Source organism: Amblyomma maculatum, chromosome 2, assembly GCF_055883805.1.
Source record: "Amblyomma maculatum isolate TAMU_Amacu chromosome 2, ASM5588380v1, whole genome shotgun sequence".
NCBI lineage: Eukaryota > Metazoa > Arthropoda > Arachnida > Ixodida > Ixodidae > Amblyomma > Amblyomma maculatum.
The window spans coordinates 38298667-38570693 of NC_139345.1; the positions used below are offsets into that span (position 1 = coordinate 38298667).

General features: G+C 46.3%; 3 protein-coding genes and 1 long non-coding RNA gene across 18 annotated transcripts in view; all 4 read left to right on the forward strand.

Annotated features, from left to right (window-relative positions):
- The window catches only part of LOC146198406 (histone deacetylase 4-like), a 334009-nt gene extending 276537 nt beyond the window's left edge, over positions 1-57472 (forward strand). For 4 of the 11 annotated variants that reach the window (XM_084593895.1, XM_084593893.1, XM_084593891.1 and 1 more), the window contains 25 exons: positions 15093-15155; positions 17081-17325; positions 20671-20872; positions 24185-24299; positions 26392-26510; positions 28330-28452; positions 32548-32657; positions 36999-37121; positions 37648-37771; positions 39128-39296; positions 39904-40042; positions 40298-40571; positions 40996-41297; positions 41910-41959; positions 42073-42140; positions 42709-42863; positions 44521-44576; positions 45160-45247; positions 48432-48551; positions 49652-49749; positions 50166-50284; positions 52420-52489; positions 53237-53385; positions 54115-54247; positions 56378-57472. In XM_084593895.1, coding sequence (XP_084450021.1) covers positions 15093-15155; positions 17081-17325; positions 20671-20872; positions 24185-24299; positions 26392-26510; positions 28330-28452; positions 32548-32657; positions 36999-37121; positions 37648-37771; positions 39128-39296; positions 39904-40042; positions 40298-40571; positions 40996-41297; positions 41910-41959; positions 42073-42140; positions 42709-42863; positions 44521-44576; positions 45160-45247; positions 48432-48551; positions 49652-49749; positions 50166-50284; positions 52420-52489; positions 53237-53385; positions 54115-54247; positions 56378-56438 — 3275 coding nt within the window. In that variant the 3' untranslated portion in view covers positions 56439-57472. The remainder of the gene's footprint in view (positions 1-15092; positions 15156-17080; positions 17326-20670; positions 20873-24184; positions 24300-26391; positions 26511-28329; positions 28453-32547; positions 32658-36998; positions 37122-37647; positions 37772-39127; positions 39297-39903; positions 40043-40297; positions 40572-40995; positions 41298-41909; positions 41960-42072; positions 42141-42708; positions 42864-44520; positions 44577-45159; positions 45248-48431; positions 48552-49651; positions 49750-50165; positions 50285-52419; positions 52490-53236; positions 53386-54114; positions 54248-56377) is intronic. The other 7 variants (XM_084593900.1, XM_084593898.1, XM_084593897.1 and 4 more) reach the window with 4 other exon arrangements.
- Positions 57473-65449: 7977 nt separating this feature from the next.
- On the forward strand, positions 65450-243385 carry mrj (DnaJ heat shock protein family (Hsp40) member B6 mrj). 5 transcript variants are annotated; one of them, XM_084593907.1, is made up of 9 exons: positions 65450-65787; positions 125534-125633; positions 219753-219880; positions 222626-222735; positions 224508-224807; positions 230210-230296; positions 235052-235145; positions 241689-241805; positions 243000-243385. In XM_084593907.1, exons 3-9 carry the CDS (start codon positions 219816-219818, stop codon positions 243103-243105), a joined length of 879 nt encoding a protein of 292 aa, XP_084450033.1. In that variant the 5' UTR covers positions 65450-65787; positions 125534-125633; positions 219753-219815; the 3' UTR covers positions 243106-243385. The 5 variants fall into 5 exon arrangements, with proteins under 5 accessions (XP_084450033.1, XP_084450032.1, XP_084450031.1 ...); XM_084593906.1 differs by having other exon boundaries at positions 65451-65787; positions 125534-125629; XM_084593905.1 differs by lacking the exons at positions 65450-65787; positions 125534-125633 and adding an exon at positions 212094-212290.
- Positions 243386-252294: 8909 nt separating this feature from the next.
- On the forward strand, positions 252295-258899 carry LOC146198408 (uncharacterized). The gene is made up of 3 exons (XR_014704990.1): positions 252295-252624; positions 253993-254118; positions 258726-258899. It is a non-coding gene; the product is annotated as an uncharacterized LOC146198408 (long non-coding RNA).
- A 4427-nt stretch (positions 258900-263326) lies between these two features.
- LOC146198409 (centromere/kinetochore protein zw10 homolog) lies at positions 263327-266274 on the forward strand. The gene is given in 1 exon segment (XM_084593910.1): positions 263327-266274. A coding segment is annotated over 1 exon segment (2163 nt). The 5' UTR covers positions 263327-263559; the 3' UTR covers positions 265723-266274.
- Positions 266275-272027: the final 5753 nt, after the last annotated feature.

The window sequence follows — 272027 nt, forward strand, 5'->3', positions numbered from 1 at the left end:
CCTCCGTGTTCCTTGCGACACTGTTCTCTCTATAGGCCTCGTTCGGCATTCCCGTCTCGTAGGAGTCGCTGGTAAACAAGTGCAGCAACACAAAGCGACAAAGAGGACATCGGCCGACAACAACGAGCGTGCCTCGTGCGCGCCCATGCGTCGTCGTGAGGCAACGGCGAAAGAGCGACTGCTGATTAATGTCATCTATCGAGCTATATGCGGTCGGGTGGCCTTCAGCGGCAGGCTATTCTTGGCTACTCGCTAGACACGCAACACATGCCATGAGCCTGTTTGTGTAGGTGGGCGGGTGGCGCGCCATGCGGGTCTGTCCACCCCCCAGTAATGACTATGGTACGGGGTATAAGTAAGTGGTGGTGGCCATGTACCCTTGCCCTGCACGGACCGGATGCGTAGGCGTGCGCTCTGTTGCCGGCTGCGGTGAGAACCGGGGGTTCCTCTTGCGAAACGCGTCGGTGTTGTAGCGGTAGCAGTGAACACTTTCCCTTCCCTTTTCTCCTCACGCACAGTGCTCCCGGCCAACTTCGGAAAGGCCGATTGCAGATCGATATGCGTGCGGCCCTTCCCCATCCGTCACTTTATTGTATATTTTTCTTTTCTGCTCTCTCGCGATGTACGTGCATGTGTGTGCCGGCGCGAGCCCCGCTGTAGCGCGGCCGGGCTGTGCGTTTCAGCGTGGGCGTTCCGTTTACTGCGGCCCTGCTATTTTTAGGCTCACCCTTCGGTCGCCTGCATGCGCGCGGGCGCGCTGTACCGAGTGCGACTTTTAACGACGTTCCCTTCTTGTATCCGTTCTGTCGTTCGTTGTTGCGCGCGCGACTGAACCGCGCATGCGCGGCCCGGAGGCGGTGATACAGTAGGTAGTAGCGAGGAGCGCGTGCAGAGCGCGCTAGCGCGACGAGTTAACTCCGCCGACCAATGGGGGCGCTTGACTCCAAGGTCACGCTGTTGCTAAATCGGACGCGCTGTGATTGGGCCACGTGCGGTGCGCATTTCAAAATAAAAGGACTTCACCACGGCCGCTCGAGCGCAATGTGTGTTCTCTTTCTTCTTTTAATGTTCTACCTTTGCCCTATTTGTGTACGCTTCTTTTGACTCGCTCGTATCCTCCTTCTCTTCTCGGATTGAAGCGATAGAGTAGCGGTCGTTAGTTGTGGAGGTAGTTTTTCTGCTGCCCATATAGTATTGTGTTACTGCCCGACGTCGGCAAATATTCATAGCCTTTTGCGTGTTTTGGAGATATGTGTTGCGAAGCCACACGACTGTATCTCGAATCCATAATACCGAAAGAATACAAATGTGTCGCGAACTTTCCTTTGTCAACTGGGCTGTTCATTTGTGGTCTTTTCTTTTCGGGGCTCAGACGGAGGTAGCAGGTGGACGCAAGTGAATGCCTTTGCCCCCTGCATCGATCAATGTCGGACGAGCCGAGGGTGCCGCAACATTGCTTGTGGCGTACACACGGCTAGCGACTCGCGTGTCAGCGTGAGCGGCAGTCGTTTTTTGAATGGACCGTACGGTCAGACACTGTTACGAAAAAAAAAAAAAAAAACATTAATGAAAATGATAAATAAAATAAAGATGGTCGTTATTGTTTCAATGGGCTCACTTTGTCTGTACTGATGCGCGCTTGGGAGCTTTATGGCAGTCCGAAACTACGATAACGGACGCGTCGTTTGTATCTATACCTGTTGGCGGAGTTGTTTTTTGCTTCGTCACCACGCATTCTTTATTGTAATCACAGCAAATCTGTCTTTTATTCTAAAGCACACATTCTTAAGCAATGGCTGAGCTTTTAAATGGGGGGTATCAAAGGCTGAAACGTGGTGGCTAACCAAGAGGGTTCTACTTAAGTTGAGGACAACACAGAGAGCAATGGAACGAAACATGGTAGGGGTAACATTAAGAGATAAGAAGCGTACAGAGTGGGTCAGAGAAATGTCTCAAGTTACTGTCATTCCAGTGGAATTGAAGAAGAAGAAATGGGCATGGGCAGGGCATGTAGTGCGAAGAGAGGATAACCGATGGTCGCTTAGGGTAACAAGCTGGATTCCAAGGCAAGGAAAGCGTAGCAGGGGACGGCAGAAAGTTAGGTGGGCGGATGAGGTTAAGGAGTTCAGAGGGGTCAAGTGGATGCAGCTAGCACAGAACCGGGTTAATTGGAGAAATATGGGAAAGGCCTTCGCCCTGCAGTGGGTATACTCAGGCTAATGATGATGATGATGGTCAAGTATTGAAGCACCATGTTTTATATGCTTTATATCTGTTATTTAATTGTCACTACTTGCACACAGTGACGACTACAGGCGTATGTTCGTGTTGAGCGAATACACTATATAATCGTCACAATTATTTCGTCCACCTTCGCATCGGCGTGCAACTATGTTCCACGGCTGTTGCGATTACAGGATTGGGGTGATCATATCGAAACCTAAATTTGTACGTTGGCGCACTACGGACCTTGCCCCAGACAACTTGGCCACGCTTCCATCCGTTTTATCTGCATCTTCGAATATGTTTTAGATGGCGCCTTTTATCGGTATCTAGATGAGGACGTAAAGCAAGCTAGCAGCGTGTCTATGATGTCACCTCATCTAATGGCAATCATGATCGCACTTTCTCATTTGACATCTAACCATCGTCTTCAGACGCGAGCGCGCGTCAACCATGTTGGCGCTCATCTCCCTCTTTTCCCGTGTACTATCTCATCCTCTTTCGTCAGTCGTTTCCGACGGAGAAAATGTTTGTGTGTGTGTGTGTGGGGGGGGGGGGGGGGGGGCGTAGTCGTGGTCGACTAAATTTGTCACACTCATTAGAGTGTTGATCTAGTTACCGTTGTCAGCCTGCCTTCGGAAGCAACGAGTTCAACTCGCTGGAAGTTTATGATGCATCCAACTACAGCCCAGTTCCAGTATTTGTATCTCGGCCATTTCTTCGAAGTGCACATGCCCCGCTCTTTCCTCTCCTCCACACTTTCGTTGTCGTCACGTGCTCCATCTCCGTGGCAGGCTCGTTTCCCAGAACCCGAGGCGCGAGCGCTCAAGATCCCGAAAAAGGCCCACTCATATTGATTGGCGGCTGCTGCAGCAGCGGCAGCACTTGGCGCGGGTTTTGGGTGGGACGAGTAGCAACGCGCTGAAGCAGTGAGCGTACCCTTCTCTCTCGTCTGTCGCCGAGCAAAGGGATAGGACGTAGGAGCTCGATCTCTCGCCCGGCGAACGCCGTGTTTACCCCCGGGCCGCTTTCAAAACACCAGAATGTAGTAGTAAGAGGAGGAGGGCGAGGAGGATGGGTGGAGAGCCGCGGTTCCACTGCTTTCTTTCACTTCAACGCGTGGGAGGAAGTCCTCTCTGACACCCACGGCTCGGCCGCCTGCGTTCGGTGAGCTGGCGCCGCGTTTGTTTGTTGTGTGGTGCGCGGTTTCGTCACTCACGGCGAACGTCTCTTTTATTATTATGTACGCTCGCCTCGGCGCGTAAGTTTCTTGCCCACGCGTTTCGCCTGCGAGAAATTTTATTAATAAATTGAATGCTGAGATAGTCGGGCAGCAAGCGCAGCTTTTTTTTTTTTGTACTTTATTTGAAAATATCCCTCTCTCAGATTTGATACATTGGGAATTGTGCGCGGAGTCTGCGAAAGAAAATCAGCGTCATTCATAGTAAGACGCTTTATTACCTTTTTTCTAACTATGTACATGATATATATCGCGACTAGATTTAAAAATGTCGTTACATATCTCGTCTGCTCATAAAAAAAAAAAAAAAAAAAAAGAAGAATGTAATTCATGGCTGTCGAGAAGTTGTCTGGAAGGAACAGTCATTTTTTTATCAGTCTCGGTTACGCGTCAAGAATTGAAATGAAGTGGAACCAACAAGGGTTAATATCGCTAGACTTTGCACCCATCCAATCCAACGTTAATAGAGAGTTCGTTCTAGTAACGTTGGTCCAATCTTTGGCAACGCGGCCTTGTGACGCAGCTTGCCACAGATCGTTGCGTCTGAAAGATCGAGTAAAGGTTGGGAGGCGTACTGCGGCACATATATCGCTGCTACTTTTTAATCTTGACAGAAAGCAGAGAATAGGTTTTCTTTTTTTTTTATCTCTTTCTTTTGTCCGGCAGAACGGATGGAGAATGGCTCTTCCTTTTCTATCACGTCGCCCTTCGAGGTAGCTTTTCCCGCAAGAACACACATTCTGCGGTGAAGCTAACTTCGACGGTATGTGTGCTGTCGGCCTTTTCTACTGAGTTGACAATTGGTATTGTTGTGTCACGCCTCACTTTGTTTCGCTGTTCCCGCTCACAGCTGGACTTATTTGGAGCTTCTTGGGCCAATTTTTGAAAGAAGCGAGAAGGGGTGCGAGACGGAGCGTGCGTGCACGTGTGCATATCTTTAAAGGTCAACTCCGGTGGTTTTTCCATCATTCTGTGTTTTTGGTTGAATTACATTACTTGGCACGTCCTGACTCGAACACAAAAAACCGTTTTTCGAAATTCCAATTAGAAGTATTTTTAAAAAGGAAAAACAGCAAATCGAAACCGAAACTGCTTTCACGGCCAGAAACGACGTCCCAGGTGACGAAATGGTGACGTCACACTCAGTATTAGAGAAACACTCGTACGTGCGTTGGATGGAGAAAATAAAGTATGGAAATCATGAAGCATTGCATAAAATGTCTGAGGTAGTTCAATATAAGCCTCAGAATTTCATAATCATGTGGGAAGTGGACAGTAACGCCGGTATACTGTTTGTGACGTCAGAAATTCAGTGTGGCCGGCAGAAATAGTCTCAACTTAAAGGGCAACTCCGGTGGTTTTTTCATCATTTTGTGTTTTTAATTGAATTACATTCCTCGTCACGTCCTGACTCCAACACAAAAGCCGTTTTCCAAAATTACAATTAGAAGTATTTTTAAAAAAGAAAAACAGTAAATCGAAACCGAAACTGATTTCACGGCCAGAAACGACGTCACATTTGAGGAAATGGTGACGTCACACTCAGTATTAGAAAAACACTCGTACGTGCATTGGATGGTGAAAATAAAGTATGGAAATCATGACGCACTGCATAAAATGTCTGAGGTAGTTCAATATAAGCCTCACACTTTCATAATCACGCGGGAAGTATACATTAACGCCTGTATACTGTTTGTGACGTCAGAAACAGTGTTGCCGGCAGAAATAGTCTCAACTTAAGCCATGAAAACAGCATATTTTAAAGCCGTATTGCGCGTGAACGGATTATCATACAGCACCCGAATTTTGTAGAATGCGTCAGGACGGAGAGAAGAACCTGTGGTAAAAGTTTCACTACAATATTCGAATGTCAAAAAACCCCCGGAGTTGCCCTTTAAGCCATGAAAACAGCATATCTTAAAGTCGTGTTGCGCGCGAACAGATTATCGTACGGCGCCCAAATTTTGTAGAATGCATCAGGACGGAGAGGAGAATCTACAGTAAAATTTTTATTAGAATATTCGAATGTCAAAAAACCCCCGGAGTTTTCGGCCTTCCTAATTAATGTCTGCGTCACTGCAAAAAGTCTAAGGAGAATTTTTTTTTAAAGAGGGCATTGTAATCTAACATTGCAATTGCTGCATTTCTGCACCTTGATGCACCTTCTGCACATCTTTCATGCCCCATACAAATTTTACATCACCTTTAGAACAAGTGAAAGAGAAGTGGCCATCATTTAAAATTTTTATTTGTGTCTGTAATATGTCGAATAGGACTACTAATTAACCTTCGACTTCAACACTCATGACATATATTGCGAACAATTGCTTAGCTTATTTACACACGGGTCGAAATCGTGTGTGAACAGACAAAACTAAAGAAAAAGGAGTACAGGCATGGGCAAAGTAAACGCAGCAAGCTTTTTTTGGTATTGCAGTCACGCTGTCTTGCAGGTGTCAGACATAGCAAAATATTAATTGTCACAGTAAAAACGCACTGACGTCGGCTGCTAGCTTGCAAATACTACGGCTGCAAATTTCTAATAGGACACGTGTGAAAAATGTTCGAAGGCAATATAGCCTTATGTTTGTCCGCACCTGCACATAATGTATGATGGGAAATTACGCCGCAGTCCAGACTGCGAGCAACAAGCATTATGTAAAAAAAAAGGGGGTAAAAAAGTGCTGTTCGACACCACTGGCATAATACAGACGTGGAAAACGACTTAAAAAGCACACTTGTGCACCAGGTATAACAGATTAACGGATTAACTCGGTAATTAAACGCACACTTATCAGGAAGACTAATTCGTGCACAACGCTGTACACACACGCGGAAGGTGTACCAGAATTCTGAATTATGATCACCTTTTAGAAAAATATCAGCAGTCAGTAGACACGACTGTTGAATTTTTATGCCTCAATCTTTTATCGTTGCAATAGAAATCTATTATTATTATTATTATTATTATTATTATTATTATTATTATTATTATTATTATTATTATTATTATTATTATTATTATTATTATTATTATCCGTATCAAGTCCGCTTCGCGGGATAGCGCATTTTACACGCTCATGTTTTGCTAATGCAGAACACCTTTCCTACAACTTTTTTTGCCTCGAACCGGAATATCTCAGTGATCAAAAACAGTGGAGCATTTGTCACCTATAATTTAAGTAATAAAGGTTTCAACAACGTTTATAATTGAATCTTCTAGGGTTCAGAAAAAAGTGCAGTGAGCATGCATGAAGGATAATGTCACAACCATGGAAACAATAAATTTGCATTAAAAACGCTGCCAATAATTTCGGGGATTTTAAAAAGAGTAACGGATGAAAAATTATTCAAAAGTGGCCACATTTATTATGTTTTGTAGAAAGTGCAAGCCCATAGCAGCGTGATCTGAAGGCAAGATTGTTATGGCAAGCCAGTGTGAACTGAGGTGCGCGCGTGGCCACAATTGAGGCATTAACATTTTTTTTGTGTGTGTATGTTTTAATGTGATCAACTACCACTCAGAAGCGACGTTATTTTTTTAAGAACCTTCAAGAGACAGCAGGCAAGGGAATTTAGCTCACACCTACAAGACACATATGCTGCGAACACTTTTTTGATTGCATTAGGTTTTGAGCATGTTGAGCCTGTGCTATGGACACCTTGATATGCTTTGTATCTTACGTCACCACCTTCTAAAACTCATATATATATATATATATATATATATATATATATATATATATATATATATAAATGAAGGGGAAATGAGGGTGCTCGTTATAATACATGAAGAAAAGAAGCCAAAAAGACATAAAATACAATCCCCAACGCTTTCCTTGGCCTCGCCGACTGTTGGCTTCTTTTCTTCATGTATTATAACGAGCACCCTCATTTCCCCTTCATTTATCTGCTTGTAGCTTACGGGGGTCTCGGTTCTGGCAGTCTTGAAGCCATAGGTAGCGTAAGAGGGTTCTAGCACAGCTTTCGCCCTCGCTTTTGATCACGTTCTACGTGACGCTGGCGGTGACACAGGACGTTCCACGTCCGCCGCTATGGCTGAGGGTGGCGCTGGTGAACACTCTCAAGGTTCGTATGCAGACAAACATTAATACCCAAGAAAGTAGCAGTGGGGACAGCGGCCGATGTAGCTCAGTTGGAAGAGCACCCCGGACGCGATATTCGGAGGTCGTGGGTTCGGTCCCCACCGTCGGCACGTTGTTTTTTTCTTCTACTTTGTGTTTAATTATCTTTCCCCTAAATAGATTACATTACTAATTTCTGTGATTATCCGAGTAAAAATTAAAAAAAAAAAGACATAAAATACAATCCCCAACGCTTTCCTTGGCCTCGCTGACTGTTGGCTTCTTTTCTTCATATATATATATATATATATATATATATATATATATATATATATATATATATATATATATATATATTGCATTTAGCATTTCCAGTTTCGCTGTATATTCAAGAATATTTAGCAGAAAGAATTGAGTTATTATCATAAGCCGTTCAAAAGTTAAGGCATTCTTTGCAACCCCTCCTGCACTTATCCAAGACCGAAACTGAAAGTTTCTGATTTCTCAGCATATGCTCTCTCATCATAGATAGTGCTTCATATACCTATTAAGTAATTATAATTTGGCTACTGCGTTATAAATGCTTTTGGAAACATTTTGTGCTACCTAATATTTTCGATTTAGTAAAACTTTCCACTAGAGGGCTGCAGGGTGTCGTGACGCTGGGGCTATGTCGACCCGGCCTTCACTTGGTAGCGTGCAGAGACTCGGGGTTGAAGTAGGATTGAATCTTCGAAGTTGGTGAAATATGTACAAGCAGGTTTAATGGCACTTTGAGAAACTTATTTACAAGATTATTTACACGAAAAAGAAGGGTACATCAGCAAAATGGCAAGCGTTAAGAGTTCATAGCGAGAAGCGACTGGATGAGCCGTTTACCCAGGGCCCAGAGCGACATTTCGTGCTCTGCAGCGTCCTTAAAAACCCCCTATGTCCAGCCCCTCTCTGAAGATGCTGACCAACCAAATCCAGGGCACGCCCCTCAGGTATCGGCATCCAATCGAACACATCACTGCACTGATGGTCTGAAGCACTGACTGGTCCGGCATTCATTCGTTGGGCGTGATCACTTGTTGGCGGGAAAGCTTGGGAACGGCGAGGAGAGGAGGTACATTTCTATTCTTCAGCAAAGAAACCACAGGCTGGTTCTGGGGGTTTTACTTCTCAGAAACCCGAGTGCACGTGGCGCCGCATAGGGCTCCCAACATGGTCCCTTTTCGACAATTGCAAATCTTTCCTGCATTCCCGGGAAATCACTTAATGGCCGTATGAGTCATGCTCTTCTCTTGTCCTGCACGTCAGCGGACATGTCACTCTGTCGTCTCCTTTGGATAGGAGGCATTCATCACTGGAGGATAGCACTTCTCGACTGGAAGGGTGAACAAAAGAAAGCACTTCCTGCTATTTCCCGCAGGGGGACGTTTCTTTGTGTTTTTCCAGACGTTCTCTTGACAGGGCCAATTTGGCATTTGCAGGTTGTCCACAAAGCAAAACATGCTTACAAAACAGGATTCCTGGAAACAGGCTCACTTAGAGCCAATGGACCATCACCACATATTCACAAAACTTTTCCATGCCCACAGGCGAACAATAGAGCGCGCAAATGCGGATGCTTGGTCGTAACAGCCTCCTCCCCCGCCAGAAGAGACTCGGAGGGCAGCAGCCGCAGCTGCTGCATGAAGAGACGACTTAATGGCCTGCACGTGAACGCTTGAAGCTCGCTGTTGCATGTCGCGTTGTCTTGATTGTTGTAGGCCAAATCGAGCTGTCTGAAACTCAACCACATGTCGAAGCAAGCACTCGGCTCCCGTCTGAAGAGACCAGGTCAAAAGAAAACTGCCATTGTTGTTCGAGAAAAGCCCACTCTCAAGACGTTCAGGACCCACGTATTCCTAGAAAACCAAACGTGCTGCTTTACATAGTCACACATATACAAGCGCACGAAAAAAAAAAAACCTGATTATCAATTTGGATACATGGTGAGGAACATCTCGGACCGCTTAGAAAGAGCGGCTAAGCGCGTCCGCATTCCCATTTAACTTCCCCTTTTTGTATCTTATTTCAAAATTGTACTGCTGTAAAATCAAGCTCCACCTAAGAAGGCGACTGTTCTTCGATGTCGCAGTTTGCAGCCAAGCCAGGGGACAATGGTCCGTCTCTACGGTGAATTTGGCCCCTCCAAGATAGCACTGCAATTTTTGAATGGCCCATACAATGCAAGCGCATTCTTTCTCTGACGCGCAATAAGCCCTCTCTCTAGAACTCAGTTTTCTGCTCAAGTAGAGCACGGGGTGCTCATTACCGTCGTCATCTCTCTGGCAGAGAACAGCACCTAACCCTCGATCACTGGCATCACACTGGACCGTGAATTCTCGGCCATAGTCTGGAGCTCGCAATACCGGACGGCTAATCAGCACAGCCTTCAGGTTTACGAAGGAGGCTTCCTTTTGTTCGTCCCAGACTACATTTGTCGGTTCTGTCTTGCGGAGAGCGTCGGTCAGAGGGCTAGCCAAAGATGAATAGTTAGGGATGTAGTGATTGTAGTATCCCGTCAGACCTAGGAATGCTCGAATTTCCGTCTTCGTGCTCGGCCGCGGGTAGTCTGCTACCGCAGAAATCTTAATCTCGCTGGGTTTCCTGAAACCTTGACCTACATTGTGACCCAAGTAGTCCACGGTCGCCCTTGCCAGGCAACATTTCTCGGCCTTTACGGTTAGTCCAGCTTGACGCAAAAGGCTCAGTACAGCTCTTAGATGTACCATATGGTCCGCCCATGAGTCGGAAAAAACCGCAATGTCATCTAAATAAGGCACCGCGAATGTTTCACACCCATTTAAAACCCTATCCATGAGTCGGGAAAAACAAAATGGAGCATTTTTGAGCCCGAAACTCATCATTGTTGGCTGGTAGCTGCCCGTCGGAGTGACGAAAGCCGCGTATCTGCTGGCGCGTTCAGTGAGCGGTACTTGCCAGTATCCTCGAGTAAGGTCCAGCGTAGTCACATATGCCGCTCTACTGACCTGTTCTACTCTCTCCTCAATATTCGGAATAGGATACACTTGATCCCTGGTGAGAGAATTTAGCTTTCGGTAGTCTACCACAGGCCTAGGGTCTTTACCTGGAGCTTCTACTAAGATCATAGGCGAAGCATAATCGCTTTCCGAGGGTTTTATTACTCCTAATTCCAGCATGCGAGTTACTTCCCTATCCAGAATTTCTCTTTGCCTTGGAGAAAATCGGTAGCACCTTGATCGCACTGGCACGTCTGAAGTCAGCTCAATATCGTGCTCAGTCAAATCAGTTCTGCCTGGCCTGTCCACGAAGCAGGCCTCAAACTCTGTTATTATCTCGCCCAGATCGGACAGCTGGGATTTCTTTAGTTCTCCTCTCTGCTCCGTCTTTTTGAGAAGCTCCTGAGCGTTGCTTCCTTTTCCGCTGAGGCAAATCAAGTTGTCCCCCATCTCCTCGGGAAGGTTTAACGTTAGATTTACCACGGCTTCCCTCTGCACATAAGGCTTCATAAGATTGCAATGATAAATGCGCACTGCTTTACGCCTATCGGGGATTTTCACTGCGTAGTTAGTGTCAGAAAGCTCTGCAACGACTTTAGCAGGTCCTTCCCACTGTACTTCGAGCTTATTCTTGGGATCATTGGCTTGCTCCATAGCTAAGTCCTCTCGGGTTCCACTTAAAAGTCTCGTGAGATTACTAGACACTGGCGGCAAGAGGTTACTTTCAAGAACGTCCTCATTCCGTGTCTTATCAAGCTCACTTTCATGTTGACTTATCTGAGATGCCTCGCTCTCAAAGTTTTCTGGCCCGCTATTTTCCGCATTTACCACTGTTTTAACTGCCGTTTCCTCCGCTGTTGATTTTTCTGAAATGAGCAGTGTAGCTAGTTCTCGCGCCTTTGAACGTGTTAAGGCCTGCACATCTCTGTCTCCGAAAATCAGAAGGCAAGCTTTGACCTTCTCGTAGTTGTCCGCGTCCTCCTTGTTTAGCCGCGCGACAACCTCCGCTGCCTCGCAGGGCAGAACCGTCAATAATCTCTGAGACCACGTGTCTCGCTGGAAGGACAGTTCTTCGCAAGTTCGCTCAAAGTTACCCAGATACAGACCGATATCCCCTGATATCACATATGGCTGCATGTACTTTGACATCTTGAAATCTGCCTCCTTGTTGAGAAGAGGTACCGCTAGCTGGGGACAATTGCCCGACCTCTTGCTCAACTCTACTTCTAATTTCCGGAGCTCAATTTCTAGCTCCCGCTTTTTTGCTTCTCTCTCAAGCTTTTCACGTTCGTGCTCCCTTTCCTCTTTTTCCCTCTCAAGTTCACGCTCCCTTTCCTCTTTTTCCCTCTGACGTTCGCGCTCCCTTTCCTCTTTTTCCCTCTCATTCTGCTGTCTGAGCTGTTCCTTTTTTTGACCGATGAGGTTCCATGCTTCACTGAGCTCCTCATCATCGGCTCCCAAATCAGTGATTGCCTTTATAATCAAGGGTTTTCGTGCCAAACCACTTGTATTAATTCCCAATTCCTCACACAATTGCAACAGTTCCGGTTTCTGCAGCTTTTGTAGGTCCATGATCGCTCCGAGTGTCGGCTACTTCCAAAACAACAGTGCAAACTACCAAACCTAAAGGCGTTTCAACACTTTTTACCAGTTCTAAAATCTAACCCTGTTCTAGAACCTGGTCCACATCAGAAGAAAAGCCAAGCACTCACCCACACATGCGATCGATGTTCCGAGCTGCTCTCTTGTTGGCCGATTGTTGCTCCTGCTTGTTGCTTGAGATGCCACCTCCGATCACCAGATGTTGTGGCTTGTAGATTCTGATCCACCTCGAATCACCAGATGTTGTAGCTTGTAGATGCAGATCCCAACGCTGGTCACCAGTGTTGGGGCTTGTAGATTCAGATCCCACCGCTGCCACCAGTTGTCGTGACGCTGGGGCTATGTCGACCCGGCCTTCACTTGGTAGCGTGCAGAGACTCGGGGTTGAAGTAGGATTGAATCTTCGAAGTTGGTGAAATATGTACAAGCAGGTTTAATGGCACTTTGAGAAACTTATTTACAAGATTATTTACACGAAAAAGAAGGGTACATCAGCAAAATGGCAAGCGTTAAGAGTTCATAGCGAGAAGCGACTGGATGAGCCGTTTACCCAGGGCCCAGAGCGACATTTCGTGCTCTGCAGCGTCCTTAAAAACCCCCTATGTCCAGCCCCTCTCTGAAGATGCTGACCAACCAAATCCAGGGCACGCCCCTCAGGTATCGGCATCCAATCGAACACATCACTGCACTGATGGTCTGAAGCACTGACTGGTCCGGCATTCATTCGTTGGGCGTGATCACTTGTTGGCGGGAAAGCTTGGGAACGGCGAGGAGAGGAGGTACATTTCTATTCTTCAGCAAAGAAACCACAGGCTGGTTCTGGGGGTTTTACTTCTCAGAAACCCGAGTGCACGTGGCGCCGCATAGGGCTCCCAACATGGTCCCTTTTCGACAATTGCAAATCTTTCCTGCATTCCCGGGAAATCACTTAATGGCCGTATGAGTCATGCTCTTCTCTTGTCCTGCACGTCAGCGGACATGTCACTCTGTCGTCTCCTTTGGATAGGAGGCATTCATCACTGGAGGATAGCACTTCTCGACTGGAAGGGTGAACAAAAGAAAGCACTTCCTGCTATTTCCCGCAGGGGGACGTTTCTTTGTGTTTTTCCAGACGTTCTCTTGACAGGGCCAATTTGGCATTTGCAGGTTGTCCACAAAGCAAAACATGCTTACAAAACAGGATTCCTGGAAACAGGCTCACTTAGAGCCAATGGACCATCACCACATATTCACAAAACTTTTCCATGCCCACAGGCGAACAATAGAGCGCGCAAATGCGGATGCTTGGTCGTAACAAGGGCGCTCTGTCATTGCACGACCGGCTTTATTACTGTTCTGTTGTCAAATTACAATGCGCGCGTTTGCTTTCAGCGTTGTCTGGGTTGTGTGGCCTCGTTCATAGCATATTTCGACCTTGTAATCTTACAGCTCTAGCCTAGCAAGTAGAAAGCTAGAATAATAATTGCAATATGGCAAAGTTCAGTACAAAAAGAGCACACGAAGCGTGCAGGCAGCACGGAAGTCAGCTGGAGATGCAAAACAGGCGAGAAGAAAAATGCGCACTTCATCTCGCTCAAAAGGAGATCGTGCTGCTTCCAAGGAGGGCCCAAGCTACGAGCTTGGTGGATTTTAGACTAACTGAATGTTGTTGTTTTTTTTTTATTACCTGAACATTTGTTTCAAAACTTTAGACCCATTTTTCTCAAAACTCAATTTTTTGCATCATTTAATCACGCGAGCAGCGATAACTTCTCTTCTATTAAATATTTTTGCATGAAATTTTGTGTGCTGTTTCTTTCTAAAATACGCTGTGCACTCAAGCAGAATTACTTAAAACGGATGGTAAGTTTTAATACTTTGGCCTATTCTGAAAACAAATTGCAGAATGTAAACTTTTTCAGCTCTTTTATGATAGCACACCTTAGCTTAGAGATACGACAATTATTGTGGTTAGGTGCACAGGGTATTGTCTTCATTATGTGCCTGTCAAGTCGCTTCTGAATCGCACCTGCTATTTCATAGTTATCACTGTTTGTGCAACATCCATATTTTGACTAATTGTATTTGCATAAAATTTTTGTTTTACAGTTCTAATAATTTTATTATGTTAAAGGTTCCAACTACCCTGCCTTTATTATTAAAAAAATAGAATTTTAACTTTTGGACTAAAATTGTGTAGTTTTTTCTCGAAGGTGGTGACATACCTTAAGGACAAGTTTTCAAACTTGCAAAATTCGCTTAGCCTCCTGCACCTGCGCTAATTTTACATTTCTCAGAAATGTTTTTCAAGCCTTTCAAGCATGCTGCACGTAATGCGGTGATCATGACAGACTTTTTAATTTTGCACCAAGATTACTTTGTTAATTTCCATTTTGTTCCATCTGGTGCTGAATAAAATAACATAAGCACAGTTATTTTTTCATTTCACGTACAAATTAATTTGGTTGGGAATGTATGCAATCCTCTCTTTATACACTGAAAGTCGAATGATCCGACTGACCTTAGAAGTTGTGCTTTCATCTTTGAAGAGCACTTCGTCTAAGTTTCTAAGCATATGAGGCAACAAGTCATTGTGAAACCATTATGATTGGAAGCACGCTGCTCTATGCTTTCCGTGCTTACGCCCTGGCATTGGTGCTTTACCAGGCTTTGTCATGTTCTCTGAATGCTCTTCTGTGTGGAAGTTGTGGTCTTTTCAACTGCTAACCAGTCATGGACGATGTGTCCCTTTGTGTGTACACGCCCATCATCCACTGCTAATAAACAAAATTTCTCGTTGCGTGTAAAAATTTGTGACTCAAAGGGGCGCTTTTAGAAAAACGGAGGGGTGCGAAGAAAAATCACACATAAAAGCGTGCATTTAAATGGGAAAAAATAAATATTGCCTGCATTTAATATATTCATTTTTCCTTTTTCTTACTTTTCTCACAGAAAACCTGGGGTCCCACCATACTATGGAAATAACTCCTCCGTACAGCAACCTTCAGAGAAAAGGTAGGTAGAAGTTGAAAATAATGGCTGTTAGCATTTTTTTTTTGTTCAGCTGGCAAAGCCTTTTTCGCTTCCTTTTCAATGCATGTGACCTGTTATATATTATGCATTATGCAGTGCAACAACATTTAATTGCCATTGGGTCTGGCAGTATGACATTGTTAGTGTAGGAAGGAACCCATTAACATATTCACTGCATGGATCCCTGGTGGGTCACATCACTTATTTTTGCTGTGCAGCTGCTGGGTCACACAATGAATCCATGGCAGAGATTTTACTGTAAGGTCTAAGAAGGAGGACCTGAAAATAAAATCTGTCCCATTTCATTGTGTGACCCCGTATTCCTGGCCGCACAGCAAAGACAAGTGACATGATGAATTGGTGACCCTTATTGCACTGAACATGTGAACTGTTTTCCTTCTTCATTCTTGTGCACAAAAAGTGTGATGTTTCGAGCTCTGATATGTGAATCAAATGCAAGTTTAGCTAACTTTATCCTAACAGAGGCTGAGCTCATATCTGTTACTTTACATTTATTGCTGCATAAGATATGGCAGAAATTCGTGTAGCTTTTGAAGGCTTTCATTGTCTTATACAGTATTTGCGAAGATTTAATACATTTCCTCTGCCTCATTCTCTGGCTCATTTTCAGTGAAACTTTGCAAGGAGTTTGCACATTGTGGTAACTTTTGCTTTGTTGTAAGTTTGACAGTGGCCGTGCATCGTGCAAACACGCATCGTGTGCACTGAGATCAAGGAACCTAACTATGAACGCTGGGTGGCCATCAAATGGCGGTGGGTGCCCTGTCTGCCATCTGCAGGGGACTCACAAGCCACATAGTGCTCGTCTATAGGCCTTTTTCAGCCAGCTGCTTTTATTTTCACACAGCATATGGCTCGCACAGCTGCTCTTTGTAGGCAGCCTGGCATTGGTGACATTTGGTTGCTCGTTCTCGGTGCAGACTATAATGCGTTTGCATCACTCATGACAAAAACGGGTAAACATCATAGTCAGACTTGCTACTAGACAAAAGTTACCATGATGTTCAAGCTCTGCACGCAGTTTCACTGCAAACAAACCAGTGATTGAGGGGGGAAAATTTGAAAAAGTTTTCACAATAAAGGTACACCATACTTATGCCATGCATTGTTTAAACGGCGCTTGTCATTAGGCACTGCAGGGCACAGGGAGGACCTTGAATCACTATTATGCATGCCACATGGTCTGCTGCTTCACTCTGCTTGTGACTAAAATACAAGTACATACTTTAAATGAAGCATCTACAGTATGCTTATCGTGTATTTCATGCATCACATGTGCTTGGCATCTTTCTGCATGCCATTCTCTGGTCTCTTCTTCCACTCTGCAGTATCTTGTTGGAAGCACGCTTCTCTAGACATAGCCTCTATATTTAAGTGTGAAACGATTTTAGGTCGCATGCCGTAGGTTTTAAGAAGTGAATTTGACAAAAATAAAGCTAATGTCATGGTGAAATAAAATTTGGACAACCACTCGTTCACTGAAGTTATGCTAAATTTGTTTCTGGATTGTTGTCGTACCAATAGGCTTGGGGTAGGAGCTTGATGTAGTACTAAATAGTTTACAATGGTTATATTAGATCAGCTTCGTGCACAGCACTCACTGGCCATAATGTTTGCCTGCATTTAATAGGGCTTTCGCTGTCATACAGTGGCGCCACCATGGTGGCGCCACTGTATGACAGTGAAAGTCCTGATAAGGCTCTGGCACTCACATCTGACTAAACCCATTCATTTCGTTCACAAAGCAGCAGATGGCATTGGCTTACACTGTCTGCAGCAAAATAAGGGTTGGGAACTTTTTCTTCTCCTCTAGTAGACTTCCCCACTTGCCTGCAATGGCTCCGCATGCAACTGCGTGTGTATGTGTGTACGTGTGTGCAATGCAGACCAACATGGCGTGATGGGCTTCCTGGGTGGGCTCCCCTTGCTACCAGGTGGCTCCCAGCCATTGCATCAGCCGCAGCCACAGCACCCATTGGCAGCCACTGCCACTGTGCAGCCAGGTGCAGCTGGGGACTTGCAGCAGCAGCAGGAGCACCTGCAGTTCCAGCAGCAACTCCTGCAGCTGAAGCAGGAGCAGCAGGTACTACATATGAGACATGCAAGGGAGGCCTGTGCTCAGCTTGCCTGGGTACATAGCATTTTCGAAAAGTTCCTAGGACACTCGTTATGGAACTTAAACAGCAACTGCCAAAACTGTGTCATCAGGGGGTGACAATGTTATATTTCATTGTGAAACTGAAGTACAATGTTATATTTCATTGTGAAACTGAAGTAGTAAAGAAGTTCACTGACCTACTTTTTACTGAAGAGTCTTGGCAAATGGATTGGTACCTTTACTATCTTTTTTTCAGTCTCACCATAGTATTTGTGCATCAAGTGCCTAAAGAGCACTAGGCAATTATCCTTCTTATCACTGAAAGCTTTCAGGGTGCTCACTTGGTGCTTGTTGCAGGTATTATGACTTCAGGACTTTAGCAAAGCACTTTTCTTAACTGGGTGAAGCGAGGGAGCTTTCCACTTGAGGCTTGTTGGAGCACAGCAGCAGGCACTGAAGAGAAGAGTTTGAAGTTGTTTTTATTTCTGCTAATCTGACAGCTGGGGCTTCTCTACTTCCAAGCATTCCTGGCTTTCGAGCACTGGTCACCAACTGTGCCATGTTTTGCATTCTAAGTGGTTTGTATCAACAGCAACAACATATTGCTGCCACGAGCCTATAATTATTTATAGTGTGAAAGAGGAAACAGGCAAAGTTAACCTTATTTATTTTTCTCGGTGAAGCCGCTGTGGAGAGTACAAAAAGAAATAGCAAATAGTCTGGTATTAAAAACAGTCTTAATATGCTGCATCACACTGCACAGTAGTGAGACATGCAGGACTGTCAAGATGAAGCTTAAAGGTGGAGATGTTTTACTGTAAAGGTGTTTTTATTTTATTAGTTGGGGGCAGAAGGATGAAACTGTGCTTGATGCTGCAGTATTAGCTGCCGCTAGAAATGCATATAGCATGTTTGATCAGAATTAAGTTATGCAATCCATTGACAGGTTGCTACAATCTTCACTATTAAATTGCTTTAATGCTCTTGCATCAAAAGTTCCTATTCTCGGAAACTCGGGCATGATTGTTGTTGGCATTTTGAGTGGAAAATCACAAGCATCATTTTGGCATGGGGCAGATGGCTGGTAATATGGCTGGGCACTTGTCTGTCTATGGAGTGTGTCATCATAAGACCGTATGACATAGCTGAGTTGGCAGGACTGCTGCAAACTCGAGCAATTTCTTTGAGGTAGGGGCAAAGGAGGGGGGCGATTTTAAGTCCCCATTCTCAGAAACTCGGGCATCATTGTTGTCGGCATTTTGAGTGGAAAATCACAAGCATCATTTTGGCATGGGGCAGATGGCTGGTAATATGGCTGGGCACTTGTCTGTCTATGGAGTGTGTCATCATAAGACCGTATGACACAGCTGAGTTGGCAGGACTGCTGCAAACTCGAGCAATTTCTTTGAGGTAGGGGCAAAGGAGGGGGGTGATTTTAAGTTCCTATTCTCGGAAACTCAGGCATCATTGTTGTCAGCATTTTGAGTGGAAAATCACAAGCATCATTTTGGCATGGGGCAGATGGCTGGTAATATTGCTGGGCACTTGTCTGTCTATGGAGTGTGTCATCATAAGACCGTATGACACAGCTGAGTTGGCAGGAGTGCTGCAAACTTGAGCAATTTCTTTGAGGTAGGGGCAAAGGAGGGGGTGATTTTAAGTTCCTATTCTCGGAAACTCAGGCATCATTGTTGTCAGCATTTTGAGTGGAAAATCACAAGCATCATTTTGGCATGGGGCAGATGGCTGGTAATATGGCTGGGCACTTGTCTGTCTATGGAGTGTGTCATCATAAGACCGTATGACACAGCTGAGTTGGCAGGACTGCTGCAAACTCGAGCAGTTTCTTTGAGGTAGGGGCAAATGAGGGGGGTGATGGGAATCAAACCGTCCAGGAACCTTGGATCCCAAGTCGGGCACTCTACCCATAGGCCACACAGGCATGCTCATACCACTTGGTTAAAGTAGAGATTTACATAGAATGTAGTAGCTTGCAATTGGATGTTAATGAGTATGTGTGAGATATAGTAGGGGCACAGATAAAGGGATGGGTGGCTAGGGGAGCAGCAGAATGTATTTATGGGGACGAGTATCCTCATAACGCTTACAGGCGGAGCTTACCTTTAAAAGTGGCTCTTGCCAAAGTTTTGTCTCACTGCTACTGTTCTTCATATCAGCTGCATAATGTAGGATAATATTTAAGGATGTATGCATTTTGGTGATTAGAGTACATAAATATGCAATTTCGTTCCAAATTTTACTTGCTTGAGGGGATCAGCACAATAAAATTATGGCATAATTTTAAAGTGGGCCAAATGCAGGAGGAGGAATAACTTTATTTGATGTATGGCAGGATTTAGAGAGACCAGACCTAGGTCTCCCACGTGGGAGCATTGAGAGTACTGTGTTGTCATTTCAAGAGACTTGTTCTTTTAATGGAAATAAGCTGCCTGGTAAGGCTGCTAAATATGCATGAGTAATTTAGTTGGAAATTTGCACTTTGGTGGGTGTGGACAAGATTATATACTGCAAGTAGCAAGGAGGGTGAGTTGTCCTTCACTTTTGCCAGCTCTTGCAGAGCCACACTAATTGAAGTACCTTGTCTGGTCAGATTTGAAGAAAAATGGGAGACCATATCGGCATCGACCATGACATCTGTATAGACTTGTTGCCTGCAGCAAAAGGCATGACCATAAGTTGCGCGCCTGGGTTTTGCATCTGGGGCTAATGCTGGCTTCTCTTGCATATAGGATAGTCTCATCTCAATTATAGTCCTGCTGCAATGTAAACTCGTGCCATATTGCCCATTTGCTTACTATAGCAATGAAAGTACTGTAACTAGAGTTAGAGGAGGGAAAAATTGCAAGGAACATCGTCCAGAACAGTTTGAGGCCTAATATAAGTTGGGGAATGAAGCAGAAGGAACCCCTGACGCGTGTAGGTTTCCTCAGTTGGTAGTTACTTGTGGCATAGCTTGCAATAAGTTTCTGCAAAAACTGTAACTTCGTGTGTGTACCTATGTGCTGTAATTAATCAGTGGTTGCGATATCTGGCTCCCAAGCTCACAATCACAAGATCAAATTCCAATTGAAAAGAGCGCCTTTTAAAAGGCGATGTGATAACATCCTTGTGCTGTTGATATATCAGTGCATGTTAAAAAAAAAAAAAAGAATGTATGAATCTCATTGCAGCCCTCTACTATATATGATATGGCATCTCACTTAGCTCCTGTGTAGCTTCAGTGAGTTCTGCTCCACATGGTGCTTTTGTGTACCTCTGTGATTCTGTTGCCTCTTACACGGGTGCTATCACCGCTGCTCTGGGGAGCGGAAAGAGGGCCAAGAGCGTGGACTCATGGCATTTCTTGCCACGTTGCAGGTGCAGCAGCAGTTACTGCTTCAGCACTACCAGCGGCAACAGCAGCAGCTGGCACAGGAGCATGAGAAGCAGCTGCAGGAACGCATCAAAGAATACCTTGAACATCAGCGCCAGATCCAAGAAGAACACAAGCTGGAGCGCGAGCGCATTGAAAAGGACCGCCAACTAGACCAGCTTCGCAAGAAGGACAAGCATGAACAAAGTGAGCCTTATTGTTCTCTTATTCTGTTCTCCCTTTCCTTGCTTGTTCCCCAAAACTGTGTTTCAAGCATAATTTAGCTTTTTTATATTCTGTGCCATCTCCTTATGCTTACAGATAACAAAGCTTCATGCTGCTTATGCATTTGCTTGCCTTGGAAATCAGTACTATAACAGCCAGCGTCTTCATTCTAAGATATACTACTTGTGGCTACTCCGGTTTGGATTGGCATTTTTTGTTTTTATTTTGGTTCTGCGTATCCAGGTTAGCTGCAACTCTTATAAAGATTGGTCTTCTGCTATTTTGAAGCTGGCGGGTATATGTTGTAATGGTCTGAATGCGAGTTGACATTGATTCACAGTTAGGTCGCAGCAGAAAAAAAGACGGAGACATAAAACGGTAGACACAGTTGTGTATAAGCAGTGCTTGTCTTTCCTTTTTTTTTTACATTTTCTCATCTTGGTTTCAGTTAAGCTTGTTGTGAACTGTGGTGTATACTTCACTCTTTGGTACCTGGTTTTGTTGCGACTTACACTTCAGATTCATTCTTCTGATAGCTTCATGTGTTTTCCATGCTTCTGCAATTTTTTTGCTGAGATAGCAGCATCAGCAAAAAAGAAAAAAAAGATAAATGAACCTACTGGTTAGTAAGCAGTTCGCTTCATTTTTCTCCTTTTTTCTCTCTCTTTTTTTTCGTCTTTTTAATTTGTTTTTACTGCTATTCTTTTGTTGATGGGCTGTCTCTTTTTTCCCTTCGTGTTTTCATTTTGTGATGCACGTCGTCTCTCCGTGATGCACGTCGTCTCTCCGTGAGCTACCAAGGCCTTACTAACTTTTCTGAAGGACACAGGGTTGATTAATACCCTTTAAAACTCATCTGTGTGTGATTATGTGCGTATGAAAGTTAACTTTTCTTAAGGACACAGGGTTGATCAATACCCTTTAAAACTCATCTGTGTGTGCTTATGTGCGTGTGAAAGTGTGCGACACCGATTCTCTTTTTTTTCTCATTTATTTCCCCTTCCCCTCCCACAATCTGTCACCCTCATCCCTCAACCCTCATCAGGAGTAGCATGCTAGGCTTACCACCAGGCAGACATCTCCTGTTGCCATTAAAATATATCTCTCTCTCTCTCTCTCTGTGATGTCGCATACCTTAAGCCAGATTTTTTAGCTTTCTTCCTCTGAGTGCGCCACAAGAAATTTTGGAACCGTTAAATGCATTTATAGTATATTATAAAAGTAGCTACATTTACAGTGCAACAAGAGGTGTTTGCTTAAGGAACCCTGGAATATTTGGTGGCAAGCAAGGCTGTGTTGTATCAACATTAAGCTGTCCTTTGCTAGGTTAGCTTGTCGGCAGCTGGCTTTTGCAGTGGTGAGCTCATTCTGCTAGCAGTATTAGAGAAGTTATACATGTTACAAGCAGTGCAGGGCAAAAAGTAAAAAAATATGAGAAATCGTGATAGAAGGATGTGTAAAAAAAGAAAAGAAAGGATTGAGCTGAATAACAGTGTCTATCCAAGGCACTTTTACACAAAAAGTATAGTGTACAAACTTGTGAAATTTTTTTTGTTTGGCTTTTGTTGTTCGATTTACTCTCTAGAGAAATGCTGATATGTGGATTAAAACATACTAATGAAATGTTCTTATTTTGGCCTGAAACAATTCAAGGTGCTGTGTTGGTCATGCATGTTGTATAAATTCAGAGTAGATAGCAAAATAGTGGCAGTTTTGTTACTGACAACAAAATTCAGAAAGTTACTAATTTTTCCTAATTGCTTCTGTTAGTTGGAATAGTTTTGGTTCCAATGTTTGTATAATCTAAATTGGCTCTGTTGGTTTTAGCTGTCTAAATGTTTACTTTGGGCTAGTAGCTGCTCAGAGCATGCAGTGACTTCTTGACTTTTTGGCTCTTAGTACAGAGGGCATAAAGGACACAATATTCATGCAAGCAAGGCAGCAATGGGAACTAGTTGGTTGCACATTTTTGATGGAACTTGCATGCTACATTTGTCCTGTGTACCTCTGTTTGTGTTGTCACTTTCCTACTGCACCTCATTATTGCTGACTTTATATGCTAAGTTCTTAAACTCAGTACAGTCCTCTAGTATAACTGCTTTACCCTGCCTTTTGCCCAAAGTACAAAGTGCTTAGGATTAGGAAACTGTTGCAAATATTGGTCTTTAACCTACAGTAGCTACATATCTTGCTGCCTATAGCCCCTGCTTTCCTGTGGACAGAGTCTTTTATCTCTTTTTGGTGGGGCGAATCATTGGAAGTGTTTGTTTGGACAGCGGAACAGATGATTACCATGGTGTGGCCTCCTTGTTTCGAGCTGGAGCACAAAGAGAAAGTAGGAAGCCTCTGTTATTGTCAGCACTTGTTCTGGGAAACACGTGCTGACTGCAGGATTGGTTCGTGCCCCGTGCCAGTGTGCCGTTTTTATCAGTGGTGCAGCAGGCAAGTCGCATGCTTGCTGCCCACACACAGTTGGTGCCATGCCCATGACACGTCGCATCGTGTGTCTGAGCCAGGTTTCTATTTTGAATGAATGAAATCAGCTTCTCGTGTTTTCTCGTGAACGTAATCCCCTCTCGTCGTGTGAGAAGACATGCCAGGCACTGATGGAGGGCAGGCGTAGAGGTAGGTAGCAGATTGCGTAACTTTGCTCACCTCTCTGATGGTTCCTGCAAAACGAGCCAAGCAGCTGTCTGTGCACCTTGATTTAGTGCTGGCATGCAGACCGGTCTGCGAAACTCTATGGTGGAAGCTCTGGTGGTCCGTGGAATAGAATGGTGCAAAAATAGTTACATGTGCTTTCTTTTTTAGTATGCTTAGATGAATATGCGTGGTGTGAGTGCATGATGGGATGGTTGCACGGAGCTGACACTATGACTTTTTAGGGCAGGTATGCGTGCTAGGCAATTTCGCTGATGTACGAAAACAAAATTAGTGAATGTGTCCTAACTCTAACACCAGCGAAGAGCTAAGGTTCCCTCCCGCTTCTTCTTGCTGGCTTTGTTGTGGTACAAGTCAACCTGTTCTAGTGTTCCACCCACTGGCCCGATCACTCACCCTGTTATGTTCTAGTGTTACATTACCTTTCCATGTATTCATATTACTTTGCATTCTATGCTCAAAGAGTGAGCATGTAGTTGAAAAATGGATGCATAACTATACAGCATACAGCACTGAATGTGAAATGAATAAATCTGTGTGTAACTGCTCATGCCTAAAGTCCCTATTTTATTCACGCTTTTAGACTGTACAGTCTAAAGTACCAGCATTCAATTTTAAATTCCTTCCACGCAGGTGCTGTAGCATCGTCTGAGGTGAAGCAAAGGCTACAAGAATTCGTTCTGAACAAGAAACAACGGGAAGCAGCAGCCAACAATGCCAATACATCCCCTCCTAACTTCAGAAATTGGTGAGCTGCGAGTTTCCTTTCAACACCCTCAGCATTGTGGATGTAGTAAGCTTGAACTGAAGCTAATTGGGCTGCCACAACAGTAGCCAGTATTTTTATGGCTGCTGAAAAACATTTTGCTGAGCAGGCTGCAGAACCTGCAGGGTTTCACATACAGTTGTGGATTGTGAGCGCAACCAAAGCATTGGATGCAAACGATATTCGCCACTTCACTTGTGCCAGGGGCAATGTTTGGTAGTGGCTATTCAGCTTGAAGGTGCACCTTTTCAGTGTATGCATTTTTATTTAATACTTTACAAACCTTAGGTGAGTTCTTTGCTCTTCTATGACAATTTTGGCAATTCTAGGTCTGATTAAAATATGAACACCCTTAATTATTATTCATGAAGCAAGCAGTGTGATATTTATTTGTAACTGGTTGCTAAATACACGCATTTCAGGATTTTTTACATTGAAACATGAATCATGCTTCTTGCTTGTATCAGCTAGCGTAAAGCAGTGGAACAAGTTGTGTTCCGTCCATGCACATGCATGAGCAGTAATTACATTTGATTCAGGCTTTACGGTATATTCTATAATAAATGCAGCTCACCCGCTGCTTCAGTTCAGCATAACTTTATTGTTTTAACCCCCCCCCCCCCCCCCCTACCTACCCTCTCCGTCACAGCATGCAGGCCTCTGGGAGAGAGTACGGGGTTTATTTACTACTAGACTAATACTTAAATTCAAATGAAGCTGCAGCTGCCAGTTGGGTCAGTTCCTTTTGCATCCTATGATCGGGCTTCTTAATGCTTCATTCCGTACTCTATCATCTTCATACTTGCTTTTTCCAGGAGCTTCTTCACATTTTCTGATGATGTGATCCACGTCGGCCACTCCTCCGCAAAAGATGCATTTTTCTTCCTGGCTTAGGGCCTTCTTTCTTCTTTCTTTTTTGTTTTGGTCCATGCCCTCCATCTTCAGTTTTTTCTTTACTGCTCTTCTGTGTTTTTTCACAAAGTGCCGTTTGACGATGTTTGTCTCTGCATTTGTCTAGCTAATAAAGAGATAGCATCCATGCTTAAACACCGCACAAAAGTTAGTGATAACATGCCTGCTTATGGAATAAGAGAGAAAAGCATGTACATTCTCTCTATATATAGAAGGCTATTGATAAAGGTGGGCCAAGAATGCAGCTTGAAATAAAATGGCTTTATCTCGACATCACAGCATCATCTATTGTTTACAGTATCATGTGGACATAATAGTCTAACAACACTGTCCGTTTGCCATTGCCTTGTATTTAAAAAGGAGTTTTCAAATATAAACAGCTACTTTTAGCTTTTTCAACATAAAATGGCTTTGCTTTCGCTTTGTCTAACTATTTACCTGGATCTGAAGAAGCATTGTTACGATACAGAAAGAGTTGTGCTATCAGATTTTTCCGCCCTCTGAGTGATCACTTGTTAGCTGTAAATTGTCACCTTGTGGAGCTTGAGATAAACTTGCTGCATATAACCTGCAGGTCCTAGGCATCCACATCTTATTGGTCATCAGGTAGCTTAGGCCTTGGCAATTACTTTAAACTTAAAATATGGTGATGTAGATAGGCATCTTATAAGGTAAGGCACCTTATAAAGTACTAAAAGGATTTTGTTTGCTTATGTCACTGCAATGTTACATGCAAAGAAAAACTAGAAGAGCTATTGCAAAGGTGTAATGAAAGAATAAAAAAATTTAATTGAGCTTGCTAACTGAGCAAGTAGTCGGTATGTAGGTAATTGCCGACCCCACTCCCCGATAGAACAGTCTCATAGGAAATCAAACAGAAATGAGAAGGGGGATTTACTCAAGAGAATTTCAGAACTTCCTCATGTGCTGTTGGCTTATTTTCATCCTTATCTCATTAAGAAACCATATTTTTGTTCTGTTAAACATTGCATTTAGCACTGGTACTTGCGTGATGCAGTTGTCATGCATACAGCCAAACAGCATTGCACCATGTTCAGTCCAGGAATTGTTCTTCACTATACTTAAACCGAGCAGTGTCACATTCTGTGTTCTCTGTAGCAGGCATAACATGCAGCAGTTCTGTTTCTGTTCTCGAGTGCAGGTCCAGGCAGCGTTCATCGCTGGACCAAGCTTCGCCTCCTTCAACAAGCGCTGTTTCGCCTCAGTGCAGACATCTGCTTCTGGGGAAGTACGATGACGATTTTCCACTCCGGAAAACGGGTAAGTTGCACATGCTTCTGCTTTCGTGCATGGTGCATATGTGTTGTGGCATTCTTAACAGCATCAGTTATTGTGACATGATTTTCTTCATTGCTTGCGTACCTTACTTCTGCCTAACAACTTGTGGTCGACCCTGATTCAATCTTTCTGTATGCAGCCTTCTGCACGGAAGATTTCTTTGTTGGATTTTACCATTAATCTTGTCATTTGATGAGCTTTAAAATGAATGCTGCCTTTGCAAGGCATTGCACACCTTTAAGTTTAATACATGATGAATTTTGACATTGAGGAGGCAGCTCTAATTCTCTCAATGACACTCGAATCATCAGGGACATCCGAAATGTTTATGTAACCTTATTATGTGAGACTGAAGTAACCAGTGCAAAAGTTTTGACAGTTAACTTGTTCCATCATTAAAATCAGTTGTTAAGTCTGTTGCAAGTTCCAGATTTGTAGTAAAATATAGATGGGAAGTTATAATGTGCGCTTTTTTCTTTTGTTTTTGGCGCAACAGTCTGTTTCGCCTGTAGAATAGAACCTTCAGCGAAGTACGTCTTCTTAGGAATTGTGCTGGGAGTTGCCCATCTAATGGAAGAGGCATGATTTTATCACTTCGAACTCAACATGCCCCATGTCGGAATGATTGTACTCTTTATTGTACTAACAATATGGGTGAATTGACTACCAGTAATTTCACTTGTTTTACTCATGCTCTGCATCACCTGTACATCTGCTGCTACATGATTATGGCATTAGATTGAATCCAGCATATTTCTATGTAGACAGGGGGCAGTGCTTATCTCACCAGTTTGATAAACTATCATCCTCTTATCTATACAAGAAGCAGTAGTGTCACTATCTTCACCTGGAGGTACTTGTTGTAGGAAGAACAATTTGAACACTTCATTAAAGTGCCAAAATGCTATTACTTTATTTGGTGTCTTCGCACAATCTCTTGATATCTCCTTAAAATGTTGATAACAGATGGTGAAGGCAGCAGTGTTGCTTTGTATGTTAGCTTGCTTTGTAAACACATAACCTACTTTTGAGGTAAGAGATGCTGCAGCACTTGCTGTTTTTAAATGTCCCAGCATATTGCTTTCCTGTTCTGATATTGGTGCCAGTAAAGAGTACCATTGCTACATAGATTAAACTTTTACCGGCTGCTGGTGTTGTCACTGAGAAGTGTCTACATTTAGATTGTAGTGGGCCATATGAATGCCCTATCACTGTCACATTGATTAAGATGCGTACACACACATCAATATTTCTACTAAACTTGAGTGAATCAGCATTGGCCTAAAGTTTCTGAATGTTCCATTAATTTTTTTCTCATACTTTGAACGCTCCTCCTTTAAGCTACCTTTCAGCCTGTGCCAATGAATGACAATTAAATTTAGGTTAATGTGCATTCAACCATGATGTTTTAGCTGCAATAGCACACTGTTGTAGTGTGCAAAAGCATAAGTATTGAAATTAGAGTCAGTATTTTGTTGGCACACTAGTATTTTTAGTCCTAAATTGGTTACAGCCAGAAACGTTTATCGTGAAGGCAACCGAACCCACTGTTTTAATGCCAGGAGTGAGCAGCAACATGCAGCTTGGTCAGATTGTGTCATTACACGAGCTCTGATCTGGCTCACTAAATGGTACCTACAACAGGTGTTTGCAGCCTTGCCTTAAGCCTTGCTTTTTAGGTGAGTGGGGTTGCCTTGGTACCTTAATTAGTCCAGGTACCTAACTGCAGGCCTAGCTTGCTTGACCCCTGCGAGCATGTTTTCCAAGCAAGCATGTGTGTGCCTTCTCTGTCCCCTTCCAGCGTCGGAACCAAACCTTAAAGTGCGCTCTGCGCTGAAGCAAAAAGTAATTGAGAGGCGCAGCAGCCCGCTTCTGAGGCGCAAGGACAAAGGGCCCATCCCTTTGAAGCGGCGGCCGCTTACAAGTATGCAAGCAACGGGCGCTGACCTTGCTGCCCGTTTCCTCATTCTCTCTTCCTTTGCTTACCTATTTTTGTCTTTTTTCTTTACTGTACACTCTAGCTTTCTCTGACCTCCTAGTTTTCCGAGGCCTTAATTCTCGCACTTTTGCAATGTACATACCTGTCAACACAAGCTTGGGACCTCAGAGTCCCACAGTGGGGTCTTAGATATAGCGGCACTCTGTTAGATTAGTTGGGAATACAGTTGAATCCCGCTATAACGAAATTCACGGTGCACGAAAAAAAATTCGTTCTCGCGGAACTTCGTTATCGCAAAAATTTGACGTGAAACGCAGAAAGAATTGCCCAAGCAGCAGCAAAGGCGTTTAATGCCAAAAATCTGTAAGCTTGGTTTGCTTACGCTTCACGGCGAGCAACGCCGTCACGCGATTTTCGCACTCGGTCAGCAAACCCATTGCAACATCGTCGTCTCGGACAGCAACGAAATTCCTGATGACATCAAAAGCGTCCATCACCTGTACGGCGGTTGCCGCAGCCGGCGCTTCCTGTACGTCGTCGTCTTCTTCATCGGAAGAGTCCTTATCATTCCGGGCAGCTTTTATGATCTGCTCATCACTCACATCTTCGTGAACAACAACACAAGCGTCAGCGCCGATGTATTCGCCGAGCTCGAGATTAGGCGGCACGGTTCCTATTTCTCCCAGCGTTTTCCAGGCGGCCGCGATCCCCGGAGCCGGTGACGCCTCTTCGTCGTCGTCTGTAACGCCTGGTGTTAGGCCAGCAGAGTGTACGGGTCGACCTTCGGCAAATCCGGCGTGCCTGAAACAGTTCACAATTACTGAGCGCCCCAGTGTGCTCCAGGCAGCAGACATAATCTGCAGTGCCACGTACAAGTCCACCTTCGTGTCTCGGCCGGTTTCAGTGTTAGAAAGCAGCCGCTGAATTAACCTCCCGCGGTAAGCGCGCTTCAGGCTAAGAATCACGCCCTGATCGAGAGGCTGTAAGACAGACGTGCAATTGGGAGGGAAAAACCTCAGCTCCGTGTTAGTGAGCTTGACTTCGTCGGAGTGATGCACTGAACAATTGTCCAAAAGCAAGCAAACTTTACGGCCCTGCCGGTTCATGTCGCGGTCGAATGCCATCATCCACTCGGTGAAAATAGCGCGGGTCATCCATGACTTGTTGTTCGCCTTGTACTGCACAGGTAGGCTACGAGTTCCCTTAAAACAGCGCGGCTTGGCACTTTTGCCTATGACTAACGGCGGACGCTTGTCCGAGCCATCCATGTTTGTGCAAAGCAGCACTGTGATGCGTTTTTTGCTGTGTTTGCCGCCGTGACAGCGCTGCCCCTTGAAGTCGAGCGTCCTAGCCGGCAACATCTCGTAGAATAGCCCGGTCTCGTCGGCGTTGTAAATGTCTGCAGGCGCGAAGTTGCATAAAATTCCGGCCATGTTACTCGCCTTCCAAGCAGCTGCTCCGTCCACGTCTGCTGACATTGACTCGCCGCACAACACTTTTCCAACGATGTTATGGCGGGCCTTGAAACGGTTTAGCCAGCCAATGCTGGCTTTAAAATCATCAATGCCAAGTAGGCATGCATAGTTCAAGGCTTTCTGCTGGACGATGCTTCCGGACAGGGGGACGTTGCTGGCTCGTGCTTCCACAAACCACGCATGCACTGCTTTGTCCAACTCTTCATGGAGGGGCCGCGTCACCTTTTTGTGCTTCGAGGATGTGCCTGAAGCAAGTGCCATTCTCACGCTGTCCTTATTGCCTAGAATCGTTGACAGCGAACTTGCAGGAATTCCGAAGTCTTCAGCAATTGCCGCTTTCTTCCTTCCGCTTTCTGCTTGGGCGATTATTTGAGCTTTTTGCTCAAGGGAAAGAGTTTTGCGTTTTTTCACTTGCGTTGCCATCGTGTCCTGCGGATGAAAACTCGTCGTTGTCGAAGAGAAAGGCAGCGAGTGAACAACGCGACCACGACACAAAGCCAAAATGGCGGAACTGCAATCACGTGATTTCATGCTTAATGTGGCTTTGGATTTGACTTGGACTTCTCGCCAATAAAACTAGTTTCGGTTTCGATTTTGAACGCGAAAATTTCGTTGAAGCGGAAACGCTCTGCAAAAATGGTTCGTTGTGCAGAGAAATTTAGGCCATTAGTTCTTATAGGATACTCGCGGGGAATAAAAAATTATTCGTTGTCGCGGAAATTTCGTTGTGGCGGTATTCGTTGTGGCGGGATTCAACTGTAAAGTGTGTTGAAAGTACTGAAAGAAATACGAAAATAGAATTCCCAGGCATTAGCATATTTATCCCTGTTCACCTTGAGCTTCAGGTATACTTCCAGGTACATGCATATGTATGCTTAAGTACACACACTCAAGTTTACAACCAATCAGATTTTATAACAGAAACATCTATATGTTTTTCATGGCAGGCATCTTTTTTCTCTGCATGGACAAACTACATGCTGAATTTAGGCACTGTGCACTATACCAATACAAATAATGCACCATTCAACTCTGGACTTGTTTGTGTTGGCAGCAAACAGCGAGACAAGGATTTTTTTTTTTTTTTTGTTATGTAATTGCATACCAAAGTGCAGGTCAGAACAGTCATTAATGTTGTTTTCTTACTGGAGCAAGTGCTTCCTTCATTCCATCCTCCACTTTCCTTCTTTGCCTCTCTCACTGTGCTAACTTCCAGCCACCCATGCCTCACTGGCACTAGCTATCAGCTAGATGAATTGTCTATGAGATCCGTGTATAATATTGGCTTAAGAAAGTATTGCACAAGATAATTCCAAGGGCAGCCAATATAGCTATATACACAGTGTGCTGTGCTGCTGTGCATATCGCTACTGCCACAAGCTATCACGGGTGTGTGTTGACCATGGATTTAGAGTATATGACAGCTTTTCGTTGTTTGGCAGCTATTTCATTGAGCTGCCATTGGACTTGGCATCAGACTGAATGCTGCTGGCATGTGTTTGCTGGAAGTAGCACAATGCAGTTTTTCGAATGCATGCGTACAGTCGTTTTTGTCTGTTACACTAAGTAACCTTTGATGCTGAAGTGTGATTAGGCAGGCACGGCATGGTGAATGAGACTCACAGTGCATGTTTCATATGCTCACTTAAGTGACTAATACTTGCATTTTGAAAGTGTGTGCTTACCTGAGTGACACCAGGGGCTAGAAAAGCCAGAGTGTGATTTGTTGCAATGTGCAAATACATATCGCTAGGATTCACTGCGAAGTATAATGTCTGACTTCACACACCTTGCACAAATTTAAAAATTATTCAAAGGAAGCGCAGTGGACTCTTTATTGCCAAAGTGATCTTGTGTTGCATTTTCTTTGGCTTCTGATGATGGATGAACTCGGGCATATGCATGTCACTGCTGTATATTGAATCAGGATTTGGCATTTCTGCATCAGGACACTACCTGTTGGTGTTATGAACAAATAATGCAAATTAGAAAATTCTTCGCATGCTGGTTTTAAAGAATGCTATGGGAGCACCTAATGAAGTTAGTTTCATCCTGAACCTATTTTGCAGCGACCTGCACTGAAGAAATTGTAACATCATGCCTACAGGGGTATATCAAAATTTCTTAACAAAATCGATAGCTGGGCATATTAATGCTTCAGCATCCTAGAAAATGGATGCTTTCTCTTCTTTTGTTTTCTTAAGTTGGTCAAAATTGTTTTCTTTCTAAAGTTGGGAAAAGCAGTCTGTGCTAGTGGCAGACATTTATGCTTGAACTAGCCACTTGATATTTTTGTGGATTCAAATTAAAATACATGCATCTGCGATGGGGACTATGTGGAAATTTGAGTTTTCAAGTGAAATCATAATTCCGTCCCTTTGCCTTTCGTGTCATAAGGGGTCCACTTCCTGCAGTGTCTGCCGAGTGTATCTTTTTATCTCTTTACTGGAGTTCTTCACTTGCATGTAAATAAGCAGTTTTGAAATTTATGGAAGGTACAGCTTTCAGTCTTGCAGGCAAAAGCAAAATGGTAGCCCAATGTAAGGAAAGCTACAGTGGCTAATGCTGATCATCTTTTGTTGATTTTGTTTGCAAAAAACAATAGTCGACGGCAGTGGAAGCAAACCAGACTCATCGGAAGGATCCCCGCCCAATGGGTCGCTGTCTTTGCACTCTTCTCTGCATTCCAGTAACGGTAGCACACCCATACAGGAGGTGAGTGATGGCCTCACGTGTGACACTAAGCAAGAATGAGCTTCTGAAGCTTCTGACACACTTCGATTTACAAGTTGCACGTGAAATATAGTTGCTCAAATATCGCTACAAGTACACGTACTGCAAGTCTGATTGTTCGTTTTAGTGTAGAAATATGCTGCCACTCCTGCGCAAGCAACCTGCGCAAGCAGCGTGACTGCCGACTATAGTTTGGGCAATGACCAGTATTCAGCATCAGCTTAATGAGTTGGCAACTAAGCATCCTACCTCTCTGGCACTTGTCACCAGTGCTGCTTTTATATCGCTGTTTGCAGTTTGTCTTCCCAGCTATCTGTCAAATAATTAGGGAACCCTTTATCGCAGATGCGTACGCACACCTTTATTTTATATGTACAGTCATGAGCAAAAGTGGCATACAACATGCGACCGGTGGTGGAGCTTGAAAAAACTACATCGAAACGCCATCTAGCGACAGCAATAGCGACACATGCATGTGGATAAAATGTGGCACAACCACGATGTCTCGATTCTAGAGAGCTGTTGCTAGATGGTGTTGAAATGCACTATTCCTGAGCTATCGCCATCGCCTAAGTGTTGTGTACAACTTTACCATGACTGTACATACTTTTTATTGTGCACTTCCTAAAGCAGGCCAGCGTTTGATCATACCTTACTAACCAATATTTTTTGGAGGCTTTTTATTTTGTTCAGGTCTTGTTCTCCGTTTAGTGGCACCATTTAAGCATGTACAGCTGCTGAGGTCACAGGCTGTCGAGCGGACACACTTGAGAATTTTATGTGCCTCATTTTCTTTTTTTTGTTATGTGCCACCTTTATCCATGCACCACAGCTGCACTTTTACTGACTGCTATTGACTCTCAGTTGCACGTCCTGTGTTGCATTAGGAGTCAGTTGAAAGAGGACCAAGGTAGGCAGATCTGAAGGAAGAATGAAACTGGGATGCGTAGTGGATGACAAAACAGAGCTGTGGGAGGCGCAGAAAGAGGGGCAGCAGAAGAAAGGAAAGGCACTCTGTTTATATTTGGCGAGTCCAAAGATAACGTGCCAGCTTGGAAGGGGGTGCACGCACCATGGGGGATGCTTCTAAATATAGGTGCCCCCTGCCGCATCTGTAGTGGCTGCTTGCACTCTGAGCTCGCATATAGGTGGCACGGGTTAGAAGAAAAAAAAAAAAAAAGGAGGAAAACAAACGAGATAAAATTCAAGCCAAGAAAAAAAAGAAAGAGAGAAGGAAAGGAAAATGCTCTTGTGAGCGCATTCGACTTTAGTGCTTTCCAAAACTAGAACCCCACTGGACGCTATGTAAAAAGCTTGTGTGCACAGCTGTTTAGAATGTGGTATGGGTAAGAAAGAAAACACAGATATTCTGTCTTGTCTCTCACCTCCCTATATTTTCTAGTTTTGCAAATATAAACGAACACATGTCTAGCTCTAGATGACAGCTGTTTGGAGACACATGAAAGAAAGGCCAGTGTATTGCACCTGGAAGCCTCTGGACACCTCGGCACATGTTAGTGATGGCACCAAAGTTTGTGGGCTGTCTGGACTGCTTGCTCCACCTATCATTGCTCACTCTGTTTTCGTCAACAAGTATTTTGTGCTGTTATTGCGAAGTGCTGCCAGCTCTTCTTTCTTTTGGTACATTTTGGTAAGGCCTGTGGCGTGTGTTTAAAGATAACCTTCAACTTAGGATAAGTTCAGCAAGCCTGCGTAGTCGAAGCATAAGAAGTCACAGTGTCATGTGCACCAGTGTAAACAGCTTTTTGAGTTAAGAAAAATGACTTCTCTGATGTGTTCTATTTTACGTGATGCAGGTGTTGTCTGGATACTTGTGTGTAGCCAAAATAAGTTCAAGATCTGTTGCATTTGTGAATCTAGAATTGTTATGTGATGCAAATGTAGAGTAGCAACCTACAAATGGTACCTATTGAGTACTTATTTCAGCCTGGATTGACCATTACTTGGATAACGAGCAGGTTTGCATGTCAAGTTAATGATCCTTTTCTTTGTATGTTTCTTATACCAGTCAGCTGTGGTTCAGTTTTCTTCTTTGCCTCTCGTTAACTTTGTTGATTGAGATTGCAGCAAAATTACAATTTTTTTTTCATGAATATTAAGCTCCTTGAAAATGATTCTGTTTAGTCATTTCTAACGAATGCGATGATGGAAGGGAGGGAATGCTTACCATAGTGTAGATTACTATCACTTCTGTTTAAAGAGTGCGACTTTTCACTCTAGTGTCACATGCAGAAAGAGTGCCTATGGTGTGCTGCACGTCATGTGCCCATGGTGTGCTGCGCGTCATATTAGTACGTTTTTGTGACCACATCGCATGAAGTGCATTCACTCCTTTTGTGAAGACACAAGAAGTACCCCAACATTGCACGTGGCATTCTTTCTCTCATCAAATCACTACTAGCTGTTTCTGAGCAACCAGCTGCAACGAAGTTCTTTCTTATGTACAGCTCTGCTCTGAAATGTTCATTAACGCGAAAGCCTTATCTGGCTCATGGTGAAAATCTCATGTGGGTGAGATCTGTCTGTGAGATCATGCAGGATCAGTGTTGTTCTGGTATATAGTGACATATAGTTGTAGTTAATGATAAATAATTATAGTCAATGATGAGAAAGGACACTCTCTCAAGGAGTTGGGTGCTCCAGGATCCCAGCAGGGTGACCAAAAGCCCTTCGCCTTGCTGCACATAAGGTGGTTTAAGTGCCGCCTTGAATTTTTACTTCTTTAATTCCCTGTAACACCAACGAACCTATACAACTGTGCGACACTACTTGCTTAGAAGTCTGTTGCTGTGTGAGCACTTATGGAGCCCAGAAGTCTAGTTAGGCGAGGGGCCGTTTTTAGAAACCAGCCAATCAGTTATTTTTTTTTCTCTGTTGAAATTCATGGTTTTATTTTGGGAGCACACGCGCATGTCAAGCGAGACAACAAGAAAGGCCAGTTTCGTGCTTTTCTTTTCCTTCGTTCCTGCTGTTAACAACCGTTGTGGAGCATAGCGACGCCAAGACCTATTCTCGTACAACGCGGGGGTTATTTTGTCCAACACCACTTGTGCGTGCGCACCTTTCCCACAAAAACTTGGAATATTTGCGGAGCTTCCTGGCATGAAGCAATCGCTGCCAGACAGTGCGCCTTTAAAACGTGGCCGTGCTGCCAAGACACTTTTCTTGTACTTAGAAGCTGCCAGCCTGTCTTAAGGCAGATCAATTTCTTTGTTTTGCTGTGTTCACTGGTCTCAAATTGTTGTCGTAACTACAATGGTACTGCTATTTCTCATGTAGTCACTCGAAATGCTAAGATTGTCACCAGTTCTTTGGATTCAATCTTATGGCCTCAGTGCACTATTAGCAACTCATTTGACATTGTTGAGGGGTACGATTCATGAATTATGTTTTTTGGAGAGAGAACACCATTTTGTTCAGCAAGGAAACATTTTGGCATGTGGTCTGATCTTATAATTTTCACAAACTGCAACAGTATATTTTGGCTGTTTTTATGCTAGTCGGATATTTGATTCTTATTGCTGGTTACTCTTGCCGGTGCACAGTTTTTGTCTTAGTCACTGCTGAGCCATGTTTGACATCTTAACATAGAATATTCTGTGCAAAACTTATTTTATGTTTTTCTTACATAATTGTAGTTTAACGTGGTGTTAGGTAATTTAGTGTGTGTGCAGAGTAACATCAACTACAGAGTTTGCCAGAGTGATGGTCCAGCATTAGAGCATCTGCTTCACGTAGGGAAAATGATATCAACTGAACATGAAGTTTAATCAATAAACATGAGACTAAATTTTTCTTGCTCCTTGTTCTCTTACGCTGATATTCCATGTAGCGCTCTCCTCGAATCGTAACACTGTTGGGCACAAGCACACTCAGCCGTGATGACCAGCTTTCTCAAGTGCTACTCAATCTCGGTCAGACTATTGCAGAGGGTTGCTTTTAACTTGTTTCATCTGTCTCTTTGTGTGTGGGCTCTCATAGGGGCTAACATCAGCTGAAAAGGTGTAGAGCACACAACCTGTTACTGTTTTGTGACAATCAACGCTTTGATTTCTATTCTGAAAGGTGCAGTCTTCATTTTGATGCAATGATTGACACCCTTTTTTTTTGTAGCCTCTGTTTTTTAAACGTTGCGCAAGGGTGTGCTTATCAACAAATGTGTGCCTAGAATGAGACGGAAAGGTATATGATTTCACAGGGTCCCTTTCAATACGAAGCATCCCTTTGTATCATGCACACGGTCACTTTATGGTTTGCTCTTGACAGCACCTTATATTTATTACGGTGCAATGTCTGTCCCAGGAGCCGGGCACTTCTCCCTACCATCCTCTGAGCCAGGGTGGCAGCAGTGATCTCGCGCTCTACTCATCACCCTCCATGCCCAACATCTCCCTGGGGCGACCCCCCGTAGCCACCAGCTCAGCTGTGAGTGTTTTTGCTACTTCTTCATGCCTGACTTTCATGATCAAAACTTTAAGCGTTCTTTTTCAAGTGTACTTTTGCTTGCATACTTATCTGTCAGTTAAGTTTTTGATGTAAATATATGCATGCTTTGAAATTTTTATCCAGAGAAGCCACCAGAAGGCATTTGTACCTGTTTCTATATTATAACATGCACAGTTTTTCATTGAAATAAGAGTTCACCAAATAAAGATTCTGTGGCAAAGAGCCACATAATAATCTGGAGGTTGTTTGTGATTGGTAAAGAAAATAATGCATTTTTCCGATAACATACAGCATGAATTGTGATAATAGGCATGTGCTAAAATTCAGAAGCTTGTGCCAACTATGTTATATTTTAAGCTTATCTCAATGAAACATGCACTGTATTATGGCTGTTGCACAAAAAGGTAATTAAGCATGCACTGTAGTAATGTTCTTTTTATGCAGCATTAGGATTATTATTATTCTCTGCCGGCACTAACTGTACATATAACTGTCCCTCGTTCAGGATGGCAAAATTCTCAACTCGGTATCTGAGGCCCAAGTGCGGGCCATGGCAGCTGCACGCCTGGGAATGCCCCTCACCTCACATGTGTTGCACTCATCACTGCCTTTCTGCTCACCTCTGCCAGGTAAGCTCGCTTCTTTCTCTTTTTTTTTTTTTTCATCGAATAAAGTGGCAAGGCTGAATCATAGGAGAGGCCTCACAGGAATGTCAGCGTAGTCACTTGTAGATTTCATTTTCAACTGGTCGCGTTTTTCGGGTGTAAATTCAAGCACATTCACACACACACAGTGGAACTTCATTAATTTAAACTGCTTGACTAGAAATTTTTGTATTTAAGCTGATTAAGGGTGATGCGCGAACAGTACTTTTTCTGAACTGAATTGAATGTGCAGAGTGTACTTCTGCAGTCGAATCAAATACAGATAGTGTAGCTCCCCTACCAAGTAGAATGCGAATCATATAGTGATAGCAACAATGAATAGAATATTCAGACTATACATTACTATATTCACTACTTTTGCAGATATTTGTACAAAACTAGCAATAGCATGAAATATTGAAGCACTAATGGTAGCGCAGCGATACAGTGCTAACTTGTGGGCTTAAAGCTACAGCAGTTAGAAGTCTCAGCACCAAACTCCATTAAGAGGCCATAGCACAAGTTGTGTATGTTAACTTTGAGAGTGTTAAACCATGTGTGTAGAAAAATTTCGTTTTATTATTGATGACAAAAAAGAATAAATATGAGACGTAGCCTTTGAGGTTGGGCATCAAGCATAGGTTGCTAAACTTAACTAAACTTGACTAACATATGACCATTATGAATGCTGCCGCATGAATGGACTGTGTAGTGGTGGTACTGAACTCTTCATCCGGCATATACTGATTGCTGCAGTATGCGTCGGTGTGGATCATTTTTTTGAGCAGTCGTCGAAGGCAAACACTACGACGAGCTTTATTCGAACCTTATACCAGTTACTCAAAAAGTATTTAAAAGGTCACGACATATTCAATTTGGTTCAGATAATTTCCCAAATGCATTGTTTATTCGTTCGAATAATTAGCTACATGGCTATTTGATTCGCTATTCAAAATTTTAAAATATTCGAACACCCCTAACACTATGCCTTGTGTTCTAGAGCAGTTTATATTAAATTGCTCCTCTCAATTTATACCCTTCGTTACTTGAACAAATTTTTGGTACCTTTCAGCTTTGAACAATCAATCATGTATACATCTGCATAGATTCTGCATCAGTGTTCATAGGGAAGCATGTGCCTTAACTGCACACAGCTCTGTTCTCAACTCAGCTCAGCTCTACTCTAGCTGCAACTGCTGAATTTGCTAGCGCCTCAGTTATAGCATTATGCAGGTCCTAGCTTAATGACACATTGTCCTGCTGTGTTCACGTGGCTTTTACTGTCCCTGGTGCTTGTCCTAACCCATCTGGTCAATTGCGTTCCTGCTCTTTCATGACCAGTGATAGATGGAGAGTTCACACCTCCTACTAGTCCTGGCTACATCCAGCAGCAGATGAAAGGCCTGGAACAGTCACCCACAGCACCGGGACATGTGCTACAGGTCATGTACGCACCACCACCGGGTACAGTCATCACCGATGCCCAGGTGGCACAGGCTCGCCTACACAGGTTAGTTCTGATTATTTCAAAGCACTGGGGATAGTGTGAGAAATAAAATGAGGACAAACAGAGTCCTTGCACATCATTACAATCCCGAAAATATATAGGATACATTTGTCAATCTAACCAAGCAATGTGACTGTATAATGTAAAGGCACAGCTGTATGGTGCAGATTAACAGGAAAGTTGCCCCTTATTTATTTATAAATTTTTTTTTTTTTCACTTTTAGCCAGTAGTGCCAGTGCTATTGTCAAGGATCTTGTGGGTTTGTCTGCCCAGAATTCGCATACATCACGTGCATTTAGATGAAGGCGTGGGACTTTGCTGGATCCGGAATAAAAGAGATAATTTTGGACACTTGCAAATTCTTCACTTTTCACATTTTTTTCATCTCTTAGACTGATGACCAGCTGTGGCCAAAATTTGTATCAATTTTTACTGACAACAGTAATTCAATGGGAGTTTTCCTCAGCATCCCTTCAAACACTGTCTGTGTTGCTCTCTCTCGTATTTATGAAAAGGGGGCAACAGGTACGCAAAAAAAAAATCAAAGTTAACTAACCACAGACAGTGCACATATTGAGAGTGTTCCATGAGCATGTGTGCTTGACCCAGGACCATCCACCGTCCTCTGGGCAGGACACAGTCGGCGCCACTGCCTCTTGGACATCCCATGCTGCAGCCACAGGGGGTGCTGCTCAATGCACAACTCTTCGAGCAGCAACAGCAGCAGCAGCACAACTTGCTCAAGCAGGTGAGAATGGGGAACAAGTACATTGTGGACGGAGTGCAGTGCTAGTCCTTTTAAGCAGTGAAAGTTGATAAGGTCCTTAACGGATCAAGCCCTCATGTATTGAGCAGCAGTGGCAGGCAAGGTGCTTTGTTGGAAACAGCAGTGCCATTTGACTTTGTCTGATGTCTTCTCTGCACATTGCTGCTGTATTGTTTGTATCAGAGTTAGGCTTGTGACTTCTTGCATCCCACCCTCACTGCCCTACATCCTTTTCAGCACATTCGGCAGACAGTGCTGACGCGAGCGGGCAGCAAGAGCCAGGTGGTGGAGCATGTCGAAGAGGAGACTGAGGCAGCCGTGGCACAGGAGATGAAAGACCAGCCAGAGGTCATCGACCTGACCGACTCTCGTAAGGGGTCATCAGCCTCATCCTCCACAGCAGCGGAAGGCACACCGCCTCCTCCCACCCCTGCCACTTTGCTGCAACTACAGCAGCGACAGCGTGACCTAATCAACCGACACTCACTTCACCTTGGTGCTGGCATGGAAGGTGTGTGATATTGCCCTTGCAAAGAAAGCTGCCTCAGTTATTTTACATTTGCTTCATTAATTCGTTTAGTGGCTGCAGAGTCCTAGCAGCTCTCAGCATCTTGCACTGGGAACACCTGCTACTACGTGCAAATATCCTACTGCGCTAATACCCACTCCCATCATGTTACTCGCACATTTTGGACACTAAAACAAATAACTAAAGAAATAAGTGCATCACTGCTTTTCTAGTGGGGTGACTGATCAATTTTTCATCATTCTCTGTTGATCACGTTTTCCAGCTTTGATCTTCGCAAAGGGAGTGCAGTAATGTCTGTACACAAAAAATGAATGGGGCTTTAGCTGGGGACTGCTCATGGTGCATGGAGTGGTGATCTTATTCTCAAGCACAACACCTGCGTAAAATTCTTCCATTCACTGCCCAGGTTCTGCATTCACTCGGCACCAACACGGTGCACGGCCTCTGTCCCGTGCCCTCTCGAGCCCCCTAGTGAGCCTCAGCCCTCCGGGCGGAAGCAGCAGCCCCCAGCACCAGTCGGAACTGGGAAGCCCCCCTCCTCCCCATGGGAGTCCCCCGCATCGGATGACCACTGCTCTGGCCTATGACAGCCTCATGCTGAAGCATCAGTGTATCTGCGGTGACTACACCAGCCACCCAGAGCACGGCGGCAGACTGCAGAGCATCTGGGCACGACTGCAGGAAACGGGGCTGGTGGCACGCTGTGAGGTGCGTGCATCGGAAACAGAGTTTTGAGTGCTGGGTTGGTGGTCTTACGCATATAGTTCTCTTGGTCGGGGCTTTGTCAAACAATTTGATGCACTACTTATGTGCTGGACCAGAAATTAACTTATACAATCATTTGCCATAGACTCATCACAGCTGGATTACGTACATGGTACCACAAACACAGTGCACCAATGTACTCATGATGAAAAATTGTTTCATTAAAGTGGATTCCACCTCTTGGTTTAAAAAAAAAAAGGCTCTTTTTTTTTGCTATTTTAGGAAAGTCTCTACTATGTGTTTTATATGGCAAAATGTTTAAAATATGGTGTTACAATTTTTTTGTAATGGAAGTAGTTATATCCACTTTTTAAGTTGGGCTGAGCAGCGAAGAGTGCTTCTTTTCATGATTAGCCACTGGTAGGAGGTTTTAAAAGAAAAATTTCTCCTGTTTATACTGTGCTGCAAGTATGCCTTATGGGCATCCTACAAATATGTTAGATGCTTGGAGCTATATTTCTACAAGTATGTCCACTGATCATACCGTCGTAAGAGTACTAAAGGCAGATAATGAATTACTAATACCTGTTCTGCTTTCTTTTCTTTTTAATACAGAGGATCCGGTCACGGAAAGCCACATTGGAGGAGATACAGTCATGTCACGAGTAAGTGCATTTTTGTAGCTGGAGAGTACCTGACCTCAGTGTTAGCGTGCAAGAGCCTAGTAGTAATAAGAATAAGGCCAAACTTTACCTTTGTTGTCATTGTTCATGTGCAGTGAGGGCTACGCTTTCATGTTTGGCACCAATCCCCTCAACAGGCAGAAACTGGAAATGAGCAAACTCGGTAAGTCCCTCTTATCAATCCTAGTTTAGTAATTGTTATTCTTGTTTATTATTTTTTTCGCACAACTCTTGAGGCTCTTGCTTGGTTTCGCATTTAAGTGACTTACATTCTCAGCTTATTTCTTCAAAGCAAAGTTTTATTAAGAGCAACAATGTTTCATATTGTTAGTTAAGGTACTGAGTCGTGCATATAAGGGACAGTTTGAATAATGAGTAGTAAAAAGCATAGTGAAGCATAGCGATATTATTGCTTTCCCTTCAAGAACTCTGAATGGTTGATGTACACTATAGTCTCCTTCACAACCCATTAACACCGGTGAGCCGGGGATGCAAAATTCAGGCTGAGTGCTGTGCAACCAAACTGACTTGGAGACTGCTGCTCAATTGTCTGGAATTCATTTTTGTGTACTTTACTCACTTTTCCACTTATAAAGTTTCATCTTTACTGCTAAAGTGTACTTAACATATTTTGAATCAGTTGAAAGATATTGTGTCATTGCAACACCCACAACGCATCGCTAATGTGTGCAGTGTTTCTTGGCTTCTAATGCTCTTGTGGCATTTTTCAGAGCTTCCAATCAAAAGTTTTGTGATGCTGCCATGCGGAGGCATTGGTGTGGACTCGGACACCACCTGGAATGAGCTGCACACGGCCAGCGCTGCACGCATGGCCGCTGGTTGTGTCACTGAGCTTGCCCTCAAGGTAGCCATGGGTGAAGCCAAGGTAACTGCGCTTGCACACATACTCTTGGAAGACTCGGCATGTGCCATCTCAGTGACACTAGTTCTATTAAATTTGCAACTGAAGCTCATTTGATAAAGTTTATGCCAGATTCTATTTTAAGATCTCCTAACAGGTGCCAGGCTGATGCCAGGCTGGCCTCAGCTTAGTACCATTGGTGCAACAAATCAAACCTTGCTAAGTTAGTTTTTCAAAACTATAAAATACCTACTGTGTGTAGTCTAAGGTGTCTGCTAACACTTATCTTCTGCCCCACCATGGTGGCTCAGTGGTCAGGGTTTGACTACTGAGCCGGGAGACCTGCGTTCGAGCCCAGCCTTATCAGCCACGTTTCAATGGAGGTGAAAAGCAAGCGCCCATGTACTGTGTGATGGCGGTGCACATTAAATAACCCTAGGTGGTCGAAATGATCTCAAGCCCTCTGTAATGTGGGGCCCAGGACAAGCTTTGCAGGAACTAGTCAGGGCTCGTAGGTTGAGAGTAAACACAGAACAATCTTTAGTTCAGTCCAAAAGTTTGGGTGTGCTTAATTGTGCACAAAGGGAACTCGCAGTTTTTCAATGCTGTACCTAGTGGCGATTTCTTTGTTTTGAATTAATTTTATACCATTCATGTTGTATATAAGGTGTCATTTCTTTTTTTAAAGCCATGTAGCAAGTGCAGTAAGTAATATATCTGAAAATATTGACTAGGGTAGAATATCGTCCACTATTTTTTTTGCGGACATATTTTGGCACCAGTAGTTAAATAATTTTTTGCAATTGCAACCGTAATGTGCACTTTCGAAACAAATTATTTCTACAATCTTTCGAATGCATGGTTACTTGACAAGTTGGGGCATTTTCATGCTGGTACTTCCATCAGAATTATGACACCTTGTCTGAAACGTTTCACATCCCTACAAAAAAATGTTAATCGCTGGTATTTTTCACTGCCATACTGAAACATTATCTTTTTTGAGGCCTGATTATACTATTAAGGCAAAAAAATATTTCTTTTCGGTGGAAACAAAAGTGATGTATGAAATGTGTTAAAAAGGCATTGAGAAAAAACGGAAATCGGCCTGCGCTGTTAGGGTACCAAGTTCTATATCACAAAATAAACAATGTGCACTGTGAAAGGAGGGCCTTTAGAAGCTAGAAAAGAGCACAAAATGAAATGCAGATGGCGCCATCACCGGCTGATTTCACAGTTAAAGTGCATGCATCGCCACAGACTTGTTGCTGTGGATCCCAGAGCCTAGGCAATGCCGCGATTCACTTAAAAATGGTAACAGCCAGTCCTTTTTATAAAGGTAAGGACAGCATGAGCCTGGATCAAGTTGTTGTAAGATTTTTTAAATACAATTTTCTGAGTCATAAATGGGCCTATCACTGCCAGACAAGCATCAACATACTCAGAAAGATCTAAAGGATCACTTCTGTACTGAGAACAGTGGTTGAATGTAGTTGTCTGCAGTGCCCCCTTAAATCTCACCGCTCAGCAACGTTGATATTTATTTTGTTTGTATGTATGCGCGCATGCCTCTGTGTTTGCATTAGCCTTCATTTCATGTGAAACTTTTATTGCTCTACATGGGAGAATACCCTTTTTTTTTTTTTAGTGTTGACATCTTTTTTTTTTTATTCTATGTTCACAGAATGGTTTTGCCGTGGTTCGTCCGCCTGGTCATCATGCGGAGTTCAAGCAGGCAATGTGAGTAATAGGGCACAGAAACTGATAAACAAATTTCAGTGTTTCACTTTGTAAGACTTCTTGGCACATTTTTGTGAAGAAACAGGCAATGCAAGCCCCAGAAATAACTTTGACTTTAATCTCACTAGGTCCTTCTAAAGGCTTTCGCATAAGGAGCAAAGAAAGCTTACTGTGAAAGCACTGGTTAAGAATCTCCATTGAATGCAAAGTATGATCATTACAGTAGATAGCTAGGCATCCTGCATTGCGTTTTGCTGCATGGCAACTAAGTGTGTGCAATAAAATAAACTGTGAGTCTTTGACATCGATCTTGCAGTGAATTAAACCCTAAATAACTGAAGTAAAAAAAAAATGTCCGTCAAAATTATAATTTAAGATGTTGTCAAGTCAGGCCTCCAGTAGGAAGCCTTATTGGATATGTTAGCAGCTTAAATCACTGTACTAAATTTACTTTAGTAGGCTTCAACAACTTTTAAGACAAAAGCACTGCACTTGCTGCATCAAGATGCACATTTATAATGCTGTATATATAACCAGAAATTGGTCCAAATAATATTTAATGGTAACTGTGTGTGTCTTTCAGGGGATTCTGCTTCTTTAATTCTGTGGCCATTGCTGCGAAACAGCTTCGACAAAAACTCAAAGTGGAAAAGATCCTCGTTGTTGACTGGGTATGTGTCATTTGACATTTTCTCTTCTCACAATTCCATTTTTTGGTGCAATCTGTATTTTTGGTAGCTTTGGAGGTTTGTCGCATAAAATGGTTGCAAAAGCTTTGTTAGTCATGAGACGGCACACAGGTGACATGCAAATGGCAAGTCAAGCATGGTTCCTGAAGCACACAAGTTATGACTAGAGTCATGAGAAAGTTAACTGAGGATAAATGACGGTGAGAATACATATAACGGGGCGTCCCAGCTAAATGTAACCAAGGTTCTAAAATACAGTGAGCCCTAGCCTCGTGAAACCAATTCAGAGCTGTTGGGTCACCCATCCTAATCTCCAGTATCTTTTTCGTTCACTTTGGTTAATTTGTGAGAACTAATTAGCTATTCTTTAAATCATTGGCTTGAGTAAAAAAAAAAGGTGCCGATACATAAGTTGCACATTGCCTCAAAAAGATGGCTATCTACATTGTTTCCCTCACACTGCAATTTACACAGCTGTATTTTTGAGCCTTCAGAAAAAGCTTACTCATCCAAATCTCCAGTATCTTTTTCGTTCACCTAGGTTAATTAGTGACAACTAATTAGCTATTATTTGAATCATTGGCTTGTTGTAAAAAAAGGTGTCAATACAAAAGTTGCACATTGCATCAAAAGATAGCTAGCTACATTGTTTCCATCACACTGCAATTTATGCAGCTGTATTATTTTTGAGCCTTCAGAAAAAGCTGTCACATGACCAGCTCTTACTATCATTTGCCAGGTATGTACACTGGGCTTCATCAAAGAGAGCACTGCAGAGAAAGGCGGATTTTGTTATCTAGGACGCGTCTCAGGGTTTCAAAGCGGCGCCACCGTCACGAGAAAGTCTTTTTAATTGCACAGTGTACTGTTTTCACTGGTAACAATATTTCTTTACGTAAATGCTAGCTTGATGGAATCAATGTATGCACCGTATTCCTTAAAACCTTGGTTATATTTAGCTGGGACATCACATATATTGAAGGATCTGCCAGTTTGCTATGCATTTGAATTGTCGGATGCTCTTATTTGCCACATCTCATTGCTATCCAGCTTCTGCATGCAACTTCATTTCTTTTATCCCTTTTATCTTTTCTGCGGCATGCACATTACTTTGTGTTCTTGATCAGTCATCATTCAAACTGTTGCAAGCATTCCTTTATTCTGCTTACCACAGCTATACCCACCTGCTTCATGCAGCCAAGGTGTAGACAAAGCTTCTTGTTGTGAAAATGTGTGAAAACTTTTTTTCTTCTTCTTTAAAATGGAGTCGCATTGAGGTTACCATTCTCACGGTGGGAATGTTCAGCCTTGGACTGATTTCTGCTTATACAGTTGAACCAATTATATCAAACTTGGGTAGATCAAGTTATCCTTTATATCAGACTGTTTCTGTGTACTGTGAACCTACAATGTGAATGTATAGCAAAACATGTTTACAGTACAAAAATTAGCCGTCACAACCTAAAGATCGAACTTTGGACATTGCGGTCAGCTCGAGAAGCTTGCTTTCCCTCAACACATCTCTGGAGGTTAGCTTTCCCACGAGAGTGTCAATAGCTCATCGAAAAGCCGCTGTTCCATTCATGGCGGCTGGCAACACTTGGAATGTTAATGCTTCCAGGGAGCATCGACAGTGGATAGAAGAGCCGACACCACTCACGCATTCGTTTGTTGGGCCAACGACAATATGCGGTTTTGATGCATTGCGGTAATTGTGCCAGCATTGTCAAGAAGTTTGCACGCATGGAGCTTCGTGTTGCATAATGGCAGCTGCGAGTCAGCAGAGTCTTCCCTTTTTGATAAAACTGGAAATTGTTAGGAGTTTAAAGAGGTGAGAAGAAATCCGAGCTGCTGCAGCATACAAGGTTTCAAAAATGCTCTGAGCACTGTTTTGAAAGACAAGGATGACGTTTGGGCTAAAGTGGAGAATAGACCTGGTGCCCGCAGCACCAGACGTGTCCGTAATGCTGCGTAAGAAGATTTTGAAGCAGCGGTGTCCAAACGGTTCCTTGAAATTCGATAACGAGCATTCCCGTTTCTGTTCCGATGACTGAACTGAAAGCAAAAGATCTTGCTTTTGTTCTCAACTGATCCAACTTCCACGTTGGCTCCAGTTGATTGCACCGCTTTAAAGAACGTAACAAAATCGTTGTCAAAGCAATCACTGGAAAGAGCCGTGCAATGGCTGGCGACGCTGCGAACATGTGGATAAAGGAAACTTGAGGCCACATCTCAGCACACTGCATTATTTTGGCAGATGCTTTCGAATAAGACGCGGTGTGTCGTGACGACAAGTCTAACGATGGGAAAATGAATAAGACTAGAATAGTGCTGCGCACCCAACGTGGATGGATCCACAAAGCTTTTACCACTTGTGATCAGCAAAATCAAGTCTCTGCGATGCTTCCAGAATGCGCTTTCAGTTCCCGTAACTTACAGGTCCAACTTCTTTCCAAGTGGCTCTAGACTTGGAAGGATGACCTGGTAGGCCAATATCGCAAAGTCTGCCTCCTCGTAGACAATTTGCAGACAAAGACATCATTGCCAATGTCACAGATAATCAGGACAACTGATGCGAACTGTGGTGAGGACTTGAGAGAACCTGTGCCCATATGCTCCGACGTGCTCCATACGCTCAGTTGGGTTCATCGCTACTGCGTATCACTTGGAAACTGTGATCTCAGCTGTTTAGAGTCCCTCAGTAACATGGCAAAATCCATTCAGTCCAAAGCTGTAAAAATGAAGAAACAGAAAAAAAATTCAATACTATTTTGCTCCTTAATCTGCGCCCTGTAAGTGGCTATTATAGTAATGCATTTTTTTCCATCTCTGTATGTTTTGTTTGTTGTTATATTTACTGCTACTTTTATACTGAATTACACATTGTATCGAACTCGCAGGCATTTTCTTGCAAGTTCAGTATGTGCAGGTTCAACTGTATATAATGTACATCAGTGGACTTCTCTGTTCTACTTCAGCTTTTGTAGACTACGAACACTGAGCTCATTCTAACGTGTGTGATGAGCGTAAGGAACAGATGGAGTTATAAACGCTGCAAACAACATTGAAGCTTGCACTGAAATGACAACAAAATTTCTTTGTTTCAAGTTGCACCAGCTTTTTGAATGCATTAAGTAAAGTGTTTTATTCGGTTGTTTTATTCCAGGATGTCCACCATGGAAACGGGCTGCAGCAGATATTTTATGATGACCCACATGTGCTGTATATCTCCCTTCATCGACACGACGATGGAAACTTTTTTCCTGGCACGGGTGACCCTCAAGAGGTGAGGCTTTGCACTTTGCCAGCTTTTGCCAATTTGTTAATGGGTCACAACTGTTGCAAACAAAAATTACTAGAGAAAAACATGGTAGTAATTAGAACATCGCCTTCAATGAAATGAAAGGAGACTTTACCAGTAAGTGCTTTACAATTTTCAACTTAACCTCACCAGACTCTACTACTCAATCTCCTGAGGCAGTGTTGAAGATGAACATAGTCTGCAGCTCTCATTTTTTGGTAATGAAGGATGCATCGCCACACCACCAGGACCCTTCCTTTCTGTGTGGAGGTCCATTTAAAGTATATTTTGACAAGCGAGCTGTCACAAACAACCCAGAACTATGCACAACCCTGGCTTGCTGCTTTGGGTGAATTGAGCGTTATTCGTTTTGGAGATACTTGCGAGTAGCATAAATTTTAATTCACAACTGTTGTAACAGCCAGTGATAGATTACCTGCTTGTGGTTATTTGTATTGCAAGGGCCATGGGCATATATTTTCAAGACTAATTGGCACCAAGTTATCATAATACATAGTAAGCAAGAAAGTCCAAGGCTTTGCAGCCTCAGAGAAAAATGGATAATGGTAGCATCGATGACTCATGGCCGCTATGTGATTGAAATGAACAAGGAACAGCACCTCGAAGCTTATTATTCCAGGCTGATGGAGCCAATGACAGAAGTGTGTCATTATGCAAAGAAGACAACTTTGATTACAATGGAAGCTGTTGGTTATCTAACTAGATTTAGTGAACTGTACTCAGAAATTAATAGGTGAGGATTTGAGTGCTACCTCAATCAAAGACTTCTATACAGCAGAACGTATGCCATTGCTCCAGTCTACGTGAACATGGTGAATGGCAGGTGTTCTTTGTGGTACCACATATTGCATGAATAGTTTGCGAGCATAAGCGTAAAGATCTTCATGGCAGTATGTGGGCTGCACATGTGCACAAAGAGATACATAATAAAATATTGGACAAGTGACAAGGTGACCCTCTAAATGTTGCAGGCTTGCTAAGCGCTTGTGTCACCTTTCGTCATCTACCGATTACTTATGCATGGACTGTTGTTCCTGTTTTGTGATGTCCACCCCTTCATTTAGGTTGGCATTGATAATGGCACTGGCTTCAACATCAACATTGCCTGGTCCGGTGCACTGAACCCCCCCATGGGTGATGCTGAATACATTGCAGCCTTTCGGTTAGTGTGCTATTTTCTTTCTTAAACATTATCATCAAAATGCTTATGTTCTCATGATTTCCTTTATTTTTACACACAGAAGCACCTATCTTTTCTTCTACTCCTGATGCACTCGTGTCATTTATACTTGTTAAGCTTGTGTTTTACTTGTTCTATATTGCAAATGCAGTGGTCTGGTCAGGGACACTTCATTGTTATTTTTATTAGTGTGAGCCTTCTAAGTGGTTACACTTACCTGGTTACAATTTCCTGAAAACCTTTCATCCTCATTTGCTCTTTTTGAAATTGTGCACAAATTGCTGATCATGTCTTTCTCTTTGTTGTCGAGTGCAAGAAAAATATCCATGCTTTTGTGCATTTTCATCAAAGGTAGCCTCGTTTATAATATCCTTTTCTGGCCATTTTTTTTCGCTCAGGACCATTGTGATGCCCATAGCCCGGGACTTCGACCCAGAGGTTGTCCTGGTTGCTGCGGGCTTTGATGCTGCTGCTGGTCATCCACCTCCACTTGGTGGATACCAAATATCACCAGCCTGTAAGATATTAGGCTCTTTCCTTTTCGACCATCTTGTGGTGTATGGCTGTAGCAGAGCATTGTAGTCACTATAACACCTAAGTTATAGTCCTAGCTGGTCGAACTGGCTTAAGGAACAGGTTTATTCCATTGGTAACAAGCTGTGGCTGGTTGGAATTGCTGTGCAACACTCATTCATGGTTTGGTCCAGATTGTTGTAATTGTAATTATTAGTACGAAAGCAATCATGCACTCAGACCAAGATTATTGTCCAATTTTTCTTGTTTGTTTGTGCCTTTGCCACTAAAACGAAAAAACAACATCAGGGCGGATTTGAACTTCCTGGTTTTGAACCTGAGCACTTGGGTTCAGTAGCCGAGCATCTTAACCGCTAAAGCACCATAGCTTTTTTTTCTTTATTGCATGGGAAAGCTTCCGTAAAAAAAAAAAAAGAAAAACTCCACTTACTTAAACCTTTTCATGTCTGAAATCACCGGGCTGCTTAATACAAGCCCGCTATATCCCTAGCCCGACAATGTACCATCATCAAAACATCAAAATTCTGGGAGGCACACACATTCATCTAAGTACGGCATCCAGTTTGGAGGTTCTTCGCGTGCAGCATATACACTCCTCACCAAAGCACACTGCTCCCGAAACACGGATTTGGATGATCTTGGCGGCTCGGCATGCCTGTCCATCATACGGCTTTTCCAAAGGCTGAACAGTCCCATCAACACAAATAGATCATAATGCACAACAGAGTTTTTGTCAAGAGGCAAAAATCTAAACGTATATGGTGTAATTTCAATGTCCTTTTTAAGAGTTCTTTTTAGTATGTCCAAAAAGAACATAGCATCATGGCACAGAATAAAGCAATGATCAATTGTCTCAGGCACATTACAGAGACAGAAGTTCACCGTCCAGGGCACAAACATCTCCTTATCATGAAGAAATGTCTTGACAGGCAACGTCACTGTGTGTAGTTCAAAAAAGAACATTTTTGCAGCTGCCTGAATGCACATTCAACTAACATGCTTGCTTTCCGTCGTAACCAGGCTTATAAGTATGGTTAACACCCGCCGTTTGATGCGGCAGCTCCCAAAATAGTGCCACAAGTGGCGTTAAACCCATGGCTTCTGCAGTCAAGCTCGCCGTTGCACTGGAGCTAATCGCGGAGGGCACAGTTCCGCCATTTGACACACTACATTGGTTTAACAGAGATAACCCCTGCCAATGCTTTCCATGTGGAAACTTTGCTATGAACATTGCACAGTAAATGGGCTAGCTGCTCTGAGACCTACTTTCCCTAATATACCGAGGCATATTTGCTATAGGACAGTAATTATGGCACTTCTATGATAAGCACATAAGTATACAAAAAGGATGCAAGTTTCATGAAACCCTGTTCTTAAATAAGAAAAATAGCCTCAGGTGTAAGAGACAAGTGATAGTTCTGTGCTCTGAAGCACTGTACAGTGTATGCAAGTGATCTGGCAAACTGTGTCAGTTGTAGTTACTGGTTTTAGAGAAGCAAGCTGACTCAAATCCTTCAACATGACCACAAATAGAATTTTTTTTAAGTTGTGTTAGTTAGCTTTTTAAGTGGAAAAGAAGCTGGACTTCACCAGGCTACCACAACATTTAATGGCAGCTATCTAAAAGACCAAAAAGAAAATATGGCCATTTCTTTGCAGGGCTGTTTTTGTTCTTCCCTGACAACAGATGGTGGACTGTTCCTCAGGGCAAGTTGGTATAGGTAGAGGAGGAAGGTAGACATGCAGCACTGTCATCAAAACTGAAGTTTTGTGGTTCATGGAGTAGAGCCACCTAGCAGAGGCAACTAATAATTACAAATTCTGGTGATGGAAAAATCACAGCAGTGGTTGTTGCTGTGGCAGCCATGTGGGCTTATATGTGACTGGGATGTTCTGTTCCATTGGACACTACAGAACCAAGTACAAAGCACTACATCAGTAAAGTATCATAACTATAATCTTTGTCAATGCAACCTTCTATAAGCACATTCTCATCATCATTTCTTGTGCATTTAGAATGCGCTGTTGGAAGCAATACAGCCAGCACTGTCATGTTTTGGCTGAAGAGCTGTCAACATTGAGCCACGACTGCTCTGAATAAACACGATGGCTTTGCAGGTTTTGCCTACATGACCAAGCAGCTCATGACACTGGCCAAGGGAAAAGTGGTGCTTGCTCTAGAAGGAGGGTGAGTGAAATTTCAGTGTCATTCGTCTTATGCTATCTCGAAGGCTTTTTTTCCGTTTAAGTAGTGTTCATGTCTGGGAATGTCTTACTTCGAAAGAGATTTTGTTCCATATTAGCATTTCAGTTGAAAGTCTAACTCATGGCCTAGCTGACTTCTTTTATCTGTCCTTTTCTATTTTGCGCTAGTCCAAGTGCGCCTGTGAGTCACTCTAGAACCGACTATGCCAGTCAAAATTTATACGAGATTGGTTTGCGTGCTATAACTCTTTATTTGAGTAACTAGAGCACTGTCTGCTGTGCAGGTGCTAGTCATGTAATTCCTAGTTGAAAATAAATAGAGGACTGGAACTGGCCAAAACATCATTTTGAACCATAAAGTCTCTCACTCATACCTGGAGGGAAAATTGGTGGCATGGCATATTTCATCCTTAAATGACATATGCCAAACACATTAGGCCTCATATATTTCGCTTGGCCAGCGGTGGGCCAAAACTGCAGATTCGAACATAAAAATACAACACATTTTTTTAAGCAGATATTAAAAGAATGCTTTGCTAATTTCCGCACAAGCCTAATGTCAAACACTCATTCGTGTTAAATTTGTTGAGGTACCTGCCATGAGTAAGAGGGAGAGTTAAGGCAGCTGGCAAACTAAACTGCCATTTATGTGGACAGCAATCGGGGATGCATCTGCACTTGTGCCTCGCATGGGCTGCTTCTAATTTACTTGCGCCTGGTGTGTTTGCAGATACGATCTGCCGTCCATCTGCGACTGCTCCCAGGAGTGTGTGGCTGCCCTGCTCGGGGACGAGTGTACACCACTGCGTGAGGAGGAGGTCACCCGGCAACCCTGCGCAGCTGCCGTCCAGCTGCTCCAAAAGACGGCTGCTATCCAAGGTGTGTGAGAGCATTTGTATGAATGAGTTGTGTTCAGGAGGTGGAGAGCCTTAGCTTCCAGCAGTGTGCAGGGTACGGTAAAATAAAATTACAGAGCACTACTGTAGCTCAGCACTGCATTTCTCTTTCACTACCTCTTGCACCCTTGTCTGCATGTGGGATTGAAAAAGCAGAGTTGCTCACTGTTGAAAATGTTTTTTTGTTTTTAATTCTTCTGTACTCAACTGTTAAGTAGAATGTTCATATTCAGTGCATTGTGCTCTTTTAAAGCTAGTCTCGGCATGCAGCTATAGTTTGAAATCATTTAGTGACTATTGCATTATTTGGACAAATATGATACCTATGACTAAAATGCAATATTTTGCAGTGGTGGTGATGAATGTCTAAACGATGCTCTTAAACACAGCTCTATGCCTAAGGGAAGGAGAAAAAAGGCCTTGCCGGTTTGTTTAGCACAGAGCAAAGAAACATCAGGTTCAGTCTTCTTTTTTTTTTTGTTTTCCACGAGGACATAGTGGCTTGCCGTTATTACAAATTGGACAGCGTCGAGAGTGTAGATGTTTACTAAAAGCACTGCGCTAGCATGCTGAATGTGTACGCATGAATGTGCTTGCATGGTGATACTGTTAGAAGCTTCCTAAAACAGCAAAAATTTATGCTTTTGTCATCGTATGCAGCATGTGCATGTTGTGTTTATCACTAAGCCTTGTTTGTACATTGTCTGCGCAGCACCACACTGGCCATGTGTCAAGAAGTGGGCAGCCACCATGGGCTCCTCCCTGCTCGAGGCTCAGCAGAAGGAGAAAGAAGAGGTGGAGACAGTTACTGCCCTGGCTTCCCTCTCCATGGCTGCTCAGATGCAGTGAGTGAAACCCCACCAACATGCACCTTTTCACATGTACTGTGCCCATGGAGTGCACCAGCTTTTCCTTACAGCATTGTGCTGGAACCTACAAAAACTAACTTGCCTGTCAAAGTTTTCAAAGAAAAATAATTTCTTTGTTGTAAGCGCATAGCATTTACAGGGCCAACGTGAGCACTTTATTGACTTTCGACGCAGCCTTAATAAAATGCAGTGTTATCCAGGTGATTCCGGAAAAAAAAAATAGCCTCAGTGGAATACATGTCTCTATGGAAGCTCCTGTTCTGGTTCTGATACATATATACATTTTTGTATATGTGCAGCATATGCTGTCGTTATCCATCTTATCAGCATTCTAATAAGTGGAGCCCACAGAGACCCCACATATGCTAAGCAGTTTAAATGTCCTTAGATCAGGCCATGAGAATGGCAATCTTTCTTTTTGTTTTCTTTAAATCAGTTACTTTAACAATGATTACTCTTTTCTTGAAGAGTAGAATTAATTAGTGGCATTAAATAACCAGAGATTTGTTATTGCCCCTATGCAAAAATTTCACTTCTAGGCATGGATGGTGCATACTTTAGGACAGGCACAGGTTTCTTTAGGTGTTGAAAGAGGGCCGAGTTCTGCAATAAGAGCAGCCAATCTGAATAGCTTTGCAGCAGGCACCGAATATTGCAGAAAACCACGGTCTGTTGAAACTGTGTGATGAAACATCGGTGCAGTAAATAGGAACCATGATTTTTAAAAAAATGAAACTGCTTGTTTATGTTGTCGTCTGAAGCAAGTCATTGGTGGCTGAGTCAGAGAAAGAACTTTGAATGGCTGTGAAACTAAAAGCATTTGAATTCTGTCCAGAAATACATTCAGCAAACAAGTTATTCTGCAGTTCAAAATGCAAGTTCGGCAGTGTTTTCAGTTAGCTGTTGTACATTTCATTGATTGCGTCAAACTGCTTAGACTATCAATTTCTTGATGCTGGTGTGGGATGGGCTTATTTTATTTTGTTGCTGCTTTTTTGGAGCTTGCCATCTGAAAATTTGACAAGCTGTTGTGAAACCTATGTACTATAAATAAGGGCTGTTCTGTACTACCCCTCTTCTATAATTAGGCCTTCATGCGAGTCCCATTCGAGTTTATATTACTCACTCATGAAGGCTGTTCAGCTAGAAACCATGTGTCCACTTTGCTGTGAAAAAAATTTTGCCTGCCTTAAAAATTGCTTATAAATGGTCACAGCTGTGTCAGCAGATCTGCTTTTTAAAACGGGCTGCAGATAACCTTTCTCGAGATTGACACAGTCTCACTTGCATTTTTACAATAGTAGTCCGAGATCTGCTCTTCACTTCTTGTTCAAAAGCCTTTAGTCTAGATGCGAATGGGAGAGCTAATATGTGGCAGCATAGATGCTGACAGAACTGCATGTGTAAGGATGCTTTTCATGCTGTTGTGCACATGACAAATGAATGAGCTGGAACAGGGCACATGTTAATGCTCAGGACATATCTGAGCGCATTCCATGTGATCAAATACTCTCTTGAACCTCCATTTTGTGAATGACCGCATGTATATGAGGTACCATTGGTGCCTAGTGGTTCTCCATGGTAGAACTGTGCTGAGCAGATGAAGGATGGAAATGCAGAGGCAATGGGACAAATGCAGCGTGGTTGTGTCATTTGTTACAAAACTGCGCTACACATAGAAATAGAAGACAGAGCAAACAGAAAAAAATAGTGGATTAACCTACCTAAGCCTGGTTATAACGAGCAAAAGCACCTGTCGCGGCGTTTGTGCATTGCCTCAGAGATATCAGGTGGATGGGGTACTGTATCGGAAGCCATTGTACTTTCCCAGGCGAGACTGAGAAGGTGCCACTGCCACACAGGATGGCCTGTAACATTGTCTAACACACAAACGCTAGATGATGTTAGACAACATTGATAGGCTCTGAACCTCCAGGTTAGTGTTTTCACACTAATATGATCTGTGCTCATTCTGCGGCCTCTTTGCTCCATCTCCTGTCCCATAGTCGATGACATCATAAATAATCTCTGCCAGCCTATGCAACTTGCAACTTTGAGTTCACTATTCTCTTTCTCTCTCCCTCTCTTGCACCACGTATGCAACAGCGGTCCAAAATCCGATCCACCTCCAGAAGATGAACCAATGGAAGAGGACCAAGATAAGTGAGTGGCTGACTGTGTATATGACAGCAGTCCTCAAACGCAATGGAAAGTTTTTCGACTGAACTGGTGCGAGCTGCTGTGGACTCCCGCCCAAATGAGCCAAGGAACACAAGTTCACCCCGACAACCGTCAATGCATCAGCAATGCAACTGTCAGTGGCACAGCTGCTTTCGGTCGCTCCCCACGATCAGAAATGAAGCCACAGTTGGTGCCGATTTCAAAGGCCGTGCAGGCCAAAAATGAGAAGCAGTTGATGAACACAGCAAAGTCCTCGGAGAGGCATACTCCTGTTACCCGATCACTCTCGGCACATCTGCAGCCTGTTACTGTTTTTCGTATTTTGTCAACGTTTGTTGTCACGGAGCGTTTATTTGCCAGTTGCGACCTGAAGCTGCTGTAAAAGTGGCAGTTGGCCTGTTTGATGAGGGCACCTGTTTGCAGGCTCGAACAAGCTAGCAGGTGCCAGTTTTGGGGCCATCATTTCAACTGCACTACCTGGGAGCAGCATCAGCATCTTGTAGAGCCTCTCACTTGTGAAAAATGGGGGATTATTTCCAAGCATGTTATATCATGAGTATTACAGTCATTTGGCTGCAGTCAGTTTTAATAACGTTTGCCTGCCCGGCATTCTTTATCCCCTGGTGTCTGTTTACACTGATTTGTGCCAACAGAAATTCTCACCTCATGCCGTCTATTCGTTGTACAGATGCAAAGGCAGCAAAATCATCTTGTGTATGATCAACGCAGATTCCATCTGTCCTGTGTCCGCCAGCTGGACAATTAAGGACAGGACATGCTAGGCATATTTTTAACATCGCAGCAAGCGACGTTGTGAATTGTTGGGCCACACAACTCATTAGCTGTGGAGATTTGTCTTGTCTGACATTGTCATAGCGCAGTTTTTGGAGCACATGGTTACACTGAGTGCCGCAAGTGCATCACCCATACTTTTTATAGCTCCCAAAAAGCTGGGGTCAATAGTTCTACTTTTGCACAAGTTGCCTGCTGAAAAAAACAAAAACAAAACAAAAAAAACAATGCTATCATACAATGTGGTGTTGTGGCATCGGAACTTGCATATATGTGACTATGCGCAGTTCACATGCAGTAGCACGTGGTGCAAGTCAGTGAAGTGGCGTTACAGGCTTGTTTACTCTGGGAAAGAAATGCTTTTTAAGACTCGTGATGGCTTGATCAGATGTGTTGAGGGATGGTAGAGGCTATTTGTCAAGAAAACAACCTGAGAAATCGGATGTAAGAATGGAGTGGAGGAAAGATGGAAGTATTGACACAATGCTGCATTGGGCTCTTACACTGGGCATGAGAGGTTTGTATTTGCTATGTACAACTGCACTTTGTATGAGCACAAGTGTGCACACATTGTCTGCTATACAGCCTCAATACAGCATCAAGTAGAGAAGCAACTAGGTTCCCTCTTTCTTTCTGTCCAGAGCTAAAAAAAAACAATGGACATGGGGAAGACGTCTGTATAACTGTTGCAGCCATTTTTATGAAAAACAGTGAGTGGAAAGTACTAGCTCGTTACCCTAGTTACTAAACAAATGTGTTTTTACACTGCTGCAGTGGTCTTATTATGCCACTGTGATGGGCATTACATATTACAGAGTTTTTTGGATGTACTAAGTTTTTGTGAGCTTTATGACCATTTTAAAGCCATGCTAGTCATAACCTCGTCAGTATCATATCTGTGGGGATGCGTACTATGCGTTTCAACAGCAGTTGCTGCAGGGGCAGCGTCGGGAAACATAGTTGACATCTGCCTGTCTTTTGACTGTTGGTAGCCATAGCCGTGTGTAGTTGCTTTTGGTACATTGCTGTGGTAGGCGCTGAAGATTGTGTTGCGCGGAACGAGTTCGCAGATGTATTTGCCTTTGCAGGGAGGGTGTTGGGATTTGGCAAGGGGAGGGTTTGAGACTGAATGTTAAAAGCCAAATGCAGCCCTCTATGGCTATATGCTCCGGCACACATAGTGCATGACTGATTGCTGCAGTAGCTGCACTAGTTTGTCTTGCACACTGCATTTTTTTTGTTGTTGTTGCTGGATACAATGAACAACAAGAACAAAACGTGATTGGTATGTGGTTCCCTGGAGCCACAGCTCTCTAGGCCACACTCTGGTTTTTGTTACCATTAAAAAGAACACATTTACATATGTGCACTCTTTGATTTTGAGCTTTCATTGAGCAAAAGAGTGGTCCAGTCATTAAGGCAAAGTTGGCAAGACCAACGTGCTGGCCTCGCTTGCTGAAAAGGCAGCAGTAGTATGTCCGCGTCATTCATTATGTAAATATATCCATGCAAAACACCAGAGGAAGCTGCTTCAAAAGAGTGCATACATGCTTATTTGACAATGGCTTGTTGACATCAAAGGAAGAACAAACGCCTCGGACAGGGCTAGCATCTGGTTCTTCAGCTGCGAAGTTTGCCAAGTGATTTAAGTTCCTTATGAAACTGATGTGCTTTGTGATGTACAATATATTTGCTGTGCTAGTGAAAACCCTCATTAACCTCAGTGTGCTTTTTTTCATGCATTGTATTGTTTTCAAATGTTGAATGTTAGCTTTTTCCCCTTCAGCTGTGCATCCTGATGTGAAGTTCATATTTCTCCATTCCTTTCCATCTGTGTGCACATGTGTGAAGGCATATACATATATATGATATACGTGTTTCATGCATTGTGAATGCATGACCGGAATGCGATAGCATCGTTACCAGTGAACGTGCTTTGGCATGCTCCAATCTGTGGCTATCGCTTTTCCCGTGTCGTGCTCTCTTTGATGGGATCATTTCTTATTGCTGTCCTGTGCACATCTGAAAGCTGCTTTGCTTGGTCATTGATCATTTTATCTGTAAATACACAAGCTCTTTTAATGGCTTTCATTAATTCCTTTTTTTTTTTGTTTTCTCTCTCTCTCTCTCCCTCCCTCCCATACCCAGTGTTGTTACTCATTCGTTGTATACATCGTGGTGCCACCACCATCCCCCATGCCCCATGCGAGTCACTGAGGATAATATACATGTAACATGTTATGGCGCCATATATAGTATATCATCTGTACAGTGCTGGTTTTACTCCGTCTCAAGAAACCTCATTTCAAGGTCAAAACAAAGTATCCCGCGTACTGCACATGCTGGCTGCAGCACTTGAGGAACAACACGCTTTGTAATGTTAGAACCCAGAGTCACTTTGAGGGCTGTTAGGTAATCCTGAAAGAGGAGAAACAGAAACTCTTACAATCTGGCCAGGTTTTAAACGTTTAAGGAGAGGGCTTTGCATACTTTTCTTGGGGTTAGTTTATTGGATTTAATGGTCAGAATTTTGCATCATGGCATGGGCTAGAGAAGAAATACGAACTGCATATGTTTTGTCATTATTGCATGAAAGCTGTATCGTGTGAATTTGCATTCTGCCAAGATGCTATCTGTGTACTTTTCCTTGTATGTTTGCATTAAAGGAAAACCAGGTGATGATATCCCAAGTGGTCAGTGATGTTTAAGGAACAATTCCCAGTTTATTCCATCTGGTATCAAGTGGTTTTAGCTGGAATCAGATGGACATTATTCCTTAAACCATCCATTTTGACCACTCGGAACAAATTAGGGCATTTTGGTCACATAACTAATAATATCAGCTCCTCTATTCCTAAGCTATACAGCTTAAAACAAAATCAAGAAAAGAAAGACAGCATCTCTTTAATATCAAGTACAATCAGGAGGAAAAGTTTCGTATATTATGTGTACTGAAAAAACACGTATATGGCTTCCCTTTTAACTTATTGTGGAGTTTTATAATGTGCCATGCTTTTTGTTGCATCACACTGGATAGCAAACATGAAGTTTCGAACTGTTACTGTTGTTATACAACCATTTTTTTAAGCATTCTTTGTTTTCTATGCAGACAGCTGTTTTGGCTTCATGCTAAAACACACAATGATTGATCTAGTCAATTAACTGAGGATGGTTTTGGATGCCCTCTCTGTTGAACTTTTATCAGCGATGTTCCTTTGTGTATTCGTTTTCAAACCATATGTTAAATCTGTTTGCAAAATGCTGTCTATACGGAGCATACTTTGTTGCAGTTCACTATGAAACTTTTTTTTTTGCATGTCAGCATGCTGCAGACTTGAAAAAGTGCTAGGTCGAGGCTAGTCATGGTTAGTTGGAGGTGCGCTTGGCTAACCTGACATGTTTCGTTTTTTGTTTTCTTGTTTGACCCATATTGTTACACAATCTTGTATATTGTATGTTGCAGAGATATATATGATAACTTAAGCTGTACAGTCATAGAAAAGTTTGTGTTTATTCAATTATATATTATTGCGCTATTTCATTGCAAAGCAAAGATGAAAGTATATATTTTTTGCCACATGTATGTAAACATTGTGCCATTGTAAAGCGTGTTATATAATTATGGATATTGAAAGGAAATGTATGTATTTGTACTTTCTCTTGTTTTCTTTTTTTGTTTTGTCATGCATTTGTATCATTAATAAATCATTATTCAGTGCCTATCATCGATGACTGTTGTGTTGCTGAATGGTCGTAACAGTATGTGTCTACACCTTAATCAAGTGGTAGGGGTATATAAAGTTTACCATACCAAAGTGACTCCGACTATGAAGGACATCACAGGTGGAAGGTAGGACATGTACAGCAGACGGGCACCTTTTGCCTCCATCAAAATATGGCCATGGCCACATGTGCATAGTGGCAGGTTGAAATTCGCTACTTCGGCTCAGTAGCATCTGGTGCCTTTTGGGCCATTTACACATTTGTACTGTGAGAAACATGTCTATGCATTCTGTTCAGGTGGGTTGTCCAGCAAGTATGAGAGACACGCAGATGATGGAGCTTAATAATTAGATGATTAACTGATTTAGCTAGCTAATCAACTTTGCGCTTCTTGTTTTTAAGAGGCAGTAATATATTGCAAAATTGAAGGCTGATTTAATGTCAACGATATGCATTTGAAGACTCGCTGAGATTTTCCTGCATTGTATATTTATAAAACGGCATCGCTGTCATCTCTTATTATGAATTAGATAGGCACTGGTTGTGTTTTAATGCGAAAGCATTACTTCGCTATGTTTGCAGATTTCTGTTCGCAGACTGCGTCAGCAAAATCGTGTCTGCAGCAGTTTTAATTGAGAAGTGGTAAAGGTTAATGAGTGGTGTCAATCGATAGACGGTGACGTAATGTTTTGTCCAAAAGAATAATTAGGCCAATAAGTTAATTAGGTAATTAATTAGAGGCAAAATCGTGCCCACAGCAGTTGATTAATGCGAAGTGGTGGAGGTTAATGAGTGGTTTCGATCGATAGAGGGTGACTTAATGTATCCGAAAAAATAATTAGGCCAATAAGTTAACTAGATAATTAATTAGAGGCAAAAATGTAAACGTGAATGTGAAAATGGTCTCATTAGCCAATGGCTTGGCACCACATTTGAATGTTTCAAATGCTAAAATAGTTGACTGCTCACAATTTTAAAGTACTCAGGGCTAAAATGGGTAAACAAGAAGTAAATTAATGTGGCGTCAAGGGTGTGACGTCACGCAACCGGAAGTAGAGCCGAAAAAGGGCATAGGAAGGGATTGGCACACAATTTAGGTGGTGAAGGATGGCAGTTCCTGGCCCTACGGGACTGGGACGGTAGATCAACGCCGCTTGCGGCGGGGGCTAGCCACCCACTGCATGATTTTTATCTGTTATAGGCCGTCATTGCACCCGCCACTGCTTCGGTGGTGGTGGGCGACGGCCTAAGTGGTGGCGGGTGCAATGACGGCCTACAACAGATAAATATTCAGTGGCAGGCTAGCCGCCGCCGCAAGCGGCGTTTACCCACCAGTCCCAGCCCCGTAGGGCCAGGAACAGCCACCCTCTCCTCCTCCCGCTGCCACCCTTCATGACCAATTCAGCGTGCTTATACTCCGTTTCATACATCAAGTGCAACACTACCAAAGCTACAGCTCTTGTTTGCGCTCTCCGCATCCGCGATAAAAAATAGTACCTGCTCTTGACAAGAGAAAAGAATAGTTGCTTTGTCTGCAAGCTTCATACATTTTACATTTGCCATCAACTTCATAAAAAGCACTTTTTTTAGGGAGAAAAGGTCGGATGCAGCTAATTTGTATGTTTTTTTATGTCGTTTTTGTTCGTGCCACGTTTTGCTGCCCCGCAACCTTGCCAGCTGTGCCACCAGATGGCGCTGGCTGTGTCCTCCGCGCTGCGCATCTCTATTTGAGAAAATGGTTCTTTGGTGCACATTTTTTCTATAAGATCCGCTCTGTGAAGATGTCTAAGCATGGGAAGCATGTTATTGCAAACGTGTATGCTCGGAATAGAGCCCGTTTGGGCAGGAATCACTCGCCTACAGAACGAGCGCGTAGTGATATGCCTCCTGTTTTTTTTTTCTTGCGGACTACTTGCGTAGCTTTCGCTGCGTTGCACCTGATGTATGAAACGGAGTATAGGAACTTAATTAGGAACAACCCAGGGCAGCACCAAAATATTAGAGCAATGTTGCATTTTTGTTTCAGTCGAACGTTATTTCGATGCTGTTGATGTCCTTTTTTTTTTTTTTTTTCAATGTTCTAGCAATATCCTAGGTAGCACCGAAACTTTAGAGAAATGTTACAATTTTGTTTCAGTCGAACCAACGTTTTTCGAACGTACGTTATTTTGATGTTAATGTCCTTTTTTTTCTAATGTTACAGCAATGTTACATATAAATATTGGTATATGTTTCCATAAACATTTAAACAACATAAAACTAATATTTATGCAACATAAATGTAACATTCGTGAAAAAGTAGAGCAACATTGAACGAGCATGTAAGCTCACTGCTCGTGATGGTACACAGCTTCCACGCTTTACAAAGACCACAATAAAGCACAACTCCACAATACAGCACCATTCCTGCACTCGCCTCTGAACAGATATTAGCATAGAGTCAACCTTATATATCCATCGCCGACGGGTGTTCCATTAGTGATAGTGGCGAATTGATAATAAGCAATACTTTCTTGCAAAATATTAGGGCTGTGCTTGCATACTACGGTGAACATAACCTCAAAGCTCTATAGTTGCAAAGAAATGTTATTGAAAAAATCATGGTTACTGGAAGAAAAAGGGCAAAAGTGCTGGGACTCAGTGTTTGAAATACATATGCTATACGTTGTTTTATAGTTACGATCCAAATATTACTTTAACATATTTAGGAGACAATATTAGAACAACATTTGTTTGTAACATGAAAATAATGTTTACAATGCAACATAGACATTGAATAACATTATCATAACATTCAAAAATCAATATTAGTAAAATGTTTATTTTGAATGTTCTGCTAATGTTTTTTTATGTCTCAGAATGTTAAGCAATATTCAGGCAACTTAGATAACTTATTTAAATAATTATAATGTTCGGTGCTACCATCGACGTTACAAATAACGGTTAGTATAATGTTTCCATAAACATTTAAACAACATAAGTCTAATATGCATGCAAAAAAAAATGTAACATTCTAGAAAATGTAGAGCAACCTAGTATACGAGCATGTAGGCCCACCGCTCGCGATGATACACAGCTTGCACTTTTGCAAAGACCACAATACAGCACAACTCCATCATACAGCATACTCACCACTGAACAATTAAATATATAGCACAGAGTCAAGCTTTTATATCCATCGCAAACGGGTGCGCAACGAGTCATAGTGGCGAATGAATAATAATCAAAACTTCTTAACAAAATATTGCTGCTTACGGCGGGCATCATCTCAAGCTCTATATATAGTTGCTCCGTTGCTCTAGTTGCAAAGAAGTGTTATTGAAAAAACATGGTTACTTAAAGAAAAAGGGCAAAAGTGCTGGGACTCCGTGTTTGAAATATATATGCTATGTTGCTTCACAGTATGAATCAAATATTATTTTAACGTTCAGCAAACAATATTAGGTTAACAATTTTTTTGCCATTACTGACAATAATGTTTGCAATCCAACATAAAACATTGCATAACATTATTATAACATTCTAAAGCCAACATTAATATAATGTTTATTTTGAATGTTATAATGTTAAAACTATGTGACAGAACGTTAGGCAACCTTCAGACAACTTAGATAACTTTGTAACATACTATTCTAATGTTCAGTGCTACCTGGGAACACGAAACAACAGAACACTACCTGGTGCCATTGTTGGTGCTTCGCTTCCAGCTGGTCCTATATCTATATATATATATATATATATATATATATATATATATATATATATATATATATATATATATATATATATATATATATATATATATATATATATATAAAGCGGTTTTAGTAACATTGGGTGCTCCATTGCACGGCCGGACTGAATGCAGCGGCGCGCGCGCTTGCCTCGAGACACGCGCACGCCGTACGAGGCGGTCGTGACGGCCGTGATCCATTCATGGCCTCCAAGATTACTTACACGCGCGCGAGGGTCATCTCGGAGGCCATAATCCATTACAATCGATTGTCCCAATCGCATACAGAGGGCGCCACCTTTCCAAAAAGCTTTGGAAATAGGAGGAGGGGGGGGGGGGGTACACTACTCTACTTTGGAGCTCTGCGCTTGGCCACTGTTTAACCGTTCGGCAACAAGGAAAACGCGACACACCACCAAATACATCTGTCTAGAACACAAGAACTGTAACTCCTGTGATCGCTGCAATCACTGCGATCACTGGTTTAAAAAAAAAATCAAGAACAACAAACACGATTGTTACTACTATCATCATCATGTCTCGCAATTGCCATCATCATCAACTTTGAATGATTTTTTCGTCTGCTGCAAGGACGGGCGCTGGCAGGTGTCTGCGGCTTGCTGTGAAAAAATGTGCCTTACGCCCTTCTTCATCTAGTAACTTATACTACTACTACTGCACTTTCATCGCGTCGTACGGTAGTTGCGAAAAAAAAAAAAAAAAAAAAAAACGCTTACAGTGTCCCGGCTGACATCTCTTCGTAACTCGCTCTCACGCATCCGCCCAAAGCCCCGCTTGTGGCGGCGGTGTTCTCGATCCCCTACGCGCTACGAGATACGGGAAGGACAGTGTGCTGCGCGGGCTACAGGCGAAACCCGTCGGCGCCAGCAGAGCCGCAAAAGGCGATAAACACGCTCACACGCTCTGTCGCCGCCTCGAGCGTTTGACCAGCAGGGATTTGTGGCCGCCCAGGCCACTGGGAGTGCACCGACCGGCCGGCTTTGGAAGCTGAAGCGTGCGCACGCCCAGCTGCTATCAGCCAGAGTTTTGGTCCTACCCATCGTCCAGAACGTCGATCCTGATTAAGGTGAGGAAAGCGAGAGTTAATTTTTCCACATGCTCGGTGGGTGGTAATCACGCCGTAAGGCAGCGCCACTACTGGCTGTTGACGGGTGTCACGCTCTCGATCGATGTACGTAATTGGATAATCATTGTAGTATGCAAGGGTGGAAGAACGGGCTAGTTGGTAATTCATCTTGGAAATCAAACTAGCGCACTTCAAAACAAGGACACAGGAAGAGAACGACAACACAGCGCTGTGTTGTCGTTCTCTTCCTGTGTCCTTGTTTTGAAGTGCGCTAGTCTGATTTCCAAAATTGTAGTATGCGCCGCCCTCATATATCCGCCAGCAGTACCGATCGCGAGCATCAAAGCCTAATGGTGAAACTTCTGATGGCCATCAAACATCAATGTACAAGTCTAACTGTGTGCTAAATAATGGGATGAGCTCACAGGGATATTAAAATCTATCAGCAGTGTCACAAATTAAATGAGTAGTGAGCTAGACTGACACCCATCTCCATGCATATTTCAAGGTGTACGCTAGCCCCAATGTCCGCTTGGATGCTCATATGAGACGTCTACCGGGTTTCCTTTCCGGCTATTAATTAATAAGGTGCGGTACTGGTAAGACAGCAGATATCGAACGGACATCCGCTTTTGGACCCATCAATAAACAGATATGGATGTCCCGGTGATCGCTTTTTTTTTTGGATGTATGAATTGCCCACTTAGACACAGCGGTGCTCTGGCTTCTTTTTCGCAGATAATTTAATTTCGTGTACAAAGGCACAAGGTTTGTAGTTTATAAATTATTTTTGATGTTTTTGAAGGTAAATATTTATTTCATAAAGTTTATTTTACTGAATTGAAATGATCCGCGTTTTATTTCTTTGCGCCGCCGTCTATAGGATCGCAATGAACATTACACATTTACTCGCTTTTAACCACCCCCTTTTTTCACGATCGCGATGGCCTAATTGAGGAAAGGAGGGGACTCAGATTTGTAAAATCTAGAAGCCCCCCCCCCCCCGTTTTTTTTATTTGCAGCTCTTATATCTCGACGAGACGGACCCAATAATTTATTTGACAAAGTTTGCAAACGTCTTCGACAAACGCGATTACAATTCAAGCTCTACGAAGCCCCATAAAAGCACGTTCTGACTTGAATTACGGCTCTCAATCAACTGACACCAAACCAAGCAACACGCGCCCGCGATTCCTTTAAAACCTGCCGAGTGCCACTGATACCAGGCCCACGTGACAACTCGCTGATAAGTGGGGTCGTTGCCGGCATATTTTCAACGTTTTAAGCTGCCATCTGTCATTTAGTGTCTAAACACAAAAACGCATGAAGACGGAGATCACACCAAAAATGCCGCACCACCTTGGGACTCTGACATCTCTGGTTCGACGGAGTGAGCAAGTGCGCTTGGCGGCAATACATGGCAATACGCGCACTTTCTTGCAAAAAAAAAAAAAAAAAAAAAGAAAAAAAAAAAGGGGGGGGGGGTGTTTAAATTCGCATGCAATTTTTTTTCTCAAAAACTATCCGGCTTCTTTGAGGGTGTGTGTATATATATATGGTGTTACAGGGAAGACTAAGTAATTTTAAAAATGGGCTTTCAGAGGTAAAATATTTTTTTGGTTGCACGAAGTTATCAAGGGTCTGGGCGGGTTCTGTAGGGAGCTTGCATGAAGCGATGCATGCTGGGTAATCCGCCATGATGATGTCGTTGACAGCAGACAACGCAGCACGGCACTGCCGCACAGCCTCGTCTACATGGTCGCGTAGTGCGCGCAGATGATGCTGGCGCGATCGGACAGGCCGACTTCGGTTTCTTCACGATTCTAACAATACGTCTACATGAGGGCGAGAAGGCAAGGGATTCCTCTAGCGACGCCGACGCGAATGGCTCGCACGGGCCAACACACGCGAGAACGACACCAATCCGGGCAAGTATAAAACTACATACTTGCTAGAACTAAATCATGAATGCCGGTGATGTCGACGGGCGGCCAAGTCCAGACGCATAGTGCAATCAGTCGTTGTCGCGTAGCTTGAACAGGTCCGCGTCGCATTTCTTCATAGCACGCCCGATTTTTCGGGCACAGCGTCGACGCGTACGGTCCTCAGGAATCTGCTAACAAAATCACGCACTTAAAGCAGCGCACGCAAAGCCGCGTATTTGCTCGGTGGCCCATCGAAAATACTTGCTCAATTCACCCTGGCTGCGCTGCCCACCGTCTGCTGCCAGCGACATCATGACGGATTACCCGGCCTGCATCACTTTATGCAAGCTCCCTATAAAACGGGTTAGATGTGCTCTTCAGTGGAATAATTAACAAAAGTTTGTTAATTAACTTAAGTATTGCAGTTAGGTGCATGATTGTAATTCGGAAATTGTAGAGAATCATGAGTCAACCCGATATCCATCGTTAGATTTACGAAAACTTTATTGTGCGGAGAACTGCAGCGCTCAGAAACTCAGCTCTCCAGACGCGCGCAACGGGCTCCGCGCGGCAGCTGAGCGCCGCAAAGTCACGGCCCCGCGTTGACGTCAATCACAGTTGTACAATTACAGGCTAGCCGCGCGTTATCTTGGGCCGAGCAGCGGCGAGCCACTTTTCTTTCGAACCACAGATAAAGCACGGCGCACGTGCGATGTGTACAACTGTAAGTGACGTCAACACGGGGGCGTGACTTTGCGGCGCTCAGTTGCCGCGCGGAGCCTGTTGCGCGCATCTGGAGAGCTGAGTTTCTGAGCGCTGCAGTTCTCCGCACAATAAAGATTTCATAAAACTAGCGATGGATATCGGGTTGACTCATGATTCTCTACAATTTCCAAATTACAATCATGCACCCAGTTAATTAACGAATTTTGGTTATTTATTCCACTGAAGAGCACATCTAACCCGTTTTATAGAACCCGCCCATAACCTTGATAACTTCGTGCAACAAAAATAATTATACCTCTGAAAGTCCATTTTTTAAACTTAGTCTTCCTTGTAACACCCTGTGTGTATATATATATATATATATATATATATATATATATATATATATATATATATATATATATGGTTGGTTGGTTGGTTGGTTTGTGGGGTTTAACGTCCCAAAGCGACTCAGGATATGAGAGACGCCGTAGTGGACGACTCCAGAAATTTCGACCACCTGGGGTTCTTTAAACGTGCACTGACATCGCACAGCACACGGGCGCCTTGCTTTATATATATATATATATATATATATATATATATATATATATATATATATATATATATATATATATATGTGTGTGTGTGTGTGTGTGTGTGTGTGTGTGTGTGTGTGTGTGTGTGTGTGTGTGTGTGTGTGTGTGTGTGTGTGTGTGTGTGTGTGTGTGTGTGTGTGTGTGTGTGTGCGCGAGAATTGTGGGCGGGGACGTGTGATTAAAACCGGGAGGTGCTTAGATTCGCGAAAATACAGTAGTTCCAATTGTGTCAGCGAGTTGCCAGTGGTTGCGTGCCACATGCCTACCCTGTCTCTTGGACGGACTTTTGTACGTGCTCAGAGAAAGCGCCTCCATCTTGTTGTTGCCACCAGAATCACTTTTCTCACATATAAGGCAGCATACATACCAAGTCGCCAGCGATGTTTACTGGGGTTGTGGCATCGAGAGCGCATAAAATATCAACATCCGTATGTCTGAACATAACGTCAGAGGTATATTTTTAGCTTTGTGTCCCAGCAATTTTTGTTCGTTGAATATTCATGTTCTTGAACTTTATCAATTTTTCCATTTGAAACTGTTAAATGGTGTCTGCCTTAGTTTGAATGGGTGAAAAATTTAATTTGGCGGGTGGTTACAAACCGCGCTCGATAACCACCCGCCACTAACATAATGCACGCCATCCTTTGTTGGGCATAGGTGATGAACCTATTACCTTCGGAGATGAGCGTGCGAGTTGTACGATCCTGGTGTTTTACGGCTCTATTATCGCCCTATTCGTTTTGACAGCTGAATTAACTGTAATTGCAGTATCCTGCTGTCACAACTACCGGGTCTGACAGCCGAGGATGGCCTCACAATTTTGCGACAGTTCCTCGTATGTTAATTGTTGTTTGGACGCTCAGAAATGCCAATGAAATATTGCTTCATTGCTTCCTTATGTTTTTATCAGCTACCAATGGTCCAAGAAAGGCCGGTACATTCATTTTTAGAAGTCCAGCGGATGAACTAGGTGCGATCTTTTATCCGGTGGTACAACGGGCTTTCTCCTGTTAAATCACGGGATAAACGAATTGTACAACAAGGTTCGCGCATCCGATTGATTGATTGATTGATTGGTAAACTTTATTGGGGAAAATTGGGGGTTAGGGGTATTGGGTTAGGAAAGAGCAGTGGTCGGCAGTCCTCAATTGTCAAGGAGTCCGGTGGCCTCGGCAGCGGCTCTGGCTCACTGCACCTGCATGAGCTGATGCTGAGCCGCGGTGACTAGCGGATGTCAGTCGAAAGTCGAATACACTGTGTTGGACGTTATACGGATGTCGCTGGGAAATTTTCATCCGAATCTTGGCGTCCGCAGGACGTCAGAATGTCTGATGTTGGCATGCGTCGGACGTTCACTCGACAGTCTTTTTTGCATGCGACGGTACATACGGAAGTCAGTTCCTATTTAGGATCTAATTAACTCTAAGCCCGTCAAACATCCGAACACCCGGTAACGGACGTGTGTCGTAAATTCTTACGACATTCCATCCCCGATTGATTTATCACACTCGAACCATTGCTCGACGCTGCTCGAAGATCGCTATAATGCGACGGTGCCCAACCCCGTCTCGCCCGCGTCACTTGGGAGCATCCAATGGTATAGGCGCACCCAGCAAGCCCCGAAGACGTCATCGAGGAGGAAGCGCGCGGTGAGTTGTCGCCCTAATCGATCGCGTGCTGTCATTAGGAGCACTCTGAATATTTCTTTTGCAAATTATGGGCTCCACTCAAAGCTTTTAAATTTGACTCGAATACTCATAGAGGCCACCTCTATGGATTTCTTGGATTATAATCCACACATCCGGAATATGCCGCTGTCACTTCCCCTTCTATCTCCTCTTATCTCTCAACTTGACTGCGTTGACAGAAATACAGGAAATGGAAGAGGTGGGATACGCAGAATACCAAACCGACTTTCGGCTGCCTACATAGGACCCAGGCCGGAGGCCAACATTGCAGATATTGTCCACCCAACAACGCAAAACGTTGCCTCAATGTCAGTTTGTGACGTTACCTAGACATTGCTAGCGGCACTTTTTTGATCACCTGACAACGTACACACTGAATTGAGTATGACGCTTCCGTAATGTACAACCATGTACCATCACTGAATCGACAAGAATATAAGAAAATAACGATGCTGCTTAATTTGTGTCAGCACTGGGCAACACACACGCAATTCTGCTTGAAAAAAAAGGGTGGTGACGCCCAGGGTATTCTGCAAAACTGAAGCAAATATAGCGACTTTTTAAGGCAACGGATTAGAGTAACCAGATGTCTGACAGTGAACATAGTTAACACAGACTTTCCATGGTGATAAGGTCTTCCTCTAAGAATGCATGTCAGTCGTACAAGAATCACTGCACCGAAGAAACACTATGAGACAGAATACACAGCCGCGCCGCGGCACACACACAATAGCAACTTTTGTTGTTGTTGGGGCTGTAGGAAGAAGGAAATGAAAATACACGGGCCTGCTACTGGCTCTGTAGCTGAGCCCCCGCCGCAGGCGCCTTTGACCTACCGTCCCAGTACCGTATAGGGCAAAACTGCCACCTTTTCAGCGAACTTATGTCTCTCTCTCAAGAGGCCCTCATTTTAGAGCCAGTGACCCTCAAAAGCCGAGTGAAGTTTTTCAATTATTTTTAAGCTTCCGGCAACAAGAAGGAAAATAAAAAAGGGCATATGGTCATGTTGTTACTAATTTTTATTTAATACGTGCGCTTTTCCACTTTTGTGCTACCATTATGCAAATGCATTCGCCTTTAGAAGGTATATTCATATGTTGCTTTAATCACAGTGCAGTAGATTAGCCTCTTAAACTTTGTTGCATATGTAAGTTCGGTTATTGCTCAACTTGCGGCTGGCCAACATCGTGGGCAGCCAACCATGGCCCTAGTTTTGGGCATGTTGGGCTGCCCAACGTTGTGTGCCGACTTGTTCCCTACTATTGCCGATTGTTGGCTGAAGGTCTTTGGTCAACTATTAAACAGCGTAATTGGCAGCCAACCAGGCCCCACCTTTGGACCTGAATTGTCTGGCTGAGAATACCGGCTATCAGCACTGCCCTGTCGTTTATACCGATAATACCGCCCGTCGGCCATTAAACCTTTTTCGCGTCGCTATTTCAGTTGCACACGAAATTACGTTTCTTCCTGATCGCTCAGCTGAAAAGGCGCTGCACACACATTCTCACTAGGGAGCCTACATGTCGCCGCGGCGAAGCATGTAGGCTCCCTAGTTTTCACTTTGTTGTCACGCGCGGTGCCGAGAAAGTAACGAAATGAGTGTCCCTCCTTTGTCAGGCGCCCTCCTCGAACGCAACTCTGGCCCGCGAAACCGCGCCCGCATTGGTTTGCAAAAGCGTCCTTCAGACGAGGTGGCGGAAGCGGAGACATTCTGATGTTGCGCAAGACGGCACAACCAACGTCGAGTCATGCGTCATCCGGCCCGGCGATCATTGCCTCAAGAACGGCCGCAGCGGCCGGCCCAGAGCGAGCTGCCAGCAACAGCCACACAAGCACCTGACGGCCGCCGCAGTGTGAGGCAGGCGCGTTTGGTGCGTGTGGAAGCGTCCTTGTACGGGCTGGGGAAAAAAGAAATAGACCGCTTTTTACCTCGCTGCTGTCAGTCTCCACGCGCGCTCGCTCGCTGGTGTTATATGCGTGCGTGCGTGCGCCTGTGTAGGCATGCGGGAACGCAAGCTAACGCGCGCGCCTCCGATGGAACTGCCGTTACCAGCGAGCGTTCATCTTGTGGACGGCAACAACACATTTAAGGGATGCCTAAGTTGACACGATACAGGATTTTCGCATGGGCCGTATGCGTTGTTGTTAGGTTATAGTCTTAATTAGAAGGGTTAAGACATAGCGCTAATTATAGTAGTCACAATTTCAACTGAGCCTTGCTGTGATGTAATGTGTTGTCGATGTCCACTCTAAGGCAGTCACATTGACTCTCTAAACTAATGATGCATAGTAATGCGCCCAGCTTCCAACAGCGAGGGCAAAAGCTCGATTCCTGCTCGGACATTTTTCTACGAGAGTTTTTCTTAGGGGGCCTTTCGCAACGTTGGCTCAACGACGTCACGGTCTGTGACGTGATCACTTTGCTGACCAATCAAGAAATTTCATTATGACTCCAGAGTTTTCGCAGTTACCGAAAGTGTATCCGTGACTTCGCGGCTGGAGCGAATGGGAGCCTCTAGTGGCATGTCACTCTCAGTAGTTGTGACGCATATATGATCTAAAGGAGAATAGTTCAAGTACCGGGCGCGGACCCATCAGCCCACGAACTAAAAAAAAAAAAAAAGAAAAGAAACGCTGTCTTTAGAAATTATAACAAATCACTGGCTTCATTCCAAGAAGTTATACGTTGGGCGAATGCTCAGAAGTACTCCCTCTACAAATTGAAAACGTTGAATTGAAGTGACCGTTGCAGTGATCGCATAGTCCCTTTAAGAAGGCACTGTGAGCGACAAGCATTTATCACCTGTAGAGAAAAACGACGAAGGGACGAAGGTGATCATCGTCATTGCCTCTATGCGGGTTACATTCAGTGCCGGACAAAGGTTTCTCCGATGACTGGTATTTTTCCGTTTTGCGCCAGTCATCGCCGCTCCGTTCTGGCGATGTGTAGTGCACGCAACGACTCTGGACGAGCTCAGCATTCGCTACGCGCCCCCTCTATTACGCGGACTGTGACTGCCATCGTCATCGCGACCCTGAGTGGATGCAGTGCATGACAGTGCGTAATCAGCTGTGTCAGAACGGCGCTCGCATGCGCGCGCGCTAGAGCGAACGGTATGTCTGTCTCGGCAATGACACACTACTGCTGAGAGCCAGTCAGCGTGCGAAACCAACGCGCTCAGACCTCGCTGCCAACGGGTCCGTGAATGGAGACGCCTCTCTCTCAGCGTCACGGTTGGTCGGTTCGTGCTTCGTTAATAACGACGCTGCAATGAGGGCACGTTGAGGGACGCGGTCGGCGTCTTTTCTTTGCCCTCTGGGGCTATCATTTAACTGTGGCTTCATCCTCCCGCGCCACATCCCCGCTTCTGATATGTGATGGACCGTGTTTGCGCGGATTCCACTGCTACTATGCCGAGGACAATCCGAAGGGAGAAAACTAGGGTGTCTCGATGTAGCGCGCCGCCGGCGCTGGTTTCGAGGCACTGCTACGCCCTAGTCACCACTGTTGAATGACGTGTTCACTGCTGCTAGCCAGGCTTGTCTTACTTGGCCCGTCCCCGTTAGTCTTTAGAAGGAATGTTTTCTTATTTCTCTCCTCGCGATGTAGCTCAGGCGTTCACCCACAGTGAGACACGATAACGTGCTTATTTTGCAGCGATAAGCTGTTTCAGGGAAGTCAAGCGACATAGCTGTCAATGTAATCAGCCATTATATGTCATTTCGTGATGTCACCAAAGAAGAAAGCGAGAAAGGTTTTGCAGTTGCTTCCAGCAGATACATTGCTCGTATAACGCGGAAACCTAACGCCAGCCATTGCGGATACTATAGGCTCACGTCCCTGTCGCAGCTTCTTGCTGAATTAACTACCTCAAGCTACGTTAGCCGCAGCCAAGTCCGAGGGTGCGGTATTGAAATTCAACCACGTTTAGATGGGGGCGAAATGTGCAAAAGACGTCCGTGTGCTGTGCGTTGTCAGTGCATAAAGAGGTATACGACGCTCATGGATCCGGAGTTCTCTACAGTATACTTACGATACGAGCTCACTACTGTTCATGTACGATAACTATTTCTATCTCTTCTTTCTTTCATGCGTCTTCTCTCAAGGCGCGGTTGAGGTGGACGCCAAGGAGTATGATATTTATACCGGGCCCTTCGAACCTTCATTTCAAAGCGAAATCTTTGGTAGCACAGGCAAAGAGTAAATATAGAGGTTACTGCAACGGCGAAGTGGACGTCACACGGATGGGCCTTGGTCACACCGCGGAGCATCCTGCGTGGAAAGGAGAAAAGCGGAGTCTGGAAGCAGTGAAAGCATGGCGGAGCGCGCGCGCGCTCAGCGTCAGAACGGAGCTCACGCCGGTTGATTCAATAGTCTGTGCCCTACTAGATTATAGTTCACTCCAGCTGAACCACTCACCCATCTATCATGCGGCGTCACACGCAGCTCTACGTCATCAACAGCGGCGACAAAGGCGCAGTCGCTCGCAGTTGCCCGCGACGCGAGTAGTAGTAGCCTGTGTTGAGTTCGCGCGTCTATTACGCACATAACTCATACCACTGAAGAGCCGCGCAATAGGCTGCATGCCGAGGAAGTTCTGATTGGTCGACAGGGTCATGACGTCACAACCACATGACCTCGCGCGAGAATTCCAAACACCTGTAGCATTCAAATAAGGCTAGCGAACTGGGGGAAGGGTCCAAATTTAACCAAAGTTGGCGAGGTGGTCCCGCTAAGGGGGTGTTTCAAAAAGTGGAAGTAATTCAATAAAGTAAATTTGTCGTTATTGGGAGGCCCTGCGGATGCCAGGTGAGCACGCAGGGGCGTGTTAGTTTGGGTTAGTTCATCGCAAGGCAGAACAGCACCAGCTACACAAGGGCAAGAGGGGAAGGCGAGACATCTGCAGCGCTGTGAGGGGCATAGTTAACGCGTTGTGGTGCGTATGACTTACTGACGTGTGCTTGGGATGTGCATACTGATGTTACGGTGATTATAATCTTTAATTTAAATAATTTAAACAGGAGTGAAAAGGCGGTGTTAAAGGCGCCGTGAAACTAGTGAAAAGCGGCTTAAAGGTATAACGAAATTTACTCTCCCATAGCGCAGCGCAAACCGTCATGAGCAAGAACGCCTTCTCCAAGGAACGTCACCTCTTTTCGTCCTCGCTCAGTGCGGGCCACGTCTACAGCGCGCGGAAGCAATCTCTCTTTCCATTTTTTATTTTGCGATTTCTCAACTCTGCAAGGTTATTCCGGCCGCAAAATTGCCACTTTCATTCCTCGAAGCTATCTTTGACTCCCACTCAGTCTCGGTGTCCGCTTAAAATTGCTTCGGGCCTGCTGTCATGGGCGAGGACGACATGCGACCAGTTAGAAAAGGGCATTTGCTATAAACTGCACTACACGGTATACGTCGAAACTTTGCTTTTCATTTCGTTCCGTGTCACCTTTTCTTTACGGGCCAGCTTCATGCTCCTTCTTCCATACACCAATGTGCGGAGTCGACTGTTGCCGGAAGTAGCGTCTTTCTATTGGCGCACCGCGCAAGAGCGCGCAAACTTAAATGTTAAACGCGATCGCCATCCTCAGCGTGTTCATGTCCATTCGAGACATACATGAGCAAGTCAAGCCGCGGCTTCAAGTCAGAATAGGTTACTGAATTTGTGGGTCCGTCTCCACTACTGGATGCGAGGCTCTTAATTGCCTTGAACGCGATGTATAGTTCCCGCTACGAGCCCGCGAAAAAATGCCGCCACGAACTGCGTTTGAAAAGATTAAACTTGTCATTATCACTTCACTTCGCTATTGCTGCGTTGTTGGTTTTTTTTTTTTTTGTTTTTTTTTTCGTTTTTTTTTCGATGAAGTTTAATTCGTGCCAAAAGCTTTCTCGCAGTGCTGCCGCTGCTCTTCCTGTTCCCGCTTTGAGACGCAGTAGCGCCATTTCTGCCTTCAGTATCTGTTACTATGCTACTACTAATACTGGTGTTAATAACAGAGGTAATCAACCATGCATTTATAATGAAAAGGCTTGCGAGGTCAGAAGGGTGGTCTCCCAGGAGGTTGGGAGTGGTATAGAGCGCGGAGGGAAGACGATGGGGTGAAACAAGCAGGCCATCTGCGAGATGTGAACCAGATGGTTCCAAGTTGTCTCCAATGTGTGCTAAGTAAGGGCGGCTTTGCAGTCGATGGGCTCGCTTCGGATGTGAGCGTATGGGGCCCGCGGTACGGCTCGTGAGGACATCCACTGACGCACAGGCTCTGGGCAAACGCATTAAAGCGCTCATTTAGCGCCATCTTACCCCAGGGCTGTGTATAACGGTGATTTGTTGGGGTGGTGTCGGATAGTATAGTGGGCTGAACGATGAAGGAACGGTTCACTTGCGGAGGAGTGTACGCGGCTTGGGTGTATGTATACTGGTAATACTAATAACACGGCTATTGGTAGTATAAAAGGAAGAGGGAATGTTCTGCTTTTCAGACGCCATTTTTTAGACCTATTTTAGCAAACGGTCCCGTTTGACTGTGTGATTCACCTAAAGTGGAGGCCAGGTTCTAACACACGAGGCCGCTAGCGAATGTGTAACGCTGTCGCACCTGCACGAGCCGACGAGACGTAGCTACACTGACGTAACGGCGATCGAAAGCTGCTTGATAGTTTCCGTGCAGCCGACTTTTGGAGGGCGTGAACACCAGTCGGAAACGGCGGCACGCGTGCGCTTCCTCGTTCGCCCCCTCACCGCGTGCCCGAAGAAGGAACGTGTGCAGTTCGGTTACAGAGCGAGCTTCACGTTCCGTTAGCAAGCGTTCAAGGACAGGGGCGGAAAAGACACGACGAATGCACCGAGTTTTGGCCTTAGTAGGCGGTGTTGAACACGGCTAACGACCGAGTTCGACTGTTTACCGGGCGCTGGCGATCATGCGCTGGCGATCATGCGCTGGCGATCATGCGCTGGGCTGCCCTCCTGCGACGAAAACTAAAGCGAGGAAGCTGCAGCAGCAGTATGCAAGTGTTCAGGCAGGCATATAGCGCTTGCAAAAGGTAATGTTTTCTTTTCTGTTTCATTGTGGTTGTCTCAACATGCTCAGCAGATCAAAAAGGAACGACTAACGCAATTTTATTGTCAAATTGAACTTAATTCAATATCCGTTATATAGACTGCGCATAAAAGTAAGAAAAACACAAACGTACCGTTCGTACGCCCTGAGGTTCACAGAAGACGTGGTTCGCGGGCTAAACTGCTTCAAGATTTGCTTTGGTTTACGGGGTTTAACGCCCCAAAGCGACCCTGGCTATGAGAGACGTCGTAGTGAAGGACTCCGGAAATTTCGACCGCTTGGGGCTCTTAACGTGCACTGACATCGCACAGCACGCGCGCGTCTTGCTTTTCACTTCTGTCGAAAAGCGGCCGCCGCGGCCGAAATTCGATTCCGCGCCCTTGGGTTCAGCCTTCGCACTTCATTGCTGCGACCTAGCGTTGCCAGCACATAACGTAATATATATTACTCACATATATCTTTGACTCTGTCACCTGTAGAACTCTCACATTACATATAATGGTTCGCCCCTTTATACATGTTGTATAGGTAGCCACAGTGCACGTTAAAATTACTACATGTGTTCGAAATTAGTCTGAGTCATTTGTGTGACCGGCTGCGGCATAAAAATGATCCAACACCGGTGAGTGAATTTATGCTCCGACTCTTCGTGTGGCCACAAACGTAGCCATGCAGCCGTTGCTTTCGCAGTTCAACTAGGGTTAACCAGAGCCAAACCACAGCCAACTTAAAAAAACAAGAAACAAAAAAAAACAATCAAGGATCCGCTGCTGTTCCTCATTTACGGCGCTCGCCCGATGAGCACAAGGTGACTGCAGCTTTAAATCCAGTCCCAATATGGGGCGAGTATTTCTTTCTTTCTTTCTTTCTTTCTTTCTTTCTTTCTTTCTTTCTTTCTTTCTTTCTTTCTTTCTTTCTTTCTTTCTTTCTTTCTTTCTTTCTTTCTTTCTTTCTTTCTTTCTTTCTTTCTTTCTTCTGTCCCTTCCTCAGGGGCGCGATGGGGACGAATGGGACATTTGTTGCTCGTCTTCTTCCACCACAGGGATGTTTGTATTTATCGCCATTCTGCCCAACTGAGTCCACTACAGGAAGAAGGCCTTAACTCTACTTGACACTGCATGTCCTCCAATTACTACACTGCTCGAGAACTGGAATTTAACTTTGGTAAACACATTCCTTCTCTGTTACCGGCAATCATTTTATCTGCGATGTAATTACGCATCTCAAAAACAAATATCTCTGCGCCCCAATTCTTGGCCGATCTCCATGTGTGGGTATGTGCCGTAAATTTAGAGGAGAACAACAATATTCGTGGGCCGCAGTTAAGTCCCACTCATCGAGACCTCTGACAGCGGGCTGGCGTTGGAGAAGCCACTCGGAGCAGTTCGCAACACAGTTCTCTTCGCTGACCAGCCAGGCTGTCGCACTGCGGTCGAAACGTGGCTGACTCCCAAGAGAGCGCGTCACACCCGCCGGTCATCCATCTTCCTCGCACAGCCGGGGGGGCCCTCGGTTCCTCCAGCTCCGTTCTTTGGGCCGGACTGCGCTGTCGGCGTCCAGCTGCAAGAGGACACGGCGTCCGCGTTTGCGATTGCACCCTAAGTGCGCTTACCGTGAAGACACAGAGAGCGGCCCCTGAATCCTGATTAGGCTCGAAGAATGAAACCTTCGGGTGTGGTCAACAAGATATTTGAGGAGGTCTTTTTTGGTTGAGCCATACCCACCCAAGAAAAACACGAATCTTTCTTGTCCGCATGAAGCGTAGTGTCATTCAAGCTTTTCTATAATGTCTTTACATGTAAGAACAACTCTGCAACAGTAAGTACAGAAAAGTTATGCGAATAGTTTGGTCAACATCAGCGTGTAAAGTTTGTGTCTATTTTTTTTTTCGATGCAAAACTCTAAATATATGGCCCAGGTTTGTTTGAAAAACCTCATTTTTACCATTTAATTTAAAGTTGTGTTTATGAAAATAATACGTAAAATTTACTATGCTGTTAGTCGCACAGGAAAACAATTGGAACATACAATGCGCGCAGTCACGCGTATCGTAGGGCTTCACCATACAGGCTAGTAAATGGGAATAATACCTGCCAAATGCTGTCCTGAGTCCTGACAGCCTTCTTTTCTCATGTTCGCACTTCAGCCGCGGAAAAATGAGGTGAATACGGGATGCAGAATTTATTCTTCTTCGCTCTGCACCCTAAGGTTAAGACTAGTAGCGAACCAATAGACGCAGAGAGGTCAGGCTACGAGACTCATACAGACAAAGTGGGCACTCACGAGTGGATTTGGCTCATTTTAAGCCTTACATCAGCAGGACCTGGCTATTTATCTTAAAAAGGATTTGTTTGTAGGTTTTCTATCGGAATATCTCTTTCGTTATCGTATATTTATTTCCAAAGGATAAATGTATGCTTGCTTGCCATAGTAGTAAAATTTAACTTGGTTTCCGTTCCTGGGTTCAGCTCATATTTCTAAAAAAGAAAGACTCGTTTCTTCAATGCGCGTCTGACCAACATTGTTTTTACGTTTGGGGTATCATACAATGGGGCTTTTATTCCCGCCTTATTCGTGTGGCGTAGTACACAGTCATGAACACGCGCTCAGCCTGCCGAAAGTCCCTCCTTTGTGATATCTAACCGCTCGCATATACCTTCTTGAACAAAGCGTCATTCATAAGCCTTGCCCCGCTTGAATCTACATGGTGTTAGAGGTGGTCGGTTAGCAATCGGGCAACGCAACCGACGGCAGAAGCGCGGCAGTCGGGGAGGCCCCGAGTAATTGAATCAGACCTGAGCCATGACAGACGCCGAGCAGCGCCTCCAGCAGCCTGCTGCCCCGGTCACCTCACTTTTGCCACCACCGAGGGCTCTGCATGGATACAATGGGAGATGTTTGGCAGAGCTGGAAAGCATGGAGGCATGCTAATCAGTTCGAGGAACAGGAAGATAAGACGAATAACCGGATGAAGAACCGCAAGTGCCAGCTGGACGAAGCGGAGAGGGATGCTCAGGATAGAAGGCTCCGCGACGTAAGCTGCAGCGCGAGCTCGAGTAGGTGCTGGAGGCCGACGATAACCTCCAGAGCGACCTGGACGCCGCACGCAGCAAGATGAGGTGGACAGCCGCCACGACCAGTGATTCGACGAGCCGTATATTCAAGTCGGGATCCGTTCCGGGCGCTTCTGGTGACGATAGCCCAATCTCCCTTACCGAGGAATCGTTGACGGAAGACGCGTCAGCCAGTAGCGTATAGAGGACTGGTCGTCGTGTAATCGTACACTTAGCCGTGCAGTCAGTCACCAACCCCTTAGCCAAACCATGTTTTCAACGGTCTAGCTTTATTACGCTAAGACCCCCCCCCCCCCCCTCCCTCCCCCCTTTTCCACGATTCTTCACTATGTACAATGCCGAAGCGCGGCGGTGACGAAACATACCCCGCCGTGCCTACAATTTGGATATATGATTTTATTGATTTACTGCTTTACACTTCGGACACAGATAAGAGAGAAGGAGAACGGGGGATCTATAAAATGTGACTGCAGGTGAAGGAACGTATGCACTTTCCTGTCACGCGGATTCTGATACGCGGATCAATTCTGTATTCTTTGTCTGTTCATGCTCCTTGTCACAAGACGCAGCTTTATCAATTTCATTGTCGCGCAAGATGCGCCGAGATGTGTCCCGAAGATTCCTGCCACTCGCGTATGTTTCTGCAATGTTCTAGTTTTTGCTAGTTACCGTTTGCGGCTTTATCTAGATGCTTCCTCACCGCCTTTAAATTGAGCGTTGATGGGTGCGACGGGTATTGGTAATTCGACGACCAGCGAGCACGTTTGCTGCAATCGCCGCCGCCGAGTTCAGTTCTTTTGCGGGCGCGAGTCAGTCCAATAAAGAATTGATTTCAATGAGATTACGCCTGTCTTCTCTTTTACTGCCTACGGCTTTGTCACCACCACGTGACAATACACAGATGACGCCTTTCTTTCTACAAACCTTTCCGACCCTTGTTGCATCTGGGGTTCTTTAACGTGCACTGACATCGCACGTTAAAGAACCCCAGGTGGTCGAAATTTCCGGAGTCCTCCACTACGGCGTCTCTCATAGCCTGAGTCGCTTTGGGACGTTAAACACCACAACCCAACCCTTGTTGAATCTCGATGTTTATGAGCCATCGACGTCGACATTTGTCCGATGCATCCTGCGCGACACGTCTCAGTTTGCCGTCGTTTAAGCGAAGCGTGCAGGAACACAGGCCCCTAAAGCTCCACATTAAAGCGACTTTGTTCACTGCTGGCTTTTGCATGGACGCTTTCATCTCACGTACTACGACAAAGCTGCTACGGATGGTAATCTTCTCGTCCAATCGCGGCACTGCGAAAGTTTGCGCCGCTCTCTTCTCTCTTTCGCTGTCGCCCGAACGTGCGAACCTACCGCCTCACAGACGGAGGCGATCGAGTCTGTGAGAGCAGTGGCCCGTTGTAAGAGGGGGGGTGGGGGGGGGGGGGTGATGATGGAAACAGTCCGGTGATCGGAGCAGCGATAAGTGGCGCAGTTCTTCGCACAAAAACAACAGAAAAGTAACGGGTTTTTGTGCACTGCGCAGGCATGTCACGTAACCGCGGTCTTCTGTAAGCCAAGGCGGCCGCTGAAAAGTTGCCGAGATCATCGTTATTATTATCACGATTGTAAGCGCCGCTTGCCGTTGGTTCCTTCGACTTTCTCGCACATGCTTTTTGAAACCAAGACAGGAAGAAAGACGAGAAGAATTTAAAAAGAAAACGAAAAGAACGGCGTCAAAGCTGAGCGAGCACACGTATAAGCATTGTTTCGTTTTTCACCCCACCTCCCATATTCCGAGTTTCGTCACGGGGTCGGCCCCCTCTTCTGTCGTGCCGCAGCATAGCGTTTATACAATGTACGGGGAAAGCAGGGGGTGTGCTGTGCGTGCATTGCCTTCAGTGTAGGCCACACCCTGGCGAAATTGTTTCAAAGCACTTTCCTTTTATACGTTCTTCATTTCTGCGCTTGCCCTCATTCGCCCAAGTGATGGAATTTTAACGAAGTGGACACGAGCGTTTGGGAGGAGCGGGATTAGAGGGAAGAGGGAGAGGAATCACGTACGCCCATGGTACCTCCCAACCGCTTCAGTGCCCGCCGTTTAGTTAACAGGCCGTACTTAGCTGTCTTCTTGGAAACTTCGATAATGAGAAAACAAACAAAAAGTTTGTCAAGACGGAAAAGAAACCTGCGCAGCCGTTGTTGAGGCCATTGTTTCAGAGCATCGAACCAAGCTCTCTTCTCGGAGATTTGCGGACAGGCGAGACTCTGCGTTGCTTTGAAGGCAAAAATTAAAAACAAATAACGAAGGTTAGTGGCGGTCTATTGTCTGTTCTTCCAGGCGCTTTGTACCGGGGCTCAACCGAAGCTGCTTTTTAAACACTGCGAAATGAAAGAGCGGGATACGCTTGCATAAAGAGGAGCTCGAGAGAGCGCGTCACACGGCGATTGTCGCAAACAATCATGCGCTATAATAACCCCGGAGCGGGAGCAGCCCGCATGCGCGTAAGTTTACGCGGACTCGCTGGGGCGTGGCACGGAATCGAGGTCAGTGACCCCAGAGAGCGGCTTTTGGGCGACGACGCTGGCTGTAGAAGTATAGCCCGGACACGTGGTGCCGGAGGTCGGGCGATAATGCTTGGGACAATGAAGGAGGGCGAGTCGCCGCTGTTGTCGGCGACGTCGACGGGAAGTGGACCAGACGACGAGGCACAAAAGGAGGCAGCGGGAGCCAGCTGCCTCGCTGCAATATCGACCCGGGGCCACTCGGGCGCTTTTCGCATTTCCTGCGCCGCGGTTCTGCGTTGAAGGGTGCGGCAAATCAACGGGGCCGGTTCCGTTTTAAAGCGAAAAAAAAAAAAAAAAGTATCTACGTCCTCTCGGAGTGATTTCACCGCGAGCCGGAATGACGCGCAGAATTCGTATTCCGGTTCTAGTCGAAGCCTGTTCTTTTTGCTCGTTGCTAAATTAGATGAAGGGCTTCCAGGTCCCTGCCATATACGGTGCAAAGCCTCTCGCTCTTGTCTTAGAGTAGAACAGAATGGAATATAAGAAAAAGATGAGTGCTGCTACACGGCCGAGGGTGCGGTGCAATATAGGGTCTAGCCTCGTCTTACGGTAAATACGGTATAATATACGCAAGAAATGGAGGGGAAAGACAGGTCGTATGTCTCAAGAATCATGCATGTGCCAGCGTCGTTTCTGTGCAACTCTTTCTTCTGAAAGCGTCCTATTCCGCTGGTGCTTTATTGCGAACGCAATACTGCTCGCAGTTGGAGCCTTCAGCGTGGAACGGCGTTGACCACTTATGACCTTTAGACGACCCCCGTAGACGACCCCAAGCTGGCAGGAGATGCCAACTTGGGTCTCTTGTTTCACATGGGACGGTTATGTCAGAATCAGCCTGCCAGGACCCTGGCATTCACGCTACTCCTAGAGCCCAATAAGGCACGTTCATACGGCTTGGTTAAAGAGGGGCTTTATGTGTGGCCTGGGGAAGAAGAAGAAGAATTGGGAGAATGCTCGGTCACCCGCAGCTATTGCTTTCGCTCAATATTCGGTTCAGCAACGTTGAACTCTTCTAATTTATTACCTCGCCTCGAGCCGTGCACCACCTGTCCCAGTAAGCTACTCACTTCTTGAACGGTATATATGCTACCGCTCGGTAGGTGGGTGTACGCAAAAACGCCCCCGGCAGAAACCATCCCCGGAAAATATGTATGGCCCCGGAAAAAAATGTCCCCGGAAGAAAAGGCCCATGAGAAAGCGGCAACTAGGAAGAAACGTCCCCAAGGCAGAAACAGACGCTAAAAATGAATTCACCTAGAACTGATTTCTTAAAGTATTGCACATTTTATTGATTTTTTTTTTTTGTTCACTTTGGGAATCGATGTAGCCATCGTTTCGGATCTGGGTTTTCTTGGCGTCGGACGTGCGTACAGACACTTCAGAAGGATTGTGAAAAAGCATGGCGAAAGAGACCGTCCAAATATGCAATCTGGTTAGTTTTTACAGATACGTGGTCACGAGGCTCCGCAGCTCATTAACCGCTCATTAAGACAAATATAATCGGCTGTTTATTATTACTCACTGATGAAGGAACCACCGACAAGGCGCGTGGTATTCTTGAGAAACTGCCCACAACAGAAGGCATCACTGAGGACACCCTCGCAGATCTTACATTGACAAAGACCACCTTGTATTGCTCGCCCTTTCTCCCAGAAGCAACGCGAAGAAGAATTGTCACCGTTTGCACTGCCATCATTATTTAAAGGATGATCCGCATCAGTTTCATGTTTGGTCGCTTCGAAGCCGACAAGCTCTGCAGTATAGCGTACATCGTTGCAGCTCACCATGGAGATGCGCAGTCCGTGCCTTGGAGCGTAAAGAACTACAGCAGTTAAAATTACCAGAGATATAAAGTAAAAGTCAGTGGCACCAAAAGGGATTCACCCTTGATAAGCCATCATCAGGCGAGGCGAATGCTCGACGCTGCGGCAGGTTTGCGCCCGTTTGGGGGCATTTTTTCCTACTTCGCAAATGGGGACTTTCTTTTTTACCGGATACATTTTTTCAGGGGCCATTTATTTCGGGGAAGTTTGCTCCGGGGGCATTTATTCCAGGTACACTTTGACCAGAACTACTCGGCAGGTATCGGGCTTGGCAAGCGCGGCAGCGATAGCAACGGCAATGCGCTAATAGCATTTGGTTGGTTGGTTGGTTGGTTGGTTCGGTTCGGTTCGGTTCGGTTTGGTTTGGTTTGGTTTGGTTTGGTTTGGTTTGGTTTGGTTTGGTTTGGTTTGGTTTGGTTCGGTTCGGTTCGGTTTGGTTTGGTTTGGTTTGGTTTGGTTCGGTTCGGTTCGGTTCGGTTCGGTTCGGTTCGGTTCGGTTCGGTTCGGTTTGGTTTGGTTTGGTTTGGTTTGGTTTGGTTTGGTTCGGTTCGGTTCGGTTCGGTTCGGTTCGGTTTGGTTTGGTTTGGTTTGGTTTGGTTTGGTTTGGTTTGGTTTGGTTTGTGGGGTTTAACGTCCTATGAGAGACGCCGTAGTGGAGGACACCGGAAATTTCGATCACCTGGGGTTCTTTAACGTGCACTGACATCGCACAGCACACGGGCACGGGGGTTTAACGTGCCAAAGCTAATCAGGCTATGAGGGACGCCGTAATGGAGGACCTACCTACCACTGGGGTTGTTGTCAACGCTCTCGAAGCGACCGGCAGCAGCGCCCCCAATGTCGAAAAACGCTTGTTGACGCTGGACTCTCCGACTCAACCACCTGTGTGCGCGCAGCGTGCACTGTGACGTCACCGAGGTGACAGTCAAATGCATTGACCTTGAGCTGTCATGCGACTAAGGTCCGCGCAGGGATATTCTGACTATCCCCGACCGTGACAGTTTATCCAAAATTTATGAGCGGCATACACGGCCGTCGGCTCAAGTTCACGCGGCGATATTGCGCGCTTTTTCTTTAATTCAGACGCTCATGCTGCTGCTCGCTGTTAAGTCTCCTAAAAGTGGGCCACAAGTGCATGCGATCTTCTGTAATTAAACCAGTCAGAATAATAACAATAATAATAATAATAATAATAATAATAATAATAATAATAATAATAATAATAATAATAATAATAATAATAATAATAATAATAATTGGTTTACTTCCCAATAATGCGGGATCAAATCTCGGCCTCGGCGGCCGCTTTTCGCTGGAGGCGAAAAGCAAGGTGCTCGTGTTCTTTGCGATGTCAGTGCACGTTAAAGAACCCCAGGTGGTCGAAATTTCAGGAGTCCTCCACTACGGCGTCTCTCATAGCCTGAGTCACTTTCGGACGTTAAACCCCCCAAACCCAAACCCAAAAGCGCAGTATCTAGCTGCCACATGTTTTCTGTGGACACTCGAACCGCGCCATAAGGGAAGAAAGGAAGGTGGTACTGAAAGTACATAGATAAAGGGGTGCGGTAGTGGAGGGCCTCGGAGTAATTTCGGCAACCTGCGGATTTTTAACGTGCACTGAAATTGAGACTGGGTGAAAGGTGGTTGATCCTGGCCCAGATGGGGCTGGGACAGATAGGTCATCGCCGCTTGCGGCGGGGTCTAGCCTGCCACTGAATTTTTATCTGCTGCAGGCCGTCATTGCACCTGCCACCGCTTCGGGGGTGGTGGACGACGGCTGTTGTTGCGGCGCGCGACTTTCTCTCCCTCTTTTTTTTCTTTCTTGTCTATTTTCTCTTCTGTCCGCACGAGACAGCGGAGGTGCCTCAGCTACAGAGCCAGTAGCAGGCCTGTGCATTTTCTTTTCTTTCTTCCTACAGCCACAACAACATTGACATGGGGACTGAAGTGGCGAAGGGTGGCTGTTCCTAGCCTTACGGGGCTGGGACGGTAGGTCAACGCCGCTTGCGGTTGGGGCTAGCCAGCCACCGAATTTTTATCTGTTGTAGGCCGTCATTGAACCCGTCACCGCTTAGGTGGTGGACAACGGCTGTTGCGACGCCCGTCTTTCTCTCCCTCTTATTTTTCTTCCCTCTCTACTTTTTTTTCTGAATACTCGTACGCAGTGGTAAGGCGCTCGACTACTGTGCCGGAGTACCCGGGTTAGAACCCGACCTCGGCGGCTGCGTTTCGATGGAGGCGAAAAGAAGAGGCGTCCGTGTGCTGTGCGATGTCAGCGCACGTTAAAGATCCCTAGGTGGTCGAAATTACTCCGTAGCCCTCCACTACGGCTCCTCTTTCTCTCTTTCCACTTTCATTGCCACCTTCCTCCCTTCCCTTACGGCGCGGTTGCGGTGTCCACAGAAAACAACTGTGACAGTTACCGCGCCTTTCCCTTCCTATAAATAAATCATTTTTTAATCATAAACCGCTGGTGCTTACACAACTTCCGCGATGAATTTGATAACCGAGTATAAGCTAGGTTAAGCGCCACCAGCCGAGTCTATGCGCTATGGCACAGCTGCTTTAGCAGTTAGCAATCAGTGAAGTAGCTTACTACAAATTGTAGATTGTTTGTACGAAATGAAAGGCGCATTGCCTGTCCTGCTTGTTTATGTGGACACCTGATCCGCAACGTAAGGGAAGGGAGAATGGTGGGAGTGAAAAAAATTAGTTGTTTAACTCTGGTTAACCCTAGTTGAATTGCGATAGCAACGGCGGAAGCTTCTTTTGCCTGCTACATTATTCCCCTATCACGCCCTATCAGTGTAAGGTGCTATACATCATTGGGTACACTTAAGCTCCTTTAAGAGTATGACGCGAGAGCGTAAGTTACCAGTCTTCATCATCATCTTCTTCTTCTTCTTCTCCTCCTCCTCCTCGGCTGTTCAAGGCCAAGCGTGGCCTCCGCCGGGACCACGCGACGGCTCGAAACCTGGTGCAGTATTGATATCGCAATGAAAGCAAAAAGAGAAAGGGGACCCATAGTGGAGGGCTCCGGGGTAATTTCGACCATCTTGGGGTCTTTGACGGGCACTGACATCCCACAACACACGGGCGCCTTTGCTTTTCGCCTGCACCGAAACACGGCCGCCGCGATTGGGGTCGAACCCGGGCTCTCAGATTGAGCAGCCGAGCATCTTAATCAATGTGGCCGGTAATTGAAAACCATAAGTGCTACATTTGTAACATGTAGATGCATAGTCATTTAACTTGTCACTAAATGTAAAACGAATAGCCAATGGTAATACCAGAGTCCTTCAATACTTATTCAAGGACTCTGGTAATACTTATGAGGCGGGTAGCGATCAACTTCATGCTATTCTTGAGTTGTAAAGTGACTTTCATTCCACAAGGGTGTAATACATGTAGTTGGAAAAGACCGGTAATCGCTCCACAATAACCTGTAGTGCCCGAAAAATTAACGAAAATTGCGTTGTGAATTAAGCATAATGTATATTTAGCAGAAAGGTTGGCCAAATATATACTCCGTTTCATACATCAGGTGCAACGCAGCGAAAGCTACGCACGTAGTCCGCAAGAAAAAAAAAAACAGGAGGCGTATCACTACGCGCTCGTTCTGTAGGCGAGTGGTTCCTGCCGAAACGGGCTCTATTCCAGGCATACACGTTTGCAATAACATGCTTCGCATGCTTAGACATCTTCACAGAGCGGATCTTATAGGAAAAATGCGCACCAAAGAATCATTTTCTCAAAAAGGGATGCGCAGCGCGGAGGTCACAGCCAGCGCCATCTGGTGGCACAGCTGGCAAGGTTGCGGGGCAGCAAAACGCGGCACGAACAAAAACGACATAAAAAAAAAAAACATACAAATTAGCCGTATCCGACCTTTTCTTCCTGAAAAAGGTGCTTTTTATGAAGTTGATGGCAAATGTAAAATGTATTAAGCTTGCAGACAAAACAACTATTATTTCCTCTCGTCAAGAGCAGGCACTATTTTTTATCGCGGATGCGGAGAGCGCAAACAAGAGCTGTAGCTTTGGTAGTGTTGCACTTGATGTATGAAACGGAGTATAGAAACAAAGAACTTGAACTCCTCAGACTTGAAATCTGTATCGTCCTCCGGTTTTAGACAAAACGTTCAGCCCAAAAATCAATCTCGTAGTTTTCACTATATAAAGCCAGTCACCTATTGATGCACACTGGTGTACACTCGTTGCACATTTATAGTGTTGGCTCAGTACATTCTCTAAGCTTGCTAGTTCTTTCTTTCTTTCTTTCTTTCTTTCTTTCTTTCTTTCTTTCTTTCTTTCTTTCTTTCTTTCTTTCTTTCTTTCTTTCTTTCTTTCTTTCTTTCTTTCTTTCTTTCTTTCTTTCGATTCGATGCCCGGTCCGTTACGACGCATTCGCCATAGCTGGACCGGGCATCGAATCGCGCGACCCGCCGGTGTTAATTCGGATGTATATAATGACACAGTATCTTGACCCTAGATGAAGATTCTGCCCTCGCGACGCCCTGAATACAGGGCCGCGGAGCGGCGACCCGTTACGTGTACACGCTCCTGAACCAGGGGCCCTCCAGCGGCGGGTCGCCATGCATGCGGCCTGCTCGCGTTCGTTGCCCGCCGCCAACTTTCCTATGTAACGGCGCAGCCCCATAACGCGACCCGGAAAAGGAACCCCGCGCGAGCGATGAACGTGACCGCCGTGCAAACGGTCGCGGTGGCGGGGCGTACCCTAGGGGGACGAGGAATAGAGATCGTGGTCTGGGAAAAGAGAAGAGCCGAGGGATTCGACGTGGGGCGAAGGGGGTGCACGAATACGTGTGCCGTAAGTGTAACGACCATCGCTGCACTCGTTCCGTGCCCCGCCCCTTACGAATGACGGCTATGCGGCTGACAAGACGCAGGGGGATGCCGTTCACCGGGCGCATATAGTGTAATGTTTCGAATGGATGCGCCACGCTGACCGAGTAAAAATCACATGACACGTTCTGGCGCTTGTATACAACGCAGGGGTATGGGAGGACTAGAAAATTTCGGCGTATGCGTCACGGTGGTTTAGTGTCATTAGTTGTCTTCGGCGGCATTACTGAAAAGAGCATATACGTTCTGTAAAATCAGCTCGAGTAACAGAGCTTGCTCGGGTTCCATGGTTGCCCCTCTGCTCAGTGATGCCACGCTCCTTTAGTGCAACCCCGCCGGGGTGGCGCAGTGGTTACGGCGCTCGACTACTGTTCCCAAGGACGCGGGATCGAATCCCGGCCTCGGCGGCCGCTTTTCGACGGAGGCGAAAAGCAAGGCGCCCGTGTGCTGTGCGGTGTCAGTGCACGTTAAAGAACCCCAGGTGGTCGAAATTTCCGGAGTCCTGCACTACGGCGTCTCTCATAGCCTGAGTGACTTTGGGACGTTAAACCCCACAAACCAAGCCAAACCTTTAGTGCAACTGCGCACTCGTACCTTGGAGGCAATTCTTGGATGTTTATGCTGAAACCGCATGCAGGAGGCTGCCAGTTAATGTCGGATAATGGTTCAGAGAGTAGGCGAGCTCTATTTCCGAATCCGGATGTTCTATAACTTATACTATATAGAGCCCTGAACATTCGCAGTTGAGGCTTCTAAATTTCCTGAAAATCGTCCAAGCTTCCACCGGGACGTTAGGTGTACAATAGATACGGTGCCAAGATCATGTTTTCCGAACATTTGCAGCACACGAAAATGCCTGGACAAAAAGAAGTTTTAGTAAGTTACGAAGCTTGCGTCCACAAGCTACTTCCGCGCAAGAATGAATACGATATCGACTGATCATCATCATCATCATCATCATCATCATCAATCTGACTATACCCACTGCAGGGCGAAGGCCTCTCCCATATTTCTCCACTTAACCCGGTTCTGTGCTAGCTGCATCGACTGATCGACACATACCTTTCTCAGGTAAGCGGGTTTTGTGATTGGCTCGCCGTCATCTCAAACTATACTGCGGGTCTGACCAATCGCCTTATAGTTTAGCACGATAGCAGTGGTATTGAGCAACTGCCCATTGTGAGTTCCAATTTATTCGTTCCTCGCACGGGTGCTCCTCTTTGGACACGATGTCGAAGGCTGTCATCCGAGTGGCGGCTGCTCCTGGCACGATCGAGGTCTCTTGCACACGAGCGGACAGTTCGACTGCTCGTCGTTCGGATCTGAACCCGTGTAGGCCCGCAAGCAACGAGCGGATTATGCAAGTCTTCCCGACTTCACAGACGCCGACGGCGCCACGCGTGCATTCGTGAGCTGGAGATTCTTGCTGCGTGCGCCCTTTGTCTGCCAGTGCATGTATATTTTTTCTTTCATATACTCGATTTAAACCGCGCGTGCTTTTGCAATCTCACCGTAAGTATTCTGCACGTTTCTAGAGACCAATGAAGAAAAGAGAACATCCTTGTGCAACTTTTTGTCTTCTCTACATGCGGCAGAAGCTGGAGCAGCATGTATGGCTGCCGATTGCGAAAGCTCGCGTCTGTATTCGACCGTCTCGCGCACTCACTCATTTTCCTTCATCTTCTTTTTGTACGACTCGCATGACTTGGGAGCTCTCCTTCGAGCTAACGATTTTGTGCTCTCAATTTCGCCAACTGGTTCCTTGGTTGGCGAGTTTTCAGAAAAGCCTACACCATTTCGTCCCTCGTAAAACTTGCTCGTGCCCGCGCGTGGGCTACCCGTCTAGCTGCCGTTTGTGCGTCCGCCACTGCTGCCTGCGTTTTATGTAGTTTCAGCTACATTTTTGCTTTGTTTTGTTTCGCTTGTAATGGCTCGTCTAGACTTGCATGTGCGATCACTTTTTATCGAGCAGCTGGCTGCACGACGAGACTAGAATACTGATGCACCGCTCATTATTTCTCCAGTTTGGAAAGCTTTCATATTCAATGTGTCACAATGTATACGTTTGCAAAGCTGAGTGCTATATATATATATATATATATATATATATATATATATATATATATATATATATATATATATATATATATATATATATATATAATATATATATATATATATTACGGAAGCTTGCCATAAGGCATATTATAGAAACTCATGTAAATGGTTTTCCGTGAGGAACCGGAGCAGGCTCCCGCTCTTAGCGTTGTCGATGAGCCATTTAGAAAAGTCCTCTTCCCTTGTGGTTAGTCCACATTAGCTCCACGGGGACAAGAGCCTTTCCAGGCTGTAGCTGCTTTCCCTCGTCTCCGCAGGAAATATGTCCCGAAATAAAGATTTAATTGATTTTTCTCGAACCCGTTAGAAGACTTACACCGCTTTCTTTTTTATTACTTCCCACACCGCACCTGGCTGGGTTTAAAAAGAAATTGTGCGGCAACGGAAAAAAAGTTGTATAGCAGCGTGAAAGAATGCCGGCACGTCTTTTGTGATATTGTGCCAGTCAGTGTGAAGAGTGCCATTTAGCGCCCGTCATGACAAATGAGCAACCAGTTGTATCTTACCCCACACAACATGGACACTACAACGAACACGGTTCAAATTGGAAAATATGAGGGTGAATAATAATAATCATCATCATTTATTAACCCCTAAAGGTCCCGTTCGGGACATTACATAAAGGGGGGGGGGGGGGGGGGGTACAGGGTTGTTCAGCAGTCATACATGAACATAAATATAGAAGTAATATAGAAATACAAAAAAATATAAAAAATAACAAGATAAAAACAGAAAATAGAAACAGTAGGTGTTGCCGCAGCTTGCATGGGAACGTTAATTGGAATGATATATGTAGGAAACCTTTGCCCTGCAGTGGGTGCAATCCGGCTGCTGCTGCTGATGATGATGATGATGCCAAATAATTATTCCCAGCGTATGTATGTCTTCCCGAGGTGTGCCGACTGATAGCGCTGTCTACTATAGAGCGACAGTCAGTTAACGCCGTTGTTGCAGGCTGACGTTTGCGAGGAGACAGCCTTGATGCATGCCGCGCCGCCATTTTTCCGCTCGCCGCGCCATGTTGGTTCGCCCATCTCCGGTCGCCTGCTATCTCTGTATAATATAACAATATAATGAAATAAAATGAAATATAAATATAGTCAACAAAATATGGACAGAAGAATGACGGCTGTAGCGTGTAACAATAAGCAACAGATGAATGTAAAAATTATCAAGAACATATAGGGATACAAGAACGACTTAAACGCAGATAGACGAATATAAATGCTAATCATGCGCAAATAATGCCTGGACTGGAACGTGAATGCGAAAGATACTGGACAGACTGACGAGACAAGTATAGTACACTTAGTAATTCGAGTAAAATAAATACTTCCCAGGGGGTTCTCCGCTCAGAGAGATTGTATAGACGCGCCTCTCTACGCGTGACGCACCGTGAAAAGGAAAACTTCGACCGAAAGTGGAGCACGCCGCCTGTGGCGCCAATATATGAACCTTCAAGCGGGGTCCGCATTTCTCTGAAATGACGGTGCCTGGGGCGCCAGTGTCTGGTTTCTTACTACGCCCGCCTCCAGACCCTAGCTGCCACTAGGCTGGGTTCGGGAGATTGTAGTATACGCAGAAGCCAACACGGGCTACCTTGTTTTACCCCGTATTTATAGCGAGAGGGATAAATGAACCGCTTCCCGCGAAAGTGCGTGTAATAATCGGCCGGGCATGACGGCGACCTCAAACTGACAAGCGTCCAAGGCGCCTCGGCGCGCGCATGTCCCGTGGCTGTACGGTGGCTGCGTGTGTGTGCTTTTCGCACTCGCCATCACCCCGACGTCGCTGCCTCCGACGCGTGTAGTTTATAATAGCGCCGTCAGCCTCGGCGGCTGAGCTGTCGTGAGCATCCGCTCACGACAGCGCGCTCCTTGCATCGGCCAGAGGGAGGCAAACGTGTGAGAGCCTGGTCTGCTGCCGATGGGAGAGTTACACGCTACCGGTGGCTGCCGTGAGGCGGCGAATTAACCTCCGATAATTTCGGGCTTCGTGTAATGTTCGCTCGTCGATGAGCTAGTTGAACCTAAGTGCACTGCTTGGCTGGAAAAGTTGCTTGGAGTACATGACACTTTCAGTGCTTCTAGCGGTATACATTCAACATATGCTGTATGCAATTTACGATGGATACGGCTTTCAAAATCGTCGCATGTGTGAATGTCTACAAAGGGAAGGTTAATAGCTTGAATAGCACAGCATTCTGCCCCTTGATGCGCAAAGAGTCGAATAATGCACTGGTGGTTCGTCCATGAACTCGTCTACATACTTTTTTTTTTCTTTTTTTTTTTTTGCATGTGTCCGGCATATCAGCGACTAACCATGCAGCGTCAAAGACGGACAAGGATAGTGTGTCGAGGGTTTTCGTTTCGCGCGTGCACATGTATTGAGAGGTAGTGGTGTAAATGCCTCCGGAGAGCCCGCTCACCAACGCTACTGGAGCGTGTCTTTTCTGTGCTCAGGCCGCTTCTCACAAGCAGATCCCAATCACTCCCTACCTCGAGATCACCAGTCTACCCCGTGCCCTTTATTCACAGTCATGCACACTATACCACCGTTGTGTAATGGGCCAGTTTGTTCTAGTGCATACAGCCCGCCATGCATGCATACACGCTCGCTCGAGTGCCCACGGTGTTGCCCATACCGCACTATACTCGGGGACACTTTTTCTTGGCAATGGGTGCAAAGGTAGGGAGGCGGAGCCTTTAAACATGTCGCTCCGCCATGTAGTTCGACCGCGCGGCTTTCGGCCTGCATAGACATTGCAGATCATTTCTTTCGTTTGCTTCGACAGCCAGCGTCTCTTGAACTTGACTCGAATCTTGTCTGGTGAAAACTCTTCAAGTCGTTGCGGAGTGAACGAACAAGAACTGAAACGACCCGAACAGGCGGCAGTCGCCATCTTATCTGCAAAGTTGGGGCGTCTCTAAAACCCGCGACAGACATCGCAGAAGAAAACCTGGTGGCACCAAGCCAAGTGTTTTAGGCATAACAGCTTCATTTAGAAAAATCAGTTCTGTTATAAAAAATATACCGTAAATAACTAGCGCTATGATTTTAATTTGTTTTTGCAGAAACTACTCATGTAACTAGGGACTATATTCAGCTGCGTAGGAAGATGGTGCGTTTTGGCTCTGTAGCTTTGGCTTCATTGCCAAGAAAAGGTGTCCCCGAGTATAGTCACTTCTTGCAACGGGGTGAAAACCTTCCATGTCATGACATATTTAAAATTTTAGCATGTATTAGTTTTTTATGGCTTGGTTCCCTTCCTGCAATGAGCCGCAGTGAGGGTTAACAGTAAGAATAAATAAACAAGAGCGTGAAAGTATATATGGCTTCCATAAGCGTGTTATTGTCACGCTCTTTCTAGCCAACTAGACACATGTGGAAACCTTCTCATGGCGCTCGTAGCTCTTACCATACTGCTAGAAGTTGCTAGGGGTACAGACACTGCGACGGGGGCTCGTCGTGTCCTGCCGAGCGACGCCAGGCGAAACGGTGCGTCCCCGGTCGCCAAGTGGCTATGACGGGCGTGTCCGGGTAGCCGCCGCTGCAGCTGCGCCGAGGAACACCGGCGGCGGCAAAGGGGCCGCCCACGGGTCCGGAACCGGCCGCCCACCCGTGCAGACGGGGCCTCGCCAACGTCTTTCCCACCCCGGCCGCGCCGAACGCGGACCGTGAAATCATAGACACACACACGCGCTCTCCCAGCGAGGGACACGAAGCCTCCTATATACGCACCGCTGTTGGCGCACGCGCCCCGCTGCTCGCAGCGAAAAAGAGAAAGCGGCAACACCTGACAGCATGGGGTGATTCGGTCACAAGGAGAAGGTCAGGGCAAGCACAGGGATCCTGTCCGTATGAGCAGGCGCACCGGAAGCTTTTGAGCACGCGTAGACGAGATGCATATGCAGCGTAATTATACCCGTTGCACGTGTGCCGCACAATGACGAAGAGAATCTCAATGATACTAGGAATACGAAGCCAAAAGAAAGAACTGATCACAGACGATCAGTGAGATTCATTCTCTTCTGCAGCATTCTGCATTATTATGCTGTCGGCAATGAAAAGAAATGTCAGGTACAATAATGCTCGTTCTCGTTCTAAAGTACAACCGCTTCGCAGACAAAAAGAGCGGTCTGCACATGTCCGGCGAAAGAGGACTGCCACCTACCAGCTACCACCTGCCAGAGGCATACTCGGGTTCAAGGCTGCGAGTCTTCTAACACTCCATGCCGCCGGACACTTTTTTCCGACATGCTGTACTAGCGTTTTCACGTAAAAAGAAAAACGCACAAAACTGTTATCCTTCAAGCGACACTGTCCGCAAGAAAGAGTTATGGGGTTAGAAACAGCGGCATACGCAGCTTCCGCGGTGCACTCATCTGCCGCGCTTCTAGTGCATTCCGGAGAAGAAACCTAAACGATCAGTGATGATAAAAGAGAAAACAAGGAACGCAGGCTGGAACAGGTTTTTGTCGCCTCTCTTTCGTCGATTGTATTAGCTCAAAGAGTGTATACTTGCAACGTGTGCGAAAAATCTCATCTATCTCAGATATGACGATGAAGCGCGCGCTTTGCCCACGTTGATTTTAGTTAGGACACCTTCGGGTGTCGCTCTTGAACCTCTGGCGTTTCCTTCGCCCAGCGGGTAGCATCCGAATACGCAAAGCGTTCTCCACACTTGGGGTTATTAAGCGGGCATGCAGTTTATAGTGTGATCAGATATGTCGACGCTGCATGTTCTTGTCCAGCATCGTACCTGTCGTACAAATGCTGCAGGACCTTGAGGGCTGTAGTTATCTGATTTCTGTGGGGACCAACTAGGAAATTCTCTCTCCTGTGTTGAGCACGGCCGAATTAAACAAAAGTTTCAAAGCCTGGGTCTGAAACGAAAATTTCAAAAACCAAAGACTGATTTTTTTTTTTTAACTGTTGCGCTTCAAGGTACACGCCTGCTGCACTACAACGCATACAAGTCGCCATCGTCCTAACTACATCCACTGCAGTACAATTGCCTTTTCCGGTGATATCCAATTAGCAGCCCGTAAACTTCCCAACCTCATCCCTGCCTTGCCTTTGCGTTGAAGTCTGCTTCGTTGCCCCGTAGACAGACGTACACACCGTCGGCTCTATACGTCGCATGCTGTGCTCATTTGCATTTCGTCTTGATGTCGGTTAGGATATCACTTTTAAGCAACTAATGTGTAGTCAGGCGCAGCTTTAGGAAGAGGCTTAGCTCGAGACAGAAGAGGACAAGAAAGGCACACAGGACGTCTGTTCTCGTCTGTCTCGCGCTAAGCCTCCCTGTAAATCATGTCGTACCAACTGGCCCAGAACTCCACTTTACTTAGGAAGAGGGCAGGGAAATGTCTGCAGTGTTATGAAACAAGGGGTGCAAGCGAGTTTGGCTAAGACGCCGCCAGTCTATCGCGTTTGTATCCTAATCAAATCTACCCCAATCCTCTATCTCTCTTCTTGCTTATAGGACACGAAAACCAGCGTTGACATGCTCGGCTGAATGCTCCCTATTGACTGCATGTGAAAGTACTTGAATGTTTAGAAACCATTGCTGGAATGAGTAATAAGCACTATGTATAGGCACCCTGTCGTTAATCTCCCGAAGCGCTGTCGCTGAGTGAGCGGGTACTCACCGAAGTGGGCCAACTCGTCGCGCGACTCAGTGACATCGATTTCTCATCGCGACACCAGCGGTCTGATAGCAGTAAAACGCAAAGGCCCACATAAGATATACTTGAGGCTGCCTCTGCTGAGAGCCTTGGGGAGATGAGGGGGAGTGGCACGGTTGTTCGGCGTTATACCTCGCCGCATTTGCTTTGTTAACGTGATCGCTATTGTTCTTTCTCATTATGCCTGAGTATATAGTACGGGCCTCTAACGACTTAAAAAGGAGTAAAATGAGCAAACATGAATGCCAATTATTGCATGACGAACACAGGCGTTTCGACTCTCCTGTGTGTGTCATTTGTTTCTTATCTGCGTTTGTTGCTCCTCGTTTCATAAATCGACTTGCTAAGCCGTGGACGCCGTCCGTGTAGTCTGGCGTTATGTGCAAGTACAACATGAAACGACGGATGTCGTTTTCACAAATGCAAGAGGGCAATGGGCCGAGCCAGGCGACTTGGGGGGGAATGGATGCAATCATCCTGAAGGGGTGCATGATATGTCCGCTTTTTGTTGCCAGCCCTTCGTGGCAGTTAGTCGATTAAGTGACAGTCCGTACCTCATTTGTACTCGATGATGCCGATGGTTTGCGTATACCACATCGACGCTTCTGTGTTGAATACGAGCGGGATTAGACGCCTTCTGTATACTTAGGCTGGGACTATATGGGGATCCCTCGCGGCTGGCCTTATCTCGCCTGATGTCGTGGGGGCCCTGGTCGTCCCTGCGGGGCAGCACGAACGAAACAAAAACGGCTCCCTGCCTTTGCAAATTTCGCGCAGCGGTAAGAAGCTCGCCGCAAAGCGTGCCAGACATCGCAATTTCCAGACCCCGGAAACGCGAATCCCACTGCTGCGTTGCTGCAGCAGACGGGTGTGGGGACGTCCCGTCGTGGAGGTTCGTATCTTACGTGGGATCAAGATGCCTCTCTTCTTCTTACCCCATGGGGCGTATACTTACTCGTGAGGAGAAGCACGCGGAGACATTACAGCCTCGACGTCGATAAAGCAGCGGGATCTGCTTTGAGTCGCCAGAGCGCGGTGCAAAGCCAAAGGAAGCAGGCTTATTTCGCGGACCCACAGACAGCGGCGTTGTACGACTCGGGTACTCTACGTTTTTATTTCTTCCTCTCTCCGCTGCATCCTCCATATCGTGGCTCGGTAATCTCCATCGTATCAGGAGCAGTGGACATGCTCATCCATCTGTGGCTATCGTGTGTTCGTCGGTGGCTGCCGCCTCGGAAGCCCAACGAACTGTGAGCGGGGCGTAAGAATAGAAGTCAGTGTCGTTCTCACTCAGACGTGAATGCGACGGCAGGACCGTCCACTCAGCCGCCGTTTCTTCCTTCCTCGTTGCAGGTCAGCGCAAAGCGGGAAGCCGCGCAGATGCAGCAGCGTGACGGACGGTGGCGCGGGCGCGTGCTGCATTCCGTCTTGCCGCTGCGCTTTGTCCTTGAACCGTGGAGGACCGACCCGGCGCTTTGAGAATGCTGCCTGACGCGATCGAACCGAGATGAAGATTGGCCTTTTTATCTGCGTGGCACGATAGACCGTTTGTCGTCCCCTTACACATTCAGTGGAGCCCGCTGTTTGCCCGCGGCATTGTGGAATGCATTTATAAACAGCGAGCGGGCATTACTCGCACGTACGGTGGCTTTCGAAATATATAACCTCAGCATTGCTTTGAGCATTTTGTCTTGCGCTTTGTTTGCATTGTTTACAGCAGTAAATAAAGTTACGAATTCTGAAAGCTATTCGCCTTATACAACGGCATATGTGAGGATTGGATGATACGTGTGCGGTTGTGCACGTACTACACACTCCGGGCTATCTCGACTGCCGAATAGGCAGGTGCGCAATTCAGTCGTGCACGTACTTTATATGTAAGCGGTGCTTTGATAATTCAACCTGTAAATTGTCGGCACAAGTTGTAGCTGCCGTTCTGGAGCCAAACACTGCAGTTTGAGCACTATTAGTATATATAGTTAAAACTCGATTTAACAAAGTTGAGGGGAGCTGTGAATTCTTTTGTTAAACAGGGAACTTCGTTAACTCGAGGGAGGCATTTCTCAGTCACCCAATACCATACGTTCGATTATTATATATTGTACCGGCATCAAGGACGCACCGCGGGATCATACTTGCGAAACGTAAAGCGCCGAAGATAAAAATGCGTTTCTGTTTAGTCATTTAGAAATGCAGTACCAACTTGCCCACTATGCTATGCCGCTATAATGAAATTGCGGCCCGCGTAAACGACAGACACCGATAGCTCGTGAAAAGAAGCAACGAAAAGTTTACCTCCGCAAGAAGGGTCTTATAGGGGGCTACAAATTTCTTTCCCAGCAAAGCAGTCGCTTATCTTTGCTTGCTTACGGTTTGTAAGCAAGAACTGCACAGATTTTACGAGTGTTCCAGGAAAGTGTCGCAGCAGATCAAGAGCATCCAACACTTGACCCGGTGTCGGCATGTGGCACCGCTGCCGACACCGGGTCGAAGGGCGTAGACTTTTTACTGTTGGCCATATTAAATCTCGTGAATTCAAATCAACTCCCGTTTTGCGCCGCGTAGTCTGGCAAAAGTGAGACGAAGTTGCTTTACGATGTAACCGTTGGCTCGTATAGTCAAAACATTTTTGGGAGTTTCTTTTGTTTTTTAAATAGACCCAAAATATAATTTGCACCTCGACAAAAAAGTTCGTAAAATCGGCACAGATAGCGAAATTGGTATCGTTATTTCGGGTATTAGTCAATGCACTGGAGCATATGGACGTCTGAGGGTGAATCGGGATATCTTCGTTAAATCGAGATCTTCGTTAAATCGGGTTTTGGTAAATCGAGTTTATACTAAATTCCCAGCTGCTGGTATGACGAGCGCTTTTGACTGCACTTCTTGCTTTCAATCGCACCAACATGCACTGGTCGTCAGGCTACGTCACGGTCTCCATGTCTCATAAATATAGAAGCCCCAATTTCGTTTCGCTTGAGCCGCTCCGCAGGTGTGTATAAATACGAGCATGAGCGCAGTGAGCTCCCCGTTCAAGCATCGCTGTTGCACGCAGAGCTTGCAGTTGTTCTCACAGATAGCTCGAATCTTTCGACAGATGCATATTTTAATGTTCGCTTCTAAGCGCGTGCGCCAAGAGTGCCGTGGAAGAATAAGCCTTCTACAACGCCGCTGAGCGCCGTCGCCATGGATCAACTTATTGGGGGCGACGCGGTCTTCGTGTTCGGTTGCTCCAATTCAGCCGAAAAGTGGTCCTCGTGTTCACGCGCCATCCATTTCTGCTGGGCTTGATCGTCTTCTACTCCCCCCTCTCCCCTTTCTCTTTACTGGCATTACCAACATCCCCGCTTCTCTATCGTCTCTCTCTCTCTCTCTCATTTTTCTTCTACACCACGGTATTTGAGTGCACAGTAGTTAAATTCTACGCAGTGCTACGGAAGATGGGGATGAACCTTGCACGCTTACAACAAATTTTCGGTTCCGAGTGTAGCGCCGATTCTTTCTCCCTCCCGAGCTGCGTCTCTGTCCTATCTGTTCCCAACTTGTCTATAGCTGATCGAACTTCGTAGCGTAGCGTAAACATACAGTGTACATACCATCTCTAGATGGAGTCATAGCAGTGCGCTCATCGTTTCGCATCGCTGCCTTGCGCCAGCTGCTTGCCTCCGTGCAGCGCCAGCATCCACCGGGCTCAGCGGCTACTAATTACGAATGCGGCGACAAATCAAGCGGCAGTCATTACCACCGCCATCACGCGCGCGCGCCGCTGCTGCTGCTGTAGCTGCGGCGGCTGCCCGTACGCACTCGAGAGAGACCCGGAAAACGGGGTCGACCTGGCATCGCGCGTCGTTGCTACCTTAGAAGGAGATCTCGCTTCGGTCAACTGTAACGAGGCTTTCACGCCGCATTTAGGGTCAAGCTTGGAAGTTTTGAAATTGTGAAGGAAATGCTGACGGGTTGCACGAAGAAGGATCGAGCCCCATTTCGCCGCAACTTCAACAGTGCAAGCCGGAGCGGTGTGCTGTAAGCCGATTAGACATGCGCGCGGTTGCGCTACCTGTACGTCAAAATGGCCGGGGCTCCCAAGAGCCGTATGCAATAACAGCAGAAGTCAAAGTGAGCTTTGCAATGAGAGGCGAAAGAAACATAAACAGTGGCAGGGGCCACACAGGACCCACGTATACCCTAATTCACGACATCTGGGGCAAATAAAGTTGTTTCTCTCTCTCTCTCTCTCTCTCTGTAAACTCATTACCCCGCCAGCGAGTGATGATGGAAGCTATACCAGATCAGACATTCTCCCGCATGCCCGAATTGTTCTGAGCACTATGGAAACTTGGAACACTGCATGTTTTCCTGCCCTGTTGCAGTTCAGTCACCTCACTTTCCACACCCTCCTCTTCCACCCTCCGCGGCAATGAAATCTTTATTTGTTGTTTTTAACAGCCGCAGCACGTGGCCTAATCAAACATGAAAGGGTCTTGTTCATATTGTTCATGCTTTGTCGCGAGACGCGGCTTTATTACTTACTTCGCAGCGCCAGATGCGCCGAGATATTTCACCACTATTTCCGTATCATTCTATACTTTTCCAGGACGTTTATCTGGATGGTACTTCGGCGACTTTAATTTGAGTGCTGCCGAATTCTGCGGGCATTCGCAGTCCGAGAACCACCAAGAACGCTTACTGTGTTATCACCGACACCTGATTGCTTAGTACATTTGCGCGCGCAAGTCAGTCCATTAAATAGTCTAATTCAAGTGCAACGCCAGTGTCTACGTTTGTGGCTAGCGGGCTTGTCACTACTCCATGACAATATTCTCCGCTGTGTGCGTCAGATCTCAGGTATGGGACAAGCGGCAGTTTTTTTACTCAAGACAGAGTGTCTTATTCTTCCCATATATGATTGTGCACGTGCTTGTTTCCAGCACAGTATTGAAAACCAACGATCATTTATTCGTGCTACGAATGGCGTTATTAACGCGACACGATCAATAGTAACCTGTTGTCAAAGGTGTATACACCGATATATTTGGCCCTGTACCGGTCATTCCTTTGCGGCCCCCTTATCAATAAATTATCTAGCCAAGTCAGTGCTTTTTGATAAGTGGCGATGACATACAGGGTTATTATTATTATTATTATTTTTTTTTTTGCTGATTTACAGATTCGTATTTTATAAACTGTGAAAAGTGTGGTCTACACAGGTGGGTTGTGTCTAAAAGTGGGCATCATGTGAGTGATAAACCTTAATGATTCGACAATTAATCTACTAAAACTTATTAATCGCATTTTTTTTTAATTTAGAGGAGCAATATTGTACTGCGAAATAAAAGGGCGAGAGCAATAAAGGTGAGTCTTCTTTTTTAAATTAATCGGCAGTGTGGTGCCAAAAATAGTTTGCTTTCATACATGGCATATTTATAAATGGCATCACCTGAATTTCTTTTGTGCATCAAGGTGTGTTTCGTGATGCAGGAGAAGTAAGGTTGAAAGTTGGGCGAATTGAATCTTCATATTGAAGGTAGCGCACTCCAACTCCTTGGTCCTTTCTTTTTTTTTTTTTGCGCTACCTCTAACAATAAAAAAAACTACCTCCAATATGGTGGTGAAGGGTGGCAGTTCCTGGCTCTACGGGGCTGGGACGATAGGTCAACGCCGCTTGCGGCGGGGGCTAGCCAGCCACTGATTTTTATCTGTTTTAGACCGTCATTGCACCCGCCACCGCTTCGGTGGTGGACGACGGCTGTTGTTGCGGCGCCCGTCTTTCTCTCCCTCTTCTTTTTCCTTTCTTCTCTATTTTCTCTTCTGTCTGCACGAGGCAGCAGAGGTGGTTCAGCTACAGAGCCAGTAGCAGTTAAAGTTAAATTGGTTCACAGGAAGGGAAAGGCGCAGTAACTGTCACACTTGCTCTGTGGACACCCGAACCGCGCCGTAACGGAAGGGAGGAAGGTGGGAATTAAAGTGGAAAGAGAGAAAGAGGAGCCGTAGTGGAGGGCTACGGAGTAATTTCGACCACCTGGGGATCTTTAACGTGCGCTGCTGGCCTGTGCATTTTCTTTTTCTTCTTCCTACAGCCACAACAACAACAACAACAACAACAACCTCCAATATGTAGAAGTCAACCTGTTTCTGGCGACAATACCACTCGCAGCGACGCTATTTTACGATACGCAATGCGTGAAAGCCAACTCAACGAGCCTAATTGAGACGCGTATTTCTGACATCTGATTTTTCGAGCTACATTGCCGATAGATGAGGTTTAAAAACGGTCTCACCTTTGATGCTGGCGGCCTTCGATTTCACAATATGACATGAAACCTTAAAAAAAAGTAAAAATTGATTATTTAATTTTTTTTATTTAGTTGTCTAATCAATGCTTTAAAATGTGCGTAATGCCTGCCTTGCTACACAACTCACCTGCGCTGACTGCACTCAGTTATCCCTCCAGAGCCTTGTGCGTTCTATGTTTTTTTTTTTTTTTTACGACTCTGTAAGTAGTAAAAAAGGCTAGCCGGTTTAACTAACGCGACCTTGTTTCCAACGGCCCGGAGGCATCGCTAAAGGAGGCGAAAGCGGCCCATGCCATTCCGGCTCAAAATGCTCGACGCGTTCCTCGCACACGCAACTGTCAACGCGCTTCAGGTATGCGCGGGGCGGGGATCAGAGTCCACGATCTGGGTCGGCGCGGAAAGAGCGCGAAGTCGACGGAGCCACAATGAAACCCACGTGGGCGGGCCCTGGTCGTTGGGGGCGATGCAACATGCAGCGCTCGCGACGCTCTTGTTCTCCCTAATGCTATAGAAGAAGCTTTCATTTAGAGCATTATTTTATTCCGCTCGTGCCATTTCCGTTGTTGTGCATGCCTGATGGATGCTCCCTCTCCTTGAAATTAAATTGCGCAGCTAGGTTGAATACTGCATATTGCAGTTTGATTGATTTGGATGATGGTGTGTAACGCAAAGTGAGATCGGCCATGAGGAACGCCTAAATAGAGGACACATAATAATTTTGACCATTCTGGATTCTACAGTATATGGGCGTCTTGCTTTACTCCATCTGGACTGGGACGGTAGGTCAACGCCGCTTGCTGCGGAGGCTAGCCAGCCACCGAATTTTTATCTGTTGTAGGCCGTCATTGCACCCGCCACCGCTTCGGTGGTAGTGGACGACGGCTGTTGTTGCGGCGCGCGTCTTTCTCTCCCTCTTCTTTTTTTTTTCTTCTCTATTTTCTCCTCTCTCCGCACGAGGCAGCGGAGGTGGCTCAGCTACAGAGCCAGTAGCAGGCCCGTGCATTTTCTTTTCTTTCTTCCTACAGCCACAACAACAACAACACCAAATTAACTTCGCTTCGCCATTTTGGATGAACTGAAGGCATCCGCCGGATAAGACGATAATCAACAGCAAAGTAACATGGGATATGTTATATTATTATATACAATGCCAATCAGAGGTTTTACGTTCCTACTTATGCGTTCTATAAATGAAGAAATGTCATCACGGATGGCATGTCTCGCATACTATACTTGTTCTATCTATAATAATAATAATAATAATAATAATAATAATAATAATAATAATAATAATAATAATAATAATAATAATAATAATAATAATGATTGTCACTTATTTTATTATTTCATTAACTGCTTTCTGTACGCAGATTTGAATGAGCGAAGCAATAATATGAACATGACATTTTTGTTGCGTTAGGACTAGTTCGTTCTTTTTTCTATTATATTCGGGAAGAACTCTGCACGCGGAAAAGAAATCAGAGATTTCGCCTCTCAGTTGACCTCGCCCTGATTTCTGAAACAATTACGGGCATCGATCGGAGCGGCTTCTCAGATTACTAATAGCAGGAAAGACAAACGAAAACTGCGTTAACTGCGATTTGCCACGGTGAACTTCTGATAAACGGCGCCGAATATAATTCCGCACATTTTCTTCGCGGCCCGTGCTTATCGCGACCAAAGAACACACCCGCTGCGTCGGACGACAGCCGAAAGGGGCCGATTCCTCAAAGGAGCCCCACTGTGCTACGTAGATGCGCACAGCTGCGCGATTTGCTATTCTGCGCACACCTTGCGGATACTCTTACTCTCTGTGCAGCTGTCGAACGCCGTTATTTCCGACCTCGAGTTCCTCGCACGCAATACGAGACGACAGGCAGTCGTTTCTCCCGTCGCCTTGATTGCGTATTGTAGCTCGATGTTCCTGCATTCGATATAAATCATTGTCGGGGGAGTATTTTCCGCTCGACGGCGCGCTGCAGCCTTCTGGGACAGCCATCCGTCTAGCTTAAATTCGCACAGCGCAGTCCGGTGCTCTTTTTTCTCGCTTTCGTACGAAAAGACAGCTGCGTCGGGAAAGCCTGAGCTTCAAAATGAGCTTTTCGAACTAGACTATGCATGGCGAGCCAACATTCCGAATGAGAGTTCTTTGGGGAAATGGATGCGTACAGAAAAGAAGCAGGGAAAGGAAAGAACGAAGACAGAAGGATATCGGGGTTGTACATTCGTGCTTTTTCTCGTCACATTCGTTCGCAGTACATGCATGGGCATCGTTGACTGTTTTACGGTTTAGTTTTCGTGAAATGCCTTTTTCATTCAATGGGCTAGAAACTGCCTCGCTGGGATAAGGATATATCGGGTCGGCGCGACCGTTACTAGAAAGGCTGGTCGTATAACTCACTGTGTCAGGGCACTCTGGTGGCGCTCTCCGGCCATGCGCTAATCGCGCTGAGATTAAGACGCCTTCGACGTTAGCGTTCCGCATGCACACTGCATTAATCCCGCGCAATGGCTATAACGCTGCTTGCGATGTTTCCCGGCGATATCCCTTGTGAGAAATGGGCGCTCTCTCTGGCCAGGCCAACAGGAGGAGTGGGATTGGCGGGGTAGCTGCATACACGGGTTCGGGACAGACCGATCGAGTCACTTTCGCGACACTCGCTATGCAGGCAGGCTGCAACAGCCGCGCTCGTCGGCACTGCTCCGGCTTTGGCCTGCGCGGAGGATTGCAGGAGCCGAGCAGAAAGTAAGCCTTACTTTCTTCGCAGCATTGTTAAATAAAGTTGTCGTTTACAAACTATTTATGCCGCATTCCAAAAGCTGCGTATGAGTTTCTTCTGAATCCGCGAAGTAACACAAAATCCATCGCGGTGTGGGGAAATCCGCAAATCGACAAGTGGAACAAAACTCAGGGTTCCGTACGCGGCTCCCGTTGCGGATCGTCTTTCGTATGCATGCTTTTTCCCATTCGACTAATCATTAATCTTTTAATTTGCGCCTGTATTATCTCACACTTAATTATTAAAGTTCAGCCAGAAACTGCCATATCATGTGCTGTAAATGTCTTGCATAATTATCAGCCTATATCAGTTCTTCCATTGTTTTTCAATATAGCAGTGAAAGTCATTAATGCAACGTGATTTAATCTCATTTTGCCAGTACATATTAAATAAAAAATTAAAAAGAAAACGACTGAATTTGCCTTGCTTAGTATCAAGGGCAAGCTTATCATAAACATAGCAAATCATTTGTGCAGATTAGTTGTTTTCTTGGATTTAGTAAAGCATTCGATTCAATTAAACACAATGCACTTTTTAACAAATTACTGTGTTATGAAATACCAGAGGCGCAACCTAAATTATTGCAGAATTACCTTTCATGTCGCTCTTAGTATGTTGCACACAATGACTGCGCATCTAATTCCGAGCTCATTAAGTTTGGGATTTCCCAAGGGTCAATTCTAGGGCCTATTCTATTGCTTCTTACATTAAAGACATTGTATTTATCCCACAAACTTCTCATGTTATTCTTTACACCGACGATGGAAGTGTTTTTTTTTTTTCGGCCCAAAATTTAGACTCCTTAATTCCGCATGTAAATTTATGGCTTCATAATTTATCTGATTGGCTTGTTACAAATGAGTTATCATTAAACGTTGACAAAGTACATTGTATTCACGTCTGTTAATAGGCCTCTCCACATTATTAACGAAGTGATACATCAGTCACGGCGACTATAGAATGGGTTCAAGACATCAAGTTTTTAGGTGTTCAGTTTCAGGAAAACCTTCGTTGGCCTTGTCATATGTTCGCTTTATTAAACACTATGTTGCACAATGCATTGGTATGCTTAATAGGTTACGTTTACTGTTGCCTCGTTTTTTGCAGCACCGTTCACTCGCGGCTACTTGCGTGTATGGGAACCCACTGCTAGGACAAATATGGAAATCTTTTATTTGTTTCAGAAAAAGCATGCGCTTTATTTAAAACTTCAAAACGTGACTCAACATTATATTTGAAACCGAATCGAATTCTCGACATTGAATCATTGTTTAATCTGCTATTGTCAGAGGTTGCTTTTTCGGATTTTAAAAGCGATCCAGCACTATTCATCTGGAAATATTCAAAACATGAGCCGCATTACGAATGTAGAAAAAAAAAAACTTTTGTCAAAAATAAATGCAGGGCGAAATATATGGAACGCAATTATTCAGTTGGCAAACTCCTAAACTGCTGAATGTCAATCCTGACGTGATTGATGTAATGAAAACATGTTCCTCTCTGCCTTCTTTCCGGAAGCAGGGAAAGATTTCCTTCTTGAATTATGTTCAGACCAGCTCGTGTGTGTAGACAAAGAAACGTTGGTATATCTGTTGTTGTTTAGAAGATCATTCACTACTTCTTGGGATATATTTCCTCTTTGCTCTGGCAAGTGGCCTTATTTGTGACTAATCCTTACTATCAATTAGCTTATTTTGTTACAATCAACAATTCTGTTACAATGAATAGTAGATTGTAACAGAAGTGCTTTTAATATACTTATCTTCATGCCTATATGATAAACCTCGCAGTCTTCCTGTAATATTGCGTATTCTGTATGCTATATTGTATTTGCATTATGGCCAAACTGTGGCTGTGTGAGTGCAGGGTCTCAAGGGCCTAATCAGATGACCACGTGTGTCAGCATTAGTTTTATTCCCCCCAGGCTGTATTTTGTCTTACTTTCAACAAGCTCAGCTCACCAACACCGCGGTATAAATATCGAGCCTCGCTTTAACCGAAGTGTTACGAACACACCTGCGTTGCCTAGCGGTGGGCCACGGGATCCGAGAGTCGATCACCCGGAGGGTTTGATTTCAACCCTCTCCCATCTGAAAGGAGAAGCGCAAGTTGGCAGCGTCTGCCAACTCTGCTGTGCCATGTGGTCGCGTGACGTCACACAACTCGCCGACCAATCAGTGTCTGGCCATGTCACCTGCCAACTAGCACCTGTCAGAGGCACACATGAGTTTTCGCTCACTGTGCCAGCAATGACGACGGCACACAAGTTTCTGAAAACGGCCCCTTCCTCGTATGGCAAGGCGCTGGCGCGAGACGAGTTGCTTGGTCCACGTTTGGAACCCAGATGTGATTCAAATCGCTCACTGAAACATGTTGCGCCATTTTGCCATACGCGCGGCGCCACTGACGTCAAAACTTATGGCATGCTATAATAGCCTGAAAAAATGGCAGACACCCTCGGTGAGCTACCCCAAGGTAGGACCTCACAACTTAAAGTTAGGTTGTGCATTTTGGGGAGCATCGTGCCTTGATGGAGTTGCACGGGAAATGTTCCATCTGAATAGCGTCGTTGGTGTCAACAGCTGCGTCCAGTAATCTATATGTCATGTTTCACAGATAGTGCAGTCGAAGCTCTTACTCCGCTGTTCGCATTTGTTTCATCGCAACCACACGGGAAGATGGAAGGGTATCATCACCACTGGCGGGAACTGCATCGTAAATGCAGGTGTTCCTCGAGCAGATGACATTCCAAACTTTTATTTGAACCACAGAGAAGGCTCCGTGATTCGAACGTAACATTTTACGGTGTCATTGCCTAATTAAATAGGATGGCTAGAGTTGACGAGGCAAACGTTGTTGAACACCAGGCGCGTATTCATGAGGCTTCCGAGTATTTTTGTCATGGATGTGCCCGTTCTCTCCGCTCTACTGATATAGGAAACTACATTAGGCCTCTCCCGAAAAAAAAAAGAGCGATGATTAGATACTCGGCCATGAGATGTATACGCGAAACGATATGCCGAGGCAAATAATTTGAGAGATATTTTTCTACCTATGTGCAGCTATAGTCTTAGTCTAAAGCCCCGCTTGAACCAAGCCGCCCAAACGTCTAAGTGTTGCATATCTGACTCAGGATCCAAAGGTCCCGGATTTATTTCCATTCCACCTTCCCATTTGGCAGCTGCAGTGTTGGCACCTGCCAAATCGAATTGTAATCTATAACATTCATGCCTGCAGACCACGTCACGTGCCACCTCTCACATGAAATATCGAGGCATGCTCGTAATTTTAAGAAGAAAGCTCTACCAGCCCCTTGATCGAAAGAGCTGTCGACGTGCTGCCACTTTCATGGTACCAATACCCGGCTGTTCGTCGGCAGCAGTACAAAGAGAGCGGGGGCATGTGGAAAGGCAGACTTGCGACATTGTCGTCATGGGCGTCCGACCAGAGCGGCGCTTAGCTACGAAGTCGAATGACTGGAATTTCCTTATGCGGCCGGCAGATCGGCGCCGATGCATCGTTTATTCCCACGTTCTGTGCAGGCTGTGGCGCTTTTTCCGCTCACTGCGACGCGTCCTCCCTACAGCCGTAATCCCCAGTCGACATGTGTGAAGTTTTGAAGTAACGTATGCGTTCCTAGAGTAAGTCTCGATTCCGTCGGCAACGAGACAGCAACCGCTGAAGTCCGGTTCGTATGAGCACAGGAGTGGCGGCCATGCCGGAGCTGTAGGTTGCAAGTAAATAGGTTTCTGTGGCTTTGCGGTCGTGAACATTCCTTCGCATTATCACACCAAAGCAGTCTGAATGCCTGTACCATTTTTGTTTTATATCGCTGTCCAACAGCGGCATTGTGTTTTCCCTGTTTTCCCTGAATGCTCTTGCCTTAACTCTACCAACATTGAGATTACGCATCATCATCACCATCAGCCTGATTATACCCACTGCAGGGCGAAGGCCTCTCTCATATTTCTCCACTTAACCCGTTTTGTATGCTAGCTGCATCCACTTAACCCGTGCGAACTTCTTAATCTCATCCGCCCACCTAACTTTCTGCCGCCCCCTGCTACGCTTTCCTTCCCTTGGAATCCAGTTTGTTACCCTCAGCGACCATCGGTTATCCTCTCTTCGCACTACATGTCCTGCCCATGTTCATTTCTTCTTCTTAATTTCTACTAGAATGTCGGTAACTTCAGTTATTTCTCTGACCCACTCTACACGCTTTTTATCTCTTAATGTTACCCCTACCATTTTTCGTTCCATAGCCCTCTGGGTTGTCCTCAACTTAAGTAGAACTCTCTTGGTTAGCTTCCACGTTTCAGCCCCATAGGTCAGTACAGGCAAGATGCAACTGTTGTATACTTTCCTCTTGAGCGATACCGGTAAGCTGCTAGTCATAATCTGCGAGTGCTTGCCAAATGCGCTCCATCCCAATCTTATTCTTCTTGTTACTTTCTTTTCATGGTCCGGATCTGCGGTTACTACCTGTCCTAAGTAGACATATTCGCCTACTACTTCCAGTATTTCGCTTCCTAATGTAAACTGCTGTTCCTTCCCGAGGCTGTTGAGCATTACCTTAGTCTTCTGCATATTGATTTTCAAGCCTACCTTTCTACTTTTCCTGTCTAGGTCATCAATCATTATTTGCAGTTCATCCCCCGAGTTGCTTAGCAAGGCACTGTCATTACGCATCACGCATCAGATTACGCATCAGCCCGAATAAACGGAGCGCGATCCATCTTTCCCGCCACAGCCGTACCCTCATTTTCCGCCACTTTGCTCCTTAAGCCGCCACATTTCCCTCTTCCGCTGCTTCCCTCCTCACTCTCATTTGCCTTTCATTTTCGCTCTTCTGTGCAGGGCGCATTCCTGCTGTTTTCATAGTGACCCCCCTTCGACTTTTTCTTGTAGCACCACCCTCAGACTGTGCGTTCTTCAGCCCTTGTCACAATTTCTTCCTCTCAAGGTATACCGGTACCTCCCATGGCAGCCCCATTGCGGTTGCGCATTCCTTCGCTTTCGCCACACAGCCCAAGCCACTAACCTATCCGTTCAGCAAACAGCTGTAGGAAAATGAGGTGTCGGTTATGAGACAAATAAGAAGCGAGCTAAAAGCCACAACAGGAACTAAAACGTAAGTAATATTTTATCACGTTTATCCACGTGCAATAGAAAATAGAGTGTGCAATTTAGTCTGCTTCTGTGCAGAAATGCGAAAGCATTGAAATTTCCGTGCTTAGTTCCGTTATGAGCCCTGCGTTCATAGCTCAGTACTTTTGCTTACTTTCCGTTTCTTCATAAAATTCAAACGAAGTCAAGTTTTGGAGGTCAAGCAACCAAATTTTTGGGTGGCTCACCCAAATTTGGAAGTCACCTTAATATTTGCAATACTCAATTAGATTAGGCACCAACTGTGGTCAAATACGGATGAAGTCAAGTTTCAGGGGTCCAGGGGGTCAAATTATGGGTGTGATCCAAATTGGGCTGTGTGTATTCTTCCCCTGTCCATTGTCCAGACAGCAAGTTTCATATTAATGAGGCATAAATACATTGAAAAAGTTTCGTCCCCAAAATCCTGTCCATAATTCGGGTCGTCCATATTAACAGGGATCATATTAATGGGGCACGACTGTATTGACCAAGCACGCAGCTTCGTTCGACGTGAGTTCTCGAGCATTGAGTCAAACCGCTGCAGCAGCGCATCGCATCCACACCGACGGATCGGGCATCGTTCGACGCCGGCCATATCGTGTGTCTACAACCGAGTGCAAAGTTACCCATGCAGGAAAATGTTGCTGATATGCTCGCTCGCAACATCATACGCCCTTCGTCCAATTCTTGGCCATCACCCGTTGTGTTAGGAAAGAAGGGCGGCTCGGTGCGATTGTGTATAGATTATCGTGCTCTCAGTAGAATCACTCGCAACTGTGTACCCCCTTCCTCGAATTTACGATGCCCTTGACTGTCTACAAGGTGCCCAATTTTTCTCCATTCTTGACTTACGATCAGGATACTGGTAAATCCCCATGCATGAAGATGACAAAGAGAAGACCGTCTTTGAGACACCGGATGGTTTATACGAATTTAATGTAATGCCATTTGGGCTCCGCAAAGCTCTTGCAACATTCGAGCGCATGATTGACGCAGTTCTACGAGGGCTCAAATGGTAAACGTGTCTCTGTTTCTTGAATGACATCATCATTTTTCGACTGTTTCTGATCATCTTACTCGTCTCGACGACGTTTTGACAGGACTTTTCAACGCTGGACTTCAGCTAAACACGGAGACATGCTGTTTTGCGTCAAAATGTATTAAAGTTCTTGGCGACGGAATCAAGCCTGACCTTGAGAAAATCGCTACTGCGCTACATTTTCCACGTCCGACTCGGGTCAAAGATCTCCGCAGTTTCCTGGAATTGGCATCTATACTTCCGGCGCTTCATCCGCGATTTCGCCTCTATTGCCTCCTCTTTAGTACTCGCCTGATGGGGATTGGGGCAGGTGGGTCACCGCCGCTTGCGGCGGGGGCTGGCCTGCCGCAGAATTTTTATCTGTTGTAGGCCGTCATTGCACCCGCCTCCGTTTCGACGGTGGACGACGGCTGTTGTTGCGGCGCGCGTCTTTCTCTCCCTCTTCCTTTTCTCTCTTCTCTATTTTCTTTTCTGTCTGCACGAGGCAGCGGAGGTGGCTCAGCTACAGAGCCAGTAGCAGGCCCGTGCATTTTCTTTTCCTTCTTCCTACAGCCACAACAACTACATGCGCTTCCTCCACACGGATACACCCTTCTTCTGGTCTCCTGCTTGTGAATCAACATTTGAAGCTCTAAAGCGTGCTCTTACTTCGGGTCCCGTCCTCTGCCATTTTGATAACAAAGCTACGATTATTTTGCACACCGATGCAAGTAATCATGCTATTGGCGCTGTTCTTCTGCAACACCAAGACAACTCTACGGAAAGAGTTGTTGCCAAGCAAGCCGCCCTCTGACTCCTGAGGAACAAAACTACACTATTACAGAGCAAGAATGTCTCGCCGTCGTCTGGGCCGTTCTGAAGTTTCGTCCATACCTGTACGGTCGTTACTTCACGGTCGTTACTGACCATCACGCCCTATGTTGGTTATACTCATTGAAAATTTTGTCCGGTCGTCTCAGGCGATGGATTCTCCGTCTTCAAGAGTACGATTTCACAATTACTTACAAATCTGGCAAGCAGCACAAATATGCCGACGCTCTCTCTTGTTGCCCCATTGCTTCGCCGTCGCTACATATGTCTTCGCCTTCCTCACCTGCACCTTCGGAGCCGCACCGTTCAGAGCCTATAGTCATGCAGCCTTTAACCGCCGCCTCTATTGCTCCCGCGTCAGAAATAGACTGTGATCTCCCTCAGCACCAACGTGCTGACCCATACTGTAGAAAGCTGATTGATCTGAGCGGCATTATACCAGACCTCCAAATGCCCGTCTCCGTCGCCAGCTCAACAATTTCAATTTACGGGAGGGCACGCTATTTTGGCACAACTACAGCCCGCTGTGTCACGCCTGGGTTGCCTTCATTTCTCGCTCTCTGCGCCCTCAAATTCTGCAAGCCTTTCACGACGATCCCACCGCTGGCAATCTTTGATGCCGGAAAACCTACGACCGCATCAAGAGCCAGTTCTTCTGGTCTGGCCTCTCAACTACTGTATTAAAATATGTTGCGTCTTGCATCTCTTGCCAATGACGCAAGGGGTCTACGTCACCTCCGGCTGGTCTCTTGCAGCCCCTCCCGTGTCTCGACCATTTATCTGCACCTGAGGTCACGATGGGACCAAAATTTCGGGCACCGGCAATCTGCAAGCCACTGGGAGTTTTTTTTTAGGAGTTCGCCTCCCGTATGAGATTTCCAGAGTCGCCCTTGGGACGAGAAACACGAGCTTAGCCAAAGAATCCGGCTTGGTTAACGTTTAGAGTATATACAGACATAAATAATGCTTCTGGATCATTCCTTTGTATCGCTTGCTTATTTTTTCGGCACGTCTACAGAATTCGCATTCTCATTTTATTTGACTTCCCGTGCCAATTTAGGATGCACTGACGTTTAAGCATTATGATGCACGGCGCGCGTATACACCTCTCTCCCCCTTCCCCCTCCGACCGTCCGTCGTGACGATCATTCACGTGCTGTAGGCAATCCATAGAAATTATATGAATAGAACGGTAGAAGGGTGTGCAGCCTTTGCTGCATCTCAAATATTGTTGTCTTTTATGCCACTTTGATCCATTAATCTTACTATCTGATGAGAAAGAAACGTGGATTTCGCTCTACTTGCTACCACCCCGTGCATTTTGGCCCGAATTGGCTTGTTCAATCGTACGATTATGTCTGACCCACCGCCACAGTTTCCTAATCTTCTTAACAACAACGCGAACAAGGGCCGCACCAATGACGAAAGCAACTACCCACCGCCAAGCACGGCGCCGTTGTCTACAAAAGGAGGCCAGTCGGCGAATGAACGCGGCATTAATCGGCGATGCGGCCTTTCGGAAACTGCGGAGCAAATAAACGTGAATGTGCACCTGTGCGTGTCTCGCTTGGTCGGCGGGGGCTCCTTGAGAACGTGCGGAAGGCTAAGCTGATGGCGCGTTGATGCGTAATTATATCTACGAGGCGCGTGCGCGGGGCTTCGAGACTGGCGTCCGCTGCCGCACGGACGCGCGCGCCGCGCTTGGGCGGGATCCAGTTGTCAGGGGAGCGGAGCCGCTCGGTGGTTTTAAGGCGAAAGCCTTTAATGGCTCATACTGTCGGCGTTCGTTCGTCCGGTCACACTACAGCTGTCAATCAAATGACGTCATGATGATGTCATTAGAGAAAAGCCTCCATCCCTTGGATGCCCAGCCGAGCGCTTTAACCAACTGCGCCACGCCCGGGGTCGTGAAACGCACATCATAATTCTCCTTGCCTGCTGTGAGGATGATAGTGGCGATGACAGACGCTGAAATTGTGATAATGATAACGATGACATTAGCAGTGACAATGACGGTGCATTTAGTTGATAAGGATAATGAGAGCAAACGTGATGCACCGTGTGCACCAGCGCCGCTTATAGGCTTTCGCATTTCTTCAGTGTAGATTCCACAGTGCTCTCGGAATTTTTCTGCGCACCCCACTGACGATGAAATGTATTTTATTGCCCTTTGATATCCGCGTGCGTACCTTGATCGGCTGCGAGCGCGTGTGCTTATACATTTGCAGGCCTTTGCTGCTTTTCTTTACGGGTATATCGACTCAGTGCGAGTAACGCATGCGCAAAGTTTACATCGAGCCCTCCCTGCAGATTGTGGGTGCGTGTATATATTCCTATACAGCGGCAGAGGTCACGTTCGCCCGACGAGGCGTGAAGTATCGATTTTTATAATGGAGGACTGCGCTCATGTGGGACAAGGACCTTGAGGGAGGGAGAAGCATCTTGAACGCAGCTGGAGCTGCTTCCTTGAGAATCCGAAGCTGCGGAATATATATCATGAATGCGCAATGGCGCGTGTTTTTCGTGGAATGCCGAGGGAGCGAACTCCATTTCGAGAGTACGGGTGGCCGGAACTTAGATGCCAGATTGGTTGCAAGTTTGGGAAGAGATCCGACGTCGGAACATTTCTTTACGACGGAATCTGTGGCAGGCATGACATGATGCTGAGTACCCTCAAAAGCAATTTCTCACGCGTAATTTCAGGACCTAGTGTGGCGCTATACCTTAGTCGGTGTGGTCGAAACAGCGTCGTTTCCCTCCACTTAACGGCTCCCGGGTTAATTAGGTAGGTAAAACGTTTATTTGAGCCCGCAGTAAAACGCGCTCCGGACGGGGCCTATGTCGTCTTCTGGGCGCCAAAAAAGTATTTTTCAGCCACGAGGGCTCTAACTTGCCTGTGCGCTTCGCACATCTCATGATATATCCTATTGGCAATTTTCTCGAAATTCACGCCAAGCTGTTATAGCGCCACGAACTAATCTGAGGATCGGCAGTGTTTGCAATTTCTTGTTTGGCTCGCTCAGGCGCTGTTGTACCATAGTTCTGCTATGAAAAGTTTGACAGTGTTCCGTCGTCGTTACATACAGATTTAAGTACTTACTGCCACTGAAGGTAAAACTTAAAATATAAATTTTGCCACGCATTACATGCTTAGACCATCCCCACCAAAGTGTTATAATAACAGTGTTTTATAACATTTCACCGTTGCCTCACAATTCAAAGATGTCTCAGAATCGTAAGCTTGGCAGTCAGCGAATAGTCTGATAGTGACGAGTGCAATATCTACTGTGGCAACGATGACGTTAAAACCAATTGGGTAAGAGCAAAAGCACGACTGAGACACGGTAAGATAATGGTTAAAACCAAAACAAGGACTCTTCATTGAAGCACCCCCGAGCCGAAAGGTTTTATAATTCTAGACGAACAGTTATTGACGTGGGCAAACTGTTTCCTGTTAGAAAGGTAGGCTTCATTCCATTTCGCAGTATTTAGTGAAAGATCAATGTATTGAAGCTTTAAGGTTTGTTGTGGGAGACGAGACGCGGTGAAATACTTTGCTGAAATCAAATAATATAGCGACTATTCGCTAGTTCTTATCTAGAGAAGATGCCACTTCGTGACTGGCGGCTACCAGCTGAATAATAGATTAATACGATGTGTTTAGCTGATGTTATACTCTCCCATTCAGAGAAACAGAGCGATTAAATCGTACAAAAAAAGAAACTTGTTTTTGCGCTCAGGTTGATCACACATTGTAGTTCGGGAAAATCGAAATGTGACAGAAGATACTTGTCATGACTTCGGACTCAGATTGCCATATCCTGGACATCAAAAAAGAATCGTTCCCATTATTTACACTTCACATATCAGAATTGAGCATAGTGTTAACACTGAACTAATGTCGTGGATGCGATGTAGCTGAGAGCGACTCAAAGGTGCGTTCACAGAGTCAGGTATTGTGTTACGCGAATTTTGTCAATGCCACTGGTGTTAATTACCTCGCGGGTATGGACATGATGGCGAAGCAAGTGCCATCGACGTCCTCATCTTGTGGTTGTTTGAATTTTTAAGAGGTCATTAAATGCTTATGCACGTTCCAGGCGTATATTGGGAAACAGTCGTCTTCGAATGTTGACAATGAAAACAAAGTTAAAATAAAAATTAACTTGACTGCTTTCTCAGCTGAGCGTCTCGTCTCCACGAAATTTTTCGAGTTCATACGCTTGGCGACGTTCCCACACGTCTAGCGCTCGTGAAGAACAATCGATGATGCGTTTCCCGCACATGGACAATGGACAGAAGATGATCATAGAAAAGGGGGTCGTCGTCTCAGTGCGTGCATAGTAGCGCCGACGTGACGCCACTCGGTAAAGCCTCTCCCCTCTTCGCCCGCCTACTGGCAAGGGCTTCCCTGCGTGCAGCTCCTGGGGCACGCTTCGCCTTGACTCCAATAGGCGGGACACGCGAGGCGCACGCGCCGCCTTGTGCCCTTTCGCGATCCTTACGCGCGCGCGCCACGCAATGTACGTGGTGCTGCGAGGAGAGGTGATGGGCACACCAGGTTGCAACCGCCGTAAAACCCCTTTGAGAAACAAGACCTTCGCTACAGCGAAACTCGGCTATAACGAACTGCTAGACCCGCGAATATGTTTGCTTTATACATCGGCAGGCCTCGAGCAAGCGTGGTGTATAGTCACCAAGCCCTCCTTATTTATTTTGTCAATTTCTTCTTTTTGCTTTGTAGAAGTAATGAACTTTATAGGAAACGAAAGTCGGGTTTTCCCTGTCTTAACTGGAGTGGGCCCCGCCGGGGTGGCGCAGTGGTTACGGCGCTCGACTACTGTTCCCAAGGAAGCGGAATCGAATCCCGACCTCGGCGGCCGCTTTTCGATGGAGGTGAAAAGCAAGGCGCACGTATGTGATGCGATGTCAGTGCACGTTAAAAAATCCCAGGTGGTCGAAATTTCCGGAGTCCTCCACTACGGCGTCTCTCGTAGCCTGAGTTGCTTTGTGACGTTAAACCCCACAAACCAACCAACTGGAGGGGCCCTTAGTCCAGGGCGCATATGGCCTTTGCTACCGAGACGGCCTTATTAATCAGCTCTCGCTGGTCGTCTTGGCTGAGCAGCACAGCCTCCGAATGGGACTGAGAAACACTGTCAGCTTTTTTGCAAAAAAGGACCATCGTTATTGTATGGCGTGGAATAGCACTGGTTTAGTAGGGTAAGGTGCCTGTATACATGTTTGTTATTACCACCAGACGACATCATGCTATCTGCTTAGGGGAGAAAAGGGGGTAGTCCTATCCCCAATCGGTAGAACTACGTTAATTTCTGCTATTGGGTCAGCGGGCGACCGGTATCCGCCTCTGCCGCATTTAGGCTGCAGAGTGTGTATTTCATCATTATGCATGCGTCGTCAGTAGCCAGTGCACCCTGTCTGATACACACCCGAATCTGTAAGTCTGGCAAGCCGCTTGAAATCTATTAGCACTGTTATGATGTTTGGTTCACTGTGCATGGCGTCGAAAGCAGTGACAGCCTCTTCCACTACTGCTGAGCTGTATTTTTTTTTTATGAATGCTCTGACGACGGTATTCAACGCCTGATGACACTTACAGTGAACGCCCTGCGTTGCTCATATTCTGCCGCGCCCGTGTATACCTGACCGCAGGGTGATTGGCGAACATTGCGGCGTCGGCATTTGCCCTGGCCTTTCATCGTTCTCCATGGTGTTCTAGGGCAGAACGAGAGAAAGAAGATGGTCACACAATATTGAAGAGCACCGAACAAGGGTAGAGGGGCAGCCTCAGTTCGCAAGCCGAGCCAACGTTTTGACAAAAGGGGATTTGTCTTCATCATCGCTGGCTTAGTGTAAATATACTTTTTCTCCCGAGTAATAAAAGCCAGACTGGGGGCAGAAAGAAGCAGGGCAAAGAGTGAAAGGATATCTCCTTGGGTATGCATTTCTGAGCCTGAAAAACAAAAAAGAATATACATGTGCTGTAAATAAAATGAACAATTAACGCTGTATGAGACTATAGTTATGTCGCATAGGCAATGTATTTAAGGGACCGCTTCTTTCCATATATTTATTTCTGTTCGTTCCAATGTTCTAAATTTTTGGATTAGATATGCCGCCCTATATTTTCTGTCCCTGGAAGATATGAATTCTGACTGGAAAATAAATTTAATTTGATCAAACTTATGGCCATTCTGATTGAAATGCTGGGAAACTGCTTTCGGGAGCTTTTTGCCTGTGTTTTCCCGATGACCATTCAGCCTTATGTTCACTGATTGCCCTGTCTCTCCGGTGTATTGTTTATGACAGAAGGAGCATTATAGAAAGTAGATAACGTTTGACGATATTCAATTAAAACCTGGTTTTATATGCAGTACTTTTGACCGTGGCGTCTTTTTGTAAATAACTGCACGTCTTACATCTGGGTCGAGAGCAAGGATGGGGTTGTGATGGACGCTTGCTGTCTAGTTTACAACGCACTAGGATATCTCTGAGGTTTGTGTTACATTTTTGTGTTGCCCTTGATACCTCTGGGAATATTTTCTTCAGGCATTCGTTGCATGTTAGCATGGAGTGGAATTCCCGCAGAATATTATTTATGTATATGAAAAAGGATGGGGTATTTCGTTGCAAAAGAAGGCGGTGTGCAGTGTTGGCTTTTGGTCGTTTCGTGAGCACATCGGTGCGGTTTAAATTGGTTGCTTCCTCGAGGGCAACTTTGAATTAGTGTTGCTTTCAATGACTGTAGTTTGTTCAAGTAATCATTATCATCGCTACATATTCTTCTCAGCCGTGTCACCTAGCTGTCTTACAAATATTCCTTGCTTAGGATGTCTCGGATGGTGACTGGTGAATTCTATTAATGCTCATCCGTTTGTGTCGAGATAATTGGCTTTCAATTGCGAAGACTGTTCTGGATACATATTCTTTGCTATCGGGGCGTCATGTATTAGTTCACAGTTTATGGCGTGTAGTGATTGCGGCATAGAATTGTGCTTCGTGTGGTTTCATGCAGGGCAAGGGAGAAAACTGAGTACAATCGCTGTAGGCTGCCGACATGCTCGGCCTGCAATTATTGACTGAATTAATATCTGATACAGTCGCTGTCTGAGGTATAGTGGAATGATGTGTGAGGAATAGTCTATATATAAAGCGTTAATTTCGTGCGAGTCATGGTGGTTTAGGTATTTAAAGGGTGGTAAGGAGTACCTCCACCCTTAATTATTAATGCGGGTTAATAGGGTGAGACGCTTTAGGTCGGCGGAGCGGTTAAAGCCTTTTTTTTTCGTCCCACTAGTAACAGTATTTTAGAATATTTTATTAGTTCTGTCACGTATGCGCGATCACTGACGCGGGGCATACCCTATAGAAGTGTTCCGCACAAAGAAAATTTGCAAATGACTGTCTCTAAGCGTCATGCAAATACTGCATAAATGCATGTCCACGGATTGCACTTGCGAATGGTGACGAATTACACCGCACTTTTCTGCTCTTTTTACGACAGTGCGTGTACAGAAAAAATGTCGAAACTTTATTTTTATTCGCGCATTTCAAATTTTTTTTCTCGGCCTTTATTATCTCACTTGTAGTTGTGCAACACACACCCATGTCTAATCATGTATACACGCTTTTATTTTTATTGGCGTCCTCTTTTGTTATCTGCACTGGAGATACAAAAGTTGTGTCACCAAAGTCTTGCGCGTTGTCTAGTGTGCAAGCTCCACAATGGATTTCAAAAAGAGAGAGCCGCGCAGCGTCCATTCCTTGCGACGGCGGCGCCACGCTGCGGGCATACGTGAAACGGTGGGGTGCGGTCACCGAACGCTGCGCAGACAATGAGAAAATGAGGGAGGATCGGCCTCGGCCGGACAGGCCGACGACGACGCAGTCGCGGCGTACAGAAATGGTGAATGAATAATTACGCCTGTAAGGGAGACGACGTGACAGTCGATCGTGTACGTGTTCGCGAGCAAGCGACAGCTGGCTGCGCTGCACGGATATTTCATAGTGTGTCATTTTCATCCTCATTGGCGAGATTAAAAGAACTGCCGAATGTTCGCCGGCGCAACGCCCTCCCGATGCGGCTGCGAGAACCTTGGGGGTCAACGCGCAGGGGTGGAGCGCCGCGGATAGATAGAGAGCGGCGACCTTGCGCTTGTAAGTTGACTGACAGCCGCAGCGCTTATGGGTGCATTATGAAACGAGATGAACTGGAGGGAGAAGGGGGGGGGGGGGGGGGGGGGGGAGGCGGGAAGAAGGGTGAACGTTGATGGCTGTTCGATGTACCCTTGCAGGCTCCGCGTGCCGCAGTGAGGGTTCTGACCGCACAGCCGTTAATGTTTGTTTCAGCGCGTGACGACGTTGCATGAAATCCACCGCTCGCCTTAAAAGACACATACTATATCACTCCACCTGACCTCGTTCTCTCTGTCCGCACACCCTGGTAAAAAGAACCTTGATGCTGCTACTTTTATTCCTTTTCACTGGGCTTTTCAAATATCGACTTTGTTTTTGATTATCGAAGGTCCATACACAAAGCTCGAGGTCGTCCATACTTTTCGACAAGCTCTTATCAGATTTATTTTCCGACCGTGACTGTTTTCTTTTCTTATTCATTCTCTTAATCGATTAATGGGATGTCTATATGTGTGGTGCTTACAGGATTGTACGTCGTGTGGTAATAGAGGGAATCGTCTCTATTTCTGAACCCGAAGCTTTCAAATCTGCGTTTCATCACCTATGTTAAAAAATTCTCCTTGGTTTTAATTTTTGTATAAGACGAGAGTGAGAAGTTTGGGCTTAAACTGAACATTAAAAAGACAAAGATCATGGCGTCTTGCCCTATCAAATCCTGGAGCATCAAGGGGCAAGAAGTGGAAGCTGTGACAGATTTTCTCTTCTTGGGCTCCACGATATTACCCGGGAAGGAGACTGCAGCCATGAAATTAGGAGACGCCTGCTTCTGGGAAAGAGAGCAATGGTTAGCCTTGACCGCCTAGTAAAGAGCAGAGACATTAGTCTGCCAACCAAGATCCGTATAACTCGTGCTATGGTCTTTCCAGTTGTGATGTATGGATGCGAGAGTTGGACTGTGAAAAAGGCTGACCGCCGAAGAATTGACGCGTTTGAATTGTGGTGCTGGCGAAGACTCTTAACAGTTCCTTGGACTGCCAGAAGATCAAATCAGTCGATATTATCGACCATAAACCCTGACTGCTCATTGGAGGGTCAAATTCTAAAGTTAAAGCTCAGCTACTTTGGTCATCTGATGAGAAGAGAGGAGTCGCTGGAGAAAGATTTGATGTTGGGAAAGGTGGAGGGTCGCCGGAGAAGGGGTAGGCAGCGAACGCGATGGTTAGATGGCATCCTCGAGGCGCTGCAGATGAAGTTATGTGATGTTAGGAAGATAGTGAGAGACCGAAAAGCGTGGCGTGACATGGTCTATAGGGTCACGAAGAGTAGGACACGCCTGAACGACTGAACTGAACTGAACTGAGTTAAACCACTCCTATCTGTAACGCATCAACGGCCCTGATGGTAACCGAATAAATAAATAAATAAATAAATAAATAAATAAATAAATAAGTAAATAAATAAATAAATAAATAAATAAATAAATAAATAAATAAATAAATAAATAAATAAATAAATAAATAAATAAATAAATAAATAAATAAATAAATAAATAGAAGCGCTGCACGCATGGTACTATTTAATTTTACTTTAGCGTTTTAGTTAACGTCATGACTTTTTTTTTCGCATTGTTGGCATTTAGTTGTCTTGTCTCGCCATGTCCTGTTGTGAAAAAGCTGGAGACTAACGTTCTTTAATCCATTATACTAACAAATCAAGAGTAAGTTTGGCGTGGTATTTGGAGCATAAATAAAACGTTAGATTAGTAATACGCTTCGTCAACAAATAACGAACGAATGAAGAAGTACACGGGACCCACGAAGGGCAAGTTCTACGTGCAGGCTTGCATGCCACTATAGAGCGTGGAACCGAGACCACGTGTCGTCCAGTATGATATCGCGAATATCGTGGCGGATAATTTCGCGCTGTTTTTTTTTTTTTTTTTCGTGCAGTTTTCTCCGCGGATTTATAACATGTGTGTGCACGGTCTGTGCTGCTTATTTTGTTTTGAAAATCGCGCATGAGACCGCCTGTCTTCAATATCGCGTGGTGTGAGGTTGAGCGTGTGCGTTGTATTCCACATCATGATGCCACCTTCGCTGTATTCATTTTTCTGTCGTTTCCACTTCCCTCCCTCCCTAATGCGAACTAGCCGCTTTAAAAAAAAAAAAAAGTGTGTGCGTGTGGGGGGGGGGGGGGGGGGGGTCGCACTGGGATGCAATACATCGGCCGCGCCCGCAACCTGCAGCATGATCCACTTGCGCAGCTTTAGCGATAACGAAGTTCTTTTCTTTTCGGACTCCTGCCTTTCCCACGTCGCTGCTGTGAATCAGAATCTACGTTCCCGTCCTAACTGAGTAGCCTTCTACTACTCCCCAAATGTGTAGCCTTCTACTGCTCCCCAATGACGCTGATTGGTGAGTTAAGGAACTAAGCTTAGCTCCACAAGTCCTCCACTTTCCCATCAGGTCCAGTATTCCGGGACAATTTTAAATTTAAGACAACTGTGGTATATTACAAGGTACTGTTATGCACTGCAAGGTTTCAATGCGTGACAAACATTGGCTTTTGTGAACATGTTGTTATGAATGGTCGAATCTTCTGATTCGTAGCAAAATTTTACTTCTGAAGTTTGTCCTGCGCTTATAGCGGGTAATTAAGACTGCCATAGAAAACCAATAAGATGCATATTTAGATAATAGTGAAGCAACTGTAAGATATTGGAAGGATGTTTTTTATAAGCATATTGATAGAAACGGTGTAAGTTTCCGATGAATAGTATAATTCTGCTTCAAAGCTGGTCCTGGGCTCACAAGTATATATATACATATATTACAGGATAGCGCTTATATTCGCTTAAGTGCTTAATGGCGAAAGCCTTTCCTCCTTCTTCTCTTCTACCTCTTCTTTCTACATCTTCTCTTTACCTCTATTTTACGTGTTTGTGTACTTGTTATGATTTCATTTCTTTCTTTCTTTTCTTTGGATTCGTCGTCGGCAACATCGACTTCTGTGGAGTCCTCAGCTCGACATACGAGAATAAAGGCCTCATTACCCGAAAAGGGCAATACCGTCTACTGCGATGTCTCGCGGACACATCTCGCATAATCTCGTAAACGCATTTCGAGAAATCTCGCGAACAAATCTCGCGAACGCGAGATTTCCCCATGACCCTAGGAAGACTTCCGCCTTAAAATAAATTAAGTCAGACTTTCAACAAAAATCAGTGGAACGTGCTTTTGAAAACTAATAGCAAGCAACTATGCTGATTGTTATTGTGAAGTTATACAATATGTGAAAAAAAAATTAAGTTCCTAAACTCTTTCGCAGAAAATGTCCGAAGTATATAGCGATACGTGTATGGCTGATTTTAATTCCGTCTTTCTTTTTTTTTTTTTCTTTTTTTCTGCTTTTCGCCCTAAGGTTGCGTGCGGAGCGGCCGGCTGTCACTTTCGGGCAATCCGGGCGGCCACGTGCATCGACTGTGAAGACCTGTCCTGACTGCTCTGCTTCCGACACGTGAGTAAGTCCTCTGTGCAAGAATAAGGCAGCATCGAACTGTCGCAGTGTTGTACGGGTTACGCCGTCCTCCCGTTAAGTTTATGTTCTTTCAGCGGTGATAGTGTGAGCTCGACCGTCTTCCGCATTCTACGAAGAGCTACAGAGTGCCAGCGACGCGACACCGCTACGCTGCCAGAGGAGACCGTTCCGGTCTACGCGAACCAACTGCGGAACACGAGGAAAGTGCGCCGGGCGTTGAAAGCGAGCGCGCGATCTGGCTGCTGGCTCAAAGGCATACCCCTGTGCGTATATACGCCAGCCCTGCTTCCCGTCCAGGGTTTACTGCCAGAAACCTTTACCAAGTAGCAGCGCGAGTTCGTCAAGGCGCATCTTTAGTGCTGAGTTGACCGAGGAAGAAGAAATAAAAGATGCAGTGGTGGCACGGAAGCAGCGGAGCTTGCAGGAAGAAGAGGCGGCGCTGCGATACGGAGCTGCTACGCTCTATTCTCGGGGCCACACCGGCAGCGGCTAAAAATTTCCTCGAGAGAGATCACTTCGCGTTCGCGTCAGACACGCCGCCCGTCCTCGCCCGCCAAAGTGTGCGCAGTTTTGCCGGGCGACGCTTCCTATATAGCTGGAATAGCGTCTCTGGTCGCTCAGTGAGCTTGTTTTCAGGACCTTGTCAGCGTGAACATGCTTAGTCCAGACAAAGGTTGAGAGTGGCTTCAGCACACGAAGATTAAGTCATGCATCCTCCGCGAATGCGTATATGCTTTAGGAGGAAACGAAATATGCAGTGTTTGTCACACTCCCTGCGGACACCCTGCCCGGGCTGTGAGGCGAGAGGTGCAGGAGCCCGGGAGTGCTATGTAGGAGGCAAAGAACAGGGCCTTCTCGTGGTGAGCTGCCGAACGAAATAACCATTCAGTCACGTGGTGGGTTCTCCATGGTCATTATAAAACTGGATACATAGTTGTTTTGATTTTATTTCACTGTAGACGCAAATACATGTCAAAAAGCTCACTTTGTTTTGAAGGCTTCACAGGCATGCATCTTTCTGAGTAACATACGAGTGCCTTATGTTCTCGCTCAAACGAGGCTTACAGGCCTCCTATCATCTAAGCGAAACCGCCTTGCTTGTAAAAATAACATGCGGAGGAGGCAGGAGAAACCCTAGTTGTACGCTTCGTTAAACTTTTTCCATATTTTATCCACACTTTATCACATCCAATTCTCCCAGTGCACACTTCAATCACCACAGCATATCCACGTCCACTCCTCAACGGCAGTTACGACGAGCAGCTGCTGCTCTATAGCCTCTTCCGCCGTAAAGTGCTTTCTTTGTCTTCCCCGCCCGCGACTAGGGTCTGCAATGAAGCTGGAGTCTGCGAGCAGGCGAGCGTGGCGCCTCCGTTTACATTTCCTCCTCCTCTCCCCTCCTCCCCAGTGCCGCTGTTGGCCTCGATCTTCCTCAACGCCCTCCTGCGTCCTTACGCTAGGCAAGCATAATTACCGGACTCGTTCTCAGGAAATCAGCGTAGAGTAGTGCTGAAGCAGAGCGAAATGTTGGATATGTTGGCACTGGTTCATCTTGAAGGAAGGAAACCGCAAAAAGAGAAAAAGAAGACACGCTTAAAAACACATACGACAAGCGCGATCGTCGTGTGTGCCTTTAAATGTCTCCTCTTTTTCTTTTCTTTTTTTTTTTGCGTTATCCTTCCTTCAAATATAGGTTAGCGCTCTAGGCTGGGGCGAATCCTGGCGTGGACACGACTCTTATTTTTCCTATTCAAGCGGGAAACGCATGTGAGCGAAAAAGTGAGCGAAGCGACAAGGCGGCGCGGCGTAAGCGATCATGGTTCGCTCTGTCGCCTACTGGGGAAGACGCATGCACGCGACAGCGCGAACCGAGCGAAACGGCGACAACGCTCTGTGTAGGTTGTGTGGCTGGCATTTGGCTGGCATAGTGGCTTAGTACACCGCAAAACTATTGCCAAATCCAACAACAGTCATAACGATTGCAAGAATTAACGTTATTTTGCGACAACATGGCAAAGCAAAATGTATTCACAGCAAACCGTATCGAATGTGTGTGAACTTGCACTGTAATCGGCACGAATAGTCACGTGACCCCTTGTTTCTATTGTTGTTTCGGTTGCGATTAAACGTTCTTTGAATCCTTGGCTATCCACCATTGTTCGTACAAAGCGAAATGTTTACGCGGTAATGCACAATCACAATGCAACACAGCAAAATAAAGAAAGCATGCGAAATGAGCGGCTGTGACGTACGGTTACTTCCGGGCGAACGAGCGAAATTTTCTATTTCCGCAGATCCGAGCGACGAGCCAAGCGAGACATGCATTTCTGTTCGCGCGAAGGCTTCGCGCGACGCGTGCCGCCGTCGCGTTCGCGTTCGCGTGAGTTTTCGCGTGCATGCGATTCAGCCTTCACTTATTCCGCACCTCACGACGCGACCTTGAAAAACAGAAATCTCGCTTTAAAATGAGCACAAGTTTCGAGACAGAAGTTTTGTCTAAAAAAAAAATGAGAGTCTACTTTAAGTAGGATCCAATCACGAATTATCATGCGCCAGCGCGGCTATTCCCAGTTCCATGGTTTTTAGTTGGTTCGAAATATCTTACCTAGGCTGGCATATCGTATGATGCATTCTGGCCAAGTTGGCTGGAGTGACACAGCCTCATAACCTCTCTTTAACCAAGCTATATGAAAGTGTCCGCATGGCCTAAGAGTAGCGTGACTGAGTCGGAGATCCACTGTTCCCGGTGGGTTCGTTTCCCATCTCGAAAGTGCTGCCACGTCACACAACCCGTTGGCCAATCATTGCCCAACCATGATCCCTGCCGACTACCACCTGGCATGCTCGAGAGGAGAACCGGGACGGACACACAGATAGACACACGCACGGCGGCTTTTCGGCGAGCCTTAGCGCTAGCGCCGTATTCCAGCCTCACGTAAACGAGCTTCGCAATCTCTCAACGTAGCCAAGGGGCTGCCGCGGAAACACTGGGCACCCAATAAGACCTACCTATTGCATATTACCGCTTCATTGTACGCTCTTTCTTATATTATGGGTCGTATAGTGTATGGGGCCTGCGATATATACATATATATATATATATATATATATATATATATATATATATATATATATATATACATATATAACAATTTCGCAGGCCTCTTACACTATACAACCCATAATATAAGAAAGAGCGTACAACGAAGCGGTAATGTGCAAAGAGACTGGGTCCAGCACGCAACCTTTGGTAGCGCGTCCCCTAATAGGCGCATATATAGAGGGATGTCCAGAAAGTAATGACCCTCATTTCTTTATTCACACTGTTTATTCAAAATTTATGAAATTCACAAAGAATCCAACCGCATAATAGCCGAGTTCATATTATTCTTGTGTGGATCGGCACCACCATGTGACTGGGATGCATCTTTTCCCGCGGGCGCGAGGGAGGGCCTGCTCTCGTTCCATGATATAACTCGCCATTTTAGCCTGGAAAGGCGCATCTTCCCTCCACCGCACAATTCATTAAGCAAGGCCCAGGAGATAATCTGGCGCCAGCTACAAACCCGCTCCTTTCCCTGCCCCAAAGTTTATTCACATATATTCAAAGAGCAGGTTGACCCTGAATGCAAAGAGTGTGGCGTCGACGCTACTTTAGACCACATTACATGGGGGTGCGCGACCTATCCGCCACCCGCCGATTTGCTGCCAGCTCCATCTCTGGAGGAGTGGGAGGCCGTGCTGCGCTGCTCGGACCCGGCCATCCAGGCTCGGGTCACTGAGTGGGCCGAAGAGATCGCCGACAGGACGCAACTGGCGGCCATCTGGCGCGGCCAGCAAGCAAACTAAACCACTTAAAGCCGATGAAATAAATGTTTTCCCATCCATCCATCTGCCAATTAAACTCTCAGCAACGCACATGCCGCGTTCTTTCTGTTATCGGTGCGCGTTTCTCGAAATGTTCAAAATCCTCTAGACCGTCATCCGATTCTCTCGGAGGCTCCTCGAGCTATCTATATAGTTTTCTAATACGCACCCCCTTTACGGCATCGTCGCAGCCTATCGCCAGACCCGGCGTGCATCATTCGCCTTGAGGCCGCACTCAGAAAGTGTGTGTGTGTGTGTGTGTGTGTGTGTGTGTGTGTGTGTGTGTGTGTGTGTGTGTGTGTGTGTGTGTGTGTGTGTGTGTGTGTGTGTGTGTGTGTGTGTGTGTGTGTGCGCGTGCGCGTGCGCGTGCGGGCGGGCGGGCGGGCGTACGTGCGTGCTCACAGTGTAGCCGCAGCAATGTCGCTTTAGTTACTCCGCCCAGGTGTGGCTTGTGCGAGCTTTCCCTCCAACGTGCGTGCGTGCGTGCGTGGGAAGTGCCACCGGTCGGGAGAAGAGAAAAATGGGCGCGGTGCCCCGAGACGAGCCGGCCTTTGAGACTTTTGCTGATGCTTTGGAAGGCCTGATGGCGACCTCCGATGATGCATCCCCTCGAGGCAGGCCTGAATTAACGAAGGCCGAGACGAGGCACTACCAGAAAGCGGCGGATGCCAGATGCAGCCCCCAGCAGCGGAGCAACCCGTTCTTGGCCCCGAGGTTTGGGGATGGATGTTTGCAGTGTCTGTGCCAGCAGTTCTTTTCGCGTCACCACATGCATCAAAGTCCGAGGTGGCGATGTATAGATGAAGTTCCGCTGATATGCGCGCTCCCTAATTCGTTTCCACGCACGCAAGAAGCGTCCAACTAGCGCACCTACGAATTGAGCAGAGGCTACAGCCTTGGCTAAATGTTTTAGGGCCACGTAGAGTTGGCGTTTGGAGTATGTACTGACTGGCGTAAAGCACCATAAAGACGGAAACGTCTTCAAATGGAAGGACGAATCTCTATACGGAGATTTACAGAACTTGCGAAGTGCCAGAAATGCTGTATTATACTCGGCTGAAATGCAGGCCATGTTGCCCAAAGAGCTGTATCAAAGAGTTTTTTTCTGACCGCGAGTGTTATCACCAGAGCGGAATGAAACGCGAACGGCGCCAATTGAGCATAAAAGGGGCCAATTCACCTCTCACGTTCAGCTGTTGCATACAATGTGATTCATACTGTTGTGTAATTGAACCAGCGATTATAATTATGTACTCGTAAGGCGCTTTCAAATGAATGTCTGGATGCACACTAAAGAAATATGTCATATGCGTGTTCGCGTTTCAGTTCTCCCTGATGGTTTCTCGTGCGGCCACTGTGTTCGGTCAGCCATGTGTGCATTGGAGCGTGAAGGCCGTGAGACGTGGCCGTGCTTCGAATATAATGAAATCGGCTGACAATTAAATGAATTAGAGGGGATGAAGCTGATGCACACGGCTGCATAGATGTAGACTTGCTCGCTGACTAGCACGATAAAGGCCTCTTTTCCACCTGACTTAAAATGGGCGATGTCAAATCAACTCACAGGTCAGATGCGATTTTCTTTTTTCTTTTTTACCTGTCCATAAATAAGTTGAACCTATTCGTCAATCTGCTCGTGCTCGTACTATATTTCTGTATTTTTTTTTCTTTAGCGAGTGATGGCTTTGTCATATTCTGCTCGTATGCCGTGAGCGCACTTGACACAGCTTTCCATAGCATCCACCTGGTTGATACGAGAAGTTCAAATGTCATCCAAATTCTGCAGTCCGACGAATAAGGAGACTTTACTAACAAGGACTGCAGATAAGGCAGCAGTATGTATAACGCGCATACATAACGACGATTAAAATTAAAGACAAAAACTGGGCTCAACTACACATGCTACGCGCACGCATAGGAACAGAGCTTCGCAAATGCTGGCAAAATGTTGCCGCAAATTGTCGGCTGTTTGCTCTGAAGCCACTTTTAACATTTTAGAATAGGCTTAACTTCAAGTAATCACTTCTTGTAGAGCGAGAAAATAGCACAGACGGAGCGCGTTAACGGACTCCCGCGTGTACTCCCGGCGAGCACACCCAGCTCCAAAACCGTCCCCAGCGGTGCACCGGAGACCATGGCCGGCCCATTGACCGTGACGCGTTTGCACGCCGCCACGCTGGATTTGTTTTGTGTTGTGCCGCCGACGGCTTACGGCGCTGCGACGAATTTTCTTCCTCCTGCGTTCCGCACCAGTTGCCATCGCCGCGTACGTCATCGCTTTGTATAGAATCGGCTGCCTTCCTTTCCCGGCTCCTCCGCGATAAATTCGCTGCTCCCAGCCTCGAGCGCCCTATAGCTGTGACGGCTTGGTACTATTAATGACAGTCGCACTAGCAACCGTGCAATCGCACTCGGCGGAACCGAGCGCCATTCCCTCGGTCCGAGAAAAAGCGTCACGAATGTATACACGGGCTGCCCGCGCGACCCGCTTTTAAATCTACGCCGAGAGTTCCGCCCGGCGACCCTGTTTCACATGCCCACTGTGTACGCGCGCAGCGTGCGAAATAAAGTGTGGCGAGGGGCAGTTAGTGATGCATACACGTGCGGCGAGACATCGCCTGCACACAGAACACGTGTTGCCTCGATCGGTCGTTCACAAGCAGGAGTGATCGCTTTATTCACCGTAGTTTCGAGTTCGTGTAAGAATCATGTAGTTCACCCCCTTCGCTTTGATGCGACCAACCATGCATAATTTTTCGCGGTTATGGTGACGATGGTTATGGCGATGATCATGAACAGAAGATTAGAAATGAGTTGGTCGACAGTGCACACTACGACGCGCTTCATCTGCCGACTTCCTTGCGGAACCACACTGCGCAGTATGCTACACGCTTAATCACTAACCCCTTAATTTGCGCCTGTGTTTGCTACTGAAGAAAGTAAATGATAAGTGAACGATAAATGAATGACATCTGTGATGTGAATGATATTTGTATCGTAAATCATACAATTATCTGCTATTTATTTCACACATACACATATTCTTTCGGTTAGAAGCTACCATATTATGTGATAGACCACCCGACATAGGTAGATTTAAACCCCGTTTCATCTACGCCGTACGAACGTCCCTGCAAGGTCTGGCGGTGCCGTGTCTTGCTCGGAATCTAATGGTGTCGGAGGGTTCAATTTCTCCCCCCCCCCCCCTTTCCATTTCCTTGTCGAATCATTTTTAAAAAGTGACACCGGTGCACTTTATTTGTGATCACGCCGGCGACAAGGAGGCCATTGTACACACAGACGCCTGAGAAGCTTATAAATAAGCACCTGTAGTCAAAGCAAGGACGCCCGTGTTCTGTATACGATATGTCAGTGAACTTTAATAAACCTCAAATTATCAAAATTTATCCGGAAACTTAATTCCTCTACGGGGCTCTCACATAGACCCACGGACAGACTATAGAGAGCTTTAATCCGCACACATATAGCACGTCAGACTACTTGCAGGCCTAAAAACAGAGGAAGCTTGCTGAGCACATTTGCTTGCAGTATAGCACCCCTTGTAGCCGGGCTTTAATATCAATTTTACCGCCTTATTCTTTCGTGCCGCATAGTTAATTTACCATTTTTGTCTTTTCGGCGGCTGGTCGCTGAGTTTGTGTTCCCTGACTGGTATAAGCGGAGGAAGACGAAGTGATCGACCAGCAACTGCCTCGGCGCAGATCTTGACTACAGCGATTTATTTCAGGTGTTCTCTACCATTTATTTGGATGACCTTCCCTGAAGACATTTCGTGGTTCTCTTTGTCGTTGTTTTCTCTGGTCGGTGTTTTAATTTTGTCATTTCTCTTCGTCTGTATGGTATCGACGTTCGTCAGCGGAACATAAGTCGCAGAAACTTCATGAATCGCAGTAGCTAGCCGATCGACTCTTAACTAGCTGTATGTCGCTGTTCGGTCATAGTCAGTAAGCAACGCCAGCAGTACGTAAAGCAACAACCCGAGCAGCGAGTCGATTGTTCTACATTTCAGTGCCCATCTCTGCTGCCTTCGATTACCGAAATTAGGAGTTCTGTTCGAACTTTTTGCCGCGCGTATTCATCAACGACGCGGCACTTGCTGGTCGCAGGTTTGTCCCGTCTTGACCAGCACCACGTGCGCTTGGAGTAGCCGTTCCGGATCCCCTCTCCTATTCGCACGGCCTCAGTGAGAACTTGGCCTTGCGCGCTTAACTCTTTCGCGTCCCACATAGATTAGACGCGCCAGTGACGCTGAGGTAGAGTGTGAGCCTATTAGTACGCGCACTGTGGCAGTCAAGTCTGCGGTTCAACTAGTGCGGGGGACCGCTAGGTTGGGACCTGTGTGCGTTCCGCACAACGAGGCTGTAGCTGGGAACGCGATAACCGGCTCGCGGTCACGCCTCGTCAGTTCTCGTCGCCCTCACTATGCAGCGTGCGCTCTATTACTACGGAGGTCTTATCCCACTTTCTTTGCCTCCGGTCTCGCGGTGATAGCTCGAGTCGGATGGTCCTGACGATCTCCTCTCACTTCTTTAAAAAAAAAAATGGAAAAGGAGAGATAAATAAATTAACGAAGGAGATAGGAGTGTGAATGCGATATCATTTTTATTTTTTACCCTTGTCCATCGATTGCAGTCCCAGTTTTGTGATAAGTCTACGGAGATCGCCCTGAGATAGGTGAAACAGCACAGCCGCTTGCAAAGTCCTGACATGCATATATTGGAGTTCTTTTCTTCATTATTAAGGCATTCATAATAGAAAAGGTAATAGAAAAGACACTGGTTCGACCCACAGCCGTAGGCTTCAACGTTGCTGCATTCGAGTACCCCCCCCCCCCCCCCCCGCCCCCTTCAAAAATAAAAAAGGAAAGAAACCTAGGTCGGCGAACGGGGAGCAGAAAAAGGAAGGTGTACTTAGTCCCCACAAAAAAAAAAAGAAAAAAAAAGAAAAGAAAAAAGAAACGTCATGTACCGATGCATTGGTGTAGCTTCTATCGGGAAGAAAACGATGATTTTCAAATTCTGCCTCGTCTATAACTAAAGCGGCACATATGAGTATGAATGACCCACCTTATTCGCCAACATCCACACGGAGAGAAGAGGGAACACAAAACTACGCGAGTTTAACGCTCAGGGCCGACTATCAGACTGCGCAATGCAACTTCATTTAATCGTGCGTCGGGTTTCTAGGTGTGCACGCACTGTAAAACACTCGCAGCCGTAACCTGTCGGCGAACGAGGCTGAGCGCTGTTCTTTTCCGTGTCCTTGGCCCGCGAGAACGTGCATTTCGCCGTTGGCTTGCATGGGTGGCTTCCGACGGGCACACTTGCTCCCTGAGCTCGAAACGTTTCCGCACTCTGGTGCGAAGGCTGTGACCCGTGACGCGTGCCGCCGATCATCTCCGAAGGCGAACAAAAAGGAAAACAAGAAGCAAATGAAAATTCGGGTGGGAAGCTAGTAAGCGCAATGCCGACGAGGCGGAGGAAGGAGCGCGTATGCTTCATCCGACTTCAACTCGGACACAAAGGAGACGGTGTCGGACGTTGCCGCTTCGCATACACTTTTCCTCGGCGCTCTTCGTGACGCGTCCCCGGCTCTTACCGCCCTGCGGAGCGGCGACAGCATAATTCTGTTCAACGCGCGCCTAGGAGAGCGAGCGGCGGGAGAAATAGAACCAAAGAGAGATGGAGAAAGAAGGCAAGAAACGCCGAGATTAAAGGCGAAATGGGATCCTCGTCTGTTCTTTTGTTCGCTGGTCGACGCAAAGAGCGCTCGCGTATGCGAGTTTCTTGTGTGTGCCGCGCGGGTCACTCTGACTATGCAGTTCTCATCTATGTGCCTGAGAGGTAAGAGCACGGTCGTATAACAATACAGCCGCGGCCCGTGCGACGACATAGTGCCATTGTGTGGCCGAGCTGGCGAGGACGTTGTAATGCGCGTCCCCGTGCGCTGATCGTTGACCTTGTTCCGGGCTTTATGGGTGAGCGCTTAGCGTCGCTACAGCCACTGTATACCGTCGCAGCTTGAGAGGAGCTTCGGTCTCCTATTCTGTCTGCTTACTGCTTTTCTGTCGGTGTCATGCGCGTCGCCTTCTAGAGCTTTGCAGGATGGGGCCCGCCAGTCACGTCCATACTTTAACGCGATGGCGTTAGAGCGGACGCATGGCGCAAACCCCGGATTTGACGAAAGAGTCATAACGGCAGATCCATGTGACCTCGCGCGGGTAATTCAAAACACTCCGCAGCGATTACAAAGTAGAACGACAACATCGCTAAGCAATTTCTTATTTTTCTACAAGATCGTGAAGTCACAGGCAATCTAAATTGAATAAAATATCTTAGGCGTTGCATTCATAGCGCCGTAATATGATTCAATCGTCATTACGTAAGTAATGGCGCTGAAAAGTAAATTTGGGCGAGATAGGAGTCGAATCCGGGGCCCTTGGGTCGCTGAAGTCAGCAACGATACCCATAGGCCATCGAGATACATCAATTGGCCTTGGTTAATTGTAAGCCTTGCTAGACTCGTGGTAAGTAAACAAAAAATATGATCGATAACGTCCGCGTGCGCAATGTGATATGCAAAGAGGACACCGGTCCCTTAAAGGCAGAGCTTCAGTGTACTCCGAAATTTAGTTTTTATAACGATAGCATTAGGGGCAGCGTAAGTGTGAAAACTGTCCGGTGGCAGGCGCATGTCTCACCTGCCAACCTCGGCAGGCGGCTTATTAGCGCCATCTGCCATGTTTTTCAAGTGGCAGATGCAGAGAGGAAATCCCTTTTCTTCATTTTGTAAGCGGGGGACCAAGAATCTGGGCTCAGAATTACTCAACAAAAATGAATAAGCTTGAGAAACGATTACGAATAGAAATTAAATAATAGAATCAAAATCGAAATAGAATCAGAACTTAAATGGATTGAGTAATGAAATACAGTGTAATCAGAATTACAAATAGGTAGGCGACCGACAAAAAAAGTGCTGTCGCATTTCCTCCGCATCAACTCGATTATTCACCCCCGTGTTTTTATTGTTTTTGTTTTCTTTCGACTACTGAAACAGTACGTTGATCATGCTATTAACTTTTGTTTTTCTTCACTGTTTTCGTATGTTTTGCCTTTTCTGCTTTCTGTAATGATCATTTCCGGTCTGTATCTGAGGATTAATGACCCTAAGCTGCAGATAGGCTACGGAGGATGGAGTATATAGTTGAGGCCACCGGATATATTTAGACTACCTGGGGCACTCTGATTGAAATGCACTGAAATCATCTTTACACACGAGCACGTTTTATTTTTCGCCCCTGGCAACTCGACCGTAAGAGCATTGTGGACAAATTCTCAGTGCTATAAAATAAATGCGAGCAAGTACTACTGCATTAAGGTCACAATACCGACGGCAAAGACTGTATCTTTCATAAAACCAGACGCGGAGAAAAGAGGAGGACTGCTTGGCCGCATATATGTGTGCCGACATCTCAGTGCACTACGCTGTGTGATCGGTCCCACGAACCAAGTGAAGTGAAACGGAATAAAGCTGATTCTGTCCGATGTAGTTGCGATCTCATCCTCACTTCCCTCGAAAAAAGTAAGCGGAGTAAATGACTAACGGGCAGTTATTGATTGACAGGTGGTCGATCGACAGAACGCGCACCTCCCCTGTCGCCAGACACTGTCGTACGCGTCAAAACGACGTGGTTCAGAATCCTATTTCTTGTGGATAAGTTGCTTACACGAGCGTATTATGGCAATCGAGAGCGCACTCCGGCGGACGCATGATGAATCCTTCCCTCCAGGGATCTTCCATGCACTTGACCTTCGCCTCTTCGTGGCCTCTTTGTGGCCCGGTATATCGGTTTTGGCCAGTGGCTTTTATTTGGCCTCTAGGTTCCTTTCAGCACCACTGTCTCTCAGATGTGTAGGTCCTTGTAAATATTGTCGCCCACTCACTTGCATCAGCTTGGCTATATCTTTCCCGTTATCTGGCCTAAGTGACAGGAGCCCATCGTTTCCATTATATAATTTCCAAACAGCCAAGTGTTTTCGTGCAGAAGCCCAAAGCTGGGAAGATGCGTTACAGTCGAGTACATGCGTGCTGCCCTAAATGAAGGCGTTCTTCGTTTCGTTCCGTGCGCGCGCGCTCGTGGAAGGGAAGGAAAACACTGTTACGTTACACACTTGTACGACAACTACGCCCTATTTACGACACTACTTTCGTGACAAGTATAAATATGCGCCGAGGCTTTCACGTGGCGAGACGTGCGCAGGGTATGCGCACATATGGGCCCATCACGTGCTTCGCCGCGTAGGGGCAGAGCATCATTTCTCTGGCTATCGTGTCGAATTCCACGTTCTATATGTTGGCTCTTTCCAGTTAGGCGGCATTAACGCCCCTTTCACGAACGTTCCCATCGCTTGTTTTTCGCGATATCACTTTCGCGCAACAGTTGTGCCTCTTTCCCGTGCTTCTTTCTTTCTCCTCACCCCCTTCTCATTCCCCACCCCCTCCTCCTGCCGGCTGATAAACAAATTCCAGCCATCTCTGTGCTGGGTTGTTGCGATGCCGCCGGTATTGTTCATTTCCTCTTTTCATTTTTTTTTTTCATGCTAATCAACAAATAGTAGAGGCTAAAATGCGGTTAAAGCGAGTTCGATGAGTGATACCATTGTTTAGCTTGGTTTTGCCAATATCACGTGTCCATCTGACGTCTTCGCGCGTTTATCACATATTCTTTTATGTTACTGGGAATCAATCAGCTTTCAAGGTCAAGGTCAAATATCATTAGTTTGGTTTGGTTTAACGTCTCAAAGTGACTGAGGCTATGAGATTGGTTTGTTTGTTTTTTTGTTTTGTTTTTGTTTTTTCTTGGGGGTAAAGGGGGGGGGGGGGGGGTACCGTCCCAAAGCGACTCAGGCTATGAGCAGGGGCGGAATAACAGGTACGGGGGCCCGGTTCAAAAAAGGTAAAATGGCCCCTGGCTATGAGAGACGCCGTAGTGGAGGGCTCCGGAAATTTAGACCATCTGGGGTTCTTTAACTTGCACTGACATCGCACATCACGCGGGCGTCCTGCTTTTCGTCTCCATCGAAAAGCGGCCACCGCGGCCGGGATTCGATCCCGCATCCTTGGGAACAGTAGTTGAGCGCCCTAACCACGGCGGGGCCGAAAGGGAAGGATAGTATGATAAATTCTATGCTATTGGTATGACATATAGTATGGTATAATAAGTGAATTTTTGGATAAATTAAGGAAAGAGTTCTTGAAAGTGACTTTTTTCACATATTGTATAACTTCTCAATAATCATCAATATATCCTTAGCTCCCTCTGCGGCAGACTTGTCGTTTCTTGCTATTTATTTTCAAAAACGCTACGCATCGGAAGACAATTTTGCTATGCATAGGAAGCTTATATCCCGCCTATCAATAAGTTCATAAAAAGTAGAGTACGTCCCAATTCAACCATGCGTTTCTTCGGCCTTTTTTTTTCTTCTTTTCTATTTCTTTCTTTCTTTCTTTCTTTCTTTCTTTCTTTCTTTCTTTCTTTCTTTCTTTCTTTCTTTCTTTCTTTCTTTCTTTCTTTCCTTCTTTCTTTCTTTCTTTCTTTCTTTCTTTCTTTCTTTCTTTCTTTCTTTCTTTCTTTCTTTCTTTCTATAGCTTTCTATTCATTTGGAGCAGTGTATGCGGCAAGGCTGTTGCGAATATTACCTTACCCTTGTCATAAATACAGGGTCCAGCCGACTTGGAATGAGTCGTTTCAGCTCGCTGCTTTAGAAGTATGTAGATGCCATCTCTTTTTCTCCAGGCTGCTCCGGTCGCGTATCAACTAAACTGAACCTATATATACTCGACGGGTGCCTTAAATGTAATCCCCCCTTTTTGCTCGAACACCATTCGTTCAATATTTGTGAAAGTAGCAATTACTACATCTGCATATCTATTGGAACTAATCAGCGTAACGTCGTTCAAAACAAGTGGTTTTGCGGACCCGGTGAGCAAGGGCATGCGTGCCTGCTTCGCCTGCTGCAGCTTGAAAGCAAGATAAGTGATCGCCAGGAAATTCCCTATATCTTCCTTACAGTCCCGATTCTCATCCTTTCGCCTCGTGCATCCGGATTTAAGAACGACGAGAATTAATTTGCGCCGTGAGGACATTCAAACGAACGTGCCTCGCTGCCGTATAGGGAGCATGTCAGAGGTTCGCTTCCACCGCTAGACCACCCATATTTTCATTTAAGCATCCTCACTTCGTGTAACGTTATGATTACGTCACGACGCCTCTCGACCAACCAAGATTTTCCTGTAGCGCCGACGCCACTCTCTCCGCAGAACGTGCCTTCAACGCTATGTCGTCAAGAGTTGCTACTAAGGCACGTGTGCCATTGTTACCGGTTGGCGCAAAGCCATATAAGTTGACCGGATCACATCGAAAAGTAGTAAAGCTCCAGCAGATATGTGGCTGTAATAATTAATTTTATCGATGCTGAATAAACAGTGTTCAAGCAACAAAAAGAGAGAGAGAGAGAGAGAGAGAGAGAGATAGAGAGAGAGAGAGAGAGAGAGAGAGATTACTTTTTGGGTAGCCTTATGCTCCTTATACAGTAGACCTTGTGCGTTCTTTCCTTTTCTGCATGCTTTATTCCTCGTCCATCGATGTTTTGTCATGCGTTAACAGGCCTATATCCCTGCCTTTTAATGCACTTACCTGTCGGCAGTACGTATTTGCAAGCCGCGGAGGAAGTATATTTGTGTCCCCACTGTGTTTTATCTTAGCGTATACAGTGAAACCGTGTTAAGTGCGTACCAATGTCGTTGTGTATTCGGCCCTGCGCTATTGACTGGCTTATTAGCATGTACTCTCTCGTGGGCCGATTAAAGGGCTAGATAGCGATGAATGGGCGTGAGAAGCAGAATGGGCACATAGCAGAGATTTTTATCTTCCCTATGGAAGCCTCTCTGCCTCTAATAACGCGCTGGACTTGAGCCGAATGCTCGGTGGGCCGTGTCGTACAGCTAGCAGCCTGAACATGTAGCCTTCGTCTGCTTTTCATCAAATCAAACCGCAGTTCTTGTAGCCTGCTGTGAAGCTAGAGAATGCACACGTTAGGAGCAATGGCGACAGGCGGTTGACTTCGGTGCGTGTATTTGTAACTCCTGGGAAAGAAAGAAAAAAAAAAACAGTCGTTTTCAAGCACCAGTCAATTCAGTGTCCCATCATCGTCCAAGAGGAAACCTTTTTTCTCTCTGTCTTGACCTCTGTCGTCAGCATTGGCCAGTGTCAGACAGTACGTATTGCCTTTGTCAAAAATATATGGGCAGCCGTGTTTGTTGCATAGTATACGACTCGTATTGCAATGCTAGCGTCCAAAATATGTAGAGACTGTGATGATTTATATACTTTGCCTTTGGAGAGCAAGTGGCTTCCAGGTAGAGTCAGTGGCAAAAGTAGCTTATTCCAGTCTCCAGGGCTCTACAAGAAAAACTCAAAGTGAACTGCTAAGACAAACTGGACAAATTGCATATTTTTTCACAACAGGAGTTCGGAGATAGCATGAAAAAAATGCGGTTTTATGTTTTATTTACTCTCTCTTTCTTTTTTCTTGCGCTGATGTCAGGATTGCGCAGAAAAATAATTGAACTTAAAACCAAGATAAGTAAGCTTTAGCAACCGGAAGCGTTTTCATGCCGGCGCAAAGCTCTGTACACTTGCCGAGGACGTTCTGCCGCTTGGGACATTCGTTTTAGCGAAAGAAATCCTGTCAAGTTTCCCGCTATAACGAACTGCCGTATTTAATTTCGTTGTTTTTCCGTGTACAACATGCCAACGACTTCTGTCTCGGAACGAGCCACTCACTCTTACACAACGCGCACGCCTTCTTTCTGCCGTCCAAGTATCATCCCTTCCCCTCCTTCGTATATATTGCGCGTACGATTACGTCTTCGAGCGTCCACGAATACGAGGCGTAGCAATACCTGACACGCCCCGCTCGATACAGCACCAGGTCACGAGGATGTCAGGGGCGCGCTGCCAAGCGTGACGAATCTGTGCAAACTGAATATTTCCCGAGCCGCGCACAGGAACTGTGACGAGCTGCATAACTCTGTATGCTGCCGCTCCTTGAAGTCTGCGGCGGCTGTCTGTCTACTTTGCTACTCGCTTCTGTTGCTCTTTATTTCCTTTCCTCAAAGTCCAATCTGTCAAAATAGATAACGGGCAACACCAAACAACATCAAAATAACACCAAACACGGACCGCGAGGAACCCTATAAGTACCCTATATATACGAGCAACCCTATATATAGTTTTGATATTTCGCAATTGATTCTTGAAAAGTTGTCCTTCCTTTTATTTGGTTACCTACTGTCATACTAGCCATGGGTGCCCGCTTAGTGATATTATCGAATATGATGATCGAATATTTACGTTTCTAGAATTCGGAAATAAATATTTCCCATGAGGGCCTAAATAAATATATCTTGTGTACCTTTAAAACATCCGTAATGCTGTATTTACGTGGAAACAAGTAGTTGTGCATTTGGCTGGGTGGCAGTTATTTCAGCGGGGAAGGGAGGGTCACCGTGCACAATGGTCTGTCGCTGCATAAAAAAAATAAATAAAAAGAAAAAGAACACTGGATAAGAAATTCCGACTTCGCAGAGATTTCAACTGGTTATGTGTAACCGCAAAAAAGACTGTTAATGGCCCTCATAAAGGAACTATAAATATTTTCGACGAAAACATGGGAATGAATTCCATCAAGGAGAGAAGGCAAATTGGCGTAAAGCGCGTCACGCACGAAAGCTTGGCGGTAAACAAACATTCCGCACAATAAATAAGGTATATTAAATGAATCGAGAATATCAAGCTTTAATATGATTTACGAACAGTGCATTCAGGGTTAATTTATTCGTATTCGAGAATTTGAATATTCACGACTTGTGCATATCGCGCTTCTGATTTCATCACGGGATACATGCATCGAATCACACTGCGGTTAAGTAGTTTTGAAATGCTACATTTACAGTCAGTACCTGGCTCACTTTCCCTCTAGCCTGGTAGTTTCTCCAATCCCTCGCGCACGCCTTCCTCTTGGCTTTATTTTATTAGAGATTATTAATTATACTTCTGGCTCACAATATAGCCCAAAATATGTCTATTAATCGTGGCAGCCACGGTACATCTGCCTCCGCTGGAGACTCTACTATACGGTGTCCCCGCCCACTGACGTGATACACCACCCGACATAGATATTGTCACGGACAACAGGGCTAGACTTGACTAAAACGCCGGGACGAAGCTGTACCAGCAGGCGAAGTTCGGCACACAGCACGCGAGAGTCAACTTCAGTGTCCTCTTCTTCCAGGCGCAGCAAGAACATGGGGACACCAGGTGGCATTACTCCCCCTCTTAAAAAACGAAATAAGGGACGGAGCGCGAGCGATGGCCAATGTAAGCGAAACGAAAGACCAGCACATGGACAGCATAGATAACGGAGGCGGGGTAAGGTGCCCTACGCGACAACGAAACAAGCGCATAGCGCACTACCGCGTGAAATAGGGCTTCATGCGGACAACGTGCACGACCTCGGAGCGTGGTTGCCGACGCGAGGGCTGCACAGTACCCACTGGACGAACTTCGTAAGTCACTTCCGTGACTCGGCGCAGAACTTCGTAAGGTCCGAAGTAACGAGAAATCAGTTTATCACACAAGCCGGGCCGACGCACCGGGGTCCACACCCAAACTTTCTCTCCAGGATGGTATGCGACGTGTCGGTGACGGAGGTTGTAGCGGCGTGCATCCGTGCCCTGCTGTTGTTGAATGTGAATGCGGGCAAGTTGACGTGCTTCCTCAGCGCGCTGAGCAAACTGCTCGGCGTCTGGCGTGAGTGGATGATCATCTGTGCAGCTCGGAAGCATGGCATCCAACATCGTCTGAACGTCACGTCCGTAGACTAGGCGAAATGGTGTAAAACGCGTCGTCTCTTGGGTGGCCGTGTTGTAGGCATATGTGATGTAGGGGAGAATTTCATCCCAGTTTTTGTGCTGCGAGTCTATGTACATTGCAATCATGTCGGCGATGGTTTTGTTGAGTCTCTCCGTGAGGCCATTCGTCTGCGGGTGATATGCAGTAGTTTTTCGGTGGCTGGTATGACTAAGCTCGAGCACGTCATGCATGAGCTGTGCCGTAAACGCGGTGCCTCGATCGGTTACGACTAGGGACGGTGCACCATGACGCAACACGATTTGCTGCATAAAGAATTGGGCGATCTCAATTGATGTGCCCCGCTGCACTGCCTTGGTTTCCGCATAACGTGTGAGATAGTCAGTCGCGACTATTATCCATTTGTTACCCATCGATGACAGCGGAAATGGGCCCAGTAGGTCGATGCCGACTTGGTCAAACGGCGACCGAGGTGGAATAACAGGTTGGAGCAAACCCGCGGGCTTGAGAGGAGGCACCTTTCGACGCTGACACTCGCGGCAGCCTCTGACGTAGCGATGGACAGCGTCAGAAAGTTTAGGCCAATAATAGGCTTGACGAACTCGAGCGAGTGTGCGTGCAAAGCCCAAGTGGCCGGATGTGGGCTCATCGTGGCAAGCAAAAAGGATATCGTCGCGAAGGTCGGCCGGCACGACAAGGAGGTGCGCTCGATCAACAGTGCTGGAGTTTTTCTTGAATAAAACGCCATTCCGAAGACAGAATGCAGACAGGTGCCTTCCAAACTGACGGGGGACGTCAGCAGCGCGACCCTCCAGGTGGTCAATGACAGGTCGAAGTTCTGGGTCAGCTCGCTGTCGGGTCATTATGTCTGAGGCATTTACTAGTCCAAGAAACCCTCTGTCATCCGTGACGTTATCGACATATCCGATGGGTGCCCGGGAGAGCGCGTCAGCATCTTCGTGCTTCTGACCAGATTTGTACACAATGGAGTAATCAAATTCTTGGAGGCGAAGGCTCCATCGTGCTAGGCGCCCCGATGGGTCACGGAGATTGGCCAGCCAACACAAAGAATGGTGGTCAGTAACGACTTTAAACGCACGGCCATAGAGGTAAGGCCTAAATTTCATAGTTGCCCACACAACCGCGAGGCATTCCTTTTCCGTAGTGGAATAATTTGTTTCAGCGCGGGAGAGCGTGCGGCTGGCATACGCAATGACCCTTTCCACGCCAGCTTGGTGTTGTACGAGTACAGCGCCAAGGCCGATGTTGCTGGCGTCGGTGTGGACTTCGGTGGCAGCGTCTTCATCAAAGTGCGCAAGAACAGGGGTAGTTTGCAGTCGTCTGCGCAGCTCCGCAAAAGCCTCCTGTTGCTCGGCAGCCCACACGAACTGTGTATCATCCCGCGTGAGGCGGGTCAGGGGTGCGGCTATCTTGGAAAAGTCGGTGATGAAGCGGCGGTAGTACGCACACAAACCCAGGAAACGTTTTAAACTCCTCTTCGTGGCAGGAACGGGAAATTTGGCGACAGCGGCAGTTTTGTCGGGGTCTGGCCTAACGCCTGCGGCACTCACAAGATGACCGAGAAACTTCAACTCTTTGTAGCCAAAGTGGCACTTCTCGGGCTTGAGCGTCAAGTCAGCTGACCGGAGGGCGTCTAATACTGTTCGAAGGCGTTCGAGGTGTTCTCCAAAGGTTTCAGAGAACACGACAACGTCGTCGAGATAAACTAAACAGATTTGCCATTTGAGGCCGGCGAGAACGGTGTCCATCATGCGCTGAAAAGTAGCCGGCGCTGAACATAGGCCGAATGGCAGCACTTTAAACTCATACAGTCCATCTGGGGTGACAAAAGCTGTTTTTTCGCGGTCCCGCTCATCGACCTCAATCTGCCAGTACCCGCTCTTCAAGTCAATAGAGGAGAAGTACTGGGCACGGCGAAGCTTGTCGAGCGAATCGTCGATACGAGGCAGCGGGTAGACGTCTTTTTTAGTGATGTCGTTCAATTTTCGATAATCAACACTGAAGCGAAGGGTACCATCCTTTTTTTTCACCAGCACGACAGGGGACGACCACGGACTGTTGGAGGGTTGGATGACACCATCACGAAGCATTTCCTGAACCTGTGTCTGAATTGCTTCACGTTCCGTCGTTGAGATGCGGTACGGCTGCTGGCGTATAGGGCGGGCATCGTCGGGAGTAATTATGCGGTGCTTCACAAGAGGCGTTTGCCGAATTTTCGATGACGTCGCGAAACAAGCACTGTATTTTAGAAGGAGAGAACGCAGATCGTGCTGCTGTGTTTCAGAGAGATCTGTACTAATATCCAGACGATCAAGGGATGGGCGCACATTTTCAACTTCTCCAAACGTAAAACATTCAGAAACGTCCGCTAAGGCGTCGGCGAATGCGATTGCAGTAGCGCGGAAAAGATGGCGGGGTTCGTTCGTAAAGGTAGTCACCAGGAGTTTAGATCGGCCGTTACGCAGATGGATGAGACTCCGCGCCGAGGTGACGCCGTGGGTGAGCAAAAGGGACTGGTTGCCCTCAGCGACCGCCGTTCCGTCACGTAGTTCATCGCAGTTAACAGTCACAAAAACACTAGAACGTGGCGGAATAGAAACGCTCTCGGCAGAAATTCGAAGAGGGGCACGGCTTTGGCGGTCTGCGGTGTCAGTATCATCAGCTTTCTCGGTCGAAAAGGTCACGGTGCGCTTCCGGAGATCGATAATGGCCCCATACTCCCGGAGAAAATCGACACCAAGGATACAGTCGCGGGAGCAGTCAGGTATCACAAGGCAGCTGACAACAAACGTGGAGTTTCGAATTTGGACTCTCGCCGTGCACTGACCGCTCGGAGTTACGACATGTCCGCCAGCGGTTCGAATCTGCGTGCCAGACCATGGCGTCATCACTTTCTTTAGAAGCGCCGCTAGCTTCCCGCTTAAAATCGAAAAATCAGCACCAGTGTCTACCAATGCGCTAACCTTATAGCCGTCGAGGAGCACGGGTATATCCAGCGAGAGTCTGTCTTCACGTGTACGAACTGTCGTCGGGGCCGTCAAGTCGCGGTCACTCACAGGTCGCGTTGTCGGGGGGTCTTCGTCGCGTCGATTTGAAGCGGCCTCGCCCCCTGAGGTCGCTGTCTTTAGTTTTCCCGGCTCGGACTAGGCGACCGTCGCTGCGCCATCCCGGATGAGCTGGGCTGCGAGGATAGTCGGCGTGGAGACGGAGATCGTGAATGTCGTCTAAAAGTTGGCGCCATGCGCTGCTGGGCTACGTAGTCCTCAATATCCCGGGGTCGTTGGCCTAAAGGAGGGTTACGCATGTCGATGGGGAAACCCTTCAGTCCCAGTTGTCGATATGGGCACTGTCGATACAGGTGACCAGCTTCCCCGCAGTGGAAGCACAGGCGCTGCCGATTTGGGGCACGCCACAGGTCTGCCTTTCGCTGGGGTGGTCGGCGGTTGTCGATGTACGGCTCGGGGTGGGCTGAATAAAGTGAGCCTTGGTCGGGTGGCAGTAATTGCGTGGAATCAGTCGGGGGACGTCGCAAGATGTCCGCATACGTTGGCCGACAGGACTCGGTGGAAAAGGATGGCGGGTTAGCAACTGGTACCGAAGGCCGAAGTGCTTGCTGGAGTTCTTCTCGGACAATACTAGCGACAGAGTTGACCGTCGGCTGGGGAGCACCGAAAAGCTTCTGGAGCTCTTCACGCAAAATGGAGCGGATGACGTCGCGAAGAAGATCCGGACTAGCCCCGAAGGCCGAATGCGGCTCAGTGAGCGAAGCGGCGAGTACCGGCCTGTCGTAGGTCGCAGACCGCTGCTGGAGCATCCTTTCCGTCGTGATTGCTTCCGAAACAAACTCGGCAACTGTGCTCGGCGGGTTGCGCACGAGCCCAGCGAACAGTTGTTCCTTAACGCCGTGCATGAGATGGCGCACCTTTTTCTCTTCGGGCATGGCCGGGTCAGATCGTCGGAACAACCTAGTCATGTCCTCCACGTACATGGTTATGGTCTCGTTCGGCATCTGTATTCGAGAGCGTAAGGCCCTTTCCGCTCGTTCTCGGCGATCCGGGCTGGTGTAGGTGTCCAGGATGCAGCGGCAGAACTCGCGCCACGATGTTAGCACGCCTTCACGATTCTCGTACCAAGTACGAGCGCCATCTTCCAGGCTAAAGAAGACGTTCCTGAGCTTTGCGGCGTCGTCCCACTGATTAAATGCGGCGACCCGTTCAAACTGGGTGAGCCAGTCTTCGACGTCTTCCGTCTGACAGCCGTGGAAAGTCTTAGGCAGTCGTGGGCTCTGTAGAGTGTAGTACGTTGGAGTTTGCATGACAGGTCGAGGGGCGGCTGCGGTGGTGAATTCCAACGGCCCGTGCTCAGGTGGTAGGCCTAGGTTCCTCCGGCTAGCGCGGTGAACAGGAGTGTCGATTGGCACAGGACCTGAATCCTGGGTATGCGGAGGAGTGCGGGACATATACTGGGATCGATGCCCTGCGCCGACACCAAAATATGTCACGGACAACAGGGCTAGACTTGACTAAAACGCCGGGACGAAGCTGTACCAGCAGGCGAAGTTCGGCACACAGCACGCGAGAGTCAACTTCAGTGTCCTCTTCTTCCAGGCGCAGCAAGAACATGGGGACACCAGGTGGCAATATAAAACCTTTTAACCAATCCCTACAAACGTGCCTGCGGAGCATCCTGCCTGGTTCGGAGTACAGGGATATTAAAAGGTTTATCCATTATACCTTCCCACCTCAGTTGAGCAGCTCGAGCAGCAGAATGGAAATCAAGCACACATCAGGAACGTTTCATGGAAGTGATAATCTGCCGTCTCCGCATTGGACACGCACATCTAACACCCAATTTCTTACTAATGAAACAAAATAGGCCTACGTGTGAAGAACGCGGAGAGGTGCTCACAGTCAACCACATCCTGATTAAAACTCGAGACTCTACGGAGAAAGCACTTTACTGTTTCTTTGTTTTTTTTTTATTGTTTTACCATCCCTTTCCACCCCAGCCTACTTTCAGGAGAAAACGCAATCGTAGACTTATCATGTGTTCTTTGTTTCCTAAAAGGAAGTTTCTCAACTATAGATTTAACTCTCTGATTCCCTTTATTACAAAAAACACATTCTAACCTTGCTCTTGGAGCATGATAGCCTTTATTTTCATTTTATTACCTTAAAGACCCCTCGCGGGGTATTACATAAGGGGTGGGATGGGCAGAAAAGGCACAAGACAATGCAATATATGTGATCATATACAAAAAATGTTGATTAGATTGCTAGCAAACGATGAAGGGCAGGTGATGTCGACGATATGCGGGGGAAGGCCGTTCCAATCTTTAGCTGCACGTGGGAAGGAGGAGGCTGAAAAAGTAACAGTTCGGGCACGTGGGCGAGAAACTTGAAGCGTGCGGCTAGTGCGGTGGGAAATGTAAGATGCTGGCGTGATGTAGGGGGCACGGTTAAGTGATGAGTGGAAGAACTTATGGTACAGTGATACCGTGGCTATGCGACGACGAACGGAAAGAGGCAGTAGTGCTGATTTAGCTTTTTGGGCTGAAACACTGGCGTCGTACGAGTAAGAAGAATGAATGAACCTTGTAGCGCGGTTTTGAACGGCTTCTAGATCGTTTATGAGGTTAATGTGATGCTGGTCCCATATGGCGGATGCATATTCAAGTTTAGGTCTAATGAGTGACTTGTAAGCGAGCAATTTCACGTGATGCGAGGTGAGGCGAAGGTGACGTTTAAGAAATCCCAGTTGTTTATGCGCTAAAAAAACACAAAGCAACAACAGTCAACTGAGGTATCCGAGTTGGCCTCTCCTCCCAACTTTACCATATTATACGGCCTGGTTGCATCATACAACTCGCCGGCGAATCAGCGCGCGGCCATGTCAGCTGCCCGCTACCACTAGCTGCCAGAGCCATGCCCTTGTTCGTTTTTTTTTTTTTTTTTTTTTTTCTTAGAACGCGCCGACGCCTATTTTCTGCAGAGCGGGACATTTAACGTCATCGCGTTAAAACAGGTATCGTCATAATGAATGCAACTCGTGCAGCGATTGCTCTGGTGCCTCTGCATTTTGCCTCCTCATTCATGCAGCAGGCAACTTCACGCGTGGCTCAAACGATGTGGTTGCAGTCCTACGCTGCTCAGTTGGATGGGATGTGTGAGGATAGCTGGAAGTACAGATGTCAGAGAGTCGCGAGCCGCACTCCCGCGAAGAGCCGCAGTTTGACCACATTTGCGATAGAGGTGCAAGTTAAACGAGGAACAGCAAGGGTAGCCGCAAACGAGAGCCGTTAACGCCGGCGCGTCGTGCCCTCAAAGGCCAAGCTTATCCCGATTATCGTGCAAGCGCCACGTCTATGCAGTCGGCAAGTGCATTGCCATGTTTCTGCTGACCGGACTCTATATACAAGGTATGCGCTCACCAGTGATCGAAATACGGCCTCTCGTATAATATTGACGCGGAGTGGGCGCACAAAAGAGAGAGAGAGAGAAAATAAAAAACTATCTCCGCATTCGTCGCGGCATTGTCGATGCTCTCCCGTCATCTTGTCGATATACAGAGGCGGCGATATCAAAGGCCCCTCTACGTGATCGGGATGTCGGTGGGAGAAATGAAGCATCGAAGTCTGTCCGACAGCAACAACGCATTTCCGGTCACCGCGGGTGCATTTACGCACAACGACAGCGCCACTGGGAGGTCGTCAGGTCACAGCAGTGGGCGTCGCGCATGCATAACCGGAGCGGCCGGACTTCTCGCCGAGATGTGTCACTCTGAAACGACTCATTATTTTTGTGCCTCTTTTTGTGCCAGTCCCTGCTAGCTGTATGCGAGACTCATCGAGGGCGCGGAGGGTGCGTGGAGGTCGAGACCGGGTCAGATGGAGGCCGTCGCAGGTTTGTTCTGTGACCTGACGTCGTCGGCTATAGAGGCGCACGGGGTATCGGATCGATCGGCTGCACTGCAAGTCTGCAGCATGTTTCTCTGGGAAAGGTCGGGACGCAATAAGCGATTACCTGATACTCTGCCGAGAGGCTAGTGACTTCCTGCATCCCTGGACGAAGAGGTATGCTGTGGTGGCGGTGCAGCAGCTACTGGTTGATGAGTGCCGCCCTTCTCGCACAGGGGCTGCACCAGCTGATGTAGCAGTCTCCGGAGGTTCCTCTACTCGAAATAGCGCGGGGAAAGAAAGGGTTAAAAGTGTGTCGTAAAGGGGTGCGCTCGACGCCGACGGCCACAGAGCAGCCTCGCTGCAAAATATTGATTAAATGGTGTGGAAGCATACTTTTACTGAGGCAACGGCTCCGTGTAAAATACAGATAGACCCGCAAGGAAATGAACAGCCTTTTCCACTTTACACGTCGCATATGTGTCACTCATGAGGTGTTGCATATACACTGACACGCTTTTATCATCTCCTGACTGGAGAGGTAAAGAGCACCGACCAAAGTAAACAAAAATTTACACACGTGGGTGTGTTTTCCGATGTATATTATATAATAAGTGTGTTTTCCGATATATATTATATAATATATATCGGAAAACGCGTGACTGTCTGCAGCTTTTTTTTTTTACTTTGGTCGGTGCTGTGCTCTAACTCTCCAGTCAGGAGATGATAAAAGCGTGTCAGTGTATATGCAACATCTCATGAGTGACACATATGCGACGTGTAAAGTGGAAAAGGCTGTTCATTTCTCTGCATCTTACAAGAAGTCGCCGCCTCAGTAAAAGTACGCCTCCACACTATATATATATATATATATATATATATATATATATATATATATATATATATATATGTGTGTGTGTGTGTGTGTGTGTGTGTGTGTGTGTGTGTGTGTGTGTGTGTGTGTGTGTGTGTGTGTGTGTGTGTGTGTGTGTGTGTGTGTGTGTGTGTGTGTGTGTGTGTGTGTGTGTGTGTGTGTGTGTGTGTGTGTGTGTGTGTGTGTGTGTGTGTGTGTGTGTGTGTGTGTGTGTGCGCGCGCGCGCGCGCGCGCATATTTGCACCTTCTTTTAATACTGCATGTGCAAAGCAAAATGCCCAATTTGTTCCACGTTCGTTAGACAGTAAACTACTAGAGCAACAATTTATGGATTATGGTCGCATTATAAAATTTTGCGCCAGAGCGAAAGTGTGCCAGAAATAAAAGTTCAGAAAAAACCAAACCCAGGATTCGCGCAATTCTCGAGCCACTTTCGTGACGTAACACGTCTGAGCATCGTGTCCAAGGCGAGCCAAATACCTCCCATTTGGGAGCCGGGCGTGGTCGTCTAGTCCAGTGCCGAGATTGATGAAGGCCTCTTTCTCGGAAACTACCCTGCTGTGACGCATATGCTGCTCACTATTCGTTAAGATTGGGTCCCCTGCTGCTTGATGGCATTCGTTTGTTGCTACTTTAGCGATCAGCAGGTCTCTTTCTTACCCCCACTTGCTGTTCTTGGCTCTCGTGTTTGTTCACAGTTCTTTTTTTTTTTTTTTTCCAGTATGAAGTAACAGTCCAAATGGTTTTTGTCAGTCATGTTGCTGTCAGGGCGGTAGCGTCACTGCTGGAATTCTTGGAAAGCTCCTCGGTTTGCTGACGTTGTTGTAACTATATCGGTATCCTTTGCTGTCTAACTATGCTAACACGCAGTAGAGCGCCTGGCGATCTTCATGCTCGAAGTGTAATGAAGCAAAGGAAAAATTCCTCTGACCTGCTGCGTTGAACCTTAATGCCGATGCCTTTCTTCCGGCACTTTTACGTCAGTGACATACAGGGCAGATTTAAGAAGCTTGAGTCACCTTTATGCGCATAATATGCTGGCGTAATTTCTGCGATTTTTTAATGCACTATATACTCTGTGTCTTGGACGACCACAAACCGCCGCAGTCCGGTTCTTACACTTTGGTAACTTTTCTCATTGCGAGAAACCAGGTCACATTAGATGAAACGAATCATCGTCCCACCAGTATCGAGAAGTTTAGTTCGATGAAGCACTACATATACTTTTCAGCGCAGACACGATACACTGAGCATTTGATACCAGCAATGCCAATTCGTGAGCCGACCCTTTGTACTTTGATGGGCTCTATAGCAAGGAGAGGATCAAGTTCTTTTCTCGTTGCGTAGCAGGTCGGCACGACAATCCACATTTTCTCGGTCGAAAACATACCATTCACGGAGCTTTTACGAGCCAACTGAAACGTATACGAGCAAGGGCTGATTCAACCGTAAGCACATGATAAGCCTGGCAACCAGCACTTTAAGTGAACTTATCTCATGGACATTCTGCGAGTTTGTCTAGTCAGTCAGTCAGTCAGTCAGTTTAGTCGCTCAGTCGTGTCCGACTCTTCGTGACCCTATGGACCATGTCACGCCACGCTTTCCGGTCTCTCACTATCTTCCTAACATCACATAACTTCATCTGCAGTGCCTCGAGGATGCCATCTAACCAACGCGTTCGCTGCCTACCCCTTCTCCGGCGACCCTCAACCTTTCCCAACATCAAATCTTTCTCCAGCGACTCCTCTCTTCTCATCAGATGACCAAAGTAGCTGAGCTTTAACTTTAAAATTTGACCCTCCAATGAGCAGTCAGGGTTTATGGTCGACAATATCGACGGATTTGATCTTCTGGCAGTCCAAGGAACTCTCAAGAGTCTTCTAAGCCCAAGCTTCTCACTCTCTTCTTGTACGCGGATCAGAAGTCTCTTGAGTTCCATTTCACTTTCTGCCATTAAAGTGGTATCGTCCGCATATCTAAGGTTGTTGATACGTTTTCCAGCAATCTTCACTCCAGCTGAAGACTCGTCCAGACCGGCCTTCCTCATGATGCACTCTGCATATAGGTTAAATAGGCAAGGCGACAGTATGCAGCCTTGCCTCACTCCTTTCTCGATCGGAAACCAATCAGTAAGACCATGCCCAGATCTGACTGTGGCCTCTTGCCCTTCATACAGGTTCCTGAGGAGACAGATGAGGTGAATTGGAACTCCCATCTCTTGGAGAGCTTGCCACAGTCTGCTGTGATCTACGCAGTCAAACGCTTTCGCATAATCAATAAAGCAGAAGTAGATGGGTTTCTGGAACTCTTGCTTTTTCCATGATCCAGCGAAGGTTAGCAATTTGGTCTCTAGTTCCTCTGCCCTTGCGAAACCCAGCTTGCACGTCCGGAAGCTCCCGATCCACATACTGCTGCAGCCTACCTTGGAGGATTTTCAACATCACCTTGCTAGCATGCGAAATAAGCGCGATCGTGCGGTAGTTGGAACAATCTTTGGCTCTGCCTTTCTTTGGAATGGGGATATAAACTGACTTCCTCCAATCCTGTGGCCACTGCAGGGTTGTCCAAATCTTCTGACATAATGTATGCAGAATGTTAACAGCGTCATGGTTGAGGTTTTGAAGCAACTCAGCTGGAATGCCATCAATTCCGCTAGCTTTGTTCTTAACAAGGCTGGCTAAGGCCCATTCAACTTCACTCTTCAGGATGCCCGGCTCGAGATCAGTAATCACAACCGTCTTATGTTGGGTTTGCACATTCGGGTCCTTCTTGTACAGTTCTTCTGTGTATTCCTGCCACCTCTTCTTTATCTCTGAGGCTTCAGTGAGGTCCTTGCCTTGTTTGTCCTTTATCACGCCCAGCTTAGCACAGAAGCTTCCTTCGATAACAAAGGTGTGCTAAATAGTTTGTTTTGTTTGTAGGGGTTTGACGCCCATAAGCGACTCAGAATATATGTGAGCGACTCCGTTGCGGAGGACTCCGGAAATTTCGACCACCTGGGGTTCTTTAACGTGCACTGACATCGCACAGCACACGGGCGCCTCGCATTTTGCCTCCATCGAAAACTGGCCGCCGCGGCCGGGATTCGATCCCGCATCCTTGGAGTCAGCGGTCGAGCACCCTACCTAGTGAGCCACCACGGCGCGTCCTGAGCCAAAGGTGCCAGCGCGTTTTCGATTCTGATGGTAGCGCAAAAATATCTGCAACTTTATTTAGTTCGGGTTTGTAGGAAAGAGAAAAAAAGAAACACTTTTAACAGACAACAAATCTAGTGTTAAGAAGCCGGGATAGCTTTGACTTGAATAGCATACAGTATATGGGGAGAAGTTAGGATGGTTATGTAACAGAATGGAACCCGAAGCTTGTACCATGTACTGCCCGCAGTTAGTCCTCATTAGCCACATCCAAATCCTGTTGATTCGAGCTCGCTTAATTAGAACTTATTCGAAGTGGCGTTGCGGGCCCGTTAATATTACGCGTATCAAAAACTCCCTTTTCCTCGAATTTCGCACAAATCGAACAAGTTTCCGGTCCATTTTGACTGTAAAAGATAGCAGCTTATATTCCTCGTGCCTGGACAGATGGTCCCGGAATCTGTACGTCGGCATTTTCCCCACGCTCTATCTGCTCCGTATTTAGCTCCAACTGCCCCGCCTCTGCAGTGCGGTTGGCTCGCCTCGCGGTATATGACCGCTGGCCATCGCATCAAGAGCGCGCGCGGCCGGTCATCGCGGAGCGCCTTCCGTGCGTACATCGTTATGCAAGCGGATTAGCGGCATGCGGAGGCGCGACCTCGAGTGGCCGCGCGAGCAGCGACACCACGCATACCCGTCACGCTCTGTCGCGCCCCGTCGGGCTGACGGAGTGGCCCCCAAATGGCTCGTCGGCAAAATTGAGCAGCCGCAGAGGGGCGGAGGTACTTCGGTGCAGCCGCTGTAACCATGCATGCTCGGCCAGTGCACGCGTAATGAGGAGTGAGTGCGGTGTCACTTTCCCGTCCTTCCTTGCGCGTCGCTGTTCTAACTTTTACGTCCCTGCATGCTGTTAGTGCCCATGGATGATGAGATCGTGCCAAGATTATCGTGGAACTATACCCACGTGATGGGGCTGCATATTCAAGGGAAGTGATGGGAAACACCTGTAAAACAATGGTTTTAACGATTTGACTAGAGCTGCTGGTAAGGAGGTGCCACGAGGCGGCACTGTATGGTGCAATTCTACCTTTTGGTCGCTTGGGTCGCCACACTTCATGATTCGCATCGGAACCAACATATAACAGCTTAACCTCGGCTGATCGTGGAGCTTCTTCCAATACAAAAAACGGCACCGACGACCTCCGGCGCTGTATGGTTATACACAAAAAAAAAAAAAAAAAACAATACATGTATTACAATACACACACAAGAAAATTGAACCAGGACGTTAACACCGATGAGAGTGCATCATCGGTGTTAACGTCCTTGTTCAATTCTCTTGTGTGTGTATCGTTTTTTGTGTATAACCATGCAGCGCCGGAGGTCGTCGGAGTCGTATAGCCAGCTAGCCCGCTCGCAAGTACTACTGAACAAACAGCATTTTTTCAACGCCATGGACCATGGTACAAAATTCCATGTGCGTGGATCAAGCAACGTAAGACAGTGCTCTCCACTGCGCAGTCTGAAGCAACCTTTAGACGTCACGGAGCGTGCTTTAAAATGTGCGCGCTGCAGAACACAAGCAGGTTGTATTTTGGGAGCGCCAATTTAAAAGTGCAGCGCGTCCTTAGTATTCAGGCGTTTCGGAACTCTGCAACGCCGAAATCAGTCACACATATAACGGCCTGGGATGGAACCAACGACCTTTTGTTTAGCAACACCGCATGACGGCGTTCAACAAACGCGCCTGTATTACCGTAGTGTCTACGCATACTGTATATGCATGTAAGTGCATATATGGACTCGATGCTTATAGAGCGCATCTTATGTGCATCATGCATATATTTACTACCTCGTTCTTGGTGATTTCGCGCTTTCGGTATACATGTCTCATGGCCGGAGGTGAGCGCCGGAGCCTTGAATGCTAGCGCCGCCATGGGAGTGGCTTCTCTATACACGCCCATGTACGAAAAAAGGCGGAAACGCTTTTTTTTCTCGGGGGTAAAACGAGGGCACGCCCTGCTTTACAAAATAAGGTAGCCGTGCGAATGCGGCTGGCCAGAGATAATAGGCCCCGCGTGAGCTGCTGCTGAGGCCGCAAAGCGATGCAAATCGGACGGCATTCAAGGAAAACGAGGGAAGACTGGGCGCACATGACGTAATAGAGGCACACTGCTAACCGCGCCGCCATGTGGTTTCCCGATCCACACAATGTGCCTCGCTTTGCTGGCGCCAGCAGCCATGCAAGGCCTGAATGGTCTGCACCTTTATCCATTAGTATACCAATATCCCCTGGCATATACGACGTATATAGACGAGGCCTCTGTTAACTGCGGTCCGTTTCTGGTACAGTTCCGGACGTTTAACCCCTGATTTTCCGATGCCGAGTGACCCCCCCTTCTCTCTCTCTCTCTCTCTCTCTCTCTATCTATCTATCTATCTATCTATCTATCTATCTATCTATCTATCTATCTATCTATCTATCTATCTATCTATCTATCTATCTATCTATCTATCTATCTATCTATCTATCTATCTATCTATCTATCTATCTATCTATCTATCTATCTATCTATCTATCTATCTATCTATCTATCTATCTATCTATCTATCTATCTATCTATCTATCTATCTATCTATCTATCTATCTATCTATCTATCTATCTATCTATCTATCTATCTATCTATCTATCTATCTATCTATCTATCTATCTATCTATCTATCTATCTATCTATCTATCTATCTATCTATCTATCTATCTATCTATCTATCTATCTATCTATCTATCTATCTATCTATCTATCTATCTATCTATCTATCTATCTATCTATCTATCTATCTATCTATCTATCTATCTATCTATCTATCTATCTATCTATCTATCTATCTATCTATCTATCTATCTATCTATCTATCTATCTATCTATCTATCTATCTATCTATCTATCTATCTATCTATCTATCTATCTATCTATCTATCTATCTATCTATCTATCTATCTATCTATCTATCTATCTATCTATCTATCTATCTATCTATCTATCTATCTATCTATCTATCTATCTATCTATCTATCTATCTATCTATCTATCTATCTATCTATCTATCTATCTATCTATCTATCTATCTCTCTCTCTCTCTCTCTCTCTCTCTCTCTCTCTCTCTCTATTTGTCTTTTATTTATTTCTTCCTTTCTTTCTTTCTTTCTTTACCTCTTCTTCCTCTCTTTCTTTGAAACAGGATATTGGCAAGACGGAAACCTTTTGAAAAGCGGAGAGCGACGGTACATGCACTCCGTTTTAGCAGCACAGTGCCTTACGCGGCGAGAAAGCTAATCACTACAGCAGGCGTAGTGATACGGCGGCATCCTGCTTTGATATCGGCGATAAGCCGTGTTTACATGAAGGCGACAGTAGCGCATCGTATCGCATCGCATTTAGTAGCGCCTCACGGTAATGCGATGCGACAGCGTTTACATGTAGCGCATCATCTCTATAGCGTGGTGGTAGCGGAACGCGGTGTCGCCTATTGAGATTGAGAGGGGTAAGTCGACTTACCCCTCTAAATCCATCCCTGCTTGGCGCCTCCGAGCTCTCGTTGACGGCGGCTATCGGGGCGGAGAGCGAAAAAGAAAAACAAAAACAAAAGAGCTCACTTTTAGATGCAGTAGCGTGTTTATGTGCTATGAAGCCAGGATATTAACTGCAGTTCGCTATTCATCGTTAAGAAAGTCCAGCCGAAGCTTTTCTGGAATGTTAATATCCAATAACTTAGTCGATTTATTTGATTTATTAAGTACTGCAGACAGTTGGCTGCGGACAGTTGGCTTCGAGGAGGGGGGAATCAGAATACATCAAAGCGATAATAAACACGTCAGTAACACGTAATTGCAAATGTATAGTATACGTAGTGACTGCTATGTGGCTGTCTGTAAACAATCGTTCCAGTCCGAGACTGTTCGAGGAAAGAAAAAAAGAAAATTTAAACGCATCATTTCGAGCCTGATAGAGTGTCAGCGAGCCCGGAGGATAATGTATCGCGTGTCTTGCTATCACAGGCTTTGCTGAAGGCAAATTATTCATTTAGAGCTTGTTAAAAAGGAATGGGAAGAACTCTTGTCTCAGTTGACTTCGGCTTGGTTTAAGAGTAAGTACAGAATTTTCCATCATAGATTTAGAAGAATACAGCTCAGTCCTTAGATTTTTTTTTTAATGCAAGCCCAACTACCCAGGTTGCACAAACTTCATAATAACGGCATTTATTTGTTATGAATGTTGAAATAATGTTATTTGTTTTGTAATCATGTTAACCAACGTTAAAATGTAACATGTAATGTTATTTGTTGTCTTCCAAACGTTTACGCAACGTTTCAGTTATAACGAAATATTAATGCTAGCAATAAAAACTTTTGTATGACATTTGAACTTAGCAAATAATGTTTTTATGTCCGGAACATTTATGTAATGACCCATATAAAACTGAGAATTAGCACTAAAAACAAGCACGTGGTGTAACAGAAATACATAAGGCATGAAGATCGTTGTAAAATTCGTGCTCAGTCTCAAGGAAACCAAACTCAGCTACAGAATGGCTTGATTCAGATATGGCTAGCGCTACTCTAAGCAGCTTTTCTTTTTGTGTATTTTTTCAAGCCGCTTGACATATTTTACTTGGAGTCTGAAATTTGTTCGCGCTTCGTTTACTTTTCAGCACTTTATTTTCTATCTTTCATATTAGCATTGTGCTTCTGAACGCACCGAGAGATTTCACAAAGCTCTATACTTGTCGACATGGTCTCTTCAGCGGAATATTCAGTGACGGGCTTGGCACATCTCTGACAAGCTGACCTCAATGACGCTGGTGTAAGTTTGCTCGATGCCACTGCGCTGCGCTCCCTCCCTCCTTCCATCACTCTCTTTCCTTCCCTCTCTTTCCCGCTATGTATGGCCAGATGCTCACCAGTCGCATCTCCTATACAGAAAAGGCTAGTGCAGTCTATTGTCGCAATGGGCAGCGTTCCCACTCTTCCTTGCTGTTCGCGGACTGCTTCCGAATGGCGACGAGCTGCAGGCAGAGACGTCGGCGTTACATCACGGACTTCTCCGGCCCCACACCGCTGGAACAATGCCGAGGTCGTTTCCCATCCTCATCGTTCCCCTCGGTGCGACGTTTCCCTCCGTCATCTCCGTTGCGAATGGACGTCACTGCAGCTAAATTGCGGCACGCACTTCACTGGAATTCAACGCCGCTTGCGTAGTCTCTTCCCTGCTCGCCCGTGGCGTTGGCATTGTTGCGAGGGGCAACACCCTCGCCGGAATGAGGTTCTCTTCATCCCGTGCCTCCTAAGTGGTCGAAGCGATCGTTAGCCGATAAGGTATAGTGTCTTATTGTGGCATAGCCTCCTTTATAAAGGAGCCTATGGTTGTGGGTCCTCCCCTCCCGGATCTAGTTGGTGCGCGGTTTCGTAAAATTTAAGACGTTGAGAATAAATCCGACCTGTTTGGTATCGGTCACATATTAGCGAGTTTTAGAATTAGGTGACTCCATCGGTTAGTGGGACATATAATATGGTGAGGCTTCCCAAAAAAAAAACAAAATATTTTGCCTCTGCCCGTGCCATGGTTAGGGGGACAGGAGAATATAGCAGGGCGCGAGTGCGCTTGCCCAGAATGCTGCGCTGAAATGGAGAGGGTTGCAGCTTTTTTATTCTCGGCATGCGCCCTCGCACGCCGCTATTCCCTTACCCACCGAACAGATTTTGCCACTCTATTCTAAAATTCGCTAATATGTTTTCATCGAAGCAGTGCCGACCGTTTATATTATTTTACTTGTACTCCCAACCGCGACTGTTAGACTTGTTATGGTGAAATTCACAAACAAAAACAAAAACGAGTGATGCAGTTTGTTCTCGAAGCTGCATGCGCTGCCAACTCTCGATAAATAAGTGAAATTGAAAGTGAGGTCCTAGAACGGCAGTTCTGTGCCCGCAATGGGCTTTTTTAAATTCATCTCGCTTCGCTTCCCCTATTTCTACCGTTCACCGAAAGTGACGATGAGCGGCCGTCTTTTTAACCAGCTAAACATACGACTCCATCACATCTCTGCGCTAGCCGTCGCCAGCTCGCGCTAATAACGTCGCTTCTGCGGGGCTTCTCGCCAGGCTCCGGCGCAGTCCTCGAACGAAGTGATTTACACTTCCACTCCCCTCCTCCCTTTCGAATGAACAGACATCTGTCGCCGAAAGCGCCGCCGACAGGACGGAAGGTGATCTCCGTGACGGCTCTGGCGCAACACGACTGTCATGAAGAGTGGCGGTGCGTGGACGCGTACCAAGAATGCGTTGCTAGCTGCCCGCGGCGACACTACCGACCGGAACAACGTCGCCAGGCGCTGCCGCAAGGATGCCCCGAAGGGAAACGGGCGTCGTGAGTTATTAGGGAGTTTTAGAATAGGGGGACCCTATCGGTTAGGGCGATAGGGTAATAGCGGGGTGCGAGTGCGCATGCGCAGAACCCAAGCGGGCCTTGGGTTTTTGGGTCAGCGGACGACGGCGACCCTATCTCGGCGAAATAGCGTGGACCCTATCGCCGGATAGGGTCGGGGAACATGGCGGCGTCCGGCCGAGCAGCGGCCGCTCGCCTCGGCACACATTCGTCGTTACCGCTGCATGGTGTCACGCGTTCACGGCAAACGAAAGGCCAACGAAGCCTGTGCTATGTCTCATGATGCCGGCACCACCAAATTGAAGCGATAAAACGCCCCATATCGTCTGATTGCTTCCGGATTTACCGAGCTGCTAGGCTTAGCGAGTTCGCATCGTGTGGTTGCCATGGGGACCAGGCGTCGAAAAGCGCGGAAGGTTCAAATGAGGTTTCCCGGCTCAGCCTGGATTGATTAAGATTGGTCGATTTCGTATTGTCTGAAGAAAACAGATTATATAAATGGTATTTTTAGGATATTTTTGTACAATGACAGCAGTTTCTGTTTAATAAGATAGCGTTATTTTGGCTTTTATATATTTAAATGCTTTCACGGTTTACTGTCAGGGCGCTGCAATCGACGAACGCAAGCCCCGCTCCGCTGCGTTGGGAAAACCCCTATTCTAAAACTCTCCGGTCGGCTCGAACGTTACGCCACGGCACGGTATTTTCTTGGGGGCCCCAATCCTTGGGTTCCCCTATTCTAAAACTCCCTATTGTCGGTCGGTTTCCACTTGGTAGGGTGCAGAGTATGGCTGCCCGTGAGGTGACGGTCTCCTCTGATGTCCGCACCCAGCAACCTACCTATACGCAACCAGCCAACCACAGGACGCTGACGCTTCGGGGGATTACCCCATGGACGTCGCTGGCTGGAGCGACTCCAAAGCCATTCCTCTTTGGTTGCTCGTTAGCAAGACAACAGAAGCGAAATCAAACGTCCTTTCGACTTTCAGACCTTCAATATCTAGTCAACTCTGTCCTGGCTGGCTCCCAGGCGTGAGCACTGCGTGCGAATTCCGATTTGCACGACGTGTCAGTGCTCAACGCGAAACATTCGGTCGGAGCTGAATGTACGGAGCGTGGCGATCGAAGGCCCCTGGGGCTCAAGGAGACGATGCATAAACATATGCTAATCAAGAGAATATAGACTCCGAGTATGTACCCGCGGGTCGCTGTCGTATTAAGCCTGACTTTATATTATATATATCGGGTGTTTCAGGGAAGCCGGCCACTTATTATTAAAAATATATTTCCGAGGTAAAAATATGATTTTTGTGGCACAGTAATACCAATGTTGAATCATGTTAGTTAAGCCCCGCCGGGGCGGCGCAGTGGTTACGGCGCTCGACTACTGTACCCTAGGATGCGGGATCGAATCCCGGCCTCGGCGGCCGCTTTTCGATGGAGGCGAAAAGCAAAGGCGCCCGTGTGTGGTCGAAATTACCGGAGTTCTCCACTACGGCGTCTCTCATAGCCTGAGTTGCTTTGGGACGTTAAATCGTACAAACCAACCGACCATGTTGGTTAAGCAGCCAGTTAACTAAATTCTAATAGTTAACTTTTAAATATATTGCACCTACTGGCAATTGGAAAATTAACGGTAATCAGCTCACAGAACCTGCAAAACGCAATTACCTTTCGCGCTGCAGCTGAATCAATTGCGGCCGTTTCTGGCGCAGTTCGAAAATCGCGCACCCGGCGAGTGAGCTCAGCGATACCAAAACGCGTGTCAAGCCATGCTATGCTGCGGCGCACTTGACCTTTTGTGCCATCAGGACTATAGTCTGGGCAGGTGCGTCAATGGCCAGCGCAACGAAGGCAACGAGGCACCCATGGATGGAGTAAAGTCCCTCTATTGCTCGCTAAGTGGTCGGCTGAAAACGTCGTGGAGAGGTTGAGGCTGCAGCTGCTGTAAGCAACGCCAAAGCGCAGGCGGGACAGAGCGGGCACGTGGCCTGCAGCGCGACACCGTTGTGAAACAACGCCGAGTGCGCTCCGACGAAGGCGCGCGGATTTTCGCCAGAAATGGCCACAACTGATTCAGCCGCAACACGAGAAGTAATTGCGTTTCCGAAAATCTGAGCAGTGATATTGTTATAACTAACATCCAACAAAGATATGATTTAAATTATAGGCACACGCGGGAGAAAGCTTTGATTTTGGGAAAGGTCGAGGGATACCGGAGAAGGCAGAGAACGCGATGGTTAGATGGCATCCTCGAGGCACTGCAGATGAAGTTATGTGATGTTAGGAAGATAGTGAGAGACCGGAAAGCGTGGCGTGACATGGTCAATAGGGTCACGAAGAGTCGGACACGACTGAACTGAACTGAACTGAATCGGTAATAATTGAAAAGCTAACTTATAATTTAGCTAACTAGCTTCATACGTAATATTATACAGTTTATTTTTTTTTTTTCTGATGTCCGCCAATACTTGTACTACCATACCATAAATGCAGTCTTTTTAGAGCGAAAGGGTTATTTTTAAACAATAGCGGAGGGGCTCTCTGAAATGTTTGCCATATGTCGTGAGCTTGATTATATGAAAGCTAGAGAGATGCGTGGTCTGCGCAAGCGACAGCTGAAAAGTGCGACCCATTGTAGTCTGGCTTTACCTCTATCTTCCCGTTGCAACTTGATTGTAGGTAACGGTCGAATCTCGGTGTTGAAACTCCTCTCTCAGTCGCTCGCTCGTTTATCAATATATGGAAGCAAAAAAGAAAGAAATATCCATGCTCTCAGAGCTTCGAAAATCGCCAACTATATTAATAGTAAACCCCGGGCAGCAAACCCCAATTCTACTGACGTGCATTCGCCCGCTTTCTGTGGTTGGTTGTCAACATTTGTGAGTGCTGCCCTCGAGAACACTTCCACTTCCACCGCTTCTTTTTGCTGTGCGAAAAAACAGCACTGTCAACTGCGATTGAGCGTGGCCCTCGCAGACGCTTGTGTTCAATTTTTATTAGGATTTCGCAAATGGCGCTGCTCGACGACAGGCCATTCTTGGGGCAGAAGACAATCTCGAAACCCGGCCTTCAAAAGGGAGCGGCGCAGAAGGTTACGAAAGAGCCGCCGCTGTTATTGAAGCCAGATGGCCTGAGCGACCGTCAGCGACTGTGCTGTGGTCGTGTCTACATGCACTTGTCTCTGTCGACTACTTCTCCACCGCTTTTACTAATCCTACTATATCGCCCTTCATCTATTATACGCTAATAATCTTGATGGAGTCGTGGTTATCCTCCGAGTTGTTCTTACTTCTTCCCATTGCCTCCCACTCTGCTGTAGGGTGAATAAGGTTTCGAATAGGTCGGGCGAGTCTGAAAGGCTGCAATCAGAAAGGCTAAGCTTCTAGCCATAAAGGCAATGTGTCAGTGACAAGCCTTGAGAGATTGGCCCGCATTTACTTCCTCTAACGCATTTTCTCCCCTCCCAGACTTCGTGCATATATCGACCCCTCCTCGGCTGCAGTGTTGAGCTTCGGCGAGTGTCTAAGAGGGCTCCCACTCGATCACTGGTTGTCGTCGAGAGCCCACCGCGGGAAGGCTACAAGGAACGTCGATGGGCGAAGCGTTTTAGGCGTCTGGCACGATGCCGAAACGCGCTGCGGCGCTGGCAGGACCCTGAACAGGCCGGGGCCTGATCCTGAGGACGCAAGTACACGCTATAAAAACACTGCACAGTCACTGCTTGCAGGACCGCAGCGATTTACTGCGCAAATGAGTTTTAGAAGTTTCAACGTCCCTTCACACTGGCTGGCATGTGGTACGCGTTCTCTACGTTGGCGCTCAAATAACCTTTACCCGTTACAAAAAACAATCCTGAGGTCGTGTTGGTGCTCTGTTGAGCATACTCAACATGCCACCTTGAATTTGTGTTGGGATCAGGCAGGCAGGGTGTGGGCTGAATATTGAGATAGAGTTGGATTTTAACGAAAAAGTGGCCACCGTGCTGGAGCTCAGCATTCTCAATATTATTTCTAGTTATATGTCTAGTTATTTTCGTGTTGAACCCATTATAGAAATTATTGAACTGATTTAAAGCACGAACATCTCTTCTGGCAAAAAAAAAAAAAATCATGAATGCATTCGATGAACAACCATGCGCCGAAGCAATTTTCGGGGTCTTTCAATACTGCTGCAGCCTATATTTCAGCGTCATCTGCAATATCTAGTGTTCTTTCAGACACACAAACGATGTTACGCACACACGTACGTCACCGCATTCGATTTCCTTGTTTATTGATGTCTTCTGAGTTGTGCGTTGGCGCATCCAACTTTACGTTCTAGGTCCAGGGAAACCCCGGCCATACGCGTTGCAAATACTGATACGGATATTCTGATAACACCAATATTTTTCTCTCACTCCCTCACGTTTGTGTGTCTGATTACATACATTTTGGAACAGCAGTCTCCAAGCTTCCACTCCCTCCCCCATCCTAGTCGCGAATTCAATTTTGAATTTAGAGGGCGAATCTCTATCGTTCCAGCTTCTCAACATGTCCTGTATTCGTATACACAGAATTTGTCGTTCCGCTAAAGCCACTTTCTCCCTCTTTCCGTGGTTATCAGATAAAAAGAAATGTCCTGTGTCTATATAGAGCAACGTTGAGCGTTCCAAGCTGGCGCCATATATGTACTGTTTTTCGGTTGTATATATGACCTCAACGCTGACATCTGTCTCATAGAACAACCGTTCCAACCTTCCATTGAATGACAGTTTTGTCGTTGCTTTTTGTAGCGAGAGCTACATTAGCCACAGTCTCGCTATTTCGCCGTGCGTGTCCGAAGAGCGAAGAAAGAAGAAGAGAAGGAAGTAAAAGAAGAAGAGAAAAAGAAGGAAAGAAGAAGAAGTGAAGTAAAAAGAAAAAAAAAAGAAGTAAAGAAGAAGTGAAAGAAAAAGGAGTAAAAATAAAAACAAGTAAAGAAGAAGAAGAAAAGAAGTAAAAGAAGAACAAGAGAAAAAGAAGTAAAATGGTTGGTTGGTTTGTGGGGTTTAACGTCCCAAAGCGGCTCAGGCTATGAGAGACGCCGTAGTGGAGGACTCCGGAAATTTCGACCACCTGGGGTTCTTTAACGTGCACTGACATAAGTAAAAAGAAGAGAAAAAAGAACAAGAAAAAGATGTAAAAGAGGAAGAAGTAAAATGAAAAAGAAGCAGCATAAGAAGTAAAGAAGAAGAACAAGAAAAAGAAGTAAATGAAGAAGAAGAAGAAAAGGCAGATAACTCGGTAGTTGGTAGAGGCGAATGACAACAGAGTTGCTAGGACAGAAGGCTCATTCGAACGTTGTGACGGTGGTGTGCCCCGGAGTTCAACGTATAGACGATGTCATACCACTAGAAGTCTTCCACACCCGAATGAGAATGGTCAACGACGAGAAGCAAGGGGTGAAATGATTCCCCTATGGCATAAATAAAGCTGAAACCAAACAGTAAATTACTATGTGCAAAAGCCATGTCTTTACTTCCAAGCCGAACCTAAGCGTATCCATGCAGATTGCTCTCGCGTAATTCTAATTTTAACCACAAGCTAAACCACAGCTAACTTTTTTCCCCGAAATTAAGCCGCATTAAAGGGACGCGGAAAAATAAAAAAGGCGGACCTGTATCGATGGGCGTCGTGTTCTACATGCGGATCCCAGGGGCGAATATGCTATACATGCAGTTTACTTGAAATCGGCAATAAGGACGGCGCGAGTTTTAATCGACTGGCGAGCAGATTTTTGTCTTTAATTCATTGTTCTCAGCGACAAATATATTTCTGCTACTGCCTGTAGACTGTCACTGTAGCCAAAAGTTAAGAGGCCAGAGCGACAATTTTTTTTTTTAAGAACAGTGGTTTAATGCATTAGTCCCCAGGGTTCGTTAAAGCACTCACGCACACGCAGCTGACTTGTGAGCACCGGAAATTCATTTGGTTTGGTTAATAGTCTTAAACGTCCCAAAACGATTCAGGCCATAGGGACGGACCTCAGCAGTTTCGATCACCTGGGATACTTTTACGGGCACTGGCATCGCACCGTACTCGGGCGCCTTGCTTTTTGCCTCCAACGGAAAGCGCCCGCCGCGCGCGGCCGGGATCAAGCTCGCATCCGTGGGTTCAGCACGTAAGTTCAGCACGTGAGTTCAGCAACGCGGCGGGGCTTCGTCTCTTCTCGTCTGTTCATGTGACTATTGTAAGCATATGCCAACCAGCTCACGCTGTAGACTCAACTGCTTGTTGGCACTTGGGTCTGTGGGTTTTTCGCTACAGCGCCTGTCGCCTTCTTGTGTCGGTCTTTCGCAGCCTGAGCGGCGCTCGGCCTTCCAGAGCGCTGCGTAAACACGTGTCGCAAGGCCGAATGGATGGTCGCACTTTCGCTCACTGTCGCGGCAAGCTCCGCTATCTGTTGCACACATTCTATTTGAGGGGTGACAACAGCCATGCCTCACACCGATAATGACGTATATATAGGTTTTGCCGAAGCACGTCTCTGGCTTTTGGGTGGGATCACATAGCTGTTCTCTTTGCTGATGTGTTATTAATTATTGTAAAAGGGTTTATTCCAAAAGTCGGTCAATATATAGATGGCGGCAATGATGACTGCTCGCTCAGACGTCGCTCAGGCTCCTACCTGCTCTTCATCTTGCTGCTCACTCGGCTGCGTGCACAGACGCATTTGGGTTCCATTCTGTAATGTTAATAATAATTGCTGGTTATGACTCATGAGATATGGGCATGAGCTGTCTCACCTAAGGCAGGCACTCAAACTGCACTGCGAGGGAAAGCATTAAGAAGGTGGCAGACAGCCGTCGTATATGGTGTAGGTTTCCCGATCAATTTCAACAGACCCGCTGTAGTGGAGAGCTCTGGATTAATTCGGACATCTAGAATTCTTTGAAGTGAATTTCCATTGCTCAGCATACGGGGGTTAATTTTTTTCGCGCAGTTTTCATAGGAGGCGCTGTACGAATAACGCGCAAATACAAGCATACCAGCAAGTAAATCAATGTAGGACTCGAGCTGGTTGGCTCATTCTCACTATAGAGTCACCTGAAGTTATAGACGAGATCAGCTAAAGTTCCTCCGCGGTGGCTTGCGTGACCGGATTCCTCTCCTTTCTCACTCAGAACAGACGTGTGTCGGCTGCGTTTACTTAGGACGACAGAACCTGCGGCACCTTTTTCTGCGGGCTACAACCCCGACAGCTTATCCATGAATGAACGCTACGCGTCTGCGCATCCGCTTCACTCCACTCGCTGACCTCTGCGGGGTCTTTCCACGCTCTCGTATTGGCGCAGTGTCGCCGTTCTGCTCACTCTTTCTGGTGGCACAAGGAGGGGGTGCGAAGGCCTCTGCACTTTCGTGGTCTCAGCGCACGTCACACCACGTCTCGCGTCGGTCGGTGACGTGCGCGTCGCGTCCTCGGTGACGTCGGACCCCGTGCCAGCGTCTCGCGATAGAACATAGTGCGTCGCCGCGTATGCGTCCGCGTCGCGCGCTTTTTGGACAGCCCGGTATAGCAAGCAGCCTCCCCTCAGCCGCTATCCTGGGGTGCCAGCCTCCTAAGTCGGGACCGGTGATTCAGAGGACTCGCCGCTTCCCTCTTCTTTTCGTCACCCTCTGAGGCGCACCTTCCGAGCTTCTCCCTTCTCCTCCCCTCCGGGTTCCTTTCGTTTTCAACGCGGCGAGCCCGCGGGCTGCTTGCCGGCAGTTCTTTGCCACTGTTTTCGTCGGGGGTTTCCACAGCGCGCTCCTTCTAGAAGCTGTAGTAATTAGATACACAAGACACGTGGCGGAGGTCAAGGTCAGTTGCTTTTTTTTTTTTTTTTCCAAGGCCAAGGTCAGTGGTTGTTTGTTTTGAGTAGTTCAAAGCAGCAGAATCAACAGAAAGGGGTTATCAACTCATGTTGAGCCAGAATCGCTTCTTTCACATCTTCATAAAAATAAAAAGCTCGATCAGTGGCTAAAGGAAGGAACGAGGTTAAAATGGGCGCGTTTGACCTGGAGCGCCAGCACGTTTGGTACGTATAGCCACAGCTTCTTTGTCGTCTTTCTTGATTTTAAAATGTCAGAGTCATGACGCATTGTAGGAGCTCCGATAAGTAACAACTGTGACATCCGTTCTAGAATACACGGAAAGAAAACACTCAGTTGTCGCTTTGTCAATCCCATTGGGGAACCGCTCGGACGACGTGGCCCCTGCCAAGAGGCGGCGGAAGGCTGCGCGAATGACCACCACGCCTTATGTTGGCTTTCTTCGCTGAAGGACCCTACCGGTCGTCTCGCGCGTTGGGCGCTGAGGTCTTAGGAATACTTTTTCTTGCTGGGTCCGGCAGGCTGGGGAACAACCATGCGATGCCTCCTAACCTTCAGCCGACGGCGCAAGAAGTCGCAGGGCGCCAAAGCTCCGGACCAGGATGAGGGGATGATGATGAAGTACCCAGCACCTCCAACCAAATGTTACAATGCGGCAAGCCGATAAGAACAGTAGAACAGAGGACAGAGAGATGTTCGATGACAGTGAGATGACGTTTAATGAATTGTTGCCGGGCCTAGCGCGAGCGCTCCTGTCCGCGCCACTTCCCGCTTCTTATTCCTTGCTCGTCCGTAACAATAATATATATATATATATATATATATATATATATATATATATATATATATAATATATATATATATATATATATCTGGACGAACTCCATATCGTGCCAGTTTGCCGACATTGGTATCAAAATTGTGACGCATGTGTTCGTCGCACAGCGCATCTGGTGATGCCAAGCTATAGTGCCTAAGCCAAGCGACTTCTAGTCATGTATATATATATATATATATATATATATATATATATATATATATATATATATATATATATATATATATATATATATATATATATATATATATATATATATATTAGCGCACGCATGTTAGTCAAGTTGTCAGTTCTCTTTCCGTGGGCACAGCTGCGCGCCTCAACAATCCAGGCGCCGTGCTGTACGCAGGGACTGACAGCACACATATTTTGTTGGATGGCCCACCTGCGCATGCAGGCTGTCTGCCGGGCTGCCACTCGCTCATGTAAGCCGCGATGACGTTCCCCTTCGGCGACATTTTCCACGTGGAAACGAGCTGTAACATTGCAGAGCATCCGGCTTCGCAGAAAATGTGCAATGTTTGCACGCAAAAACTTCTCCAAACAGTTGGTCTGCTTTTATCTGAACACTTTTTTGCTATAAAAACAGGTTATTTCCGGTGGCATGCTTGCGCGTGACGCTTCAGGAAAGCAACTGAAACGACCTCTATAAACGTCTTTCTGGCGTGCCTCCGTTTATTCGCTTCAGAGATTTTCACTTCCCTCTCATACATTTGTAGCTCGCTTGAAGCGCCTCGGTTGGCCCAGTTTTCGGCCAGCCATGGACGTTATCTCGCCCCGTCAGCACGTACTGACACCGTACCTCGTGTGGAAATGCATGATTACCCCTGAAAAGTGACAGGTGATCGGAGAAAAGAAAACGTTAGTTTTCATACAGATTTGTCGGGGGGTGAAAATGCAGCTAATCATTGCAGGGATAGCTAACTAATTCCAGGCAAGGATGCTCTATATAAACGCTATGCAATAAAAAAGCAGCCTATCAAATTAAAACTGACATCGCTGCTTCCACCACTAATGTGCACTGTACAGCTGGCATTGTCTAACCCAGTGTCATCCCTGTGCGCAGTCTGTTTCAAAGCAAATGCAGTGCACTGCTGTTGAAGGACACACGGCACAGGATAAAGTAAGGGCGTAACTTTCGATTGGATCCTATAACAACGAAGCCTTGCTCACGACAGTCAGTTCGCGAATAACAAAGGAATCAAAGATTTCAATGGAACACTCGAATAAGGGAGGAAGCATGCAGCCGAACTAGAGAACTGTCAAATGCGACAAAATACTCTGTCGTTCTGTCGTAAACTCCGAATTTTCTCTAGTTTTGTAGTACTTTCGCAGTTCTTTCTGACGTACTTCCCTGTAGTCTGTAGTTCTGTAGTACTTTTCTGTCGTAATTATGGAAATTTCTGACGCTACTACAGAGATTTCTGTTGTCACAACAGGTTCATTGTCAAAAACCGTACAGAAATTCTGTTGTGATAACAGAAAATCTGTAGTAGATTTTTCTTTTTTTTTTTTTTTTAGACTGGGAGACAAAGTGCCAGGGCCGTTATAATAACTATTCCATTGTTATGAATAACGATCTATTGCGCTGAATGCGTGCGTGATCCCACGGCGATGGCGTGGCGGTGACAGTTATGAAGGCCGATAGAGATTTCAGATGGAATCGTTATGTAATGCCGGCACTAATTTTCTCATTGTAGCGCGTATCGAAATTTAGCGAGACATTCGAGGGTAGCCGCGCTGCTTCAGTTCAGTTCAGTCGTTCAGTCATGACCGACTCTTCGTGACCCTATGGACCATATCACGCCACGCTTTCCGGTCTCTCACCATCTTCCTTACATCACATAACTTCATCTGCAGTGCCTCGAGGATGCCATCTAACCATCGCGTTCGCTGCCTACCCCTTCTCCGGCGACCCTCAACCTTTCCCAACATCAAATCTTTCTCCAGCGACTCCTCTCTTCTCATCAGGTGACCAAGGTAGCTGAGCTTTAACTTTAGAATTTGACCCTCCAATGAGCAGTCAGGGTTTATGGTCGACAATATCGACTGATTTGATCTTCTGGCAGTCCAAGGAACTCTCAAGAGTCTCCGCCAGCACCACAATTCAAACGCGTCAATTCTTCGGCGGTCAGCCTTCTTCACAGTCCAACTATCGCATCCGTATACATCACAACTGGAAAGACCATAGCACGAGTTATACGGATCTTGGTTGGCAGACTAATGTCTCTGCTCTTCACTAGGCGGTCAAGGCTTACTTACTCGAAACGGCCGATGTGCAAGGCGGGGAACGCGACGGTTTAGACCGCGCTGGGCGTGCGGCCAGACCCGTTAACGTCATATATACCATGCTGTTCTTGGCGAGAATAACGTCATGACTAGCCCGTTGCAACAGTAACGCACTCCCCTGCGACCTCGGGCCACCTCCTCGAGAAAATCGCTGTGGAATGCGAAAAAGACGCAATAAATTAGAGAGGAAAAAAAAAAAATCTCAGCTTCCCTCGGGCTGCTTGCAAATAAATGTTATGGCAGCCGTGCTTACGCGCTTTTATATCGTTCTAGAGAGCCTGAGTTGCGTAGTTAGTGCTAAGCACATCCCTTCTCCCATCCCCGCATGGGCGCTAGTGGCATTGAATAATTTCCCCTCTCTTCGTGCGAAAGTTACTGCGCATTTCGTCTCCTCATAACCTCCTCACATTTGGCGCCGTGCCCTCAACCAGTCACGTGATTTTACGAGGATTTGAACTTCCATGAGCATTTCGCGCAAACCGCAGTCCCTGTATAGGTAGCTATTGGAAGCGCAATAGGAACTACAGAGAGCCGTAATCGACCCCCCCCCCCCCCCCCCCGCTTTTTTCCCTCGTATATATGTATGTGTGCGTAGGAGTCATCATGAAGAAGTTCTTCGTTTTTCAATGCACAGATCGTACAGTTCTGCATCTGGTGTATTCCAACACACTCTATATACAAATAAAACAAAATTAGGGAAAGGCTCATGCTTCGCCTTGAAGAGTTAGATGCGAAGCGCTTTTAACGCGGCATTTTCATTCCGCGAGTACTTTTATATTCCTTAAGTTTGTTTTGGGGGAAAGAAAGCGTATCATCTGTCTCAGTGGACGCCTACACTTATCTGTGGTACATATGTCGTTGGTTCGAATCTCTATCGCAGACTAGCCTCCTACTTTACTATAGCGCACGAATGATATAACTGGGAAGTGACATGGCATGCTCACCACCCTGAATGCTACACAAAGAACGGTTTCGTTACGTATCATGCCCCTAAACGTGTCCAAATTAGACGCACACATACGGGTTGAATAAACGGCTATGTTTGCACAGGACGACGCCGTTTTGAGAGCCATATAAGCTGTCGATCGTGGTGAGCTCGCGCTGCATGTTTGCATACCTTCTCCGTGTGCGCGCTTGTTTAGTCACAGACTATTTGGCTGGGCATTCGACACATCGCTCTCGTTCGCCTCACATGCGGCCAGGTCTCCGCGGTGCTGCGGTCAAATCGAGGGGCGCCTCGGTTGTCAGGGGCTTCGCGGAACACGGAAACAGGGGAGAAGTCGATGTCGAACACTTCCCGAACATCGGCGCGTGTGATTCACCGGCTATAGATAGTGCAGACCACAGGTTTATCATAGAGCCAATGAAGAGGCGCTGACATAGGTGGTCCAATGTCGACAGGTGCAAATCCCCGAGCAGCCGTTTTCTGTCTATATTTCTAACATTTTAACGAGATAGAGTTAAAGGCCCCGCTCAACAGAAAATCAGGTGTTAGCGTTGTGAGCGAGAAATCACGGGTGTAAGTCTGCAGCAAACATGGCCGTCCACATCCTGGCGCCGGGTGGGGTGACCTCACTACGTATCATTCCCACACCCATAGGAGAATACAACGCCGAGTTTTATTAATGACGCACTGAACGTTCGAGCGATTTCAGGTAGTTTGTGTATTTTCGGCGGCCAAAGTAATGACGTGGGTATCAGAACGCCGAAGGTTCGCGGAATCTCCTACTGCATCCTACTTGCAAAAAGGCTCTTTGCAAAAAGGGTCCTATTCTCACAAGGCCTATATAAGGTGCAGAAGGGTAGTTGTTCTGCCTTTAATTGTATAGGCAGATTTATGACGGCAGTATAATGAAATGCTACGGTATGTCGAAATGAGCAGCTGTATCAAGTTGATTAAATGTCGGATAGAACATTTCCAATACGCACAGTAGAGATTGCGAGAGTGCGCTCGTCTCTCGTGGCACTACGATAGCCGTTGTAGGCGCTAAGAGGCCAACATAAATCAATGCCTCTTCCTCAATCGATACACGGCGGAACTGCTGAGAAGTCGCACGTTATATATATGCTTTACATGCGTACCAACCTCACACACACGTACTGCTGGACGTTTACAGCTACACTTACTTGCACGCCGATATATTCTCAGCGATTTTAGTCGCAGTGCATTCACACTATTATGTACTCTGAATTCCGTTAAACCCTTTGCGGCTCGGTGCGGAGACAGAGAGAGAGAACACGCAGGATGAGAGATACCAAAGGACGGCTTCTCGCTGCAGCTTGCCGACGCAGGAGCGTCGGCTCAACACACACACCCAAAAGGATGTGCGCTCTCCTCGGCGGTCGCGTTCCGGTCAGCTTCCCGTCGAGCGCCAGTTTATTTCGCCGTCGTTCCTCACGGAACAGAACACGCGCGTCGTCCCAGTTTCGCGTCGCCTTTGTGCGTCGACAAGGAACGGCGCGAGGCGTCACACACCGCTGTCCCTCCTTTTTCTTTATTTTCCTCTTCGCTCTTTCTCGCGTCCACATGTGTCACTCATCCGCGCTCAGTCGTCAACCATGGCCGCCTGTAGTTAAGTGGCAGCACAGCCAGTTCTTTACGCATAACCGCGCATATGACAAGCCTTTTGAAGCACGTACGCGTATACACTTGCCCGCTGTTCTTTCTGTCCGTGTTCATTTTTTCCTCTACTGCTCGCGTTGCTTCATCCGTTTCCTTTGGAGCGTATCCGCTTCCTGTATCCGAGGGTTTTCTACTTATCTCTTTTATTTTTCCCGCTTCCCCCTTTCTGCGCTACCACATCCTCCGCGCCCTACGAATGCCGTTTCCACTTTTTGCTCTCTCTCGGGTCATCCTGCGGCCAATGCTACTTTGTTCTGCTGGGACGGGGAGCGTTGCTCCCTCTCGCTCGTTGGCCTGCTCGATACCGCTCTTGCCGGTGCCACCTGACAACATGACCGCCGGTGCCGCACGAGCTCATACGCGTACATTACGAGGGTAAACAAAGAAGTCACGCGGAGCGACCTCACGTATACACACTCGGGTGACCACTGGCGTGGGGTCTTTGTCCGCGCGTCCGGCGCGCACGTCGGCCCGTTCTGGTCGAGCGTTATCTGTCTGGACAGAATAGGTTGGTGCACATAGGAGGTAACTATAGTACGGGTTTTAAAAAGTAGGCGATGCTTTGTTACCAGGAGGGATGAGCCGTTTCTTGTTTTCCTAGAGTGAGGATAAAATGAAGAAAACTCGTTATTTATTGAAAAATTGATTTCGTTCATATCCATCGAGCGTAACATATGCTGTGGAAAATTATTACGTCCCATATACCTGTGGAGGTGCTTCTCGGTTTATTTTTCGGCATAAAACGTATCGCGTGGCGTCTCGCCATGAATTGGCACTGGAGGTACTGCGTGAATATAGCGGCGCAGATAGCCGAGTGGGGCTACACAAATATGCGCTGCTTTTAGATCGTTGCGCGAGATTAGCGATTGCTGTATAAAGCTGATGAGCCAGACGCTTTCTTTGCGCATGTATTTTGCAATAGCCTATGGGTTTCAAAAGGGGCGAGCCACGTGGCGTTCCAAGACTGCTACTGATCATCCATTCTTGTCTTCTCGTCGCAATTCATTTCTCACTGTGATTGCCCGTTCTGGGCAATTACAAAGCTCAGAAATTAACACACTCCAGATCGATCGGCAGTTTTATAGGTCGTTTATAAGCTGTAGCAGTGGGTTTTATTTTTATTACGTGCGCGCACGTGCGTACGAGTAAGTATATATGCACTGATTGATTTATTTATAGGAAGGGAAAGGCGCGGTAACTGTCTCACTTGTATTTTTGTGGACACCGCAACCGCGCCGTAAGGGAAGGGAGGAAGATACGAGTGAAAGTGGAAAGAGAGAAAGAGGAGCCGTAGTGGAGGGCTACGGAGTTATTTCGACCACCTGGGGATCTTTAACGTGCGCTGACATCGCACAGCACACGGACACCTCTTCGTTTCTCCTCCATCGAAACGCAGCCGCCGAGGTCGGGTTCGAACCCGGGTACTCCGGCACAGTAGTCGGGCGTCTTACCACTGCACCACCCTGGCGGGGCACACGACGCCTCTCCTACACCCCGACACCCGCGTATGGATTAAGAGAGAGAGAGAGAGAGAGAGGATGTCAGCAAGTGGCAACACAACTTTGAAAGACGGAGACGCGACCTGCAACACACCGGACGGCGGCGCCCTTCGCTTCGTAGCAGTTGAATGCGCCGAGCGTGGTGTAGAGAGCGGTACCCTTTCTGGTGACACTTGGGAGCCTGAACTTCCACTGCGCATCCACATTTCCGGGATGAAAATGTTAAAATTTTGTGGGGCACTTTGGCTAAGTGTATAAAGGCGAAAGACTTTGAGGAGAAGGAGGAAAAAACTTTATTAAACGAGCGAGTCTGGACCCTTCAAGGGCCCAGGGCCACCGCACGGCCCTCACATTACGCGCATGTGTCCAGGTCACGTAGGGCCATGGCACTGGCACCCCGGTCCAGCCTTTGAAACTTCGTTGATTCCAGGTTTTACTGCGTCAGCTTCTGTAGACTTGTGTGGTGCGACGTTCGAGGAAGCGCCAAAGGAAAGGCGCCGCACGGACGCCTGGATCGGTATAACGCTATAGCGTAAGCTACCAGCCAACACATGAAGCCCCGTTTAACCGAGCCGTATGAACGTGCCTGTGCGGTCTAGGGATAACGTCAATGCAATGGTTTTGGCAGGCTGATTGTGATATCACCCTCCCATATGAAAGGAGAAGCCTGAGTTGGCAGCGCCAGCCAAACGTAATGTCAGGAAGCTCTATGTGCAGTTAGTGATCGGCCATGTTAGCTGCCAGCTACTGCCTCCCACGTAACAAAAGCGTATTAAGGCTAATGCGTCCCTTTGGGGGGCGTGGGCCCAGAGTGTCCCACCTTGACCTATGGTGGCCGTCGTCTTGGGTGGCATCACTTGACCTAGGGTGGCCGCAAAGCGCGACGCCTTCTACGAACGACAGTATGAGCCATTAAACGCGTGTTGTTGCATGTCATACTGAACGATACTGTATACGTGCCACAAGTCGCGCATAGCACATGAGGTGTTTTCCTTTTCTATTAAGTCAAATTCACATTACAGAAACTTTAAATTAAATCCCGTTGAAGTTTTTAATGCACAGCGACTCATTGGGAGCTTTAACGCGGTAAGCTTTAATGTGCTAGTTCGAAAAAAAAATTAATTTCGTCAGTTTTTCAAAGTAAACAAAATCTGCACCTCACCGAATCGGTGTCTGGATTTGACGTTGTGAAGAAAAAATGAAAACTCCTGATATATGGCTGTATTCACCCGACTTGGCGTTTTTGCTCTGTGTGTACGGGCTGAGGGGAACTGTACGTATGGCAGACTTCTCGAACAAACTTTACACATTTGTCTCCCTGTCGTGCTTTTGTCTTTTGTCGCCAGTCAAATCCTATCTTTGTTCCACTTACTTCCGCCAGCCACCGTTCAAAAATCTGCCGTGAGTGATGCAGCTGGTAATTTTCCCTATATCAAACAAAGTAATCCACTGCCAACAGCGCGGCTTAATCTCTCCGCGCCTTCCTTCGACCCTACCATCGCGTGGTGCCGTGAGCACTTCTTCGCGTGAATGCATGCGAGCCATTCCATGCATATACGCCACTGCGCTGTCTGTGGCGTTTCGTTTCCCCTTCCGCGTTCTGTACGCGCTTCACAGGTCCCGAGTCGGCTGATGCGTGCCCGCTTATTTGGCTGTCCAAGTGACGAGCGGATTCGCTGCTGCAACGTGCGGCCTCGTCTCGGGTCGCGCACCCTCGACATTTACTCTTCTCCACTGGCGCGGGTGAAGTCAGCCAAAGCAACGCGAGAGAAAACTGGAAAAATCAACTTATAGAGTACGAAAGGCATACGCGCATCTAAGCAACCACGCTGATCAAATTGATCAATGAGAAGCTCAGGGAGGCACGGAAAAGGAAGAACAAGAAAGCGTGAAAAAGGAAAAGTATCTTGGCAGTTGCCAGTACAAGGGAGCGTAGGCATAACCTGATTTGTGATCGTAAAAAAAGAGAAAAACGTAGTTATTTGCAGTGATCCTCAAGGGTCTGATATCTCACATTTGGTATGAATATTCTGTACAAACTTCGTCTTGAACGTTTGCCTTGTATGTGCACATTTCGCGAGCAACGTTTACAGTGTTGAGCAAAAGAAAATGTTGTTGTTGTGGCTGTAGGAAGAAGGAAAAAAAGAATGCACGGGCCTGCTACTGGCTCTGTAGCTGAGCCACCTCCGCTGCCTCGTGCAGACAGAAGAGAAAATAGAGAAGAAAGAAAAGGAAGAAGGAGAGAAAGACGCGCGCCGCAACAACAGCCGTCGTTCACCACCGAAACGGGGCGAGGCTATTAAAGTGGTCGCGTGAAGGCGGAGATTAGGTGTCCCCCAATTTTTTATTCACTTCCTCTTTTCAACGACGATCGTCGTTACTTTTAGTGTATTTAGTTGTTGGAACTGCAAAGCCAGTTGCTGTTTGGCTCAAAGCTCGGCGAACACACCTACTGACGCGATGTCAAAATACGTTAATTCGGCTGTGATTAGTATACCTTAACTCGCAAATATGGCCTGTACGTCTCAAGGTTTTGGTTTGGTTTGGTTTGGTTTATGAAGTTTCGCTTTCCAAAGCGTCTCAGGCTATGAGAGAAGCCGTAGTGGAGGACTCCGGAAATTTTGCTCACCTGGGGTTTTTTAACGTGCACTGACATCGCACAGCACACGGGCGCCTTGGTTCTTGTTTGTCTTCTATTGTCTAACCACCAGTACGAGGAAAAGGCTGAGCAGTAGTCCATGCATGCACGGGCCATGCAGTTCCGCCACGTGGCGTTTCGCTTTCCCCCTAGAAATCGGCAGTCTGCCTCTTCATTAGCTCCCATTGTCTTCGACGTAGCACGCTGACTCAGGCGTAGCACGTTATCTTGCTCTTTGGGAGTGAGGACCAACGACAGAGGCTCACCGATGTCCAAAGTGCGCCTCGCTTCACCGCACTCTTCGAGATCGCCGAGTCGAGACGGCGTCTTAGTCAAGTTACGTCACACGTTATGGTGAACTTATCTCGCCCATATTTTTTCTTTGGACGTCTTTGCGGTACCTTACAGGCGTGTAATAATTAAAGTGGCTGCTCGTCAATTCGCGGCTTGAAGTTTCCTCTCTCCAGCTGCAATAAAGAGCTATGACCTCCTGTAGTCCCATTACGGAATAATATGCAGGCTTACAATATAATGATAGGATAATTAAGAGTTTTGCCTTGATGCCTATAGGAGAAGTGCCCCGCCGCGGTGGCGCAGTGGTTATAGGGCGCTGGACTGCTGTACCCAAGGATACGGGATCGAATCCTGGCCGTGTGCGGCAGCTTTTCGATGGAGGCGAAAAGAAAGGCGCCCGTGTGCTGTGCGATGTCAGTGCACGTTAAAGAACCCCAGGTGGTCGATATTTCCGGAGCCCTCCACTACGGTGCATCTTATAGCCTGAGTCGCTTTTGGAACGTTAAGCACCACAAACGAAACGAACTAACCTAATGAGCCTACAAGACAAGCGCTTTTTTTCAGGTTGACACCTGCTTTATAGACGAGGTTATAAGCGCATGCGCATATAGTGACGTTAGGCAGCTGTGATGGGCCGCCACCGCGTCCATCTTTTCGGGACGGATAAAATTATGGAAACCACACCTTTCGCTGTGGGACCTCAGGGCGAACGACTGGCTGCGAGTGACGCATCACAATAGTTCAACAGGGCAAAACATTGGGCCAGTTTGTAGGACATATTAGAGGAAGAAAATGAACCACAAAACACACAGACGTATAGGCACAAAAGTAGGGAGCGCAGACGGTATTACTATAGCATAAGATGTTTATTTGAAAGGAACAGCGGTGCAGGAAAACAAGAGCGTCATATGGCAGAAATAAGTTTAAATAACGCGCGTGATAGGTGCTAAGACGTGACAGTAAAAAAAGTGACAATAGCACAGAAATGAACACGAAAAGAAAAAAAAAAACATTCCTCGCTAGTTCAACATTAGCTCTGGCCCAAGTTTACGGATTGTCGCCGTCCCAAAGATCACCCTCTAATTTCGAGTTTTCCCTGCCGATGATAATGACTTTTTTTCAGCATATTTCTCGTCTTACCCGCTTCTATGTCTTACGTCTGTGCATATTTGCGGTTGATTTTCTTCATCACCATAGCATAACCGCTGCCCAAGTCGAGTTGCGCATACATGTATACTGTCGCCGAAAACACTGGTAGAATGAAACGGCACCGCAGGCATTGGCGATCACACGTGCACTCCGCTGCTCCCAGCAACACCTTGGAAGTCTGTACACGTTAAAAGGTATTACTGGTGCTTTGCTTACCAGCGAAATGCTACTAAATAACTATCTGAACAGGGTTAAGCATGAAACATGCATCTTCCTTGCGAATTTCGGTTTGGTTTGTGGAGTTTAACGTCGCAAAGCGACTCAAGCTATGAGAGACGCCGGAATTTTCACCATCTGGGGTTCCTAACGTGCACTGACATCGCACAGCACATGGGCGCCTTGCTTTTCGCCCCCATCGAAAAGCTGCCGCCGAGGCCGGGATTCGATCCCGCACCCTCGGGAACAGTAGTCGAGCGCCGTAACCACTGCGCCACTCCGGCGGATTTCCTTGCGAATTTTTTTGTTTGTTTGTTTTGTCTTGAAGGGATAACTTTTGCAGAAGCTGGTGAAAATAATGAATCATGCCATTCACACCAAAACGGCGTCTTAAAGAGAGGTCAATCGGGAGCGATGCGTACACGAGTGCCAACAGCAATTATGCTGGCTTATGAGGTCGTTTCCGTCTGAACTTCCTGCGCACGTTAACTTGCAGAGTAGATTTTATCACTTATGAATCAGTTATGATTTTTGAAGCTGTGGACCATTTCGTTCTGTCAGCCAATTTTCTTCGGATTCGTATTTCTTCACCGTACTCATTCCTGGAGAAACGGCGCGAAATAGTCTCAGAAGCCGTAAGGCTTATTGAGTCAATAACAAGTGCTGATCAGCGCTAGCCGTTCAGTCATTCGGGCAATGGCTTGGCTATGGTACAGTGTCTGCATGCAGGCTGATCCTCGCTTTCCTTGCCTGCAGCCAAATGCCACGTCGTTTTAATTCTGTGGGAGTTTACAGATAAGGGATCACGGCTAACAGGCGAGCCTGATGCGTCTGCTGTGCACACGAGAAACGGGAGCTTGTCGCCAAGCCCTTCCGTCCGTGCTATCGCCATTACCATTGGACCTTGCTGCGCCTGCCTGCGCTCGTTCCCAGGTTAGGCCAATTCGTGACCATCGTTCTTTTTGTCGTGCTTGTTTTCGCCGTTTTTTATTTAGCCTTTTTGTGTTATGGACAACACATGCACCGTATTAACTCGAATATAAGGGGATCCATCTTACCTTTCCCTTCTTGAAATTTGCAATATGTAAGCATACACTGAGGCAAGATGAAATCTTTTGAATAGCGGTTAGGATATATATACGAAATTTACAAGCGCCTTATGGACTGCCTACGGTCGAGGCCGTGTAGGCAGTCAGCACTTTAGGTTTACGGTATTCAGTGCATAAATAATATCCATGCCGCTAGCCACTGGGCGTGGCGGAATGACTTGGTTGGGTTTGGGTTTGTGGGGTGTAACGTCCCAAAGCAACTCAGGCTATGAGAAACGCCGTAGTGGAGGACTCCAGAAATTTCGAACACCTGGGGTGCTTTAACGTGCACTGACATCGCACAGCACACGGGCTATATGATTGCTTTTATACTTTACGACATGGTCAGCGTCGTGTGTGTGTGTGTGTGTGTGTGTGTGTGTGTGTGTGTGTGTGTGTGTGTGTGTGTGTGTGTGTGTGTGTGTGTGTGTGTGTGTGTGTGTGTGTGTGTGTGTGTGTGTGTGTGTGTGTGTGTGTGTGTGTGTGTGTGTGTGTGTGTGTGTGTGTGTGTGTGTGTGTGTGTGTGTGTGTGTGTGTGTGTGTGTGTGTGTGTGTGTGAGAGGGGGGGGGGAGGCTCGGGCTGGGGAAAGAAACCGTGTCCGTATGGAGCGATGTAGTTATCCTTCGATTAGATTTAGCCCATCATGCGTCACTGGTATGTGAAAAGACCATCTTATTTTTCAATCTTTGTGGCCCCTGCATAATACATGTTGTTTCCACTGTCGCTCCCTCTGTGCACACCGCAGCTCAGAGCAATCGCAGAGCAATAAAATATAAGCAATAAAATCAGCCGCAAGGGATGCCCGAACTTGTTAATTGTATACAGGCAGCTTTGTTGTCGTCTTCGCAGGGACTTCGGAAATCCTTCGTTATACAGGTCGTTTCATTGTACAAGTATCCGGCTGTATTGATATAGAGACCGCGATTCACAAATAGTGCATTCAAAAGAAGCCTTCTCTCTCATTTGCTTCACCCGCGTTCTGTTTGCTAAATAAGGACAGCGCTTTCGTGCCTGATTCTCTCTTAGACCGAAACCATGAGTTTTAGGACAGTATGAACCCGATACGCTACCGTGGTCCGCATACGCTGGGATCCAATTTAATGCGCCTCCACATGTGGCAGGTGTGTGCCCACACTGGCTCCTTGAGGCTACCTGTGCAAGCGCAGTTAACTCCGGCAGCATGAACCGCTCTTCCGCAGACGTGGCATCTCACTGAAGTAGACCGCACGACGCTAAAAATCGCTAATACTTCCCACTGCGTATAGTCAAGCTCGCTGAAACATTGACCGAGGCACCAACCAGCCTGCAAGCCACGAGAATGCGTATAGTATATGTGACCGCGCGCACACTCAGTCGCATGTGTAACGACAAGGCCGCCGCACTCGCAACCGCTCACTCGTGCCGCGTCGTCCTTGGCGGCAGTAGCGCGATGTGAGGTCGGCCATGTGTGAGCGCAGCGACGCAACGTCCGCACCTCGTTTGGCGCGCGACCCGAATGGCTCCGCGCTGTCCTCGGCTGCGGCCGCTGTGGTCGCCGCACCCTTTCCTCACAAATGCGATGCGAAGTTGAAGAGCTGGCTGTGTCCGCGGCCATTATACGCTTTCATATCGACGAATTAATAGCCTCCGCTGGGCATACAGTACCAAGTGGTTAATTGCTTGCCGCATGCGGCTCATTAAGTAGCTGAAAACGACAGCTAGTAATTTATCTCCGTTAATGAAGCAGCTGTATTCATACGCGCGCTCTTGCGTATGAAGCATAATGGTAACTCTGGACACCTGGATAAACACCCAAAGGCTGCGCGTTGCAAGTTCTCGCTTGATCTATACTCCCCCTGCGCGTCGCTCGCTGCTGGTCTGGTTTCACCCACCCAAGCTGGCGTGTGTCGTTAAGAAAATTTCCTCTGCACGAAGCCCTCGTGCCCGGACATATGGCTGCACCCTTCCAGCCGCTCATGCAGATATCGAGTGACTTCGGTCGATGCGGGCTTCGCTCGCTGCATGTGAGCCCGATAATTAAGTCTGTGTACACCGGGAATGCAGGAAAGTGCGCGGAATGAAATGAAGCTACCCCCGTCCCTTTCTCCTGGTCATCAGCGAACGGTGCGTGCGGGCCGTGAACAGCAGGGCGCGGGACGCATGGGGCAGCCGACCACCGTTATTTTTCCCCGAGCAAAATAGCCTCGCGTGCCGGGATATACTAATACCCGCCGCGCACGCTACTACCCCAGCCAGTCGGCCGCGCAGGCAGCGAACGCAAGAGCAGCTGTGAATCACCGCCGATCACGGCACGCTAGGCAACGGCAGCGGTGGCACTTGCTTAGCCAGCTCTCTCGTAATGCCTGTGCGCTTGCGGAAAACAGTCGTCATGTTGACTCCCCCCATCTCGTCTATTTATCTTCCCTTCTATTTCGGCGGGGGGGTGTAACTATGGGGGTCTGTATATGCGTGTTGGCACCGTGGGAATAAGCTCGGTTCTTCGATGGCAAATAAAAATGCACTGCCTAGAGCAGTAATTTTGTCATTCGGGCCGTTGGCGTCGGTTTATTCGCTCGTGAAGAGGGCTTTAACGTAGCGCTGTAGTGCCCAGTGCCATCTACCGAGCTGTTTTGGCAGGTCACGTGGTTGGCGATAGTATTTAGGGCTGTATTGATGACAGGCACCAAACATGTGCCCTAATCATTCAACGAAACATTCCACAAACTCAGCTGCGTCAACATTTTGTTTAAATTGGTGCGTATAAACATGCCCTTTTTTTTTTAATTCAAATGCAGCTGCAGAGCGTAATTCACGCATCTTTCTGAAGTAAAGCAGGAGAATTTGATTACAGGGGATTACAGAAATAGTAAAAAAAATTGGGGGGGGGGGGGGGGGGGGTATTCTAAATCACAGTATGGGGGCAGAGGGGGATAGAGGTGACAGCAGTGTAAAAGAAAAGTGTTACGAATTAAAAGGTGCCTTTAGAAACACATGGGGCCGGGAGGTTGAGATGTGAAACCTCTCTGAGTAGTGGGCAGGGAAATAGCTGGTTGAATTGAATTGAATTGAATTGCCTTTATTTCCATAAACATACAATTTATGGGAGATTTAAGGAAAAAGTTGCGCACGGCAACTTGATTTTGATTCACATTGCACCCTGTGGTGTGGAGACCTTGCTTCGTTCGGCCGTTCCGTCTCTCTGTACGGGAAAAAACTGAAATAAAAGCAAGGAAAATTGGCTTTTCAATTCGTGTACAGCTCAGACCCTGCGAGGGATCGGTAGTGAACGTCTTATCTCCATGATTACATAACTTCGTTTACGAGCGCCTTTGTAGGATGAAATGACAAACATTTCAGCCGCCTCAAGCGTAGGGGTACATGCTATTTAGAATCGTGGGAAATTTCCGGAAGCTGATGATGTATAGATAGCTATTAACGCACATCCCTAACCCCAACTCCCCTGTCTTCATTTTCTGAAGACACCCCTGTAATTCATGCTATTTAGAATCGTGGGAAATTTCCGGAAGCTGATGATGTATAGATAGCTATTAACGCACATCCCTAACCCCAACTCCCCTGTCTTCATTTTCTGAAGACACCCCTGTAATTCGCACCGAATTGTATTTTACTCTGGCCTCTCCCTAAAATTCCTGGGGAAGTTACTGGGGCAGAGCAGGTATTCGATAGATAGCAGCGCTTGGTATGCACCAGAAGAAAACATATGTCCGTTAGTCTGTAATATTTCCCGGTTACTGGAGTGTGCGCAGGATGAGGTCGGAGCCATTGATTTCCCTACACTCCCCTTTTGTATTCCTGAAGGCACCTCTTGATTCGTAGCAATTTTTTACAAACTGATTACTGAAAATGACTGCTGCTTCTCCTCTACCGTCAGCAGTCCTATTTGCACGGTGCTGTTTCCACATAGAGAATTTCTCGCTAAAGGGAGAGAGGTAGACTTTTTTCTCCTCGCCATTTCATCGGTCCCTTCGCGACTACCCTCTCACGCTGGTGCCTGGTTAGGGATATACGCGCTACATGCTTCCTGGAGATGGCGGAACAGCCGCACTCTTGAATGGCTCGCTTCGACCGCAGTCCTTGAGAAACTGCAGAGGTTGCATCACAAATACGTTGTTGCTGACGGCCGCTCACACGGGCACATCGAGGCTTTCCAATATACACAGCTTCTCTTCTGTTTTTTCTCCTATACACACTTGGCTGGTTTATCGGATAAATGATGACACCGTTGACGCAGTCACCCGCGCTGCACTTAACGGGTTGTTGCGTACAGACACGGTTTTGTCCTCGAAAGAGTTGGCTTTTTCTCACGTTGAGCGGCATGACGCGCAGACAGACCAAGTACGAGCAAACAGAAAGAAAAAACAATTTGTCCCGTTATCCCTCTTCTTCGTGGCTTGCTTGTCTGGTAGCGCTTCGTCCTACTCGTACCGTTGAATGTGTCGATGTGCGCAGCACGGCTGCGCTCACTTCCCTATTCGCCAGAGCCGCGCCTTGAAGGCGCGCCTCTGCGCCCCAGTCGGCTAGACGGATCGATTTCCGGGGATCAATTGGATTACTGGCCTCCCTCGCTGACTTTTGCGCTGCGAAGCAAGCACCCCGCGGCAGGGATTGGCGCTGCCCTAATGCGAAAAGAAGCTGTGCAGTGCGGCCGCGCGTGTGCCTTTTGCTTGGGTAGCTGCATTGGTGTTTGGCGTCCCTGTCGACGTGGAGACTTAGCTCATGCTGTGTAGGTTCCCCTATGCTCCGGAAACAGGCATTGCCTCGAAACTGCCCTTGTTTGCAGGGTCAGTGCGGGGTTCGGTAGGTTTGGCTGCGCAGCAACCATAATCTTTCATAAAGAAAGTAATAAAAACCCCACAAGGAAGGATATTAGGCAAGGAGACACGATCTCTCCTGTACTATTCACTGCTTGCTGAGAGGAAGTACTAAGAGACCAGGAAGGGGAACAGTTGGGGATAGAGGTTAATGGAGAATTCCTCAGTAATCCGCGGTTCGATAATGATGTTACCTTGCTGAACAACTCAAGGAAAGGATTGCAAAGGATGATTAATGGTCTAAACAGGCAAATCAGAACGGTAACCCTAAATTTAATATACAGAAGGCAAAAGTAATCTTCAACAGCCTCGGCAAGGAGCAGCAGGTAATATAATAGGCAGCGAGGCGCTGAAAGTGGTATTCGTCCATACGTATACAACAAGTATATATAGTGATCGCAGATCCGGACCACGAAAGTGGAATATCTAGGAGAATCAGACTGGTATGGAGCGTATTCGGCAAGCACTGTCGGATCATGAATGACCGCTTACCAGTATTCCGCAACATAACAGTATGCAACACCTGTATCGTACCGCCACTCATCTATTGGCAGAAACGTAGAGGCCGACGAAAAGGGCGAAACTGAGGACAACGTAGAGAGCTATGGAAAGGAAAATGATAGCCGTAAAGTTAGAAAATGTGTAGAGTGCATTAGCTATAGGGAGCAAAAACGAGCATTCTAGCCGATATTGTCTCGTGGTGGTCACAAGGCCGATGGCAACAAATTACGAATATTGGAGGGCACTGAAATTAATTATTCACTGGTCTGACTTGCGCCTGCAAAAGAAATAAGCAACTCGGCGACGCTGATAGCATCCGGATGAACCGGTCAAAGGAAAATATGGGAAAGCCTGGAATAATATCGAAGCAGTCCTGCTTGGCTGAAACCATTCAAGATAAATCTCGGCGGATCTTGCGCCTTAAAAAAAAAAAAAAAAAAGAAAAGAAAAGAAAGAAAAACTAATAAATACGCGTCTCGGACCCACTGAGCAGGGACAAAGATCGTTCTCAGTGCAACAAGCAAAGCGATAACGACGCATGCCAGCGGTTCTGGGCAGCAAAAAGAAAATAAAAAGTGAAGATTACAATCTTTCGCGGCAATATCAAGAAGAAATGGGCCGGACATGTAATGTAAAGGCAAGATAACTGATTGTCGCCAAGTTTGATATGCTAGATCTCAAGGAAAGATGTAGCAGGGGCCGGCAGAAAGAGGGCAGATGAGGCTAGAAAGTTCGCGGAGACTGTGTGGGTGCAGCTAGCACAGAACCGGGTTAAGTTGAGAAATATGGGAGAGGCCTTCGCCCTGCAGTGGGTACAGTCAGGTTGATGATGATGATGATGTACAGCTGACCTGCATCACAGCAATTCACTCAGTGAGTGAGTGAATGAGTGAGAGTGAGTGAGTGAGTGAGTGAGTGAGTGAGTGAGTGAGTGAGTGAGTGAGTGAGTGAGTGAGTGAGTGAGTGAGTGAGTGAGTGAGTGAGTGAGTGAGTGAGTGAGTGAGTGAGTGAGTGAGTGAGTGAGTGAGCGAGCGAGCGAGCGAGCGAGCGAGTGAGGCAGGCAGCTAGCGATGCTGCAACGCAAGAATAAAAGCGATGTTGTCATATGACGCGTCACCTGAATACGTGTACCAAAAGCCATGACCTCATGAATAGCCTGCCGTAGCTAATCGGTTTGTTTGCGGCCAGTTTTAAATATCCGAGCTGACGGGGATCACTCGTTTAATTATTTAATCGGCATACGGTTTTGGACGCGGGGTCCCAATGCAAAACAAGAGTGACTAAGTTAGCTTTGTTAAAATTAAGCTCTGCTGTACGCGACTTTGAAGTGCTCACCGCTATATATATATATATATATATATATATATATATATATATATATATATATATATATATATATATATATATATATATATATATATATATATATATATGTCTTCGTTCATTCGGTCGGTGCAAACACACCCCGGAAGACCACATGACGCTATCGCGTCATACATCGCGTCATACATCCGTAAGGAGGAACTTAAGTGTCCTAATTTTCGATGGCAAAGCAAGCTGTTCATCTCACAAAACTTTGCAATAGTGGAACAGTGACTCACAAGCCTGAAAAGAGGAGATATTTGTCCACATTCACCGTTGCAGCGACTAAGTCACCGTCCGTCCATTCTTTTTCTTTTCCCCATGCGAACTCGGGAGTACATATTACATTTTACGGGCGCCTCAGCCGTCATATCGCCCGCAGTGCTGAGCCTTCCGGCTCTCATTGAGGATGGCTTTCGGGCTGCGCTCGTATACGTATAGTCCTGGAATAACACCACGTTCTTATCGCCACTATGGCGCGACCACTGCCGACTCAAGGCGACTCTCGGGGCCTTCGTCACACCTTCTGGCTCATCGCGTATACTTACCTGACGCAGAAGCGCTTGATAGCGAAGAGGAAATCCGCGGAGGCGCTAGTTCGCGGCGTACGCGGCGGCTTTTCCCGCCAGGCGTGCCCCTCATGAATGTATACCACTGCCCACATTCTCACTTACATGCCCACCGCCTATTTATTACGCTCGACGGACTTCCACGTTGCCAGTTGGACTGAAACGCGCGTTGCATGCAGTGCCCCGCGGGCGCCTCGCGCAGCCAGGCGGAGATCAGCGGCGTCGCATTTTCCACGTAATCCACACGCAGGCGCTTGTTTCTTGCCGTGGTTGCCCACAGGTTAGCGCCCCGCAGCTGAGCCCGCGGACGCGGACTCGACTCGGGCCACCACCACATTAGTATTTATATGTAAGCGAAATGCAAAAGACTCCCACCTGCTGGACTATATGTCAGCACATGTTCTAAGTTTTAACTCAGACCGCCGAACTGACCTCAAACTTTCATTACGGCGTCCCTATTATAGCCGGTGAACCGCGTCGAAAATTATTCCTTCTTCTTGTCTCATGTGACATGTACCCGAGTTTCAAGCAATGCATTTTAATGATGATGGTGGCGATGTCCTCAGTCGTAGTGACATATACCCAGGGTGGGAGATTTGCCAGGGTGCATTGCAGATACAAAAACACTCATGAAGAAGGAGTGAAGTATGTGGATAGTTTTTTTCTTACACTAGACTTTGAACCAAACAGAGAAAAGAATAAGCACTTTCCCTTCCTCCTCCACCCCTTTCCTCGCGGCGGAGTGGTGCCGGCATGAAAATACGAGAGTAATTGCATCTATCATTTCCTCAAAAACTGCTCTTTTCTTTTTGCGTTGCACAGCCCAGTGGCAGTGGGCGCGAGTTGTGTGCTCGCGTGGTGACGCGGACTTCCCGCCAACGCCTCCGCTGTGTGTGTGGTGCGATACTCGGGATGCCGCGCGCACTGCAGGCGCGCCGCGCTCGCTTTTTCTTCGTTGCGAAACAGCGGGCGCCCGCGCGGAACGCACGGCAGTGACAGCCGCCGAGACGCTCTTGTGTGGCATCTCAATAAAGGCGCTTGCTACGCCTGTCTCGCTGTTTTCACGTGTTTCCTAATGTTCGTGTCGCCAGTGTTAGGTAACTCGTATGTTTGCCTTCGAAGTCACTTCATGTGTACACCGGTCAACGCTATCCACAAAGGAGCGCGCCCAACTATACTCGCGTCACAAACAGACTGTCCGCAGCTAAGAACAGCGTAGCGAAACACGAGCCGGACTACTGACGTGTTGCCTGCCTGCTGCTGAGATTACTCTTCTGGACCGACACCGACAAACGCCTACGCGGCCTTCACATTCTTTTTTGTTTTTGTTTTTTTTTTTTCGTTCAAATCCTACACACGCATATATTTCAAAAGCGAGTTTATAACTTCAGTCTATGTGTCCTTCATGATTCACTTTTAATGGAGAAGCATTGCTGCCCGTATTCTTGGATTTCGCCGATGTGCTACTTTGAGGAACCGATCGTAGTAACAACTCGGCCCGAAGCAAAAAGAACCACTCTCGCTGGCCACTGCGTTATACAACTACACCGTCTCGGTTTTTCTTTTTCTTTTATTGCACTGAAAATATACAATATTTACATAGGAACCGTCAGCTGTATTTGACTGACGTACCAGGGTTAAAAGTTTTCTAAAGATTTCAAAATTTCAATGTGGGGGAGCCAGTCAGGTGCTGGATCCACAAGTTTTATAAGTTCACAATATCTTCCAACATTTTCCTTAAAGTATTCTCTAACTGGTCGTGCGTCAAGATGTGCATGACGCAGTTGCCATCCTGCTTCTCCATATACTGTGCTGGCCAAACGCCATTAAGAGATCATATAGAATACCGTCTTCGTTTTCAATCGAGAGATACCTGATTCTGTGAGGGTCAAGCATAAAATCATTTTTAAGAATCCTTTGGAGGATGTCTCAGAAGAAACCTGCGTCGCAGCAGTCCAAGAAAGCATGCTCTATGGTATCATCCTTTTTACATAACAAACAGCAGACTCCCCATGGGACAAAAATTTATTTCTCTTGCAACCACGCTTTAACCGGCAAACTCCCGCTATTTAGTCGAAAAAAGAAAGTTTTCGTTGCAGGAGTAAGGTTCATTTTTTTTAACTCGTTTAATGGATATCTTGACCAGGGCCTGCACCGTACATGGTCCTAACAATGGTGGAGGAAACTGTGAGTCACATATATATCTACTAAGTTTTTTTCGTGTCAGATGATTAAGATAACCAGATGAAAATCATGTATAAAGAAAGTGATAAGCTTGAACAACTTCTTTTTTCAATTACTCCCGAATAGTTCCTTGAATACAGTGGGATGTAACGGCAAATTCAGGCCCAGTCTCAACTCTGAACAACAGCACATATAAAGGGGTTCTTAGTATCCCTAAAGAAAATAAAACGGTTAACTAAATGTCGCACAAATAAATGACATAAACCAAGGGCTCCAACGCGTACCGTCCGAAACAGGTTGGTTCGACTGGTCCTTTCCCAAGAGGAACCCCACACAAACACTGCAAACACCATATGCAACGTTTGTACATTTAGCCAAAAACAGCGTAGTACTTACATCACGTACCACAGCTTGCTGACCAAGAAAAGATTGCAAACTGTGGCACGTCCAAACATCGAGAGGTTCAATCCACCAAATACTATTGTTGTTTTTTTCTTTTAATTCTGCAACCTTCGCCAATAAGGCTCACTGTCAGCGTAAAATTCAAGAGGGACACCGAAGTACTTAGGTGGAGTTGTTGCCCATGTTACGTTGCCGAAGATGGCCGGGATTCGAAGCCATTCACCATGCCAAAGTCCCAAGCACTTTCCCCAATTGACTCCACTCCACTTGCTTCACAGAGAGCTTTAACCCTTCTAACCACTTCCGAAATGCTTTGGTAATTAGAGCAGAAAACAGCAACATCATCAGCGTATGCCAGCACACGAGCCTCTCCTCTATGCAGTCAAAATCCTGAAATACAATTGTGATGTAGGATACTTAATCAGAACGGTTCAATATAGATGTAGTTCTGTTTCTTTATTGTCTTTATTTCTCAAAACAATACAGATTGGCCGAATCATCACAGTGAGCCGGTTTGCAGATAACTCATCTCATTACAAAATGTTAAAGTTGACGCACTTTTTCCAATACACTAAGGAATTCAGGTACACTTCACTGAGTTTTCAAAATATATATTATCTATCGAACAGAATCCCCAATATAGTATCGGATGGGTCTGCCATGCAGATAAGCATAGCGAACAACTTTTCCACAGTAGATCGTGGTTTCCGCATGCTATGCAAACCTAATAGCAATAGCAAATAAAATATAACTTCATCATCATTCTCTACTGATAGAAATCGTATTCCATGAGTCTAAAGAGAAACTTTTGCGCAACGTTTTCTGTAACACATTCCAAGAGAAAACTCATCCCAACAGTCTATAAAGACATGCTCAACAGTATCCGGCTTTCTACACGAGATACAGTTGACACCCCATGCTCTAAGAATTTCTTTTCCGCCATCAATCTTCGTGGACAGAGTCCCCAACGCTTTCACAGCAGGCTGTACAGGCACTCTTTTTGCATGTTTCAATGCATCTCGGTAGCCGGTGTCTTTACGTGCCAAGCTGCCAGTCTCACGCTGCGTTTCGAATCTTGTCGTCTTCATCTCAAGGAGTCACACCCTAATCAGGACTCCTCCATCCTAAAAGAAGCCTAAATGAACCGTTAAGCAATTAGCTAAACATGGCAAAAAATGTGGCAAAGCGAAGCTAAACGAAACAAAACTTAGTTAAACGCATGCTAAATTTTGCTTACGCGTCTATATGTATATGCTTACCTAAGCTAAATCGCCGATCCATTTTTGTCTTCGAGTTCATTGTGCAGCCTTGTATGGGGCTCTATTTTTTTATGTGACAGTGAATGACCGAATGCAAAATATACGCACATCATAGTTTTTGGCTCGCCTCTGCACTGCCATATACAAACGAGCAGTAATGCCCCATGACAGCTTTGTCTGCCCCAATCGAACGGCTCGTAAGCCTTCCCCTTTACCGGAGTTGCGCGCATCTCTCGAAACCAGCGCCACTATCGCGAAACAAAAGATCTGTAACAGCACTGCGACTTAAAGGGAAGTAACAGCAACAACTTTTTTTAGTTTTGTTTTTTCCCCGATGAAAGGAGGTGCTACTTCTCGCGAACTAACGAACTGTGACGGGCGCCACGTGTACCATTCCTGATAGTGCGTCACCAGGTGCCGCCGCTCGATATGGAGTCCGCGGGGCGTCTGGAGAGAAAGAGTCGACCTTCTTTCGTCGCCAGTTTTACACCATCGCAATCTCCACTGGGCTTCGCCGTTTTTATGGAAACCTGATTGCAGATAACGCCTTGCACGCGTCTACTGAACTGTTGCCAGTCTGGGCACGTTCTTGCGATGCCGATAAAAGAGGTTCCACGAGGACGTCCCGTTTGCAAGGCTTTCTCTGCGTCCAGAACACCTGTATGAGCTGTTCTTTTTTTTTTCTGACAGTATACGCGCTTGACTTTCATCACGATCATAAACAGAGATTGCGAGTTGAAAGAAATAAAGCTGAGCAGGAGCAGAATAACGGGTTTGAAACGTTGGAACTTTTACGTACAGCATTAGTGGTGCGGCGAAGTGTTGGGCCAGTTCGTACCTGACCCGGCCGCTGCGGTGGCTCAGTGTTTACGGCTTTCTGTGGCTGAGCCCGAAGTCAAGGAATCGAATCTGGATCGCTGCGGCCGCGTTTCGATCGAGGTGAAACACAAAAACTCCCGTTTGCTGTGTGATGTCAGTTCACGTTAAAGAACCCGCGGGTGGTAGAAAAGAACCCGGAGCCCTCAACTGCAGGGCATCCCCCATAGCCAATTAACCGATTCATGGCGTTTGCACCTCACCCAGTGCCAGTTGTTTCTCGGCGAAGGAATCAGTGAGAGAAGCCGCAGGACGAGAAAAAAAAAAAAAAAAAAAAGGACAACGGTGCCTCCGACTTTATTTTTTTTTGTGTGTGTGTGTACGCGCAATCAGTGGTGACTAAAAATGCCATCTGCGCTGGCGCAAGGAAGCGTTTCCAATAAGGTGAAATAAGGGCTGAAAATAAATCGATTGTAAGGTGTGTGTGTGTGTGTGTGTGTGTGTGTGTGTGTGTGTGTGTGTGTGTGTGTGTGTGTGTGTGTGTGTGTGTGTGTGTGTGTGTGTGTGTGCGTGTGTGTGTGTGTGTGTGTGTGCGTGTGTGTGTGTGTGTGTGTGTGTGTGTGTGTGTGTGTGTGTGTGTGTGTGTGTGTGTGTGTGTGTGTGTGTGTGTGTGTGCGTGTGTGCGTGTGTGCGTGTGCGCGCGCGCAGGAAGGGTGGATTTCACTTGGACGTTGAATGGTAACATCCGGGAGCCTTTCTATAGGGGGAATAATTTTTAGCTTCCCTTCAGCAAGCCATTAAGGAATAGCTGCAGACGCGAACACAACACGGAGTACGCTTTTTTTTTTTTTTTTAGTGCCATCACGCAGTCTCGGTCGGACAATCAGAAGGATTCTTTGTCCAGTAGAAAACGCATCAGCAACCACTACTAGCCTGCACGTGTACCATAGCAGCCAGTTCTCGACACTGCCCGTTCAAAGGCAGGCACATTCGAAGATAAAACTGGCCTGTGGCGCTGTAATGCTTTCGCATTATTGCACCTAACCAGTCTTAAATGTCTATAACGATATTTTTCTTGTTTCCTGTTCAAATTGTTGAGGTCACAGCCGTAATCGCGATGGCGTATACCACGCAAATCTGATGACGTTGTAGCGCGCATGCTGTGCGTCGGGGCCTCTTGATACATACGTAGATTCTCGGGCAGTGGTCGCAGCGATCATCAGCGGGAAAGGCCTTCCGAGCACTGCTCCAGTTTTTGAGTTGTGGGGGGTCCGCGCAGAATATGAGTTTGTTATATGGTTTATGTTTTTGCTCCCTTTTGTTCTTCTTATATTTTTATCTCTCCATCCAGTGCAGGATAGAAAATGGGTTTCTTGCCCCTCTAACGTCCGCGCCCTTCCTCATCCTTCCCATGTATAGACCTCGTGCATTCAAATCTGGCACTCTGATTAAACCGTGCCATATCATGCATCATCTGCTGTGTGTGGAAGTTCGCTGACTAATGCCACCTGCGCCAGTTAAACGTCTCAGGTTTGCTGCTCCTCAAAACACTGCTGCTCCTCAAAACACGAAACGGAAAATTTACACGAACAGTCAATGGCTAGCTGCGTGATTAATGGTGTAAGAGCATGTCTTTTGAAACAGGCTGATGGCGCGAGGCGTAATTTTCCCCAATTTTGGAACGCTTTCCTTAGTTCAACATTATACTTTTTTTTTTTTTTTTCATTCAGCCCGTTCGTTGGCGCTGCTGCTAACTTCCAAAAATGTGGCCGCGCAATTCATGCTCGAATTTCGGAGTTTCCCGTCTCGAAAACAATCCCGTGCTAACCTTTCTTCGCTCAACAGTGTGCAGCTGACCCCGTGCGCTCCTTGTACGGCCTTGTGCAACAGCCTATTTCTCCCCGCTGCCCTCGCCTTTTCTCGGCCGAAATGCGCGCTAAAGTTGCAGGCATGGACAGAAACGGCGCTGCCGAGATCACGCGTGGACTCGAAATAGCCGCCGCCGCACGCGTTGCCGGTCCGTGCGACGTCTCGTCCGCTTGCGGCAGCCGAACTACTTAGCTAGAGGAGGCGTGACTGACCGCCGCCGGCTGCCGTCTTTTTCTGCTCCTCCTGCATCATGGAATCCGAAGGCACCATCCTGATCGCTGGCAGAACAATGGGGCCCCGCACAACCAACCCCATCTTAGCTCGCCCACCTGTGCGGTGCTACTGCACCATATATCTTTCTTGGGTGCGAAACAATAATACTTCAGATCTGGCCCGAAGCTATACTGCGACAGCTCCGTGGGGTTGTACAGGGTTCTCGTTTTATTGTGCGGCCAGCCGGGACCTTGTCATCCTGGTTAAATATCCCTGCCTTTCCTTCTTTCTCTCGCTCTTTCTTTCATGGTGTGTTCCATATCGGGGCGTCAAGCGGATGGGTTCCCGAATAATTTCCGCATCTATTCTCCCTTCTTTTTCTATCTGCGCGCGATCAAAAAGAACGGGAACGTAAGTACGAACTCTCGTGGTGTGTTCTCCTAATCGCCGAGGGAAGGACAGAACGGCCGGAAGCAATTTTTTTTTTCTTACCGTCGTATGTCGTGCGAAGTTCATAACGGGCACAAAAAGAAGTGGGAAAGGAGGCAGAAGAGCTTACATATGACTCACATTAAGAAATTTCAATATGTCGTCCTTTCTGTGAAGCGCAGTTGTTCGTGAAGAATAAGTATAGTGCTCTAGAATAATGTTCTAGAGCACTATAGAATAAGTAACTGCTGAACACATCACTAAAGATGCAAACATTCAGCTTGTGTCCAGAATAATTGCGCTGCTTTTAGAATGCTGTGCAGGCTCCTCCACAGGTTCTAAATATTACGCGTAATGATTAGAACAATTATTATTAGTCGTATATGGAAATGCCCATTTCGGAGGGTACGTATGGTCCCACTCACGTGCGCTTTTCCGTGGCATTCTGTCGTTCAGGTGCCTTTGTTGAGGCAAATGCCGTGTTGAACGCGAACGAATGGGTTGCGTGTTGTTCTACGGCGTAGATGTTGAGTCAGATGGCTGCTCGGATAGCCCTTCCATAACCTTTGTGAAGACTTGAGAAGTCGATTCTGTTCACAATGGTGGAAGCCTATAGTGTCAGATATATGCGGTCAGTCTTCAACCCTTTCCTGCGGTCTCCAGCGCGATGGCACTATTTAAGGGATGCTTTTGCGGCGCTTTCAAAACAAGTGCGACACAGGCGTCACACGTTGTGCAGAGGTCTCAAAGCGACGAGGAGCTCCAGGCGTCTGGCGCGAAATCGCTCGTCACGTAGCGGCGACTCGGCGCAGGGAGCGACCCTCCTACGTGGAAAGAAACCATCAAGGCCGTGTACTGGTCGAAATCTGTGCTGGGCGCTTTTAATTTTCGTAAACTGTGATATAGTTAGTGATGCTTATACATCACCAGAACTGTTTATTGATATTTAGTTATAAGTTACGTTCTTGCGATGCGTGCGAAAGAATTGTGCTAGCCGCTTCCTTCAAGCGTTTGGACAAGAGGCTTCTGTCGGAGGAACTGCTGCTGGGCGCTTGGCAGGACAAGGGGAAGGGTGTCCAGGCAGTGCGGGCTCTTTGCCGTTTTTTGTGCGCCAGCGGACTTGATTCGCGCTTGTAAGGCAAGCTACTGTGTCTGTATATGTATTTCATATGCCTTCTCCCACATCGTCACCCATCATGACCTTCTTTCTTCTCTCCTTCCCCTTCCCCAGTGCAGAGTAGCAGGCCAGATTTGATTTATTCCGGCCAACCTCTCTGCTTTTTCCTTTCAATAAATCCATCTATCTACGTTCTTGCGAGATGCATAAATTCGGTGTGGGCCTTGCAACGGTGCAACAGAATCTCCCTTAGAGATGTTTCATTTATTTCAGTTATTTTACTAATTGCTCGGCCATTCAATTTTGCGCTAGCTAGTTCTTTCCGTGTTCAACGATTTATCTTCCGCTGGATGTAAACCAACCATGTACTACAATGCGGCAGCGCCGCTCGCGCGGCCTTCGGAGTATATATATTATTGACTATGATGGCTTGATTATTTTGACTACGAATGTGAAGTTACACGAATGCGAACCGTCAGATATCAGACCTTGAGCGAGCGAAAACAGCAGCTTTGTAGAGCCACCGCCTCACGCTTCTGTAGCGTCTCCGTCATGGTGGTCTCCGTTCATTATCGCCATGTAAGAGTTGTCGTCGAGTGTAAGCGGTTCATGCTCAAAAGGTAAAAGAAAAATATATATACAGGGGCATGGAAGACAGCGCAGGGCTCGGGAGTCAGTGCAAGCGCCCAAGTCCACTGCGTCCGCTTCGATTGAGTGCCAGTGAATCCGATTACGGTCCACAGGGGGAGGGGTCGTGTTGCAGGAAGGATGCTACTGCACGCGCCGTTTGGCTCCGAAGGTCTTCTGGGCGTTTAGTACCCGCTGTGCTGCTTGGCCAGCAAGGCTTACTTGCATGCTAACTTCTTTCCGCCTCCGCTCCGCGAGGCTGCACTGTTTCGGGGGGCGCCCAAGCGTGCACCCGCGGAGCTCTATATGCAGAACGGCCGTGCCAGATGGAGGTGCTTATCTTTGCAGTGAGTCGCACGGACGATGCCACGCCGATGCGATGGGTGACCCCCTGGGTAGTTAAACGCTCTTTCTTTTGCGCATTCAGCTGTGTACGAGGCAAACGCGGAGGAGGTATAGTAAACGGCATTAATGGTACGACTGGGATGCCACTGTGTCTTCAGGAGGAGGGGGAGGAAAAACAGCCTTGTCGCTGTTGAGAGAGAGGAAGAAATAAGCTTTCTTGTACTGTGTCACTGCTGTCAGGACAATAAGTGTTTCGAGGAGAGAAATGTTTTGGATTAGTCGTGTGTCATATAGCAAGGCAAAGATTTGCTTCAGAGAGTGAGTGAGTGAGTGAGTGAGTGAGTGAGTGAGTGAGTGAGTGAGTGAGTGAGTGAGTGAGTGAGTGAGTGAGTGAGTGAGTGAGTGAGTGAGTGTGTGTGTGTGTGTGTGTGTGTGTGTGTGTGTGTGTGTGCGTGCGTGCGTGCGTGCGTGCGTGCGTGCGTGCGTGCGTGCGTGCGTGCGTGTGGGGATGATGCAGAAAAAGTAGGAGAACCATGGGGGTTTCAAAGGACGTGGGCAAGCATGGGAGAGGTTAAATTTATCGCAAGCAGCGGGAGAGGGCAAAATGATACTTGCGCTGGGCCCTCATCTCACCGCTCCAGGTTCCACACTCGAAGCCGCTCCGCCGGGGTGGCGCAGTGGTTACGGCACTCGACTACTGTTCCCAAGGACGCGGATTCGAATCCCGGCCTCGGCGGCAGCTTTCTGATGGAGGCGAAAAGCAAGGCGCCCGTGTGCTGTGCGATGTCAGTGCACGTTAAAGAACCCCAGGCGGTCGAAATTCCCAGAGTCCTCCACTACGGCGTCTCCCATAGCATCAGTTGCTTTGGGACGTTAAACCCCACAAACCAACCAACCACACTCGGAGCCAAAAAGAGAAAAAGCGGAGGAACTGAGTCGGTCCTCGCGACAAAGGGCTACTTCCACGGGAGACTAAATGGCTATGAAAAGTAGCGTTGCTCCATGGTGTAACGGGTCATGCTTTCGGGGACCATTGATTGCGCCAAACACGTGCTGTTACTCTCAAATGACTAAATCCAGTGGCGCTTGTATTTCATGGATTTATCGCGCTCGCTTTGACACGGGGCTCCTGTCAACTCTAGCGTGCTTCTTGCGTTTTTTTAACTGTCTTGTTTCCGTGTTCTCGGTTCTGATGCTGTGTGCAGCACGTCACGGATCGTGAGTAACGCTCCTTGCGTTCCCTGTCGCAAAGCGTCGGTTTGTTGCACCAGAAAGGGAACGATGCAACAATGCTTAGCAGTGGTTTCAAATGCGTTGCTAGCTCATTTTCATTGCCTTTTGTTGCTGCCGCCACCAGAAACCTCCCCTCTCGGCCGTTAATTGGCGCATTTCCCTTTAACACTGAGCTCTCAAAGAAAGCCCGTCTCGCGCGGGTCGGACGGCTAAGAGATTTCAGCCCGTATCTGCGTAGTCTGCGCCAAATCCCCGGGAACGCGTACCTGTACTAAAGTGTGATCTATGCGAGCGTGGGGAGACTTGTGCCAGGAAGGAATATCGAGGCTGTTCGGCGGACACACCCGCGCCCGTTGGGCGCAGGTGCATACGCGTGCAGGCAGCGCGCATTATACTCATGTGTGCGGTGCTTTACGGCTGCGCAGCTTGCATCGGGACGCGTGTTCGCCGCACCATAACCAGCGAGCGAACAACGAGGACTACTCGCATTTGCGCAGCCCACGCTCCGGCCGTTGCTGGACGAGCCAAGGGAGTAGCTATATGGAGGACGGGTGTTTCTTCTTCATTGCCAGGTAGTGTGCTTGTCATATGCATGCGCGCGTTCAACCTGAGGCAAAACATCGATCATCGCGCTGTCTGTTTCCGTTGTTTTCGTTCGATACGGGTATAGATAGAGGCGCGGTTAGGCAGCGTAGATGTGCCGTTGAGACAAGGTTCAATGCACCGACGTGCCCCATATATCTTGGCAAAGGGCCTGAAACAGCCGTTCTAGCGGTGGTGGAACACATACTGCATGTGTGCAGAGTGGAGATGAACACAATACAACTGCCGGCACATTGTCGCATTTACCCACCTCTTTGTGATGTATACGGCTAATAAGAGAAGCTGCCAAACGGAGACCTCGAGGTATGGAGACTTCATTTATGTCTCTTGTCCTCGCCGTTCTGTCCTGAAAGGGACGACTGCTGCATTAAGTACTTATACCTGTAGGAAAAGCACCGCGAGGACAGCACTCGAAAAGAAAAAAGTAAAAAGACTGGTATCAGCGATGTTTTTGAGTGGTACTACGCACAAAGACAATTGGGATGAGAAAGGAACACAGCAACATTCCTTATATGTATCATGCTTGACCGAGTTGCCCAAATACATCGGTTAGCTTTCCGCTAGTATACGTAGAGTGCAAATGGACTTCGAAAAAGAGAACAGCCATACCGCATCAGACTGTAATGAGCGTTCGCAGTGACACCTGATCGCCAGCAATCGTAACCCGCTCGGGGCAACACAGCGGAGGACTGGCGCTCGCATGTCGAAACGCTTGTTCGGTTCCTCGAATCAGCCTCGGAAAGGTATACCGACCTGATCACGAGGCGGGTTTCGGAAGAGGGTTCACGCGGCGGGTGTCATCGGCTCATCGCATCGCGCGTTGACTGACTCACGCGCCTCTCTCCTCCGTCACACCAATAGTTAGTTCCAATCACATTTTGTTTCTACACGGCCCTGGCGCCGCCTCACCAACAGCCGGTTCGCAGAACGAGCGAGGCTCGCGTTAAAGTGAGTGAACGATCAGCCAGCGCCTGTCAAGACGCGTTCCGCTTTCTGTCTGCACCGCGATCGTGCATGCGGAGAGGGACAGCGTGCCGCTGATTCCTCGCTGACGCTGCGCGCGCAGGTCGTCGCCACTTCGCCACCGCACACAGAGGGTAAACTTTGGTTGCTTTGGTTCTGCCAAGCCGAAGAATGGAGGAGAGATGGGGCGCGCCCGCCGTCCGCCCACGTGCCCTGGTGGCGGCGCTTCCCAGAACGCGCACCGCCCCGCTGGTCATTTGCCTCGGAGGGGCTGTCGCGAAACAAAGGGACGGGAAATCATCGCGCGGCGATCGTCTGCTTCCCTTCTCTCCCATCCGCCTAGCTCGGTCCCGTCCGCGCTAGTAGTCCCGGTGCTCTCGCAGTCGCAGCCACCGGCAAATGCGAACGGGGGTGGTGGAAATATTGAAAACAGTCCCGGCTGCCTCAACTCGACGCCGTCGTGTTAGCGGAAACGAGTAGAAATCGCAACTCAACACATAAGGCGAGAAGCAAATTAGGAGACACACATCTGTGTTTATGCGTCGTCTGCTGTGAACAATCCCGTGTACTTCGCAATGTGAGTGCACGCTACACAAGCTCGTGTTTCCGAAAATAATTCGGAGCTAGCCTTCTACCACCATGGCGTACAGGGACGGATTTAAGACAGCCGTGCCCCCATGTAAACATTTTCACATAGGAAAACAATGTTGAAGCCTTCTTTTTTTTTTTTTTTTCTACAAAAAAGGTCGAAGAAACGCGTGGTTGAATTGGGACGTACTCTACTTTTTATGAACTTATTGATAGACAGGGTATAAGTTTTCTATGCATAGGAAAATTGTCTTCCGACGCATAGCATTGGCGTGCGTTTTTGAAATTAAATAGCAAGAAACGACAAGTCTGCCGCAGAGGGACCTAAGGATAAATGGATTACTATAGAGAAGTTATACAATATGTGAAAAAAATCACTTTCAAGAACTCTTTCCTGAATTTATCCAAAAATTCACTTATTATACCATACCATACCACACCATACCATACCATACCATACCAATAGCACTGAATTTATCATACTATATTTCCCTTTCGGCGCCGCCGTGGAGTGTGTGTGTGTGTGTGTGTGTGTGTGTGTGTGTGTGTGTGTGTGTGTGTGTGTGTGTGTGTGTGTGTGTGTGTGTGTGTGTGTGTGTGTGTGTGTGTGTGTGTGTGTGTGTGTGTGTGTGTGTGTGTGTGTGTGTGTGTGTGTGTGTGTGTGTGTGTGTGTGTGTGTGTGTGTGTGTGTGTGTGTGTGTGTGTGTGTGTGTGTGTGTGTGTGTGTGTGTGAAAAACTTTTGCAGGAAGAAAGCTTGAGGCAGCCGGGGCAACCTCTCGCAATCACTCGTGCAGTTAGGGCGCTCGACTTCTGTGTGCCCGAGGATGCGGGATCGAATCCCGGCCGCGGCGGTCACTTTTCGATGGAGGCGAAAAGCAAGACGCCTGTGTGCTGTACGATGTCAGAGCACGTTCAGAGCACGTTAAAGAACCCCAGGTGGTCGAAATTTCCGAAGTCCTCCACTATGGCGTCTCTCATAGCATGAGCCACTTTGGGACAAACCAAACCAGGCCGAACCTTCCCTTTCGACCAGCAACGAAACAAAGGGTGTTAGCTGAACAAGAGGTCACTGTGGCGACATTCGGTCCACGACACCATCTTTATGCGAGAAGAAAGCGTAGGAAAAGCATTGGCAGCTGTGCGTGAGAAAAAAGGCAGAGGTAACCGGGTGAGGTGTGCAGCCTCACACTCCGACGTGTGCCACATTGTGGGTGTTTTGCTGTATTTGCTCTCGGTTTTTTATCAACCTTCAGTAGCTGAGAAAAGAAGTTTGCGGGCCATCTCCGCTCTTGTAATGAAACTGACCGACAGACTGGTGTACTGAGCGTCGCGGAAGACTCCGCATAGACGAACGTTTTCGGTTTGTTACTGCAGAGAAACCATCGAAAACGTCGCATCCAAGGAAGCCCCGGTGCACGGTCTTCCGCATCACAAGGCATCTGTCATCGTTTATGCCACCTCGTCCGCGCCTATACTGGATTCCGAAGGAGTAAGCGGCTGTTTTCGGTTCGCATATTAGAGAGATTTAGCTTACCGTGATCCGCGATCCGCCACCATGACCCGGTACCGTGCGTGGGCGGGGCACACAAGCTGATTGGTCCCGACGCGGCAGGTCTATGTGCCGACATCTATAGTTTCCAGTGGCTCTACCGACATCGAGTATGTGGCGCCATCTATCGACGTCAAGGGATCTGGGCATGCGCAGTGGAAATTAGTTTTAGAGCTTACCGTGATTCGCGATCCGCTACCGTGATCCGCCACCGCGAGTTCCACTGCGCATGCCCAGATCCCTTGACGCCGATAGATGGCGCCACATACTTGATGTCGGCACATAGACCTGCCGCGTCGGGACCAATCAGCTTGTGCGCCCCGCCCACGCACGGTAGCGGGTCACGGTGGCGGATCGCGGATAACGGTAAGCTAAATCTCTATTTGTCAATCGAAGTGCGCAAGCTCCAACCGCTCGTGTATAATACAGCAAAATCTTAACTGGCGCCCACCAGGTTTCAAACAATACGCTTCAGTTACGACAGACTGTGCTCCACCTGCCCAATGTCATCGCCCTGCAAACGTGACGTCACTAAAGAAAAAGAAAACAATAGGGGATTTCACTGAGGGGGCTCGCGTAGGCGCTGTTCTTGCCACGAAGTCGACCCGCCGCCGTTGCACCTGCTCCGCTTTGTCGCGCTCGCAAGCGCGGCAAATCGAGGGACGCGCCTCAGGAGAGTACTACTAAGAAAAAGTGTCAACGACCGATGACACAGAAAGTTCACACGGGCGACGCCCTGCTGCTCTTGCCGCCACGCATGCGCCGGGTTATCGCGAATTTTAGCCTTGCACAGCTTTCAACGGCCGTCACGGTGGCTTGGCGGTTACGGAGCGTCTCAGCACATTCCAATGAAGTCATTCTCAGACGCGAAAGTTTTAGAGAGTGAGAGGGGCAAGGAGGGTAAAAAAGTCTAAGCACCTCTGTTGAGATACAGTACATGTGAAGAAACTGTGGTAGTCCAAGCTCTGGTGTATTATTTATGCTGCCCACAGTGCGTAAACCGGGCACGGAACGTTTGGCTGCCTTTGTTCTCACTTGTTTTAATAGAAAACTTGATATAACGGTTGCCGCGACCGTATATTGCTGAAGGGATAAATATACCACCTATCAGGAGGGGTGTGAGGCAAGTAAGTACGATCCCTCGAAGACTATATTTTACCGCGTGTTCAAGGAAAATAGATTGGCGAAGAGTTGGGGATAAAAGACAAGGGGGAATACCTAAGCTATCTATAATTTCCTGATGGCGTTGCCTTTCTGAGCAACAGAGCTAGGAGCTGAACTGCGAAGCATGGTCGACGACCTAGACGAGTGAGGCAGAACGGTGGGTCTAAAAATTCATACAAAGCAGCGTTCAACACTGTAGACAGAGAACAATAGTGTACGATAGGTAGAGAAGCATTGGAAGTGATAAGGAAGCACGTCTACTTAGGGCAGGCACGTATATAACAGACGACCCCCAAGCACGGCCCCAGGCACCCTCAAGCTGTTTCTCAACAGCTTTTTCGCCTGGGGACCCCCAACGACATCTTGGAAATAAATGATGATGATGACCTAGACTACGAGAGCGAAATAATTATAGCAGGATGCAATTTAAAAATAAAGCAGTTTCTAACTATGGGTAGTTGTACGCAGCGTGTGTGTTACTCCGCTGAACAGTAAACGGAATCAATTTTTAATATTTTACGCAAACAAGCCAGAGGCCGTGAAATTGGGCTTTAATTTTCCCTGACGGGTAACTTTTTATTTGGGTAACCAAGAAAGCCCTAACAGCGGACTACGTTCTCTCGTGGAAGAATTTTGTGTGTGTCGGTTATTGAAGATTTTATATCCAAATATAGTCGAGTAAAAGTGGGGTGGAGTATAGTTTGACAGGGGGATCTCAGGGCATAGGCAGCAGTTTACCAATGTCTCCGAAGAGGAAAGCTTTTGAACCTTATCGATTCTAAGGGGAAGGGGGGGGGGGGGGAGGAACGAGGATGCTAACGAAAATGGCTGAACAAACTCTAACCACAGACCATCGAGCTATGGAAATGATAATTGTAGAACTAATGTTTAATGACAAGAAGAGAATGAGTGCTGACATGCATTTGTATATGCAAGTCACGTGACAGTTGTGACGCCATCCCACCGGGGTGGCGCAGTGGTACGGTGCTCGAGTACTGTTCCCAAGGGCGCGGGATCGAATCCCGGCCTCGGCGGCTGCTTTTTGATGGAGGCGAAAAGCAAGGCGCCTGTGTGCTGTGCGATGTCAGTGCACGTTAAAGAACCCCAGGTGGTCGAAATTTCCGGAGTCCTCCACTACGGCGTCTCTCATAGCCTGAGTCGCTTTGGGACGTGAAACCCCACAAACCACAAACCAAATCCGATCGACGCTCAAGTTGGACAGCGGCCGGACGCCGTGTATACGACGGAACAAACCCGAGTTTATGGCCGAAATCGAAAAAAAAAAAATAAATCCAGAGGGGTTGGGCATGCAGTGCGATGTGTAAAAGTGAAGGCAAGGTGCGGAGTGGATTCAAGCAAGGATTCTGAGAATTAGATGTGCGGGTAAGATCAGGAAGTTTACGAGAATAAGGTTACTCCATCGCACAGGACATGGTTATGGGAGAGGCCCTTCTCCTTCAGTGGGTATAGTCAGGCTAATGACGGTGTTCTAGCTTTCATTTCAGGAAAAAAAAAAAAGAAATTTAGGAAGTCTAATTCCGAACACTTCACCTAACCTGTGGGTCATCGTTTCGGCACGAGTAGAGGGATATGGTGCCCAGATTGCCTGCACCGCCGAACCTATCCTGGCGATTGGGTAGCGTGAGGGAGGGGTAGGTCATCGTCATCGTCAGCTGGTGCCGCGAATGCCTTCGGCAACAGCGTGGGCGCCGACGCCGCCCGCGGGCTTCCCGGTATGCACGCAGCGCGTTCTCCTTCTGCCTCATCCTTTAGGGGTCAGGAATGCAATTTATATTGCCACCGGCGCAAACCTTCCTCTGGTTTTTACGAGCGCGAAGAGCCTATTTACGGCCGCGCCAAGTGTTTCCCGGACCGTAATGGGATGTCCTGACCGAAGCTTCTGGGCACTGCTTCGCTTTCGGACGGGGACCTCGGCCGATCATCGAACCTGGAGTGCTTTGGCCCCTTTCGTACGGCTGAGCGCTGTCCTCAGGCTCGCAGAGCAATCGGGTAAAGAAAAGTCTTCGTGCGCACTCGGTGTCTGCCCGTACCGCACTCAACCTCGGCTCTCATTCCAGACGATAAGCGGCTGCCCCTCGCGAACCGCCCTAAATTGCCATATAGTATACTTCTCTGCATATTGTAGGCTATATCAATGAATTGGCTGTCGTGAGCCAGACCGTGGCCGAGCATGTATACGACGAGTATGGCGCAGGGATACTACAAGGCTTCTCTGAGAGGCATTTGTCGCTTCTTTCTTTGATTTTCATCCGGCCAACCTCGGTAACACCGGCGCGGAACGACTCGGCGCAAGCTGCGCGGCTTACAACACTCCTTCGAGCGACTGCTGCTTGGGTCACGGAAGTGCACGAGCGCGGCCAATGATATCCCGCTCTGTAATGCACGCTTCGTTCGCGGAGGCCCACATGACGACGGGGGCGGGCGACGGATACAATGACTCGATTACTCATCACCGCTGTGGTTGAAAACCCCCAGGTAGGGAGCGCTTTATATGAGCGATGATGAGCTTCGTCAGACCGCGCGCGCTTCCACGTATTATCTTCACAACGGAAAAACCGTGCAGCATGGCAAAGACGCGAGGCGGCATGAGCTAACCGCGGGCCCGATTTCACCAGGCGATTTCGGCAGGCGATGCGAAGCTGTATGCGGATCGACACGGGTGGGTGGTAGTCATAACTATTTATTAACCATTAAATGGTTATGTAGAGGTGATTGCGCTTCCATCTCTAGGTACTGCGCTTCTTGCGGTTCACGTTTGCTTTAAAGCACCTGCTGTTATGATGCCAATGCAGCATAGAATGCGAGCAGCTTGCGCGGTGGCAGTCAGTGTAATTAGGCCAGTTAGGCGAATCCCCACGCACGTTGCTGATCGACGATCGTTCCAGCGCTTATGAGTTGGTCGCTTCAATGCACCTACCTCTGCGTCTCTCATAGCCTTAGTTGCTTTGGGACGTTAAACCCCTCAAACCAATCAAACCAAGCACCTACCTCTATATACCTTTCATTCTGCATTGGATGCTCGTAGAACTGCGAGTAGAGGCGGGTACAGAGGAAGGACAAAGACTTCGGAGAACGGCCGGGCTGCGGAGCAAGCGCTATTTTTATTTTTTTTTTTTTTTTCAGAAGTGGACTCGTTCTCTCCTCGGGAGAAATTATTTTCAGGAGCTTAATTATCGGGCTGCCGCACTTCTTGAAGTGGTATATATATGAAGTGGTCGCAGTTGGAGGAAATGGGAAATACAAAGAAAGAGCTGGCACCCCATAACTTTAATGTTTAAGCAATCATCAGGCGGCATGTAACTCCTCTATATGAATCCATGAAATGATGTTGCGACGAATTTCCATCTATTCTAATAGAACACGCGCCTTGCGACTATTATCTCCGACCTGAAGGAGGAGTCTACAGTCATAATGAAAGTACTATACGTGCACCCATTCCGTTTCCGGGGAGTGTTGGTATTAGTCGCTCGGAAAGCGCCATATCTTGATTTTCGATGATTGCGCAGACCTCCGGCAGGAGCTTCAACATTTCTATTAGTACAAGATCTATGCATGACAGCTGCATTGAATGATCGCGTGGCCAAGACAGCCGAAATCGAGGCATTTTGGACTAATCTTTGAGTTGGATGTGTGACACAAAATGGTGCGCGCGCACACACACACACACACACACACACACACACACACACACACACACACACACACACACACACACACACACACACACACACACACACACACACACACACACACACACACACACACACACACACACACACACACACACACACACACACACACACACACACACACACACACACACACACACACACACACACACACACACACACACACACACACACACACACACACACACACACACACACACACACACACACACACACACACACACACACACACACACACACACACACACACACACACACACACACACACACACACACACACACACACACACACACACACACACACACACACACACACACACACACACACACACACACACACACACACACACACACACACACACACACACACACACACAACACACACACACACACACACACACACACACACACACACACACACACACACACACACACACACACACACACACACACACATATATACAGTAATTACCATTTTTAACGACGAAGATAACATCTAAGCACAATAGGACCAAGTAGCCTGGCGAGAATCACTTCGCAGTATGGCAAGAAACTTATTGCGTGTGCCAGCTGGCGGTTGCGATGATGCCCTCTCATACATCAAGTGAAAATCGCAATTCCATCACCACCAGATTTTTTTTTTTTTTCTTGTCTGCAGGAAGCTATGGTATATCAGTATGGCGACTTTCTAATCAGTCTTACTCAGCTGCGGCAACAATTTTAGCCCCATGCAGCAGTTTCATGTCGGTCGCATGTTGTGGAACCGTGGACCCTCCACGCACCACATGTGGAGCATATACGCACGAAGAGTTCATGAGACGCTTGTGTCATGTACACGTTGAAGTCTCCTCGCCATGTATGCCTATTTCTTCCTTGTCACTCTTAATTGTTCCCCATCTCCCTACGCTGGGTAGCAAGCTATACAGACAGATTACGAGTGAGCGTATAATTGGCGGACAATTTTCTCTTTTCTCATTGTTTGGTAATGGAGCGAATAGAGGCAAGAAATTAACGGTACCGTTGTGGCAGGCACATCTCAGGCCCGCCTGACATCAGGACTTTCACTCACAACAGCACCCAAGTATAAAGATATCCTTTACCCCGTCGGCATATTCCTTCGGTCAGTTCTTCGCGGATGTCCGGGGTTGTTTTCGCACTATCAGCGATGTCTTGTGTCGCTGCTATAAACCGGGTTGGCGCCGTCGGTAACGTTTACTCGAGCTGGTTCAGAGCTACAATCTTATCGCGCTTTCGTCTACACCACCCCGGCGCTGGGATGACGCCACACTTCGGAGACGCCAAGCAACACGCAGACCACGATAAGAGTCGCTACAACCGGCGCTGAAAGCCGGGCGCGAGCCATCTCAGTAAGGCACGCTTTGCTGTCTCAAGGAATAAAAGATATTTCCAAAGACCCGATTAATATCGCCCGTGTTGAAGAGACCCCTATAACATCTTTCTTTGACATCGCCGTTTTGTCTCTGATACTGTCCTACTGATTTTGGCACTTCCATTATATGGCTTAGTGGTATCGGGGTAATGTTTCGGATTATTGCGCGTGAAATACTGCGCCTTATTATTCTGTTACCGTTTTGAAGACGCGCTCGTTGTATTTACTTTTCGGGAAAGCGTGAGCCACGAACTGCACGCGGAGAGCGACTGAAACGAACGCGCGAGTTTTGTTACGGATCCGGGATGGCGACGTAGTGTTGCCAAAGCTCTTGCGCTAAGTGAACCCAAACGAAGAGCGGCAGCTGGATGTTCGCGTTTCTTCCTTTCTTTTTTACCACCGGGGCAAACCCTCCACGAACAACCATATGCCCCTCCTCCTCCTATTGCGAAGGAAAAAAAAAAAATAGAAATAAGAGCGCGCCATGATTGCCATTGGAAGGATATGAGCAGTACGGTTTGAGTGCAATAAAATGCCACGGGGCCGAGGAAGAAAGCCGCGGCAGCGAACTGCACACTGCGCACCCTGCAAGATTCGACGACCGGCCGCGTTAACGACATGCGGATGCTTTCACCGTCCCCGGAAACAATAGCTGTATCTCCCCCCCCCCACACACACACACTTTTTTGCGAGCTTCGATCTGAAGTGCGTTGTGTAAATAAAGCGAAGGAAAAAAAGAAAGGAGAGGTGGAATGGGTTCTAACCTCTTGTCTGGCTTTTTCTCTAAGAACAAGAAGGCGCGTCCCTATCCTGGCACGCCATCGGAAGGCGGCGCCAACGAGGGCAATGCCCTCCGCGCCCGATCATTGTATAGGTACAAGCGGGTGGAAATGATAAAAAGTGAACAGCGCTGATCCCGCGCCTGCAATGAGCGTGCTTTGGCGTCTTATATTTAGTATAGTGTACGTAGGAACTCATTCCCCGTTTTCAGATCCATACTGCTGCTGTGTGCATCTATAATCCTGCAGACTCACCTGAGAATTTTAAGTGCCAGCCGTTATCATTCTTTGGAAGGCGAAGTCACAGTCGTGCTTAGCTCTTTGTTGCTCTTAGGAAATGCGCTAGGAATGAGCTGTTGGAGAGCGTTATTGGCGCTACGCAAATAGCACCGCAACGCTAAAACAATGTTGCTTTTTCGTTTTGGTCGAACCTTAATTCATTTTTCTTAGTGATGTTTTCTAACGTCGCCGAAGCGTTGCAAATAAACGTGGGAATAACCTGCCTTATCTCTCGTAAATATTATATTCAGCCGCTTCTAAAATGGTGAATAAGTATAGCTCTCAAGTGACCATCCAGGCCCACCAATTGTGTAGGTGTACAAAAATTTGAAAGAGACAGCTCTGCACAATGCCACTTGGGAAAAAAAAAAAATAAAAAATCGGAGCCCGAAACCTTCCTTTCTTTTTTTTTTTTTTTTTTTTTTTTTTTTTTTTTTTTTTTTTTTTTTTACAGGCGTGGTCAAATTAAAAAGGAATACATCTCTCACTCAAGAAAAGGGCTTCTGGCAGGGCCGGATTAAGAAAAATTGGGGCCGTGGGCTAAACTGCATAACCTCTCCACCACTCCCCTTTGTCCTTCCTTCCTTACTTCCATATTATACTTCTGCAATATACACCATTTCATTCTAACTACGCAAATTAAGAAAAAAAATACCGGACAAGATGTGGCCATTGCGAGAGTGATTAGTTAGAATTGCAGCACACAGAACACAAGCGAAGCCATTAACAATCAGACGCGGAGATAACACGTAAGGGACTAGTCCGGGACTCGCTCTGACACGACATATTTTCTTCCCCTAAAATGGCAGAAAGGAACTGATAGAGCTATTTGAAGAGGTGAAGGGCGATAGGGATGGTGGCGTTGGGAAAAGGTTTTCACTCTTTGTTTCAATTACATATTTTTCGATGTTGTCCCCCATGACAGGATGGAGGGATTGACAGGAAACCAATACAAACTCTTCTGCGACCCTACAAACAAGTGCAGATCACCTCACATAAAAGGGACCTCCGAGAATGGTGGGAAATTCCTGTTTTCGCAGCTCAACAAGGTCTCCCAGCTGCTAAACAATTAAGTCTGATTATGCCGGGGCCCCGTCTCCTCGTTTTGGTTTTTCCTCTTTATACCTGTTGTTCATAAGTTCCGTTACTTGCGGTTTCATGTATAAAGCAGGTTGGAATAAATGGGTTGCCTCTTCCTACCCTTGAAGACGAGGCCCTGGGCGGCAGCTTCCTTAATCCTACCTTAATCCGCTACCTTAATCCAGCACTGGCATCAGGCGTCATCGATCTTCAAATTGTTTTTAAGGGGGAACCCAGGAGAATAACTGAGATAACAGAAAGTATGCTTGCATATGCAATTATCATAACTGAGGACTGAACCATATAACTGTAAGTTAATGTTGAAGGACTCAGGTAATTTGTGGGGGTGGCGATAGAAACTTCATTACACAGAGCCTTCTCAGAGTGCGCCTCGGGCCTCTAGCTTTGTGTCAGTACAAGTGCACATGACCGGTTTGATGCGAACGTAGCGATTTATCGCTGCCTGTAGAGTGTTCGTCATTGTTTTTCATTTGCTGACACGCGAGTCTTCCCCTTTTCTGCTTCTACTCAGTCAGAGAGCCGCGAGAGGAGTACGAAAATGCTTCCGCCGGGGCACGCGGCGGACCGAAGAGCAAGCAAACATTTCGAAACCTCGGGACCAGAAAACCATTGCCTCGCGCGCAACTGGGGAAAGTTTAGTGGCGCTTTCTTGCCACTGTTTCCTTCATTATATTGTTCCGCAACCTGCAACCGCGTTTCACGGACTATAAAATTGGCCCATGACAAGCCAGCGGCGGCAGCGGTCGACCCGCGAGCGAGGAGCAAAACACGAACCGAAGGAAAGAGCCAAAGGAGCAACGAACAATCCGGGGAAGGAGGGGAGAGAGGATAGCGAAGGGCAGGAAACACGTCATGAAAGAAAGAAGAGTGAGTGAAGCTGCCTCTTCTCCCCGCCGCCTTCTTTGTCGTTGGTTCATCTGTTGCACGCGGTGCACTCTGGGATAGGGCAACCTGCCGGCTGGTTGGATTGTACGCGGCGCTGCGCTGGCTGCTGCGTCGGCTGTCTGCTGTCGTTTGTGGTGGCCGTTGCGCGCTGGTGTGTTCCTCGCCGTGATCCGCGTGTGCTTGTGTGCGTGGCGTTTTTGGATATAACTGCAGGCACTGCCGGAACAGGGAACAGGTGAGCTGTACTTCCTACGCAGCTGTTTGCCCAGTCGCGCAGCTCGCGCGGGCTTGTGTCCTGTCTGCTTTTTTCCTCTTTTGGGGGTGAAAATGGAGTTTCAACAGCCCCCGTTTGACGCGTCCTGCCTGCATCCACCCAAGGACGGCTCTTAGCGAGCGCGTCAGGCTAGTGTGGGAGGCCAACGCCAACCTCTGTAGAATTTGTCTCTCGTCCGACAGTCTGGCGGTGCTTTCTTTCGTCCCGTCCAGTTTAGGCCTAACCTCTATTTTGAGTCGCGCACGCAGGATGACGGACTCAACTCTTTAGCTGGTGGCACACGTTTCTGAGGAAATAGAGGCGAATGTCTTGACTCAAGCATGTCGCGTGTGGAGCAGAGTAGAGCGGTATTTTGCTTCGTGACTGCGCTTGTCACTAGGTGACGAATTCTCGCTACTCTGGGGACACGTTGTGGCCAAAAGACACGACCGTAGCCTTTCCAGCTTGCAGCAGCCGCGCTCGTATTGTGTTCGCGTTTTTGTCACTAGCCTAAATCATGATTTTGCCAGTGTCACCCTGGTGCAGCATTTATCCGTTGATCATAACTGATCCCTTGTTCGCTGACGGCAACAGTCTGAGCACGATTGATTGGCGCTCGGAAGCGTAAACTGTACTCTTCTGCGCGCCTGTGCCAGACCTACTACGCTTCCACCTTTATTTGCGTCTTGGTAGTTTCTACGCGCTTTTTGAGTAGTATTATTTAAAAAGCATGCTGCGCCGTTCATTTTGCTGTTGTCATTTGCTTTCCCGGAGCATGCTCCATGTACCGTGAACTAATGCTGCCGTTGCACAACCTTCTTTTTCGCACACTGCTGCAGTCGTTTTCGCTTGCCTGGTGGCTTTCCAAAAAGCTAGGTGCGAATGCTAATCTCACTGGGACCTAACCTAAAGGCTGTGCGGCAAGTGTGGGCCGTCTTGCGTTGGGTGGGTAGACATCAACCCCACGTTCTTACGAACGTGGGAACTGCAGTCAGTCAGCGTAGCAACCCTTTTGGCATGCCATTTTTACGTCTTCGACTCAGCGGCCTTCACCAGCAAGGAGTGGAGAACCACCTTTCAGCTCAAACGCGAGATTGTGCACTGTGCCAGAGATTTGTGGGCTTTTTCAATCACTTTTGATTGATTAAAACACGATTCTACAGGCTGTGGTCGAACGGAACGAGGTAGAACGAACTACTGAATCTTCGCCGAGCCGGTGTGACGTTGTTGCTCGCACTTACTAATTCCCCCCTCTTTTCTTTTGTGCCTTTAAAGGCTGCTGTGAAAAGAAATATAGAAGCACCGTATGAACAGTAGAAGAGTCTGCGGCCATAGTTCTAGAAAACCGCCTGAGAGTTCACAATACGACCCTAGAGCTTTCGACTCCTTAATCGAAGGCATGTTCGTCTTGCGTGGCATTCAAACAAAACTTTGTGTTCGGTCTTTCTCCTGTTGTGGATCAAAATTCTCAAGTGTCTGGTTGTCTGACGTGAACCCAAGGTTAACTTAAGCGTTAACTGTAGGCTAGTTGGTGACCATTAGCGCAAAAGGACAGGACAAACGGTAAGAACGTCTTCCTCCTTCTTTCTACGTTTGATACAATTTCCCACTAAAGGGTGTCGCGCGCCTTTGTTACCACGAATTCAATCAATGCTAACGAAAATCAGTGATATCACAGCTGTCACACGGAAATAGTACATTACGTTGTTTGGAACTTCGGTTAACCGTGGACCCCCTCTATACCAAATCAAGACATGGGCACTGCGAAAAGTGCTGAAAGGTGCAGCTCAGGATTTTTTATTTTTTGTCCCGTTAGGATGACTTGTGTTTGTGTCCTCAAAGTGGAGAGCATTCCGTTTTTCTGCCAATCACTTGACCATTTTGGCAAAGAGCGTGGAGTACCATTGCCGTCGCGCTGTAGCGACAGTTTCTGAAGTGTGCCACTATGCTGTAGGAGGCTTTGAACGTAGTTCTGTATTTTGGAGTGTGGCGATACTCTTCAGTGCCCGAAAAGCGCTTGAAAACAGGATTCATTTCGCTTGCGTCAGTAGGTTCGTGCTCTGGTTTACGGACGGTCACTAGTTTTTCAGCCGCGATTGTTTGTTCTGCTAATCATTTTTGAAATACAGTCACTGGGAATGTGTTAATCGTTGGCGCCTGTCAAGGGTGTTATTCTCACGCATCTCCTGAGCTTGAGGCCTCACCTGGACAGTAAGCAAATTGTTTTTTCATGCTTGGCCCCATTTCGATGTTGGCGAAACGCAAAAGCGCGCCTGTGGGTTGGTCTATGCCACTTGCAGGTAAGATGACCCCAGGTGCTCTCATCGCTTTAAACCACACATGGCAAGCGCCATGTGTTGTAGAATCACCCAGTGCTATGTCATGCCCTCTGTATTGCCAGTATGGTTATTGATAGTAAGTACAGTAGTATGCGTATTTGACATTTATGGTCTTGTTCTAGCCGTCAGTAAATATTGGCGATAAGGTCAACCCTAATTTGAGGAGCCCTTTGCATATTTAAGGGCGTGTTATATACTCTGGTCAGTTTATTTCTGGTAGCCTTAAACACTGATGTCATTTGTGCTTGAGCGGCGTGCAGAGGAGCAAAGAAAGTGAAATATTGTCGCAGGTGCACCAAAGCCGGTACAATGAAGTTGTCAGTGCAACTGGTATTCTAGCGCACCTTCGGTTTAGCATCATCATTGTATCAGCAACTGGGCACCTGCTCAAAAATTTTATTTTCTTTGTGCGACAGGGCGGTGTTCGAGCGTGAAGGATGTACCAGCAATTAAAGAAAAAAAATAGGGCTATTACCACCAGCTGAAACGGCATATTATAGATATATTCGGAACAGCGACAACACCCTTGCGTAAAAGCTGCTCCAAACAAAAAAAAAAAAAAAAAAAGCATCAGCTTGTTCCAAACACTGCCACGGCCGCTCGATTTGAGATCGATGGGCCCGTGTCGCTGCGTCCGAATTGATTGGGCTGCGCCGGCGTAACCTTGACTGTCACTGCCGTGTCGTTGAAGTCCTTTTGTAACGAACATGACTGCCGCGTGACAACGCTGACTTGCGTGGTGTAGCGAAGTTTCGGCGCAGAAAGCTGCCTGGATAGTTTCGCATGTCGATCCATAACGATGCTTAAATTTTGCTTAAACTTACAAACTATCGTTAGTGAAACGTTTTGGTCACGTTGATTGGGGACGTTGGACTGATGGCAAGAACTGCACAAAGTAACGATGCTCCTTAATTTGTGTCAGCAGTCGGGCAAACCACGCGCACAACCTGTGTGGAAAAATAAAACCCTCAGGATAGTCTGCAAAGATGAGGCAAATTGTAGATTTTTAGGGCAGCAAATCGCAAGGCATCGATTTTTGACGAACACGCAACACATTTCCGCGGCGAGCAGGCACGGGAAACGCCGTGCCAAAGAAACACGCACAGAAAATGCCTTCGCGCTGCGCACACATAAAATGCTTCTCTCAGCTAAACCATTGAATCCTTAGAGCTGAAATTTTACACAGAAATAGCAATTGATCGGCGTTATTTTATTAAACCAAGTTTGTTTGGAGTACTTGCCTGATTCGACCAGATATTCACATAGTTTGCGGCGGCGGTGAAGCAAAAGAAGCCACTCTCGCTGGTGGTGTCATCTCGTTTTGTTTGAGTTTAGGCAAAGGAAGGTACGCGAATGCAGTTGTTTTGTTGAAAGTTTAAAGACTGCAAACAATATAAGCTGCTTTATCAGTAATGTTTTCAAAGACTTAGTTTGTCCAAAAACACTGCAGTTAATTTGAAGCATACTTTTTTTTTTGTGTAACTCATTTTGAATTTGGAAGGCAACGAGATGGCGTCACTGCTCGGACGGCGGCTAATACCTCTGTCACACTGGCAGATTTAGTGTCATTCGGTTTCTTTCGGTGCTACACCGTAAAATATGTAATTCGGAAATGGTGGCAGTTGAGGTCAACGATAAAAAATACTGGACGTAAGGAACATTACTTTGCAATAAAGGCATTTGAAATCATTAGTGTAGCATGTTTAAGCTAATTAAGACATTTCTGTATGATAATTCAAACGAAAAGAATTATTTCCGGCTGTGCTGTAGCACTTAGCCATCGAAATCCAAGCCAAGTGGCTGCGCCCGCGCCCATTAATTAAAGGAAACAGCGTCTTAATTGCAAACTTTCGCATTTTATCAAATGCACAACCACCATGAAAAATAAAATTTTGGAGACTTGCAGTAGCAAAAATTATATAGCCCTATAGTTAGGATGGAAAAGAGAGAAAGTGATTTCCAAAGGGCAATGACGGCAATAGCAGAAAAGCTTCTGTTAACCGCTTACAGGTGGCAACAATTCATAAGCACCCAAAAAATGGATACAAAAACTATTCGCTTTTTAAGCGAAGTTTCTCAACTGGTATGATCTAAAAGCTCTGTCCGATAAATGTAAACAAACTATGGCTGACGCAGCGGAATGCGGGTATATAGTGCAGAGACTCATGGAGGCACATAGAGCAGGTGCATTTGACATCCAAACAGTTAAGTACTCGGTTAAAACTTTAAATAGTTCCAAGAAACGCACGGGGAGAAGCGGCCACCAAGAAACGCAGAACCTAAAATGATTTGAATCGCTGGTATGATTGGACTGCTGCTGTACCGAGAGTAATAGCGTTCCACGAGAGCCTGCAGTGTGAATAATTTTATGCCTAAATTAAGTTTTTAAAACAAAACTCAAGAAATATAATTTTTAACTTTCACTATGCGCAGAATATTTTGTTGCATTGCTCGTTTCTGCTGCATATCTTGTGTCGACAGTACACATTTGGTTCATGATTGAATGCGAATGCATTCCCAGAACTCATTCGGTGGCAAATATCATTTGAACCTAATGACATTAAATTTTCTCTTGTAGCTGGTGAATAATGACATTAGTTGAATGACATATTACTCGTGTGACTGGGGTACAACTGTGCTTCACGATCTCAAAAGATGCAAATATCAGACTTCTGATTAAATCAGGCAAGAACCTGAAACAAATTTGATGAAAAAATACAGGCCATTAAGTGCAGTTTCTGTGCGAAATTTGAGCGCTGTGGATTTAACGATTTGGCTGGGAGAAGCATTCTACGGGATGCATGTAATTGTGCAACACGCTTTGTCTATCAGCAACTTTCAGTAAGCTTATGTATCCTCCACGTGGCGGGGCCCTTCTTTTAAAGTGTGATACTGGCAAGCAGAGAGTAGTTATTAATGTGTAAGCATTGTATAGCTATGCAGGCGTGTTTCGCATGGGTGTGATCATGTCAGAGCTGTAAAAGAGGAACTAGTTGGTATGTTGGGACAATAATGATACCATTGAATAGAGCGTCAAGGAGAGGTGTGCAAATGATAAAATGGCTGATGTGGGCTATTTAGTAATTAGATCCAATTAAGTGTGTAATTGGGAACCAAGATAGTCGCCAGCCGACTTCCGGTTTTGGTTCTCAGTTTCAGGTCACGTGTCTCAGTGCAGAAATGCAAAAGCCTGAGCTGTTGTTGCGACTGCAGGAAGAAGGAAAAGAAAATGCATGGGCCTGCTACTGCTCTGTAGCTGAGCCATCTCGTGAGCGTTGCTGCTGCACACACTACATTGTGCGCCTCTTGTCGAACACAACCAGCGTTTGGTTGAACGCATTAAAGTTCACTGGCGTTCTGTAATTGTTTTACAGGAAAGGAAAGGTGCAGTATCTGCCACTTGCGGAATCCCGCTGACACATGTCGAGGATAACACAGCAACGCTTATGGTTATGCATTTCTACAGTGATCTCGATAATGTTTTAAAAATTTTAAACTTGCAATGGCAAAAATAAAAAAATGCAAGAGGACATGGTCATGCTGGTAATAATTTTTGTTAAAAAGCCATTTTAGTCAGCTCTACCTCCTTTGTGCGAACATTATGCAAATTCATTCGCTACATGCTAATTCTCAAGAAGGCACCTTTCAGAGTCCTATTCATATGCTGCTTTAGTATCCTTCCGTTACACTGCACGCACCGAGTTCACGGAAAGTAGCAGGATTCAGTAGACTGCGTAGATTACCAGTGTATTATATTTGCCTTTTAAGTATTGTTAGTAGATTTTTGTTTAGAAATGTTTCTTGATATAGACACAGAAGTTTTGGGGTGATGTTTGTACCCAGCATTGTTGCAGTTATGCCCATAAGCATTGCGTTTACATAATTCTGAAACATGACAGCATACCTCTGGTCATGTTACAGCCACCGTTGAGGCAACATTCTGCATTACTGCAGACTATCATCCTTGCTGCGCGCTGACGGGGGCAGCTTTTTAGGAAAAGCCCATACCGCTGCTTGCCATTTGTTCTAAAAATTGGTGATTGGCGAGGGTAAGTGCAGGCTTGTGTGCACTTCAGGCACAATTTTGTACAGCCAGCACAGTCTTTCTAAAATATTATATGGTGCAAAACATTAATAGTGTAACACCCTTTGCATCACACACTAACGTTTTCAGCATCTGAGCAAAGTGGAAGTTTCGGCCAGTCATAAGACCTGATTTGGAGAAGGGCTTAGCACAAGAGAAATCTGGAACGCTAATTGGATCCCCTTCCTGGCCCCACTTCCAAACCATTTCTTCCAACAAACATTGTTTGGCAACCTGTGAGGTTTGTAAACTAAAAACTTCATGATCAAGATTGGAAATTTAAGTACTCCATACTGCTCCTAATGGCATTTCTGTGGTCCATATTAAAATTTTTCATGCTCTAAAATTCCACCTAATTGTATTTTGCCAGTATCATCGCTGTATTCTATTGTGTGGTCGCTCCATTTTGCATCATCATTATTAGCATTCCTCTGTTAGTGTTGTGTACAAGTATGATAGGCCTACATTTGTAACATAGCCAATAACTTTTCATTGGTGTTGACAAGGCTGAGATATGCATGCTGCTTTTCTAGCAGAGATGATAATGTACTATGCAGTGCACATTAATGTGTGCATCAAACTACTTTCTAGCTGACACAGTGCACATTAATGTGTGCACCAAAACTATTGTCCAGTTGTGTTGTGTATGCTCAAATACAAATTATTTTGTGTTGTTAATAATTAACTGTTTAGTTGTTTCAATATTAACTGCACATTATTTTTTTGTGGCAATCTGTACTGTTCACTGTTTATACAAGAAGAATGCTGAACTAGGCTGGCTGCTGCTTCATATTCACGGAAGCGTCTGAACAGTGCGAAGCGATGAAACTGAAATGGGAAAGAAGGCAGTGTTAGTGATGTTTAAATATTTTTTTAAGTGTTAGCTGGGCACTTCTCAAAAAGTTTATGGAATGACTTGTAGTCCAGTTTACAGGAAACATATATAAGTATGTGCGCAAGCTTTAGTTGAAGGTGACCTGTAAAAGTATTCTGTTCTGTTTTTTTCCGCTTCTTTGTGCAGGCTGTAACTGTGGGTGAAGTCTTCTCCACATCTGTTAAGCCTTAAGAGCAGACAGCCACAGACATGGTAGACTACTACGCAGTGCTCCTTGTCTCCAGGAGTGCCACAACTGATGACATCAAGAAGGCGTAAGTCTGAATTAATGGCGCTTTTTTATTGCAATGATATCAAGTTCTGCCATACATATTTGGTTGTCACTTTTCAACCTTTTGGCTGGGAACAGTTTTACACAGAGCTGTGTAGCTTCTGTAATTAGTCTATATCCTCATGCCATTCCGGCGTGTTAATTTATTGGTTAGGGGGAGGGGACATAAACGTATCCCCGTTTGTCATGGAAATGCAGGGTTTACACGGGCTCTAAAATCCTTAAATACCCTTGGTTTAAAAAATAATGTTTCAGAGGCTTGGAGCTTTGTAAATTCATTGAAACATTAGGGTTGAGCTGGTTTATTTCCAAAAAGGAATGCTACATGGGGGCTCTATATAGGCATGCCCCTGAGGTGGAAGAATGACAGGCTGAAAAAAAAAATGGACAGAAACTGAAGGAATAACACAGTGTACACGGGATAAATCGTTCGAGATGCATGTCCTGGCCTTCCTTCTCCCTTTCCTCTTTGTTCGTGTGTGTGAGTGAGAGATCCAAAGGTTCAGAGCTTAGCAAAATCGTCTGAAGCTTGCATGTTATGGGGTTATTCTCGAAATGTGGCTAAGGAGGCTAGATGCTGCAGTCTCCTTCTATCGTCGGCGTGCCAACCCTAACAGACAGAGCTGTGACCCCTAACCCGCAATGCGGGAAGTTGCCACTGCAGCGGGTTCAGGCCAGAGGGGACAAACACCAAGGTACATACTCAAACATGCTTTATTTTGCCCGATGTGCCTTTGAAATAGCTGTTTTATACTTTGCCTAGTTTAGCATGCTTGGCGATTCCTGACAATGAGGCAATGAGGTTCCCCAACGCTTTTTTTTTTTACTGCCACTTGCACTTAATTGTCGCCAAGTCCACGACATGCCTGCACTCCCTGGCACGCCGCAAAGGAAAAGATCAAGTTGGGAGTGAAAGCATAAAAAAAGAAAGGGGTGTGCCGTAGTGGAGTGCTGCGGTGTAATTTTGACTGCCCGGATGCGGGTGGAGGGCATGGCAAGATGCAACACTCGATGTAACCGCTGTAGCAAGCGAACGTCCCGATCGCGTACGGGGTGAAATATGACCACCGATTTGGGGAAGCACACACAAGCAGGTTAGAGGAGTGTTCTGCTCACCTTGCGTAGCTTCGCGCTCACGGCCTGCAGCTGTAAGTGCGTACGATCACCGGATGACGATGACGACGACTGCGGTCTTCGCGGCGGAAAATACAACTGTGTGCGTGCACGGTCAACTGTCGGAAGACACCAAGAGAGTCGTGAGACGCGCATTCCTCTTCTCAGACCGAGGAAAGTTGTCCTGGGTAGGCCATGAGGAGAGAGTGAAACCCACACGGTGTCGCTATAGGAGACTAGGAGGCAGTGGGGGGTGGCCGCTGTGCCCTTTCCTCCACCAACCTCCCTAACAGCACGCATAACTCACCTGATAATTGCAATGGCGGCAGGGGATTTGTGTGCGTCCCCATAATGTGCGACATAAAATATTGTGTCCCTCGCTGTGGTGGTGCAGAGGTTAAGTGTTTGACTGCTGCGCCCAAGGATGGGGAATCAAATCCTGGCCGCGGGGGCCTTTTGATGGAGGTGAAAAGCAAGGCGCAGTGTGTGATGTCAGTGCATGTTAAATAACTCCAGGGGGTCCAAATTTCTGGAGCCCTCTACTATGGCCGCTATCTTAGCCAGAGTCGCTTTGAGATGTTAAACCCCAAGAACCAAACTATAAAATATTGTGTGGTTTTGTATCGAATTGTTATGTGAAATTTCTTTGTGCAGCACACAGGGTAGTGTCAGATCATTTCGTATCCCATTTAGCATTCATCTGTTAGTCAAGTTGAGGCTAGTTTGCAATAGGGATTCAAACTGGCGACATATGTACCTCCAATTTTATGCCCTTAATTGTAGGTGAAGCTGTCGACTGATAAGTGAGAGATGCTCCGCCTCTTTTCCCTCGAAACCAAACTACTTAAATATGTTTAGAGCTTTACTATACTCTGTGTCAGTCTCTGAATGCTAAGCCGTCAAGCACAATCATGCCAAATTATTCCAAACAATGCTTTTAAACATCTTAATTGGTTTAAACAGAGTTAAAACTCGGCAAATTTTTTGTACGCGTTTGTTTTCCTAGTTTTTAAGCCAGCAAGCAACCTGTTGTGAATGGTCTGGAAGGCCTCCAAATGATAGGATGCTGCACGAAGTCAGCAGGCATATTTGAATTGAAGGAGCTGGAGCTTGAAAACTTGTCCAAAAGAAAAAAACTGCAAAAACTAAATTTCTATGAGAGTCTGCTGCTAGTTTTCTCGAAGATGTTGATGTTAAGAATGGCATGGTGACCTTGTCAAGGCTAAGTTTCCGTTGAAAGCCAGAGAAAAGGTGGCAGAAATGTTCACCTTAAAGAGGAAAAGTAGCGCTTAGAGCCAAATGATTTGTTATCTGTGTGATCCAGGAAAAGACTCCATGCCCTTCGTGATTATCATTCGTTTGTATTAAAATCTTAGAATTCTTGAATTTAGGTTAAATATTCTGTGCAAACCCTGTGGACATGTGCTTTCAGGCTGGGAGACAGCCCAGGCAAAATTTATACCTCTGTCATGCGAGCACGCCTGATCCTTGTTTGAAAATTGATTGGCTTAGTTTGCTGACAGCTGTTTTGAAGTATTAGCACCTTACTTAAGCTTATTTAACTTTTGCGTATCTGTATTACAAATTTAGATTTGTTCATTGACACTTCATGCAGGTACAGAAAATTGGCCCTAAAGTGGCATCCAGACAAAAATCCGGACAAGAAGGAAGAAGCTGAGCGGAGGTTCAAGGAAATTTCCGAAGCCTATGAAGTTCTTTCAGATGGTGAGTGGGGCAATAACCCAATTTTAATGCATTTTGGGCTGGTGTGACAGCATATTTTGCAGCAGTTGCTACATTGTAAAGGTAGCAGGCAATGATTTGTAGGTGCATGCTGTATTTTTCCAGTCTGCCTGTGGCTATCATGGTGCTCAGAGTTTTAAGTATTTGCAGTTTCCAGCAGCCCACGGGCTGCGCAAATCACCGAAAGTAGACCATAAAGCTTACCTTGGTGCTGTGCATAGTAGAGGAAATGTAAAGGCAGACATCGACTGTTTAACTTGAGCCAGTGGATACTTGATGGCATTGCAGCTAATATGGGAACGGGAAAATATGGTATGGCTATTTTCAGTAAATCATGCCTATAATACTGCTTGATGCACGCTTCGCAAAGTTTAAAATTGCAAGAATTTCTAGGTTCCTAATTTTCAGCTCATGCTTGGAATGATTGACACCTTGTGTGAGGGTAGATAAAGCAAAGTTGCATGTGCTGCTGTGTTTACCAGTGTTTACCAATATTAGAGTGGTCATCACTATTACCTGCAAGTGAGGGCAGTAATGTGAAGCTAGGTCTTGGATCAGATCTGGAGTTCTTATCCCATTTGTGGGGGCTGCAAGAAACATAAAGGAACATCACTGGTTCAATTGTTTACAAGATGCCAGGAAATGTTGGGTATTCAAACATACTGAAAAGTTTGCGCGTGGACACAAAGACAAGAGAGGAAAACAAAGACAAGCGCTAACTCACAACTAAAGTTTATTCAAGACATAAGCCCAAATAAATAGAAAGGAGCAACAAATAACAAAATGCTGACAAGAAGAAAAAAAAATGTGTTAGCCAACATATCTTGGTGATTTGGCCAAGAATAAAAATTCTCTATCAGAAAAGTGGACCGAAGTGACTTACGCACTTATCTCCACTTATGCGCATGTGGAAGGCTTCCATAATCTCGAGCACAAGTTGATCCCTGTGCCTGATTTCCGTGGTGTTTTTGGCTCCTCAAAAGTTGTCAGCAATCTGTTCTCAGGTGCAGAGCCAGAAAGTTGGTGGTTGAAAAAGAAAACGAAATGAGTGTGGTATCAAGCACACAGCCCCGTTTGTTCCTTGTGCCAGGGGAGTGGTTTACAAGGTGCCATTTTCATGTGGTGCACTGTACATTAGTCAAGCCGGACGATGTGTCAATGAAAGATTGGGCGAACATTGGGGATTACTCGGTGGAGATTTCTTTGATAATCTTCCCAATCATTGCCGCATGTGCGGCACGAATGGTAAAAAGAAGCTCAAATGTAAACCACCCTTCGATAAAATCATATTTAGGCACAGGGATCAACTTGTGCTCGAGATTATGGAAGCCTTTCATATGCACATCAGTGGAGATAAGTGCGCAAGCCAGACATTTGTCTGCTTTTCTGATTGAGAATTTCGATCTTTGGCCAAATCATGATATCCTGGCTAACACGCTATTTTTTTCTTCTTGTCAGCATTGTTTTGCTTTTTGTTGTTCCTTTCTATTTATCTGGGCTTACATCTTGAATAAACTAGTTGTGAGTTATAGCTCGTCTTTGTTTTTCTCTCTTGTCTTTGTGTCCACGCGCAAACTTTTCAGTATGCATGTCAGCCAACTCGCCCAATTTTCTGGTCTCCTTTGGGTGTTCAAGTCTGCCATCATGAAAGCTTGTGACACTGTGTTTATGGCAAGAATTAAATTCTGCACTTGTCTTCAGTCATCCTTCTCAGCCATTTGAGAATGAACTGATGGCACTCTTTTTTCCTTCAGACAAAAAGCGCAAGGTGTACGACCGCTACGGCAAGGAGGGCCTGAACGGCAGCGCTGGTGGCATGCGGACAGGTGCGCGTCACAACCACCACCACTTCAATGGCGGCATGGGTGGTGTGAGCGGCTTCTTTGAGGATGGCTTTGCAGCACCTTTCTTCAGCTTCACCTTCCGTGACCCAGAGGAGGTGTTTCGGGAGTTTTTTGGCACGGACTCGTTCCACATGTTCTTTGACAGCCCATACTCGTCCAGCAACACGGGCCGTCAGCAGCCGCACCACCACCACAACCAGACCAGGCATTGTGAGTATGGTACTGCTCCTTTTGCTAGGGCCAAGCAGGTCGACTGTTTGCATAGTTTAGCTGCTTGAAAGCCCATGTACGGCATTGGTTATGTGTATGTGGGAGCCTAAGCTTATACTCTGCTTTGACCTAACAGTGCTGACTGAAGGTGTCCATATCACATGCATAATTTGTGACAAGATAGGAAAACTGGTTCTGAGGTGCTGCGCATAGAATTAAGGCTTCTTATTTCTTTGGGATTCTGTTAGCTTATTAAGAGCTGCAAATAGAAGCCTTTTGTTTGAGGAAAAAACTGGCCATTTAGTGTGCATTTTATTAAGTGAGCTTGCAATTGTTTCAGTTTACACTCACATATGAATTGAATATAATAGGTTTCCTCAAACATACCAAAAGGTAGAATTTTTTTGTAACATCCGTTTTGGATAAATTGTGTGAAATGCAGCTTTTTACTTTTTTATACATATATCTTGCCAGCATTATTAAGGAGAGACTGCTTTTAGCTCTTCACATTTGGCTGTACTTAATGGCTGCTCTTTGCTGCAGGGCTAAACAATGTCTTCAGTTTGCTACGTGCACAGCACATAGTATTAGCTATTAATATGTAATAATATTAGGTCTCTTGCTGCTGTGAGCAGCTTACAGTGCTTTCTAGATGATCTTATTTATTTAGCTAATTTCATGGCATTTCAAACCTTTACCTTTTACTTTTAACTTTTTGGCTGCTATCTACATATAGCAATGATGCTTGTGCTTAAAGCAAATCAACAGCTGGTAATGCATACCCTCACCTTTTATGACCATGGAAGACTTGGAGGCAAACGGTGTTATAAAGGAAGGTAGGCGAGCCACTTACGCCTAGTTCTATCACAAGCATACTTTATTTGTACTGCAGGTTGGCTTATCAGGACAGTCAGTTGACATATGCAGTAAAACCTCTTTGCATTATCCGGCTAGAATGCATTACCCACACACGCGTGCGCGCACATGCACACTGTCAGAAACCGTTTGGATGAAAGTAAGAAATTGGCAAACAGTTTAGCACAGTGAAAACACGGAATATCGTGCAGTAACACTATGGAAAGCTTTGCATGAGCATGGGCATTCCTTGTGTCAAGCTGTCATTGAGCACAGCTATGCTCTACATCAGACAGTCCAAATGATCCTAGGTTAGCCACCATGCTAACCTAAGAAAGCAAGCGGAACCTGTTCAGACACGTGTAGGCTGCACTACGACGGGGGCTTTCTGAGACAGCTATCAGTAGATCACTAAAACTGGGCATTCGTAGAGCAAACCCTCATGAGACACCGATGTTCTCCTCTTTTTGCACAACTTGAAACCCAGATTTAAAGATAAAGCCATACTCTTGAATGAATACTCGCTATTCTGGTCTGTATTAAATCTTTATCAGAGGAGTTGACGCCGGCATCCGAAGTGCAGCTTGAAAAACTGGCGGTCCAGTGTGTGATGAGACTGGCTTCTAGGATTGCACAGTGGTGTAACACAGTGATCTGTTTGTCTCAGCTCAAGTGTTAAACCTGCTTCAGAGCCGCGCATATGTACTTTTTGTGAGGATGCAGGTACTTTAGTGCTACTGCTCTAAAATTATTTAGTGAAAACCTCTACAGTGGTGATCTTCTTTTGAGACTAACACTCTTATGAAAAACACCGATATTTTGCAACTTTGTCAAATGTTTCAATTCCTGCGTACATTTGGGAGTACTAAGGGCAGCCCTGCTGCATAATGGAAAAGGTTATTATGGCAAAAGCAGGTATTATTCAAAACGGTGTGCAGCAAACGTGACCAGAAGGCACCTCGCATGGTCATGGCGTAGCTCCGAAACTGGAACTATTTAAGTGGACACTGCCAACCTGTTGGTGGGGGCCTGGTAATCGGCAACACACCTGCCGTTGTGCACATATCAGAGGGGCGTGGGAAACAATTTAGTACGCAGTTCAAGCGGGAGGACAAACATTTTGAAAATTGTTTGTCAAGCAGGTCATACCCAGATGTAACATCACTTTGGGAACTTGGCCAGATTAACCAGTTCCGATGCCATAGACTTACATGGGCTTTTGGCGGGGGTACAATGACTGCCTAAATTTTCAAATTGACGGAGGCCAAATCAACGAGGTTTTACTGTACATGCAGCACATCATGCTTGTTCATGCTTGTCAACTGATGCTTATTACACCAATTTCATTATAAGACGGGAGTGCAAGCATTGCATAGCTAGGGAAACTGAACACTGGAAGGTATACTTAAGGAGTTGATGCTTTGTTTAACATTCTGTGGTGATGCATTTAACTTAGGCATACTTGAGCTTTGGAAAAGCTGTTCGGGCTTGTGAATATCATTTTTAATGTGATTTTCTGTGATAGCAGCATAGGCTTCCTCTTTCATGAAGCCTACATGTTAAGAAGGTAGCTGGTAGTGAAGTTGTCATTCCATTGCCCTGCCCCTTCATGTTTTAGTCAAATGTTACCAAGCTGCTTTGCTATTGTGGCATTGCTTTCGCAGGCGCTCTTCATCACCTGCCAGCTGTTGGGATAATTGCTTTGAGGGTGATTGTTGCTTTCGCTCTCATGCTCTCTTTGTTGATAAACCCATGAAAAAGCAAGCACAGCATGTGACATCATTGTTCATGCCTCAAATTGCACTTCTGTGTGGCGCAGTGCAATGATGATGATGATGTGGCTATCCCTAGCCACATAGAAGCAGCGCCTTCTAGGAGTCAGTGCATGAATAAGCTATTCAATGCAATGCTTACATCTCTGTCCCATGCAAATGGAATGTCTGTAGCCTCAAAGCAAGGAATAGAGCATTCAATCCACACAGTTACAGCAACATTGAAACAACGAATGGCAGGTACGACAGTGCCAGTGCCATGCTACACTGAAATGTAGGAGAGAGAGCTCTGTTGCTCGTACAGAATTGTTTAGTGTCTTATTCGCATGCTATCATTGACTTTGCGCCACTGCGGACGCAGTATTGCTCACATAAAACATTTCAGATTACATTGGTGAGACAGGGCACTGCCCCAGTGTGCTGTATGTTTCGCCATTGTATTTTTTAGCTTTATTTGCAGATCTCATTTTGTGTAGTTTGTATGGATAAGTTTCAACTACTGCCGGCTAATACCAGGAAAATACCTGTGACAAAGAGAAAAGTACTTAGCACACAGCCAAATCTAGCACCATTTATAATTATAAGACAGTAGCAAGAGAAAGTGTGTTGTCTGAGATGATGTTTTGCTAACAAACAAGCAGATCGGCATGGGAAGCAGCCTCCCATTCTAAAATTTTTGGTTTCTAAAATGTTTTGAGCACAGATAGTTTAGTGGCTGTTGTTTTTATTTTTTCCAAAGTAGGAGTAAAGCACTATAATCTAGAACAATGGAGTGTCTCTTCCTTGCCAAGTTGAATAGCCTTTGAACTTGCAAGTTTATTCACCCGATCAGCCATGCCAGAGCATAGAATAGTAGTATTTTGTTTTCTTATAAATGCTGTTGGTATAGATGACTCAGCGTTAATAATTGGAAAAGAATTGCATCACTTTACCGTGCTCTCTAGTCAGGTGAAGTGTCTTTTGGTCTTTCGGTAAGCAATGTAAAAAGGCAGTAGATAAAATCTGAAAACAACCTCACTGCTATTGCATTTAGCAAATGTTAAAAAAAAAATTTAGAAATTGCCTTCTTTTCCACTCAGAAATAAAAATAAGCAGGCATGCAACTGAAACACTGAACTTATTCTGCATTCGCGGCTTAGTGAGGGATAAAAACCTGTGGCCCAGTCCTCCTTATCGGTTTCATAGCGCTGTGAGAAAGCAGTGTACTGTCTAAAAGCTTTTATTGCTCGCATTTGCCCCACTATTTGTTCTATGGTCGTCAACGTTACTCTGGTCCGAGTCTGTAGGTCGTACCATTGGACCACATCGCCTGCATTTCAACAGTGAAATGCTAAAGGTGCCCATATGCTGTGCAATTTCAATGCATGTTAGGGGTCTTCAGGTGGTCAGATTTTTCTAAACCCTCCACTATGGCACTTCTTTTTCTTTTGGAATGAAGACTCATAGTCCTGTCACACTGGAATATTTTAATTTCATTCGAATCCAGTGGCATTCGGTGCATTGATTGTTTGAAATTATGTAGCATACTAAAGCTAACTAAATATTTCTTTGTGAAATTATAGGCATGTTGTAGGCATCAAATATCAGGTCCGGCAGTGCTGCAGGACTTTAGCCATCAAAATCCAAGCAAAATACAAAGCGATCCACAAATCCGACAAATGTAAACAGGCGATATGGCTGGCATGAATGGGCGCAGATACACAGCATGAAGACACACGGAGACACAGAACATACAATTGACAGCCAAAAGGTTAAGCACTAAGTTGCAGATTTAAATACTTCTGAGATAAATGCAAGTGAAGAAATGGCCAACAAGAAACGGAACCCAGCATGATCGACACTTGCAGGTATGGCAAGGCCACTGTTGTGACTGAGAGTAATGACTTATCACCGTCAGCCTGCAATGCGTTTTACGCCAGAATCAACATTTCTTTGAGCAAAAGTCAAAGAATAGAACTTTTAACTTTGGTAGTGTGCACGCTCTTTTTTTTTTCCTTTTCTTGTTTCTGCTGATTATCTGGCGTCTAGAGTATATATTAGGGTCAAAATCGAATGTGAACGAGTTTCCGAAACTTATTCAATGGCCAATGTCGTTCGAACCTAATGACAATAAATGTGCTGGTGTAGCAGCTGAATAATGACGTTTGATGCTAATGCCACTCGATTCGAATGGCTGTAAATTTGTTGGTGTGACGAGGATACATATTGCAATGTCATTTCCAAGCTTTTTTCGTTTCAAGCATCGTGACTTGTTAGCCATGTGCTGCGCTTGCTTTTTCATGTGTTTATCATCAAAGAGAGTGAGAAAAGGAGATGGACAAACACCCTTGCAGCGTTTAAGGAAATTCTTAACAGCAAGTGGGCAACGATGTGCTCCTGCGGCAGCAGAGCTGCGATAGTTCCTGCGACTTTTGCAATGGCCTGGTAACCATTGACCAACCCTGTATAGGGGCTGGAATAGGACAAGCTGTCCTGGCTGTACATGTTGGCCTGCGAGGAAAGCACAGCATGTGTATAGCTGATTTTTGGCTGTTAAAAGCATGAGTGATATTTTTTGCCTGTTGCATGTGGAAGATGAAGGGACAGTGCTATGCCAACAACAGACTTTGGTTAATAGTGTTGTGCAGCAGGTGCATCAACACAGTTTTTCTTAACGGCTGTTTGCATTTAGTTGGAAGTTCGCGCTCTCTCTAAGAGGGGCACGTGCTGCATAACTAGACAGGGGCAATTTTTGTTCCCCCTTGGCCACTGGTTGTTATCTCTTCTGGATTTCAGCACCTCTTCTGAGTCACCACCGGGCAAATGTTGAGGTTGGAGGTCGCAGGGCTGCGGCCCGTAACCGTTTCTTGCACGGACATTCAGGTGTGAAAAAGCGGTCAAGAGGCTGCTCCCTTTTTCTGTTGTCTTCGTTGCATCCTGCCCCCAGTCTCCCATTATTTTTTTATTGCTTTATGCACAGCAAAGCCACATCCTCTACCTGGCTGCCTGTTTTGTTGTTAGCACCTCCCCCGTGTGTACTCCTTGGCTGGCCAGATATACCTGGGATTGGGTGGCTGTCCGGGGGTTTGCACCTGCTGCTTACTTGTCCACGCAATTGCTTATTTGGTTTGTGCCTGTGGTGGTCCTCCTATTCCCCACTGTCTTTTCCAGCACTGCATTTGCTTACCAGAGGATTGATGGTGACTGCTGGGTGGAGGTAGTGGGCAAACAGTGGCAGCGGTCCTGTATCATTTAGTGTTAGTAGTGTTAGTGGCTTCGTGGCTTAGTGGCTTCTGACCAATAACCTCGGTTGAAGCAATCATGGTGTGCACATCAGGCTGGTTTGCGTGGCTGTTGTATGTACCCTCCACTTTGATGGTTTGGCATGGGTTGGTGCCTTACACTGGGCAGAGTAGTGTTTGCCTAGACATTGTTAGGAATGCATTGCATCCTTTGCTATGTTGCTATTGGAGCTAGTGCATTTAATTTGGCAGCATGCATAGTGCTCTGCGAGTTCCGACAGCCTATTGGTGGCTTTGTTGATTTAATCACATGAAACAATGTAAGCATGGTATTATTAGCAGTGAGGTCCCTTAGGACTGTCCTCATATCATCAGTGGCTCGCACACGATCAGAGTGAGATGTTGCTATGGTAGTTAAGGTATATTTATTAGTCTTGCAAGGAGTGAATAATCAAGTGGTCATGACGTACAGCTATACCACTAATATTGATTCATTCATCCAACATTTTTAAATTTATATTTGTTAGTAGCAAGCAACATGTGCAACATAAACTGTACATTGCACTGTTATTGATATGCTCTTAAAACAAAGCCAGTTTTGTTCATTCCATGTACATTATTCAAAGTCATCATGTTCTCTATCAGCCTGTGGTATTTCAGGTTTCTTACAGCAAGCACATAATGAAGGTGGCTGCATGTCTTGGTAAAGCAAACACTAGACTAGTCACTGCCGGTCATGTAACTTTGTGCAGGGGTTTTTAGTGGCTGTGTACTTCTGTAAATTTCTATTCTTTGTCTAGTTTTGTATTGCTAAATACAGAGCCTTAAGAGCTTGCTCACTGGAAATAGCTTGTCTGCTATATGCTATCATGTACCATGGATGATTATGTAATTGTATTAAGATTTTTTTATTTGCTTCATCACTTATCCTTCTAGAGCTGCATTTATAGTGTTGCTGCTTCCTCCCTTGTTTTTCTTTTAACATACACTTTGCTGTAATACTGATAAAGTGGGCAAATTCGGTCTTTATTAGTTACACTGGTTACGAGTCTTCGTTATTCCAAGCGCCAGAATTCCACCTGAATAATGACAGAAGTGCCCAAGTACTGATGTTTCGGTGTGTGATGGAAAATACTGCAGTGTGGTGTGCTATCACGCTCGGTATGAGTTGCACTGTATGGGTGCGCGTGCCTGAACGCATTCTGGTGTTGTACGCTAGTGCCGATCGTAACATGTTTCTAAAATATTGAGACAGAAGGCATCTGCTACGATGAGCACACATCACCACTGCTTGCTTGCTCTCACCCTCTCCCTAGTTTTTTCCTGATGATGTTATAGACCTTTGCATCGGGCGAGAAGGGTGCCGAAATGCCTCCTCACTGGGCTGTTGCAAACTGGTTCCACTGCCGCTTCCACAGTGCTGACATCAGGCGCACACAACGGCCCAGTGAGCAATATGGTGACATTTAAGGGGCCCTCATTGCTAAGGTCCATAGGTTTCGAAAAAAATGCAGTCATGGCCCAATGGCGAACCTCATGCTCGGCGGAGCTCTGCTGCTTTTAATTGGCTATGTATGGTTGGGCACTTTTCGCTGCATGAATGTATTTATGCCAGGCACTTATAAATATTTGTGGGTTTTCAATTTGTGTTTCTTTTTCAATAAAGACAGAAGAAACCAGTAAGAAAAGACAGAAACCAACAAATAAAATGGAATGAGGGGGAAAGCAAGCAAGCGGTGCAGTGCGTGCATGTTAAAAGAGCTCCACCCTCTCCCAATAACATTACTCAATCTAAGTAATTATTAAGGGGCTTGTATATATTGTCACGACTAAGTCAGAGGGAGCCGTGAAAGTACACACAGCCGAGGACCCGAGAATAAGGTCTGCTTGTAGTTCCGAACACAGTCACATAGTCCAGCACCAGCGCGCCGCTCGTGCCAACTACCGCTTCGTCGGCGGCGGCACCAAAACACGGCTGTCGCGCGGCGCTAGGCACGTGGCATTATGCATACTTTCATCAGCCTTATCATGCTATCTTTGACTGCTCCATTCACATGTGACTTGCTTTGTGGGCAGTAGCTAGGACAGCAGTAGAGCCGTCTCTTGCACTGAACTTGCAAGCCTTGCATCAAGCACATAGGCATGATTTTTCTTTTTCTTGAGGGGCCCAAAGTAATTTGGTGTTCAAAGTTAGCTAGGTGGCTTCGGTACATTTGTTTTGCATGTAGGTTACGAAAATGGTTAAGTGCTAGCCTTGATATGACTGGGTGGTAAACATCGCACTTGTTGTCAGACGACTATTCTTTTATTTAGGGCAGAACGTAATGGTGGGAAATATTTCACAGGTTCTAACTTAAAATATTGAAGTCAGCTCTGCATAACCATGCTTATTTCTAATTTTTTTTTTTTTTTTAGAGAGAGGAGGAGAGAGATTGATTGGAAATTTTTTTATTGCTTAGTAACAGGAGGAGTAGTTATTAGTGGTAAGCACTGACTGGCTCCTCAGTCCAGGACTAACTGGCCTTAGATGCCTTCTTGGCCCTGTCAGTAAGCTTTCACTGGACGTCCAGGTCCAGGCTCTGGCCAATCGTGCCTCCCACTGCTCTGCTGAAAAGCTAATGCTGTTGTCTTAACTGGGCTACTTTCATGCTGCCACATTATGTGTATCAGAGAGTGTGTTAATAATGAAATGCTGGAAGGCATTGCTGGTACATTCAGCAAAAGGTGGACTGATCAAAGAAAGAACATTCATTACTAATCAGAGCTGAGCATTTCTGCTGAAGCATTGCTAATGATTGTATTTTTGCCATATTTTGATTATGGAAGCTTCTCAGTGAAGCTTATGTTGACAATTGAGCAACCGTTGTTCTGTTCTGATGAAAGTGCATTTTATTGCAAGTGTACCAGTGAACTGGTATGTAATGTGTTCCAGTAGTGCCTTGCTTGTCTAAGCTGCCTAACCTCCATCTAAGCGGCACTAACCTTGCTTTTCCTGCATAACTGGGCTTCTGTTCTTTTTGCATTCTTGTTTTGTTGTTCAGCTTAAACTGCAAATTCAGCATCTTGTATTAGTGACCCGACTTTGCAGTCTATCCCAAGTCTGTCGTGTTTAACTGTTCAAGTCGAATTGATTGATCGTAACATCTTTCTGATGGGGTCTGTCTTCAGATCTCTTTACAAAGCTTTCTGAACACACAGCGGCAAAGTTGTGTAAAATATTTTCGGTCTCTCTCATGCACTCCTTTACTAGGAGCAGCTGCAATACTGGTCTCTGTCCATCTTTACAAAATAGGCAGTAAAGCTGCCCACAAGTGTAACTAAAGTTTTCCAGACATGCATTCTAGCTATTGCATGAGTAATCAAACACACTACATCAAATTCATTTTGTAGAAAGACTCACATTAAATGTGTATATGCTATGTTGCATCTCTGGCTTTGCTGTACACATTTGTAACAGTCATCCATCCTGTAAATGACATTTCTCATAAGGACCACTTTTTGATTAGCATTCACAAATAGCTTATGTTTTGCAAAAAGTCTTTTGTCCAATTGCTACGTTTCCCTTTAGATAAAGTAAAGCGTAGACTTTTTCATGACCGTCAGAGAAATTTGACTGGGCTGTGAAGCAGGCATTGGGGTGGGAGAATCCTTAGCTTTTTCCTGTTCTTCAAGCACAGCCCAATCTTCAGTATGGCAGCGTCCTTCAACCACTTTTTGAAATGGTCTGTACATTCAGAAGGAGTTTAGTATATATATATATATGGGGAAGCTTTACGGCCTTATTGTGAGCCTTTAAACAAGAGTGGGGTAGAAGTTGGTGTGTCTATTAAGTGCATTTACAGGGACTGTACTCTGGTTTTCTGACTGACAGTCTGTACAGTCTGTATATGAAAGGGTTTAAAGAAATGATGGTACATTGATTACCCACACACAGCCTGTTTATAATTGCACTTTTATAGCCCTCTATGTCAGCACAAAATTCAGTTAAGATGCGTTGTATGCCCTTTTGTGCACAGGAGGCATACCAGCTAATACAGTAGTTCATACACAGCTATCCTGAGCACTTTGTAAACATTGAGGTCATTCAGCTGGAACATTATTTTGCTGGTAGCCAGCTTGTGTGGAAACTGCAGCCATCTTGCAGAATAATATATTGTTTCTGACAGTGCTATGTAATTTTACCCCTGAATAAAGTAGCGAAAAACTGCTCTCAAAGAAGTCTTTTACAACATGTTATTGACAGGGTACTTGTCAGCTTTTAGAACCCACTATTGTACATTGTGCCTTCATGCTCCATTTATGTTACGGTTGCAAAGCATGCCAAACTTAGAATTGCCTGAAATTAGGTAAGTGCACTTGACACTGGTGTTCCTTTTTGTTTGTTTGTTTATTTCAGCTGCAGCTGTTAACAGGAGGGATGACTTCTTTCCACTTTCCGGCTTCCCCATACCTAACCTTGGTTTTCCTGACATTTTTGGTGGATTTGATGGGTAAGTTACAGTACCTTTATTGACTACATACCAATAACCTTGTCAAGCACATAAATTAAGGGCTCTTAAGGGTATGTCACTCCGATTGGGGTGTGTTCACAGAGTAGACTTCGCTGGCCGAATATGTAGCCTCACTGGCAGCAATTTTGACGTCTCAATATAATGTATAGAAAATAATGCACACAAGTTTATTTTATTTGTGGAACAGTGTTTTCAAAGAATTGTCTTTGCAGCAACAAGCAGATTTGAGTCTGAAAAGAATTACTAGAGCACTATATAATCTGCACTGCAGAAAAGCGAAAGCCTCAGCATTGCTGCTGCACACGGTTTGTTTCTGTGTTGCCATGTTAGTTCTGGGTAGGCTACAGATTCGTTTTAGCTGGTCTTTGCTTACAGTGCCATAATAATCTAAAAACTTATTTTTGTTTCCAATTCGTTGGTATCAGTGCTGCCATACCAAAAAAAAAATCAATTTTCAGAACTTTTTTGATTCCTGAGCTGCTTCATGAACATCACATTAGTCTTTCTCTATCTTTGTTACCACTGGTGACATTCTGCATCCTTGTTTAGCGCTACATGGCCTAATGTGTTGCTTGTGCTTTAGTGCACTCCCCGGAAGTGCAATTTATGCTTAACAGCGCTATTAGACTTAAGTTACAGTTTGACGGACTGTATTCTTATGGAGTGCATTTTCTTACCATTTCCTAACCGCGCAAGTAAAAGCCCCTTCATACATACCATAGGTACTTATGCAATGTGTTATGCCATTGGCTAGAACTCCAATTATGTTTTCACTGTTTCTTAGGCTGCATTTTGCTGATACAGTAGACCCTTTCCATATTAAAATCACTCGGACCTGCAAATATCTTTGCTATCTGTATCAGTCATTGGTGGTGGCACTGGTCTAAGGATGCTCTCTGATTTGGCTACATACTAAACATAGTATTGTTGGTTTATGAAAGAAACACCCAGAAAGGCCTTCCATTCTTCTCTTATTGTCCTTTTATGTAATTACAGTTGAATCCCGCTATAACGAAATTCACGGTGCACGAAAAAAAATTCGTTCTCGCGGAACTTCGTTATCGCAAAAATTTGACGTGAAACGCAGAAAGAATTGCCCAAGCAGCAGCAAAGGCGTTTAATGCCAAAAATCTGTAAGCTTGGTTTGCTTACGCTTCACGGCGAGCAACGCCGTCACGCGATTTTCGCACTCGGTCAGCAAACCCATTGCAACATCGTCGTCTCGGACAGCAACGAAATTCCTGATGACATCAAAAGCGTCCATCACCTGTACGGCGGTTGCCGCAGCCGGCGCTTCCTGTACGTCGTCGTCTTCTTCATCGGAAGAGTCCTTATCATTCCGGGCAGCTTTTATGATCTGCTCATCACTCACATCTTCGTGAACAACAACACAAGCGTCAGCGCCGATGTATTCGTCGAGCTCGAGATTAGGCGGCACGGTTCCTATTTCTCCCAGCGTTTTCCAGGCGGCCGCGATCCCCGGAGCCGGTGACGCCTCTTCGTCGTCGTCTGTAACGCCTGGTGTTAGGCCAGCAGAGTGTACGGGTCGACCTTCGGCAAATCCGGCGTGCCTGAAACAGTTCACAATTACTGAGCGCCCCAGTGTGCTCCAGGCAGCAGACATAATCTGCAGTGCCACGTACAAGTCCACCTTCGTGTCTCGGCCGGTTTCAGTGTTAAAAAGCAGCCGCTGAATTAACCTCCCGCGGTAAGTGCGCTTCAGGCTAAGAATCACGCCCTGATCGAGAGGCTGTAAGACAGACGTGCAATTGGGAGGGAAAAACCTCAGCTCCGTGTTAGTGAGCTTGACTTCGTCGGAGTGATGCGCTGAACAATTGTCCAAAAGCAAGCAAACTTTACGGCCCTGCCGCTTCATGTCGCGGTCGAATGCCATCATCCACTCGGTGAAAATAGCGCGGGTCATCGATGACTTGTTGTTCGCCTTGTACTGCACAGGTAGGCTACGAGTTCCCTTAAAACAGCGCGGCTTGGCACTTTTGCCGATGACTAACGGCGGACGCTTGTCCGAGCCATCCATGTTTGTGCAAAGCAGCACTGTGATGCGTTTTTTGCTGTGTTTGCCGCCGTGACAGCGCTGCCCCTTGAAGTCGAGCGTCCTAGCCGGCAACATCTCGTAGAATAGCCCGGTCTCGTCGGCGTTGTAAATGTCTGCAGGCGCGAAGTTGCTTAAAATTCCGGCCATGTTACTCGCCTTCCAAGCAGCTGCTCCGTCCACGTCTGCTGACATTGACTCGCCGCACAACACTTTTCCAACGATGTTATGGCGGGCCTTGAAACGGTTTAGCCAGCCAATGCTGGCTTTAAAATCATCAATGCCAAGTAGGCATGCATAGTTCAAGGCTTTCTGCTGGACGATGCTTCCGGACAGGGGGACGTTGCTGGCTCGTGCTTCCACAAACCACGCATGCACTGCTTTGTCCAACTCTTCATGGAGGGGCCGCGTCACCTTTTTGTGCTTCGAGGATGTGCCTGAAGCAAGTGCCATTCTCACGCTGTCCTTATTGCCTAGAATCGTTGACAGCGAACTTGCAGGAATTCCGAAGTCTTCAGCAATTGCCGCTTTCTTCCTTCCGCTTTCTGCTTGGGCGATTATTTGAGCTTTTTGCTCAAGGGAAAGAGTTTTGCGTTTTTTCACTTGCGTTGCCATCGTGTCCTGCGGATGAAAACTCGTCGTTGTCGAAGAGAAAGGCAGCGAGTGAACAACGCGACCACGACACAAAGCCAAAATGGCGGAACTGCAATCACGTGATTTCATGCTTAATGTGGCTTTGGATTTGACTTGGACTTCTCGCCAATAAAACTAGTTTCGGTTTCGATTTTGAACGCGAAAATTTCGTTGAAGCGGAAACGCTCTGCAAAAATGGTTCGTTGTGCAGAGAAATTTAGGCCATTAATTCTTATAGGATACTCGCGGGGAATAAAAAATTATTCGTTGTCGCGGAAATTTCGTTGTGGCGGTATTCGTTGTGGCGGGATTCAACTGTATTATTTTTCAGAATGCAGTTGTTGTAATCATGTTCTCAATGTCATTTTTTTTTATGTGGAAATGCTACATTTGCACGAATGCAATAGGGCTGCAAATATCAGTTTGTCTCCATATGAAAACCACACCTTTGTGTGAACACAGCATTGTCTCCATGGCTTCAGCACCAATTAGGGGGCAATAGTTTAAAAAAGAGTACTAAAATCTAGTGCAGCAGAGCTGCACACACAACGTTGCCACGTCTCCATTTCTTGCCGCCGCTGCCTCATGCTTCAGGTTTCCCAGTGTTGCAAATGTCACCCCGCCCCCCTTTTTACTTCTCTCTGTACATTTACAGTCTTTACACTCCCAGTGGCTTGAACAGTCTTTTTATACGTTCATAGCCTGTTCATTACTTTCTTTTTGCACTCTGTGCAGATTAGATGATCGCCTTAGCAAGCCTGCTAGTTAAGCTGGCTTAACAGCACCGTTTTGTTGTCTTTGATCCCATTTACCTGCAAATATGTCTTGATTCTAGATTGTCCACAGGATGCACGTTGCATTGGCCAGGCACTGTTGCTCTATCTGGTATAAAATGGGGGCTGCCATTTCACTTTAATGTACCCCAATTATTTAATGTATTTGCATTACATGCCGTAATGAGCCCCTAGACCAGACTTTTCGTGTCTAGTCACTGTGAGCTGTGCGCTGCCTGAGGAAAGACAGCCAGTGTTGAGGTAAATAAAATAGATATGAAACAAGTAATCGAACGAAATAAAATATGGCCACAATGGTGATAGTGGGTTTCAGTTTCATGACTGCACAAACATATGTTTTACTGGCCATTGCATGCACTATGCTATCGCCGCAGCTTATCACCCCAGATGCTGTACTGCCACCCTCTAGTGCTGTGTGCATTGCATGTCGTCTTCAACTTTCATCCATGTGCATTGGATGGAGTTTCTGAATACCTGAGATGAGTACCTGCAAATGCTGTAAGTTGCATGTAGCTATTGGACATTGGAATAATCTAGAGTGCAAAACACAACTTTAAGGGGCTTTTAGTGAGACGACTGCTAGTGAAGGTTGATTGAAACAACGAAAATTTGTGGATTACTGTGCTAGACAGCCTTTATTTTCTAGCTATTTTTTGGGTCAGTGTGGCCTCAAATACAACTGCAAACTGTTTTTGGAAATGTTGATTTATGATGGCACCAACTCCACCTTAAGATTGGGCCTTTGGAGGCTGCAAGACTCTGGAAAAGCAAGCTTCTGCTTATGAGATCTTTACCGCAGACGACAACAACGTTACTGGCGCGTGAGGACCATTGAAGTTTTAATTAATTGTCATCTGACAGTGATGAATACAATGAGAATGACCCACTGCCATTGATGGCAGAAACCTCTGATGCCCTTGATGTTTTGCGCTGTGCCCCCGAAGTAAGATAGAGAGGAGCGCCAACTCCGTTGTTGTGAAGGGCAAAATTTTGCTACATCGAAGAAAGCTTTTGGCGATTCTGATAGATGACACTTGGATTTATCGTAGACGCTGGTGAAGCGTTCTGCCGCTGCTCCTCTGCTCTGGTGGTTTCGTGGTGCCGCCGCGTCTGTCGTCTGCTTCGTGTCGCTTGCATCGATGCTGAAATATATCCCTGGCTATCATGTCCATCGTCTGACTACACTGGCATGTCGTCCCTGGCCTGCGTCACTGCTTGCATATAACCATTGCAATTGCGTTTGTCGTTTTCTTCATACAGGTTACCTGCCACGCCCACTGGCTCCTATGCATACAACACGTTTCACGCCTCTGTCTTTTCTCTTGCACTCTATGAAGAGCCGTCCAGTGAGGGTTATGCACGGTGTTACGATGACAATAACACGGAAATTTGACCTAGTTGGTTTATTTGCATCACTTTTACCAGCGCTGCAACAGGAGACAGGGAACAAGAAGAGACGAAAGGACAAGTGCTACTAACAACTTAAAGTTTATTGAAACATATACATGGGTAATATACTCTCGTATGACCACCAGAAGCGCGTGAGCTACCCCTTCCCTCCAAAACCACTAAACATACTGCTATGAATTCAAATATGAAACTTCACAATCATGGATGATTACTGACGGTGTGCTTACACATGTGTTGATATTTTTATGAATATGATAAGCTTCACTCAGTTCCTTGGTCAATTTATCTTGATGCCGGAAAATAATCTTAGCCTTATCAAGGTGCGGATTCTATGCTTCTTTATCCGACACCTTCAACGATGCGGGATCATTAAGATTACAGTATCTGTAATGTAAGGCTAAGTTGGATCAGGGAGCTCCTTTCAAAGACGTTTTATGCTGGTGTAGGCGCATATTTATGCACTTTCCCGTTTGTCCTGTATAATTCTTACTGCATGTAAAAGGAATGTCATAAACTACTCCCTCTGCGCATGGCACGAAACACTGCTCATGTTTCACATGTTTCTCTTGACACCCTTTTTCAGTTTTTTGTTTTTATTCTTTGCCTCTTCTATCTACCATAGCACAAATTTTTCCTAGCTTACTGGGAGCTTTTTTCTTTTGCAATACCCTGATTCACAGTCAACATCAAAAATGTCATCACCTACTTTGTGTTTTCGTGCCTTCAACATTGAAATAACTGCATACAGTATCTGCCTCTTACCCATCGGCCACACCGTGCGCTGCATCGTCTACATACCGGTGATCTCGCTGAGTGGCTTGTCTGTATGCCCCTGTCGATTTATTCTCGCGGTACACGCAGACGATAAAAAAAAATAAAACTACACTTTTTATCTTAAAAAGATACAAGTTGGCGTACGCCACAATTCCACTTGTGCGTTTTCCAGCTAGGAGACGACATTACTGCTCTGTCTGCTGTTCGCCCGTGGCTGCAACACTTTTACGGTCGCCTGGATCGAGCCCAGGGGCATTTCGTTTTGCGGGAGTTCCAAGAGATGGCGTGCCGATTTGTCTCTGCAGGGAGGATAGGGAGAGGAGGAATGTGCGCTCAAAGCCGCATTGACGAGGAAAGCGGAGAGGTGGGAGAGAGTACAGTGCGAAACTGAGCGCCGAACATGGGCTCAGTGTTCATGTAGCAAAATCAGCCTATGCCGAATGCATTGCAGTGCGCCAGACTTGGCGCTCCTCTCTCATATTCCGTGGCTGCGCCATAAATTTTAACAGCGTGTGTGATCAAGTTGTGGCGTGGCTTTATGCTGTTGAGATCGGTCTTATTGGCAAAAATTAAACAGGAGAAAGTGCAGATGTGTTTTACTGGCGTTACACCAGCCAAGAATAATTGCGCGAAATGAACTTCTTTGTGTCTCTCCGTTCAACTTGGCATGTTTTGCATCATACGAATTTGGAATAATATGAATATTGTTAGGGTATGAGAAATTCATATCATGGAGATTCTACTGTAAACTTATTCTTTGCTAGTGCGTGGCTTCTGTTTGAAGTGTGGCAGCACTGTTTGTTTTACGGTAGGCACATGAATCTATCCTTGGTAAATCTGTGCCTTGGTATCTTGCAGCTTCACATCAGTAACAACATCCACATTCAGCACGGACGTAGGAGCAATGCGGCCAGGAGTGCGCAAGACAACCACGTCTACACGATTTGTCAATGGCAAGAAGATTGAAACCAGAAAGTGAGTTGCCTGACAATCCACCTGGCATTTGGTTTAAGCTAGGCAGTAGTAGGAGGTGCATTTTTTGTCCTAGAGCATCCTAAGCTTGTGTGTGGAAGTGCTTTGATTGAAGCTGTTTATAGTGTTGGTAAGGTTGTAGCAACCAGATTTGCTCAAATGACTTGGCTCATTTTATAACCGTTGATGTTTCTCCCACGACATTGAAGAAGTGGGGAAATCAGAGCCTTAATTTTTAGAAACAGTTCAGTTTAGGGCCTCTATCAGCAGCCTTGATCACTGCATACTGAGAAGCTTTACCAGCGTAGGTTGGGAATGAAAGCTGAAGCAAGTACCAGTGAAAATAAATATACATAGTGTGAACTTTCACATTATTATTTGTGTTATATTGTCTGCATTTTGTTTTATTTCTCTTCAAGCTGCTAGTCAAGTGTTTCATTGTATTAACATGAATGTTCCATGCATTACTTGCGTATGTGTAACTTTTTTGGTGAAGTGTTGACGTGAAAAAAAATGTGGGGTTTTAGGTATGGCATGAACCTAGTGATAGAGAGAAAGCTGTGAGTGTCGCACCGCCTGCCTCTGTAACACTACTTTTACAGTCTCCAGTTTTTTCATAATTTTTTTTAAGTTTTGGGGATAGGAAAGCACCCTTATACTTTTGGGTGGACACCATGGAGTGGTGGACACCTGCACCTAACCAAGTCAGGGTCAAGTTTTCATATTTCTGCCTCTTCATTTGAGTTAGGTTTTGGGGAAGGAAGGTGCAATATACTCTTTTATGGACACCACAGAATTTAATTAGGTCAAGGTCACTTGAAGGCACAAATTTAGTGCCATGCAGAGACTGGCTGTACCTAGCATAGTAAAGCTTCCGCTTCAATTGAAGAAAGGAAGGTGCAGTTTCTGTCGAGATCACTTGAAGGTCAAATTGCCAGATGCGAAGCACAGCTCTACCTAGCATGAAGCTTTCGCTTCAAAATTCTGTGCATGCTATGAGCCAAATTATTTCCTAAGTTTTCAAACCTTCTTGCTGACAAAAACAGCAGGTTGCTACACCATTACTGGGCTTCTCTCAACTGATAATAAAAGTAGGCTTAATCATCAAATTTTTTTTTACATGCTTGCTTGAAGTAAGACTGAGGTGCATAGTACAAAAGTTTTTTTATTTTATTTTTTATTTTTATTTTTTCACAGGGTCATGGAGAATGGTGTAGAGACTGTAACAGTACACGAGGATGGAGTTCTAACGAAAAAAACTGTGAACGGCCAAGTTCAAGCTCTTGGTTACAAGCATAAGTGAATGAATCTTCAGTACATGCGACACCCCTCGTGCAGCGTTTGCCTGTTGGATTCTGTGCTTGGCCCTGTTGCTGCACCACACCTTTGGTTTTTGACTCTCCTCTGACAAAAGCAGCACAGGTAGTGCCACTCGACAGTTGAAGACTTCATGTGAAGCCTCAAGGTGTGGCAGACTGCGCCCATCTTTGCGTATGCATGCTTTCCAGGTTTTTTTCTTTGTTGTATCTGCTCATTTTCTTCAGGCCTCTGCAGAACTTTTTTTTTCTCTTGGTACTGTCATACTAGTTTAATTAAGAGCATTGAAAATTGTCTGCAGTGACTTCATATTGTACGGTTCATCTTTGTCAGGTTGGTTGATTTCAGGGGACCAAAATTTGCCCTGTTTCTTCGTTATGGTTGTTATCTAAATTTTGTTCTTGCATGTTTGGTGGCAAGTGCAAGCATTGTTCAGGTCAGCTATTTTAAGTTGTCATGTCCTGGTGCACTAAACATGCAGACCGTCTAATTGCTAAACATGAGTGAAAAAAAAAGTCTTAAGATGTCAGCCTTTGTTACAATTGCATGTCACTGACTATATGGCTTTTACCGTAGCTTCAAATGTCTAGGCAAGGCACCGCTGCAGTGATCTCAGACAGTGTCTTTGTCTCCCTGGGAGGCAGTAACTAAATGTCGCTCACACAGCGTAGTAGCAGCAGTTGTGCTAGCTGCATTGGCATGAAAAGCTTTGCTTGTATATCTGGTTTCTAGTCCTGGATAGCCCTCCAATCTCACTAGCAATATAAAATTTAAGATATGGGCTTGTCCTTTCAAGCTGTTTGGTGCAGCTGAAATCTCACTAGCAATATAAAATTTAAGATATGGGCTTGTCCTTTCAAGCTGTTTGGTGCAGCTGAAAAATTGGGTTCATTTGTCCTCTCTCTCTCTCTCTCTCTCTCTCTCTCTGCCTGTATAAAATTGATATTAATGATGGTATTGCAATTGTCCTGACATGTTAAAAAAAATGCCTTCGTTTTCTTGTCCTTTGTGTGCCTATTAGTACATGCCGCAACAAATGTTCCTTCTGCCTAGCTCGCATTAGCAGAAAACTGCTGCAGGCAGTGTAAGTTAGCTGCAAGACAATTGTTTCATGATGATTGCTATGTTCAGTTGTTGAAGTTAAATGAATGGGACCATGCTTTACTGTGGGCTTCGTTAGTCATATGCACATTTGGCCTTGCGGCTTGTTGCTGAGCAGGTGACAAATCGGTAGTTAGGGTACATTCATTCTTTTCCACCTAGTTTATCTTTTCTTATGCTTTGTCATTTGTTTGATTCTTGATGTTCTGACCTGTGTGCAATGTGACATAAATGTTGTACAGTCTCGTGGTCCCCTTTATTTTTTTGCCTGATGCTGTTGTAAGCATCATTGAAATTGCCTATGTGAAAACATTCCATACTACTACTGTCTAAACCTTGTATGTGCTTTGTGGAGCTGTGTGTCTACACTCATGGGTTTGCTGTAGTTGATAAAATATTTCCTTTTGTGAATGTAGTTTATTTTTGGAAAGGTGGGGAAAAACATTTCGGGGGGGTGTTCAAGGTGCATTTGTTAAGACATTGCCCTTGTGTGTAAATAAGTGTGTAACCAGTGTGAAACTAGCTGCTTTTAAATTATGTAATGCAGTTCTCTTGTTGCACACACCACTCAACATGTACGTTTTAGCCTTTTTGTGAAGTTGCAAGTGTGTTCAAATCTGTAAATAAAACTAATATGTCATCCAAGACTGCCAATTCTTAGTGCCTTATTTTTATTCTCAAGGGGAAGCATTCACAATTCTGCAGTTGAAAAAGGTTCTTCGGTATCTTTCAAAGCAAAGATTTCAGAGCAGTAATAACTTAGGGCACCAGGGTTTAATATTTCAAGTCTGCAAAAAGAAATGCTTTTTGGGACTGAGAACCATTAAGATTGCATGCTTTATCTGCACAACAGTTTATTGCTCCACAATAAGAATAATAATTGAGTCTATCCCAAGGGGTGCAATGCATACCTCAGCCTGAGGTCTTATGCTCACAACATGTTAGCAACTTTTCTCAAACTGCAGATTTTGCACCAAAGACCAGTTTTATGTTCCTATATGACACTGTTTGGTAAGGCAATATCAGAAATACATCTGTGGCAGGTTCTCTTAACCCTTAGACATATTTATACAGTGCTGTATAAATGTTCATGAGAGTGTTGTACATAGAGGTGATTTCTTTGTTTCAGGTGAATTTTGTGTCCTTTGTTTCAAACGAGGGGCTTCTTTATGCCATATGGCGAATGCCATATATTGCTTCCACCATGTTCGTGCAGAGATTTGACACTGCTAGTGTCACTTAAGTTTTTCCTCACTTTCGAGCATTGTGCTCACTTCCTGGGTAAAAATTATTTTGCCGATGCTTTCTATGTGCATTTGACAGGTTACAGCATTTCAGTGCTGCTATTGCCATTAAGCATGACACTTTGCACAAAATTTTGCTCATCCCTGCAAAAAAATTGGTGGTGGCTTAGCTTGGTTAAGCATGGATATCAGAAGCGAAAAGCTGAAGCGATGCCATGGCTTAGCTTGTGGTTCCTTGGCGTAGTTGTGGCCTACCTTGTTGTTCACGGTTGCACCTTATAGATATTCCATTGCTTATCACTTATACATTTCTGTATAGATATAAGCACAGCCCGGTGAAAGCGCGCGGCGCCAGCTAAAGGTGAACCGGTGGAGTCGCAGCAGCTGCTCCGACAACCTGAGCCTCTCCTGTGATGCCACGTGGTTTGTGTATGCGCAGCTGTGGCTTTTATTGCGAAAGCAATACTACGCCAGGTCTAACCACTCGCCGCTCTGTGTCCGTGCCCATGACCGTGGTAGCCTGGGAGGAGCTGCCAACTTGGGTCTCTCGTTTCACATGGGACGGTTATGTCAGACTCAGCCTGCCATGACCCTTGCATTCACGTTGCCTCTGTAGGCCACTAAGGCACGTTCAGACAGCTTGGTTAAAGCGGGGCTTTATATGTTGCTAATGACGGAGCACACGCGAGACTAGCCTGGTGAAGCTTTTCACTTCAAAACTAACTGCAAGTATTTTGTGGTGCAAAAGGGACAAATTGTCTTTATTAACACCTGTATGTATTATTTAGATGGAAAAGCATTTTCTTTAAAGGGAAATAAAAACCGGCTTGTAAAAGCATTAAGTAGCTAAAGAGGGCATAATGTTATAAAAGCTTGTGGGAATTCAACATTTCCCTCGCCCGCACGACGCAGCGAACTCTCTTTCTCTCGGGGAGCCCTCATCTTTCTCCTCCTGGCCTAAATTAGTTCACGGGAAGGGAAAGGCGCAGTATATGTCACACTTGTTTAATGTGGACACCTGAACCGCGCCGTAAGGGAAGGGAGGAAGGCGGGAGTCAAAGTGGAAAGACAAAGAGGAGCCATAGTGGAAGGCTACGTAGCAATTTCGACCACCTGGGGATCTTTAACGTGTGCTGACATCGCACAGCACACGGACGCCACTTCGTTTCGCCTCCATCGAAGCGCAGCCGCCGCGATCGGGTTCGACGAACCCGGGTACTCCGGCACAGTGGTGGGTCGCTTACCACTGCACCACTCCGGCGGGGCCCCTTCCTGGCCTCCTTCCCCCGGCGCTGTGGCGGAGAGGGCGGGGGTGAGAGAACCTCTCCTCCCTCCCCTCTCATCTCGGCGGACAGCAGCTTCTGAGAGAGAGACGACGCCGCGTCGAAGAACTGGGTGGCAGTTCCTGGCCCCACGGGGCTGGGGCGATAGGTCAACGCCGCCTGCGACGGGGGCTAGCCAGCCACTGATTTTTATCTGTTGTAGGCCGTCATTGCACCCGCCACCGCTTCGGTGGTGGTGGACGACGGCTGTTGTTGCGGCTCTCCCTCTTCTTTTCTTGTCTATTTTCTCTTCTGCCCGCACGAGGCAGCTGAGGTGGCTCAGCTACAGAGCCAGTAGCAGAGCAGGCCCGTGCATTTTCTTTTCTTTCTTCCTACAGCCACAACAACAACGATGCCGCGTCGCCGGAGCGCGCGGATGCTGCTACCACAGCGAGGTAGAACCCATTGGGCGTTCCCAATAAACAACTGGCTGTTTTTCTCGGTGTGACGTTCTTCACGGCCACGGGTGTGGTCAGAGCTAGCGGTGTGGCCTCTGTTCTCAGAGCGGAGCCGGAGCCCCGTGAGAACCCCCACAAGCCATTTAATTTAGGCACATTTAAAATTACGGTATATTGAGCTAACTTCGCTCGCCTCATCGTATAATTTCACATCGCAGCCAGCGAGTGCCCAAGGCCGTGCAGCCTAGCCATCTCCATGCTCCTTGTTGAAGGGATATTATGCTACCCAAGAAATGGAAATTTTGGTTTATTTGCACCCAAATGTAGACGAAATACTGCCTAGATTCAGAATTTTAGCCTCACCATGTGGTAAAAAGTAATTGGTCATGCAGTGAATGTGGCGAGCTGTGCTGCCACATTGCTGCGTGCATTGTGCTGTGCGACTGTTGCTAAAACATTATCTTCGAATTGACGAGAATAAGCTCATTAGCACAGAAGCAAGCCAGGCAGCAGGATAGATTGATAGAGAAGAGACCGTACTAGGCTTCATTTTCTTTTTAATTCTTAAAATTTGGTCGGTGGCATGAATTCCAATTCATGACATGCATAGGCCCTATATGGTACATCCAGTGCCTCCTTGTATACTCAAGACATAGAGTTAATTGAGTCTTGAGTCTGTATTAACTCTATGACTCAAGAGATGTGTCCAACATTCAAATTCCAATTGGTCAGCATTGGGGCTTAAAGTCAAGGGGTAGACTGCCCGCTCACGAATGTATACGAATGTATTTACGGACCATAAGAGTGTTTGTCGGGCTGCAAAGAATAAAGTACGACGATTAACCTAAAACCACGTCTCCGTTACTTAGCCCCATCCACATTGAGGCAGCTGCTTAACATGCTTCGCATCCACTGGGCTTAACCTTGATAAGCCTCCAATTTTTGTGTTTTCATAACCTTGTGTCCGCAATTTCAGTTTTAATAAAAACCATTGACATATTTTTAAAACTTAAATGGAGAGAGGCAATTTCTCCCTTTTGTACAAAACGATCGATGTGCGAAGCAGGCCACCAGCCGCTTTCTCTCTATTCCCCTTTCTACTTATCACTAAAGGCACTAAAGGCCCCACTCCGATGGAATCAAAGAGAGATAGAAGCTATATGGTGGCAGAAGACTTTTTAATGAAAACAGATTTTAGCCGGCGTTAATGTTCGCTGACATGCTACTCTGCATGGGGTAGAGGGATTAGAGAAAATAAAGATGGAAGAAGGGTTAGGAAGACGCAGTCATTGAAGATGGATGGATGGCTTTTTGGATACGATCAATTTAGGGTTTATTTAACATACCAATACTATATAAATAAGCAAATAAGAATGTCATTGCACGGCGCTGCTGTCTGTAGCAGCCTAAAATATCCACTGTGAGCGGCACTTGGCCGACAGACTGCATGCGTTGTTCATAGTGCGCAAGTTCGTTGGACATTCGCGGAAAATATGGAGTACAGTCTGTCGCAGTTGTCACAAAACGGAATGTCTGCTTGCTTGAATCGGTATCGTAGATGGTTCGTAAAGGCAGCATTAAGCCGGGGTGGTAGCTCTTGGTTTGAGGTGTGGGTAAAACTGGAGAAGAAGCGCTGTGGACAGGAATGCGGGAAAAATGATTTTTAGACAAAGTGAGTGTAGGAATTCAAACCAATTTTTATCGTGATAACGGTGTTGCGTCTGATAATGATGGTGGATGTCAAGAACAGGTGCTGACCGTAGGCATAAAGCCGTAGGGGCAGAGTCCCTGTGGTGCCTCCATGCATGTTGCGCCACGGTGCTCGGCTTATAAACAGGTAGTACTGCGGGCTCTTTTTAGAGCGCAGCTCTTTGGCGGCCGTTCCTGGGTTTCGCGGCGGCGTCGGCCTCGTAACCAGTTCCGACCCCCTTTCAGCCCCTCCGTTCGAGCCGGCGCTTTGGCCACCGGAGCCTCGCAGGAGGAGGAGGAGGGGGGGGGGGGGTACACTCAGCGGCGAATGATGGGGGCAGGAGCGCGCGCAGCTACCGGAGCACACAAGGAAAAAAAAAGGGGGGTCGCCGGAGGCAGCGCTAGCAGCGACTGACTGACGTCGCTAGCTAGTCAACACAACGTGCTGCGTAGAACACCGTCGCCGCCCTGCCTCTTCCTGAGTGGAGGCGAGGGTGCTCTCCGGTTGCGGAAACGCCGACCCGCTCCGCAAGTATGCGGGCGCACCGAGACGACCGGTCCGGAGGGGGATACAATAGCGCTCGCCGCTCGCATCCTTCATCCGCAGAAAGCAACCGTACAGCGGCGGATCACGGTGCGTGCATCCCGTTCTCACTCGCTTCCAGGCTCGCTTCACTCGCTAGCGGCGTCAGCGAGTCGCTGCTATCTGTTCGTTGCGCAACGTTCCTATGGACCCACGCGCTGCCTCCCGCAACCTTCCGATAACTCAATTGCTCTCTTCATTTCTCGGACCACAAAGCTTCTTTCATGACAGCCAAGAACTGTAATTAGTGGAGTGTTTCTTGAAGGAATACGTGTGAAAAATTAAAAAAAAAAAAGAAGTATGTAATTGTGCTTATGTGCCTTGCTCGAAATCCTTGCCTTTTTTTTTTCTCTATTGGTTCACGGGAAAGGAAAGGCGCAGTATTTGTCACATTTGCTCTATGGACACCTGAACCGCGCCGTAAGGGAAGGGAGGAAGGTGGGAGTGAGAGTGGAAAGACAGAAAGGGGAGCCGTTGTGGAGGGCTACGGAGTAATTTCGACCTCCTGGGGATCTTTAACGTGCCCTGACGCGTATTTGGGTTTGCTCTGTACGGTGGCTCTGCAAGGGACAAAACGACAGAAGAGACGGAGTAAGCGGGCTGTTCCGACTAGCATCTACCGCCCCCAGGAGCCGAGCAGCCTAGCGATTAGCGGCGCATGCTTTTTCAATGGGCGTCATGTTGGACGCGGCACTAGCTTGACAAAGCATATACTACTACTACTACTACTACTACTACTACTACTACTGCTACTACTACTGCTACTACTACTACTACTACTACTACTACTACTACTACTACTATTATTATTATTAGTAGTAGTAGTAGTACAGAGGCAGACTCGTTTCACTAAGTTGGCACTGAATTGTCTGTAGGTAACAACCAAATTAACTGGCTAAATATCTTCCAAGTTTTAATTAATAATGATAATAATATTAATTGGTTCACAGGAAGGGAAAGGCGCAGTATCTGTCACACTTGCGTTTGTGGACAACTTCATCCTTTTGTGTCCACAGACACAAGTGTGACAGATACTGCGCCTTTCCATTCCTGTGAACCAATCATTATTATTATTAATAATTAAAACTATGAAAATATTTGGCCAGTTAATTCAGCCGTTAACTAGACAAATCAGTGCCAACTTCGTGAAACGAGTCTTTCTCTATACTACTAATACTACTAACGATAATAATAATAATATTAATAATAATAATTAGCAGAAAAATATTACTGTGTATTATTATTATTTAGTAGTAGTAGTAGTAGTAGTAGTATTAATAGTATTATAGGCTCTCTCAAGCTAGTGTCGCGTCCAACATGACGCCCACTGAAAAAGCATGCGCCGCTAATCGCTAGGCTCCTCGGCTCCTGGGGGCGGTAGAAGCTAGTCGGAACAGCCCGTTTTCTTCGTCTCTTCTGTTGCTTTGTCCCTTGCGGAGCCACCGTACCGAGCAAACCCAAATACGCTGCCCTGACATCGCACAGCACACGGACGCCTCTTCGTTTTGCCTCAATTTATCGAAAAGATGAAACAGCTGATGAGCTGCGCTCAAATTTCGCATTAGGAAGTAACATAATCGTGGGCATTTTTTATGTAACCAAGCAAGGCAATATGCAGCGATCTCTTGCGCCTGTCTCATAGCAGTGGCAACGTGCCATTCGAGGTTTTTGGCCTTTTGTTTAAGATCGTGCATATCCAAGTCCTTTCACTTTTTGGCTATATTGGTCCGTCGTGGGAACATGCCAGAAGGATTTGCAAGATCATGAAGTCTGAAGCTTGGCGACAAGTGCGGCTTCTGCGTGATTGGCCTGCGTTTGTGTGCGCCCTGCCTTTCCTTCGTTCGTGTCTTATTAGAGCAGCTTTTTATTGCATTACTATGAACAAACTAGCCCGACAAATTTTACTGAAGTAAACGCAGCAGAGCTCAGGTAAGCTCAGGTAGGGTGCCTCTATGCGCGACAGGAGAGCGGGCGCGCATCGAGGCGGCACTTTACTCTACCCTAAGATGTTAGCACCAGACCGTGCGCCAGACAACGGCCGCTCAATGGAGGCGCACTTGGGTGCGGCCCGTCGCGTCGCCCAGAAGAGCCGTATTGCGCCTAGTTCTCATCGCCACCGCAGCGGCGCCACCGCTCCGGGACGAGTTCGGGCGGAGAGCTGCGCGCAGCGGCCGTGGCTGTGCTTTCGTTTCGGCGTCCGCGTGGTCGGCGCTTGCTCAATTTAGGATTATGAGCGGCGTTTCACTCAGTATGTGATGCTATGTGCAAGTTTGCTATTGATAAGGTGATAGCGGCAAGTCATCATCACTAGGCTTTTCCAAGTCATTCGTGGTCTTCCGTTTACAACGATAACGGGGCAGTCGTGTGCTTCGCTGAGTGCGCACCCATTTAGTTGCGTTTCAACCACTGTAATAACGTATTAGATATTTGCAATCTTGAAATCGGGACATGGTTTGGGGCCATTTATTCAGCGTGCACTTTTCTGGACGTAGCGTTCAACATTATTGTTTAGCCTCCCAGACGGCCACTGACGTCCGACGGACAACCGAACTCGGCCGCAACTCGGCGGCCGATTTCGGACGTCCCCCGGAATTCCGGCGTACGTACGAAAGCGGATGGTCGAATCCGTTCGCCCAGCGGACAGCCGCCGTACGTCCGCCACTGGATTTGCTTTTACACAGCTATGATATAGTTTGTAGATGTCGTGCTCGTCTGAACTGCGTATAAATCAGTAATGCCGTCAAGTCTGCATTATATGATGCCAGAGCGAATCGATGCGCTAGAAAGCGTTTCCATTAAACAGTTTTTTTTATTTTCCGCATGTTTCATCGTTGAATTCTTCCATCAAAAATTTTTGATTAAAAGTTAAATGACCATTAAACATTTTTCTATCATGATGCTTCGGTGAAATTTTAATCAGTGGCTGAATAGACGCAGCAAGCAGCAAGCTCAAAAAGAACGAAACCGAACCTATCCTCAAAAAAATCTGAAATGAGCCAATCCAATCCACCTGACAAGTTGAAGTTTAGTCATGGAAGATGGCTTCACGTTTCCGTGTTCTGCATTTTCTGCGCAGTTACAAATACCTACGGCTGTAATGCACTGCTAGCATTGTTTTTGCTGTGGCTTGGTGCGGCTGGCACACTTTGTTCACCCGCCGATTCCAAAGTAAGTATTTCACCGAACTTTTGTTTCTTTAGTGGAACTTTTCTATGCACCGATAGTGGTGAGCTTTTGGGTAAGGAAACAGCTCTGTACAGCAGCCGAACGGTCGAGTGTTTTAGGCGAGACTGACAGGATGGCTCTGCGCCGACTAACTAAAGTGCAGCCTCTAGTCTGAGGGCCATCTTTCTCGGCATTACTGGACGCTGCGCCAGTAAGCCGCGCAACTTCTCTGTCTCTGCTAAAGGAGTGCCTGCCCGAGCTTTAAAGGAGTTAATTTGTTAACCATGCGCAACGTGCTGAGTTGTAAAAACTATACGAGAAAACTTTTGCACTCCTGCGACATGCCTACACTTGTGAAAACGTCGCGAGCTTCTTCTTTTTTTTTTTTTTTTTTTTTTTAATGGTCAGCCGCTGATCTTTCTCTCTCGAGCTTTACGGCAACTACAGTTTCTAGAAGGAACGGCTGTAGCTACTAAATAACTAAAGGTTTAGTACTCTCCTTCAGCTTTGACAAACCAGGACAGCACCTTGCGCATGTTGGTTATGCATGTGGGACCGAACCGCGCAGAACAACCGGACAAGGAGATGAGAGAAAAAAAAAAGTCAGCACTTGTCTTTCTCGACCCGTTGTTCTGCGCTGTTCTGGCACGAATTTGACATACCGCCGCCGCGATACAGTTGGGCTGTAAGCTCTGGTGCCTGCAACGCCTTCTTTTATGCAAAACAGGCATACTGGGAGGCCATGCAAGCCGCGGGCTCAAAAAAAAAAAAAAAGAAAAAAAAAAGTTGAGCAAAAGTGAGATGAAAACAAAATTGTTGTTGCTTTGTCCTTACAGATATTCAAAGGCTGCTCAGAACTTCACTGCATTATTGACAGCGAGATAATGCCAAAGCTACACTAGAGCCATGCAGCACCTTATAGTGCATGATACTGAGCTTATGTCTCACACTGAAAGCTCTTACCATGTTCTTAGATTATCATATTAAAGTAGCTTTAAACCCATGCTTGTTAATACAGTGATAGCCATAAATTGAATCTAGGGCATCATGCTCACATACAAGGCTTCTGATAACCGCTGGTCACATGATGTGGGCTATAGCAGAAACCTGTACCTGGTCATCTTACAAGCATTTGTGCAATTGATGCTTTTAATGTGTTGTAAAAGTTTTTGTGTTCTGTTTCTGTATGGGAATGCTTTCCTTATTGAAGGCTAACATTTGGCTTGCTACAGCAAAACCTCTACCTAGTCATCCTAAAAACAGCACTGCAGTTGGTGCTTTTAGTGTGTTGTAAAAGTATTTGTGTTCTGCTTCTGTATGACAATGCTTTTCTCGTTGAAGACTAGCATGAGGCTTCCAAAAATTTTTCAGATGCCATTTGCTGTAGCCGATTTCGTAGGCTAACAGGAAGCAGCACTTTGAACATGGAAAACTGTCATCCACGGGGGAAAAACAGCAACATCCCTTTGCATTCTCATTTCTTTGGTAGGGCTAAAAGTGAGTATTGTATTATTATCTATATTATTAATATTGAATCATGATTGTCAGTGTTGAAGTTGTTTCAGCGTGATGATTTTAAACACACAGGACATCCCTTCGACATTAAGGTTTTAGCTTGTTTACATGTAGGATGTAGAACTGGTTTCAACAAACTTTATGCAGCAAATTCTTTTTACATTGTCCACCATGTTACTTTTTGTCATTGTCCATTGAAGTAAATAACCAGTATTTTAGGTTTACACAGTCGTCCACTCTTAGCTTGAATGGGAATGTGTGGCATGCAGTTTGGAAAATAGCAATGCATCCATCACAGCCATGCATCAAGGCTAAGTGGCTTGTGCGTAGAGGGACCAGCCGCTCCAGCTTCACGTCATCTGCCTCTTTGCTCCGGTATGCAGACGTACATTGAGGCAAAGTGGTTTATGTGTAGAGAAACCAGGAGCTTCTTTGTCACATCTGGCTATTTGTTACGGTGTGCAGATGCGCATCGAGGCAAAATGGCTGATGTGTAGAGGGACCAGGAGCTGCTTCTTAACGTCCTTCGCCTCTTTACTACAGTGCACAGCCGTGCATTGATGCTAAGTGGCTTGTGCATGGAGGGCCCAGGAGCTGCAGCTTCACGTCTGCCTCTTCGCTCAGGTACGCAGGTGCGTATTGAGGCAAAATGGCTTATGCATAGAGGGACTAGGAGCTGCTGTGTGGCGTAGTCTGTATATTTGCTATTGTGCGTATCGAAGTACAATGGGGGGGCTCATGTGTAAAGGTACCATGAGCTGCTGCGTCATGTCGTCTGCCTCTTTACTATGGTGCGTAGGCATGCATCAAGGCAAAGTGGCTTATGTATAGAAGGACCAGGAGCTGTTGCTTCACATCTTCTATGATGCGCAGCTGCGTATTGTGGGTGGTGGTGGAAAACATTGCCATCAGATAAAAAATACAGGAGGTTACTCACTAGCTGACCCTGAGGGGGCCTGTCCTGACAAAAACGAGGGGTCCCTAGTTTGGGACCCCAGTGGTGGTAGAGGGACTAGAGGCTGGTACTTCACGCTGTCTGCCTCTTCGCTACGGTGTGCAGCTGCGATGGATGCAGTGGCATCTCAAAAAGTGCATGCCACGCACTCGCATGTTCAGCCTGAGTGGACGACTGTGTACCTGCTATAGCTTTGTTATTCATAGAATAAACCTAGGCCAAGTTGGATAAATTATAGCTCACCTCATATGTGGTCAGCAAAGAAAAGCCACTCCAGAAAATCTGATGCATTTACTGTCATAGGATTCTTATTCATATACATGCTACTGACAAGTCAGATTCTTCACCCTCAGAAATGCCAGAAAAATAACCAAGGGTGCGTCTGCAATAGTCTAGCTTGCTCTTTCTCTGCAGACTTGAGTCAGATGTGTGTTCTATTGCTGTGGGTGGGACAGGTGTGAATCTTTGATTTTAAGCTTGCAACAAGTATGTTATTGTAGTTTAAAGGGAAAACGGTACTAATAATCGCAGCCCCCCGTGGCCTTTATCCCCTTTTAATAGTGTTGCTAGACACTGAATTATTTACTCTGCACTGTTTCTGTCTAGTTAATGTGCGGAGATGTACATATATTTGTATGACTTGGAGTTGTCGACTTTGCATTTAGAAACATTGTAGCGTTATCTGATGTGTTGCTTTCATTTCTTTAATAATTTCTGTAAGGGATCGGTGGGTATGCTAGGCACCATTATTAGTCTGCTCTTTTTGGGTCACCTGTTCAATGCCCAGCTGCGGCTGTCTCCCACTTGCCTTCAGACAGGAGGCGGAGAGACGCGTACAGAGAGGCAGCAACAGCAGCTACAGTGCTTAACGGAAACGTAGGCAGAGAGGGAAAGAAGTCCCCTCTTCCGAGGACTTTGCTGCCGCACTCGAAGACGCGGGGACAGGCAGTTTGTTCTCGTTGCTGTGTCATTTAGGGGGCTCATTTTTATTTAAGGAGCTTTACAAACAGTATACAACTAAGGGGTCCTTAGTACTAAGCGTACCAAGGGGTCCTTAGTACTAAGCGTACTAAGGGGTCCTTAGTACGCTGACTGGACCCATCACTCGGAGGCAGCACAGCTTTGAAACGAGCACCTCTTTTGGAAGAACTGCTTATCGTTCAAAGAAAAGCACTGCCAGGTTGAAGGGTGTAAGGCCCTCTTCCTTGTTGGGGAGCCCATAAAAGTGCCAATTGTTCAGTGCAGGCGCGCTGAGTGTCGTCTCGTTGAGGATTCCAACCCTGGATGTCAACAATGGTGGGAGATGGCGGCGTTGAAAAAGGGCAAGTGTGTAACAGTGACGGTATGATGCGGAGCGGGAGGATGTGGGTTGGCTCTTCTGATGTGGTCCGCAATGGTGCTGACTCGGACGCCAATAATTGCAATAATTGCCCTGTTAAAGGAGCCGCCAAGGATGCAAGCTTTGGGCTATGGTTGCGCACATGGGACACCGTTTTGATGGGTTCTAATTTTTTTTAATTTTTTTTCCTAGGGGAGAGAGTTTGGCATGTGACCTAGTGAGCCAATCATTTCGAGGTCCATTCTCTAAATTCCGTTTGTTGTGAAACGAATTTGTTGTCCCTTTTGCATTGCTTCTATTAGGGAGAGGGTGAAGAACTTATGAAAGTGGAAAGACATGCCAAAATGTTTGTTAGCCAGTCATGTGTGAGTTCGTTGTCATTGGGGATGAGAAATGTGGGCAGAGTCCCGAAGTTAATGAAACGGCCCCGCGGCCTGGAGAACTCGTTCTGAGCTAGATTTTGATCTCTTTCCTCTTCGGCATAGATCATGGTCATCATTTCACCTGTTGTAAATACGTACATTCATGTATAAAATTTTCAGTTCATCTTCCTCTCCGTGTGCAAGTTGTGGCCAGATGCAGTAAATTCACTATTTTCATTTCTATATAACGTGTCTTTCTGAAGATGGTGAGCTCTTTTGTCCAATCCTGTAAGAAAGCAGCAAAGCGCTCCCAAATTTTCCACAAAACTGTGTGATATCTTTAATACTAACTGCGGCTTGGTGTCACTCAAAACATGTAGTTGAGGTAGATTTCTTCCCCCCCACCCCTCTTTTTGTTCGTTCAAATGAGGACCAGCGGACACTAACTCTTGCTTTTGTAATGCCCTAGGCCCCGCCTTAAGGCAGTACTCCAATGTCAATACCATTTTTATAGCTATGGCTGTCCAACAGCACTAATGTCTTTTATACACTTCTTTTGCTAATCTCTTACCCAAGTGGTGGCTTATACTGCGGGGGCGAAAGTCTCTGGACAGTATGTCTAGATTTTGGACTAGAATCGCGATGTAAACAAATTGTGACCTTATTTCTCTTGCACACATGAAAGAACTAACGTTCAACTTTCACATCGACAAGCATGGTCCGAGTTTCCTGGTCGATGTGAAAGTTATGTGCTTTGATTGCAGTTTGTGTAGTCCACACACTTGTCCCCGATATTACATAGGGGCAAATTAGGCGCCTTTACAGGGGCAGTTTCTTTGACGCCCACTACCTTCCCCATAAAAAAGCTACAGTGTTTCTTGTGAACAGCTGGCTGCATTTATAAATACCATTATTTTTTTTGTAATTTGTTGTGCGTAGTTGAGAAATCCATGACATACATGCACAGCTGGTTGCCAGAATTATGCAACTATATTTCAGTAACTAACATCCATGCTGCATGCTGCCGGTAATACATCAAGAGCTTGTGGTTGTCAGCTTTTTGTGTTTTGTGTAACTATAAGCCTTGCTATTGTAATGTCACATATAGCGCTGTGGGTAAACAAATAACTTTACTTTTAACTCTTGTAGAAGCATGAGCACTGCGCAATCACTGCGGCGGGCTATGCTTCCACATTGGGCTTTAGCCACATGTCAAATGTCTATCTTTATTCTGCTGCAGCGGCTTGCATGTTATCAGATGTTACTTCGTCGCAGCTGCTCTAAGGAGATGCTTTCTAGAAGCTTGTAGCCTAGATGTTGATGTCGATATACCCCCGACATGCCCAGGGAATGTCTTCGGTAGAGGGTACATGGAAACCAGCGAAATGTGCAGTTTACAGAACAAAAAGGTAACAATTTTAAATGATGTTATTATTGATCACTTCTTTTCAGAGCAGGAACAATGACTTTAGAAATCTGCCTCTTAAACCGCCCAAAATGCAGGTTTCTGCCGCCAATGCGTACCTGTGTAATACTGCAATGCTCTGGCTGTGCTTTATGTTCATATACAGCATCCTTTATGCTTAGTTTCTCTGCATGTGCACTCCATGTCTTGGGCATTGCTGAGGGCACATAGCAGCAAGCATAACATGCCATGTTTGGTCAGAGTGGCATGTTCAAAAAGACGACATAAAACATTAAAATACTGAATGCCAGGTTCTGGTCAAACTACGTTTGTATCTTTTGTTATTCTGCATGGGTTTTGCTGCAGTTATATGACCTTTCTATATAGTATGTGACAGTTCTGAATGGAGATGCATGCGTACAGTGCCATCTGGAAAAAGCAATTGAGAGAAACTGGTAGTTGCCCTTGGAGATGTGTAATCAAAGTTCAGCACAGATAACTTGAATTTCATTTTCCCTTCTATTGCAGGAGGAGCCCAGCCTGCTCTTTCCATCTTAGGCCTGAAAGACCAGCAACAGCTGATCGAGCAAATGCACAGGATAGTAACTGCTCCTGGAATCCCGGCCTGCGGAGGCCGCCCACAGAGAACTCGATCCTCGCTAATTCAGAAATATTAGGTTTCAATAAATACCTTTTCCTCCACCACCTCCCCAAGGGAAGAGCTGTCATGGCCAAGGATAATTAAAAAATATTATTCAAGTAGATTCTTAATACTCCAGTTGGCTTGCATTTTACCATGCCATTCCTTAACATCGATATTTTTTTAGTGTAGACTATTTATGCATGCAGTTTCTGTAATAAAGCCAAAAAGATGCTTTACAACCTCGCATGCTGGTATGCCTATGCATTTAGCATGTTTTCAGGAATGGTGCATTTGTGTAAAGCTCAGCTAGCATATGTGCCTCTGATGGAAGTTTTAATTGCACACTACTGTTCAGTGCTTTGTGTGTGAAAGTAAAGCAGACAACAGGAAACTTGAACCTGTTGCATATTCTATTGTCTGCTTTACTGACGACAAAGGCATTGAGCACTAGTATGTGACTGAAATTTCCATGGCACATCTTGCTGATCTTTACGCGAATGTTATTGGCAAGTTTTTACACCAATAGCGGGCCCTGCAAGCGTGTTCCGGGAAAAGTCCGAATGTCCGCCTCCGGCTGCCCGTCGGACGTCCGTGGGACGCGATCCGGATCCACGAACGATAGTCCGACGGACGTCCGTTGTACGTATATCGAATATAACCGGACTTCCGTCGGATGTCCGAAGGTCCGAAAACGGACGTCCGTCGGTCGACCGTCGGACGTCTATGGCCGTCTGGGCTGTTCCTCCGTTTTCACTGGAAATAATATTCAAGTGGGTACCACCACCAAAACATACTAGCTATACACAAACTGTTGCAAAAGAAACAACACAAGACAGCCAGTTCAACGACACGCCCGCAGGCTCTGACAATTTTTTTCTCGTTTATGAAGCCGCGTGATGCACAGAAGACACGCTAGCTTATTTTACAAGCGAAGAACTTTTCTCGAAAAAGGTTTATGTGCAAGCGTGATTTTTTCCACTGTCTGATTAATGTTGCCTGTCCAGTTGGTCAGCAGTGGTCGCATTAGTTTAGTTAGGTCCTTAGTGTGACTGCGGTCTTTTCTCTCGCAAATCAACTCTGGAAATTGCACAAAATAGGGAAGAATGGATGAAATTAACATGTTGCATAGCTTGCTGCTTCTTGTGACCTGCAGGAACTTCATCACCTTGCTAACAAAAGTGCATGGTGATTTTCAGATACCATAGGCGTCCATCATCAAGAATTTTGATAAGTCCAGGGTTTTGCAGGAATCACAAGGCACAAAGTTAATAAATGGATGGGGACTAATAAAATAAAATTATTGACACTCTAAAGTAAGCACTAGAAGTTATTTGAACTTTGGTAACATATAAATAATGAGAACACGGACAGGCACTGAAAACAGAATAAATAAAAATGTTTCATGAGATTCTGTTAAACTATTCATACTTTCTCTTCAAATGGACGTGCAAGGTAACCAGCCAAAAATTCAATCGGTGCTAACTCTATGTCAGCTGCTGGTTCACACCACACATGAATGAATCCAAGCTGACTCGAAAACTCTCTCGCAGCAGACGTGATATGGCAGTTGACAAGGTACGACTTTCATAATCACGAATGCCAAGTTTTATAGCTGTCTATTGTTGATAGGTGCATTTGCAGACTGATGCTTGCAAGATGCCAACCTGCACAAAGCATGGCAAAATGTGTATCTCAGTCGATATATTTTTTTTTTTCGCTAGTTGTACCTTCAGTATTTTCTCCGAGGTGAAAACTGCAGCCCTTGCGTCAACTCTGTCGTTCCCGCCTTTGAATTGCCTTAGGCTGCTAAAAAGCGATACTACAGGCCTTCTGTTGAGGGCCTGCTTTAGGGCGTATCGAAAGCTGAAAATAAGATTCGGTTAAACGCAATGCACTTGTAAGGCACACAGAAGACGTTGCAAGATACTTGATGTGATCAAGAAGGTACTTAATTTGCGCCACTGTGGATCTGGTTGTCATGATTGTTGCTTCGTACGTTAATTTGCTTGGTTAGCCTTTGCTTCGACGTGCCTCCTAGGACCTGAATGTCTTTGATTTGGCAAAGTCCAACTCTAACCAAGAGGGTCACTCGTCATCTGACAAATAGAGCGGCTCCTCTTGGTGTCTCTATGGCTTCACTTATGCGATGTTGGGCAAGGCATACCATTTTGATATCATCGTCATAAAAGTGATCGTGGCGCAGCTATCTTGAAACACACAGGATAACACGGGGGGTTGTCCAGGAGGAAATGAAGTGTAGCTATAACAAGTGGGGAAAATAAAGCTATTGACTAGCGCACATTAATTTTTTCAAGGTTGTTTGGCTCAACATGAGCCCGCGTGAGTAACTTAACTTGTAATGTGGGCAGTTCGGGAACACGGAGGGGACAGCTGAAGGAAGCAGGATCTTCAGTTTTATGTTCTTCCTGTAATCGTCATCTGTGAAGTGCAGTGAGTATACCAGTGACTTGTCACTCGGCTCCCACCGGCTTCCTTTTCCGTCCTAACCTTCCCGAGATATGTTTTTCAGCCATGCTGCTCGACGTTGTGAATCGCACGGGAACCCATGGTAACCGATCTTTTCTTGCTTTCGTGGTGCACAGCGGCGCACAGCAGTTGCCTGGCATGGTGCTGCATACGCTTAGGACGCTGTTATGCTGAGTAGTCAAAACGATAACACGCGCCAACCCAGCCAGCGCGCTCCTTCCGCGTCGTCTGCTCGCCCGTGCCGGCGGCGCCTTGTCCTGGAGTGGTGGCGCCCCCGCGACGGAAACTGTAACTTCTCCCAATACGCGCTTCCCCAGCCATTGAGGCGCGACGCGACGGGCCGCACCAAGTGCGCCTCCATAGAGAACCAAAGCTGGAGTTTGCTCCGCGACACCAGCGCTCGGTTTCCAGCGGAGCGGAGAGGAACTACAAAACCTACGCGCATCCGCGCCCGCGCTGCGCGTGGCTGTCTGCGGAGTCTGCGCAGCCCGCTCGCTCGGGAGCGCGTGCTACGTACAGCCGCGCGTGCACGCGGAGCGGGAGAAGGAGAGTGAGCATGAGGGGGGTTGGTGGCGCGTTCTCGCGCGCAAAGCCGGCGCTCTTTGCCAGTGGGATTTCTTAATTTTGCTTTTTTCTGTGCCCCGGCTGACATAGAGGCTGGCTGGAGGCATGTTTTTTATCGGTGCTTTTGAAAGCAAGAAATTATGATTAATTGATCGCCGGACATTGTTTTCAAAGAGCGCTTGTTGGCAGGCTCAGACATACATAAAAAAAAAAAAATGAACGCGAATTCGCTGCTTGAAGGTGGGAGGCAAACGACAGGTATCTTGAAGGACTTGAGGCGGCACGGCACCTCTTGATGCCTCTGTCCATGTTCACAGAATGAAGGGTCCAGCCTTCGAGTGCTCCTTCCTTTCCCTTTGTGACTGGTCACTTGAAAGGGGCCTATTCAGCTCTTTGGGGACAAACGTTTTAGGCAGTGCTGCCGGCGCCGTGGGGCCTGTTTTCGGCGCGTTTAGGATGCGTTCCCTACAAAGGCACAAAGCATGCCGCCTTACCCTTTGGTTCCTGCCGACACCGGCCAGGGGAAGTTCACTGCTGCGGCGCTGCCATCCGAAATCAATGACCTAGCTACCGTTAACGATGAGGGGTTTCTTAACGACCTGGGTCATTCCCCAGAAGCCCAGGCATGCCATTTTTGCGGCAGTTTCCTGTCCACGAGACGAACAGCGAGGAAATGTCTGACGACTTTCCATGCAGACGGGGACATCTCTCCACGGAAATCTTTGTCTTCTTAATTCCACTGTTACGCTGCGCAATTCCTAGTTCTGTTATCTCCTATAGCGAACGCGCAGTTTTGAGCTCCCGAAGCAGGATCGCGTATGAGGATAGGATGATTGACGTAAAGTGATCGCATTAATGACGAATATCTGTTTCTTGAGGCCGACCCGGTTCCACGATGGCTGCTTCAGCACCGCCAGTTAGAGAAGTACGACACACGAACGGTACGAGATATCCACCCCCCCCCCAAAAAAAAAAAAAAAAAAAAAGAAAGGCCCACAACCATCCCGTTACCGTTTCCACACAAGCTTCGCGAAAAAAGTGCGCCGTCATTATTTTCCTTCTAGTTCTTTTCTTTCTTTCTTCTTCCCCCCTCATTGTTAGAGCGCGACGGTGGCCACAATGCGGCCGGAGGAGGAGAGAAACAACCGAGCGCGCGCGCGCAAACACGTGCTAGAAAGCAGCGCGGAGCAGACGACAACATGCTTTTCTATGCGGCGGCTAGCAGACGACGCGGCCGGGCTGCGCGTAGATTTTGACGGGGTCTCCATGGAGGGCGCTGACGCACAGAGCGGCGCAGCGCCCCCTGGCCCAGGTTTTCTCCCCTATTGCGCCTCCATTGAGCGGCCGTGGCCAGACTGTACCACAGTCGGTCTCGAGGGAGAGAGCGCGCGCTCTAGAGAGAAACGCGCTCTCCCTCGAGACCGGCCGTGACTGTACGTAACGTTTTACCCTAGCGGCAACCAACTGAACAAGTACAATAGGTATGGCTGCGGAGCCGAGCTAAAGTCGGCTCAAGCGTTGGCTAGAGACACTGCAACTTGATTCGGCTTGGGCGCGTGGTCCGCGGCGCGAGGCGCATGACGTTATCGACGCTAGCCGTGGTTTGGTGAACGCCTGAACAGTTTCATTGGTTTCATTGTGTGTTGTCTGTAAGTAGCTTGTGTGAACATGTCGCTGGTGGCGGAAGTTCTGCAGCCTAAGGAGCCCCTGGAAAGGGGCGACCTGAAAGCTGCCGTTTCCCAGCTGTCGCGCAAGATTGACGACCTGAAGACGGATATGCTGAAAGAGCTGGTCTCTAAGTACGACTTTTTCTTGCCATACTACCGGGACGCCGAGCACTTGTCGCAGTCTATGCAGGCTGCCGTTACTGAGGTGGAAGAAGTATTAAAGAAGATTGAGAATTACGTCAAGCCGCGGCTTGCACAGTCCACAACTGAGTTCGAGTTGCTTTCGGGCGAACTTGACACAATAGAGCAGCAGTCAGCGCAAGTGCGTCGTTATGCACGACTTCACGAACTGTTAGAAGAGGCCGAAGCTCGCTTCGTCGCGGAGGATCTGCTTACGTGTTCACAACTCTTGCAGGAAGTCGGTAGCGTCATGAGCGAGCTCGAAGGTGGCCCTGAAGTTCAGCTTGTTGAAGCACTACACACGGAGCACATAGTTCGCAGCGAGCGGCTCATCTACAAGCTGTCTGAGGTGTGGAAGCGCTACATAGCCTGGAAGGTAGGCCGTACCCCGCATGTAACAGAGTTGACAGTCGCCACGGTGCGAAAAGAAGAGGCGGACGCCTTTTCCAGACTCGTGGACGCTGTTCAGAGGCAAGGACAGCTCCGTGAAAAAATGTCCAGATTCGGCCGGTCACTACTAGCCGACATGGTTACGCCAATGGTGAAATATGAGTCTGTCATCGTCACATCACCGGATTCCTCTACGTTCCGCGTCGAATTCAACGAGTCTAAGGCTCCACTTGTGAAGGACGTGCTTGCGAATTTGTCGACGCTCTTTACTTTCCTCACGAACCGTTTGCGTGCGCACGACGTTGTTACTGTTGACCTAGTGAAGGTTATGGGCAGCGTAATCGGCACAGAGTTCTCTGACACAGTCGCCAAGTGCTGCCTTGAACCTGCTGTTCCAACTGATGGAAGCCGCTTGGACAGCTATCCGGCCAGCGCCTTGCTCGACTTCCACAACCAGCTGATCTCAGCGAATTTTTTGTCATCGGAGAAAACTGGTTTCTCCAATTTGATCACCAATCTAGAGGCACTGTGTATAAGTAAGCAGAGCCAGAGCGTTCTTCTGCAGGCAAGAGCAATCATGAAGCAGGAGCTACACGCTACTATTGTGGTGGGAGAGCCACCTTTAGATAGAAAGGAGATGATGACTTTAGAACATCATTTGGATGGGAGCCCATTCAAGTTCCCCAAATGCAAAGTGAGCAAATTTATGGAAGAGCTGGTCACTTTGCTGAAGACGATGGTTGGCGAAGCCAAAGAGAGTTCTGATGGCGACTGTCCTGAGCAGATGTGGCAGGTGTGTGCAGTGCGTGACATTTGTGAGCTTTACTGCTGTGTTGCTCCTCTTCATCATCAGCATGCCATTGAGACTATCCCACAGCAGACAGCAATACACCACAACAACTGCCTGTACTTGGCACATCAGTTGCTCTGCTTGGGAGTGTGGTTTCATGGCCGTGCTACACTTGTGGATGTGGCCTCAAGAATTCGTTGGATAGGACGGGTTGCTTTTTCCCAGCAGGTTGACAGCCAGCGGCAGCACCTCTTTGACTTTTTGAATGAAGCACCTGTATCGGAAGATAGCGAAGGACTTGATGCAGCATTGCGGCGTTGCTTGTTTCACTTGGAGCAGCTCAAAAGAGTATGGGCAGAAGTTCTGCCAGTGACAAGCTACTTGGAAGCTGTGGGCAGCCTCCTCAACTCTGTGCTTGAGCATGTCATCAAAAGTGTAGTCAGCATGGAGGACATTGCATCTACGCTTTCAGAAGAACTAGCTCAAGTTTTTGAAAAGGTTGCCGATCAAGCCACTACCATATTTGACATTCCTGGTTGCTCATCAGATGCGAGAATTCTTGCCTCAGACCATGTGCTCAAGTGGGGGAAGTTCTGCGAACTGAAAGATCTCCTGCGTTTCAGTTTGAGAGAAGTAATGGACAGATGGGCTGATGGGAAGGGCCCACTAGCATGCTTCACACCAGAAGAGCTGAAGCGGCTGATTAGGGCGCTTTTCCAGAATACTGACAGACGGGCTGCTGCACTCGCACAGATTCGCTCTGGAAATATGTACCTGGAGTCCTAGCCCATCCTGTCTAATTAAAATTGCATCTTTTCTGTTCCGTTATGCTGCAAATTTCTGCTCAGTGCATCAGATAGTGTTATGAAAAACACTCAGTGAACTTGTACAAAGAGTTTGTGCTCTGTGTTTTCATGGTGCTTTGTTCCTGTATTGGGATTGAATGATGTTTTGGGATGAATTTTGTGGTTACCACATGTGGAAGTGCTCTTCTTTACCAGCTAGATGTGGATACTATTTGTAATTGCTGATGCATAATTAAAATGTACTATTTTGTCATATGCTTTCTATCATATTAATAAGTTGCCTTAAATTCAACAGTTTGCTGTTGAACACTCGTCTGAGCATGGGAAACTGTAAGCAGAGTTCTATGCGGATAGCTGTTCAAAGCATATTTCTCGCAAGAAATGTTTCCCTGCCTAAATACTAAGTGCATTAAGTAGTGCTCTTGAACAGCTGTTACGTTTGGACTGTTCAAAGACAATCTGCCTGTTGCAGAAACTATGCTTTGTCAAGATCAAATGTTTCACTTTACACCAATTGTAATATACAACTAACATGAAAAAAAAAAGTATGCAGGTTCTTGGTATATGTTCACTGTGTGTGCGTGACATGCTGAGGCTTGCTACTACCTTGGTGCTTTCATGTGGGTTGCATCCAGTCTTCCGCTTGAGTTTGTATGCACGTGTATATATGTGCTGCTGATGGTTAAATTGGGGTTTCTGTCAGCTAGAGGACAGTAGCCTCAGACCAAGCCAGGTGAAAAAGGGACACATGGCGTGCATCTGTTCTATCGAAGACGTAGCAGTGCACAATTTCACGATTGCAATCCTGTGTAGCAATGGGTTAGTACTGCATATTTCATGTTCATAACCTAGCAGTTTGACTCCTCTTGCTCAAGTTAATTCTTGTTTCAAAATTGACAGCGTGAAAAATATCTCCTTAGGTTATGTGTCTTAGGGTGTGTGTTCTAGGCTGACCGTTAAGATGCTTTTGGGTAGAAACTGCCATTTAGGAACCAGTGAGACGAGCTGTGAAACATAACAGAAACAGTAGTTCTGTGTACTTGAGAGAAAAAAAGTGAATTCATGTGACTATGCTTATTTGTGTAGTGGTTCACTGCCATCTAAAGCATCAGCACAGTGCCACTTCTCTTTTCTTGTGAAAGGGACACTGAGGACAGTTCCATCCAATTTTTGTTCTCTGTAAAAAATTGATTCGATTGCTATTTCTGGCTGCGTTGACGTGTGTTTTAAACATTCATTTAAAAGTGTGCAAAGTGTTTGTGCTTTGTTGCATTATGCACTAAATTCAGCAAAAGCGATTATGTATTGCATTACATTGTTGCCTTGTGTAGAATGCGGAAGGGTGTGCCACCTTGTGGTCTGTAAAATAGCACTTATGTACAATAACTCAAATAAAGGACAAACGAGGCAGGGACCTCACTGAAGCCTCGGAGATAAAGAAGTGGTGGCAGGAATACACAGAAGAACTGTACAAGAAGGACCCGAATGTGCAAACCCAACATAAGACGGTTGTGATTTCTGATCTCGAGCCGGGCATCTTGAAGAGTGAAGTTGAATGGGCCTTAGCCAGCCTTGTTAAGACCAAAGCTAGCGGAATTGATGGCATTCCAGCTGAGTTGCTTCAAAACCTCAACCATGACACTGTTAACGTTCTGTATACATTATGTCAGCAAATTTGGACAACCCTGCAGTGGCCACAGGATTGGAGGAGGTCAGTTTACATCCCCATTCCAAAGAAAGGCAGTGCCAAAGATTGCTGCAACTACCGCACGATCGTGCTTATTTCGCATGCCAGCAAGGTGATACTGAAAATCCTCCAAGGTAGGCTGCAGCAGTATGTGGATCGGGAGCTTCCGGACGTGCAAGCTGGGTTTCGCAAGGGCAGAGAAACTAGAGACCAGATTGCCAACCTTCGCTGGATTATGGAAAAAGCAAGAGAGCTCCAGAAACCCATCTACTTCTGCTTTATTGGTTATGCGAGAGCGTTTGACTGTGTAGATCACAGCAGATTGTGGCAAGCTCTCCAAAAGATGGGAGTTCCAATTCACCTCATCTGTCTCCTCAGGAACCTGTATGAAGGGCAAGAGGCCACAGTCAGAACTGGGCATGGTCTTGCTGATTGGTTTCTGATTGAGAAAGGAGTGAGACAAGGCTGCATACTGTCGCCCTGCCTATTTAACCTATATGCTGAGTGCATCATGAGGAAGGCCGGTCTGGACGAGTCTTCAGCTGGAGTGAAGGTTACTGGAAAACATATCATCAACCTTAGATATGCGGATGATACCACTTTAATGGCAGAAAGTGAAGTGGTACTCAAGAGACTTCTGATATGCGTACAAGAATAGAGTGAGAAGTTTGGGCTTTAACTGAACATTAAAAAGACAAAGATCATGGCGTCTTGCCCTATCAAGCCCTGGAGCATCAAGGGACAAGAAGTGGAAGCTGTGACAGATTTTCTCTTCTTGGGCTCCAAGATTACCTCGGAAGGAGACTACAGCCATGAAATTAGGAGACGCCTGCTTCTGGGAAAGAGAGCCATGGCTAGCCTTGACCGCCTAGTAAAGAGCAGAGACATTAGACTGCCAACCAAGATCCGTATAACTCGTGCTATGGTCTTTCTAGTTGTGATGTATGGATGTGATAGTTGGACTGTGAAGAAGGCTGACCGCCGAAGAATTGACGCATTTGAATTGTGCTGGCGGAGACTCTTGAGAGTTCCTTGGAATGCCAGAAGATCAAATCAGTCGATATTATCGACCATAAACCCTGACTGCTCATTGGAGGGTCAAATTCTAAAGTTAAAGCTCAGCTACTTTGGTCATCTGATGAGAAGAGAGGAGTCGTTGGAGAAAGATTTGATGTTGGGAAAGGTTGAGGGTCACTGGAGAAGGGGTAGGCAGTGAACGCGATGGTTAGATGGCATCCTCGAGGTGCTGCAGATGAAGTTATGTGATGTTAGGAAGATAGTGAGAGACCGGAAAGCGTGGCGTGATGTGGTCCATAGGGTCACGAAGAGTCAGACACGACTGAACGACAACTGAACTGAACAATAAAGCATGCAGCATTTGATCCCAACTCTCCAAATTTTAGCTTGATTCACAATGTGGGGGCATTGATATCATATTTTATGCATATTTGATGCCCCACCACGCTAAACTAAGCTGTCAGCCTCATTAATGTTATGCGCGTAACATTTTTCTATGGAGAATAATCTGGAGTGCTCCATGCAACTTTCACTTTGAGCTGCAAAGATGACCGGGTGATCATGGGCGTAGTGTGTGCTGGAGGTGACAGGTGTGCTTGACTTAGCCGTGTCATCTTGCTACAACAATAACAGAGACACTCAACTGGTGAGCAAGTCATTAAAGTCTGAGAACTGATAGAAGTTGGTTTGTATCGACAGGGTGCCACATTCTGATCAAGGAGACCACTCTCAACAAAAACAGCTTTTGAAAGCTGGAACAGTTGTATATAACTAAACACAGTTGTCTGAAGATCAGCTTTAGTGAGAGGAATCGTTGGGTATCCTCTCAATCTCTCCTCTCAAAGGCCTTGCGCGAGCTCCACTGTGAGCAGCAAAAAAGATGTGTGGCCACAGGTGCATGATGACTACTCCGCCTGCATTGCCAGGTTGGGCTTCATCAACAGCTTACATTACGGACTTTTCCCACCACTCAATTAAAATTCATGGTATCTTATATATAACATGATCAAGAGTGACATTGTAATCACTTTTTTTGAAGTGAAGAGCAGTGCAGCCTAGTGTCAGGTGTCTGCACACAAAAAGCTTGTGTTGCACTACAGTATGTTTGAAAGAAGGGCTGGTGGTGGTGATATTTGTATGGAGTTTAAAAAAGCTCCATATAGCTGAGCTGTGTTCAGTCTTGTGAATCAGTAGTAGGCAGCAGCTGTTGTTGCACTTAGTCCTGCTGCGTTCATAATAAATCACCAGCCTTGTAACGAAGAGCACACTTCAGCAACCAAGCTCCTCATTCATCTTACTCGGAAAAAATTAACAGGTATTTAGCACATGTGCTAGGAAATACTACTGGTGCATTGCCTGGAAACCTTCATATTTTCTCTTTGGAGCAATTGAAAAAAGTTGAAATGCCGATTTGTGCTATATATTGGCTGCACGTGCACCTACATTTCGACGTGCACAATGGCCTTGTTTTGTGTTTGAATTTTTAGCATAATGTACAGGAAAAGAGAAAATGACTTGAAACTTGTGTCGGCATGCACTTTTCTTATTGCATATTGTAGGAAATGTTTTCCGCTGAAGATTCCTTTCATTCAGTCATATACTGAAATGTGTGACACACAAATCCAAAGCAGTGACTGTGATTTCAAGTTTGTGCTTGTAATACTGATAGCGAAAGGGCACAAAATCAGAAACACAACGATGGTTTTGTGCTGCAAAAAGATGTGGAGTATGTATCACTCTTTCTCAGAAAAGTTCAATTTCTTTCAGTGCTTAAGACTTAAGTGGTTGAACAACATTACTGCTTTGACTGAACGGTTAACAGAACTCGAAATGTTGGTGTCTCTACTCCTTTAACCCTTCAGTCAAAACAGTAATGTTGTTCAACCACTTAAGTCTCAAGCACTGAAAGAAATGGAACTTTTCTGAGAAAGAGTGACACACTCTACATTTTTTTGCAGCACGAAACCATTGTTAGATTCTTTTGATTTCCTGCCTTTTTGCTATCAGTATAACACATATGCATATTTTTTACATTTGATCTATTGAGAAGTTTCTGATTACACCTTGTCAGATATTGGTCTATGTACAAGGTCAGCTGCATAAAAACACATGCTGTGCGAAGAATGCGTAATTGAAAAGGACTAGTCTGATTTAGTGACACCAGCAATGGGAAGCAAGAGGTGACAGCTACCACCTCAAAAGTTGTTGGCTCAAGATTTTTTCAGGTTTCCATCAGAAGAATGGTTTGGTTTGGTTTATGGAGTTTAACGTCTTAAAGCGACTCAGGCGATAGAGATGCCGTTGAAATCTTGCCAATACAGCCTTTATTAGGCAAAGTACCCTCACACCTGTCAACATGTGGAACTGTTGCCACTGCACTTTGTTTATCTGTTCATTTTTTTTTTTCTGTATAAAAAGCAATATGGGATTTACCAGAAATTTTACTTGCCATCTTGCTATCAAGCTTCTTGCACTATCCTTAATATGAGGGGGGAAAAAAAAAAGAGATAACTATGGAACAAAGTGACACCCATGGCATCCAGGACATTCAACAGTAGTAGGCGTTTCTTTATAAGTTTGTTCATGTATTTACTTATACACAAACTTGCAGTGCCATTTAGGCATTTTTGCTAGAAGGAGGGAATACAGAATACAGGAAAAAGCACTGAAACACAACTCGGAAAAACCTAAAACATTGCAGCCGCATAATGCAGTAAAAATATATGGTACTGTTGAATAGATTTACAGTCAGAAGTATCTGTTGGAAATTTGTTCCAAACTGAAATCATGGAGAATAGTAACTCCGGAAACATTTGTGCAGCACTGAATTTCATATGCTTCAAAGAACAGTCTAGGTAGTGGTACGAAAAAAAGTGTGATGGTAAGACATACAGCAGTTCATGAAAGCTAGCGAAGTTATATCCAATGCAAAATTATTCTCCCAGATTAGGCTATATTTTCCTGCTGCAATACTAAAATTGACAATAATCATTGGTACACTGTAGGCAGGGTGAAAACGGGATTAATTTTGGTTCATAATTGATGCTGCCTTACTTACAGAGTCTCTGTTGTGCTCAACAATAATGGCACTCAATGAGCACCAAAGAAGAGTTATTTTTTTTTTTTTTTTTCTCTGCGGCATCCAAAGTTTCAAGAAAATAATTCATTCAAAAAAGAAAAAAGGAGCCAACTGGGTATTCAACTGGATTGGTTGAGACCCAAATTAGATTAGTAATAATAGACAGAACTGAGTCTTAGACACTGACTGATAATTCAACTGGAATTGTTTGGTACCATTTGAGTAGTCTATAAATAGAGTGCCAGTTGGAGACATGTTTCTAATTGGATTCTATTTAATCATTTGGTGAAGCAAGTGCATGGTCTGTTCAGTTGCACTCCTGTCCTTGTGAGCACTTGGATATTTGACAAGCATGGCAACTAATAATATGCATGGGGAAGGAGTAATTTAAAAATTGTATTCATTTTTTTAATGCACCTTTATTTCTGCTCTAAATATATATAGATAATGACCTTGTAGCAGATATGAGATATACTCTAAGGAGGTGGGGTAGGTGGACCGCTCTCCTCTTCCTCAAGGT

Coding starts and splice junctions, on each gene's coding strand:
- mrj (XM_084593907.1), top strand. CDS start 219,816: ATGGTAGACTACTACGCAGTGCTCCTTGTCTCCAGGAGTGCCACAACT. Junction 230,297..235,051: donor TTTCTTGCACGGACATTCAG/GTGTGAAAAAGC, acceptor TGTTTATTTCAG/CTGCAGCTGTTAACAGGAGG. Junction 241,806..242,999: donor AAGAAGATTGAAACCAGAAA/GTGAGTTGCCTG, acceptor ATTTTTTCACAG/GGTCATGGAGAATGGTGTAG.